Source organism: Watersipora subatra, chromosome 10, assembly GCF_963576615.1.
Source record: "Watersipora subatra chromosome 10, tzWatSuba1.1, whole genome shotgun sequence".
In the NCBI taxonomy this organism is placed as follows: Eukaryota; Metazoa; Bryozoa; class Gymnolaemata; order Cheilostomatida; family Watersiporidae; genus Watersipora; species Watersipora subatra.
Window position 1 is genome coordinate 30897100 of NC_088717.1, and position 282059 is coordinate 31179158.

The following is a 282059-nucleotide window of genomic DNA, read 5'->3' on the forward strand; positions in this document are numbered from 1 at the left end:
AACATTCTGCTGTTGCTTCTTAGGTGATCAGTAGTCTAAGGGAAGTTTTTTTCAGACTTTGGATGTCCTGAGGCGGTAATCTCAAATAATGGTTCACAGTTTCGGTGTAATGAGTTTGCTACATTTTGTGAACACTGGACAATAGAGCACTACACTAGCTCTACTTTGCACCCTGCCAAAAATGATCGGGTTGAGCGTTGGGGTGGGACAGTTGAAGCCATGATTCAAAAGTGTGGTGTGGAAGGCAAGGACTGGCGGAAGGCTCTGCTGTCATTGAGAAACACTCCTGTGGATCAAAACTTGCCTTCTCCATCTCAACTTCTTCAAGGTAGCGTGTTACGGGACAATATCCCTGTTGCATCTTTGATTTTGAATACTGATTTTCATTTACTTCTACTCTTGCATGGTGCAATATAAGGGCCAATTTTCAGACTAGTCACTCACCATAGGTAAGCTTTAGCGTGTAGCAACACAGTAGTTAAGCTTTTCAGTTATGATATTCCAAGTTATAGACCTTTTGGCTTTCTGTTTTGACCTATTATTGGTATTAGGAAAAAAATACGTTATATAATGTCCGGTTGTGCATGCGCACCACGGACATACACACTGTGCTTTCTGCTAGCAATTAATTAACGACAAAGCTTTGAACTCGTTACCTCTATTATCATCATCAAACATCCAGCTTTATTTATTACAACGTATGGCAGGCTAGTAGCAAAATGAAGACGATGCACCCTTCTAAACAAATTATGGTTATTCATTATTTTTTATATCAATTATAACAATGATCGGAGTGAGAGATAATTAGGCACCATGTTGCGAGACCTTTAGGACAAAAACATAAATTTTTTTACCGTATACCGCGACTGCAGGACGTTTTGGATAGGAGCTAGATTTTTCGGAATTCATTCAGCAACGTAAAAATGATCAAAACTGACACGCTGACATATGGCTCCTGTTAGAAACAGCGGATGTAACCTTATTGCGACGCGTTTTATTACCACCAACTGCGTGTAAATACTTCGCAGTAAACGAAGAATTCTTCAGAAAATATATGTCAACTTGAAACGGTAAGATTCAGTTGTGGGTGCTCAATATAGCTCATTTTTATCGAGGCTATCGCGTATGCATGTACTGTTGTTTTAGTTCACTTGCCTGATCGAAAAAGCGTTTCCTCGTAGTAACCGCACTCATTTAATAAAAAAAGATAAGTGTCTCAATGATTTATGTATTTAAGGTAAGACTCATGGCATGTCTTGATTTGATTATCGGTGGGCAATTTTAACAATAAAATCATATATTTGTGCAGTAATATTATTATAGAGATAAGGCAATGCACTAATGTTGATTTTTTACTGTTGCGATGCGTTTCTCTTATAGCTTGCGAATCATTATCCTAAATATACTACATCAAATTCAGCATTACAAATAATAGTTTTATCATGCTCGTGTTTTTATTGCTTATAATAATCTTTGAATTTGTGGTCAAATATTTTTTACTGCTTGAATTGAATCTACCGTCTAAATATCGTTGTGGAAGCCAGCTTTTACTAGCCATTTGCAGGTGGGTTTTGCGTACAAATTGTCTAATACTGAATAAGGAATAGCTTTCGTGCACAACTGTAATTGTGTTATGAATTACAGGCTCGTTCACAACAGGTAGAAGATGTATGTGGGAATTTGAGCATAGTCTTGGTTTATAGCTAAATTTGTAACTTGGTAGCCAACCGTTTTACAGACGCCTTAAAAAAGCAAAGAGCAACGGTTGTGATGTTATACCCAACCTAACTCTAAATGGAATTACATCAAAGTTTTCAACAGAAAAAGCTAATATGCTTAACTGCTTTTTTAGTCAATGTTTGTTGTTGACGACGATAAACCTTTGCCAACTTACTTTGAGAAATATAATGTAGATGATTCTGTTTTTGAAATAAAAAAAGGTGTTCTGAAAGTTCTAAATGACATTAAAGTTGCTAAATCATGTGGTCCAGACAATCTAACCGGTATACTTCTAAAGACTTTTTTTGCTTGTATTGTTCACGCAATAGGCTAACTGAAATATTTAAGTACCGGTTTAAGTATTTAAACTTAAGTATTTAAGTTTCGGACCTTGACCTGAGAGGACGTGCCACTAAGTGCTTCTCAGATTTTGGCGAATTTTTCTTAAACTTTTATGAATATTTACCTCTTTTGTTACTCTCTTCTCCTTTCTGATTTATATTTTATACTAACATAACACATTAATATTGTTTTGAGATCAGAGGGAAGGTAGTTTGGCCGCCTCAGGCACTACCAGGTATATGACACTGAGTGGGATCTTTTTAATTTTTGAGTCCCTACTTTTTAATTTTTAATTACTAGACTCAGTGGTCATCATGGCAGGTGGGAAACAAAAAGCAAGGAAAAAAGCAATGTCAACATCAGGTGCTGGCAGTGCAGAGCCATGTGCAAAATGTAAGAAGGACATAGATGAAAGTTTGGAATCCTCTATTGAGTGTGAGGTTTGTCATCTTTGGTTTCACAACTCCTGTGTTGATGTTCCTGAGAGTCTTTTAGATCTCTTGGGTACTAAAGGGTTGCACTGGTTCTGTTCAAAGTGTGATGGTCAGGCTTCTGGGCTACAGCAAAATGTAATGTGTGAAAAACTCTCTGAACTTACGTTAGAATTGCAAAAAACTGTTGACAAAGCAAAAGCTCAATTTAGTGAAGTGTGTAGAAACCAAGATGTTTTTAAGACGACTCTTGCTGAGGTTACTGAGACATTAGAAACAAACAGAAATAAATTCAATGAGATGAATAACCAACATCAGACTCTTGAAAAGTCGTATGCAGATGTTGCAAAAGCTTTGGAGCAAAATAGTCTTAAAGTTCAAGAGAGTTTTGCAAGGCAGGCTGGTTCCTTGGTAGCCCAGTTGGAGGATAAAGAAAAGCAAGACAGAGACTCTGAATTTAGAGCCAAGAACCTGATCCTTTTTGGAATAGAAGAGAGTGACAATGGAGAGGAATGGGCACAGCAAGTAGACAAAATCATTAAAGATTGCCATATTGACATGAAAGTAGAAAAGAATAACAGCTATAGGTTAGGTAGGTACGATGCTTCAAAGCACAAAGAGCGACCTCGCCCTCTTAGAATATCCACCAGGTCTGAAAATCAAATGTTTGAGTTGTTGAGCAGGATTAATGGCATGAAGCTGTCAGGTATTTTTGCTAGAAAAGATCTTTCTAAAAAAGAACAAGAAGAGGATTTTCGGCTTCGAAAGGAGTTGAGGGAAACGAGGGAGGCAGACCCAGATTCTGCGTACAAAATCAAAAAAGGGAAAATAATAAAAGTGAACAAGTAATAACATCGATTAAAATCTTGCTGCTCAATGCTAGATCTGTTAGAGGCAAACTGAATGACATCCAAGTTCTGTCTTCGGAATATGATATATTGTGCATAACCGAAACCCATCTTGATCCATCATTTAATAATGAAATGATTCTGAGCTCTTCTCAAAAAATTATATACAGACATGATCGAGATTGTCATGGTGGTGGTGTTTTGTTAGCTTTGACAGCCAGTTTGCCTCAAGAACAAGTCTTTTTCAAAAGATCTTTCTTACCCGTTGAGGCTGTTTGTGTGAAAGTTGGATGTCGTAGAGATGAAAATGAATTTTTTGTTCTTTGTTGTTATGTTCCGCCTGGGCTGACGGGAGAGGCAGTTGCACCACTTGAGGAATTGCTGGATTTTATGACCTCTGATTTTCCAGGGTCTAATGTACTAGTTGTGGGGGATTTTAATTTTCCAGATATAGATTGGTGCAACCTACAAATTCGATCAAACTCAAATCAAAAACAATTGCATAGATCTTTTTTGAACTGCATCTTGTCTCATGATATGCGTCAGATTATAATGGAACAAACACATCAGCTAGGAAACACTTTAGATCTAGTTATGACAAATAAGTCTAGTTTTATTTATGACTACAGGATAATCAACCCCGGTATCAGCGATCATTTTTTAGTTGAACTCTGTGTAGCAGCAAATTTTAAGACATCTCATGAACAGCCTTCTTTTATCAAATTATACCACAAGGCTGATTCTACTGCTATTAAAGAACTTTTGACTGATTCTCTGACAGATATAGTACAGGCAATTGAAAGTAAAACGAGTATCAACTCCGTCTGGCAGATTTTTGAGACGTCCATGAATCTAGCTGTCAATAGATTTGTTCCTAAATGTATCCCTAAGAAAAATGATAACAGGGAGCCAATATGGTTTAATAACTCAGCCAGGCGTGCAGTGAAACAACAGCGAAAACTTTATGACAGAAGTAAGCACACTGGGTTAGAAGTAGATTTCTCCAAGTATAAACAAACTAGGCGTACCAACAGAAAGAGTTTTCGTAAAATGGAGCAGGAATATTACCACCGAGTGCTGTTTGAACCCTTGGAAAGGGGTGATAGCAAACCATTTTACTCTTTTTATAGGCGGAAAACTGGAAAAAACTCACAAGGCACTGCGGTTTTCAAAAATAAATCAGCCTTAGAATCATCTGAGATTTTTAACGAATTTTTTCAGGGTGTTTTTTCAAATAGTGACTGTTTTTCCACAACTCAAACTGAACTTTCTGCAGATAAATGCCCTATACAAGTAACAAGTGATGGAGTTCTCAAACTTCTAAATACTCTTAAGCGCGGGAAAGCCCCGGGCCCAGATAAGTTTAGAAAAGAAGATCTTTGCCTAGAACCTGAAATTATTAGTAAGATATTGGCGAGCATATTCCAGTACTCGTTGAACATTGGAAAACTTCCAGATATCTGGAAAGTGGCCAATGTAGTTCCGGTACATAAAAAAGGCAGTCGGGAAGATCCGGGAAATTTTAGGCCCATATCTCTGACATGCATTGCTTGCAAATTGTTAGAACATATTGTGCTTAGTAACATCAATAAAGATCTGGTAAATGTCATATATTCTAACCAACACGGTTTCAGAAAAGGCCTATCTTGCTCCACCCAGCTAGTCTCTACTGTGAATGAAATAATGAAATTAGTAGATAACAATAATATAGTACATGCAGCGGTACTGGATTTTTCTAAGGCATTTGACAAGGTGTCTCACGGCTTGTTGATCGACAAATTGATAAAATCAAACATAAACCCGTACATGGTAAATTGGATTAGGGACTTTCTGTCAAACAGACTCCAAAGAGTAGTGATAGAGGGTGCTGCATCTTCTGACCTGCTGGTTTCATCGGGCGTTCCACAAGGGTCTGTCCTCGGGCCCACCCTATTTTTGGTGTACATAAATGATATCTCCGATAATCTAAATTTTTCTACTATCAAGCTTTTTGCAGACGACGCTTTACTTTTTTCTCAGGTAAACACCCTTCAGGATTCAGTGAATTTCCAGGAGGATTTAAACATATTAGACCAGTGGGCCTATAACTGGAAAATGAATTTTAACACTGATAAATGCCAAATCGTTCGTTTTGCAAGGCAGAGTAGCGGAAACCCAGATGTGGTGTATTACCTAAGTGGCAGACCTTTATCTGTAGTAGACAGTTTTAAATACCTCGGAGTTTTTATATCAAATGATTTTAATTGGGATTTACATATAGACTCAATCATATCTAAGGCAAGTCAGCGATTGGGAATGATGAAACATGTTTTGTTTAATGCGCCGATGAGGGTTAGAAGGGTTGCATATCTCACTCTGTGTAGACCAATATTGGAATATGCGAGTGAAGTATGGGACCCTCATTTGATGCGACAGGTAGCATCATTGGAAGCAGTTCAAAGAAAGGCGGTTAGGTTTATATCTGGTTTGAAAGGTAGGCAGAGTGTTACAGAGGCAAGAATTTTTATAGATCTAGAACTTTTAGAACTAAGACGCAAACATGCAAGAATGTCTCTCATGCTAAAGATTTTATCTGACGACTGCCATGAATCTCTTATCGAAAGTTTTAACCAAATACAAAATGTTCTTCACAGTCATGAAACAAGACTGGTTACGGGGGGTGCTCCTTCAGCTGTATGTGCAAACACCGGGTTTTATATGAATAGTTTTTTACCTAGAACATCGCGCAACTTGCGCGGCTTACCATAATTTTATGTTTTATTGACTATTTTTAAATAAAGTTCTCAACGGCCTTCTTTTGCCCGATTTCGGGATTTACGGGTTCTTGAAACACCTAGACCTAGACCTAAGTACTCTCTGACCTCGAGCTCTCTTCCGGATATATGACAGTTTGCCAAGGTGAAACCAATTTTTAAAAACGGCAATAGAAAGCAACCAAACAATTACAGGCCTGTCTCATTGTCTTGTATTACTTGCAAGTTACTGGGACACATGATAGCTTCCAACATCCATCAATTTTTTGATGAAAACAAAATATTGTGTGACTCTCAGCATGGTTTCCGTAAAGACAGACCAGGTGAAACACAAGTGTCAACTTGTGTTTCACCTGATTTACTGATTTACTGATCACCTGATACTTTCAATGGTTTAGCTTTAAACAAAGAGAAACATCATATCACAGCTGTTTTGATGCTGGACTTTTCAAAGGCCATTGATTCAGTAAATCATCGGAAATTGCTACAAAATGTATTTAAATTAGAAAGACTTGGTGTTTGCCCGTTAGTTATATCATGGATTAGAAATTTTTTAATTAGTAGGAAGCAATTTGTTCCAGTGGAGGGTGTTGAATCACATTTTTGCGATGTTCTCTGTGGGTTCTCTCAGGTATCAGTTTTGGGTCTGCTTCTGTTTCTTGTTTATGTGAATGACTTGCCAGGCAAAATAACATCGGAATGTTGTCTGTTTGCAGATGATGCCCTTGTGTACAATTTGAGAAGTGAGAGTGCAGTTTTAAACGAAAATTTAATGACTTTCGAGGAATGGTCTAGCATTTGGCAGCTTTCTTTTAATCCTTCAAAGTGTTCAGTTCTTTCCATCGGAGAACTGAAATCTCAGCAAGACTACTATTCACATAATATAAAGTTAACAAATGTTGACTCTAATCCATATTTAGGAGTTCAGCTGAGTAGCAAATTAAAATGGAAAAAAACACATAGATAAAATTACATCAAACGCTAACAGACTAGGAGGAATGTTACATAGAGTTCTTTTAAACAGCTAACACTAAGACCAGATTAGTGCCATACAAGACTCTGATTCGATCAGGCCTTGAATATGCTTGCCAGGTGTGGGACCCACATTTAAAAAAATATATTAAGAAGGTCGAGAAAATCCACAATAAATGTCTGAAATTTGTTTACCGCATAAGATCACCAGTAACCTTTTTACAATTAAGGGAACGCACTAACATAAAATTGTTACAAGAACGTAGAATAGATGCCCGAATAAAACTATATTGCAAGGTGTCGAGTTCTGGTGTTATTCAAAACACTTACTCTTCCCAATAACCCGCACGATACAAGACAAATTAGGGAATTGTACATACCATCTATAAGACCAAGGCAATATTTTCACTCCTTTTGGCCCGAAACAACTAGGAATCTTCGAGGGGATGTCGAGTGTGCAGGTGTTTCTTTGATTTAACCGGAGATATTTGTATATGTAAATACATGAATATATGAAAAAAAATTGAATAATTAAGGTTCTTGAAGCTGAGTTCTCACGTCATTTTGAATTTAGAGATTTTCTGTGAGAACAATCTGATCTGATCTCTTGTTTACTTAACCACAGTCTCTTGGTCAATTTAATCCAGTCTTGCCAGAGTTTCGCCTACGGGCAAGGGGCTAGGTTCTGCCCACTATACTCGTTACCAGAGGGGTTACTCCAACCACGGTCTAGCACTAAGCAAGCGGCTATAGCAAATGGGCCGCTCCATCCACGGTTTGCGGATTATTGAGTAGGGCGTGCCCGCCCATGGCTCAATAAAACTAGCGTTGTGATGAAGGGAAACAATCCGTCCACTGCTGATCCGGGTTATTCCTACAGCCGGGGTACAGCCTAAGTCAGTGGTTCCATAATGGTGGGGAATTCCCCCAAGGGGGGAAGCTTTCATTCTCAGGGGGGGGGGAATTCTGGCCTTTATTTATAATTTTTTGCTGATACGTTGTATTTGCAAAGCTGTGCATAATAGTTACATGCTGCATATCGTTGTTTGTTGTTAATAAACTGGGCATTTATTACATTGTGTACTACCTTGTGATTCATAGTTTCATCATACTTTCTATAACTTTGGGGATTTTCCACTTCCTTTTCACCAATAAGATGCTGACCAGACCTTTATAAAGATAGTTAAACTACTAAATGCTGTGGCGCTTAGTATTTGGTGCTGTGGAATGCACCAATGACATATAATGAAGAAATATGCAGATGAAAGCAAAATGAAGCCTGATTGAATAGGGGAAATAGAGTTTCGTAGTCCGGAAAGGGGAAAATCAGCGAACCTGATTGGGAACCCCTGGCCTAGATCCTGACTAGTACTTTTACTAATCTAGTCCTATAATAGTTTAGAATCTATGTTTGGGCCAACTCTAGACCATGTACATAGAGCAGTGCAAAGCCAATTCAATCTAACCTACTTGTACTAAGTAGGGAGAGAGTTGATAATTGTATGAGGTTCACACATATTTTGATTCTATATTACCAGAGCAGCTGCTTATATACATCTAACCAGCTGCATCATCCGTCTACGGGAACAGATTCACATATAGCATGAGGTTTATTGAGAGTTGTCTTTCATACTGTAAAACAACTCCAAATATGCAGTCTGCTGAAATTGTTGCCCTGATCAGACTGCATACACATATGCAGTCATACATGTCAATAATTTTGGGGATAACAATTCAAATCTGCAATGTATTTGACAGCTAGTCTACAATGCATCAGTCTCGAACCACTCAAATTGGAGTTGTCCTATTTTTGTACAGAGAACTGATAATGAAATTGACATTGCTAGTATTGAACTGGCAGTATTGAAAAACTTTGCATGTTTCAAGAAATTCTACAAAAAATTTTTGCTATCACCTGCATTTATTGAATGAAGACTCCTACATGCTCAAAACACTAATCTTAGCTCACCAGTTCGTCGTCTTTAGCCTGTCTTTTCACACAGTATATACAAACAGTGCAACAGTGATGTAGTTGTGTTGATAAAATTTACTATCAGCAAAATTTACATGTATAACACCACAGACAGTATGATGTCAAGGCAGATACAGCATTAGCACCTTACAATAATAAAACAATGCCAACATGATAGCCTTTTCATGAGATATATTAAGTAAAACGAATGCATGAAAATATATGGATGTATATACTGAAAGATATGTTAGAAAATACTGCATGTGGATAATATGTAGGTATAGCAGAACACGATGGACATAACATGACATAACATTAATATAACATTAGTTTAATGCAAGCATAACATAACAACACAATGTTAATTCAACTCAGTACTTGCGGATAGACAAAAAATTTTTGTTCTTTTGTTGCGTGTATGAACTAAAGCTGGGCGGTATGTCGGTATTACCGTTTTTTGCGGTACTTGCTTTCAAATCCGAGCGGTAAAAACGTCACAGTGGAACCGCGCGGTGCGGTTCGGTCGTTCACGCACCGAGAATACCGAACAATTATGTGAACATTCATGCGGTATCGGTACGCACTCAGGTAGACTGAGCAACCGTTGTCACATGGTAAAAGTGGCGCCAAAATAGAGCAGATTTATTGGTGGATGGAGATGATGTTTCGTCGCAGGGGGCCATCCTTTGCAGGAAGAAGAGTCGTCATGCTAGAATGTACGGCGAAGGTATCGCAGAAGGTAAATGCTTTCATTGTTTCTTATTATACTCGATGTTAGGCCATGAATGGTCACGCTTAAGGTTTGTGTCGGTACTTGGTGCATTAGTTGGTATGGCTGGGAAGCATTTGATTTTTTATTCTAATCTGTAAATCTAACGTGTGCATGGTTGCGGATCATCATTTTTTTATTTTTGATTCAATAAAGATTGATGCTAATCAGATGGACAGCTGTGAACATTGACTTGCCAGTTATTGCAGTTTTAGTGTCCGTACTATTTTTTTATAAATCTAAATGGAGAGGAAATACTAGCTAGGCAGCAGAATTAATGAGAATATTATTTATTCAAGACTCGAACTCAAAATTTTCGTGTTTGTTATGACTGTCAATGATAATTTCCAAACCATACACTTTGTCATTTGCATTATCTTTTTTAATTGTAATAATTAATTCCTTATCATTAGGAGTTTTGTTTCCAGTCTGCACTTAACTAACCGTCTGAACTTGAATAAAATCTATCATTTTAATAATGTGCGTTATTTCTTTAAAGCTCTCAAGAACAAAATTTTATGATATAGACATTGTTCAAAGCTTTTGAAATGACAATTACTAATATAGACATTGTTGCTTGCAAAATTTTACTCTTCGCTGTTCACTCTCCTCACGTTCGCGGACTGTTCTATATTTTATGTTTCTGTTTACTTTGTAGTTCGTACTCTAATTGATTTTTGTCATCATTGGTAGGTGAAGACACCGAGGATGCTGATTTGGGGTTTTTATCACCGTCATCATCATTGAAATCTACCGAAGATGCGGATTTGGAAGTTTTAACACCGACATCATCGAAATCCGATGTTTGGCAATGCTTTGATACATTACATTAGATGTAGAAACCACGCTGCTTACTTCTTTCATGTTAGTTATTAATGAGCACGCAATTTATTTGTATATGTATGTAGGATTGCAGTAAACGCTGTCAAGTTGAATGTTGTTTTATATACGGTATTCGTAATTACATATATAAATAAAATAAATTGTCGTTCATTGTTGAAGAGCTGGGTTTATTCTCAACAAACATGGTGCATGATTTTATGTGTGTCTGTGATTTTGTATTCTATGCTTGCTTTCTGCACGCTCGCCTAAAATAAAGAATACACAATATCCAACTTTGAAGTTAAGAGTGGTGGAATGAACCAACAGGTGGATTGTGCAACCTAAATGCCATCCCTTGTGCAAAGGGACCCTGTACTCAAGAAGAGCTGGCTAGAGCTGCGTAGCAATGGTAGGTAGAACACAACTCCCAAAAGTTCATGCGGTTTTGTCTCATTTTGCGGTATTTGTTGGTGTGTAAACCGAACCGTATGTTTTTGGGAGTTGTTCTCTCAATGTCGGTATGCGGTATAGTATCGGTTTAAACAGGTGCGGTCTCGGTATACAGTTGGTGCCCAAAACTGCCCAGCCTTAGTATGAACAAACAGTTTTTGGCTTGTGCCTACTCTTGAGTAGGCAAAAGCCGAAAACTGATTGTTGGCACTATCACAAACAGTGTCAAATCCAACGTTTTAAACACTTTCACTGCCGTTGACGCATTTATGCATTTTCTATGGTCCACTGCCATAGACGCATTGTGGCAACTTTCCCAGCAATTGTGTAGTAACTGAATTTTAGTATTCGTTGATAACATAATCAGTGTTCTTTAGGACTTTTATGTTAGTGACAGTGTTGTCCGAAGATTTCGCTATAAACTTAGCTTAAAGGTTGATTTGCAACAAAATTCACATTGCAGTTATTTAGTATCAAAAGATTCACCATGTCTTACTCTGTTGTGTTGTAGGTGCAAAATGTGTGTAAATGTGATTACAAGCTCTTAAAAGCTCAAAGACGAAAAGCCGCCGTAGATTGAAATCAGTTTATTTCTCTGACGTAGTCATTACAGTTGGTTATCGTCTTGTCACGTGATGTTCTCACGTGAATTGAAAGGCAATAAAAGGTCAATATAAAACTTCTCGGAGCACTAGTTCATGACAAACACTTCGGGTTTTACCGAAGACCCTGTGTCAGATATAGATACTCGCTACTTTACAGTTTTGTTTCGGCTTGGTCTAATCGTAATCTGATCATGTGACCCATACTTCGTGATTAATTTTTGTAACATTTTTCGATTATCACAGCTGACCAACAGGCTCGTCATGTTTACCAGACAATTATGTGTACTCCTTTGACGAGCTAAGTTTAAATAATTTAACAAATTTTCACGGTAGGTTATACGATGTCAGTGCTGAAAGTGACAGCATTACAATGATGATAAAACAGATGCGTAAGAACAATAGACATGGTTTTATCGAATGCGTGAAGTGTATTTGTGAAAATATTTCGAAGAATGATTTGTTTGAAAGTTTAAGCGGAAGCCATCTCCTACAAGTACGTCATATTTGAGCCGTTTTGGAAAGAGAATCCAAACTATGGCGGTCTCGTGTGGCTGCGATTAACTGTTCGTTTTTTAGCTTTTAAGAGCTTGTAATCACATTTCTACATACAGTCAAACATGGATAACTCGAACTTCACGGAACCGAGTGAAAGTGTTCGAATTATCACAGCGTTCAAGTTATCAGAGAACTGTCACAAGTCCATGTATTTACTTATTTATTAGTAGATACATGTACATGTACAAACTATAGTATAAATCAAAAGCACAAAAGCCTTGTTTCAAATTAAATGCTTCTAATATAAAGTTTAAAACGTTTTTATCAAAAAGTTTAGAGATTTTTCTAGCATTTGAGAATGGTTTGTTGTTTGAGGTGATGTTATTGCCAGGACGTTTTTTAGATTGACATTGGCAAAACTTGATCATTGTTGAAATGCTCAAAATAAAAGACATCTTTTTCTTTTAAGCGTTTTACCCACGATAAACTTTGCCGATTTTTTTTGAAGTTTATGCAAAGAATACCTCACTTTACCTTGCTTCCGAAGGGCGATCGCTAAGCGGATGTTTTGTATAAATAAAATTTCGCCAACCTTTGAGAAAAGTCGTCGATAAAAATATTTTGCCGATGGTGGTAATAATGACGCTTATGAAATACGAAAGTTGAGGTTTACCTCTATGGCGTGAAATAAAGTGATTTTATAAAGCGATAACAACCGTTTCGGTAGCCGTTGGGCAAAAAACAGTTCGAGTTACCAGTGTTGAGTTCGAGTTATCTATAGCAATTTATCATTACGTAGGAACGGACCAAAAAACCGTTCGAGTTAACCATGTGTTCGAGCTATTCGTGGGCGAATTATCCATGTTTGACTGTATTTTGCAAATACAACACAACAGAGTAAGACATGGTGAATCTTTTGATACCAAATAACTAACATGAATTGTGTTGCAAGTCAACCTTTTAAAATTTAATTTTAAATCTATGTTTGGAAATTTCCAACCTGAAAAGGTAACATTGTTTGTATAAGTTTGGTAAGTGCCTCCCGAGTTACAAAAAAACGAATAATTACTTATGTTCATGCTATTATCGATGATTTAGATTTTACACAGATAATTAAAATAGTAATAGTAGCACTGACTCTGATGGCAGTGAAAGTAATGGTTTTGTAAGAATAAGGAACATTTTAGAGGATGGTTTCAATTTCGTAGCGATCACAGCTTCACATCGTTTTATCAATGCACAGAGTATAGATACAATGAATTCTTTGCGTAGCAGTGTTTGTTAACATGTTGGCAAAATCAAATAAATTATAACCAAAATTTTCTAGATAGTTTGAAATTGAAAAATATTGTATACATCTAAACAATATTGGCAAATACATAAGCAATACAAAGTCGGATCCCTAAGCAATATCGGCAAAATGGCTGGCAATAGGCCGTTAGGTAAATTTGTACATGAATGTCAGGGAAAGGTTCAAGTAGTCGAGGTGTGGCAATTCATAGACAATTCAATATTGAATGAGAAGTACTTACCTTTTTGAAGTAGAAACTTAATAGGTAATTTTCGACGCGAAAAGAATCGTCTAGGTGGCTGAAAAACAAACGTTCACGTGACCTTCCGTTGGCTCCGTACGATCGCGGTGAGATTTATAAACAATCTATTTTGCCATCGATATTTTGGCAAAACATGACTGTTTTGTTTTAACAATAGGCGGTCTAAACGGCATATATGCCGAAATAGAGTGTTTACAAATTTCATCGTACAACCGAATCAAAAAAAGAAAGACCGCTCTGTAATTTATTCACTACTCATATTAATTCAGTTCGCTTCGTACAACCGAAATTTGTACGACGAAAAAAGGAATGCCCATTTTATAAGGTGGATAAACCACACACACACACAAATATATAGACAGATTTTTTGCCATTTATGTAGTAGATTTTACTCTGAATGGTTAGACTGCATCATCAAATGATAGCCAGTGAAAAAAACAAGAAAACAGATGCAGTATTGACTAATCTGAATCCAGTGTTTTTAAAAACAGCCAATTAGGAGGATGGTAAAAACAGGAGACAACTAATACTTAAACAGGAAATATAGGTGGCAATTTTGGATAGTAACGAGTACACAATGTGACTACCCATGAGTTACTAGTATATAGAGTTATAATGGCGATCTTCAACCATCCGTAACTCGACGACCGTTGGTCTAATTTTAATGTCGTTGATACCATTAGATAGCTTATTTTTTGCTCTTCCTTCACTATATAAGTTTGTATTTTTTATCTATAAGGCAATGTCCAGACACGAACCTACTTTAGCCCACCCACTAATGGAGTTAATAGAAAGTAAAAAGAGAGCCGTCACCTATAGAATATAATTGATTATGATTAATGACGAGTGTTAAATTTTGGTGGGTAATAAAACTTCAGAAGTAAAATGCGAGAATAGTACTACTGAGAATAATAATAAAAAATATATATACACAAAGTACCAAACGGTACAACTGCTGCAAGCAACGCGAATGGTTGCTCAGTGTAGCTTTTTATTACTCAAACTCCATAAGCGCGAAAAGGCAAAAAACAATAAGGATTGTTTTATACAATCAAACGTAATGCCGCAATGAGCATACAATACTAAGTAGCCAAACAGTTACACTCGTAACACTTCCAGGTTAGATGTGAAGGCTTGTTATCGTTAGAAGCAACTCTAGTTGCAATATAATTTCACATGTGTGACAGAATTTTATGAATTTGAAATGCAAACGATTTACTAAAATATCTTTCTATTACCTCTTTCTGGTACTCACCTCTTTCTGGTACATTAACCACCTAGACAAGTCAATTCAATTTACTGAACAGGTTTTGTATTTTTCAATGTCAGTATAGAAGGATCTATATCTGGACCACAATTTTTACTGCTGTGCTTTATTAAATGAAAAGTGGTTAGACCTGTTATAACATTAAAACTTCACAATCATTGCCTCAATTTTAACATTTTACAAATGGGCTGGTTGACCTGACACGGTTTGAGGTATTAAGGTGTCGCCATGAAACTCTAAAGTCAACCTGGTCTAGTCTATCCAGAAGCCTGAGAGGTGGAGGTGATTCCTTGGTGGAAAATGAAAAAGCAGACAAACTGTTGTAGACTCAAATTGTTGCATCTACAGTACGATTGTCAATTGTTGAAGGCCTTAACTATGGGCGACTTGATTAAACCTAATATATGTGTGTTTCTGATTTCTAACGGTAACTGTTAACTGTAATATACACATTTTGTGTATCTTTTAGCTGTGGTTTTGTTGTCAACACTTTCTCTGAGATGGTCTGTGATATTTTAATTCAGTATTATTATTGTATTCACTTTCAAGTACTATAGAGTGTACCTCAATGCCAATACTTGCAAAGTCCTGATGGCTTAACGATACTGCATTTGTCAATAAATAGGAATATATTGAATACTCACAAGCGAAATAGCAACTTTTGCTACTTGCCTTGTATTTTAAGGGCGATGAGTAAACTGTGCTGGCATGGAAAACCAAATGACAATCAATCAATTCGAACAGTCCTTAACAATGTAACTCTAGGATCTACCGCTGAGTATGATCTGCCTGCTCAGCTTTCTTATAAGACCAACAAAATAAAGGTATGTGTATTGAGGCACTCAAACACAATTTGTGATCAAAGCTCATACGTATAGCTCATACATATAGCTCATACGTATAGCTGATCCGCATAGCTTATATGCATTGCTTATACGTATAGCTTATACGTATAGCTTATACGTATAGCTTATACGTATAGCTTATACGTATAGATCATCCTCAGTCCCACTGCTCGTTACCGTTACTAGTATGTTAATTGTTAATTGGCAAAACCTATTCCCTTCAGTTATTCTGACGGAGAGACCATGTTTCTGTTACTTCAAAAAAGTAAAAATATGAATTATTATGTGATAGAAAACAATGCAAGGAGATTTGACCCTCAACACTTGACCTTCATAACAAGATTGACTTAAATTCATTCACGCTAGCTCATCTAAAGTTTATTAGTGGCCTGCACCTTGCAAGGTTTTTAATCAGAGGCTGGGCTAGGGATATGCAAGTTTGTTTTGCGCTTATAAAGTTGCAACTTCGCTCAAATATTGCTAACCATATACTTGTACTTTTAGACTACCAAATACTCAATAATAACATTCCTGCCGAAGAATCTGTTTGAGCAGTTCCATAGACTTGCCAATGTCTACTTCATCTTCATTGCTCTGCTTAATTGGATTCCACAGGTGCCACAGCTTTCTATTATCTAGCTATGCAGATGTCTTTTGCTCTCAACTTGCTGCTGGAATATCACTTTCGGCAATGAATAACACAATGTGTGCACAAATAGACCAGTCAATTATCCCTTACAAGAATTAAGGTTAACCAATCACCAATTATTAATGTAAGAGACAAGCTTACATTTTTCAACATAAATCATTATCGGTTAGCAGCGCAACTGACTTGAAGCAGCGAGCACATTTAAACCTATTTAAACCTATGCATCACAAGTTGATCTATTTTGCATTTTGCTTTGTATGTTCAACCTAAAACTATTTGGAGCAAATTTTTTCGTTCAATCTATATTTTATTTTAAAGATGAAATTTTCATGATTAAATTCAACAAAAATTGACCACAGTTAAAAAGCACCGACGAAAATTACTTGCCAAAATTATGCCATTCATATGCGGCGGCCTGTCTCTCTCATCATTAGTAACAGCTACTGTCGCTCTCATCATTAGTATCAGCTGCGTTCAAGTGCCAGGCTTACTCTATTCTGTCGGTTTTGCATGAATCTGAGCGGTCCAAGAAAGGATCTCATTCAAACTATTATATCTTTGGACTGAGTTGGTCTACAAAAACAAAAATGCAGCAAGTTGAAGCTTGCTGTCTTAGCTTTATATTGATACAGGTATTATTTTTATTTGCATCACTTCAATTGTGTAAGTTAACCTTAAAAGCTTCACAAGCTGAGTTTTTATTTGGTAAAACAAGTTTACTTATTGTAAAACTTCCATTTGAATGCCACCTTTAATTGAACGCCACCTTTATTTGAATGCTACCTCTAATATAACGCCACTATAGAAGAAGAGTTGCAAAATACAATGCCACTCTTTAATTGAACACTAACTCTATTCACTGCCACTTTGACATTTTTTGATCTTTCTGAACTCATAATAGAAAGAGATCAGTAGAAAAGTGTCCACAAAATAGGACTAATCATGACTCTATTACATAATATGTACATTTTTTAATGTCAAATCTTTACGGTTTTTTATTTAAAACTTTGAAAATGGGACTTAATATACTTAACAGCACCACGCCAAGATTTTATAATCAAAGTAGTTCCTTGTTTTGCTCGGTCTGATACTTTGACGTATATGAGTAACGATTCAGGAAACATGCTGAGGCTGACGGTATTAAGGTCGATTTGCCTGAAAAAGAATGGAAAATATAGGCTAAATTAGCGTCGCGTCTCATGTACAACGGTTATATTTATCTTCCCAAAATTCTGACGATCTATTTGAACAAGCTTCTATTTGAACACAACCTCTATTTGATCACCACTGTCAGGAAAGGATTGAATTATAGAGTGCCATGGCAATCAAATAGGGGTTTTACGGTATAAACATATACTCTATCTATGTTGGTTGGTTTAATTCTTCAGTCCAAACACTTACGATCACGTTTTATTAAATATTGTAGGTAGGCCTAATGAAGTTCAGCATCACAACAATGTCTTTGTTATATAAAGCTATGTACAAAGCTAAAGTATGTACAGGAGAGTGAATTAGTGACATGTATGAAAATGAGGTTTTCCCCATTAATACACTATAGGGACAGCCAAAAGATGTTGACTCTGTGCTATGTGCGGTCAGATGTAAGGGTAGTGTTAGAGTTGCAAGACATATCTTATTCCGATTCAGATTATGTGAAGTTTGAAATAGCTGGCCTCTCATATTTCTATTTTTCTCATGTTTTTTGCACTTATTTTAAATGTGTGCAGAATTTTGTATTTTTATATATGAAACTGCCTGATCACGTGTTGAAAACATATCTGGTATAGAATAGACTGCTTGTTCGACTTTAAGATCATATTTGAAAATGATTGTGTTGAAGTGATCCTCGGTAGAGGGTTTACTTGACTTCATTATCAGCTTAGAGAGGATATTGTCAAGGTTGCTTGATTCTGCTGCAGGTTAAGGCATTTCAACCAGAGGTTTCCCTCATACCTGTTGTTGCGGTTCTCACTGTAACAGCCCTCAAAGATGGTTTTGAGGACTACAGACGCTATAAACAAGACAAAAAAGTCAACCACTCCCAATGCCTTGTATTTAAAACGTAAGTAAAACGAGACTTCATTACTACTAGTTTTCATTGATTGTTTCATATCTCTATTCGGTATCTCACTTACCACCTCTACCTACACACTGTCTGTCTCCTGTATCTTTCTTACTTACCACCTCTACCTATGCACTTTCTGTCTCATGTATCTCTATTACCACCTCTGCCTACGCAAGTGTCTGTCTCCTGCATCTCTCTTACCACCTCTACCTACGCACTGTCTGTCTCCTGTATCTCTTTTACCACCTCTACCTACACACTGTCTGTCTCCTGCATCTCTCTTACCACCTCTACCTACGCACTGTCTGTCTGCTGTATCTCTCTTACCACCTCTACCTACACACTGTCTGTCTCGTGTATCTCTATTACCACCTCTGCCTACGTACTGTCTGTCTCCTGTATTTCTCTTACCATCTCTACCTACACACTGTCTGTCTCCTGTATCTCTATTACCACCTCTGCCTACGCAAGTGATTGTCTCCTGCATCTCTCTTACCACCTCTACCTACGCACTGCCTGTCTCTTGTATCTCTCTTACCATCTCTACCTACGCACTGTCTGTCTTCTGTATTTCTCTTACCACTTCTAGCTACACACTGTCTGTCTCCTGTATCTCTCTTACCACCTCTACCGACGCACTGTCTGTTTCCTGTATCTCTCTTACCACCTCTACCTACGCACTGTCTGTCCCCTGCATCTCTCTTACCACCTCTACCTACGCACTGTCTGTCTCTTGTATCTCTCTTACCACCTCTACCTACGCACTGTCTGTCTCCTGTATCCCTCTTACCACCTCTGCCTACACACTGTCTGTCTCCTGTATCTCTCTTACCACCTCTACCTACACACTGTCTGTCTCCTGTATCTCTCTTACCACCTCTACCTACACACTGTCTGTCTCCTTTATCTCTATTACCACCTCTGCCTACGCACTGTCTGTCTCCTGTATTTCTCTTACCATGTCTACCTACACACTGTCTGTCTCCTGTATCTCTATTACCACCTCTGCTTACGCAAGTGTCTGTCTCCTGCATCTCTCTTACCACCTCTGCCTATGCACTGTCTGTCTCCTGTATCCCTCTTACCACCTCTGCCTACACAATGTCTGTCTCCTGTATATCTATTACCACCTCTGCCTACACACTGTCTGTCTTGTGTATCTCTATTACCACCTCTACCTACGCACTGTCTGTCTCCTGTATCTCTCTTACCACCTCTACCTACACACTGTCTGTCTCCTGTATCTCTCTTACCACCTCTACCTACACACTGTCTGTTTCCTTTATCTCTATTACCACCTCTGCTTACGCAAGTGTCTGTCTCCTGCATCTCTCTTACCACCTCTACCTACGCACTGTCTGTTTCCTGTATCTCTCTTACCACCTCTACCTACGCACTGTCTGTTTCCTGTATCTCTCTTACCACCTCTACCTACGAACTGTCTGTCTCCTGTATCTCTATTACCACCTCTACCTACGCACTGTCTGTCTCCTGTATCTCTCCTACCACCTCTGCCTATGCACTGTCTGTCTCCTGTATCCCTCTTACCACCTCTGCCTACACAATGTCTGTCTCCTGTATATCTATTACCACCTCTGCCTACACACTGTCTGTCTTGTGTATCTCTATTACCACCTCTACCTACGCACTGTCTGTCTCCTGTATCTCTCTTACCACCTCTACCTACACACTGTCTGTCTCCTGTATCTCTCTTACCACCTCTACCTACACACTGTCTGTTTCCTTTATCTCTATTACCACCTCTGCTTACGCAAGTGTCTGTCTCCTGCATCTCTCTTACCACCTCTACCTACACACTGTCTGTCTTGTGTATCTCTCTTACCACCTCTACCTACACACTGTCTGTTTCCTTTATCTCTATTACCACCTCTGCCTACGCACTGTCTGTCTCCTGTATTTCTCTTACCATGTCTACCTACACACTGTCTGTCTCCTGTATCTCTATTACCACCTTTGCTTACGCAAGTGTCTGTCTCCTGCATCTCTCTTACCACCTCTACCTACGCACTGTCTGTTTCCTGTATCTCTCTTACCACCTCTACCTACACACTGTCTGTCTCCTGTATCTCTCTTACCACCTCTACCTACACACAGTCTGTCTCCTTTATCTCCATTACCACCTCTGCCTACGCACTGTCTGTCTCCTGTATTTCTCTTACCATGTCTACCTACACACTGTCTGTCTCCTGTATCTCTATTACCACCTCTGCTTACGCAAGTGTCTGTCTCCTGCATCTCTCTTACCACCTCTACCTACGCACTGTCTGTTTCCTGTATCTCTCTTACCACCTCTACCTACACACTGTCTGTCTCCTGTATCTCTCTTACCACCTCTACCTACACACAGTCTGTCTCCTTTATCTCTATTACCACCTCTGCCTACGCACTGTCTGTCTCCTGTATTTCTCGTACCATGTCTACCTACACACTGTCTGTCTCCTGTATCTCTATTACCACCTCTGCTTACGCAAGTGTCTGTCTCCTGCATCTTTCTTACCACCTCTACCTACGCACTGTCTGTTTCCTGTATCTCTCTTACCACCTCTACCTACGCACTGTCTGTCTCCTGTATTTCTCTTACCACCTCTACCTACACACTGTCTGTCTCCTGTATCTCTCTTACCACCTCTACCTACGCACTGTCTGTCGCCTGTATCTCTATTACCACCTCTGCCTACGCACTGTCTGTCTCCTGTATCTCTCTTACCATCACTACCTACATACTGTCTGTCTCCTGTATCTTTCTTACCACCTCTACCTACACACTGTCTGTCTCCTGTATCTTTCTTACCACCTCTACCTACACACTGTCTGTATCCTGTATTTCTCTTACCACCTCTGCCTACGCACTGTCTGTCTCCTGTATCTCTCTTACCACCTCTACCTACGCACTGTCTGTCTCCTGTATCTTTCTTACCACCTCTGCCTACACACTGTCTGTCTCCTGTATCTCTCTTACCACCTCTGCCTACATACTGTCTGTCTCCTGTATTTCTCTTACCACCTCTGCCTACGCACTGTCTGTCTCCTGTATCTCTCTTACCACCTCTACCTACATACTGTCTGTCTCCTGTATCTTTATCACCACCTCTACCTATATCCACTCATACGTCTCTTGCAATTTTTGATTTGATTCACATGATTTTGACCGAAGTTCTTTCAAATCATATAAAGTTTGGGATTTGCTGCGGTTTGAATGATGCAAAGTTTTAAAGTGGCCAAATGACTGTTCACGTGAATTGCAGGGAATTTTTGTAGGAAAGCGATACATTGTTTTCTATTGTTATTTGAATTGAGTTGAATTGAACCTGGCTGACTCCTCATCATAAGCTTGATTCATTCTTATTTACAGATTCCATTGATTTTCTAATGTTACTTATTGTCATTTGCTCTACTTAACAGCTCTTAGCCACTCATTAGCTAGGCACTCATAGCTAGTTAGCTATGACATGTAGAACAACTAAAGTTAAGCAAGCACATCAAGATCAAAGAGGTTTCAATATCTCAACTAAACGTATGTGCCTAAAATTTTAAAACGAAAATTTGTAGTTTGTGGACGAAATAGGTTCAAAAGCTTTCCCTGACATATTATGGGTGGCATGCTCGCGTCTTTATTAACCAACTGACACCATGCTTCCAGATAGCATTCAAATACAGCAAAAAAGGGTCCGTTGCTCTCATAACCAATAAGACTGAAGAAATATTTCGCTTAATGTGCGTAAATTTTACATTCACACCCCGACATGCAAGTCTCCCAACATACGTGAAGAAACTTGATATACGACGGAAATTTCAAGCACATTTGTGCCTTGAGAAACGACAAATTTGAGATTTGAGAATACGAGATGGTTCTCGATGCAACCACTAAGTGGCCGAGAATTGAAGGGGCCGCTATCGAGACCAGCAGCGCTCGGTCTTTCTCATCTGATCAGCTTCAAAAAGTTTTAAAAAGACTTACAAGTCAAAGTGAAAGCGAGTCGAAAGGCGAGGTGAAAAAGGCCAAGCTATAAAAAGATACTAAAATATGGAAACAGACAAAATGGGAATTAAGTTTAGTATAAGATTAAAACTATTTCAAGTGCTTGCTTAGTAAGCTAAATTAGTTCAAGTTAAATTTAAAGTTTATGTTATGTAGCGTCACAAAAGTCTAGTTTACCAAACGTCTTTCCATCAAGTCTTGTACCGCCGTTCGCCGCTACCATCTATCCCAAAGGTAAGAACTTCATATGGTGCTGTACACTATAATGCTACATTTTGTTGCTGATCATAACCACTAAATAGATATTTATTATGCTACTTTGTGAACATAGCTAGTGAATATGAACAAATTTTCCCGTGGTAATATCCTGATTTTATGTTTTTTTTGCAGGTTGGGAACAGATTAACTTGTATTTGGGTATTTTATATGAGAAAAATTAATTTGAGATATGAGAAAATTGCCATTTGAGCTCAATTCTGGGACTCATCTAGCTTGTATGGTGCGGTATGACTGTATTATCATTCAAAAGAATCTCTTGTGATGCAGAATGGTTGATACAAACTTTTTGAAATCTTCTAATTGCAGATCATCAATGAGTAGACATGCAGATTGATTAAAAAAATAATTTTTTTTCAAGTTTAACCTATACGTGACATAGATTTCACTGTCAAACTTGGCGCAAATTGCTAAAGATTTTCATCGCTTTTAATAGTCTAAGAATTTGGTAATAAATAGTAATCTAATGGGCTATAAACACTCTCCCTTTTAGCTTTTTAATAAACATTTAAAAAACTTCTTTCTGTCAAACTAGACACAAAACATTAACAATTTTGAACACTTTGAGAGCCAAATACAGAGAATTGTGTGTTGCAGGGGAAAGTAGTGAAAGTTTCAAAAATTTATTTATATACTTTATCTATTGTCTCTAAAAACCATTGCATTTAAAAAAAATGAAAATCTATTAGAAAGAAAAATGACAATTAGGTTATCAACCTTGGGTTCTAATACCTTCTAAGGAGGCATGACATACATGTATATACTTGTTATTTTCCTGCAGTACAGTCATGTACGTGAGTACGATAGTCATGCGACAGCAGAGTTGCGTGTATGCCATTAGGAACGCAATATTACAGTGGCAAAAGTTGTGCCTTGCTTGACAATAATTATGGTACAGACAGCTGTGCTTGAATACAGGAGTAACCTAAATGTGGTTAGTTACCCCATCAAGTATTCACTTCAGGTCTCGTTATATCAAGTAATCTAAATGTGGTTAATTACCCCATCAAGTATTCACTTCAGGTCTCGTTATATCAAGTAACCTAAATGTGGTTAGTTACCCCATCAAGTATTCACTTCAGGTCTCGTTAAATCAAGTGTATTATTTTTGTAGGTCAAAAGATGACTATGAGCCAACTGAGTGTTTCCGGGTGCGAGTAGGGGATATGGTCAAAGTTAAATGCAATCAGGTAAATTGAGACTTGTTTTTAGCTATAGTCACTCTGAAGCTGTCTTCTGATGGTGTTGGTTTGAGGGTTGAAATGTTGGAACTAGTTTATTGTTAATTTGCATTTCTCCTGTTTCATTGGCATCAGCATGGTGTACCCTGGTGAACAACAGTGTCCGGGAACATCAGTTTATATATATATATATATTTATAAATTGTTTCCTCACCCTAATTAACCCGTATGGGTGGTAATTTCTGCTCTAACTCGGGTCTCCTACCAGAGACCTGGGAGTTTGAGCACTCGCCTCAAGATCTTAGCTGTTCCCAATAGTGCACTTTTCTGCAACTCACCTGAGTTGATTGCTGTTGGTATTTGGGCAAGCCACATTTTATGTGCCGGTGTTATTGCGCCCAGTGCCCCAATGACTATTTCGATTACAGTTGTTCTTACATCCCAGCATTTTTCAATCTCTTCTCCAAAAGGGAGATATTTCTCTACCTTTTCTTTTTCTTTGCTGGCTATATTGTAGTCATTGGGTACTGCTATATCTATTATAGTAGCCCTCTTGTTCCCCTTGTCCACCACCACCATATCTGGTTGGTTTGCTAGGACATGCTTGTCGGGTCCGGATGTAGAAGTCCCAGAGGATCTTAGCGCGGTCATTTTCATTGACCTTACCAGGAGCTTCCCACCAGTGTTGTGGTTTATTAAGGCCATACTCGTCACATAGACTTCTATACACAACACCTGCGACATGATTATGCCGCTCAGTGTATGCGTTTCCTGCTCGCTGCTTGCATCTACTGATGTGTTGGATAGTCTCAGGTGCATCTTTGCACAGTGTGCATCTAGGATTGTCTCTAGTGTGATAGATTTTTGTTCGGAGTTGCCTTGTTGGGAGCCCTTGCTCCTGGGCTGCCATGATTAGCGACTCTGTATTGGCCGTTAGGTTTCCTTTGTTCAGCCGCGTGTATGTCTGGTGAAGATCGCCAACCTTTGATATTTGTCGGTGGTAAGCACCATGAAGAGGTTTCGTGTACCAGTCATTTTTCTCATCATCAGGGTGAAGCTCCATTGTAAGAGCAGCCGATACAAATTCAGCTAGCAACTTATCTGAAGTGGCCATGGAGGCTGCATAGGCTTTGATGCTTTGCCCTTCCTCTTTCGCGGTCTGCTGTATATATTAATATATATATATGTATGTATACATATATATGTATATATGGTTTACACTGTAAAGTAAAGTGTTCAATAATCGAGTCAATTAGAGCTGTGTATGAAGGTTATTAAAAACTACAGGTTAAAATCATTACTACTATTAGTTTCAAATCCCAGCACTCTTTCATTGTATTTGATGTTGTTGAATTTTATCTCTCAATAACGGAAGATCTACTTAACAAAGCTTTAACGTTTGCGTCTAAATACACAAATATATCTGACTTGGACAAGCGTGTAATACACCACGCAAAGAAATCTATACTCTACAGCGCTAATGAACCATGGGGTAAGAGATCAACTGCAAACTTATATGACTTAACAATGGGCTCTTATGACGGAGCAGAAAGCTGCCAACTCTTCGGAATCTTCATGCTACACCTTATCACTGAGAAGCTTGGCAAAAACTTTGGCTTATATCGAGACAATGGTCTAGGACTACTAAAAGATACTGCACGAAACATCGAGCGCACTAAAAAAGAACTATGTGAAATCTTCCGTAAACACAGCTTATGTGTCACCATCGAAGCAAATAAGAAAGTAGTAAACTTCTTAGACGTAACTTTGAACCTTAACAACAACAGTTTCAAACCGTATAGTAAACCTAACAACACAACCACATATGTACCCAAAGACTCAAATCATCCACCATCAATCATAAGAAACATACCTGAATCCATCAACAATAGACTCACCAACATTTCGTCAAACAAGCAACTCTTCGAGGAAACAAAAGCCCCATTTCAAAATACACTTTCCAGCAGTAAATACAACTTTTCTTTAAAATACCAGAGCAACAACCCCAACAAAGAAACCAGTCAACACAGAAACAGGAAACGCCAAACAATATGGTACAATCCCCCATACAGCAAAGCTGTTAACACCAAGATCGGTAAACAGTTTTTCCAGATCCTGGAGAGTGAATTTCCACCAGAACACAAATTACACAAAATCCTCAACAAAAACTCCGTAAAACTAAGTTATAGCTGTTCTTCAAACATCAACCACATAATTAGTGGGCACACTAAACAAGCACTATCGCAACCAACCAACATCGACAGAAAATGCAACTGCAAGAATCGGGAAAATTGCCCTCTAAATGGAGAATGCCTTTCGGACTGCATAGTATATCAGGCAACCGTAGAGTCTGAAGAACGCGATGGGCAAGAGACACAAACGTATGTAGGCCTCACCGAAACAACTTTTAAAACAAGACTAGCCAACCGCAAAACATCCTTTAAATATCATACTAAAAGGCTACAAACAGAATTGAGTAAATACATATGGGACTTGAAAGACAAGAACATTCGCTATAATATAACCTGGAAGATCATCAAAAGAGCGCGGTCTTACAACACATAAACAAAATCTTGCCAGTTATGTCTATGGGAAAAGTACTTCATCATATTCGAACCGAAGTTAGCCAGCCTTAACACTAGAAGTGAGCTGATATCCACATGCCGGCATGCTAGAAAACACCTAATTAGCTCAATAACATAATTTGACTACATCATTTGCTGTATACTATAATATATATATCACACAATAGTATTAAGCCCTCAGCTTTATTAAGTAATTTTATAGCTTGCACATTATACATTTTAGTCATTCTACCTGAAGATTGCAACACGATTGCATGAAACTAATAGTAGTAATGATTTTAACCTGTAGTTTTTAATAAACTTCATATATATATGTATATATATATAGATATATATATATAAATATACATATCTGTATATATATATATATATGTATATAGACATTTTCATCAGAACCCAAGGTTGACTGATCTACCAGCATATCGACATAATGTCTCTTACTGAACATCAGTATCCTGGAGCATCAGTATATATATCTACAAACATATCAGCATAATATCCCTTACTGAACATCACTATCCTGAAACATCAGTATATATATCTACTATCATATCATCATAATGTCCCTTACTGAACATCAGTGTCCTGGAACATCAGTCAGTTTTTCATTTTGCAATCTCTACTTGCGTCTAGTATAGCTTGTGATTCTCACAGCAAGGCACAACCTACACGTATTTTGACCAGTGTTAGCAGTTTATGTTATTTACTGTCCATGGATGAGTTTATTGGAAATGGACAAAATGTTATGACACTAGCACACTCATGAACAATTCATTTCATTTGTTCTTAACGCTAATCAAATTCAAACACTGTCATACACTAGTGTTACATGCTACGAAGTTTTGTCTTATTTTCTATCTTTATAGCACTTAAATGGTTCAAAACGTCGAATCTTCAAATCTTCAAACTATTCAAACCTCTATTTCAAGGGTGTATTGTTTAAAACATCGTAGCAACAACGAAGTACTGCGTATCGTGTAAACGTCGATATTTGTATTATCGCACAATTCTGCGATCGGAGGTTGGATTTCCATCGCCATTAGCGACGTCCTTACAGCATCTCTTATTTTAATGCACTTGTTTTAAAAATATTATCTTTGAAATGAAAAATATTAACTCCGAAATTCAAAGAGAAATTCTTGCACGCTTTGACATTGACATTTGACCTTGGATGCATTATAGGAGTGTCAGCCGCGATATAAATTATGCGCCCCGTTGTAGATGAAAGCGCAACAGACTAATATAGAAAACGCAAAGTTGTACGACAATTTCTTCGTAGCACGTAAACTCACCAGCTACGAATAATTGCGAGTGATGCGACCACTCCTGCGTATCATGTAAATTCGTCCTCGCCATTCCTATGATCAAAACCACAACTTGGAAGCTCAAAAATTCGTAGCATGTACCACTAGTGATTGTCATTGGCCTGTGTCATGGTGCCTTCAGTTAGACTGCTTTCAATAGCCTAACTCAGGTGGGCACTCTCCTTGATAGTTTCAGAGCTACATCCAATATAGACATAGTTAGCCTTCAAAGTGTATTGCACTCAAGATAAGCTTAATGAAGTTGCTATGAAAGTTATCACTGCCTTCTCTCTATCAGCAGTCTTGAGTCATTCATGTTTATGCTAGGGAGATAAGAGCATGCCTCTCCCTTGCTTCATGTTTGTGGTAATCCAACATCGAACATTTTCAGTGAGCCTAGAATTTTTATTTAGATTTGTTCAAATTATCTATTATACAATCATTCAGTCACAGCCATTCCTTAACTACTGCCTAGGTAATCCCTGCTGACCTCCTGCTTCTTGCCTGCTCTGAAGATCTTGACACGTGCTTTATAGAGACAGCAAATCTTGATGGTGAGTTAGTGCTCACTGTTTGAATGGAAGTTATCTTCCTATCTTTGCTTATTCTCATATAAAGTCTAAGACAGTAGGCACTTGCACAACAGGAATAATTCATTCCAGGCATGTTTTCGGTATAAGGATTTTACATTATACAAATCATAAATTATCTGTAAGTTTTTTAATCTGTTTCAAGATTGTCACAAACTCACTCTTTTGGCCTTTCAAATAGGAAAACATCTTAACCTAGATTTTTAATTTGATGACTGTACAGTAACTGTAATATTATTGGTATGTATCAACAACTTTTCTCTTATCACATTCACTCGGTTGAGGGTTCGTGATTAAGGTGAGAGTTTGAGTTAAGTTTAAGCGTTAGGTAAGGGGCATTGAAGGACACCTTCAATTAAAGGGGCATTGAAAGACACCTTCAATTGAAGGACACCTTCAATTAAAGGGGCATTGAAAGACACCTTCAATTAAAGGGACATTGAAGGACACCTTCAATTAAAGGGACATTGAAGGACACTTTCAATTGAAGGGGCATTGAATGACACCTTCAATTGAAGGACACCTTCAATTAAAGGGGCATTGAAGGACACCTTCAATTAAAGGGACATTGAAGGACACCTTCAATTAAAGGGACATTGAAGGACACCTTCAATTAAAGGGGCATTGAAGGACACCTTCAAATAAAGGGGCATTGAAGGACACCTTCAAATAAAGGGGCATTGAAGGACACTTTCAATTAAAGCGACATTGAAGGACACCTTCAATTAAAGGGACATTGAAGGACACCTTCAATTGAAGGACATCTTCAATTGAAGGACACCTTCAATTAGAGGGGCATTGAAGGACACCTTCAATTAAAGGGGCATTAAAGGACACCTTCAATTAAAGGGGCATTGAAAGACACCTTCAATTAAAGGGGCATTGAAGGACACCTTCAATTAAAGGGGCATTGAAAGACACCTTCAATTAAAGGGGCATTGAAGGACTCCTTCAATTAAAGGGGCATTGAAAGACACCTTCAATTAAAGGGGCATTGAAGGACTCCTTCAATTAAAGGGACATTGAAGGACACCTTCAATTAAAAGAGCATTGAAGGACACCTTCAATTAAAGGGACATTGAAGGACACTTTCAATTGAAGGGGCATCGAATGACACCTTCAATTGAAGGACACCTTCAATTAAAGGGGCATTGAAAGACACCTTCAAGTAAAGGGGCATTGAAGGACACTTTCAATTAAAGAGACATTGAAGGACACCTTTAATTAAAGGGGCATTGAAGGACACCTTCAAATAAAGGGGCATTGAAGGACACATTCAATTAAAGGGACATTGAAGGACACCTTCAATTAAAGGGACATTGAAGGACACCTTCAATTAAAGGGGCATTGAAGGACACCTTCAATTAAAGGGACATTGAAGGACACCTTCAATTAAAGGGGCATTGAAGGACACCTTCAATTAAAGGGGCATTGAAGGACACCTTCAATTAAAGGGACACTGAAGGACACCTTCAATTAAAGGGACATTGAAGGACACCTTCAATTAAAGGTACATTGAAGGACACCTTCAATTAAAGGGACATTGAAGGACACCTTCAATTATAGGGGCATTGAAGGACATCTTCAATTAAAGGGACATTGAGGGACACCTTCAATTAAAGGGGCATTGAAGGACACATTCAATTAAAGGGGCATTGAAGGACACCTTCAATTAAAGGGACATTGAAGGACACCTTCAATTAAAGGGGCATTGAAGGACACCTTCAATTAAAGGGGCATTGAAGGACACCTTCAATTAAAGGGACACTGAAGGACACCTTCAATTAAAGGGGCATTGAAGGACACCTTCAATTAAAGGTACATTGAAGGACACCTTCAATTAAAGGGACATTGAAGGACACCTTCAATTAAAGGGGCATTGAAGGACATCTTCAATTAAAGGGACATTGAAGGACACCTTCAATTTAAGGTACATTGAAGGACACCTTCAATTAAAGGGGCATTGAAGGACACATTCAATTAAAGGGGCATTGAAGGACACCTTCAATTGAAGGGGCATTGAAGGACACCTTCAATTAAAGGGACATTGAAGGACTCCTTCAAATAAAGGGGCATTGAAGGACATCTTCAATTAAAGGGACATTGAAGGACTCCTTCAATTAAAGGGTCATTGAAGGACATCTTCAATTAAAGGGACATTGAAGGACACCTTCAATTAAAGGGACATTGAAGGACATCTTCAATGTCATTTTAAATCGGTTTTTTTCACATTCTCAACAGTTAAGTATGCACCGCAAAGAAAATATTGTCTAAATATAAAATATAGTATTATATAAAATATTGTCTAATATAAAATAGAGTAAACAACAAATTTACCATAGTATGAGCAGTGTATGTCTGTTTAGCCGTTTGTTTAAAGTCAAGGTTTGAGGTTATGGTAAAGTCTGGATAGGAGAGTCCGACTTGTGAAATTAACCTCGGTAGACTGACACTCTAAATCGACACGCCTGATGATCTCTCTTGGCACGCTAGACTGCCATGGTACTGGTATAAAGAATAAATATACAGTCGACCCCCCTCCCTTGGCACGCTAGACTACCATGGTACTGGTATAAAGAATAAATATACAGTCAACCACCCCCCCCCCCCCTCCCGTCTTATGCTTTAATTCATTCCAGAGTTTGCATCGTAAGGCAAAAATGTTTTGGAGGGGTATAGAAACTCATAGTAGTTATCTAATGCAAACACCCCTGCTACAAATCATCAAATCTTATGTCTGTTTCTATGCGTATTAAAAATTAGTAACAAAGTAATATGTTAATTTTAGTAACTATAAATACCTGCAGTAATTTTAGTGTATTTATTGGTTATGATCTGCAATAAAATGTAACGTTACACTGTACTATGTGCAGTACATGCCATAGGGAGTTCTTACCTTTGAGACAGACATACGTATAACATAACGTAAACGTCGAATTTAACTTAAATGAATTTAGCTTACTAGACACGCTTAAAGATGTGGTTGCGTCAAATTTGAGTTGATTTTAAAAGGAAGTATTTTTTTGTTGTTTATCAGTTAATATGTTATGTTGTTTGTTGTGTTAGGCGATCTCATTGTCAAGACCTTTAAAGATTGAGATCGAAAAAATTTGATTGCGGTAAAAACGCTCAGCCCAAAAAACATGTCCAGACTTGCCCAAAGTGATGTAACGCGTGATACAACCTGTCTCTATCTCTCAAATTCACATTGGCTATGGCGATAAAAGTCTAGTCGTACGCGGCTCTATTGGCATATATTTTATCTTGTATTTGCTCATGTTGGCTAGAATAAAATTTCAAATCCAGCTACAGATACCGTTATTATCAATGTCTCAAACGCCTCAAATAAAGGAAATTACAAACTTGTCATACTAGCTTCCTCTAAATGATGTGTAAACATCTTAGTACCGACTCCCAATTCTACCGGTCTACAGTAATTATGTCAAGCAAACTAAGTAGAATAAGGTCTTTGTATAGGCACAGTCTCGTCGCTACCCACAATGGAAATTAGTTACTTAGTAAAATAAGCAAGCTGCATCTTTGAAAAGAATATTTGGCGAAACCAACTACCCTAGGACACTTATGTATTCGCGTCATCTAACTTTCGCATTTTCGCTGAGTCATCCTTTCGCGAAAATTTCATGAGCAAAACTAAACTATCATAACGAACGAGCGAAAACGCGAAATTAAATAGCTTTGTTCATTGATATCCATAATAAAATTGCAATATAGAGAGACCTAGACGTCATTGATAGTCCAAGAAACAAATGGCAGCAAGTGATCAAATTGAATTATGGATCTTGCCTTCCACATTGCTACCTGCGGTTTACAAATACAAACTAGTCCCCAATCGAAAAAATGTTCTTATTAGCGAACTGGACCTGAAGAATCTGATCTGTTTGTTCCACTGCATTTATTTTCACATCACTATATTTTCGCACTCATCAGAGTCGCGAAGTTAAGTTGCAGCGAAATTTTACTCTGTGTGCTAGTCACGAAACTAAATACTAGCGAAATAAAAGTGTCCTAGGGTACATCCCTAAAAGTCATGTACATTGTGTAGCCAACGTTATCGAGTCATTATGGGTATCAATTTGCAGAAAAAAATTCACTGGTCACATTTGATTAGTTGATTCAAAGTACTAAACAAGTGGCTGAGCTATGCAAAAGTACCTGTCAATACAGCTCTGATTACACATCATAAATCCATCTATCAGACAAGATTTCAGCACAGGTGTCAACGGGGCCATGATGTATTCAATGATGTATTCAACGTTCTGCAAATCATCTTGTGCGTTATCTTCAACAATATTATTTTATTATATAATTTTTACAAGCAAAAAAATTTTCATCTCAGCATAAAGCTTTTATTAAAAGTATCCATCCAAGCCGTGGCCACTCGCATAGTTTTAGCTCATACAATAGGACAAATTCATCTACTGCAGAAAACTCAAACAAAACATTATGGTTTATGCAGCACACATTCAAGTCTCTCGTTCCCATTTATGGCAGTTTACACACTGACAAAACCGCTTCGCTGGTGGGACCACATAAACACCCTGTAATAAATAAACCAAATGAAATAAATATATGTCATTCATAGATATGTCATTCTAACGCATATATATTGCGAGCATAATTTAAAATTTAATAAATGTTTAATAAAAGCATAAGTACTTTAAGCCAACGATTCAAAGTTTTGGTTCTGGAAATTAAAGATGTGCATTGATCAATTGATTTTCCTCACTTTCTACAAGTGAAAGTTGAACATCTTAAATCTAATCATAAATCTAGTTTACTAGCTAAAACTGCCAAATAAAATTTGAAGCAAATATAGCTAGGTGAAACGATAAAACGTTATAAAACGGTGATTGGTGATAGTAATAAGTTATAATTCTATTAATTAGTAAATGTATTCGTGAGTACTAAAATTATCACCTTTAGTATATTCATCATTGTAAGCCATTGTATTGCTAAATGCTATGGATTAAAAAAAAGCCGTCAATAACTCACTGTTCATCCGTATCTCGCACGCGCGCACAGGAAATTACATTATAGTCTCAAACAGGGAAAGATAATCTGAATGTAAACACAACAGTATATCTATAAATGACTCAAGGTAAAAGATAAATTTACCTCCATTCTCCTATCTTTCTCTGTAGCATAACGCTGCTGACACCTGTCAGCTCTAACTATTAGCTGTCTGTCCCAAACTTTAACCACCTGATGCTCCGAAAACCAGAGTCACCTTCACAGTAACTGGAAGTAAAGTAATTTGTAAAGTAATTTTAACAAATCTGTTGTTCGTCAATAAATCGTGTCGATCGAGTAATTCATTAAAGTAAGAAGTTAATTAATTTAATAAATATCGATGTCGATGCAATCTAATAATAGAGTAAAATCCCTAACTTTGAGATCGCAGACAACGCGTTTTACGAGTGATAACATTTATTACGACCTGTATAAAACTTTTGTGCTGATGATTGGCTAATGAAGCGATGTTATTTTTATCGCTCATGCACTCTTTACAGATGTATCACTAGTTACGTCATGAATGAAGCACCCGCTGGAATCTGAGCTTTTTAAAAAATGGCCTCATTCAAACGCATAGGTATATCTCTGGACAGGGTTAGTCTACAAAGACAAAAATGACATCAAATTGTAGCCGTTTTAGCCTTTTATTGGTCTTAATTTCATTAAATCGACCTTTTTTGATGCAACCACATCTTTAAAGCTAAGTTTTAGTCTGTATTTTACTAAACTAAACCTTTTCATTGGCTAAAATTCATCACAATTCTGTTTCTGGTTTGGTTTTCACTATAACTTATAACGAATAAGCTGAACTGAGAGATAGCGAGCATCGTATCTCTTTCAGATGCTCTAAGAAGGGTTTTGGCTAATAGCATATCGGCACCGTTATTTCGACGTATTCAGCACACCACCTGCCAAATTTTGATTTTGAGAGAAATTTTTGTTGGTGTCGTATGGCGAAAAAATGTCATATGCTGAGGACGAAAAAACATGTGTGACATTGTAAGGCGAAAAAATTGTATAACAGGGTCATTGTAATCTGAGGACACACTGTACCTCATGCATCATTCCTTTCCTATGTGTGGCAAGAGAGAAAATGATATTTTTCTCCTACATGACTCCGTTATCAAATCGAATTTGAGAACTTACACCCCCTTGATTCTACATTTTATAGAATTCTTAGGTAATACAACGCAAAAACTTTGCATCAATTTTTTACATTAGGTAAAAAAATTTTGAAAGGAGGTGTATGTTACAGGAGCGTCTACTGTACTAGGAGGGTCTGCTGCACTAAGGGCGTCTACTGCATTAGGGGTATCTACTGTGCTAGGAGCGTTTACTGTACTAGGAGCTCTACTGTACTGGGGACGTTTGCTGTACTAGAGCGGTCTTTTGTACTAGGATTCTAATACAAACTATATGGTCAAAACATAGACATTTTAATTGCTTTCTGATTTGCCATGTCAAGAGTTCAGCTGTTGATGTCAAGTCGAATGACCAATGCAAGCACATAATCTAGTTAATAAATATATTTTCAAATTACTTGTGATAGCCAAACATTATTTTCCAACTGTAGTTTCTTGCTATTGTCGTTCTTTGTTTGTTCTGGCCACAAAATACCTGGTTGATATCACATGAATGTACCTTCGCAGTCTAGCGAATAGTGATGGCATATTAGAGATGAAATTTTAGTGGATATCGCATAAATGCACTTTTGCAGTCTAGCGATGACATATTAGAGATAAATTTAATCGTAAAACAAAATAAAACTGATATTATTACTTGAAACCTTTTTAAATTTTGATAGAAGATTTTGTTGCTTTTGTATGGCGAAAAAAATGTAGTATGCCGAAAATGAAAAGACACCTTGAGTGACATCACAGCAGTTTTGAAGACATGTGTTAATGAAGGTACGGTGCACCGTAGCCTATAACATCCCAGTTTTACGGTTTTTTCGCCTTACGATGTGGGGCGCGATGTTTTTCGTCCCCTCATTACTGCATTTTTTTATATGTATACCAGCTGCATTACCCATCCACGGGAACAGATTCGCGTACAGCAAGAGGTTTATTGGGAGTTGTCTTTCATACTGTAAAACAACTCCAAATGTGCAGTTTACTGAAATTGTAGCCCTGATCAGACTAGGCATACGCATATTAGTGTTGTCTTGAACTTTTTTATCGGTTTTCCCGGTATCGGTATCCTCTGTATTTACCATCTTTGGTATCCTTTGCCAACTAAAAAGATTTGGTATTGTCGGTATTGCAGTTCGGTATATGGTTTTCAGTGTGTGTTTAACTTCAGCTTACCTACTGCTCATTTTATATAACACAGGTGGGGGATAAATCAAATATATCAAATATCAAACGGGGGTTTATCAAATATAAAACGTAATATACGTTTTATATTTGATAAAATACAAAACGTATATTACGTTTTACATTCTATCAATGTAAGACGTAATATAATACTAGATATCTATAGGTAAGCGTGGAAATGTTCGTTGAAAAAAGAGTTATAATATAATTTGTGTGTATTGTGTTTTCATAATGTCTGAGAAAAAAAGTTGTGATTGCCAATGTGCTCTGAGAGACTCTTTTCGATTAGCTTATTCATCAAAGAGGCGTTTTTGCAAATTAACAATAACATCAATTGACCCGCGATTGTAATCTCATTACGTTACATGGCGATTGTGCGCAGGGCGTCAAATGAGCTCTTTCATGCAGCTCATTATGCGTGAGATTCTCCCGTGCATCACGTCGCTGGTAATGCTGTACCCTGTCAAATACAAAAGTCTATCCGGATAACCATTTACTGATAGGATTGACGGATAAATACCGATCATATCAAACCGGCCGCAGATAACTAGCTGTCACCGAAATGATTGGTTTTCACAGATACCGATAATCATTTGGTGTCGTTAAGAGCGGATAACTCCTTACCAGCCCAACACCAACGCATATGCAATCGTACATGTCAATAATGTTTGGGAGGACAATGAAAATCAGCAATGTGTTTTACACCTAGATGCGTGTAAAATGTAGCAAATACTCTAGATTCATGCGTTTAGATTCATGGATTCGTTCAGACCTGTCTATATTTGCAGCTGACAATCACGCGCTTTTGTTGCCGAGTCCCCGACTTGGCCGACCAATCTGTACCCGCCGAGCAGTTGAGAATCGCGCTTGCACTCGCCTCGCATTCAATCGCGCCTCGCGCTGCGCCTGGAACCTCCCGCGGCACTCGGGGTGTAAAAGCTTTCACGCACAGCCCCGAGTGACGCCACGGCCCTAAACCCGAATCGCCACGCGCTCGCCTTGCAATCAATCGCCTCGCGCTCGCCTTGCAATCAATCGCCTTGCACTCGCCTTGCACTCGCCTTGCAATCAATCGCCTTACACTCTTCTTGCAATCAATTGCCTCGCACTCGCCTTGCAATCAATCGCCTCGCAATCAATCGCCTCGCAATCAATCGCCTCGCAATCAATCGCCTCGCAATCAATCGCCTCGCAATCAATCGCCTCGCACTCGGCTCTCAATCAATCGCCTTGCACTCGCTTCGCAATCAATCGCCTTGCACTTGCCTCGCAATCAATCGCCTAGCACTCGCCTCGCAATCAATCGTCTAGCACTCAATCGCTTAGCAATCAATCTCTTTGCAATCAATCGCCTCACACTCGCCAACTCGTTCATCCGAAGCGCCGCGCCTGAAGACTCCCGCGGCACTCGGGGTGTAAAAGCTTTCACGCACAGCCCCGAGTGACGCCACAGCCCCAAACCCCAACCACTAGCTGCATTACCTGTCCATGGAAACAGCTTCATGTGCAGCAAAAGGTTTGTTGAGAGTTGTCTTTCATACTGTACAACAACTCCAAATATGCAGTCTACTGAAATTGTTGCCATGATCAGACTATGCATACACATATGCAGTCATACATGTCGATAATGTCGGGGAGATCAATAAAAATCTGCAATGTGTTTTACAGCTAGTCTACAATGCATCAGTCTCAAACCACTCAAATTGGAGTCGTCCTATTTTTGCACAGAGAACTGATCATGAAATGGACATTGCTAGGCAAACTAAAGTTCTTAGTCTATTGCTAGCCGCAATAGAGTTAACTCTTAATAGAGAGTGATTGTGTTCACCCGCGAATAAATTAGTTTGCGAATATGCATGAAAAAGGCAATTCGTGCAAAACTCAACTCCGCGAATAAATTCATCCTGTAGGGTATCATGACATAACAATAACACAATGTTAATTCAACGCAGCACGTAACGAATGAGCAGGCAACGTACAGCTGATACCAGTAAGCTGATACCAGTAAGCTGATACCAGTAGCAGTAAGTACCAGTAAGCCGATACCAGCTGCTCTTTTTCTTCTCACCGTTGCTTATGGCAACGCTCGGAATGCCAGTGCAAGTTCTGTAGTAGTAGGTTACAGTACTCGTAGCTGGAAAAAAATTAGTAACTCGGCTGCGGAAGGAAATGAACGTGTTAACTATCATGAACAGTGGCAAATCCAACGGTTTTAAGTGGTGCAGGTGTGGCAATTCATAGTCAATACACCATTGAATGAGAAGTACTTACCTTTTTGAAGTAAAAATTTAGTAGGTAATTTTTGACGCGAAAACAATTCGTCAAGGTGGCCAGAAAGAACAAATGTTCGCATGACCTTTCTTGTACGCGTTGGCAGTAAATATTAATTACAATCATGTAATATATATACTAATCATTAATCCCATGACCAAATGAGCGGAGCGAAGTTTGAGAGTTTTTATGATAAATGCATGTGCACACAACTTACGAAAATTATTCATCAACAATGAGACGAACCTTTGTTTTGAAATCTCATCAACCAATTTAATCATCGTTTTGTAGAGTCGTTAAAGTATAATAACTATACAAAAACACATACAAACCTATTTAAATATGTTACCAAGTCTTTGTAAACCGTCATTATTATCTTAAATCTTACCCATCTGATCGGATTATACACAAATAGACAGATTTATTTGGACGAAAATTGCCACAAAACGCTTGAAAAGCTCGGTTTAATAAAAGTTTAGACCGAAAATTGAAATGCCAATAAAGCCGTGCAACAGATAGTAGAACTATTTAGCAGTGCACATTTCACGAGAAAATCTTGATAAATTCACCAGTCTATGGTCTTGTTTACTTGTAATCGAATTTATTCGAAGGTTTCTCTAATAAACGTAGACCATTTGAGGCGTAGACCGATTTACTGGTACGAAATTGTGGTACACAGTTTATCAGCCTATTATTTTTTGTCCAATCACCGAAGGTTTCATTGAACTATTTAAAACGTTAACCGAAATTCTTTACAACTTATGTACAAGCTAGGGCCGAATTACAATGCCCCTTTATGACGAGGCATTCTTCTCGATCTAGCATTGGGTTTGACAATACACAAGAGTCAAGGTACTACCACGGCTAAAGCTGTCATTGATGTAGGACACCACGAAATGACCGCTGGAATATCGTTTGTTGCTCTCTCTCGAGTTCGAAACATTAATGACTTACTTGTTAACAACTTCGCTAGGGAGCGCATCACTCGATTAGCTATCAATGACCAAATCCTACCACGCAAAAGAGAGGAGACTAGACTACGCAACATTTAACAGATACTGTATAGCCTACTTATAACAGATATTGTAATATCAACAATTAACCAATTACTTGTATACCTGGTTTCAACCCAACATTACCTCAAAAATAAATTGTTAGCAGCACCTTTTTAGAGTCGTGCTCCCTCAAATTTATTTTATATCATCTCAAACAAGTCTCATGTACACTATACTCTGTCAATTCCTGCTGAGAACTACTTTTTCAACAATCAACAGTACCCTTTCTTTTTTTCCATTATCACTTTGGTCGAGGGCTGTATGACAGTGGCATTTCTAGTTTACTTAATAGTTAGTAAATTTATTTAATTTTATCGATTTATTTACTACTCATATTAACTCAGTTCACTTCGTACAGCCGAATCGAAAAAAGGAAATGCCGCTCCATAATTTATTTACTACTCATATTAATTCAGTTCTCTTCGTACAGCCAAATCGGAAAAAGAAAAGATCGCTCTATAAGGTGGACAAATACATACACATATATACAGAGAGATTTTTTGCCGTTTTGATTGTAGATTATGTTTATAAAATTTTGACATTTTTTATCAAGGGTGTTTGCATTAGACAATTACTATGAGTTTTTATACAACTCTATACATGACTTATTTTCGCCTTACGCCAACTCTGTAATGACTTAATGTCGTATGACGATGGTCAACTGTATTGGAAATATTGACCATGAAACCAACAAAGGCTTGTTATAATAGAATTCATCCGCGCTTTTACTTGCTGGATTCAGAGCGTGAACAAAAACTGGTTTATACATGGAATAGATTAGCATCTGCATGTAAGTATGCGTAGCTGTGCTTTAGAATACTAAGGCTATTATAGGTTTAGAATACTAAGGCTATTATAGGAGAATCCAATCTCAAGCAGAGATCAGCTGTCAGCCTCAGCAGTACAAGTGAATTTACCCCACACAGTCCAGTGAGAGTAGAGTGTGAGCCTCCCAACTCAGAGCTTAACAAATTCAAGGGTTCAGTGTGAGTATGATCAAACTCTTTATTTGATAATCACGACCACAACTGAAGCTGTATCAACAATAAAAATTTATCAATGTCGTTAAGAAATAGGATAATCAGCAAAATGGTTCAGTTTGGCCAATTGTGTACCAATAGTTGCAAAAGTATTTGTTGTTTTAAATGTTTTGAGCTCTGCGCAAAGTTTCTTCTATCCGATGGTTAGTAGTGATAGAACCTGATATGAGTGTCACCAATCATTAGCATATGAGTGTCACCAATAACTAGGATATGAGTGTCACCAATCACTAGGATATGAGTGTCACCAATCACTAGGATATGAGTGTCACCAATCACTAGGATATGAGTGTCACCAATCACTAGGATATGAGTGTCACCAATCACTAGGATATGAGTGTCACCAATCACTAGGATATGAGTGTCACCAATAACTAGGATATAAGTGTCACCAATCACTAGGATATGGGTAAAGTTTCAACATTGTTGTTGTCCGTCGACTGTTAGCGCATTACAAAACCTCTGCGAGCCATGTTTAACAGCCTGGCACTGCTAGTAGAACGGGCACAGAAAGAAAGTGTGCTCAGCTTGGAGCTGGTGCTTGAAGGTATTTGATAAAATAAATATGGTGGAGGAAAGACTAAAGCGAGTCCCATTAGAAAAAGAACTGTGCTGGTTTTCTTATCAAACTTAATTTCCTTAGTTTTGATTTGCTAAAGAACTCAAGTAAAGCTGTGCTGTGTTCTCACATTATGACCTCATGATCTCAAATTATTACCCATATTGTGCTACTGTGGCAATACTTGGAGAAGTGAAAAGTTTGTTGTTAGTCAATATTTTACCTTCTCATCAAAGCTAAAGCCTTTACAATTAGACTCTAGTTTTAGCTTCTCTAAATATAACAAAGGAGCTAATTTGATTATTGTTGGATGAATGTGCATTGACCATTGTATGAACAGCAGTATGAATGCTTTTCAACGGCATTTGATGAAAGGAAGAGACTTTTAGTTTTGTCTTAGCATAAATGAAAGTGTGAGAGAAATATTACTCGTTGAATCTTCTGAATTGTCAGAAGTAACAAATCCTTCCAACACTCATACTGAACCACATGGTCATTCAAATGTTTCAATTTTCCATTTGCTGTGATGCATATTAGAACAAACATATATCCTTATATATGTTTCCTCATATATAATATATCCTCTCCTTACCTATCTGTAACGACACTTGCTGCTTGGCATGTAGGGTGACAAGTGAAGGTCAAAGAAAGGGCATATCCAAAGAGAACCTTCTGTTGCGAGGATGCCTTTTAAGAAACACAGATTACATTGAAGGGATGGTTATATATGCGGGTAAGTGGCAGTTCATCTTGCTGACATATATATGTGTATACTTCAATGATCAAGTGTTGCGGCGTTAAGTCGCTATGAACTGTTATCAGTGTTTTAAGTTTCTTAAATGTCCATTTTGACATTTGAAGGTTTAAAATCATCGTTACTATAGTGTGGTTCGTTGTGGAGTGCTACTTATAAATATTATTACTGTAATGCGATTCATTGGGGAGTGCTTCTTATAAATATTATTAATGTAATATGATTCGTTGTGGAGTGCTACTTATACATATTATTACTGTAATATGATTCGTTGTGGAGTGCTACTTATATATATTATTACTGTAATATGATTCGTTGAGGAGTGCTACTTATATATATTATTACTGTAATATGATTCATTGTGGAGTGCTACTTATACATATTATTACTGTAATATGATTCGTTGTGGAGTGCTACTTATACATATTATTACTGTAATATGATTCGTTGTGGAGTGCTACTTATAAATATTATTACTTTAATATGATTCGTTGTGGAGTGCTACTTATACATATTATTACTGTAATGTGATTCGTTGGGGAGTGCTACTTATAAATATTATTACTGTAATATGATTCATTGTGGAGTGCTACTTATACATATTATTACTGTAATATGATTCATTGGGGAGTGCTTCTTATAAATATTATTAATGTAATATGATTCGTTGTGGAGTGCTACTTATAAATATTATTACTGTAATATGATTCGTTGTGGAGTGCTACTTATAAATATTATTACTGTAATATGATTCGTTGTGGAGAGCTACTTATACATATTATTACTGTAATATGATTCATTGTGGAGTGCTACTTATCAATATTATTACTGTAATATGATTCACTGTAATATGATTCATTGTGGAGTGCTACTTATACATATTATTACTTTAATATGATTCATTGTAATTTGATATGATTTATTGTATTGTTATGCTACCATTGTTGCTATACGAACACTCCATTGTCGCTATACGAACACTCCATTGTTGCTATACGAATACTCCATTGTTGCTACATGAACACTCCATTGTTGCTATACGAACACTCCATTTTTGCTACACGAACACTCCATTGTTGCTACACGAACACTCCATTGTTGCTATACGAACACTCCATTGTTGCTATACGAACACTTCATTGTTGCTACACGAACACTCCATTGTTGCTATACGAACACTCCATTGTTGCTATACGAACACTCCATTGTTGCTACACGAACACTCCATTGTTGCTTTATGAACAATTCATTGTGCTCGCATAAAATAACTCTTCATGTTACAGGTCACGATACGAAGGCGATGAAAAACAGCAGTGGACCAAGACACAAGATCAGCAGACTAGAGAGTCTTATGAATCGAGATGTGATTTGGTGTCTTGTTATTCTTCTTTTCCTTTGCTTTTTTTCTGCAATTGGTAAGTCATCAACTGCCAGATTGTTCTGTTAGCCCCAATTACACCATAAGAGTGTTAGAATGGGTATCTGCTTATAATCAACTAGTGACTGGTTTTAGTGAGTGACTTATCAAAATTGTACCGGTGTGTTACTATAAGCTGGTTGTATTATTGATCGGTGTTACTATAAGCTGGTGTTACTATAAACCAGTGTTACTATAGACTGGTGTTACTATAAGCTGGTGTTACTATAAGCTGGTGTTACTATAAGCTGGTGTTACTATAAGCTGGTGGTACCATAGATTGGTGTTACTATAAGCTGGTGTTACTATAAGCTGGTGGTATCATTTATCAGTGTTACTATAAGCTGGTGTTACTATAAACCGGTGTTACTACAGACTGGTGTTACTATAAGCTAGGTTACTATAAACCGGTGTTACTATAAGCTGGTGTTACTATAAGCTGGTGTTACTATAAGCTGGTGGTACCATTGTTCGGTGTTACTATAAGCTGGTGTTACTATAAACCAGTGTTACTATAGACTGTTGTTACCATAAGCTGGTGTTACTATAAGCTGACGTTACTATAAGCTGGTGGTACCATAGATCGGTGTTACTATAAGCTGGTGTTACTATTAACTGGTGTTACTATAGACCGGTGTTGCTATAAGCTGGTGTTACTATAAACCGGTGTTACTACAGACTGGTGTTACTATAAGCTAGGTTACTATAAACCGGTGTTACTATAAGCTGGTCTTACTATAAGCTGGTCTTACTATAAGCTGGTGATACCATTGTTCGGTGTTACTATAAGCTGGTGTTACTATAAACCAGTGTTACTATAGACTGTTGTTACCATAAGTTGGTGTTACTATAAGCTGGTGTTACTATAAGCTGGTGGTACCATAGATCGGTGTTACTATAAGCTGGTGTTACTATTAACTGGTGTTACTATAGACTGGTGTTACTATAAGCTGGTGTTACTATAAGCTGGTGTTACTATAAGCTGGTGTTACTATAAGCTAGTGTTACTATAAACCGGTGTTACTATAGAGTGGTGTTACTATAAGCTGGTGCTACTATAAGCTGGTGTTACTATGGACCGGTATTACCATAAGCTAGGTTACTATATACTAATGCTGCTAGAGACTAGAACTCTAAGGGACTGGCAGAACTTGAAAATAATATCCCAGTGTTTCTCCCCAACAGGGAGTGGAGTGTGGCTTAGTGAACATTGGGACACCCCTGATGCAGTCCCTTATATTCCATTTGAGGATGGTGTCAGGAATGAAAGCAATCCTGCTCTTGAGGGTTTCCTCCGTTTCTGGACTTTTATCATTATATATCAGGTTAGCCACTCGAGATCTGCTGTTTAAACTGTCTTCAAAATATGTTAGCACAATATTTTAGCAAAATATGTTAGCAAATTGTGTGGGGTTATAAACTTTTTTTATTATTCGTGCAATGCAGAGCATTCACCTAGTATTATGTAAAGACAAAAACTCTGTTAGTCTATTTGTGTATCTTACCGAAAAATTTAGTCGCTGTAAAACCTCTAATTGAACGCCATGGTGCTCTATTTTTCAACCCTTCTTCTATAGTGGCGGTCAATTGGAGGCAGCGTGTAAATAGAGGGTGGCGGTGTATTTTCCAAATAGCTTGTCTGAATTTTGCGAAGATAAATTTAGCCGTTTAACAGGCGAAGTGAATGTCACCTATATTTTGCCCTTTTTCAGGTAGACCGATATTAAACTGTTTGGATGCAATAAATCTGCTAACTTACCTCTAATTTCTCAAAGATCTCTTAATAAATATGCATTGGGAAACTAAGAAATAACTCTACCCATCTCTATCTTGCTTGCAATTGACCTGCGGTGATACTATACTTCTTCTTTGCAATTTGTTGGGGCTTTCACTTTTCAATTCATTCTAAATTTGAAGACATATTTTTATTTTATTTCTATATTCACCAATGTTGTATAGAAGCTCATACTACTCATTGATCTGTTTGACACAGTTTGCAGACAAAACTAGCTTTTTTTGTGTAATGGAAGAGGAATTACGAGTGTCGAACAATTGCATAATCAGATTACCGCAATGATGCTATTAAATAATAATTATTATAAGTTATAAAAGGATAATCTATTAAATGCTACAAGTTTATATTCATGAACAAGTGACATATGTTAACCATACTTATATTACATGCAGAAACAAAAATTAACGATTTTAAAACAAAACTATTTGCATCGTTCACTTGGATAGCTGCGTACTGATTATTGGTTTCGATAGAACAAAGGTCTTCTAGTTGCCCAATACTTTTCACAATGTCTTCTGACCTGAACTTTTCTTCTGCACTACCAAACTAGTCGATTTTAGTGTCTAAACCATTCTTTGGCAGAGCAATACCTTTACGCGTTGCAGTTAGCACAAATGCAACACGTAAAAGTTTTGCTGGCTAAACGTAACTTTTGACTCAAAACTTGCAAACCGTTTTTATATACGTACATAGAAGTATCAAGACCGTGTTAAACAACTAACTGCTGTTCGCCGTAGACAGTTATTAATTACTTTTATGGTGTTGCTTTCAAAGTTCTAACGAAAAGAAGCGAAAAGTTTTGGAGTTGATCGGGAGAATGTTTTTTTTATTAATGTAAACAATCAATTAATAATACGATTTTGTGTACGCTTTTTTACTAATCACTTGATATTCATAAAGACCAAAGATAGTCGAAGTGGCAGTCAAATGGAGCTGGCGTTCAAATTGATGGTGACGCTTATTTTTAAACCCTTCTCTCATAATGGCATTCAAGTAAAGGTTGCGTTCAATTAGAGCTTTTACAGTATCCCAAAGAAATTTCATAATCAATTTTCTAGTGAAGCGGAGAGGGTTTTTGCTTGTTACCCGTTATAATTCTCTGCTCTGCCTTTTCAAAATTCAATTAAATGCTGCTTTTTTAGCACACTTTATTATATGCTATATATATATGCCATATATATTATATGCTACATCACATGATGTTTGTATATTTATATATATTATATGCTACATCACATGATGTTTGTATATTTATATATATTATATGCTACATCACATGATGTTTGTATATTTATATATATTATATGCTACATCACATGATGTTTGTATATTTATATATATTATATGCTACATCACATGATGTTTGTATATTTATATATATTATATGCTACATCACTTGATGTTTGTATATTTATATATATTATATGCTACATCACATGATGTTTGTATATTTATATATATTATATGCTACATCACATGATGTTTGTATATTTATATATATTATATGCTACATCACATGATGTTTGTATATTTATATATATTATATGCTACATCACATGATGTTTGCATATTTATATATATTATATGCTACATCTCATGATGTTTGCATATTTATATATATTATATGCTACATCACATGATGTTTGCATATTTATATATATTATATGCTACATCACATGATGTTTGTATATTTATATATATTATATGCTACATCACATGATGTTTGTATATTTGTATATATTATATGCTACATCACATGATGTTTGTATATTTGTATATATTATATGTTACATCTCATGATGTTTGCATATTTATATATATTATATGCTACATCACATGATGTTTGTATATTTGTATATATTATATGTTACATCTCATGATGTTTGCATATTTATATATATTATATGCTACATCACATGATGTTTGCATATTTATATATATTATATGCTACATCACATGATGTTTGCATATTTATATATATTATATACTACATCACATGATGTTTGCATATTTATATATATTATATGCTACATCTCATGATGTTTGTATATTTATATATATTATATGTTACATCACATTATGTTTGCATATTTATATATATTATATGCTACATCACATGATGTTTGCATATTTATATATATTATATGCTACATCACATGATGTTTGCATATTTATATATATTATATGCTACATCTCATGATGTTTGTATAATTATATATATTATATGTCACATCACATGATGTTTGTAGATACACCCCTTGGCTTCTCATATACGGTAAAATGTTTATTTAACGCCATGGCGCTTTATTTTTCAACCCTTCCCCTATAGTGGCGTTTGTTAGAGGTGACGTTCAAATAGAAGGGTTGTTATATTTTTAAATAGCTCGTCAGAGTTTCAGGAACCTAATTTAACCCTCTTATGAGCGAAGCAAATGTTGTTTATGTTTTGCACTCTTCTTCGAGTGGCGTGACATTACCCTTTTGGATGCAATAAATCTGTTATAACTTACAGCCAGCCTGTCATAGATCTCTATATAAATATGCATGGAAAGTTGAGAACTATCTCTACTAGTTCATATCTATTGTTTGCAATTAGCTTACGATGATCTTATAGTCTGCGTTGCAATTTGTTGGAATGTTTAATTTGTTAATTCATTCTAAATTTGAAGGTACTTTTTTATTTTCTAACTATATACCTAACAATATTGCTTAAAAGCGCATTGCACTGATTGATATGTTTGCTACAATTTACTGTCAAAACAAGCAATAGGGGAGTCATGAGCATCGATCCATTGTAAGCCGAGTTTAGATAATCGCAATGATGCTATCAAATAATATTTGCCAGAAACCTGCAAATTTATAAGCTATATAATAATAAAAACTAGAAATTCTCCTGTCATACAGCCCACATTCAAAGTGAAAGTGGAAAAAATAAAGGTTAGTGCTGGTTGTTAAAAAAGTAGTTGTCAGCAGGAATTGACAGAGTATAGTGTAAATGAGAGTCGTTTGAGATTATATAAAATAAATTTAAGGGAGCACGACTTCAAAGAGGAAATTCTGGTAATCTAGGAATTTGACAGGGGAACTTGTTGGCACGTATGACATAGTTGCATTTGTGCATTGTATGTAATGAAATGTTTCTCATTACATCCAATACATGTGAGCTGTGATATGTTGTTCCCAAGTCTGCCTAGAAAGTTGTTACGCAGTTCTTGAAAATCAGGACAATCTAAAGATTGAAAATGAGGAATGTGATGAAGGGGGGCCGCATTGGAAGGAGCAATATCGTTTTGTGCAATATTTTCATGGTCAATGATGTCCATAAAATCATGATCATCTTCTGGAAACAAAGGGGCTGCCAAGTCCATGTCATTTACATCGCCTTCAACATCTACTAAAGAATTCTCTGAATCAGATGAGTTGTTGTTATTAATTTGAGTAGCGTGTTGTTGAACATTAGCTTTTGATGTTGATGGCTGCTGTGAGGACCTTCTATTTATCTTTCTATTGAGCTGTAATAATTGAGAGACACGTGGATGGCCACTGCGTCGGCCACAACGTGGTGTTCTGAGAAATTGTATGTCCATGGTAGTTGTCAAGCTGTTTTGAAATTAAATTCAAAAAGTCAATTATGCAAAACAAAAGGTTGCAAAAAAATCACACCTAATTTACTACTATCTCAAACCTATGTTTTACAACAATAAAATAAATATTAATTAAAGCTGTAGGCCTAACCTACTGTAAGGTATGTAATTTAATAACAGCATTAAGGAAATATGTTTATTATATCTCTGAAATGCAATATTAGAAGTAAAATGGCAAACTGCTGTGTAATATACACAGTTTGAAAGTTGGTTGTGTTGAATGTAGAATCGTTTTGATAGCGATCTTTAACAGAAAGCAAGTATGAGCGTTCACACGTCTGGAGGTTTTCTGCAAACTGGAGCAAAATAAAAAAAATGTTCTCGTCATAAAGGGCATTGTAGTTCGGCCCTAGCTTGTACATAAGATGTAAAGAATTTTGGCTAACGTTTTAAATAATTTAATGAAACCTTCGGTAATTGGACAAAAAACATATGCTGATAAACTGTGTACCACAATTTCGTACCTTTAAATCGGTCTACGTCTCAAAGGGTCTACGTTTATTACAGAAACCTTCGGATTAATAAATTCGAATAATTATTCTTATAATTAAATCTTATAATAATTTTATAAAATCGAATAATTATTCTTATAATTAAATATTTTTGCAAGGTACTAAAAACGGAAAAATATAAGAGACCTTCGGCAATTAGACAATGTTATAGACCGGTGAAATGGGCACGTTTTTCTCGTGAAATTCGCACTGCTTAATAGTTCTACTATCTGTCGCACGGCTTTATTGGCATATCGATGGCCGGTCTTAATTTTGATTGAAAAAAGCTTGTCAAGTTTTTCTTTTGCAATTTTGCGCCAAATTAATCTGTCTATTTGTGTATAATCGGATCGGATGGGTAAGGTTTAGGATATTGTCTACAAATAATAAAGACTTAGTAACATATTTAAATAGGTTTATATGTGTTTTGTATCATTATTATACTTGAACGACTCCATTGAAAAATGGTTAAATTTGTTGATGAGATTTCGGTACAAGGGTTTGCGACGGTGTTGATGAATAATTTTCGTGAGTTGTGTGCACATATGCAATTATCACTAGAAATTCCCCTGTCGTACAAACATGAAAATAAGCATTTTTGGCCATTAAATTATGCTGAAACATTATAGGTTGGGTGAAATGATAAATGAGAATCAAAGTAGTATACCAAGTACAATTTAAATGATGAAGCGGAACATTAAAAAATGGTACTCCTGTTAGGTTGTTGGATGTCGAGCGGTGGGCGACTGACGCTTATCGTCTAGCTTAAATGTTATATGCTGTGACTGGTGCTTTACATAGGTTTAACGGTAACACGTTGTAATTTATTGCTTGCCCTTTATCTAGTAAACCAAACGTCTGCTACTCAAAATAGTTCTCTTACTGCAGTTCCTGTAGTAGTAAGGCTGCGCCGTACATGGTTGCACACAGAATGTATACTTCTATACTTTTTTTTAACATGATATGAAATAATATATACTAGAAATTCCACTGTCATACAGCCCACGACCAAAGTGATATTGGAAAAGAAAGGGTACTGATGGTTGAGAAATGCAATATTAGCAGTCAAATGATACTGCAGTGCAATAGGATAACTGCAATGGTAGCTGTAATGTACTGGGTGTGGGTGTTATTATGTACAACAAACAGCAATTAATGAAAGGAAAAGATTATATGTTTATATCTCTCCTCCTGCAATAGGAGAAATGCAATATTAGAAGTAAAATGCACTGATATTATTAGAATAACCAATATTATTAATATAGTAATAGAGTGATAATAGAAAATCAATGCACAATTTTGTTTACATTTCAAAACGTCATAGCTAACAATATCAAGAAGTTGTAATATTTACATGTAAATAGATTTTTAGAAAATCTATTTAACAAAACTTTAGAAATAATAATAACAGTAACATATTGCCCAACATCGGTCACTATATATCTCGATCTTGTAAATTCGAATGCTTATTCTTATAATTAAATCTTATAAAATCGAATAATTATTCTTATAATTAAATATTGTAATAATCTCATAAGAATTGTTAGAAAAAATATCGTCGTCATTTCCTTTACTTTCACTGCTTTGGGCATCAGTTGGAGTACCAAAGTACTCATGAGTGTCCAAAATGTCAGCTACTTTGAAATCGGCTAAAAACGATTATTTTTCAGTACTTCCACATTAATTACAGAAACTTTCGGCAATTGGACAATGTCATACACTGGTGAAAGGTGCATGTTTTTTTCGTGAAATGCGCACGTTTTTTTTTCGTGAAATGCGCACGACTTATTAGTTCTATTCCCTGTCGCTCGGCGTTTCGTTGGCCGGTCTTAATTTTGATAAAAATAAGGCTTCACAAGTTTTAATAACGACTTTAGGCCGAATTAATCTGTCTATTTATGTACAATCCCATCAGATGGGTAAGGTTTAGGAAATTTTCTACAAATAATAAAGACTTGGTAACATATTTAAATAGGTTTATGTGTTTTGTATTGTTATTATACTTAAAGGTTGACTTGCAACAAAATTCACATTACAGTTATTTGGTATCAAAAGATTCGCCATGTCTTACTCTGTTGTGTTGTAGGTGCCAAATGTGTGGAAATGTGATTACAAGCTCTTAAAAGCTCAAAAACGAAAAGCCGCCGTAGATTGGAATCTATTTATTTCTCTGATGTAGCCACAAAATTTTGTTATCGTCTTGTCACGTATGTATGTTCTCACATGAATTGAAAGGCCAATACAAAGCTCAATATAAAACATATCGTAGTACTAGTTTATGACAAACACTTCGGGTTTTACCGAAGACCCCGTATCAAATATAGATGCTCGCTACTTTACAGTTTTGTTTCGGCCTGGTCTAATCGGCAAGTCGTAATCTGATCATGTGGCCCAATACTTCGCAAATAATTTCTGCAGCACTTTTCGATTATCACAAGTGACCAATAGGCTCGTCATGATTATCAGACAATGATATGTACTCCTTCAAGCTAAGGCTAAAAAATTAAACGAATTTTTACGGTAAGTTATAAGATATCACTGCTAAAAGTGACAGCATTACGGTGACAATAAAACAGACGCATAAGAACAATAGACATAGTTTTGTTGAATGCGTGAAGTATATTTGTGAAAATATTTCGACGAATAAGGTTGCAAGAAAATGTAAACAGAAACCATCTTTCACAACTACATTACATTTGAGCCGTTTTGGAAAGGGAATCCAAACTATGGCGGTCTCGTTTAGCTGCGATTTTCTGTTTGTTTTTGAGCTTTTAAGAGCTTGTAATCACCTTTCCACATATTTGGCACCTACAACACAACAGAGTAAGACACGGTGAATATTTTCATATCAAATAACTGTAATGTGAATTTTGTTGCAAGTCAACCTTTCAATGACTCCATTGAAAAATGGTTAAAGTTGTTGATGAGATTTCGGTACAAGGGTTTGCAAGGGCTGTTGATGAATAGTTTTCGTGAGTTGTGTGCACATGAATTTATTATAAATCCCCCAAACAATCGCTTCGGTCTTGTTTGGCTGTGGGATTATTAATAGATGTAACTCAGTCATTATTAGCATCTTTTTGTCAACACTTTTCTATTGATAACTTTCTACTATGGGTTCCTACTGATCATTTTCTACTATGGGTTAATAAAGATCACTTTCTATTATGGGTTCCTACTGATCATTTTCTACTATGGGTTAATAAAGATCACTTTCTATTATGGGTTCCTACTGATCATTTTCTACTATGGGTTAATAAAGATCACTTTCTATTATGGGTTTCTACTGATCATTTTCTACTATGGGTTAATAAAGATCACTTTCTACTATGGGTTAATAAAGATCACTTTCTATTATGGGTTCCTACTGATCATTTTCTACTATGGGTTAATAAAGATCACTTTCTATTATGGGTTAATAAAGATAACTTTCTATTATGGGTTCCTACTGATCATTTTCTACTATGGGTTAATAAAGATCACTTTCTACTATGGGTTAATAAAGATCACTTTCTATTATGGGTTTCTACTGATCATTTTCTACTATGGGTTAATAAAGATCACTTTCTACTATGGGTTAATAAAGATCACTTTCTATTATGGGTTCCTACTGATCATTTTCTACTATGGGTTAATAAAGATCACTTTCTACTATGGGTTAATAAAGATCACTTTCTACTATGGGTTAATAAAGATCACTTTCTATTATGGGTTCCTACTGATCATTTTCTATTATGGCTAATAAAGATCACTTTCTATTATGGGTTCCTACTGATCATTTTCTACTATGGGTTAATAAAGATCACTTTCTATTATGGGTTCCTAAAGATCAAAGGATGTCAAAATGGATGTCAAATAGATTAGGCTTTCAATTAAAGGAGGGCGCTCTATTTTTCAACCCTTTTTTATTATAGTGGCAGTCAAATAACGTTTGCATTCTAATAAAGGTGGCATTCAAATAGATGTTTTACGGTAATTATTCTTCTGAGTAACTATTCTATGCAATTGACATTGTATGTCTATGTATGTCTATTGTATGTCAATTGTATGTCTATGAACTTGCTCCATATTAGGTATTGTTATTTACCAGCACTTGAACATATGTTCATCTTCATCTGCACATACACACAAGTTTTCATGCAGATAAATAGCAATGTCTAATCTGACGTGCTTTCATACACATGCGGTGTATATGTATACACATGCGGTGTATATATGTATATACGTGCATATACGTGTATAGCGAATATACGCCTACTTGTCCCTGTAGGTAATGATACCCCTCTCTCTCTATGCCACTCTCGAGATAGTCAAGTCATGTCAGGTGTACTTCATTCACAATGACAGAGAGATGTACTTCGCTGAAAAAGGCATCACTCCTGTATGTCGAGCACTCAATATCACTGAAGATCTTGGTCAGGTAGGGTAATAAACAAAAAGGGAGATGGATCATTACTTTATATAAATAACTAGGTGAGTGCTCCGGGTTATTTGGGTAATAAACACTAAAAATAAATAGTAATTGTATCAATCTAATATGTTCTACTCTAAGTAATTTCTTGTATAACTTTGAGGTCTGATACTTTGAAGTATATGAAAAATTTCATGAAAATACAGAGGTCGACGGCTTTAATGTTGCTCCGCCCATAGGAGAGTGAAAAATATTAGCATCGCTTCACCTGTAAAAGGGGTAAATTTGTGTTCCCAATATTCTGACCAGTCTGTCACTAAACTAAAGCGCCACCCTTTATTTGAACGCCACATCCAATAGATTGCCATTATAAAGCCTGGTTCCCATATATGTCGCAAAACACCGGCGAGAGCACCACAGGCTATTTGCCGTGAAATGGGAACCTACACGCCGAGGACCGCTGGTAGTTGCCGGTGGCAACGCAATAGTTTAGCGCTGTTCTAATTTTGCAAAAGGCCGCAGGCAAAACCTTCCCGAAATGCACTGTACAGGTGAAGGTCACCATTATAGAAACAGCATGGTGAGCGGACATTTTATTTGATTACGCGATTGTGTTCAGCGATGTAGCTTTATATGTGAACAGATACCGGCGAGCCTAGCGTCGCAAACGTTTTGCTGCGCAAGTTACCACCGGAGTCTCGCAATCGATATAGGAACCAGGCTCGAGGAAGGGTTGAAAAATACAGCACCATGACATTCAAATAGTGGCTTTACGGTAAGCGCTGGTGTACCATGTATAAGAAAGGTACTGATAAATAACCAATTGCGGTCATCACAGGAAAATAAACCACTATTTGTTGTTGTCATCCTATTTTTAACAATAGTAACAAATGAGATATTTTGTTTGTATACAGCTACCAAAAGTGACTAGAGATGCTATAACTGCTATTTACACCCCTAGTCAGCTAGTAGTGTCCACAAGGAATAAGTGCTTCTTACTAGTTAGCACACCAGCTTAAAATTGAAAACTTGCTGTCATATGCTATGAATGTGCACCCGAGCTTGTGACAATATCTGTAACTACAGTTGCGTTGGTATGAACCGGCATACGAACCGGCCTAGCTTACTGTCAGCTGTGTGAGGAGGTGAAACACGCCGAGTGCAGGAGCATCAAAAAGTAATAATTTTTTCATATTCTAATTTATGTTCAAACTAAATTCAGATTAGTTTCCTTTGGTCCACATTTTTCCTTTCGGTTGTTCAAACCATTACGACTTACAATGCTCATCCTCCTTAATATTTTACACAAGCACATATAGACAAAGGTTGGGCTCGTTTCCAATTTCTAGTCTAGCTAAAAAAGGGAGATGTTGCATTAAGTTCGTTTATAGTTCTGTAAAGTTGATAGCTACCCAACTAAAAATTGGATAGCGATAAACCACTGCTTTTTAAAATATTGTCATAGCTGTATAATTGCTTGACCACTGCATGTTACGGGCTTACGTGCCATAATCACCGGGTTTCGATGCGTCGAATGGATTCGACGTTGACCTGTGCTGACGAACTCGCACCCTGTCGTTTCAACGATTAGTAGTTGCACTTCATTGATTTTTCAAGACTAGCGATGTACTCCTCAAAACCGAACTTGTTACAGTTGACTCACTTTCGGATCACAACCACTTTTCAGTTCACTCTTCGTACACTTGTTGCACTAAGTCAGCCAGGATACCTGATCAGAATTTTTTTTATTATTAATGGTATTAATATCCCTTTATATTACAAAACAGCAACATAATTCATTACTTGCTGTACAGTTATTATTTCAAAGGTCACGTGAATGACAAGCGCTTTTTTGTAAAGAAACCTTTTCTATGCTAAAAGAGTTCAGCCTAGGAAAAGGTCAGCACCAGTTCAGTAGGATTCTGTACAATTGGTAGGTTCAGTTATTTAATAAATAAGGTGGTAAAACAATAAAAAAGTAGTTATCTCATCACTGTCATATGAGCACCTATCGCTGGCAATAGTAGCTAGCATATACCTGCATGGTAGTGTGATGAAGTGCGCTACATTAAATTACCTCTACTGGGGAGCGCTTAACTGGATATCACTTGAATCTAACTGCATTGAGCGTTTCTGTGACATGGGATAGGCCATAGTTGTCTCACTTTGAATGCAATCACCCAAATTTTGCGGAGCAAAATGGCGTCGGATCCATTCAGATTTTACTGTTTCTATGATTCGGATTGGAAGAAACTCTTGAGTCCATACGAAGCATGGAAACCCAGTAAATGTAAATCACCGAGAGAAGTGATCTTTGACAAGAAAGCATTCACAAATATAGCGATAGTAGAATATGCTTTGCAAGCTAATATTAGATTTATCTTTAATAAGACTTAACAAAGCATTGCAGATATAAGAATAATATTTTAGTATTAAAATATTAGTGCATTAAATACAGTAGCTCAGATATTTCAGCTATTCTTATGGTAGCTGGCTTACTCAGCAAATGACAAGAAACGTGCTTCTGATGCTTGTGTGCAAGCTTCTTTTATCAGTGGTTAGTAGTTACTAGTTACCCTAGGACACTTATGTATTCGCGGCATTTAACTTTCGCATTTTCGCGGCAACATACTCTCGCGGAAATTTCATGAGCGAAACTAAACTATCATAACGAACAAGCGAAAACGCGAAATAAAATGCCTTTGTTCATTGATATTCACAATAAAATCGTCATATTAGAAATGCAGGCAAGTTTCGTGTGTGGTTGGCTCATTGGGCAATTTTTGCTAAGCTCATTATAGCTAATAAACCGACTGAGCAGCATGGCAAAACAAATTAAGATAATAAGTTTTTTTGGAAAAGCCTAGACAAATTAGGAAAATGATGATACTAGTTTAGTCATTGAATTTGTAACTGACGAGGATGACAGTCTAATAGGGAAAGTCATAAAATTGGATAATAATTATTGTGGTGATGAATTTTATTACCAACCAAAAGCAATAACAACTTGGAGCCATGGCCACCGTGTGCTATAAATACTTGAATTTTAATATCGGCACCACATAGGTCACTGCGGCAGGGACCTTGACGTCATTGATAGTCCAGGAAACAAATGGCAGCAAGCGATCAAATTGCATTATTGATCTCGCCTACACATTTCTACCTGTGGTTCACAAATAAAAACTACCGTACTTTTCGGACTATTAGCCGCTACTTTTATCTGATGATTTGAGCCATGCGTTTATATAAGGGTGCGGCTAATCTGTGGCTTTTTCTTTAACTGCTAGGGTGCACTGACGGGAATCTCCAATTAGTGCGCTTCTAGCGGCGAAAGAAAATACGAAACAATGCCTCACGGTACTGTCCCGTTAGGTACTAAGTTAAAAAGCATCGGATAATACGAAACGGTGCCGTTCTCCATTGTTTCGTTTTAAAGATGTAGTTGCATCAAATTTAAGTTGATCTTAAAAGAAAGCATGTTTTTTTCTCTATCAGTTGATATGTTGTTTGTTGTGTTACGCGATCGCATTGCCAAGATATTTGAAGATTAAAACCGAAAAAATCTGATCGCCGTAAAAACGCTCAGGCCACCAAAACGTGCCCAGACTTGCCCAAAATGATGTCACGCGTTTGGCAACCTGTCTCTATCTCTCGTATTCACATCGGGTATTTGCGATAAAAGTCTAGTCTTACGCGGCTCTATTGGCATATATCTTATTTTGTATTTGCTCATGTTGGCTAGAATAAAATTTTAAATCCTGCTACAGATGCATTATTATGAATGTTTCAAAGGCCTCAAATAACGAAAATTGAAAATTTGTTCTACTCACTTTCTCCAAATGTTGTGTAAACATTTGGGTACCGACTACCAATTCTACCGGTCTACGGTAATTCTGTCAAGTCACTTATTTAGAACGCGGTCTTTGTATCAGCAGTTCTGCAGCTACCCATACAAACGATATACAGCCTCCCATAAGCCCCGCCCACATTATGTCGCCTATTACCTATTGCCTACGTACTAGTTTCTTACTAGTAGCAGTGATATACAGCTGTATACATTGCTGTATATCATTGCTAGTAGTATTCTTACCGAATACTAAATAAGGGAAATAAGCAAGCCCCTCTTTGAAAAGAATATAGACAGGAATAGAGTTTTAAGGATGAGAAGTCTGCTGCAAACTGGATTTGAACTCACATTCTCCAGTTCTGCGGACACCCATATACCATATCCGATTCACTACAATATTCTGCAAATCATGTTTTGCATTATCTTCAACAATATTATTTTATTATATAATTTTTACAAGCAAAAATATTTTCATCTCGGCATAAAGCTTTTATTAAAAATATTCATCAAGTCGTGGCCACTCACATAGTATTAGCTGATAAAATAAGACAAATTCATCTACTACAACAAATTCAAACAAAACATCATTCAGCACGCATTCAAGTCTCGCTTTCTCCTTTATGGCAGTTTCCACACTGACAAAGCTTCTTCGGCTGGTGGGACGACATAAACATTCTGTAATCAGTAAAACAAGTAAATGTAAACAAAGTAGATGCAATAAATATGTCATTCATAGATATGTCATTCTAAAGCGTATCTATTGACAGCTTCCAAATTGGGAGTTAAATAGATCGCGAGTGTAATTTTAAAAACGAATAAACATTTAATAAAGGCACAAGTACGCCAAGCCAACGATTCGAAGCTTTGGTTCTGGAAATTAAAGATTTGCAATGATCAATCGATTTTACCCACTTCCTACGAGTGAAAATAATTTGTAATCATGACTCTAATTTACCAAAGAAAATTCGAAAAAAATATTATAGCTAGGTAAAACGGCAGATAAGCTATGAAACGATGATTGGAGATAGCAAAGAATTATCATTTTATTAATTAGTATATGTATTTATGACTATAAAAAATATTACATTTACTCAAGTATAGAAGACTCTAAGGTAATTTACCTCCATTCTGTCTTCTTCTGCAACAAAACGCTGCTGACGCCTGTCAGCTTTGGCCATAGGCTGTCTACTCTAATCTTTTACTAAAAGTTGCTCAGATAACTCTGAGTAGCGGTCGCTCGAACTTGAAGCCATTTTAAAACTATGTATAGCTTAGTAATTGTTGAAACGCGTTGAATCAGTAACGAGGATGAATTCTCTAATGAGGAGAATCTTCGAGATCACAGACAACGCGTTTTACGAGTGATAACATTTATTACGGCCTATATAAAAATTTCGCACGCATGATTGGCTAACGAATCGACCTCATATTTATTGCTCGTGGTTTCGTTTCAGATACCTTGCTTGTGACGTCACGAAATAGGCACCCGCTGGAACGTGAGCTTTTTAAAAGAGGGCCTCATTCAAACGCATATATCTCTGGACAGGGTTGGTCTACAAAGACAAAAATGGCATCAAATTGTAGCTGATCTTTTAGCCTTTTATGGGTCCTAATTGACTTTTTTGACGCAACTACATCTTTAAACGGGAAATTTGCTGCCACGTTAAAAAGCACAGTCCTTAGTTCTGCGGCCTATTCAAAGGTGCGGCTTATGTATTGTTTTATTATCGTTTATTGGAAAATAAAGCATATGCAGCTTATATAGAGGTGCGTTTTATAGTCCGAAAAGTCCCAAATTGAAAAATATTTTGTACCAGTGAACTGGACCTGAGGAATCTAATGATGTTTGTTCCACTGCATTTATTTTCACATCACTATATTTTCGCACTCATCAGAGCTGCAAAATTAAGTTGCAGCGAAATTTTACTCTGTATGCTACTCACGAAACTAAATACTAGCGAAATATAAGTGTCTTAGGATACCATGATGAAATCACCCAGGCTTGAAATAATATCTCATACAGTCATACTTCGACTTACGAGTGCCCCAATATACCAGAAACACGAGATACGAGCCAGCTTTTAAGCAAGCTTTAGCACTAACATACGTGCCTCTTCTTGTGATCCGAGCAAGCGAGTCAGTGGTCAAGTATGTCAAAGGTGTCTTATGAGAACAGTATCACTCTGTATTTTTTAACTGCTCGGGTTATACTTTTGCAATGTGTTTTTTGTGCGCGTTTATCAATGCAAAATTGAAGATGTGATTGCGCCAAATTTTACTTGCTCTTAACAGAAAGTATTGATGTTTTTCTATTATTTGAGAAAAACGTTTGTTGTTTTAGGCGATCTCACTGTCAAGTTATTTGACAATTAAAATCGACAAAAAAAGAACGGGATGAAAACGCTCAGAAAAAAAGTTCTGTTCAGACTTGCCCAAAATGATGTATATATATAGTGAAACGGACGTCTCTATCTCTCATTATTACATCGGCTATTGCGATAAAAGTCTCGTCTATTGGCATATATATATTTTATTTTGTATTTACTCATGATTACTAGAATGAAATGTTAAATCTAACTACAGATACATTATTATAAATGTTTCAAACGCATCAAATGATGATAAATAAAAAAATTTTATCCTATCATTTAGTTTTCTCTAAATGCTGTGTAAACATCCGAGTACTGACTACGATTCTGCCGGTCTATGGTAATTAGGTCGTCCAGTTAACCTATTTCATCACGGCCTTTGTATCAGCTAAGTTCTCAGTTGCTACCCACACCAGAAACAAATTACGAGATAAAATAAGCAAGCCGCATCTTTGAAAAGAATATGTTCGAATATATGGCGAAACCACCTGCATCTCTAAAAAATTTATGTATAGTCAACGTTATCTAGTCATTATTAGTATCAATTTGGCAAAAAGAAATTTACTGGTCACATTTGATTAGTTGATTCAAGTACAAAACAAATGGTTTTATGTGTTGACCGAAATAGTGAACGCAAAACAACGGCAAATTTCTTTGAAATCAATTAACCCACCGTTTCTGGCAAAGGGTTAATAAAGCCATTCATGCACCTGGTTGGCGATTATGGACTCACCTGTTTTCACTTAGTAGCGAGGAGCATAAATTTTGAGCTTTTAATACTTGGTCCGTTGGAATTGAGTTGCAAAAGCTCTGCAAAAGTACTTGTCAATACAGCTTTGATTACACTTCATAAATCCTTCTATTAGACAAGGTTTTGGTACAGCTGGCAATGGCACTATAATGTATTCAATACATTCTGCAAATCATGCTTTGCGTTATCTTCAGCATTATTATTTTATTATCCCTCGACCAAACGAGCGGAGCGATGTTTGAGAGTTTTTATGAGAAATGCATGTGCACATAACTTACGAAAATTATTCATCAACAATGTCGCAAACCATTGTTTTAAAATCTCATCAACAAATTTAACCATCGTTTTGTAGAGTCATTAAAGTATAATAATGATACAAAACACATATAAGCCTATTTAAATATGTTACCAAGTCTTTGTAAATTGTCGACAGTATCTTAAAACTTACCCATCTGATCGAATTATACACAAATAGATTAATTTTGCCGAAAATCGCCACAAAACGCTTGAAAAGCTTGGTTTAATAAAAGTTAAGAACGGCCTACGATACGCCCATAAAGCCGTGCGATAGATAGTAAACTATTTAGCTGTGCGCATTTTACGAGAAAACCATGCTCATTTCACCAGTCTATGGCATTGTTTACTTGTAATCGAATTTATCCGAAGGTTTCTGTAATAAACGTAGACCATTTGAGGCACAGACCGATTTACAGGTACGAAATTGTGGTACACAGTTTATCAGCCTATGTTTTTTGTCCAATCACCGAAGGTTTCATTGAATTATTTAAAACGTTAGCCAAAATTCTTTACAACTTATGTACAAGCTAGGGCCGAACTACAATGCCCCTTTATGATGCGGTTATTTTTTGATTATTTGAACTACAATGCCCCTTTATGACGAGAACATTTTTTTGATTATTTGATTGATGATATTTTTCTAACGATTCTTATAAGATTATTACAATATTTAATTGTAAGAATAATTATTTGATTTTATAAGATTATTATGAGATTTAGTTATAAGAATAATCATTCGAATTTACAAGATCGAAGTATATAGTGGCCGATGGTGTGCAATATGTTACTGTTACTATTTTTCTAAAGATTTTGTTGATGATACTGCGGCTGTGCCCAATATCACGGTACTGCCAAGCCGTTTTTAATATTTGCAAAAATAAGTAATAGGCCTACATTTTCTTATAGGTATACATCTATTTCTATGACAACCAGCTAAAATATGTTTAAATAAATATCACAACTTCTTGATATATTGGTTGCTATGACCAATATACAGCCCCCCCCCCAGCATGTGTATATTATACAGCAGTTTGCCATTTTACTTCTAGTATTGCATTTCTCCTATTGCAGGGGAGAGATATAAACACATAATCTTTTCCTTTCATTATTGCTGTTTGTTGTACATAACACCCAGTAAATTGCAGCTACCATTGCAGTTATCCTATTGCACTGCAGTGCCACTTGACTGCTAATATTGCATTTCTCAACCATCAGTACCCTTGCTTTTTTCCAATATCACTTTGGTCATAGGCTGTATGACAGGGAAATTTCTAGTATAATTTTCACAAGCCAAAAAATTTTCATTTCGGCAAAAAGTTTTTATTAAAATCATCCCTCCAAGTTGTCGCCACTCACATAGTTTCAGCTCATATATTAGGACACATTACTCTACTGCAGTCAACTCAAACTTTGTATGTATCTGGGAAACAGAAGGCCACATTTCATGGTTTGTGCAGCCCACAATCATATCTCTCTTTCCCGTGTATGACAGTTTCCATACTGACACCACTGCTCCACTGGTAGTGCCATATAAACATCCTGTAATCAATAAAGCATATGTAATAAATATATGTCATTCATCGATATGTTGTTCTAACGTGTATCTACTGAAAGCTTTTAATTTAGGAGTTAGATAAATTGAGTGTAAAATTACAAAATGAACAAATGTTTAACAAAAGCATAAGTAAGCCAAGCCAATGATTCGAAGCTTGATGAGCATTGATCAATCCCCTTCAGGGTTAGAAAAACCATGGTTTTTATGAAAAAACCAGGTTTTTTGGTTTAAACCGGTTTTTATTGTTTTTATAATTTTACTAAGATTTTTGCAGTTTTAAATCTAATTACCATCATTTACTATAGCTGCATAATCGAGTATTGAACATAAATATGTGAAATCATCTGTTAAAGATGGTACTGTGGGAGTTGTTATGGGAAAAAAAAAGAGAGAAAACATTGAAATTTCGGAATGAGTAAATTTTCATCAATCAAACATGATTGATGAAATACAGAGCAAAAATCTTATCACATGAAGTGAATATTTTACATACAGCTCTATGTATACCCTAGGACACTTATGTATTCGCGGCATCTAACTTTCGCGTTTTCGCGGTGTCATCTCGCGAAAGTTTCATGTGCGAAACTAAACTATCATAACAAATGAGCGAAAAAGCGAAACTAAATAGCTTTGTTCATTGATACTGTATAATTGAATTTTATAATGACATTTATTTTAACGTTTTTAACGACCACTATAGCATCGTTAAAATATAAACCGACAAAATAATTTGACTGGCAAAATTTATTACGTTATTATTTTGCAATTATTTAGGATTATTTTCCCATTGGGAATGATTTATAATGATAGGAATTTGATGTCAATGCACATGCATTAGTTAGCGTTATCGTTTGTTGGGGACGTCAATCAATGCAGTGAGCACCGTGTGTTGAAAGAAAATAAGACACATGCACTGACACTCGCAGTACTACACAAGCAGCATGGCTCTGGAAAGGTTTGGATTCACCACTGACACCTCTTCAATAACTTGTAATTTTTTTAGATTTGTTTTGTTTTAAATGATGTGACTGACGAGACGTTTTTAAATTAAAATAGGCAAAACATGACCGCAGTTAATCCCAGTTAATACGCTTAATATCGGCAGTTAATACGCTCAGAAAAAAAAAACATATTTTCATTTTGAGCGTTTTAACAAAGATCAATTTTGCGGATTTTATTTTAAGTTCATTCTTAGGCTTTTACGCTTTCGATGGGACACGGCCAAGCGGGTGATTGATAAAACTGAATCTTTTGCAAACCTTTATAAAAGTCGTTAACAAAAAATATTTTGCCTCTGATGATGATAATAATGATGCCTAAGAACTACTAGAAGTTTATGTTTGTCTCTTTGGCTTGGAATGAAGTGACATTCTACAGCGATAAAAACCGCGTCCATGGCCGTTGGGCAAATAACTTTTCAAATAAATGATGTTGAGGTCGAGTTATCTGAAGCAATTTATGATTGCGTTGGAACTGACCAAACAAATCCGTTTGAGTTGACCTTGTGTTTGAGATGAAATGTTACATTTTATCTGAGGGCGAGTTTTTCGAGTTGGACAGTACTTACCGCAAAAAATTCTCAAAAAGTTGGGGCGGCTCAGCCGGCCAGCTGCCCCAGTGAAAACTGGCCTGTTGATAGTCCAAGAAACAAATGGCAGCAAGCGATCAAATTGCATTATCGACCTTGCCCACATCATTCTACCTGCGGTTCACAATTACAAACTAGTCGCAAATTGAATTTTTTTATCGGTGAACCGAACCTGAGGAATATAATTATGTTTGTTCCACTGCATTTATTTTCACATCACTATATTTTCGCACTCATCAGAGCTGCGAAATTAAGTTGCTTCGAAATTTTACTCTGTGAGCTACTCACGAAACTAAATACTAGCGAAATATAAGTGTCCTAGGGTAAGCAGGAATTTTAATCCAAGTGATTAGTCGTGTGGTACTGTAGAGCAGAGCATAATGCAGATGCATCGCTACTGTTTGGAGCAGTGGCAGATGACTCAACTTCTATCACCCGAATACCAGCATCACTGTCTAAGTTGGTGTTTTCAGTTTGATATTTTGCTAAGTGGGCTTTAAGCCTATCTGCGTGACCTCGCGGTACGACAGCACACCTATTGCATTTGGCCTTAAAACGTTTGCCCTTTGTAGTTCGAGTGAAAAACTGCCAAACGGGATCCTGTTTGCGAGGCGTGTTGGAAATTTGGGACACAACTTTAACTTTTCAAAACACAAAAAACTTGATAAACTGAATTTTAACAATCCAACTACAGACGATTCCCAACCTACGAATGAGTTACATTCCAAACGATTGTTCGTAAGGTGAATTTGTTCGTAAGTTGCTTCAGTGCTATATTTTGTATTATAATTTATGTTTAAGGCCTATATAAGTATATTGAAGGTTTATGTAAGTATGTTTAAGGCTTGTATAAGTAATCTGTATTGGTTTGTACTGAAAAAAATATTTAATAAAATGGAGATAATACTTTGGTGGACGCCGGGCCATGACACAGCATTTCTTATTTATTGTATTGTATGTTTTGTCCTTCTTATTATATTGTTGTTTTAATCGTTATGCTATCACTTATCATTGTTCTCTTATTTTTTGTATGTGTTGTCCGCTTATTATATCGTTGTTTCACTTGTTATGCTATTGTTATATCTGATATACCGTCATAACACTATCACTTGTCGTCACTTAGATTGTTGTCATACCAACACGCTAGCGGTCCTATTTATTCACCTTGTTAGCCGGTGTTCTTACCGTTAGCCGGAACGGTTGATATTATTGTATATAAATGAGTGCACTCATTTAGTTGAGCAGAGCAGATAGCCATACGCTCCTCGGCTAGTGAAACTTCCTTCGCTAATTAAAAGCTGAATGAAACTACACGCACTCTCTTCTCCTTATTTATTAGTAGAGATCGTGTCAAGTAAAAGCTGGCAAATCTCTTTACAATATGTATGTAAAGTTCAAACAAAGTTCAAACAAGTAATTCGAAAGTTATTCGAGTTTCGAACAACGGTACATGCGTTCGTATGTACCGTTGTTCGTAACTCGAATGTTCGTAAGTAGGGAACCGTCTGTACTGTACTTTGGCTTGTGCCCAATAAATGAAATATTAGTCAGCAAACTTGAAGCTTTTGCCTAGATGGATTTTATTGTTTTAATTTCTAATTATAAGTAATCCTTTATCACTGGCCAGACTTGAGAAAGTGTTCATTTATTATTAGAGACGATTATTGGATTAGTATATTTTGCATGGTTTTTATATTTCATCATTAAAGAGATCATTATATCACTTGATAAAACCAATTGAAAATGAAATTCACAAATTCGTTGTTGCACTAGGATTTCATGTAGTTTCAACTTGAGCTTTGCCATCAATTCACTACTGTGTCCTAAATAAACTTCCACAGCTGATAATTACATATAATTGCATTTCTATTGCACATGAACCACTCGGAGCTTAAAATATTATGTTTTTCACAAAAAATAATGAAAAAACCATAAAAACCGGTTTTTTTGGCTGGTTCAAACTGGGTTTAAACCTCTGAGGTTTAAACCTGATTTAACCAAGGGGTTTAAACCAATGATTTAAACCCCTTGGTTAAATCAGGGTTGGCTAGGTTTAAACCTAGCCAACCTTGATCCACTTTCTTCATTTTCTACAAGTGAGAAGTGAACATAAATTTCGTTCATCTTTCTTTTCTCCAGCAGAACTTTTGAATGACTTGTTACAGGTGCAACACATATTCTCTGATAAAACTGGTACTCTAACAGAGAATAAGATGGTGTTCAAGTCATGCTGCATCGGCCGCATGCTGTTTATGGAGGCAGCGAGAAGCAAGTCCGCGAACACTACGGGTGAAGCTTCTAGCTATTGTGTGTTATAGTTGTTCATTCAAAGCCTTATACATTATATCTTTGTCTTGGTGAAGTTCAGCTGTAGAACCAAGACGGGTTGTGTTGTGGTGGGTTGTGTAGATCAGGTCGTGTGGGTCAGGTCACTTTGATCAGGACCCTTAATCTTTGTTTGCTGTTTTAGATGAGGAAACCCATATGGTGATTGATCCTATGTTTGCTGATGCTCATGACACGTCAGTGCTCACCGCTGTTGCCAACAACTACTCTGATGTCCAATTGTCATCTGAGGCAAAATCGGAGGTGTCTGAGTTTCTTGTGCTTTTGGCAACCTGCAATACTGTAGTTGTTTCTTCTCACTCACACAACCTCGTGCGTATATTTTTTTATCTCAATTTCCTTTTCATATTTTATTCTTTTATTTGGAATCTATTAAACTACAGGGGGTCCTTGACTTGCACCATAGATCCGCTCTTAAACCATGGTGTATGTCAAATTTCTGTGTAAGTCGAAACACTATAAATAATGTACTCTAAATGCCCTGTACTGTAAAGTATTGTACATTGTTTTATTGAAATGCATCAAATGACATAACAAAGTATTAATTAAAAGAAATAAACTCCTTATCACATGAAGTAAATATTATTTTTTTAAAAAGAACAGTTTCTCGCCTTATTCCTAAGCTTGACGAGCACACCCGAAGAGATGTTGCTGGGGATGGAGAGACCGGTTTATTGTGGAGATGTTGCCGGAGAAACTGGGGCAAGTGAGTCAGGATTCTTTGGAAGGGAGACAGATGATGGTGGTGAAGCTGGGAGAGGCGAGTCTAGAGGTGAAGGAGAACCTATAGGTGGTGGCGAAGAACCTGGGGCAGGTGAAAATGGAGAAGCAGAACTTACAGGAGGTGGTGGAGAAGCTGGAGATTCAATAGAAGCAGCTGAAGTGGATGGCAAAGGCTCTGTAGTAGAGGGTGCAGGTCTCTCTACTATCTCAAAATGCCTATCCAGGTTAGACTGGACAGACAGGATCCTCTTCTCATCCAAGATTTTCTTGCAACACTGCAGTAAGTCCATGATGCCTCTGGAAACCTTAGTGAACCTGTCCATGTTAGGATTCTGAGTCTCAAAAGTTGCCAATGCTTGCTGTATCTCAGCAAAGCCTTTTGACAAGCCCTCCCTAGTGAAAGCCGTAGGCTCCTGGGTGCGGGTTTCTTCTTTTTCTATGATCTGGTTCTCCATATGCATCAAGTCTTCCTCAGATAACTCCTTTCCATGAGATTCCAGCAACAGTCATCATCAGCTTTGATTTCCAGATGAATTTCTTTACTCAGTGCTACAATGTTCTTAACAACATGGTCAACTGTGTCTTCAAACCCATGAAACCCTTCACAAATTGAGGACAAAATTTTCCAAACCCCATTCATGTTATGTTCAGCTATGTTCTTAACTGCATCGAGGATGTTGTAGGACTTTCAAAAGTCCTTCAGAGTCAAGTGCTTTTGTGTTTCTGCTGCTTGCAATGCCTTAGCAGTTGTCTTTCAGAGGTAGTAGGCCTTGAAAGAAGCTATCACTCCTTGGTTCATGGGTTGTACAAGGGCTGTGGTATTTGGTAGAAGATAAACCACCTTGACATTAAGATTAAAGTCTCACAGCTGGGCAGGGTGTTCAGGGGCATTATCCAGCACCAGCAACACCTTGAAAGGGATACCCTTTTTGGTGCAATATCGCTCAACACAAGGCACAAAATGGTTGGTAAACCAGTCCTCAAACACTTCAAGTGTTACCCATGCCTTCTTATTCGCCTTCCAAATGACTGGGAGTTGACTTTTCCATATGCATTTGAGTGCCTTTTGGATTTTCACCCTGATACACCAACAAAGGCTTCAGTTTGAAATTGCCAGCAGCATTTCTCCCAAGAAACCAAGTCAGCCTCTCCTTGCCTGCTTTATGACCAGGTGCTCACTTGTCCTCCTTAACGATGTATGTGCGGTTAAGCATGCGTTTCCCGAATAAACCGGTCTCATCCACATTAAACACTTGATGAGCAGAATAACCTCCCTCCCTAATTATCTCTGCCAACGCTTTAGGAAACTCACTTGCTGCTTTTACATCCCCACTAGCAGCTTCACCTTGAACTTTAAGGTTATGGTAATTGGCCCAAGCCTTAAATCACATAAACCAACCCCTACTAGCCAAAAACTCTTCACATGCACTTCCTTCCCATTTTCTCTTTTGAACGCTCTAAATAACCTATTTGCTTTATTTGTATCACCATTTGTATACCAGCCCACTGATATACAGCGTTGATTTCGATCCTCTAACCAATGCACTAATAATCTTTCCATTTCCATAATTAATCCGCTACGCTGCTTAGTTATCACTGTTGATTTCATCGGTGCAGATTTTTCAATATGTTCAACTATGTGCTCTTGGTCCCTCAAAATAGTAGTCACAGTAGAATGGTTAAGGCAAAGCGACCAGCCTATGTTCATTGCAGTTTCACTGTTTTTGGAGTGCTTAATAATGTCTATATTCATTTCCATACGTTTGGCTTTTTTTTTTTAAGCACTTCTATCACAAGCATCTGATTTACATTTTGAAGCCATAACGAAGGGTAAAAATTTAAAAGGAATAATAAACACGTGAGAGAACGATGAGACACAACAAATATGGCATACCACTGAAACAAAGTGACGCTATCTTGTTTTAGTATAAAGAATATATACTTACAAATAAAATATACCTATTATATAGTCAAGAGTGCGCACACAATCAACTGCATAGGATGAGGCTTTCTCTTGCTCTGCTTGATCTTGGCTGTCGTGCCTCTTATATTCTGAATAGGATCTGGGTAGTCTCCATTTTCTTCTGGGATCAGCTGGCTGTCTTCTGTCGGCCCGGTAACTGGTCAGTCTCCTTGGGGGCTGGTTGGTAAATTCAGTGCTTGCTGAGTGGCCGGCTGATCATTCTCAAATTTTGCAGCCTGCCGGTCATACTCCCACTCAGCTCGGCTTTTCTTCGATCCGGTAAGGCCGGCCTGAGTTCCACTCAGCTGGGCCGAATCATTCTCTTACCAGCTCAAGCTAGGGCCGAGTTGGCCAAGCCCTGAGTCCAGTCATAGTCTGTTTCGTCTGTCAACTTTTCCATTAGAGGCCACGTAAAGCTTTAATTGACAGTTGTCAAGGGCAGAGTTGTGCTCAGAGTCGGTGCTGCAAAGCCCGGTGCTCTAGGTGGTGTAACTCTCTCGCTGCAGGGTCTCCTGGTCTGGTTGTGCCAGCTGTGTGTTGGTGATGACAGTTGATGCCTTAGTTGCGTTTGGCCAGTGCTGGTTATCCTCTATCAGCTGCTGGGCCCGCCTCTCTTGCTGGTCACATAGTCGCTGGCTGGCTGGCTGACACCAGAATCCGGATGAAGGGGTCTGTGGGGGCTCTGACGGCTGGCTTGCCAAGATCTCCGGTTTCTAGGCCAGCCTCTTGTCCGGTGCTCAGACTGGTCTGCTGTTTTTTCCCTCTTTCTTTCGGGAAGCTCATGCCTGTCCTCCTTGACTGGCTACGCCAAGTGTTCCTTGCTGATTGAGCGGGCTGTGGTCAGGGAGAAGGTACATGTATCCCTAAAGAGGTTCTGGGGCCAGCCTCACTCTCAGGAACTTCTTTCACTTTGGATGGCCTATGTGGTACATCAAGTCTTCTTCACACTGGCCATTTCTGTGATTCCCATTGTGCAGTATCACCTAATCTTTAACAAGGTGCTGCCACATGCAAGGCACACGAAATTGGTGAAATGCTGGAGCATGTGCTGTTGACCATACCGGTGGCTGGTTTCAGCCACAGAGGCCCCATTTGCTTTGTTGGTCCTTTGAGGCATCCTTGGTGTCGTCATCACAGGTAACTTGTGACATGTACCTATCTGTCCTCACAACAGCTTCTAGGGTTGGGGGTTGTCGATTTTGGTGAGCTGTAGCCGTGGAGCCTTGGTAACCGGATGTCCGATGATGGCTGTCTTTTCTGGGATTGGCTTGGTCTCCATACCGACTTGGCTGACTCGAACTGGGGTGAAGGGGTTGGCCTTTTTCACTTCCTTTGAAATAGGCCGCTCTACCATTTGCTCTGACTGAATTTCTGGTTCCTTTTCTGTTATCCTAGCCCCTTTTATATTTTGTTGCTCTACGGTAATCTGGGCTCATCCGAGCTAGTCCGTACAGGCGCCATATGGTTTCATCCAACCTTAACTCTGGTTGGAGAACTGTCCCTGCCGTTCTATCAGACATGTGTGGTTTGGCCATGCTTTTATGACCTGGTATGGTTTCACGGATCTGGCTTACAGCTCAAGGTTGTCTCTGCCGCTGCTTGTTGAGCATCGAAACCCAGTCTCCAGGGGCATAGAGGGGTGGCTCTTCTTGGTCTTCCTGCCAGATCTCTATCTGCCCCTGACAGAACGCTGTCAGCCTCCTCCAGTCTCTTAAATGTTGACTTGCAACTAAAGTCACATTACAGCTACATGTATTTGATATCAAAAAATTCACCATGTCTTAGTCTGTTGTGTTGTAGGTGCCAAATATGTGGAAATATGATTACAAGCTCTTAAAAGCTCAAAACGAAATACCGCTGTATATTGGAATCCGTTTATTTCTCTGACGTAGTCATGACAGTTTGGTTATTATCTTGTCTCAATATAAACTTATCGTAGCACTAGTTTATGACAAACAATTTGGGTTTTACCGAAGACCCTGTATCAAATATAGATGCTCGCTACTTTACAGTTTTGTTTCGGTTTGAACTAATCGTCAAGTCGTAATCTGATCAAATAATTCTTCGCAAATAATTTTTGCAGCACTTTTCAATTATCACAGGTGACCAACAGGCTCATCATGATTATCAGACAATGATATGTACTCTTTCGAAGTAAGGTTAAAAAATTAAAGGAATTTTTACGGTAAGTTATAAGATATCACTGCTAAAAGTGACAGCATTACAATGACGATAAAACAGACGCATAAGAACAATAGACATGGTTTTATTGAATGCGTGAAGTATATTTGTGAAAACATTTCGACAAATAAGGTTGCATGAACCTGTAAACAGAAGCCATCTACCACAACTACGTCACATTTGAGCTGTTTTGGAAAGATAATCCAAGCTACGGCGTCTCATGTGGCTGCGATTAACTGTTTGTTTTTGAGCTTTTAAGAGCTTGTAATCACATTTCCACATATTTGGCACCTACAACACAACAGTAAGACATGGGGAATCTTTTGATATCAAATAACTGTAATGTGAATTTTGTTCTAAGTCAACCCTTAAGCAGCTCTACCACATATTCATGCGTTAAATGGGACACGGTGGTAGGTGCTGGTATTCCAACTTGTCTGGCAGGTGCAGTTCACTACTGAGCATCAGCATGTTGGCTATCTCTTTCATGGCTGAGTGTGATGTACTCTGGTAGGCTCTCAACAGCTGGAGAAGCAGCACGTCCCATTCCTCTCGGCTTCAATTTAGTAGTAGCGCCCCAAGCGAGTCATTTGCTTGAGGGTGCTATAGAGTGGAAGGAGATGTCTCCACGTGCCACAGTTTACCCAGTTCCGCCATCAATTAGATTTAGAACTGTGCTCCCTGGTCTGTGGCGATCTGCTCTGGCAAGTTCATGTACAGTGCACCCTCGAGATACGATTACCCTGATATACGATTTTTTCACCTTACGAAGTCAAACATTGTGATATCTTCACCTCGCTATACGAATTTTATTTCACCATACGAATTTGAGAAAAGTTTCGCCCGAGTTAAAATTTGGCCGAAAATGTGCTCATAACACACGTCGAAATAAAAAAGACCGAAATATAGTTTGCCGAAAACAGTCTTAGAACGTTTAGAAGAGACACGATGATCGACTTCTCTCATGTCCGCTTGGAAAATTTCGTGTAAAATACACAAGCGAGAGCAAATATTCATTTGTAGCGTTATTATAACTTTTACTATAAACTTTTAAGTCAGCATACGTATATAACTACAACTATCTACATTTAATTCGTTATCTATGGAATCTGAGACCGATACAAGCGTTGCAAAACGAAGGAAAAATTATTTCTGTCAACAAAGTTGGAAGTCGTAAATAAGAAGAAGGGACCCGTATTATTAACATTTTCAAGGAATGTGATCGCAACCAATCAGCATTTGCAATTATTATTAAAACAAGAACTCCATTAAAGCAAGTACAAGAAAGAGCTTCTGACTGGAGATTTGAATGAGCTAGGTCATGCACGAGATCAGCATTCAAAAGGAGCAACCATTTAGTAAAGGCGAGGATGTAGAAGATACAGAAAATCTCACATTCGGAGAAATATTTCAAGTGTTTAATTTACTGATGTGGACTGGTACATTAAAACAATGCATGTATAATATATATTATTCATCTCTTGTGTGGCATGTTTTTCATATTTTATTCATTTTATTTGTTTCCTTTTGATTTTATGTTATATTTTCTTGTTTAACCATGTCTTTGCATATGGGCTTGTTATCTTCTATGTGAATACAATTCATCGTATGTATGTAACTCATATAACTACATGTAGCTACTCAAGAGAGTTGACGCATCCACATTACTTCCTGAAACTTGCTAAAGCCCTGTCCCCACCCCCCATAGGGTATAAATGCGTACAAACTTTGTATGTATGGTTACTTTGATTTTTGTGCACATTTCATACAAGACAAACTACTGTACCACATTCTCTGGATCCGCTAGCTAGCAATTTTACATTGCGCTAGCTAGCAATTTTCTGCATTGCACTATCAATTTTTTCGTAAAAAAAGTAGAAAAATTGGACAGAAATGGACAACTTCTTTTAGCCTCCTAAAAAATTACAATTCATTACGTTTTAAATTTATTTACAAGTGTACAGCACCATAATTAGCATTGATACGTTTTTGCCTCTTCTCTGCTTATCCCACTACATGTACCAGCTAAAGCCACGGTACTCCAAAGGTATGTACGTCCAGTATAGAAAATATAATTTTTTTTTTTTGGTAGCCATTAAATGGTCAAGTGTGCGAGAGGCTGCTTTCTATAACTGCATCGCTCGGCCTTATTGATTTAGGTTGAAAAAGGTTTCAACCAGATAGGCTAAAGTTGATAGTGAAAGTGAAGATAGGAACTGCTGAAGGATAAAATTTCATGATAAAAATTTGAAATTCAGTAAAATAGTTCAAAATACATACTAAAACTTAGTTCTAAGTGTAGGCTTAGCAAGCTAAACTTACTCGAAGTGAATTCAAAGTTTTATGTTATGCGTACCTTTTGAAGTCAAGAACTCCTTCCCATACGTACTACATTTGGTACACGTTATAATTTTGCGCTTTATTGCAGATCATAACCATTAAAATACACTAAATACAATACAGTTACTGTAGGTAACTATAATTACTAAAGTTAACATACTATTTTGTTGCTAATTGTCAATATGTACACATTTTTACAAAAAAAATTGACGATTTTTACCAGGGGGTGTTTGCATTGCATAATTACAATGGTCTCTATACCCCGATATACGCTTTTTTCACCATACGATGCCAACCCTGGAACGAATTAACATCGTATCTCGAGGGTGCACTGTACCAGAACACTTTCATCATAGAGAGCTGGCCACCACTGTCGCCATGATTTCTGGAAGAGTTGAAGCATTTTGCCATCGGGTCAAGTGGTCGATTAGCTCCAGAATCTTTTTATTGCTCTTTAGTGTCATTGGCAGAAACCCCACCAAGTTTACCACAACTTATTGCTTGGCTGGCTTAATCCTGGCTCGCTGGCTGCAATCCCTGCGGTACATGTCCCCATGTACTTCGTGGTTTGGCACACCTCTCAACTCCTGATCAGTCTCCTCACAGTTGCTGTCAGGCCTGGCAAGTACCGGGTCATATGAGGCAATTGGTCATCCCGCCCACACCAAACTAGACAGACGGCACCCAATCTGTGCTGCTCATGGAGTAAAGTCTGGGCTTATATCTTAAGGGATTGCTGGATTTCGTGTAGTTTCCAGGGCTACTGACACCAGTTTCAGGTGCTCTCTGGTCAGCTCCTCTTCTCTTGAACTTGTTTGTCAACCATATGAACGACACCTTGAGTCTTCCCCGTGGCCGTGTAGCAAGGTCCCAGGATGGCTTCGACCGGCCTTGGGTAAACCTCCTGGGCTGCCACTTTGAAGGCAGTGGGTTGACCCAAATGGCTGGCCATCTTATGTGTGGTCCTGTCAACCCCTGATACAGCTGCTGGGTTTTCTTCAAGCTTGGGCGATAAGGACTGGTTCGCCATCTCTCAGCTCGGTGAGTTCCGACTGCCAGCAATCTCTGCAGGTCTGCTAGCTCAGCCGTCGGTGTTGCCATAGCATAGTCCAGCCCGGTGTTCCAGAGTGTAGCCAAACTTTCCAGGATTTCCAATCGTCGTGCCACATGGGTGGATAGCTTTTTTCTCCTGCACAGCCAGGAGATTCTCCACAACCAGCCTGCGCCACTCTCCTACAGCATACCAGGATAAAATTTTACTAATGGTTGTATTAAACTGAGTTGCAGCAGATGTAAATTGCATAAGGTTGCGAATAGAGGATCTGAATAACTTGAACTGAATGGAGGAAGTATTTCTCCTGCGTTTAAAGGGTCACTCACGTCAAACTTTAAAAGATTCTATCAGAAAGTATCGATATTTTTGTATTATTCTAGCATTTGGTTGAATAATAAATGATTTAATTATAAATAACTGAAATGTTTTAAATGTTTTTACTGCTAGGACGTTTCAACATTGAAATCAGCAAATATTGATTGCTATGGAAACGCTCAGAAGAAAAACACTTCTCCAAAAATGGCGTCAATAGTTGCAATTCTTGTTTGTTCCTCTCATGACTTTGGCTATTATGTTGAAGTTGGAGTATTATGCATATCTAATGACATGGATTTTATTTTGTATTAATTTAGGAATGTTGGAATAAAACTTCAATTATAGCCTCAGATACATTGACACAGATGCTTTAAACGGTTTAAAGATAGGCTGGTTAGAATTTGTCCCAGTGTTTTCCTCTAAAAACCTTAGGCATATGAGTACCCAATGCTGATGATACCATATATTTATCACTTATATGCAGTATGCATGACTACTGACATCATTTTTAGAGAAATCTGGACACAAATCTGCACACATTTTGCCATCTATTGTCATCATACATTCATTATCACCTCAAATGATGCTATAAGTCATAGTCTTGTAGCTTCTACTCGTCTGACCAAAATTTACAAATTCTAAAATGCTCGTTTTCAGCGAGACAGTGTTGCCACGAATCTCGATAATGGTTCCATGGATAGTTTGGACACGACACAAACAACAGTTACACACAATGGTGTAGTGACACAGCAAACACCCCTTGAAGAAAACGGTAACACCTCATTCGGTAGGTAGCTATAGCTGTTATCTCATATTTTGCACGCTTTGCAACTGATAACTGTGTATAGCTATATGTAGCACTGGATGTCTCACGTTTTGCATGCTTGGCTACTGTTATCTTTGTCTTGTATATAGAGCTCTAGGAGGTGGGCTATTTCTCTCACATTTTTACTTTTTCCCATAATAAGTTTGCTAACAAATCATGCCTTTCTCATGCGAGTAAATCCTACAATTCATGGTAGTTTAATTTGTTCTGATCAACTAGTCTTATGTTACAATAACTCATCAACTAGTCTTACGTTACAATAACTCATCAACTAGTCTTATGTTACAATAACTCATCAACTAGTCTTATGTTACAATAACTCATCAACTAGTCTTATGTTACAATAACTCATCAACTAGTCTTATGTTACAATAACTCATCAACTAGTCTTACGTTACAATAACTCATCAACTAGTCTTATGTTACAATAACTCATCAACTAGTCTTATGTTACAATAACTCATCAACTAGTCTTACGTTACAATAACTCATCAACTAGTCTTATGTTACAATAACTCATCAACTAGTCTTATGTTACAATAACTCATCAACTAGTCTTATGTTACAATAACTCATCAACTAGTCTTACGTTACAATAACTCATCAACTAGTCTTATGTTACAATAACTCATCAACTAGTCTTACGTTACAATAACTCATCAACTAGTCTTATGTTACAATAACTCATCAACTAGTCTTACGTTACAATAACTCATCAACTAGTCTTATGTTACAATAACTCATCAACTAGTCTTACGTTACAATAACTCATCAACTAGTCTTATGTTACAATAACTCATCAACTAGTCTTATGTTACAATAACTCATCAACTAGTCTTATGTTACAATAACTCATCAACTAGTCTTACGTTACAATAACTCATCAACTAGTCTTATGTTACAATAACTCATCAACTAGTCTTATGTTACAATAACTCATCAACTAGTCTTATGTTACAATAACTCATCAACTAGTCTTATGTTACAATAACTCATCAACTAGTCTTACGTTACAATAACTCATCAACTAGTCTTATGTTACAATAACTCATCAACTAGTCTTATGTTACAATAACTCATCAACTAGTCTTACGTTACAATAACTCATCAACTAGTCTTACGTTACAATAACTCATCAACTAGTCTTATGTTACAATAACTCATCAACTAGTCTTACGTTACAATAACTCATCAACTAGTCTTATGTTACAATAACTCATCAACTAGTCTTATGTTACAATAACTCATCAACTAGTCTTATGTTACAATAACTCATCAACTAGTCTTATGTTACAATAACTCATCAACTAGTCTTACGTTACAATAACTCATCAACTAGTCTTATGTTACAATAACTCATCAACTAGTCTTATGTTACAATAACTCATCAACTAGTCTTATGTTACAATAACTCATCAACTAGTCAATATGTTACAATAACTCATCTACTAGTCTTATGTTACAATAACTCATCAACTCATCAACTAGTCAATATGTTACAATAACTCATCAACTAGTCAATATGTTACAATAACTCATCAACTAGTCTTATGTTACAATAACTCATCTACTAGTCTTATGTTACAATAACTCATCAACTAGTCTTATGTTACAATAACTCATCAACTAGTCTTACGTTACAATAACTCATCAACTAGTCTTATGTTACAATAACTCATCAACTAGTCTTACGTTACAATAACTCATCAACTAGTCTTATGTTACAATAACTCATCAACTAGTCTTATGTTACAATAACTCATCAACTAGTCTTACGTTACAATAACTCATCAACTAGTCTTATGTTACAATAACTCATCAACTAGTCTTATGTTACAATAACTCATCAACTAGTCTTATGTTACAATAACTCATCAACTAGTCTTATGTTACAATAACTCATCAACTAGTCTTACGTTACAATAACTCATCAACTAGTCTTATGTTACAATAACTCATCAACTAGTCTTATGTTACAATAACTCATCAACTAGTCTTACGTTACAATAACTCATCAACTAGTCTTACGTTACAATAACTCATCAACTAGTCTTATGTTACAATAACTCATCAACTAGTCTTACGTTACAATAACTCATCAACTAGTCTTATGTTACAATAACTCATCAACTAGTCTTATGTTACAATAACTCATCAACTAGTCTTATGTTACAATAACTCATCAACTAGTCTTATGTTACAATAACTCATCAACTAGTCTTACGTTACAATAACTCATCAACTAGTCTTATGTTACAATAACTCATCAACTAGTCTTATGTTACAATAACTCATCAACTAGTCTTATGTTACAATAACTCATCAACTAGTCAATATGTTACAATAACTCATCTACTAGTCTTATGTTACAATAACTCATCAACTCATCAACTAGTCAATATGTTACAATAACTCATCAACTAGTCAATATGTTACAATAACTCATCAACTAGTCTTATGTTACAATAACTCATCTACTAGTCTTATGTTACAATAACTCATCAACTAGTCTTATGTTACAATAACTCATCAACTAGTCTTACGTTACAATAACTCATCAACTAGTCTTATGTTACAATAACTCATCAACTAGTCTTACGTTACAATAACTCATCAACTAGTCTTATGTTACAATAACTCATCAACTAGTCTTACGTTACAATAACTCATCAACTAGTCTTATGTTACAATAACTCATCAACTAGTCTTACGTTACAATAACTCATCAACTAGTCTTATGTTACAATAACTCATCAACTAGTCTTACGTTACAATAACTCATCAACTAGTCTTATGTTACAATAACTCATCAACTAGTCTTATGTTACAATAACTCATCAACTAGTCAATATGTTACAATAACTCATCTACTAGTCTTATGTTACAATAACTCATCAACTCATCAACTAGTCAATATGTTACAATAACTCATCAACTAGTCAATATGTTACAATAACTCATCTACTAGTCTTATGTTACAATAACTCATCAACTAGTCTTATGTTACAATAACTCATCAACTAGTCTTATGTTACAATAACTCATCAACTAGTCTTATGTTACAATAACTCATCAACTAGTCTTATGTTACAATAACTCATCAACTAGTCTTATGTTACAATAACTCATCAACTAGTCTTATGTTACAATAACTCATCAACTAGTCTTATGTTACAATAACTCATCAACTAGTCTTATGTTACAATAACTCATCAACTAGTCTTATGTTACAATAACTCATCAACTAGTCTTATGTTACAATAACTCATCAACTAGTCTTATGTTACAATAACTCATCAACTAGTCTTACGTTACAATAACTCATCAACTAGTCTTACGTTACAATAACTCATCAACTAGTCTTATGTTACAATAACTCATCAACTAGTCTTATGTTACAATAACTCATCAACTAGTCTTACGTTACAATAACTCATCAACTAGTCTTACGTTACAATAACTCATCAACTAGTCTTATGTTACAATAACTCATCAACTAGTCTTACGTTACAATAACTCATCAACTAGTCTTATGTTACAATAACTCATCAACTAGTCTTACGTTACAATAACTCATCAACTAGTCTTATGTTACAATAACTCATCAACTAGTCTTACGTTACAATAACTCATCAACTAGTCTTATGTTACAATAACTCATCAACTAGTCTTATGTTACAATAACTCATCAACTAGTCTTATGTTACAATAACTCATCAACTAGTCAATATGTTACAATAACTCATCTACTAGTCTTATGTTACAATAACTCATCAACTCATCAACTAGTCAATATGTTACAATAACTCATCAACTAGTCAATATGTTACAATAACTCATCTACTAGTCTTATGTTACAATAACTCATCAACTAGTCTTATGTTACAATAACTCATCAACTAGTCTTATGTTACAATAACTCATCAACTAGTCTTATGTTACAATAACTCATCAACTAGTCTTATGTTACAATAACTCATCAACTAGTCTTACGTTACAATAACTCATCAACTAGTCTTATGTTACAATAACTCATCAACTAGTCAATATGTTACAATAACTCATCTACTAGTCTTATGTTACAATAACTCATCAACTAGTCTTACGTTACAATAACTCATCAACTAGTCTTATGTTACAATAACTCATCAACTAGTCTTATGTTACAATAACTCATCAACTAGTCTTATGTTACAATAACTCATCAACTAGTCTTATGTTACAATAACTCATCAACTAGTCTTATGTTACAATAACTCATCAACTAGTCTTACGTTACAATAACTCATCTACTAGTCTTATGTTACAATAACTCATCAACTAGTCTTATGTTACAATAACTCATCAACTAGTCTTATGTTACAATAACTCATCAACTAGTCTTACGTTACAATAACTCATCAACTAGTCTTATGTTACAATAACTCATCAACTAGTCTTACGTTACAATAACTCATCAACTAGTCTTATGTTACAATAACTCATCAACTAGTCTTATGTTACAATAACTCATCAACTAGTCTTATGTTACAATAACTCATCAACTAGTCAATATGTTACAATAACTCATCTACTAGTCTTATGTTACAATAACTCATCAACTCATCAACTAGTCAATATGTTACAATAACTCATCAACTAGTCAATATGTTACAATAACTCATCTACTAGTCTTATGTTACAATAACTCATCAACTAGTCTTATGTTACAATAACTCATCAACTAGTCTTATGTTACAATAACTCATCAACTAGTCTTATGTTACAATAACTCATCAACTAGTCTTATGTTACAATAACTCATCAACTAGTCTTATGTTACAATAACTCATCAACATGTCTTATGTTACAATAACTCATCAACTAGTCTTACGTTACAATAACTCATCAACTAGTCTTACGTTACAATAACTCATCAACTAGTCTTACGTTACATTAACTCATCAACTAGTCTTACGTTACAATAACTCATCAACTAGTCTTATGTTACAATAACTCATCAACTAGTCAATATGTTACAATAACTCATCAACTAGTCTTATGTTACAATAACTCATCAACTAGTCTTATGTTACAATAACTCATCAACTAGTCTTATGTTACAATAACTCATCAACTAGTCTTATGTTACAATAACTCATCAACTAGTCTTATGTTACAATAACTCATCAACTAGTCTTATGTTACAATAACTCATCTACTAGTCAATATGTTACAATAACTCATCAACTAGTCTTATGTTACAATAACTCATCAACTAGTCCAGTGGTTCCCAACTACCTTGGAGCCATGGACCCCTTGAGCTCCTTATCTAAAAGTCATGGACCCCTTTATAAACATCATAATATATGGTGTTAATAACAATGTATTGTAAATTGGTGTACATTATAAATTAGAATAATATAATAAGAGTCAGTAGATTTGACATATTTCTATTTATTTACTTATATAAAGGAATGCTATACTAAATTTTTTTGACTTTCAATTTTCAGTAATCAGTTTGTTAGTGGGATGGATTGTACTTCTTGTTTTTCAAATTTTTTGATATTAATAGTCACCATTGTGAAATGACCCAAACTTGGTTTTAGATTTGGATTTTGAGTGTGAAACTACACTGTACAGCTTTGCCCATTGTCCCATCTAATTGGCCAGGTCAAACAATGTGACAACAACAAAAGACTTTGTCAATTTATATTAGAAGTGGCAAAATATTAACTAAAACCTAAGAAAAAAAGGCTGTTGTTCGGGTGATTTGGGGTAAATTATATTTAACTTTAAGCATATTCTAAGACCCCTACCAATTTTACAATTGGTAAAAATAGGTAAGTTTAAATGTTTTATGTTCCATAGATCTTAGTATATCGATGAAATTGAAGAGAGAGAGAGAGAATTATGTGTTTGCTGGCTACAGGTTTTGTTGTTTTGTACTACTAACCGGAAATCAGGTACTATCCAGCGGTTGATGCACATACGTAATAAAAGTCTAGAGCCAAAAACCTGACAAAATAATGCGACCACCCCAAGGAAATTGCATAAGCCCCGAAACCCAGGCTAGCACAATCCCAACTAAGCTCGATCATTAAACCCCGCCCATATGATACCGTCACCTATCCTTTTAGGGTTTTATATCATTGATCGAACCACTATAAGACAGAAATAGTTGTAAGTAACTAGCTAGAAAAAAAAAACAATACTGGCACCAGCCTGTGGACCCCCTCAAAACCTCCTGTGGACCCCTAGGGGTCCATGGACCATCAGTTGGGAACCACTGAACTAGTCAATATGTTTACAAATGTAAAAATGAGATATCGTACTGTTTTTGTCTGACCGAACGGAGACATAATGTCGAGGCTCTTCTCACAGATACAATATAATTGTCCGTGTGACAAGAATTGGCCTTGACCCCACATATAATAATTGAACCTTACGAAAAATATTTCTTAACAGTGGCGTCGTAGCGCGTGGGCGAATTGGTAAAATAATCGGTGGGATGCTATAGCCGGAGCAACACATGCACATACTTTGAGAAATATATATTATATAAGATAATCAATATAGTAATAGGTGTAAAGTCGCTGCAAGTTCTCAAAGTCTAGTCAAATAACGAGCGTCCAATGGTTAGTTTTAAAAATTCGTTTTCTTCTCTGCTGTACTCTGGAGACAAAACGACATATAGGGGTAACTCTATTATACATACTAGTACCCTGGCAGTCTAGTTTGGTTATCCCTATTATACATACTAGTACCCTGGCAGTCTAGTTTGGTTATCCCTATTATACATACTAGTACCCTGGCAGTCTAGTTTGGTTATCCCTATTATACATACTAGTACCCTGGCAGTCTAGTTTGGTTATCCCTATTAAACATACTAGTACCCTGGCAGTCTAGTGTGTCCCTATTATACATACTAGTACCCTGGCAGTCTAGTGTGTCTTTATTATATATACTAGTTCCCTGGCAGTCTAGTTTATCTCTATTATACATACTAGTACCCTGGCAGTCTAGTTTATCTCTATTATATATACTGGTACCCTGGCAGTCTAGTGTGTCTTTATTATATATACTAGTACCCTGGCAGTCTAGTTTATCTCTATTATATATACTGGTACCCTGGCAGTCTAGTGTGCAGTGAGAGATCGTCAGACGTGCCATAAAGCAAAATTAATAATTAGCTGCACAATTATACATAAATACGTAAAGGCAATCAATTGGTGCCGGTGTTAGAGTGTCGGTATACTGACTCAAACGTCACGACTTGGAGTCTCATTGAAAGCTATATTTTATCCTCGCATCTAATCCTGATGACAGATCGATGGAAGGACAGACAAGGCAGACAGACAAGGCCTACCGCTTTTGTCATTGTAAAGATATGTTTTTGTTTTATTTTTTTTTGGTCATATTAACATTTTTTATGGATTTTGTCTGTCTACACTCTACATTATACCTTGCTGAGTATAAACAATCAATGTGAATTGACATTGGAGGTATGTTCTCAAGATCAGCAGGTTCTCCTTAACTTACTACAAAATTAGATCTGAATCGAGAGCGAGATAAGACAAAGAAAAAATTTGTCGATCAAAATCAATAATACCACAGTTACTGATACTACCACAGTTGCTGATAATACCACAGTTACTGATAATACCACAGTTGCTGATAATACTACAGTTACTGATAATACCGCAGTTACTGATAATACCGCAGTTACTGATAATACCGCAGTTACTGATAATACTACAGTTACTGATAATACCGCAGTTACTGATAATACCGCAGTTACTGATAATACCGCAGTTACTGATAATACCGCAATTACTGATAATACCGCAGTTACTGATAATACCGCAGTTACTGATAATACCGCAGTTACTGATAATACCGCAGTTACCGATAATACCGCAGTTACCGATAATACCACAGTTACCAGTAATACCACAGTTACTGTTACAGTCGTTAAATTAAAAAGCTGTCTAGCTTTGTTGAGTTTGTTTGGGAAGATCTTGGAATGGATCCAACTTACATGTACTGTAGTTCACTGTTCGTATAATGGAAAATATTTATAGTATACTATATATAATAATGTATATATAATATAATGTAAAATCGCTATAACATAATCATTCCTCGAACAAGTTATTTTTGTTGTAGGAGCGTCTCCTGTATAGCAATAAATGTTCAATAATTATTACAATCGTTCATTTATTTGACAAACTTTTTGAAATTATCATCTAGCTTTGCTCAAAAATCGTTAAGCAGATATTTTGTTCAAACATGTCGCATTAGTTTCCTGGTTTCTTCCCATCCAGTTTCATCTTATCGCCAGGTTCTTCACAATCATAAATCATGACTTATGCCCTGTGTTAACTTTCTGCTGAGAATACAATACTGGCGTTTACCGTACTTTGCGGACTATAAACCGCACCCCTATATAAGCCGCATCTGCTTTATTTTCCAAAAAAACAATAATAAAACAATACATAGGCCACACCTTTGTTTAGGCTGCAGAGTTGCAGAACTCAGGACGGTGCTTTTTAACACGGCAGTAACTTTCAGGTTTAAAACGGAACAGTGCCGTTCAGTTCCTAACTGCACTGCTTCGTGTTAACCGACGCTTTTTAACCTAGTGTCTAAGGGTACAGTACCGTTAGGCATTTTTTCGCTTTTTCTTTCACCCCTTTTCTTTCATTGTTTGGTTAATGCGCCCTAATAATGAAAGAAAAAGCCACAGAATAGCCGCACCCTTATATAAACCGCATGGCTCAAATCACCAGAAAAAAGTAGCGGCTAATAGTCCGAAAAGTACGGTACTTATCACTAACAGAAAAAAAAGGTGTTAAAAGCTTATTAATGGCATACTTTTTCATATTTCATGTCCATATACACCATGTACACATATACAGTGCACCCTTCGTTTCACCTTACCAAGTGGGACATGATGGACTTTTTCACCTCAACATATGAATCTTATTTCACTATACGAATTCTACCAAAATTTCGCCCGAGTTCAAATTTGGCAGTCGGTGTGCTTATTACGTAATGTACGTCAAAATACCGAACACGCTGAAATGCTGTTCGCCAAAATATTTTCACAATGCCTGAAAGAGACATGATAACCGATTTCTCTCAGTTCAGCATTTTTCGTGTGTAAAACGGTAATATTTTCCTTTTAAAACAAGAAGCCAAGTAGGAGTTGCAATCCGTTTAAACCAAAAATTAGTGGTCAGACAACTTTCACTAACCTGCTAACCAAAATCTAGTTCACTACGAAAACAACATCGTGTGAGCTTTCTTGCCGAATTAAGTTGAAAAAGGTTTTAATGAGATCTGCTAAAATAATATTGAAGACGAAGTCGGAAACTAAGAAGCGATAAAATTTTAGTGACAAAAAGTTTAAATTCAGTAAAATAATTACAAATACACATTAAAACTTGGCTTTATGGGTGTGTATTTAGTCAGCTAAACTTATTAAAAGTGAATTCAATGTTTGTTATACGTACGTCTGTCTTGAAGATAAGAACTCTCTATGGTGCAAACTGCACATTGCACCATTGAATTTCAATGCAGATCATAACCAATAAATACACTAAAGGTACTGTAGGTAATTATAGTTACTAAGGTTAACATACTATTTTGTTACTAATTTTTAACATGTACAGTACTTGTATAAGATTTTGATGATTTCTACCAGGGGATGTTTGTATAATTTAACTACTATGGTTTCTATACCCCATCATACGATTTTTTCACCATACAATGCCAAACCTGGAACAGATTACAATTGTATCCTGAGGGTGCACCGTATAGAAAGCATTTACTTAGTTTGTATTTGTGTATTGTTAAACCTTTCGCCCACTCCTCTGGTTTTAGTCCCTCACAAAATTTATGGAACGTTTCCTTCGTGTAAGTTGCTTAGTTTATTTATGCACAACTCACCTATCTAGCTTTACGAATTGCCAACTGCGCAGGATACTTGACTGATCACATTATGGGGTCTTATCGCTGAGCCCCGACCTCTAAGCGTAGTCCAATGTGATTCAGGCTTTACTGCTATTGTAGGTGATTGCTAAGGCTGCTTCCTCCTTTTTCTTAGGTCAAACGAAATTAGTGTGAAGTAGGCATCAAAATAGCTCTTCCTTGGAGGAATTGCTTTAAAATACTTTTTAAAACAAGCTTTTGAATATTTTACAGTTAATGGTGTTGAGCACCCAACAGCAACCTGCATGTGTATGAGCTAATACTCAGCAAGATTTTTTAAAGATAAACTTGCACCAAATTTTAGTAGATTTTATGAGAAAGTATTGGTATTTTTCTATCATTCGCATATGTTATTGATGTTTTGGTGAGCTAGGTGCCATAATGTTTCAAGATTTACTCTTTCGCTACCGATAGATAAGCCGTTAGATTGGCTTATGGCGGTATTAGAAGTACAGATCGTAAGCCGATGGTCGGCTAATCAATAGGGTTCCACTTTTCTTTTCATTACGAAACTTACACATTAGCTAGACCAATCAAATTTTGTCTTTAACAAAACAACCAATCACGTGCAGCCAATCATTCATTGCCAATCACGTTCAGCCAATTGAAAATGTTTTTTTCCTTAGCAATTCCATAGATCTCTAATTATCGCTATCATCGCTAAAGATCGCTATCATCATGGCAATAAGAAATTCACCGCTTATCTTGTAGCGAATTTTGTTCTGAATAAGATGCATTTTACAGTAAAACTATATCTGAATTGATTCTCGAGATATTGCATAAATACTAGCGGTTTATCGATTTTACGAAAATCCACGTGAATTAATAAGGTCAGAATTGCGATTTTAGCACAGTAGTAAAAGAGTTAAAATCGACAAAACTTGATCGTGGTTGAAACGCTCAGATCAATAGTTGCAAAGAGACCGGCAGAATAGAGACGCATAACCCTGCAACACGAACGCAAAACCGATATCAACGATGGCAATCATTGCAAGGAATGACATCATTTCTCCCGCATTATTTTCTGGGCCTCATATCTAGCACAGGGTATTCTTGTTTTTGCTAATCACGGTTGGAGTGTCTAGCTGTGGTTCTTTACAAGTTATTACCGAAGTAATAAGGCTCCCCTTACAAATTTAATCGTAAACTATAATTGGAATACATACTAACTAACTATAATTGGAATACATACTAACTAACTATAATTGGAATACATACTAACTAACTATAATTGGAATACATACTAACTATAATTAGAATACATACCAACTAACTATAATTGAAATACAAGCTGACTAACTATAATTGGAATACATTCTGACTAACTATAATTGGAATACATACTAACTAACTATAATTGGAATACATACTGAATAACTATAATTGAAATACAAGCTGACTAAGTATAATTGGAATACATTCTGACTAACTATAATTGGAATACATTCTGACTAACTATAATTGGAATACATACTAACTATAATTGGAATACCGTAAGTCCTCATGCTAAAGCCGCGCGGCTTGTCGTTGGGCGCGGCTTGTCGTTGGGCGTGGCTTCCGGTTCAAGGTCGTAGACCGCGGCTAAAGGCCATTCCTTTAAAACTTCGTGGGGCTCAGGGTGGCTTCTTGATAAATGCGGTCTCTGCTCAGCTCCATCGCTTCAAGTCGAGATGAATTCATGACACACGAGTGAGAGACAAGTGGTTGGGGGCGTGTTAATACCTGCTGATATCGAAGCAGAAACTATGGACCAAACTGAGTGCTAAACTCACCACATCAAACAAATTGCAGCAAGCCACAGGCGTTCACAGTTAGCAGCAGCAAGACTGAACTCATCAACTTGATACGACCATGTCCACTAGTGGTAAACATTCACGAAAAACCTACAGTGTAGCCTATAAGCTTTCTAACAGCGCAATAAAAATCTAGATGAGACATGGCAAGTTCTTGATGCAAGGGTTCAGGAATTTTAATTTTAATTTGTAAGTAATAGAAAATTCTTTTCACGTGTACTGATGTAGCCTGTTTTCTTATTCAACAGGACGGGGGGGGGGGTGTGTATAGCGAAACCAGTCTCAACACTCGCTCGCGAAGGGGGGTCAAGGACGACAAAACCTCAGTCGTTAGCCGCAGTCTGTGGGCGTATGCAGCTTGTTGGAAAGGGTGGCTAGAAACCACAGATGGCTTGTTGGAGGATTATTTTTTCCTTCGTGAGTCATCTGTTTGTGAGCACAAGCCACGCGGCTTGAGCATGAGAACTTACAGTACATACAAACTTCAATTGAAAAACACACCAACTAAATGTATTTGGAATACATGTAGAAGGTCTCTAAACATAACTTTATGATACAAGATTATTAAGCCAAATGTGAATGGATGCTAACTAAATGAAACTACACTACGTTATACTTTGCTTGGTAATAACTAAAGGGCATATGAAATTCGACTATAAAGTTATTACCACAGAATGTTGTTAAAAATGGTTTTCAGACACTTATTTATAACTTTGCACCAAGGGCTGTTCTTTCTATTTCTGCCTGAGCCTTTTATGCTCTCACTAGATGAATGCCTGGCGTTGCCCTGGTAATAAAAAGTCTTTGGACAGCAAATTTATTTTTATTCAATTTATAATACAACATTTACCATTCTAACTCTTAAACTTCATATTATGAGAAAAGTGTTTATTGTGCAGTTCAAATGAATTAAGAGAAAAAATAAGACAACTAAAGGTTTTCAAACTTTGTCAAACATCTGTAACTTTTAAACTTCATATCATATAGTTAGTCTTTTGTTGAAATAAAGAGAAGGAAAAGTAAAATATTAAAGATGTTTAAATGTACATTTGTAAATGTGAAACCATTAATAAGTAAAATATAGTCTGTTTTGCTACGATTACAACGAAAAATTATTAGGTATGCAATCATATGATTTTCAGTGTTGGCATCATAAAGCAAAAATTGTGTATATATATATATATATATATAGAGTTGTATAGAAACCCATAGAAATTATCTAATTTAATCACTTTCTGGTAAAATTCATCAAAATCATCATTGTTAAAAATAGCACAAAAACAATGTTATTGCTAATAACTATAGTTGCTCACTTCAGTGCATTTTGTGCATTTTGACCTTTAAGAAAATGTAACATTACGATGTACTATGTGCAAAGTTCTTACCGTGGAGACAGACGTGTAACATAAACTCTGAACCTAACTTCAATGAATTTAGCTTACTAAAAGTATACTTGAAGGAAGTTTAAGGTATTTTAGAAAACTTCATACTTGTAACTAAAATATTATCACTTATCTGTTTGACTCCATTTTTACCATAATGGAAGCCGAACTGAAATAACGGCAAACTAACGTATGAACATTTTTGCTATTTCGTCGTAATAAGTACAACAGTCGCCAGATTTTAATTTCGAGCAAAATTATTGTTGATATCATAGGGCGGAAAACAAGTCCGCTCTAGTATGGCAAGGAAAAAAAAGCATTGTTTCATAGTCAGGCAAAAATATTTTATAACAGGGGCATCGTAACCCGTGAGCGCATGGTATCAATTAACCCTTTTGCAGGCAGAGCGACATTATTGTCGTTTTGTGATACTAATGCCAATGGGCAGAGCGACTATTATGTCGCCACGCGAACGTTTTTTATAACTTGATTTCTGGTTAGCTTATTGCATTTTTTTATTTAATCTTTTTACTAATAGTGAACTAAAATATATTGGTCTCTGTTAGCAACCAAAAAATTAGCCGTTCTGAGAAGAAAAAAAAGGATCGGTTTTGCAATACTGAACGAAAAATCTGAAATAAAACGTATTTGAATAAAATGGAGATTTTGGTTTGTAGCTTGTTTATGCTTCTGTTACTGCTTTCTGGATATTTTCCAAGAGTGCAACAACTTTCTTTTACTGTCATGGCGTCCTCCAAAGGCTATAGGCAAAGGCAAAGAGGAACAATAATAAGCACATGATGTCAAGACTGCGGTGTAGGCCTCTGCAAGGGCAAATGCTTCCAAAATTACTATAGGTAGAGAAACACTTATGTAAGAATTTGACTTACAAATATTTATTTGTATTTACCTGTATAATAAAATCACAATACGCATATACAATATATATAATAAGTAAAAGTGTATCAATGATTTTTTTTTAAATCAATTTGTGAAAAATGAATTTGCCCAGGGGGTCTCAAATTGCCTAAAAAATTTGCCTGGGAAAGGGTTAATATGTCATTTAGCGTGAGCAATCAAGAAAAGCCGTTACGGTATCTGATGAGAGCGATGAAAATTTTAAGGCCTGTGTAGTTCAGTGTTTAAATGCGTGGGTTGAAACTTGCGGTTGCAATCTCTGTGAGTTCAATTCCTGCATGAAGCGAGTATTATTCTAATAGCTATAGCTGAACAGACGGACAGACACTGAGATTTATATATTTATAGATTGTTATATTTAGTTTACATCTATTATTTTGGTTAGTGTAGTTGTAATTCATTCGCACCCGACTAATTTCTAGGCGATTATCCCCATATTCCGCCAACTTTTCAGAAAGTTGCCGTAATTCAAATTACTACTACAAGAGACAGACTTGAGATGATTTACTCATTCAAATTTCACAAGAACCAGCCAAGTCTCCTCTTTCAATTTATATTACATTCATATAGACAACTTATATCCTTTTTTTGTAGATCCGTGCCTCAGAGAAGGTAGTTTCAGAAAGTCTCCAATTTTGAAAAAATTGTTATTTGCTAAAACAAAGTTAGATTTGTACCATAAAAATTGCAAAATATACAAAGTTTGACTGAAATTACTTATTTATTATATACAATACATAGTTACGAATGTTATTTATACATATGCAGTTAGTCATGAACATGAAAATCATGAAACTCTAACTTCAAACTTTTCCTCACGCGTATCATCTTTCAAACAAAAGCGTAGCAAATCTACATGCCAATATAACTCAAATAAATTGTTTCAAATAATAAAAATATGTTCAATAACTCTGTTCTTGTCTTTTCAGACTTCATAGGCAGCTCTAAGAATCAATATGATCCTATCGAAACTGAAAGATAACGCTAGTCTGTCTACGGCTGGCATAACGATTCAAATTGGCCAAATTAAAAGTTAATAAAAACTTTGAAACATTAAAAATAATGTTTTAATTTGATTTATGCAGTCTTCCAATGTCTTACCACTTCTGAATCTGCATATTTACTTCTGGAGTTGAAAAAAATTATCGCGAACGGTAAAATTTCAAGTTGACATTATGATTTCCGGTTTTGGTAGATATTGAGATGGGTGTACTAATTGGATTATAATTTTGCCAGAGACGTCATAGAGGCATACTTTAAAGTTTGTCTGATTGGCCAGAAGTTTTTCTTTCTAACTAGTAAAAAATATTTTTTTATAATTTGAAAATAACAATGCAAGAAGTTGGTAAATTTCAAACGCGAGTCAACTGGCGTTGGGTGCCTAGCAACATTATAAATACGCGAGTTAACTCAGGCCTGGGTGCGAATGAGTTGATAGCTAAAAAATTGTCAAAAATAGATTGGTTTGCTGTTTGTGTTGTTACCTAAATTTGTGCAATACCTGACCTCTGACTTATGTGTAACATTTCTGGATTAATCAGAGAAACCAATTTTATAGGCAAAAATGGCAGTACCATACTTGAAATGGTTGCTTTATCATAATGACATTTTGTTCTCATACATGGTTACAATAAGTATTTTCAGTTTTCTGTAAATCCATCAAACAGATTGCATGGGAGTTCAATGGTTTGATTGGTATGATTGTTGAAAACGGTGACTCGAACGGAAAACTTGTTGGTAGAAAAATGAACTGAAATCTGAGGGCGGATTTTTGATGAATGTACACAGAGCTTCAAAAAACTTCACATTTTGATTCCTTAGCAATTAGACACGAGCAAATCCTAATGCAAATTTTTTTTAATAGCTTTTAGCTCACTCGATTTGGCTTCCCTCTCTCCTGCTTGGCTACCGTAAGTCCTCATGCTCAAGCCGCGCGGCTTGTTGTTGGGCGCGGCTTCTGGTTCAAGGTCGTAGACCGCGGCTAAAGGCCATTCCTTTAAAACTTCGTGGGGCTCAGGGTGGCTTCTTGATAAATGCGGTCTCTGCTCAGCTCCATCGCTTCAAGTCGATATGAATTCATGACACACGAGTGAGAGACAAGTGGTTGGGGGCGTGTTAATACCTGCTGATATCGAAGCAGAAACTATGGACCAAACTGAGTGCTAAACTCACCACATCAAACAAATTGCAGCAAGCCACAGGCGTTCAGTTATTTCACATCGTTAGCAGCAGCAAGACTGAACTCATTAACTTGATACAACCATGTCCACTAGTGGTAAACCTTCACGAAAAACCTACAGTGTAGCTTATAAGCCCTCTAACAGCACAATAAAAATCTAGCTGAGACATGGCAAGTAAGTTCTTGATGCAAATGTTCAGGAATTTTAATTCGAATTTGGAAGTAAAAGGAAATCCTTTTCACATGTACCGATGTAGCCAGTTTTCTTATTCAAGAGGACGGGGTATAGCGAAACCCATATGCGGCTTGTTGGTAAGGGCGGCTAGAAACCACAGATGGTTTGTTGGAGGGTTATTTTTTCCTTCGTGAGACATCTGTTTGCGAGCTCAAGCCGCGCGGCTTGAGCATGAGGACTTACGGTATTTGTTTTTAGTAGACGACAGAGGCCTTGCTTGCATTTTAATATTTGTCAAGTATGTCACATGTATGTAAACATTAGAGTAATGCCTGGTTCTCATATACGCCGCTAGCGTTGGTGGCAGGATCGCAGCGCTATCGGTGGTAGGATCGCAGCGCTATCGGTGGCAGGATCGCAGCGCTATCGATGGCAGGATCACAGCGCTATCGGTGGTAAAATGGGGATCTACAAAAGTATGTGCTGAGTACCATCTCTAGTTGCCAGCGGTCAACGCAAGAGCTCAGCGCTGTTCAACTTTCACAAGAACCCTCAAGCAAAACATTCTCGATATGCGCTGTACAGGTGAAGGTCAGCATTTTTGAAAGAGCCTGTCGAAAGGTTATTTTCACACGATGATCAGCGATGCTGTTTTATGTAAACATGAGCTGCCAAGCATGAGATCCAAGCGCAAGTGTTTTGCTGCGCTTTTTGCTACTGTTTTGCGAAATTTCCTGCTTGGTCTCGCAACTGATGAGAACCAGGCTTCCTACTTTATTGCATTAGGGGTCAAATGGTTAGCATGCTTCCCTGATTGTATGGTTGTAACATTTTAGCGTCGTCCAATACATTGAATGTGCCTGTCACGACATTCACACCTGTCAAAACAGCTTTTAGAAAACTTGCAGAACGAATTCGGCGGTCATTTGCTGGTGATGATGACAGCAACATAAGCTTGAACAGCATGAATTTAGGTGAGCACCATTGAAGTGTGTATTATAGTAACTTACTAGTTATATCAATGTGTGTATTATAATATCTTACTAGTTATATCAATGTGTGTATTATATTAACTTAATAGTTATATCAATGTGTGTATTATATTAACTTAATAGTTATATCAAGGTGCGTATTATATTAACTTACTAGTTGTATCAATGTGTGTATTATATTAACTTACTAGATATATCATGGTGTGTATTATAATAACTTACTAGTTATATCAAGGTGTGTATTATATTAACTTACTAATTGTATCAAGGTGTGTATTATATCAACTTACTAATTGTATCAAGGTGTGTATTATATCAACTTACTAATTATATCAATGTGTGTATTATATTAACTTAATAGTTATATCAAGGTGTGTATTATATTAACTTACTAGTTGTATCAGTGTGTGTATTATATTAACTTACTAGATATATCATGGTGTGTATTATATTAACTTACTAGTTATATCAAGGTGTGTATTGTATTAACTTACTAGTTGTATCAAGGTGTGTATTATATTATCTTACTAGTTAAATCAAGGTGTGTATTATAATAACTTACTAGTTATATCAAGATGTGTATTATAATAACTTAATAGTTATATCAAGGTGTGTATTGTAATAACTTACTAGTTGTATCAAGGTGTATATTACCTATAATAACTTACTAGTTACCCTACAGGATGAAAATATTCGTTGGTTATAAAAATTCGCGATTTCGCGAACAGTCAATTCCGCGAATTATTAAATTCCGTGAATAGTTAGTTCTATTTTTAATCACGAGGGAGAATAACTACTGCATCAAATTAAAAACTAGTCGCTAGGCTAGTTTTTAATATAAATACTAAACGTAGTTGAGTTCCAAAACTTCTTTAAAATCATCGCCGGGTTTGGAGTTTTATTGCCATTGCATCAAACTTTACAAAATTATTCAAAGTTTTCACAAGTTATTCGGCATGGCTTCGTCATCGCAAAAAATTTCTCCTAGTTTTCTTACATTGAAATCAACTCCATCAATCTCTAATACCGAAGTTGAGGACGATCATGATTTTGATCTGGACATTATGGTATGTATTTGATTTGCAGTGCAGATACGTTTTTCCATAATTAACTGCATTAGTTAATTCTTTTGTTTAAAAACTGATCGCTTTCATTAAATACTTCAGCTATGGTTTTTGTACTTCCGTAACACTTATTAATATTTTTTCTTTTTTTTGTTTACTGCAAATTGAGAATGAAACAACCTGCTCCGAGTACGAAAACGAGAGACAAGTAGTAATATTCATCAAGGCAGGAATATTGGCAGAGAAACAACCAGTCAACCTACACCTTTCATCGACAACAGCTCTTTGATATCGCCGCAACAAACATGATTAAATTATATATTTTATTTCATGTATAGATATATTATTATTTATTACAAACTTGAGTGTACAAATAAAATATTTCAAATACAAATAAAATTTTACAAACGATGAATGGAGTAAATATAAACAATTTAGTCCATATGGTGGTTGTCTAGCAATAAAATTAAACTGGTACTCTTGATAAGTGAATACTAGTGTGTAATGGTGCTCTCTGACTAGTTATTTTAGTAATAGCAGCTCTGTCGCTGTCACTGTCATGAGTAGATGTTAAAGGCGATTCTCTCGCTGCTACATGACTGGTAAGGAAGTTATCATCAGAACTCTCCTCGTGGCTTACTACTGCAAAGTTCTGCCGGTTGGCCAAAGATTTGTGCTCGTAAAGGCGTTTGTGCTCCTTTTTTAAAACCAACATATTATCCTCGTTAGCAGCTGCGGTCACTTCTACCTCAATTTCAAGACCTCCCTGAATTATCGGTGATCTTCTAAGAATGACATCTACCACCCTTGCAATCATTGTGCTTCCGTCTATGTTTGAAAATCTCTCTCTCACACTAAAACAAATAATGAAGCGGTGGGGATGGCAAAAGTAAGTATTGCGTTTTACCGAAGAACCAAAGTAAAATTCAACTAATTTGGTAAATGTGAAAAACTCATTACTTACCACAAATTGTTGGTTCATCAAAGGCCTCCAAATATATGAATAGTTGTGAAAACTTCTGAATGTAGCAAAACATTTATAGCTTAGCACGATCGACCCGTATGTGTAGTTGTAAGCTAAATAGAAAACGAAACACGCAATGTGCGCATGCGTGGGGTTAACTCTATTGCTAGGCGTAATAGAGTAAACTCTTCATAGAGAGTGACAGTTTTCAGCCACGAATAAATTAATCCGCGAATATGCATGAAATGGCAATTTTGCGAAATATAACTCCGCGAATAAATTCATCCTGTAGTGTATATCAAGGTGTGTATTATAATAACTTACTATTTATATCAAGGTGTGTATTATAATAACTTACTAGTTATATCAATGCGTGTATTATAATAACTTACTAGTCATATCAATGTGTGTATTATAGTAATTTACTAGTTATATCAATGTGTGTATTATAGTAACTTACTAGTTATATCAATGCGTGTATTATAATAACTTACTAGTTATATCAAGGTGTGTATTATAGTAACATCTTAGTTATATCAATGTGTGTAATATATTATCTTACTAGTTACATCATGTTACTAGTTACATTTAAGAGTTGTTTGTCTATTTTAGGAATATGTCCGATATTTGATACGCTTTTAATTTGGAGATTGTTGTGTGGGTTATCTATGGTCAAGTGTTTGTCTCATAGGTGACATGTCTATGCTAAGCCAAAGGACACTCACAAGCAGATACGAGGCTGAAAGTCCTGATGAGCTAGCACTTGTTAAGGCCGTTTGCAAGTATGGCTGCCGGCTACTGTCTCGCTCTTCAGAATCAGTTTCAGTCTATCTGCCACTTGAAGGTACCCTCTCGTACAAGGTGAGCCCTTCTGCTTGTCAGAATGAAGTAAAGCCATGGATACCAGTAAATATGGTCAGAATGAAGTAAAGCCATGGATACCAGTAAATATGGTCAGAATAAAGTAAAGCCATGGATACCAGTAAATATGGTCAGAATGAAGTAAAGCCATGGATACCAGTAAATATGGTCAGAATGAAGTAAAGCCATATATACCAGTAAATATGGTCAGAATAAAGTAAAGCCATGGATACCAGTAAATATGGTCAGAATGAAGTAAAGCCATATATACCAGTAAATATGGTCAGAATAAAGTAAAGCCATGGATACCAGTAAATATGGACAAAATGAAGTAAAGCCATGGCTACTGGTAAAAATGGTGAGGTCAACAGACACCATGCATACACTTAACCATTGTCAATAGACACCATGCATGGACTTAACCATTGTCAACAGACACCATGCATACACTTAACCATTGTCAATACACACCATGCATACACTTAACCATTGTCAATATACACCATGCATACACTTAACCATTGTCAATAGACACCATGCATACACTTAACCATTGTCAACAGACACCATGCATGGACTTAACCATTGTCAATACACACCATGCATACACTTAACCATTGTCAATACACTCCATGCATGCACTTAACCATTGTCAATACACTCCATGCATGCACTTAACCATTGTCAATAGACACCATGCATACACTTAACCATTGTCAACAGACACCATGCATACACTTAACCATTGTCAATAGACACCATGCATGGACTTAACCATTGTCAACAGACACCATGCATACACTTAACCATTGTCAATACACTCCATGCATGCACTTAACCATTGTCAATACACTCCATGCATGGACTTAACCATTGTCAATAGACACCATGCATGCACTTAACCATTGTCAACAGACATCATGCATGCGCTCGACCATTTTCAATAGACACCATGCATGGACTTAGCCATTGTCAACAGACACCATGCATACACTTAACCATTGTCAATATGGACACCATGCATGCTCTTAACTAACCATGTAGGCTCCACCTGGCTCAATATTCCAAATAAAAAAAGTTCTTTATCAAATTTCTGAACGGCTCACATGTAGCCAGCCATGTAAAGGAATTAACATCAAACAATCTACAATGAAGGTGATGAGAACAGAGCTCACTAATTGCTTGCTCATTGATACTTCAGCATTCTTCAACCAATGCCGTTTTCTCATTTTCTATGAGTAGTAAGTAACTCTCCAAGGTTACACCGAGAAACCAGAAAGCATTTTAGATGTTTTTGCAGATATTTTAGCTGGGTTCAACAAAGTGAGCAGCTTAAAAATGCAGGAGGAGACAAACTGCAATTGAGTAATTAATATGCTCGCAGTCCATTTGATATCTTCTGAAGTACCTCGTCAGAGTCTTCCATCATATTTGGTGTGCTTTTTAGGTTTTGGCGATGTTACCCTTTGACAGTGTGCGCAAGTGCATGTCCGTGGTGATGAGGAGGGAAAACTCGCAAGAAATCGTTGTGTACACAAAAGGAGCTGACAATGTCATATTTGATAAAATCAAATGTATGTAATCTCAGCATTGCCTATTCTTAGTTCAATATTCTATAACTTCAATTCATCAAATGGCTGCTCATAAAAACTAGTAAGCGTTACCAAATATATTCCGTTTTAGCAGCATGACACGCAGCACGCATGTCACGCTGTCTATTTGATGTTACAATTTTATACATGCACCATTTATCTTCACTTGACTGCATTTACTAGTTTTCAAGAGATCAAAGTCTCAGCATTTTTTAAATTAAGTACGAAAAGTTTAAACATTGTGCAGCATGTTTGTGATCTGCTACAATTATTGTTGCTGTGGTTCAGCAATCGCCTACCATCTATATCTCAATCAGTTGTTTGTGCCTCCGGTTACCTCTACCCAGAGCCAATTAACCTACTTTTCCTCTAGCTGATGAACAGAACCAGCAGCTGGTCAAGCAAGCTAGGATACATGTGAATCATTTTGCTAAGGATGGTCTCCGCACACTCTGTATGGCTAAAAAGGTGGGTGCTCTCATATACAGGGCTATTTTTATACACTGTGTTGTAATCATACACCGTTTTGTTATTTTACACTGTTTTTATCATATACTGTATTATTATCATACACTGTGTTGTTCCTGAACACTGTGTTGTTATCATACACTGTGTTGTTCACACACACACCGTGTTGTTTGCACATACTGTGTTGTCTTCATACACTGTGTCGTTCACACGCACGCATACACACACACACTGTGGTGTTATCATACACTGCATTGTTCGCACACATTTTGTTGTTATCATACACTGTGTTGTTCACACACACACACTGTGGTGTTATCATACACTGCATTGTTCGCACACATTTTGTTGTTATCATACACTGTGTTGTTCACACACGCACACACACACACTGTGGTGTAATCAACACTGTGTTGTTATCATACACTGTGTTGTTCGCACACATTTTGTTGTTATCATACACTGTGTTGTTCACACGCACACACACACTGTGTTGTTATCATACACTGTGTTGTTATCATACACTGTGTTGTTATCATACACTGTGTTCGCACATACCGTGTTGTTTGCACATACCGTGTTGTTCGCACACTCTGTGGTGTTATCATACACTGTGTTGTTATCATACACTGTGTTGTTATCATACACTGCCTTGTTATCATACACTGCCTTGTTATCATACACTGCCTTGTTATCATACACTGCGTTGTTCGCACACACTGTGCTGTTATCATACACTGTGTTGTTCGCAAACACTCTGTTGTTATCATACACATTGTGATCTCACTCTTACTCATTGATCATCATAATTAAAGCATAACTGCCATGAACAGCTTTCATTGTTTATTCATAGATAATCAGACACGCTGATTCCGATTTTGTACTCAAAGCAAAGATTGGTCCACTAACTTCCAAAGCCATTTTTGTTTTTGAAGGCTTTTTCACAGCGATTCATTATTGGTGTCGCAAACGACACAACTGGCACAACAAGCCCCACAATAAATATGTGACGTAGCCTAACTTTTTAGGGACGGAAGTTGGGGATGTTTAGTCTGATCTAGAATTATAGAGATTGTTGTCTTTAAACTATTTACTCTCCAAATTCAGCCTTCAAAATTGTTGTGTTCTCACTGTAATGTTCTTTATTCAATTGCTGAGTTTACAATGAACTGGTAAAAGACATCTCAAGTGTATATTTATAGCTGTTATATATAGCTGTTATAGCCAAAGTATTATCCTTGAATTATACATTAAGCAAGTGAATTTAATATGTAATAATTTGATAAATAACCAGCTATGTATGATACTATAATGACATAGTAAATTTTATTCGCAATGCATTGATTGTCCATTGTAATGTCCTAACACCTCCCTACTAGCTTGAAGTTGTATGGGTGACTTCAGCGATTAGATTGTCTCTGTGATGGCAATGAATACAATATCCCTGTTGTATTCATTGCCATCAGGTACTCTTGGATTTCGTCTCTTCGGTTTCGGTACTGTAGCTGCAGGCAATGGTTGTGATTTTGAAAGCCTGCTTGGAGTGGTTGGTATTTCGGCAGGTGGTTCGGCATATTCTGGTGAAGCATGTCTAGGACAAAGCTGTTCCAGATGTCCCTTCCAGGTTGGTCCTCTGGGTAGTATTCTAACATTGACTGTTCTGCTGCCCAATACTTTGATAACAACAGCTTTCACCCCATTAGGCTGTTTATGTCTTTTGGGTCCACAGTATTAAGCATAGCATGGTGATCCCACTGTGTGATGATGAACTGTTTTAGTTGATCGGTTACCCTGCATCTGTTTGCTTTGAGCTGAGTGAGCTGGTGATGGCAGTGATGTATTAATCTTTATCCTGATTTATCTCCCATTCAGAAGTTCACTGGGTGAGTAACTATAAGAGCGGTGGCGTTCTCCTATACATCATCAAGAATTCTTGCAAAGCAGACTGAGCTGAGAGATTCGACTTCTTGAGTGCTTGTTTGAAGGATTGAACTAGCCTTTCTGCAGCTCCATGGGTGGCTGGATACATTGGTTCTCCTGTCAGGTGAATGATTCCCCGATTTCCGCATCATTCTTGAAATTCTTCGAAAGTAAATACAGTTCCATTATCAGACACTATGGTATGTGGATATCCAAAGTGAGCAAAGTCCTTCGAGTAAATCTGTAGTGGCTTTGGTTGATACTGAAGTGGTAGCATGTATACATGGATACTTTGTTTAGGCATCCACTAACACCAACCAGTTGGTTCCCATGAAGTTAATTTGCATGGTCAATATGTACTCTGCTCCATGGTTTTTCTGGCATCATCCAAGGGTGATTTGGTAGACGATTCGGCTTGTTTTGATGCTCATTGCATGAAGTACATTGGTGTGCAGTATCTGTGATGTCTTGATTAATTCTGTGCCAGTAAACAGCAGTTCTAGGAAGTTGCTTCATTCTTTGCATGCCAAAGTGTCCAAGATGGGAAAGTTGAAGAACTTGTCTTTTGTAGAGATAGTGATATGACAACTCTTGTTTCATACATCAAGCATCCGCTATCAGCTGACAATGACATCTCGTTTCCTGAAGTCTTTTATGGAATAGCCTTCAGTCATAGTTCCAGCTTGGTTGCTGTCATGCTCTTTAGACCATCCATCCTTCAGATATCTCATCACTGTGCTGAGTACGAAATTCTTAGCAGTCTTTTTCTTCAGAATACCAAGATCTGTTGGATTCAGCTGACTTCCAATGTGTTTGATTGAGCAGACAGTGTCAATATATTTGCCTTCTTCCACCGCATCAAACTTGTTATCACGTCCAATTGGTAAGCGACTGAGTGCATCTACATTTCCATGTTCAGAGGTTTTCCTATATTCAACGGTATAGTCATACTGGTTGAGAGTAAGAGCCCATCTTACCAGTCTGTTTGCTGCCATAGCAGGTGTTGCTTTAGTTGGTCCAAACAGCGCTAGTAGCGGTTTGTGATCTGTCACCAAGATTAACTTCCTCCCATAGATAAACTGGTGAAACTTGTGTAGTGCATAGATGATAGAGCTTCCTTTTGAATTTGACTGTATTTTCTCTGAGTATCGGTCATTGTCTTGCTAGCATGAGAAATTGTTGTTTCACTACTATCTTTGTATCGGAGAAAGAGTATCGCCCCTAGCCCAACATCTGATGCATCACAAGAAATCCCGTTATCCAGAGAAGGGTCAAAGTGTGCCAACACCGTTTTGTTGCATAGCATCTCCTGCAGCTTCAAATATGTAGTCTGCTGTTCCGTATTCCAGTGCCATTGTTCTCCTTTCTTGATTAACTTCTGGAGAGGTACTGTAATTGTAGATAGATCTGGTAGAAATTTGTGGTAAAACTGAATCGATCCTAGGAACTATTTGAGAGTAGCCACACCGGTAGGTGCTGGCATCTTCTTTAACGCTTCTACTCATGCCCTCTTGGCTATTCCCTGGTTAGAAAGTTGATGTCCCAGGTATTGCACAGTTTCTTGTGCAAATGTGTATTTCTCCAGTCTGCATAATAGTCCTGTTTTGAAATCTTTCTAGAATTCTACCAAGGTTCCTCAGGTGATCTTCAACTGTGTTTCTGCTTACTAAAATGTCATCAAGATAAGCAGCAACTCCTGGAATATCCTGAGTTAGTTGTTCCATGATTTGTTGAAAGTATCCTGGGGCAGAGCTAATCCCAAATGGTAATATCTTATGTAGTAGAACTCCTCTGCGCGTGCTGAGAGCTAATCTCCTTTGACTTTCAGGTGTCAGAGTAATCTGATTATACTCATCAGTCAAGTTTAGTGAAACCATGTCCTCCTCCCTGCTTTCTCATCAGATCTTCTGGTAGTGGAATAGGTTGTCTGTGTGTCTCCAACTGATGATTCACTGTTACAAAGTAGTCTTCACATACTCGAGGTTTTCTTTTAGTTTATCCAGGCAGCAGTGCCTTTCTAATTGGTACCACTGGTGTCCCATAAGAGTTGAATTGAACTGGTTCCTATAATCCTCTTGCAGTTCTGGCGTCATAGGCTTGAGCTAGATCCTCTTGAATGGCAAAAGGTACTGGTCTGGCTTTGCAGAATATGGGTTGTGCATCTTCTTTGAAGCGTATATCTGATTAAAAATCCTTCAAGCATCCCAATTTTTTCTTGAAAAGATCAGGCAACTCCGAAGTAAGTCTTTCACATGCTGCTCATAGATTTCCATCGGATTTAATTTGCTTAATCTCCTGCAATTGACATTGGTTGATTAATCTATCAACTGAGATTCCAAGTTGTCGAATACCATCTCTTCCTAGAAATTTGAGATTCGGTATTCTGCTTACAACAAAATGTAATTGCTTCTCATGTTGATGTGAATCTAGCTTTGTTTTGACGAGACAGACTCTTAGTATGTCGATCTTGTCCTTTGTTGCAGACTCATAATGAACTTCTCAAGTTTTGAGTGTAAGGCTCCCCATTTTCCTCCAGTTGTCCAGGGATATGAAGTTTCTCGCTCCAGTGTCCATTTCTAAGGTCATTATGTGACCTTGTAACTCAAGGATGACATGTAGCTGTAGGTTAGTGGTGACGGTTTTGACGGCCTTCACTAAGTTCAGCAGCTTAGCACCTTTGTGCTTTTTATGGCAGACGACTTCTAGATGTCCTGTAGGTTTACAGTAATTGCAGGTAGATTTCTTATATCTGCATTCGGTAGATTTGTGGTTAGATTTTCCACACCGGTAGCATTTCTGTTGATCTGCAGATGTTGACGGTTTTGAAGTTGTCGTCTTCTTGTTTACCACTTTGACAGGATTCGCTGTACCGTAGACTGTTTCCTTGGCCACTTTTGCTGCTTCCTCTATTTCTATAGCTATTTCGATTGCTCTGGCAAAGGTAAGGTTTCATCTTTCAATTTGAATAGTACTTTAAAGGTTGACTTGTGCCAAAATTCACATTACAGTTATTTGGTATCAAAAGATTCACCATGTCTTACTCTGTTGTGTTGTAGGTGCAAAATGTGTGGGAATGTGATTATAAGCTCTTAAAAACTGAAAAATGAACAGTTAATCGCAGCCACGCGAGACCGCCGTAGTTTGGATTCTCTTTCCAAACGGCTCAAATGGGACGTAGTTGTTACAAGATGGTTTCTGTTTACACTTTCATGCAACCTCATTCGTCGAAATATTTTCACAAATATACTTCACGCATTCAATTACACCATGTCCATTTTTCTTACGCGTCTGTTTTATCGTCATTGTAATGCTGTCACTTATAGAACTGATATCTTATAACTTACTGTAAAAAATCGTTTAATAGTTTTAACCTTAGCTCGAAGGAGTACAGTGCTGGACAAAAGTTTGAACTCACCATGCATTATTGACGATATTGAAAATGTGTTAGAGGTTATTGGCTTTTATTTTGGTTCAAACCATGGCAAATTATATATCAAACTGTTTAGAAAAATACTGGCTATACAATGAAATAGGTTTCTATTTTATTATAAACATATCAAAAGTGATCAGGAAGGATTTCCGCAATCATATATGTCATCAACGAAAAAGTCTACTATGACTTATGTTTTGCAACATTAATTTTGATCAAAAACTTTGTATGTGACAAAAATAAGGTTAAAAATTAACTCTCTTATAGGTTGGTGGCCCTGAAAAAAGTTCCTGGAGTTGTTTGAAATAGTTTAGTATTTAATAGCACTGCCCTTGGCTTTGATAACCATTTGACATTGTTTTGGCCTGCTTCTAACAAGTTTGTCCAATTCTTCTACAGTGATGACATGGGTCCAGCCTCTCACTATCTTTTCTATCAGCTCACTTCTACTTGAGCGCTTTTCTTTGCTGATAATTGTCCCAATCCTCTGCCATAGATTATCTATGGGGTTTAAATTTGGACTCTGCGCAGGCCAGTTGATGGAACACACTCTGTTGTTTTCCATCCATTCTTTGACTTTTTTACTCGGTGACAGGTCGCGTTGTCATCTTGGAACGACCACAATTCTCTGTCGGTAAAGATTTCTCGAGCGCATGTTAGCATCTTTCCACACTCAAATGTATTTTGCTCCATTCATCAAACCATCACAAACTTTCAATTGTCCTACTCCTGATGCACTCATGCAACCCCAAACCATCGCTGAAGTTGGGCGCTTGACTGTTTGGAGGATACAATCTGGTCGGTACTCTTCTCCTGGTCTTCCACAAAATTGTTACCTGCATGGTTTTGTGCAGTGAAAGTTGATTCATCAGAAAACAAAACTTTCTTCCAGTCAGTCTGTGTTCAGAACAGGTGCAACCTGGTGCCCACTCCAAACTCTTTTTTGATGGTTTTGTGTCAGCAGAGGTTTGCTCTTTGCTTTGCATCCCCTAAAATCACTGGCCGAAAGTCTCTTTCTGACTGTTCTAGGGTCAACATTACCACTTGTACTTTACTTCCAGTTCTTAGCCAATTCTTGGCTGGTTTTAGGACGATCAGCAAGAGACAGCTTGGCAAGTGCTCAGATGATTTTCAAGGTCTTCCAGATCTGGAACGCGCTTAAGGCTTTTGGTCTAATTCCAGCGCTTCAAAGTTGATCTTACACCTTTCTCACTTCATCCAACTTTTTGGGCTATCTTTTTGGCAAACATTTTTGTGTTTATGTGCAGAATAACTCCTTGCTTATTTTCAGAAAGCATGGCGGGCATGATGTGTGCATGTAGTGTATAAAGAAACAGAAAATTAGTGTATAAAAAGTCCACTGTTTGATGCAACTTTTATATGCTATGGAAGGCTTTGTCTGTTGCACATTCTTTGCTAAAATGCCAGAAATTCCTCAAATTCAATAAAAGATAAAAAGAAAAATCTCATCACGATTGGATTTCGGCTTTATGGGGTGTTTAATACAGCCAATTTTTTTGAAAAATTTGATAAAATAGTCATTTAATATTTTAATACTTTAATCATATTATGTAATATTTATATTAATATTTAATATGTATCATGTAATCAGTAAGAGTTCAGCATCATTTTGAACCAAAAATGGCCTTGATAGGATTAAAATTGATCTGTATATGACAATTTGAACAAATGCATGTAAGGCCCTTAAGAAATGTAAGGGTGAGTCCAAAATTTTGTCCAGCACTGTACATATCATTGTCTGATAATCATGACGAGCCTGTTAGTCACTTGTGATAATCAAATAATGCTGCAGAAATTATTTGCGAAGCATTGGGTCACATGATCAGATTACGACTTGACGATTAGATCAAGCCGAAACAAAACTGTAAAGTAGCGAGCATCTATATTTGATACGGGGTCTTCGGTAAAGCCCGAAATGTTTGTCATAATCTAATGATACGATAAGTTTTATATTGAGCTTTTTATTGGCCTTTCAATTCACGTGAGCACAGCACGTGACAAGACAATAACCAACTGTAATGACTACGTCAGAGAAATAAAGAGGTTCTAATCTACGGCGCTTTTCGTTTTTGAGCTTTTAAGAGCTTGTAATCATATTTCCACATATTTGGCACCTACAACACAACAGAGTATGGCATGGTGAATCTTTTGATACCAAATAACTGTAATGTGAATTTTGTTGCAAGTCAACCTTGCTTCATTCCCGACTGAGCAGATGAATCTTATACATAAAGCTTCATCTTGTGCATCGGTAATACTTGCAAAGTCACAAGTTGTAGCATCATGTCTTATTCTTGCTGCTAACTCTTGAATTGTCTCTTCTGGATTTCTTTTCATATTGCTCCAGTAACGATATCTTTCTCTCACAATGAAAGTTCTAGGGTAGTATTGAGTCATCATGTAGTCCTCAATATCTTCCATTGTCAGTTTGTTGACTTCTTTCTTGGAAGTTTGTTGATCTGACCAATCAGATAATTGTTTGTAAATAACTTTTGATTGGTTAGAAATATGTGGAACTCTGTCTTCAGTAATACAATTGGCTCCTATGGATGTCCTGAAGCGCAGTAAATAGTCTGTCCACAGCTTTGTATTTGGGTCAAAAGCAGTCAAATTAGGAGGTTCCTCTTGCTTTTATTTCGGTCTTCATTAAAAGTACGATCAGCCGTCTATTTTCTTCCTTCTGCTGCTCCAGCTGCTCTCCCTGCTGCTGTCTCTGCTGTTCCATCTGTTCCTTCTGCTGCTCCATTTGTTCTCTTTGAAGAGCCATATGTTGAGTCAGCAGTTTAATCAGTTGATCAGTTTGAGTAGACATTGTAGGAAAAATCTAGAGTAGAGTTGAACTGTAGAAAGTCCAGCTGAAAAGTGTCCTTGTCGCCAATTTTATGTTGTTTTCTCACTGTAATGTTATTGATTCCAGTACTGAGTTTACGATGAATTGGTCAAAGGCATCCCAAGTATACATATATGTATAGAGGTGTACATTAAGCAAGTAAATTTAATATGTAATTATTCCATAAATAACCACCTATGTAGAATACTAAAACGACATAGTAAATTTCATTCACAATGTAATGCATTGATTGTCCATTTTAATGTCCTAACAAAAATAATCTGTCCTTTTTTAAAGGTAAATAAGCAATTTGACATTGCCTGTAGCTTGTTACAGTATGTTTAATAGGCTGAACACCGAGAAAAATGAGCTCACAAATGTGTGATAACCACGCTAGCTTGTGAGAAAATTGCTAGCGGTGTCGATTGCGACACCGAAATTGAATCGCTGTAAAATGCTTTCAAAAACAAAAGTGACTTTGAAAGTTATTGAACCAATCATTATTTTGAGTACAAAATCGGAATCAGCATGTCTCGTTTATTATAAAAAGCAATCAAAGCTGTTCGTGGCAGTTAGTCTTTAAACAAGATTAGCTTCAGGGCTGCCATTTATGGCACGCAGTTGTCTTCGATTTAGCGTTTTCAACTTATTCACAGGGTATTGCTGAGGATTGGTAAAGCGAGTCTTCATGCCAGTCCTTGTTGTCTAGCTTGAAAAACCTTTGAGTCTCCCTTAATGTTTTCATGCAGCTCATGTAATTCATTGAAGATTGATTCAATTTTACTTCAAATGGATTTTGTTTTCTTTGGCTCAGTATGGAATGTACTTCCAGATATAATTGCTGCCATAAGTGATCTAATTGATATGCGTAACTATATTGGCAGCTGCTAACAGAAGCAGAGTTTACCAACTGGTATGAGAGATTCAATACCTGCAGCATGTACAATCAAGAGGAGGAGCAGTTTATGTTGTGCAATGAACTTGAAAATGATCTCGAGTTGCTCGGTGCGACTGGCATAGAAGACAGGTTGCAGGATGGTGTCTCTGAATCAATCAAAGACCTTGAAGTCGCCGGCATCAAGGTCTGGGTGCTGACCGGGGATAAGCAGGAGACCGCCATTAACATTGGGTAATTATATACTTGCCTTTACACTCATTGTAACTGTACACTCATTGTTACTGTACGCTCATTGCAACTGTACACTCATTGTAACTGTACACTCATTGTTACTGTACGCTCATTGCAACTGTACACTCATTGCAACTGTACACTCGTTGTAACTGTACACTCGTTGTAACTGTACACTTATTGTAACTGTACACTCATTGTAACTGTACACTCATTGTAACTGTACACTCATTGTTACTGTACACTCATTGTAACTGTACACTCATTGTAACTGTACACTCATTGTAACTGTACACTCATTGTAACTTTACACTCATTGTAACTTTACACTCATTGTAACTGTACACTCATTGTAACTCTACACTCATTGTAACTCTACACTCATTGTAACTGTACACTCATTGTAACTGTACACTCATTGTAACTGTACACTCATTGTTACTGTACACTCATTGTAACTGTACACTCATTGTAACTGTACACTCAATGTAACTGTACACTCATTGTAACTGTACACTCATTGTAACTGTACACTCATTGTAACTGTACACTCATTGTAACTTTACACTCATTGTAACTGTACACTCATTGTAACTGTACACTCATTGTAACTCTACACTCATTGTAACTCTACACTCATTGTAACTCTACACTCATTGTTACTGTACACTCATTGTAACTGTACACTCATTGTAACTGTACACTCAATGTAACTGTACACTCAATGTAACTGTACACTCATTGTAACTGTACACTCATTGTAACTGTACACTGAATGCTGCATTGCAGAGTTATAAGACTGACTACCGTCTATCACACTATTCAAATCGTTATTCCACATTCTATGAAAAGTTTTACAGAATGCAATGAAACAAATAAGGAAAAGAAAAAAGAAACCACCAAACGCATTAAAACCAAAGTTGATAATGCGTATCCAATAAATTAACATACATGCAAATGTCACGAGTTCATGTATGCTAGAAAAAATTCTCCCCGTTTTGTTGCTTGGCTTGTGCAATGTTGCCGGATCTGTAGCTACCAATTGCGTTATACTTCCAACTATGCATTGTAAGCATAAGCTGTGATCTTCAAAAAGAGTATTGGTCAAAACCCTGGCAATAGCTTAAGGAGGTAGTTTTGGCTATGGCTTAGGAAGTTAGTTTTGACTATGGCTTAAGGGGGTAGTTTTGGCTGTAGCATAAGGAGGTAGTTTTGACATAAGGAGGTAGTTTTAGCTATGGCTTAGGAGATAGTTTTTTCAGCAAAGCGTACGCTTGATATACAATTTGAATGCCTACAATCAACCAATGTGTTAATGAGAAAAAAAACGCTCCTGTTTGCTGCTATTTTAATACATTTTCCATATATAGTTGCTTCACCACATGTTTTGGTTATTCAGCATGCCAGATGATGATAACACAAAGCTGGAGCAGACTCTACAAATACTACAAAAGTCTGCACCGCATTTATATGTCACTAAATGGATTTTGGAGTCGTGGTTATAGAATTAGACAATGAGACCGGTCTCATTTTGGTGGTTATATAATTAGGCCATGAAACCGGTCTCATTCTGGTGGTTGTATAATTAGACCATGAAACCGGTCTCATTCTGGTGGTTGTATAATTAGACCATAAAACCGGTCTCATTCTGGTGGTTGTATAATTAGACCATGAAACCGGTCTCATTCTGGTGGTTGTATAATTAGACCATGAAACCGGTCTCATTCTGGTGGTTGTATAATTAGACCATGAAACCGGGCTCATTCTGGTGGTTGTATAATTAGACCATGAAACCGGTCTCATTCTGGTGGTTGTATAATTAGACCATGAAACCGGTCTCATTCTGGTGGTTATATAATTAGACCATGAGACCGGTCTCATTCTGCATTACATCATGTGGAGTATGTATTCAATGTATTCGCTAAAAATTCTTTCTTCACACAAATAGGACATTTTAGAAAATTTTCCATAAAAATAGTTATTCATAGAAGTTGTCTATTTACAACCTATCAACACATTTTTTCCTTTCATGAATTAGGGTTTTGAGAGAATATTTATTAGCAAATTTAGTTGAAAAACTTTGCGGTCTCGCTATATTTATATGACGCCAAAACTGTTTCAGTCGATAGTTTGCACAGATTATGACTCTCTCTTTCTGTCCGCTTTCATGACTTGAAAATGTTCTGTAAAACCTAGTATTTGCTCAAAAATATCAATATACTGTATATATCAATATCAATGCTATAAATATTTGTGTCAGTTAACTTTCAACAGTTAACAGTTGCATGGCTTTCTTGGTTCTCTACTGTAATGTTTGAATAGTAATGTGGGTATTATGGGTATTGATCACCAGCAGTCTTGTATTTTAATTATTATATTATTGGTATTGATTACCAGCAGTCTTGTATTTTAATTATTATATCATGAGTATTGATTATCAGCAGTCTTGTATTTTAATTATTATATTATTGGTATTGATTACCAGCAGTCTTGTATTTTAATTATTATGTTATGGGTATTGATCACCAGCAGTCTTGTGTTTTAATTATTATATTATGGGTATTGATTACCAGCAGTCTTGTATTTTAATTATTATGTTATGGGTATTGATTACCAGCAGTCTTGTATTTTAATTATTATCTTATGGGTATTAATTACCAGCAGTCTTGTATTTTAATTATTATATTATGGGTATTGATTACCAGCAGTCTTGTATTTTTCATTTTTAATTATTACTTCCATTACTACATTAAAAGAGGGTTTTGCTAAAAACACAATTCTTAACGCCTGAGATTAGTTGTCCTGAGCATAGTACATCTTGTCTTTACTTCATACCAACAAACTTCTGGTCTAATACTATTTTTACTAGACTTATATTTGGAGTAATTGATAGTTTTATTAGATGTATTATTTGGAAATTATAAAAAGCTAGCTCACGTTCATGGTTGTCCTGTTTTGAATGGCAGCTATTCATGCGGACTTCTACCTCAAGATGCTGCCATTCTCACACTCAATGTGCCTAATGCTGACGAGGTTCAGTCTGTCATAAATGGTCATCTGGAAGGAACCTCGACTCGGCGTCACCGCCGCACTCCTTCCACCATGTCTACGGCCTCTACACAAAACGTTCGAAAGTGTCTCGTCGTAGATGGGAAGACATTGGGACATATCTTCTCTAGCAACTTGGGCAAAACGTTTCTCAAACTAGCTGATGAATGCTTGTCAGTCTTGTGTTGTAGGACAACTCCTTCCCAGAAGGCTGAGGTAATTGATCTCCTTTGGTATTGTTCATTGATAGAAAAGCAGATTTTTAGGTTTAATGCATGCAGATTTTTTAGCCATTCACTCTTGTATTCATCTCCTGATTTAACTAGTCATTTGTCAATAGCTGTTAATTACTGAACGTATTATCAAACAGTAAAAAACATTTGGATAAAAGATGTTGAAAGTTTTATATTTCGTAGATTCTTCCATTTAGTAGGCCGTAGTTTTGTTACTAACTAGTTAAACTGAGGTATATCATTGCTAGTTAGTAGATTCCACCTTATTACATTTAGTGTGCCGTAGTTTTGTTACTAACTAGTTAAACTGAGGTATATCATTGCTAGTTAGTAGATTCCACCTTATTACATTTAGTATGCCGTAGTTTTGTTACTAACTAGTTAAACTGAGGTATATCATTGCTAGTTAGTAAATTCCACCTTATTACATTTAGTAGGCCGTAGTTTTGTTACTAACTAGTTAAACTGAGGTATATCATTGCTAGTTAGTAGATTCCACCTTATTACATCTAGTAGGCCGTAGTTTTGTTACTAACTAGTTAAACTGAGGTATATCATTGCTAGTTAGTAGATTCCACCTTATTACATTTAGTATGCCGTAATTTTGTTACTAACTAGTTAAACTGAGGTATATCATTGCTAGTTAGTAAATTCCACCTTATTACATTTAGTAGGCCGTAGTTTTGTTACTAACTAGTTAAACTGAGGTATATCATTGCTAGTTAGTAGATTCCACCTTATTACATTTAGTATGCCGTAGTTTTGTTACTAACTAGTTAAACTGAGGTATATCATTGCTAGTTAGTAAATTCCACCTTATTACATTTAGTAGGCCGTAGTTTTGTTACTAACTAGTTAAACTGAGGTATATCATTGCTAGTTAGTAGATTCCACCTTATTACATCTAGTAGGCCGTCGTTATGTTACTAACTAGTTGAACTGAGGTATATTGTTGCTAGTTAGTAGATTCCACCTCATTACATTTAGTAGACCGTAGTTTTGTTACTAACTAGTTAAACTGAGGTATATCATTGCTAGTTAGTAGATTCCACCTTATTACATCTAGTAGGCCGTAGTTTTGTTACTAACTAGTTAAACTGAGGTATATCATTGCTAGTTAGTAGATTCCACCTTATTAAATTTAGTAGGCCGTAGTTTTGTTACTAACTAGTTAAACTGAGGTATATCATTGCTAGTTAGTAGATTCCACCTTATTACATTTAGTAGGCCGTAGTTTTGTTACTAACTAGTTAAACTGAGGTATATCATTGCTAGTTAGTAGATTCCACCTTATTAAATTTAGTAGGCCATAGTTTTGTTACTAACTAGTTAAACTGAGGTATAACATTGCTAGTTAGTAGATTCTACCTTATTACATTTAGTAGGCCGTAGTTATGTTACTAACTAGTTGAACTGAGGTATATTGTTGCTAGTTAGTAGATTCCACCTCTTTACATTTAGTAGACCGTAGTTTTGTTACTAACTAGTTAAACTGAGGTATATCATTGCTAGTTAGTAGATTCCACCTTATTACATCTAGTAGGTCGTAGTTTTGTTACTAACTAGTTAAACTGAGGTATATCATTGCTAGTTAGTAGATTCCACCTTATTACATCTAGTAGGCCGTAGTTATGTTACTAACTAGTTAAACTGAGGTATATCATTGCTAGTTAGTAGATTCCACCTTATTACATTTAGTAGGTCGTAGTTTTGTTACTAACTAGTTAAACTGAGGTATATCATTGCTAGTTAGTAGATTCCACCTTATTACATCTAGTAGGTCGTAGTTTTGTTACTAACTAGTTAAACTGAGGTATATCATTGCTAGTTAGTAGATTCCACCTTATTACATCTAGTAGGTCGTAGTTTTGTTACTAACTAGTTAAACTGAGGTATATCATTGCTAGTTAGTAGATTCCACCTTATTACATCTAGTAGGCCGTCGTTATGTTACTAACTAGTTGAACTGAGGTATATTGTTGCTAGTTAGTAGATTCCACCTCATTACATTTAGTAGACCGTAGTTTTGTTACTAACTAGTTAAACTGAGGTTTATCATTGCTAGTTAGTAGATTCCACCTTATTACATCTAGTAGGCCGTCGTTATGTTACTAACTAGTTAAACTGAGGTATATCATTGCTAGTTAGTAGATTCCACCTTATTACATCTAGTAGACCGTAGTTTTGTTACTAACTAATTAAACTGAGGTATATCATTGCTAGTTAGTAGATTATACTTTATTACATTTAGTAGACCCTAGCTGTTTTACTACCTAATTAAACTCACATACTTTATTACTAGATAGTCGAACTTGTCAAGTCTCGCAATAAGAAGCTCACATTATCGATTGGAGATGGCGCCAATGATGTGAATATGATACGCACCGCCAATGTTGGCATCGGTATGTTAACGTTTTTAGTGCCATGTTTAAAATCCCGCATTTTGTGTAAATTATTGTTATTATTGGTCTTCTTGTTGTTCTTATTGTATCAACTGAATTGCTGCTGCTATGGTCAGCAGAGGAAGTTTTACAAATTTCGGAGTATATTTCAGCCTATCCATAATTTATGACATGACAGTCGGAGAGGTTTTTACTAAATCATGTTTCTCCATATAAAATTATGAATTGTCACACCCAAGAGAGTATGAAGTTCTAAACAAAAATATGCTGCAGTTTCTTAGTTTGACCAGATCATATGAATCTGATCAGACCAGAATCATAAGCCTTTATGATGGCCATGTTCCGGATGGTTATTTCCACACTTTGTCTAGTATTTGACTAAAACGTCTGACTTATGTCATCATCATCACACTTCAAATCCGGTTCTATGTGAATCACAGCTGTGCCTTTTTAGGGTTTATGAGTTTTTTCGTTCTCAGAGCCACAGGCAGATAACATGCAGCTCTTCTTGACACGCGCCACTTTGCACACAATGAATTTATTGTGTTCCATTTATTCCTCAGGAACCCTCAGGCACCGTTTAGAGAGGCATCGTTCTCATGAATCCGCCGTAGGCTTGATGACAATAATGATTGCGTCTGATGATGAACATGTAGCATTGAATAGACCTTCTATCTTACCATTATTTTATGCTCCCTCCCAGCCTATCTACAATTTTCTTTTCCAAGACTTTCTACTCTAGATAACTAAAAAGCTCAGACCAGCTTGTCTTTGAAAAGAGGTAGTAATGCTTGAACTCTCGAGCACTAAATCCGAAAAAAAAAACTTTCATTACCTCTTCTTCTGGACACAACTCTTTCATGTTCTCAAATATGTTACTCATAAATTTAAGTACGGAGACAGCCATGATCTAGACCAGGGGTGTCAAACTCATTTTCATTGAGAGCCACATCAGCTTAATGGCTGGCCTCTAAGGGCCAGATGTAACTTAAAATTGTAACGCAATGTAATTGAATAATGTAAAATAACTTTAACCAGTCTTTGATAATAAATAACTCTGACTTTATTATTTAAAGTTGCAAACAGAACAGTTGCACGGCAAACCATGCAGAACACTTGTTTTCGAAAAAAATCAGAAAAATTACACAATACCCATTAACACAGGCATACTTTCCGTAAAATCAAAAATTCTGAGATGCTACGAGCATGAATTTGTTTGCATACACACATTAAACCTGCAAACACTAAATAATTGCAACAGCAGCAACACAAACTCAATATGTAAGCAGCAAAAAACGAAAAATTATTTGCTATTTGCTCAAACAAAGTTAGACTTGCACCAAAAAAATTGCAAAATATTCAGTGTTTGACTAAAATTACTTATTTATTACATACAATACAAAGTTACGAATATTATTTATACATATACAGTTAGTCATGAACACAAAAATGACGGGACTATAATTTCGAATTTTTCCTTGCGAGTATTATCCTTCAAAGCATAGCAAATCTACATCCCAATATAACTCAAATCAACATGTTTCAAATAACTCAATAAACATGTTTCAAATAATAAAAATATGTTCAGTAACTCTGTTCTTGACTTTTCAGATTTCAAGGGTAGCTCTAAGAATCAATATGATCCTATCGAGATTGAATGATAACTTTAGTCTGACTACGGCTGAAAGCCTTAAAAGTGCATTTTTATTCGAGCATAACGGTTCAAATTGACAAAATTAAAAGTTAGTAAAAACTTTGAGACATTAAATATGTTTCGATTTGATTTATGCAGTCTTTCACTATTTTACCCTTTCTGAATCTGCATATTCACTTCTGGAGTTGAAAAAGAATTAATCCCGAATGATAAATTTTTAAGTGACCGCAACGATTTTCAGTTTAGCTAGGTGTTGAATTAGGTGTAGTATTTTAGTTAAAACTTTTGCCAGAGAGATCGATGAGGCATATTTGTACGTTTGTTTGATTAGCCAGAAAACGTTCTTTAGACTATTCAAATTTATTTCTATGTAAGCTTCTAAGCTCAAATTACGCCGTACCAGACTGCCAGCAGTGACACTCCAAACCTCCCCTTATGTCACTCCTACTCCACCTGCACGTTTTCCCAGAAAACACCATAGTGTCAGACTACTCTAAGATATTTTACTCACGTATCACCAGGACTCAGACAGGCATGAAAGATCTTCAAGCTGTGGCACAACACACAAAGAGCACAAGAGTGACGAGCTACGCGAACAGAGCCCTGATCCAAAATGACAAAGGTGGTGCATGCCCACGAACCCTTCCGAGCTACCGTCGAGCACCACGTGACTACTAACTCACAGTAATTAAAAAATTACGATACAGGAAATAGATAAACTTCGAAGGCAAGACAACTTGTGTTGGTGTGACTTGCAACGTTATAAGTACGGGAGTTAACTACGTCTCGTGCGACTAATTAAGCTCTCGCGGACCACATAAAAAATCCTTCGAGGCAAGGTTAAAAAATTAAATGAATTTTTATGGTAAGTTATAACTTATGAGATATCACTGATAAAAGTGACAGCATTACAATGAAGATAAAACAGACGCGTAAGAACAATAGACATGGTTTTATTGAATGCGTGAAGTATATTTGTGAAAATATTTTGACGAATAAGGTTGCATGAAAGTGTAAACAAATACCATCTACCGCAACTACGTCACATTTGAACCGTTTTGGAAAGAGAATCCGAACTACGGCGGTCTTGCGTGGCTGCGATTAACTGTTCGTTTTTGAGCTTTTAAGAGCTTGTAATCACATTCCCACATATTTTGCACCTACAACACAACAGAATAAGACATGGTGAATCTTTTGATATCAAATAACTGTAATGTGAATTTTGGTGCAAGTCAACCTTTAAAAGTTGAAGAAAGATTTGGTAAATGTAATATAAGTTAGACGTTGTTAAACCTCAATATTACGTGCAGAAAGATTGAATGAATGTAATATGAGTTAGACGTTGTTAAACCTCAATATTACGTGCAGAAAGATTTAATGAATGTAGTATGAGTTAGACGTTGTTAAACCTCAATATTACGTGCAGAAAGATTGAATGAATGTAATATGAGTTAGACGTTGTTAAACCTCAATATTACGTGCAGAAAGATTTAATGAATGTAATATGAGTTAGACATTGTTAAACCCCAATATTAAGTGAAGAAATATTTAATGAATGTAATATGAGTTAGACATTGTTAAACCCCAATATTAAGTGAAGAAAGATTTAATGAATGTAATATGAGTTAGACGTTGTTAAACCTCAATATTAAGTGAAGAAATATTTAATGAATGTAATATGAGTTAGACGTTGTTAAACCTCAATATTAAGTGAAGAAAGATTTAATGAATGTAATATGAGTTAGACGTTGTTAAACCTCAATATTACGTGCAGAAATATTTAATGAATGTAATATGAGTTAGACATTGTTAAACCCCAATATTAAGTGAAGAAATATTTAATGAATGTAATATGAGTTAGACATTGTTAAACCCCAATATTAAGTGAAGAAATATTTAATGAATGTAATATGAGTTAGACATTGTTAAACCCCAATATTAAGTGAAGAAAGATTTAATGAATGTAATATGAGTTAGACATTGTTAAACCCCAATATTAAGTGAAGAAAGATTTAATGAATGTAATATGAGTTAGACGTTGTTAAACCTCAATATTAAGTGAAGAAATATTTAATGAATGTAATATGAGTTAGACATTGTTAAACCCCAATATTAAGTGAAGAAAGATTTAATGAATGTAGTATGAGTTAGACATTGTTAAACCCCAATATTAAGTGAAGAAAGATTTAATGAATGTAATATGAGTTAGACGTTGTTAAACCTCAATATTAAGTGAAGAAATATTTAATGAATGTAATATGAGTTAGACATTGTTAAACCCCAATATTAAGTGAAGAAAGATTTAATGAATGTAGTATGAGTTAGACATTGTTAAACCCCAATATTAAGTGAAGAAAGATTTAATGAATGTAATATGAGTTAGACATTGTTAAACCCCAATATTAAGTGAAGAAAGATTTAATGAATGTAATATGAGTTAGACATTGTTAAACCCCAATATTAAGTGAAGAAAGATTTAATGAATGTAATATGAGTTAGACATTGTTAAACCCCAATATTAAGTGAAGAAAGATTTAATGAATGTAATATGAGTTAGACATTGTTAAACCCCAATATTAAGTGAAGAAATATTTAATGAATGTAATATGAGTTAGACATTGTTAAACCCCAATATTAAGTGAAGAAAGATTTAATGAATGTAATATGAGTTAGACATTGTTAAACCTCAATATTAAGTGAAGAAAGATTTAATGAATGTAATATGAGTTAGACGTTGTTAAACCTCAATATTACGTGCAGAAAGATTTAATGAATGTAATATGAGTTAGACATTGTTAAACCCCAATATTAAGTGAAGAAAGATTTAATGAATGTAATATGAGTTAGACATTGTTAAACCTCAATATTAAGTGAAGAAAGATTTAATGAATGTAATATGAGTTAGACATTGTTAAACCTCAATATTAAGTGAAGAAAGATTGAATGAATGTAATATGAGTTAGACATTGTTAAACCTCAATATTAAGTGAAGAAAGATTTAATGAATGTAATATGAGTTAGACGTTGTTAAACCTCAATATTACGTGCAGAAAGATTTAATGAATGTAATATGAGTTAGACATTGTTAAACCCCAATATTAAGTGAAGAAAGATTTAATGAATGTAATATGAGTTAGACGTTGTTAAACCTCAATATTACGTGCAGAAAGATTTAATGAATGTAATATGAGTTAGACGTTGTTAAACCTCAATATTAAGTGAAGAAAGATTTAATGAATGTAATATGAGTTAGACGTTGTTAAACCTCAATATTACGTGCAGAAATATTTAATGAATGTAATATGAGTTAGACATTGTTAAACCCCAATATTAAGTGAAGAAATATTTAATGAATGTAATATGAGTTAGACATTGTTAAACCTCAATATTAAGTGAAGAAATATTTAATGAATGTAATATGAGTTAGACGTTGTTAAACCTCAATATTAAGTGAAGAAATATTTAATGAATGTAATATGAGTTAGACATTGTTAAACCTCAATATTAAGTGAAGAAAGATTTAATGAATGTAATATGAGTTAGACATTGTTAAACCTCAATATTAAGTGAAGAAATATTTAATGAATGTAATATGAGTTAGACATTGTTAAACCTCAATATTAAGTGCAGAAAGATTTAATGAATGTAATATGAGTTAGACATTGTTAAACCCCAATATTAAGTGAAGAAATATTTAATGAATGTAATATGAGTTAGACATTGTTAAACCCCAATATTAAGTGAAGAAAGATTTAATGAATGTAATATGAGTTAGACGTTGTTAAACCTCAATATTAAGTGAAGAAATATTTAATGAATGTAATATGAGTTAGACATTGTTAAACCCCAATATTAAGTGAAGAAATATTTAATGAATGTAATATGAGTTAGACATTGTTAAACCTCAATATTAAGTGAAGAAAGATTTAATGAATGTAATATGAGTTAGACGTTGTTAAACCTCAATATTACGTGCAGAAAGATTTAATGAATGTAATATGAGTTAGACATTGTTAAACCCCAATATTAAGTGAAGAAAGATTTAATGAATGTAATATGAGTTAGACATTGTTAAACCCCAATATTAAGTGAAGAAAGATTTAATGAATGTAATATGAGTTAGACATTGTTAAACCTCAATATTAAGTGAAGAAAGATTTAATGAATGTAATATGAGTTAGACATTGTTAAACCTCAATATTAAGTGAAGAAATATTTAATGAATGTAATATGAGTTAGACATTGTTAAACCTCAATATTAAGTGAAGAAATATTTAATGAATGTAATATGAGTTAGACATTGTTAAACCCCAATATTAAGTGAAGAAAGATTTAATGAATGTAATATGAGTTAGACATTGTTAAACCCCAATATTAAGTGAAGAAAGATTTAATGAATGTAATATGAGTTAGACGTTGTTAAACCTCAATATTAAGTGAAGAAATATTTAATGAATGTAATATGAGTTAGACATTGTTAAACCCCAATATTAAGTGAAGAAAGATTTAATGAATGTAATATGAGTTAGACGTTGTTAAACCCCAATATTAAGTGAAGAAAGATTTAATGAATGTAATATGAGTTAGACGTTGTTAAACCCCAATATTACGTGCAGAAATATTTAATGAATGTAATATGAGTTAGACATTGTTAAACCCCAATATTAAGTGAAGAAAGATTTAATGAATGTAATATGAGTTAGACGTTGTTAAACCCCAATATTAAGTGAAGAAAGATTTAATGAATGTAATATGAGTTAGACATTGTTAAACCTCAATATTAAGTGAAGAAATATTTAATGAATGTAATATGAGTTAGACATTGTTAAACCCCAATATTAAGTGAAGAAAGATTTAATGAATGTAATATGAGTTAGACGTTGTTAAACCTCAATATTAAGTGAAGAAATATTTAATGAATGTAATATGAGTTAGACGTTGATAGAAAGCTGTTATAGATTCAAGGAGTTTTGCTAAACAATCGACTTTGCTAGAAGATAATGCTTACTGAGAACTGTTGGTCCAAATGTTGTGAAATTTTAAACATGCATGCTTGAATATTTGTATAAGAAGCATACAAAAATTTTCAGCTTAACTCTTACGTTTCCAAAATTACTATGAAACCCATATTTTACATACATGTCCTTTCATAGAAAATAATTGTATCTGCATATTTCGCTTCCCAATCTGTCAGTTATAAATATCTTTTTTACTTTCAAAAACCCCATAGTTAGTAGAAATATGGTTTTGTTGAAGTATCACGCAACATCCCGGCTGCCTTATTTAATTGCAACCCCTTTTTCAGAAAGCTCATTTTACATTTTCAATTTTACTGCTCGTAGTTTTAATCAATCTCCTTCAGAAAAAAAAATTACAAAACTCATCCTGTAAATTATCCTGGTGTAGACTCTTTATTTCCTGTAAATCATTCTGGTGTAGACTGTATATTTCCTGTAAATCATCCTGGTGTAGACTGTTTATTCCCTGTAAATCATCCTGGTGTAGACTGTATATTTCCTGTAAATCATCCTGGTGTAGACTGTATATTTCCTGTAAATCATCTTGGTGTAGACTGTTTATTCCCTGTAAATCATCCTGGTGTAGACTCTTTATTTCCTGTAAATCATCCTGATGTAGGCTGTTTATTTCCTCAAACGGTTGTCTTAGTTTTGTTTATAATATCTCTTTAGATGACAAGTCTGAAGAGACCCATCTTTTAGTCTATTTTTATTGATTGTTTATGATATAATGTTTGTTTCTCACGACTGTCTAGTTTTGCTTTCCTTTAGATTGAGTACGCTAAAGAGATTATTCAGTGGTAAAATTTTAAAAATTTGTGGCAGTATCAACAAAATAATTGTTACAATAGTTGAATGATTTGAGAAATCTTGCCATTATTTGTGATTTGTTGCACTAATACTCATTCAATGGTCACATTGACATGATGGGGTATTTCATGATATCCCATCATTTACGTAAGTTGCACTTCATAGCTCCGGAACTACTATTTTGAAAGCAGTAAATTTTACATTATCTGAAAGCCAAGAAAGTAGTGCATCATTTAACTAAAAAAAATTCATAATGGGAGCAAATGTGCATGTGTAGTGGCATCAAACAACTCTAAATGTTAAGTTATTATTCATGGACATGCCCATATGTGAAATGTTGTGTGGTTGTATAGGTGAAATGTTGCGTGGTTGTATATGTGAATTGTTGTATGGTTGTGTATGTGAAATGTATGGTTGTATATGTGAACTTTTGTATGGTTGTATACATGTATGTGAAATGTTGTGTGGTAGTATGTGAAATGTTGTATGGTTGTATATGTGAAATGTTGTATGTTTGTATATGTGAAATGTTGTATGGTTGTATATATGTGAAATGTTGTATGGTTGTATATATGTGAAATATTGTATGATCGAATATGTAAAATGTTGTATGGTTGTATAGGTGAAATGTTGTATGGTTGTATATGTGAAATGTTGTGTGGTTGTATATGTGAATTGTTGTGTGGTTGTATATGTGAATTGTTGTGTGGTTGTATATGTGAATTGTTCTGTGGTTGTATATGTGAAATGTGTGTGCTTGTATATGTGAATTGTTGTATGGTGAAATGGTTCATCTAATAATATTCACTGAATCAAATTTTTGCAGGCATTGAAGGCGTGGAGGGAAAGCAAGCCTCAATGGCTGCAGACTTTTCTATTGGTCGATTCAAGCATTTGGTGCGACTTCTTTTTGTGCATGGTCACTGGTCGTATGACAGACTCGCAGTTATGACACTGTATAACTTCTTCAAAAACTCTGTAAGCTTTCCTGTCTGTTCCTGCCTATTCTTGTTTGAGACATTCCCAAAACCTATTAACTCGATATTAAACATTAAGTTTTAAGTAGTAGTATTATTTACATAATTGAATTTTCTTCAAGATATGTCATTTTGATGTCAATATTGATGTCAAAATATTACATACAACGAGCACTGTAATAATATGCCCATCAACTAAGGTAGTCCTAGTCCAAACACCTGAAGTCTCATCCACTCATAAGTGTCATCCACTCTAAGTGTCATCCACTCTAAGTGTCATCCACTCTAAGTGTCATCCACTCTAAGTGTCATCCACTCTAAGTGTCATCCACTCTAAGTGTCATTCACTCTAAGTGTCATCCGCTCTAAGTGTCATCCGCTCCAAGTGTCATCCGTTCTAAGTGTCATCTACTCTAAGTGTCATCTACTCTAAGTGTCATCCGCTCTAAGTGTCATCCACTCTAAGTGTCATTCACTCTAAGTGTCATCCACTCTAAGTGTCATTCACTCTAAGTGTCATCCGCTCTAAGTGTCATCCGCTCTAAGTGTCATCCACTTTAAGTGTCATCCGCTCTAAGTGTCATCCGCTCTAAGTGTCATCTACTCTAAGTGTCATCTACTCTAAGTGTCATCTACTCTAAGTGTCATCCGCTCTAAGTGCCATCCACGCTCTAAGTGTCATTCACTCTAAGTGTCATCAAGCGAGTATTGCCATTTCTTGGTGAACCATCATTTCATGAAAACACGATATCCGAAAGTTAGTGAGGTGTTCGCTCTAGAATCCCTGTTTGTTTAGTATGTCACCTGTCAACACATTATCTGTCTTATTCAACCTTTCCCATCGTCTCCGAGCAATGTTTTTTTTGTGGTTGGTTTGTTTTTGTCATCTCTATGTAGAGATGATGCCACGCAATTTTTATAAAGTCAAGGTCTTTTGACTGTCCTCTGGTGACTGTGGAGATCATTGTAGAACTCTGGTGACTGTGGAGGTCATTGTAGAACCCTGGTGACTGTGGAAGTCATTGTAGAACTCTAGTGAATGTGCAAGCAAGTCTGATAGATTTTTGCCTATTGCTCAAAGCTACCTTTTCAGTGTGTAACCTCTGCTTGTGCAGGCGTATTATCTCTGCACTCAGGCGTGCTATCTCTGCACTCATTATCTCTGCACAGAACAGACTTTCTTATCATCACTCAGAAGATACTTGTTTGTTGCCAACACACATTATAGATCGTTAGCTTTTTCCTTAATATTTCTTCGCATCAGGTTTTAGATCAAAGCTTTGATCATGTCTTAAGTTAGCTTTGTGACAGGATGGTTAACATAATGCTCTTTGTTTTCTGATATATACACTGGGTTTTCAAGCCTCAAATGGATTTGGAGTTGACTTCTGCCTACGAATTAGCACATTAATATTTCAGCGATTCCAAGTTGCACCTTTTCAAGTTTTTCAAGATTAACGATGTACTCCTCAAAAGAGAACTTGTTAAAGTAGACTCGCGTTTGTGTCATGGTCTCTTTTCAACTCATGATTCGCACAATTGTTGCACTAACTCAGCCAGGATACCTAACTAGAATTTTGTTGCGAACAATTGCGAAACAATTTTGTTGCGAACAATCACAATTGCGAACTGAAATGGTATAGAATCCATTCAGGTTTACCGTTTCTAGGATTTAGAGTGGAAGAAACTCCAAGCCCATTCGAATAATGGAAATCCAGTAATTATTTTTATCTGCTCTGATCTGCACTTGTCTTATCACGTCGAACTTGGTTTAAACTGCTCAATAGGAATACAGAGGAACCTCGGTTCTCGAACGCTTCGGTTCTCGAACGCTTCGGTTCTCGAACGCTTCGGTTCTTGACCAATTCAGTTTTTGACCAAATAATTTTAGATTTGTTCGTCTCGGATCTCGAACATAAGTTAGGTTCTCAACCAAACCGGAGCATACGCATTAGAATCAATCATTCGGAAGAGCTCTGGAAACAGCATGGAAACACTCGTTAACAAAGGAACAAGCAAGTTACACTTCATAATTTCTTTGCAAAATACGAAGAAACCATATGGGATGACGTTCCTCTATCGAAAAGATTTGCTCGGGAGACCACTCTTTCAGTCGAGTTACCATTAATTCTCTTTCAAAGGTGTGAAGTAAACGTCCTGTTGCTGTTTATGTTCTTTTTCACACGATTTTCGATGTAACTGATCTGTTGTATTTTTTGCTGTTTCGTTATTAACTTTTGCATATTTTTGTATTGTATCTTTACCTAGACTTTTTTCGATGTTTTAAGAGCAAAAAAACATGAACTGTTTACTTGTGTTTTCATTTTTCATCATCATAGATAAAAAATCTTTAATTAAAATTAAACACGATATATATCTACCCGTTTTTATTTATATTATGTAGTATACATTACAGTTGTTGGTGTAAAATGTTAAAAAAATACTTTACCTAAGTTGTTTTCTCGACTTGGAACGGATTAAAATTAACATACATAATTTCTAACGGGAATAATTGTTTCGGATCTCGAACAACTCGGTTTTCGAAAAACTTTCTGGAACGGATTATGTTCAAGAACCGAGGTTCGACTGTACCTCACAGTCTAAGTATCTGTTGAGTTTGTCTTTCAAGAGATTCGTTAGTATGGTCATTCAGTTGAAGCTATGCAATGACAACTCACTCCTTTCTCCCAACTTCCCCATCCCCCACCCTCTTCTCTATTCTATGCTCTCCCTCTCTAAAGATCTAGAAATTTGTGTAGTTAAAATTGATATATCAATGTTTTGTAGGCAACTTTAGTCTCACATAAATTTGTAGAATCTAATATTTGTGCTCTTCTGGTACCAAATCTACTGCATGTTCTCGGGTCAAAGCCATATCGACCAGATGTATCTCATAACCTTTGCCCTCCTCTTCACTAGTCTACCTCCTATCATTGTCGGCATTCTTGATCAGGATCTGCCCGAAAATGTACTTATGTCGAACCCAAATCTATACAAGCAAGGGCCTATGAATCAGGTACATGCCCTACTCATCTGCTTCTTAATTTGTCTATTGCCTAACAAAGACAATTGCTAGAGAATAGTTAAGCAAATGTTAACAAAGATGAGACAATTTGGTACCGGTAGATGTCATGTCCTTTTTGATATCCTGAATTGCTTACTTAAATATTTCCAGCTGATGGATATTTAGGGATGAAGTAGGCTGCTTTGGGCATTATTTGACATTAGGGTTCATTTTACTTCTAGCTGGCTACCAATTTAGATGTGATTCATTATTTTCGTCTTTGGAAAATTATTTGCTTCTAATTTTGAGAAAGCTTGCAGTATTCATGCAAAAGTACCTTTGTGATGTTATATGCAGTAGCTGTGTATTCGTTTGCGAATTGTCATTTTGTTTAGGGACTCTTTCAATCTATTCTATGCAAATTCATTCAAGGTTTTAATTTTTGTTTTTCAGCTATACCATAGATATTCCTACTGGCTACATATAATAGACTCATTATATCAAAGCCTTGTCATATTCTTCATCTCTTATGCTGTGAGTATTTCACTTATGCTAAGATCAAAATGTCGTTAATGACACACTGGGGTTATTGCTGTTTTTGTATTTGGCTAGAAGCCTAAACAATTACAAACCTAAGCTATACATGAACTTGCTCTCTTTGCTTACACGTTACACAGGCATCAGTTGCATGGATTTTAGGCAGTTGGTCAGGTGTTTAATCAGTTTATGTCTCTCAGTGTCTGTTATCATAGCTTCAGGTGTTTAATCAGTTTATGTCTCTCAATGTCTGTTATCATAGCTTCAGGTGTTTAATCAGTTCATGTCTCTCAGTGTGTGTTATCATAGCCTCAGGTGTTTAATCAGTTCATGTCTCTCAGTGTCTGTTATCATAGCCTGAGGTGTTTAACCAGTTGATGTCTCTCAATATGTATTCTCATAGCCTCAGGTATTTAACCAGTTTGTCTCTCAATATGTATTATCATAGCCTTAGGTGTTTAACCAGTTTATGTCTCTCAGTGTCTGTTATCATAGCCTTAGGTGTTTAAGCAGTTTATGTCTCTCAATATGTGGTATGTACCTGTTTATAACCAATAGTATGTACCTAAAACTATGTACCTGTTTATAACCAATAGTATGTAACTAAACATATTTACATTAAAGGTTGGCTTGCAACAAAATTCCCATTACAGTTATTTGGTATCAAAAGATTCACCATGTCTTACTCTGTTGCTTTTTAAGTGCCAAATATGTGGAAATGTGATTACAAGCTCTTAAAAGCTCAAAAACGAAAAGTTGCCGTAGATTAGAATCTCTTTATTTCGATGACGTAACCACAAAATTTGGTTATCGTCTTGTCACATATATTCTCACGTGAATTGAAAGGCCAATACAAGCTCAATATAAAACTTAACGTAGTACTAGTTTATGACAAACACTTCCGGTTTTCCCGAAGACCCCGTATCAAATATAGATGCTCGCTACTTTACAGTTTTGTTTCGGCTTGATCTAATCGTCAAGTCGTAATCTGATCATGTAACCCAATACTTCGCAAATAATTTTTGCAGCACTTTTCGATTATCACATGTAACCAACAGGCTTGTCTTGATTATCAGACAATGATATGTACTCCTTCGAGGCGAGGTTAAAAAATTAAATGAATTTTTACTGTAAGTTACAAGATATCAGTGCTAAGAGTGACAGCATTACAATGACGATAAAATAGACGCGTAATATCAATAGACATAGTTTTATTGAATGCGTGAAGTATATTTGTGAAAATATTTCGACTATTAAGGTTGCATGAAAGTGTAAACAGAAACCATCTCTCGCAACTACATCACATTTGAGCCGTTTTGGAAAGGGAATCCAAACTACAGCGGTCTCATGTGGCAGCGATTTTCTGTTCGTTTTTGAGCTTTTAAGAGCTTGTAATCACCTTTCCACATATTTTGCACTCACAACATAACAGAGTAAAGGTCCGGCCACACGTAACGAATTGTTTGTTCAATCTGACCGAATCCACGAATTTCACAGAATTCACAGATTTATTCTGCCGAATATCATAGATTCGTCTGAGCTGTGCATGCACACCGAATTCGTTAACGAAACGCTTTTAATTGGCTAACCAATTTTTTAGCGAGCACGGTTCTAGTAGCTTTGACAAGTGGTATAGTCCAAGACACGTACGACGACCCACAATAAAAGTATGACCGCGATATGATTTGATACATACGATGCAACGGCCTATATGCGCTATTGTTGGTTCTCTCTCGTTGGTTCACCATGACAGGAACTTCTCATCGTGTATCCAGAATTTTCTTTTAGATATTTTAGAAGTTATGAATTATTTCTTTTTCAATAATAATAATTTCTTTTTATGCAGCAAAAGCTCCGTCGCAAAAACAGTCGCTATCTCTAGCGCATATAGGCAGTTGCATCGTATGTATCAAGTCATATCGCGGTGATACTTTTATTGTGTGTCGTCGTACGTGTCTTGGACTATATCACTTGTCAAAGCTAATAGAATCGTGCTCGCTAAAAAAATTGGTTAGCCCATTAAACGCGTTTCGGTAACGAATTCGGTGTGCATGCTCAGACGAATCTATAATATTCGGCAGAATAGATCTGTGAATTCTGTGAAATTCGTGGATTCGGTCAGATTGAATGAATAATTCGTTACGTGTGGCCGGACCTTAAGACATGGTGAATCTTTTCATATCAAATAATGGTAATGTGAATTTTGTTGCAATTCAAACTTTAAAGAATAACTGCCGTGAACAGCTTTCACTGTTTTTTCATGGGTAGATCAGACTCGCTGATTTTGATTTTGTACTTAAATTGAAGATTGGTCCATTAACTTTCAAAGTCATTTTTCTTTTTGAAGGCTTTTTACAGCAATTCAATATCAGTGTCGCAATCGGCACAACAAGACCCGCCCATAAATATGTGACTTAGCTTAGCTTCTCAGGAACGGAAGTTGGGGATGCTTATTTTGAGCTAGAATTATACTGATGGGTGCCTTAAAACCCATTATTTTTCAAATTCAGCCTTCAAAATAATCTCAGTCTTTTTTGGAAGGTAGATAAGCTGTTTAACATTGCTTGTAGTTTGTTAAAGGGTGATTAATAGGTTTATCGAGGAGAAAAAATTAGCTCAAAGAAGCGCGACATTGTCACAAGCTAGCGTTGTTATATGGGTCAATTGTAAGCTAGGTTACGCCACAATATTAACGATATAGCCAATGCCTTCAACATGACATCGGTTTCGAGAAAAATTGCAAATTAATCTCGAAACTGTTTGCAAATTTTTTGTTGAGGCAATAAATATAAAAAATAGTGTAACCATATTGATCAGCGTAGTTGGTTTTCTATTTGAATTTTTTCATTTAGGGATTGTGGCAGTTGTTGTTTAATAACGGTTATGCCAATGTCATTACAGTGTCAATGGTTTTTTAATGCTTTTCCATCGACAATAAGGGATTGTCTCAGCAATTTTAAACTCTTTTTTCCTTCAAAACCTGTTTGGCATTTCTGCGGTTTAAGCATTGCCTTAGTTTAAGCATAGCCTTAAGCCGGGTTCCCATATACGTCGCAAAGCATCGGCGACACACCGCAGGCTATTAGCGATGAAATGGGAACGTAGGCGCCGAGGATCGCCGGTAGTTGCCGGCGGCATCGCAATAGTTTAGCGCAGTTCAAATTTCGCAAACGGCCGCAGGCAAAACCTTCCCGAAATGCACTGTACGGGTAAAGGTCACCATTGTAAGAACAGCATGGCGAGGGAACATTTTATTTGATTACGCAATTATGTTTATGATATTAATAACGATGTGGCTTTTATGTGAACATTAAACTGCGCCGAGCACCGCAAGTGTTTTGCTTCGCGATATTACCGCCGGTGCTTTGCGACGTATATGGGAACCAGGCTTAAGTTTGAGCATAGTCTTAGTTTAAGCATAGCCTTAGTTCAAGCATAGCCTTAGTTCAAGCATAGCCTTAGTTTTTAAAGCAAAACCTTAGTTTGAGCATAGCCTTAGTTTAAGCATAGCCTTACTTTAAGCATAGCCTTAGTTCATGCATAGCCTTAGTTCATGCATAGCCTTAGTTTGAGCATAGCCTTAGTTTGAGCATAGCCTTAGTTCAAACATAGCCTTAGCTCGAGCATAGCGTTAGTTAAAGCATAGCCTTAGTTCAAGCATAGTCATAGTTTTGAAAGCGTAACCTTAGGAAATAGAACCTTGACTAAGATGAATAATAGGAAGTTACACACTAGGTTGCCGAAAGTTCAATGTTTTTCCTACAAAGTTGGGTTTTCCTGAATTGAAGTTTTATAATGCAAAATTGTTGAAGGTTCTCTTAGTAAACTATTGTAGCATATGTAGCCGACTCGTTGTAATAATATTCATTATTTGCTGTTTTTCTTAGCATTTTGTCAACTCTGATGTTGGTATCTGGAGTTTTGGCACTATTCAGACAGCTACAATATTGGTCTCACAGCTTATCATACTTGGCTTTGATACAAGGATGTGGGTGAGTGCATAAAATGCTGCTATTATGTTCTATTTGTTTTATCTATATAAGACTAGGTACCCTTTAGTTACCTAGTGTAAATAAGACTAGGTACCTTTTACTTACCTATATAAGACTAGGTACCCTTGACTTACCTACATGTATATAAGACTAGGTACCCTTAACTTACATATACATGTATAAGACTTGGTACCCTTAACTTACCTATATAAGACTAGGTACCCTTAACTTACATATATAAGACTAGGTACCCTTGACTTACATATATAAGACTAGGTACCCTTTACTTACCTAGTGTAAATAAGACTAGGTACCTTTTACTTACCTATATAAGACTAGGTACCCTTAACTTACCTATATAAGACTTGGTACCCTTAACTTACCTATATAAGACTAGGTACCCTTAACTTACATATATAAGACTAGGTACCCTTGACTTACATATATAAGACTAGGTACCCTTTACTTACCTAGTGTAAATAAGACTAGGTACCTTTTACTTACCTATATAAGACTAGGTACCCTTGACTTGCCTATATAAGACTAGGTACCCTTAACTTACATATATAAGAATAGGTACCCTTAACTTACCTATATAAGGCTTGGTACCCTTAACTTACCTACATAAGGCTTGGTATCCTTAACGTACCTATATAAGACTAGGTACCCTTCACTTACCTATATAAGGCTTGGTACCCTTAACTTACCTATATAAGACTTGGTACCCTTAACTTACCTATATAAGGCTTGGTACCCTTAACGTACCTATATAAGACTAGGTACCCTTCACTTACCTATATAAGACTTGGTACCCTTAACTTACCTATATAAGACTAGGTACCCTTAACGTACCTATATAAGACTAGGTACCCTTCACTTACCTATATAAGACTTGGTACCCTTAACTTACCTATATAAGACTAGGTACCCTTCACTTACCTATATAAGACTAGTGTTCCTAAATATTGAAAGGCAAAGTAAGAGGGCCAAAACTGTCTTGTTAATTTATTTATGTGAACACTTTCAGTCATTTCTTCAATGGTTTGCAATGTCGTGTTGCAGCATTGGATATACATTGGCTCTAATGTGGCAAGCGTTCTCGCTTTCATGCTATTCGCAACTTGTATTGGTATATTCTGCTATACATGCAGTGATCCTTCCAATCCATATGGTGTCACTCAGTATGTAGCAAGTATTGCCTCTAGCTGGATTCTCGTCTTTATAACTGTCCTTATCGCCGTCCTTCCAAGGTAAGAAAAACCTTAATTTGTGTGGAGGCCATTTGCAGCCTCAGAAACTGCTGTAGCACTGCTTCCATAATAAGCATTTGTTTGCCAATCTGACGTTCTGTGTCTGTGTAGCTGTCAGCTTTTGACTTCATGCATATAGCCTCGCCAATTGTATGGACTGATTGCAAACCATGTTTATCCGATTTAGAGGGCAGCATGTCTCGAAATACGCTGTGTTTTGTGTGTCTACCAACTGACCAATCTTTTAGGATGGTATGCATTGTGATGGCCAACTCTCTCTATCCCACCGATGTTATTCACACAAGATCTCTTCTCAAAAAACCAAGGCTAGACATTAGAATTCAAAGTATTTAGTTCTTTCTAGTCTTAATGTTTTTTGAGCATGTTCTTTCAAATCTTATATCCTTTTGCAGTTTTATCACACCCCATAATGTGTCCAATGTGGTTTCCCTGTCAAATTTGTTCTATAGAGTATCAATTTGATACCGCTTGCTCAAGCCAATCTATCAAGCAGTATCTTTCATTGGTACCAAGTGCCATAAGCAAACTATGGCTACTCTAATTTTACTTTTATGTTGGTCCCAGGAATTTGTTTATTATTTGCAACATTTTTTTTTCAGTTTTAAGGGAATTTTTTTCTTACTTATATTCCTGCCTATATTCTTATATTCTTGCAAAAATAGAAAAGCGTAAGATAATGAAATGTAATTTTCATCTACAGGACTGTTTTTTCCGCCAGATCACTTTATGGTTTATAGTTCACTCTATATGTTGTGGTTTGCCACCGTGAACTTGTCACATTCTTGCCTATGTTGTTTTTTGTATATTATTTCTAAAAGTCACCTATACTTATTTTTAATCCCATATTGCGTATAGGTGTATATTTTTTTAATTACCTATGCAAGCAAATGGGTGAGAACTGGACAAATGAAATATAGATTTCATATAAGGCGGAGTCTAACAATAATAAGTATAAGGCAGAGTCTAACAATAATAAGTATAAGGCAGAGTCTAACAATAATAAGTACAAGGCAGAGTCTAACAATAATAAGTATAAGGCAGAGTCTAACAATAATAAGTACAAGGCAGAGTCTAACAATAATAAGTATAAGGCAGAGTCTAACAATAATAAGTACAAGGCAGAGTCTAACAATAATAAGTATAAGGCAGAGTCTAACAATAATAAGTGCAAGGCGGAGTCTAACAATAATAAGTACAAGGCGGAGTCTAACAATAATAAGTACAAGGCAGAGTCTAACAATAATAAGTATAAGGCAGAGTCTAACAATAATAAGTATAAGGCAGAGTCTAACAATAATAAGTACAAGGCAGAGTCTAACAATAATAAGTATAAGGCAGAGTCTAACAATAATAAGTACAAGGCAGAGTCTAACAATAATAAGTATAAGGCAGAGTCTAACAATAATAAGTGCAAGGCAGAGTCTAACAATAATAAGTATAAGGCAGAGTCTAACAATAATAAGTGCAAGGCGGAGTCTAACAATAATAAGTGCAAGGCGGAGTCTAACAATAATAAGTACAAGGCAGAGTCTAACAATAATAAGTATAAGGCAGAGTCTAACAATAATAAGTATAAGGCAGAGTCTAACAATAATAAGTACAAGGCGGAGTCTAACAATAATAAGTATAAGGCAGAGTCTAACAATAATAAGTACAAGGCAGAGTCTAACAATAATAAGTATAAGGCAGAGTCTAACAATAATAAGTACAAGGCAGAGTCTAACAATAATAAGTATAAGGCAGAGTCTAACAATAATAAGTGCAAGGCGGAGTCTAACAATAATAAGTACAAGGCGGAGTCTAACAATAATAAGTACAAGGCAGAGTCTAACAATAATAAGTATAAGGCAGAGTCTAACAATAATAAGTATAAGGCAGAGTCTAACAATAATAAGTATAAGGCAGAGTCTAACAATAATAAGTATAAGGCGGAGTCTAACAATAATAAGTACAAGGCGGAGTCTAACAATAATAAGTACAAGGCAGAGTCTAACAATAATAAGTATAAGGCAGAGTCTAACAATAATAAGTATAAGGCAGAGTCTAACAATAATAAGTATAAGGCAGAGTCTAACAATAATAAGTATAAGGCAGAGTCTAACAATAATAAGTATAAGGCAGAGTCTAACAATAATAAGTACAAGGCAGAGTCTAACAATAATAAGTATAAGGCAGAGTCTAACAATAATAAGTATAAGGCAGAGTCTAACAATAATAAGTATAAGGCAGAGTCTAACAATAATAAGTACAAGGCAGAGTCTAACAATAATAAGTATAAGGCGGAGTCTAACAATAATAAGTACAAGGCAGAGTCTAACAATAATAAGTATAAGGCAGAGTCTAACAATAATAAGTATAAGGCAGAGTCTAACAATAATAAGTATAAGGCAGAGTCTAACAATAATAAGTACAAAGCGGAGTCTAACAATAATAAGTACAAGGAAGAGTCTAACAATAATAAGTATAAGGCAGAGTCTAACAATAATAAGTATAAGGCAGAGTCTAACAATAATAAGTATAAGGCAGAGTCTAACAATAATAAGTACAAGGCAGAGTCTAACAATAATAAGTACAAGGCAGAGTCTAACAATAATAAGTATAAGGCAGAGTCTAACAATAATAAGTCCAAGGCAGAGTCTAACAATAATAAGTATAAGGCAGAGTCTAACAATAATAAGTACAAGGCAGAGTCTAACAACAATAAGTACAAGGCAGAGTCTAACAATAATAAGTACAAGGCAGAGTCTAACAATAATAAGTACAAGGCAGAGTCTAACAATAATAAGTACAAGGCAGAGTCTAACAATAATAAGTATAAGGCAGAGTCTAACAATAATAAGTCCAAGGCAGAGTCTAACAATAATAAGTATAAGGCAGAGTCTAACAATAATAAGTACAAGGCAGAGTCTAACAACAATAAGTACAAGGCAGAGTCTAACAATAATAAGTACAAGGCAGAGTCTAACAATAATAAGTACAAGGCAGAGTCTAACAATAATAAGTATAAGGCAGAGTCTAACAATAATAAGTCCAAGGCAGAGTCTAACAATAATAAGTATAAGGCAGAGTCTAACAATAATAAGTACAAGGCAGAGTCTAACAATAATAAGTACAAGGCAGAGTCTAACAATAATAAGTATAAGGCAGAGTCTAACAATAATAAGTATAAGGCGGAGTCTAACAATAATAAGTACAAGGCAGAGTCTAACAATAATAAGTATAAGGCGGAGTCTAACAATAATAAGTACAAGGCAGAGTCTAACAATAATAAGTATAAGGCGGAGTCCAACAATAATAAGTATAAGGCCGAGTCTAACAATAATAAGTACAAGGCAGAGTCTAACAATAACAAGTATAAGGCGGAGTCTAACAATAATAAGTACAAGGCAGAGTCTAACAATAATAAGTATAAGACAGAGTCTAACAATAATAAGTATAAGACAGAGTCTAACAATAATAAGTATAAGGCAGAGTCTAACAATAATAAGTACAAGGCAGAGTCTAACAATAATAAGTATAAGGCGGAGTCTAACAATAATAAGTACAAGGCGGAGTCTAACAATAATAAGTGTTGTGTCGATAGTCGTTTTCAGGACATAGAACAACTGCTTAGTGCTGGTGATAGACAAACAATTGGCTAGTGTTTCTTTCAATTGATGCCATCAGATACCGTATTACTCGTAATTTTAGCTTTAAAGTAATATTACAGCATTAAAAAGGTCAATCATTATGATAATAACTGTGTAAACAAAAAACATGTTCAATTATGAGACATTTGGTTCTGATGTGTTCCTATAAAAAGTTGTTGGTTTAGTAGCGCCATCAAATAAACAAAAATCTATATTATAAAATGCAATAATGAGATACAACTTTAATAAAGTACTTCCCCTAGGTAATTCCCACACAAAAAAGAAATCAGCTAGGAAGATTTGTTATAGAGTCTGGCCCAGCGTGGGAAAAGGTAGCTGATGAGATAAGGCTTTGCCACTATAATAGTTGACTCTGATACCCCATGGCTTGCGAACTCTCCATCTGCAGCTTTTTTAGCTCTTCCAATCTGATTGCAACATGATTGGTCCTTTGTACGGAGAACTGAAAATTGACATTTACATTGCGCTGACTATGGCGAATGATTTGAAGAGTTCTTATAGACATGAGTTCATATGCCTGGAAGCGTTACAGAGCTAGTGCACTATTGACTATCCACATTCAATCACAAAAAATTCATACTACGCCGCCATGTGGGGCTTTTAATATACAAGAAATCAATGATAAAACAGATCCATACCCACTACTTAAAATAAAATTTTACAAGTATGTTATGCCGGATTAAAATGACATTTGTATGCAATTAATGTTGCAGATGAAAATTTGCAGTGCTATTTTGCTATGCTAGCTGAGATAAACACAATGAACACAGTAAAAAATTGTTGACAAGCGTATTAAAAATCTTTTGTTAGCTTACGAACACAGGAGGCATAACTAGAAAAATTAATTTATATTGATCTTTTCAATCAGATATATATCCATATTCCCTCTCCGTCTATATAACCATAGACATCTACCCTATATAACCATAGATGTTCAATTTCTTTGTATCAATATAGATATTTATTCTATTCATATAACTACAGTTATCTGTACTGTAGTCATATAACTATAGATATTGAATCTATTCATGTAACTATAGATATCTACTCTATTAATATAACTATAGATATCTATTCTTTTCATATAACTATATATATCTATTCTATTTATATAACTATAGATATCTATTCTATTCATATAACTATATAGGTATACAAACTCACCATGGCAGGCTTTCACAATTGATTATCCAAATGACTGCAGAAAGTGTGATGGCACAGATGACACAAGCTCTTCATGGTTACTTGCTTCAATATTGTCTATGTCGTCACTACGATATATTTGGTAATTATCTGAATAGTTGTCTATTGTGTTGTGTATCCTACTAGGTGATCGTTTTAACAGTATCAAGTGCAAAATGACCATTGCCAGCTTTAATTCTACAAGGATGATTTGAAAATGCCTCCCTTGTTTTCATTGGTCAATGCGATGAATAGGCTGCCCAGCGCCTGAGCCACTTATCATCATCATAGATATTAGGCATTTATAGCTTTAAAGCAAAACATGGCCAATTTGTTGTACATGTATTGAGCAAAAATACTGTGAATAATAGTTAACCGTGGAATGCAATGATTTTAGTTTGTATTTTTAAGCTAGGAATACAGAGAATTTTAAAAACCCCAAGATGGCAACATAAGTAAAAAAAGACATAATGAATATGAGTTAGTCTGGATAGGCTCTCTTGAAGAGGGAAAGAGCCGTGCCTCTACCCCACCACGCAATATGTGTAGTGTAGCTACTTGATTTGACTTGAAAACAAATAGCTTATCTTATACTGAATATTGTATTATGGATACATTAATCATTTCAGTTGGGTTGAGTATCAGATAGATGTTGCAACAGTGGCGAAGATGTGCGGTGTTAGGAATGCATTACTATCATGGTTTTTCCTTATTTCCACGTAAATCAAATTTTGTGTATATATTGTATAGCACCAATAAACAGCGAAATCGACATCTATATGATACTGTGTATAAATGTCAGCTCATGGCAAACCATGGCCACCCCCTTGGCTCACATATAACCACCTTAACTCCATGTTTTAAGCAACACTTACAAAAGTCAAATAAACATACAGATTACAGATTTTCTGAGCACTACAAATGACGATGCAACTTAATAGGAGAAATCAATTTTCACTCAGTAAAATAAAATACACTAAAGGTTTCTATGTATCAGATTAAGTGAAAACAATTGCCAGATCATTGCTCTCAACCAAATGTTTCGCTGGTAATAAGTATATGTTATCGATATCAGGCAAGGCAAAACATCCTAAATAAGTGTAATGTAGTAATTTAATCTAGTATTTCATCCTTTTAGCTCTACTAGAAAGCTTACAGATGGCTCAACTAATACTATACTATTCACTTATATTTGACTCCACAAACTACATTTTGTTTGTTGAATTAGGAAAGTGGAATTAGGAGATTTGAGTCAGACAATGGCCATCGAATGGGTTGTTTGAAGCCATCATTCTAATAGTAAAGTGATGAAATTTTGTCATTAGTACAGCCTCAAGCTTAGATTGCAGCAGTTTGGATACATTAGCTACATGCTACAATTAGAGGATTTCAGAGTCATGTTTATCCTTGAATTTTAACAAGATGGTAAGTTTTCTTAGCTATCGTATCTCTGGTGAAATACAGTCATACTAGTGACAAACATCAATTGGCCATTAATGATATCCATGAAGCATTGGTTAAACAACTGTGACTGCATTGCACAATAATTTTGTATGATTAGCTGAAACTTTATTTTTGTTTTCATTGATAATGGGAGAATGGCTTCAGTTGCCTCAAAACCTGACATACAATAAGCTCTACCAAAACCACTTTCTTCAAAAGGCCACCATAATTGAAGTGCCAAGCCATATAGAAATTTACATTTAAATCATACTCATTTCAAGGCATCATGAGTTTCGCTGTCGATCAAGGGGTGGTTTCAACTACATGTTTCTACTGCAAAAGCACATTACAGAATATTAGTATTAAGACTGCTTGGTATCATTGTGTACAGTGCTCAGCAAAACATCCTGATAGCTAAAAGAACAAAGTGACCAACAATAATTATAACTAAATGCTTGTCTATAAAAATGTTCTTCTCAGCTGTGGTTGTAATATTACCAGGTCGCTCTAGTTGTTGCGCTGGCCCATACTGAAAGCAAGCACTCCCAATAACTCACAGCGTCATTGTTTCATATACAACATAAATCCCATCATTGAGTTAAGTTATGTAACTCATAGCATCTTTTAATAATGAGACAAGGTATAACCAGCTATAAATAAGCAATCATATAGTATTAGATAATTGTAGTATTAGATTGTGGAAGATAGCATTTTATGCACAATCCAACAGAGGTTTTAGGGCATTGGCTAGTAGATATTATTGGGCTCGCTGAATTAGGAAGGTTGTAGTATAACAACCAATGAGTTTACCATCTAGCATGTATATAAAAATATATCAACTGCAACTAACCTGAGGCTGAGCTTAGGCTACAATAAAACTAAATAATAAATAAAACAATAAAACTAATAATATTAGATAGAGGGTTTTTACCATTGATATCAATTATATCTAAAACTGTTTACAAAAGCAATGTTTGGCTGATTGCCCCGTTTTCAACATTTCTTTATTGTAGCTCATTCCAATTTTCTGCAAGTGTGAAAAGGTGTGATACTATAATTTTACTTGGTTTTAAATGTACAACTATTTAGTCAAGAGCTTCAAAACACAATTCTATGTTTATCAAGGAGAATATATACAAAGCTCTAATTATTAATATGTACACAACTTAGTCATGCTTGTGAAATTTCAATTGCTTCAAAATAAATTTTTTCAATATCAAAGAAGTCTATAATAATTATACTGTTGACATTCCAGAGTAGACCAATAATATGCAATGAGGCAATTTTTCAATTATTCCAGATTTGAAACTCAACAACATTCTGATCCTAGCTATTTCCTTACTACAACAGTCCAAGGTTTAATAGAAAATTTAAAACAACTATTGCAAGTTGATCAAGTCAGTCCTTGGCCAGCTATTTCATTCGATTCATTAGATGGGAGCATGCCTAAAGAGCTTTCATTGCTTCTGCATAAGCTCGTTAATAAACAGCTTTGTAAATGACAGCTCAATTTTGTGTTGCTGGTAGAACGTGAGATATGACTTGCTGTAGTCTGTGCAGCTAAGTCGATGATATGGTGGTCTGGATTTATTAATGAGATCCCAGTTTTGGCCTTTATATTGCTAGACTGTTGACATCCAAGCTAAACATATTATGATGAGATAAGTTGCTAGAGGAAATTTCGTATTTTACCATTTTACATTTTTTAGGCAAAAGGTTAATGCAATCACCCAATTCTCAATAATTTACTCTGTTGTGTAGTCTTATTCTGCCATTTCATTACCCCAGCGATCAGACTAAAGCAGTCTTGGGCCAAAAACGGTGTTTGGCTACACACCATTTCCGCAAAGTTGTGCAAAGAAACCTTAGTTCAGTGAACTCAACAATGCCATGTTGAAAACCTTTCTTGAGAGAATATCTAGCTAGGTTTGAACAAACTGACAAATGAATATATTTATAATTCTCCAAATGTATAAATTGTTCATATGAATCAATCAAGGGGGCAGTGCCCAGATCTCAGCAAGGAAGGAAGGATGTCTAGTACTTTTTATTTATTGACTGTTAGTTTCCATTACCAAGTTCAAATCCAACGCTTCTGTCCAGTTCCAATTAGGGAACAGATAATTTCATGAACTAACTAACCCCAGCCTGATGCGGTTCAAAATACAATGCATTACATTTCTTAGCTCAGTCCACTAAACTGCCATGCAGGGCCGTATCCTTCTATACTGCGGTTTCTGCCATGGCAGTACCATTTTTGAGGCTCAAATCCCGGAATTCACGTCATTTTTGCTTGACTTCAACTCTTGGGCTGGAGAAAGGGTGTCGTTTATTGTTTATCGTTTTAATGTCGTTTATCGGTTGCGTGGAGAAATGAACTTCATGTCGCTTTCGGTAGACGTTTATAAAGCTGTCGTCTAGTAGCGTTGAACAAAGGATCTGAATGCTAGTAAGTTTTAAATATTATCAACAAGATATTAGTCGATGAATTACCACCATATGAAACGATTATCTGAGAGAGGTTGCTTTGAGCTAAAAGTTAAAAAAATCGTGCCTTCTTGGAAAAGAATAAAAATTCAAAAACCCAGTCAACATAGGCTCGAATTTTAAAATGGTAAAATAAGAGTTATTTGATCCTGCGATCGTTAGTGATTTTTTGTCAGATCAGAATAAAAATAATTCAGATGATAAAAATGATGTAAACTTTTTGAACTTTTATTATACTTGGAATATACAGAGAAAAACCATTGTTATGGTAGCTCACACGGCAACTTTAGAGCGTTGGACTCTAGCAAATTGAATGCTTCTAAGCATTTCATACAGAGACAATTGAACATGGTTGTATTTTTTGTAGTAGTATATAGATAAATTAATGCTTATGTACAAAAGATTTTGTTCATAGAAATAAATTTATGTTTGAGCTATGCATGTAACATGCAAAGCTCAAACTTAAATCTACCACTTGCTCAGTGGTGTAGACTACAGTATAAGTGCATTATTTTTAACATGGTGCTCTATTAATTTTACTTTTTAACTTTACGATATTATTTAATTAAATTATTTCATAAGAGACTACTCGTTTCCTACACTATTCAGCATTGTACCCGGTGATAACTCTATCTCATGCTAGCTGTGGCCAACCCCTTTAGCAGCGCTCATTCACATTATATTTTTAATAAGCGTTGTTAAAAACAACCTCAATAAACAGTTTTATATTTAGAAAGCTGGTTTATGATGTCAAACTTGCTGCTAGAACATGAGCCCCATCAGGAGCCAACTGTGCTAGATTTGCACCATTTTAACTAGTTATACTAAAAAATTTCCTGGGGGAGAACCCATGGAGCCATCCCCCCATCGAGAGGGCACTCAGCACCCCTCTCGGACTCTCCCCGCAGTACCATTTTCAAACCGCCCTGCTGCCATGTAATCGTCATAATCCTTTTGGGGGAGGAGGAAATAGTTTGGTTTTGCTCAATCACTTAACTAGGGTAGGTGATTGCTTGGCTTGAACAGTATTGATAAAGGCCGCTGCAAATTTAAGCATGATTATTCTTGTAATAGGGCAGAATCGTGGTTACATAATCCGTTTATTATACCACCAAAATTTATGATTTAAAACAATCTGAAAACTAGCAGATAACCATGTTTGAATTTGATATCTTCCAGCCTGGGCAAGCCACTACAAGTCTTTTATTAGGTGGAGGTGGTTGTTGCATACAACACAACAACAAACACCCTTATTTGTGTGGGCTTGCCCAGGCTATATATCATGACTTCATCGTTAGCCGAGCTCGCTGCATATAATGGACTACGTTGGCCAGTGTCTATGTTTTTACAAAAAAGCATTATAAAATTGCTATCACTGCATAAGTCAGAGCACTAGTCTAGTCCTTTGAATTGATATAACAGAACAATGTCAATGGTATATACCTGATAGGCGCTAATCAATTGGTAATAGCTATCCAAAACTGTTAATTTTCCCATCAGGTTTGTATTCTGTAACTTTCTTTATCATATTTCATGATATTTCCATTAAACTTTTCATGAAGTAATACTAGTTGCCCGACCCTCTGTGCTACAGGCATAACTTGTATAAAGCTCACGGGCAATGATATGATACACAGCCTTCATATCAATGTGTGAATATTATTAAGCAATGATTGTATTCTAGCCAAATTTTGAAGCAAGTTGAAAAGCCGCATTAATAAGGTCTCGGAATTATGAATGATGTAGTGATTACGACTGAGCTGTTATAACATGGCAGTGTCACTACTGTACATGCATAATGACATTTCACAGATAATAATCTATAGCATCGCGCGGCTATAACAATAAAACCCAGTGGGGGTTAACAGTGAATAAACATGAAAGAGAAATTTCATTAGATAATAAATCAGCAATCATTCTATCATCCAGGCCGTAGGCATCATTAGTACTAAAGTTGCCTGACCCGTCCCACTTCATTGCGTCTGTTATGATTTCTTATATGTTTCTCAATGTTTGGCCTTACTAAAAATTGGCCTGACCCCACCAACAGCGGGTGCCATGCCTACAGCCCTGCTATAAACATTTAATTTTTTAGAAATGATATTCTGTTTCATAGAATGCCTGCAACAACAAAACCAATTGTAAGATTCCATTCTCGTTGTGTTCAACAAATCTTCTCATTTTCATTTGCTCATAAGAGAATCCAGTCCAGTGGCACTTAAAAGGTTTCATGACCTGTTCCTCTACATCAACTTGAATCATTGTTGCAAGTGAAGTGCTAAATTTGGGTACTTAGCGATGCTCCAGGTCTCCAAGCAAAATGATTGCCGCTCGTGTTTGTGTTTATACTATCAGATAGGCCAAAATAAGTTGTCCTCACAATAAAATATCTGTATATCTTCAGGCATGAAGTAGAGGTGTGCTTGGGTGAGTGGAAAATAAACTGCTGTGATATCAAATTTGTAGCCCAATAGCAATTACTGATCAGTATTATATATGCAATGTTCAGTCTAATCATAGGTGATATTAGGATTTATCTGCTCACTGATTATTTTTCACTAAAGGCAACACAGCTCCTACTTTGAATTGTGCATGACTAACATAAATAAGCCCAATATAAACCAGATATCAACAATTGCATGAATGAATAGTGCAGGTTTCATAAACCTTGTCTGGGTTTTATAGCTATTGACTATTGGTTCGTAAGCAAAGACCTGGACACTCAATTATGCATTTGCATTTCCACGTTGGTGGTCGAAGGGTGTTTGAAGACCTGTTTGTATCTGTTTCCTGATTTCATTAGGAGTCACTTTTGTTATTTGTGTTGAACTCGTTTTTTAATGATAGACCAAGATACTAAAGGCTTACACTGAGATATTGACGAAACAGGTCATTCCATCAACAATCACAGAAAGCAGCTTTTTTGCTTTGGGTAAAACTAGGCTTTGCAGGGTCAGCGAGTCAAAAGAGCGGTAGTTTGAGACAAGAAAAGTTAGAATGATTCGCACCGGATGCTCACGAAGAATTATCTACTATAAAAATTAATCTCTAGGAGTATGAAATTCGAAACGCAAAAACATGGCCTCGACCAAATCTAGGCGGGGAGTGGAGATGAGGGTTAATTAGGTTAAAAATTCAACCACCCCCTACTCAAGGGCCAATATGCACCATTTTTATACTATTCAATCTCAAAATCCCATTTGCTAACAGGAGGATGCAGCCCAGAGCCAGAACGCGCTTACTTACTTACTGCAGGGTGTCCGACGTACTCATTGCTGGGCATTGAGCCGATGTTTTGTGTGCCGGTTTACCCTAACTGTAGCTTGGCTGGGACTTGGCTACCAGTCTATTTGGCATTCAAATCAAAAGATTCAGAAGTATAGCTGTGGTGGGGGATCTCTGTGACATGGCCAGGGTCTGGCTCACTCACCCAAAGACCCTGGCTAACTCTGACACATAACAAAATTAGTACCGACAAGAGGTGGACCAGAGAATGATTGATTCATTTATTATTGGGGTATAGAATTTCATTGTGTGCTAGTAGTGGCAGCACCATTGTAGTACTTGTAGTAGTACTAGTAGTAATAGAAGTAGTGGTAGGGATATGTGTAACCAGATTAAAGTGGGAACAACTCTTGGTCTAAACTGCTGGGGATTGTGGAATCAATATTAAATGGCAACTGTCTCAAATTTGATTTATTTCAACAATGATTTAAAACAGATTCATGAGGAAGTATGTGATTGAATTTTGATAGTCCCGGCTGTCAACAATTAATTAGTGATCATTATTAAATCAATCATCAGTGTCATATAATTGATTTTTTCATTTTGCTTCACTGATTTAAGAATGATCAGTTGTGATCGAAGTTTGAGTTGTCAGTTGAATGTAGGATAGACTCACTATTTACTCCAGCTCTTGATTAATTTGCCATTAATTAACATTATCAAATCATTTTTCAATCAGTATGGGTATGTGTTTTGGGTAACAGTGATTTTTAGATCATTATCAACATATTATTAAATCTCAAGCCTGGCTAAATCAAATTACAATCATTTTTTCTCTCTGTGTACCAATAAAATAGAAAGAACAACACAGCATGCAAGATATAACATATAAAAATATTTACACGAATTACAGAGTCTTGGCCCGGTGTCAACCATACACGTCCAGTTGCAGAAAGTTAAACAAAATAAATAAAAAAACTGAAACTTTCTAATAAAACCTAATAAAATGTACGGTATGTTCATCTTAAGGAGCAGTTGAACAAACCTGATTGATTGAACATACATGATTCCATTGGCTAGGAAATCTTTAGTACTGGAGACATGTATAGTTGCAAAAAAGTCAATCCTACGCCCAAACACGAGCGAAGCGAGTGTTTGGGAGCTTTATGATAAATGCATATGTGCACACAACTCCCGAAAAATCATCCATCAACGGCATACCCAAACTTGTTCAAAAATCCCATCAAAAAAATTTAACCATTTTTCTGTGGAGTCGTTTAAGTATAATAATGATACGAAACACATATAAACCTATTTAAATATGTTACCAAGTCTTTGAAAAGTGTTGACAATATCCTAAAACTAACCCATCTGATCGGATGATACATAACTAGAAAGATTAATTTGGCCTAAAATCGCCATTAAAACCTGACAAGCCTTTTTAATCAAAATTAAGGCCGGCCAACGAAACGCCAACCAACTATTAAGTCGTGCGCATTTCAGGAGAAAAACGTGCACATTTCACCAGTCTATGGCATTGTCCAATTGCCGAAGGTTTCTGTAATAAATGTAGACAGTTTGAGGCGTAGAACGATTTACAGGTACAAAAATGTGGTACACGGTTTATCAGCCTATGTTTTTTTGTCGATTTACTGAAGGTTTCATTAAATTTTCTAGAACATTAGTCAAATTTCTTTACATTTTATGTACACGCTAGGGCTGAGCTACGACGCCCCTTTATGACAAGAACATTTTTTAATTTTGTTCATGTTTGCAGAAAACTTCCAGACACACGTGAATGCTAATGCTTGCTTTCTGTTACAGATCGCTGTCAAAACCACTTTACATACAACACAACCGACTTTCAAACTGTATATATTACACAGCAGCTTGCCATTTTATTTCTAATATTGCATTTCAGAGTTATAATAAACATATTTCATTATTGCTGTTGTTATTTAAATTACATGCAGTAGGTTAGGCCTACAGCTTTAATTAATATTTATTTTGTTGTTGTAAAACATAGATTGGAGATAATAGTAGATTAGGTCTAATTTTTATACAACCTTTTATTTTGCATAATTGACCTTTTAAATTTCCTCTCAAAACAACTTGTCAACTACCATGAACATGCAACTTTCGAGAACACCACGTTGTTGTAGTGGCTGTCTACGTGTCTCCCAATTATTACAGCGCAATAGGATGATAAATAGAAAGTCTTCACAGCAACTATCAACATCAAATGCTAATGCTCAACAACACGCTACTCAAAATAATAACAACAACTCATCTGATTCAGAGAATCCTTCAGTAGATGTTGTAGGCAATGTAAATGACATAAACTTGGCAGCCCCTTTGTTTCTAGGTGATGATCATGATTTTATGCACACCTTTGACCATGAAAATATTGCACAAAACAAGATTGCTCCAAAAACATAGTACCCGAACAAACAAATATGTTGAATAAAACCCTTGTAACTTTACAAATATTATGAACAGTAGTGATTATTTTACTGATCCGTTGGTTTAATTTTGTTGTCAAATAAATATAGTTGCCCAATGTTGTCACCGTTATGATCAGTCAGTTGCCATTCACAAGCATTCGCGATGTTAATAGTCGCAATCGTAAAATAGCTTAAACTCGGTTTCATATTAAGATTTTGAGTATGAAAACTACACTACACAGCTTTACCTGCTGTCCCATCTTATTGACCAGGTGAAACAATGCGATAACAATGGAAGAGTATGTCATTTTATATTAGGGGTGGCAAAATATTTATTAGAAACTAGGGCAAAAAGGTCGTTGTTCGGGTGATTTTGGGTAAATTATATTCAACTTTAAGCATATACTACGAGACCTACCAATTTTACCATTAGTAAAAGTAGATAACTTGAAATGTTTTCTTTTCTATGGTTCCATCGTTTTAGTTAGGTGTTACCCCTACATTGTAGAAATTCAAGGTTTGCTAATGTGAATCGCAGGGCCTACTGACTGAATGAGCTAATGAAACGATAATAGCGAGTCGTGTTTCCCAAAACCTAACAAGGCAACGCTACCACCCCGCGAGAATTGTGTTAGCTCCGAAACCCAGGCTAGCACAATCCCAACAGAGCACGATCATTAAACCCCACCCAAATGATAGCCGTCGCCTATCCTTGGGGGGGGTGGGGCTGCATATCATTGGTTTTACTCACATTCTTGAATTACATGAAACTGATGGCAAAAGACAAACCTCTACAATTAATCTTTAAAAATTGATTCAGATCTCCAACATTACAATAAAACTTTCAAGGACAACCTGGAACTTTTGAAGAGAATCTGGAATTTCCCCAAGACAATTTGAAATTTTCCAAGAAAATTTGGAATTTCCCAAGACCAATTGGGGTTCCCACAAACAATTTGGAATTTCCAAACATCGTTGGATTTTCTATAAGGCAACCTAGAATTTGTGTTATATATTTGGAATTCTCGAGCTGTGTACATATCATTTTTGGAAATGACAAATACAAGAGTTGGTGAACCTTAATCAGCTTAACTAATACCTTAATCAGCCAGCGATACCCTGCGTAAAGCCCTCCGTAAAGCCCTCCGTAAAGCCCACCGTAAAGCCCACCGTAAAGCCCTCCGTAAAGCCCTCCGTAAAGCCCTCCGTAAAGCCCTCCGTAAAGCCCTCCGTAAAGCCCTCCGTAAAGCCCTCCGTAAAGCCCTCCGTAAAGCCCTCCGTAAAGCCCTCCGTAAAGCCCTCCGTAAAGCCCTCCGTAAAGCCCTCCGTAAAGCCCTCCGTAAAGCCCTCCGTAAAGCCCTCCGTAAAGCCCTCCGTAAAGCCCTCCGTAAAGCCCTCCGTAAAGCCCTCCGTAAAGCCCTCCGTAAAGCCCTCCGTAAAGCCCTCCGTAAAGCCCTCCGTAAAGCCCTCCGTAAAGCCCTCCGTAAAGCCCTCCGTAAAGCCCTCCGTAAAGCCCTCCGTAAAGCCCTCCGTAAAGCTCTCCGCAAAGCCCTCCGTAAAGCCGATGGAACTCTGCCGAACATTTCCAACTGGATTGGTTAGGAATGAGCCAATAAAGATTCTCCCAAGAATCGCCAAGCGTGAGACGAAACTTCTGCTGCACTCAGAATTAGAAAGACTCAGAGACATACTATAGTCTGAGAACTTGAGCATGATCAGAGTGACCTCATCCAAAAATGGGAGTTGACAAATAAGTGAGAAGCCAATTCCGAGTACATGTGCAGTAATGGTGCCTAAAACATAGACACAGCATCTTGATACATCGCAATCAAATTACTCGGATAAATTTAATATGTCTCCGAGTTGCCCAAATGTGTGAAAACTTTCATCGTGTCACCAACTCAGATACGTTATTGATATTCAGTGATACATTTACGAATAGTTGTTAGAAATTAAGAGGTCAGAATTAGTATAATAATATACACTATCGACATAAAACCCTGTTGATGTTAATCAATGATTGTTTATATTCATTTTTCATTTTTAAGTAGAGAGGACAAATCCAAGTTTAGCATCCATTCATTATTTTGCTACGAGCACTGCTTATAATCACCTGATCAAACTTCTTTGAACTACTTAAAGGGAAAGTAAACACAATTTACTAATGAAGGCCAACATTTACCCTAAATTTTACATTTAACTCTAAAAAAGGTTATGCTACTACTTCTAGTGTTAGATTCACAACTAGCAAAGAGACATCTACCCATCGTAATTAACTGACTGTGGTTAAAAGAAAATAAAATGTGTTGAATTACTAACGAATAAGTAAAGAAATCTTTACCTGAAATGGCTTTACTAGGATTCAATGATGGTCCGACGTAAATGCACCAAAATATATTTTCAACTTTGAACTTGCTAAACTAGTAGAAATATCTGCTAAAATTTTGTTTTCTCGTTCAATTAACATAGTATGATGCATTACCAATCATATAAAACAATGTTAAAATTATCTGTTTACTTTCACTTTAATGACTGCTGTTACAATGACTTCAATAACCACAGTAACAATAACATAATTACAGCTATAATAATGCAATAATAATAACTTGGTTTCCGAAGATGCAAACAAAAATACATACCTACAAACAATGGTACCATCAAACAGACAGTGATGGAAAATGAAAGGTCAAAGGTTCATTGAGCAATACAGACAAATCATGTGATTATTGTTAGGCGAGCAGACATTACAGTAAAAGGGAAACTTCTACTGCATTTATGGCTGATTGATGTGGCAGGAGCAGGAGATTGAAAAGTGAAAGGAAATGAATGAAATAAAGTAGAGAAATATCAAGAATTAATGATGGAGCTGAAGAAACTGTGGCAAACATTTGCTAAAGTGAAAGCAAATGTAGCCGAGGTGCTTGGTGCAGTTGAGAGTTTGGAGAAGGAGCTGGTCACACTGAAACTAGAGAATAATGGGGTTCTCAAGGTGCAGTTTGCTACACTACTTGGTCAGCACAGCAGGGATTCAGAAAAAAAGTGTTGAACCTTCCAAGGTTAGTTGTTCTAGTTTTGGGTCGAAAACAATAAACAAATCAGTAGAACGTCTGCATGAGAAGCAATCAACTGACTATTCTCACTCAGTTACATTTTTATCAAAACTTTTCGGACACGATTTAAAATTATTATTATTACTACTTCAGTGCCCGAGGTAGAGTTGGCAATGAAAGAAATTAAAAGCAAATCGTTATTAGACCTAAAAGATAATCCGAGACAAAAACCTTGTGTTCAAAACCAAACATTCCATATTGTTATCAGAATTTTTTTATTACAGACTTGAAGCTATTTTAAAAGTTTTTCCCACTTACCATTGTCAACAATTACAGCAAGCTTGTTGCCTTTTTCTGCGTAGAAGACAACTCCTCGTTGACTTATATTTTGTAGTGTAATCACCAATGAGAGGCTAGATATTAGGCCTGGTGCTGAGTCCATTTCTATCAGAAGTGAGGAGTGACTTCGAGGTCTTCTTGTATCTAAAAAGTGCATCATCCGACTAAGTAATAATCTCTGAGCTCCGAAACCCCAGTAACCACTAGTATACCCAAATCATACCATCTAGTAATCACTAAGTAATAATCTCTGAGCTCCGAAACACCAGTAAACACCAGTAAACACCAGTATATATCAGTTATCAACAGCATGCATCGAATGCATTAGTCCATACATTGACATCTACAAAATTAGGCTGTAAGAACAGAGTTATAAAGTTTACAAAGGTCTCACACGATTTTGACACTAATTTTAACTCCGGTTTGTTGCTTATAAAAGCAATAGCAAGAATAAACAAAGATTATTATATTACAGTGTATATAATAATAAGCCTCTGATTTGGACTCTCTGATACACAGCATTTTGTTTGGTTTCAGCTATATTAAAGGCTACTGGACAGCATTATGAAATTACATTTACTAATAACAATATAATCATCCTATGTCATTTTTCATCAATAGCTTTGCAGTTAGATGTACAAAAAACCCAGCTTTGAAGACAAAAACACTCGTGATGCAAGCTCCAAGCTGTGACTACATGTTATATAAAATACCATATTCAAACCATACGATATACAACATCAATGACGATGATTGGCCAATACATGAATGCAAGGCAAGCCCCTTTGTTGGCCACCATATTAATGCATTTACCCATCTAGTTGCCACTCTACATGGCTTAGTTTCTTAACATGGCAGATGATTACAATACAAGGCTGACCGAAGTTTCACAAATACCAGAAAAGTTTTTGTCTTATTTATAATTCCCCGAATTGTATTTTGAATGGTGGTTATAGAATTAAACCAATCGGCTTGTATGTAGCATCTTGTGAAGTGTGTTAACAAGAACTTCTTCGTTTACACAAATTGGACATTTGAAAGACTTGCTTAAAACCTATTAATGTCTGCTTCATTTCACACAGAAGATTTTCAGGTAATCTAGTTTAAAAAAGGACTGATTTTTAATATAATTATATAGCGTCACAGCTGTCAAGTCAATCTTTCGCAGCAATCACGAGTCTTTGTGTACAGTTACACGACACAAAAATATTGATAGGACTTGGTTTTTGGTCAAAATCACAAACACTCATTATTCAAAGCCTAAACCATAATTTTATCTGCTCCAGTTAACCTTTTGCACACCGTTCCCGTAAACTCACGGGTTGAGAGCGCAGTCTCAGCACACCAAACCCGTGAATGCCTGTCAGATCTGAGTCTTCGATAGGTATTTTTTAAATTCATTTATTTATTTTAAAAACGGCATTAAAATTTTTAGTTAATATTTTGAGGAGTTTTAAAAGATATCATACTACTATTTTAAGGCTACAATTAGTCCTTTATACGCATGTGCAAAAAGAACACGTTGCTAGAAGTTGATCGTTCTTCATGGAAAGCTTATCATCATGAACGGAAGTGATATTTAAAGCGCTGCTAAAAAGATTCGTTTACAGGAAGATATCGACTGGTTTGAAAGTGAAGCAGAGGATTTTAGTGCAGAAAAATGTGAAGAAGTCGATGAAAGTAAAAAAGAAATTCAACCGAGTGAATCGGAGTACGAAAGTGAGAGTGAAACGGCCGGTGTTGAAGGAGGGAGTCATGACGGATTTCAAAGAGGAGCCAATTTAAAACCCAAAGAATTTCATTTTGATGACAGCTTGGCAGGTGTAAAAAGCCGAATTTCTGGACAGATAATTTTTCGGGCTATTTAAAGCTGTTTATTACATCGGTCATCATGAATGTTATAGTTAATGAAACAAATAGATACGACCTTCAAAAACATGCTTGCCGATGCCTGGCAGATTGTCGATGAAAAAGATATTTGGCGAATTTTTGGTTTAATTTTGCTTATGGGTGTTGTCAAAAAGCCTACTCTGTCGTCTTACTGGTCTACCGATCATTTGTTATCTACGCCAGTATTTAGTAAAATGATTTCAAGAAACAGGTTTTCAATGGTTTTAAACAGTTTACATTTCACTGACAATTCGAAAAACCCTGCTGGCAATAAATTGTTCTAATTAGGAAGTGTTTTTGCCATGATATGTGACCAGTTATCTTCTGTTTTGCTGCCTGGTAAATCTATATCTATAGATGAAAGCTTGCTGGCTTGGAAAGAGCGACTCAGCTTCAGACAGTATATTCCATCTAAAGATTAAAGATCTAGATTTGGAATAAAGCTATTTGCTCTCTTCGATGCTGTCTCTGGCTATGTGCACAAGCTGTCTGTGTACATTGGTGATGAGCGGGAGCAAGCCGAAGGAACTGGTAGAGGAATCACTCACAACATAGTCATGAAATTAATGAGTGGTTTTCTAAATTTAGGTCATTGTTTATTTATGGATAATTTTTATAATTTGCCAAAGTTAGCAGCTGAACTTGTAAAAAATAATACTCATGTTTGTGGAACTTTGCGTCCAAACAGAAAAGGTGTCCCCAAAGATTTGAAAATGTATAATGGAAAAGTAATTAAAAAAGGTGAGACAACAAGCTTTTCTAATGGAGAAAGTATGGTTGGCTGTTGGAGAGATAAAAAATATATTTCTGTAATTTCAACTATGCATAAAAACATGGACGTCGCAGATACAGGCAAAGTAAATTATAAAGAGGATAAACTTTGCAAATCAGCTGTTATTTTGGATTACAACAAATACATGGGGGGAGTTGACAAATCAGATCAAAATTTGCATTATTATAACGCTGCGCGTAAAACCATGAAATGGTATAAAAAACTATTTTTTTCATTTATTAGATATTTGTGTATACAATGCGGCCATAGTTTATAGAATCCATAGCGGCTGTAAATTAACTGACTTACAGTTTCGACAGAAATTAATTCATCAGATATTTGAATATACCGGTTCTTGTCGCAAAAACAGTACTCTCCGCGCTTCAACTACTTCTACTCATCGAATAGTGGCAAATAGTCCAGGGAAAGGTAGAACAGCAAAATACAGAATTTGTAGGCAATGCAAAAGGCGCGCTGATGACAACAAACCTAAGTGAAGCGAAACTAAATTTAAATGTCTAGCATGTGGAGTACCTTTGTGCGAGTCATGTTTTGATGCTTACCATGCTAAATTCATTTTAAATTTTAATTAGCGTGTGCAAATGCTTCATTGCTTTGTATCACTTGCTTTTGTACATAAACTTGCTAAAATGTCATTGTCTATGTATTGCATTTGTTGTGCATTTACAGGTTGTATTTGTTGTGCATTTACATGTATTTGTTGTACATTTACAGGTTGTATTTGCTGTGCATTTACATGTTGTATTTGTTGTGCAATTACAGGTTGTATTTGTTGCAGACCGCCCTTTTTAGGGCACCCATATTATCAAATAGTTCAGTTCACATGCATTCTAGCAGTCCATGATTTGCTGTTTGTGCTCGTAATATGTGCTCGTCTTGTGCTGTTTCACCAAATGTGCCAATGCAGGCTCACAACTCAATTCATTTTATGCACAATAACTTTTGCTGCAGCACACATGAATTTGTGCAACGTGTTTATATGCAAAATTGTTACATAAATCTAGTTTCGAGAAATGCATACGATCATAACTAAAATCAGCAAAAAATCATAACTATCAATATATAGATCTCAATTTGTAAAGCTTTGCAAGCTGTCTGGAAGAAAAAATCAGTCTAGAACATAATCTCAGCTTTCAAATGCATATTCATTTGCAGCTAAATGCCAATTTGCACGAAAGTTATAGCAGAGTTGGAACAGCCATGTCAGGTCTTGTCAGCCATCTCGTGCACTGCTTATAGACGTGGCGTCATAAGCATTTCTAAGATCTGCACCCGCAATGCACATGAGCCCCTAACTCTGCCTTTGGTGCACTTGGACAACCAATTTTTTTGCTACGTGTAGCAAACATATATGACGCCATGCAGATGCTTATCATAAACTATTTTCTTAGAGCTATTGCTTCTAAAAAGTTATTTATTATCGATATTTTATGGTAAAAAGCTGACAGCTTCGTCAAATCAGAATATTGACCAAAATTTTTAGAGCCGATTTGCAGAAAATAAATGGCAGCCGGTTGAGAAATTTCTAAGCTTTCTAATGCATATTTATTTGTGGCTGTATGCCAGTTTGCATGGAAGTTATAGCCAAGTTTAGGTGACCATGTCAAGCCTCCATTTTTTGCTGGTCATTAGGGCCACACGCTGAGAATTTTGAGCGGCGCTCCTGCATTGCATCGGAGATCATAACTCCACTTTCATTGCTCTTGGACGACCAATTTTTTTTGCAAATTGTTGTGAACATATGAATCCATGTAAGTATTTTTTATACAGCATTGTCAATTACTTCTATTATTTAGAAAACACAATTGAAAATGACGTACAAAAATTTAATATTGGTAGCTTCAACAAATTGAGACTTCTGCAGGAAAGCAATTGCAAGCTATTTACATAAAAAAGTATCAGCTTGTAGAGAAGTTTCTCAGCATTCCTATGCATGTTAATTTATGTATCTACCTCAATTTTGATGAAAGTTGATGCAGTTTTTACGCAGTCGTGTCGAAGGCTCAAATCGCCCTACATAGTAAATGCTCTGGTGCGCTGGAGAATTTCCAGCCGTAAGCGCCCGGTCGCTAAGGGGTTAATAGAATATGTTCTGCTGCCAGCTAACATTCCAGGAGAGTCAGGGTTAACTACAAAAATTTACCACAAAATTTTTCAAAAAATACTGAGATTAGACAAGACGGATAAACGGGTTATAGAGTAGAGAAGTGAATAAGGTATGACTATTTATGAGAATGCTACTAGCTGGTACATGGAATCATGGCAAGATTCAGAACTAAAGCGGAAAGGAATTCTCCCAGAAGAGACTTCAAGTGTAAAACACGCAAAACTCTCAAAAGTTCCATGAATAAAATGATTTTTGAAAACTCTGTAATACCAGTTGAACTAATTTGGTTTCAGCAATGAGAATACAGCGGAAAATTATTTAGTCATTGCTAAAGATAATAATAATGTTAATACTTAAGACGATAATAATAAACAACAAATATATGATAGCAACAGTTAATAAGGACTAACTATGATATGAATGTGTGGGCTGTACTGAGACATACACAGTATTAAACTGTTGTAATGTCATGAGAAACATAGACTATGACAATCAGATGAGTCTATGCATCGTCTGTTGTATCAAAATACTGTAAAAAACTCTTTATTGATATAAAAAAATGTCTACAACGGCTAATTCAACCTAATAAAAAAGTCAACTGATTTTTTTGTGTAGCTACATATATCTGTATATACATAAATCTCAAAGTTTCTGTGTCTGTATATGTGTCGTTCAGTATGTCCGGCTACAGCTATAAATATTTTGGAATTAAAAGCTCGCATTCCACTTGACTTGAACTCACAAAGAACTAAAGGTTAGTAATCTAATTGTCTGACAAGTCCATGAAGGCTCTAATGATTCCTACCTCTCAATACATGTATATACTGCATAAACCCTGTTCTCGATTGCATGCGCTAAATGACATATTAATTGAAACTCTATTAACTCTATGAAAGTTTTCTACACCACGTACTGTATCATATTCTAGCATACACATGTTGGTGAATCCAGATACTGTATCATATTCTAGCATACACATGTTGGTAACACCAGGTACTGTATCATATTCTAGCATACACATGTTGGTGAATCCAGATACTGTATTATAATCTAGCATACACATGTTGGTAACACCAGGTACTGTATCATATTCTAGCATACACATGTTGGTGAATCCAGATACTGTATTATAATCTAGCATACACATGTTGGTAACACCAGGTACTGTATCATATTCTAGCATACACATGTTGGTAACACCAGGTAACACTGTATCATATTCTAGAATACACATGTTGGTGAATCCAGATACTGTATTATAATCTAGCATACACATGTTGGTAACACCAGGTAACACTGTATCATATTCTAGCATACACATGTTGGTGAATCCAGATACTGTATTATAATCTAGCATACACATGTTGGTAACACCAGGTACTGTATCATATTCTAGCATACACATGTTGGTAACACCAGGTAACACTGTATCATATTCTAGAATACACATGTTGGTGAATCCAGATACTGTATTATAATCTAGCATACACATGTTGGTAACACCAGGTAACACTGTATCATATTCTAGCATACACATGTTGGTGAATCCAGATACTGTATTATAATCTAGCATACACATGTTGGTAACACCAGGTAACACTGTATCATATTCTAGCATACACATGTTGGTAACACCAGGTAACACTGTATCATATTCTAGCATACACATGTTGGTGAATCCAGATACTGTATTATAATCTAGCATACACATGTTGGTAACACCAGGTACTGTATCATATTCTAGCATACACATGTTGGTAACACCAGGTAACACTGTATCATATTCTAGAATACACATGTTGGTGAATCCAGATACTGTATTATAATCTAGCATACACATGTTGGTAACACCAGGTAACACTGTATCATATTCTAGCATACACATGTTGGTGAATCCAGATACTGTATTATAATCTAGCATACACATGTTGGTAACACCAGGTAACACTGTATCATATTCTAGCATACACATGTTGGTAACACCAGGTAACACTGTATCATATTCTAGCATACACATGTTGGTGAATCCAGATACTGTATCATATTCTAGCATACACATGTTGGTAACACCAGGTAACACTGTATCATATTCTAGAATACACATGTTGGTGAATCCAGATACTGTATTATAATCTAGCATACACATGTTGGTAACACCAGGTAACACTGTATCATATTCTAGAATACACATGTTGGTGAATCCAGATACTGTATTATAATCTAGCATACACATGTTGGTAACACCAGGTAACACTGTATCATATTCTAGCATACACATGTTGGTAACACCAGGTAACACTGTATCATATTCTAGCATACACATGTTGGTGAATCCAGATACTGTATCATATTCTAGCATACACATGTTGGTGAATCCAGGTACTGTATCATATTCTAGCATACACATGTTGGTTACACCAGGTAACACTGTATCATATTCTAGAATACACATGTTGGTGAATCCAGATACTGTATTATAATCTAGCATACACATGTTGGTAACACCAGGTAACACTGTATCATATTCTAGAATACACATGTTGGTGAATCCAGATACTGTATTATAATCTAGCATACACATGTTGGTAACACCAGGTAACACTGTATCATATTCTAGCATACACATGTTGGTAACACCAGGTAACACTGTATCATATTCTAGAATACACATGTTGGTGAATCCAGATACTGTATTATAATCTAGCATACACATGTTGGTAACACCAGGTAACACTGTATCATATTCTAGCATACACATGTTGGTAACACCAGGTAACACTGTATCATATTCTAGCATACACATGTTGGTGAATCCAGATACTGTATCATATTCTAGCATACACATGTTGGTAACACCAGGTAACACTGTATCATATTCTAGCATACACATGTTGGTGAATCCAGATACTGTATTATAATCTAGCATACACATGTTGGTAATACCAGGTAACACTGTATCATATTTTAGCATACACATGTTGGTGAATCCAGATACTGTATTATAATCTAGCATACACATGTTGGTAACACCAGGTAACACTGTATCATATTCTAGCATACACATGTTGGTGAATCTAGATACTGTATTATAATCTAGCATACACATGTTGGTAACACCAGGTAACACTGTATCATATTCTAGCATACACATGTTGGTGAATCCAGATACTGTATTATAATCTAGCATACACATGTTGGTAACACCAGGTAACACTGTATCATATTCTAGCATACACATGTTGATAAAACCAGGTATTGTATCATATTCCAGCATACACACATTAGTGAAAGCAGGTAAGTCCATGCATATCTCTTAAATTCTGAATGTCTCTATTGAATACTTTCATGAATGAAAGATGATACTTTCTTGTATATTTGTAATGTATAGTTAGAAAATCGACTCCAAAATGCATTTTACTCGTTGTTCTGGATGTTTCGTTGCAAGTTTGTCATAAATATTAATTGAGCTGCTTAATCATTAAAAAGATGAATACTGACTACAACATATGGTTAGATGAGTAACCGTGTTTGTTTGTATTGTAGTGTTATATTATTTTCTTAAAACTACAATAACTGGTAGGTATTGTATAGTTGGTGATAGCTGGTATATAACTATCAACAACACGTATTAACAACATAACTAGCAACAACTGGTAGGTAGTGTATAGTTGGTGATAGCTGGTATAACTATCAACAACACATATTAACAACATAACTAGCAATAACTGGTAGGTAGTGTATAGTTGGTGATAGCTGGTATAACTATCAACAACACATATTAACAACATAACTAGCAACAACTGGTAGGTAGTGTATAGTTGGTGATAGCTGGTATAACTATCAACAACACATATTAACAACATAACTAGCAATAACTGGTAGGTAGTGTATAGTTGGTGATAGCTGGTATAACTATTAACAACACATATTAACAACATAACTAGCAATAACTGGTAGGTAGTGTATAGTTGGTGATAGCTGGTATAACTATCAACAACACATATTAACAACATAACTAGCAATAACTGGTAGGTAGTGTATAGTTGGTGATAGCTGGTATAACTATCAACAACACATATCAACAACATAACTAGCAATAACTGGTAGGTAGTGTATAGTTGGTGATAGCTGGTATAACTATCAACAACACATATTAACAACATAACTAGCAATAACTGGTAGGTAGTGTATAGTTGGTGATAGCTGGTATAACTATCAACAACACATATCAACAACATAACTAGCAATAACTGGTAGGTAGTGTATAGTTGGTGATAGCTGGTATAACTATTAACAACACATATCAACAACATAACTAGCAATAACTGGTAGGTAGTGTATAGTTGGTGATAGCTGGTATAACTATTAACAACACATATTAACAACATAACTAGCAATAACTGGTAGGTAGTGTATAGTTGGTGATAGCTGGTATAACTATTAACAACACATATTAACAACATAACTAGCAATAACTGGTAGGTAGTGTATAGTTGGTGATAGCTGGTATAACTATCAACAACACATATTAACAACATAACTAGCAATAACTGGTAGGTAGTGTATAGTTGGTGATAGCTGGTATAACTATTAACAACACATATTAACAACATAACTAGCAATAACTGGTAGGTAGTGTATAGTTGGTGATAGCTGGTATAACTATCAACAACACATATTAACAACATAACTAGCAATAACTGGTAGGTAGTGTATAGTTGGTGATAGCTGGTATAACTATCAACAACACATATCAACAACATAACTAGCAATAACTGGTAGGTAGTGTATAGTTGGTGATAGCTGGTATAACTATTAACAACACATATCAACAACATAACTAGCAATAACTGGTAGGTAGTGTATAGTTGGTGATAGCTGGTATAACTATCAACAACACATATTAACAACATAACTAGCAATAACTGGTAGGTAGTGTATAGTTGGTGATAGCTGGTATAACTATTAACAACACATATTAACAACATAACTAGCAATAACTGGTAGGTAGTGTATAGTTGGTAATAGCTGGTATAACTATTAATGACACATATCAACAACATAACTAGCAATATTTATGTACTACAAGCTTAGCATACATCCATTTTGATTTTTTGTGAAAATATCGTCAGTAATATGGGATTGTCAATAAGTACTCATGCAAGGTTGTAATCGTTAAGCGATTTAAAATAATAAAATATGTAGCCATTTTATCAATTTAAGTTTGCATTTGCTATTTTTCAGAGCAGGTAACATACAATGAATGTCTCAACATACAATGAATGTCTCAACATACAATGAATGTCTCAATATACAATGAATGTCTCAACATACAATCCACAACGAACAATACAACTATCTTTAGGTTCCAAATTAAAGATGTGGTTGCGTCAAAAAGGTCGATTTAATAAATTAAGACCGATAAAAGGCTAAAATATCAGCTACAATTTGATGTTATTTTTGTCTTTGTAGACTAAGCCTGTCCAGAGATATACCTAAGCCTGTCCAGAGATATATGCGTTTGAATGAGGCCCTCTTTTAAAAAGCTCACGTTCCAGCGGGTGCATCATTCGTGACTTAACCAGTGATGATACATCTGAAAAGAGTCCACAAGCGATAAAAATAAGATCGCTTCATTAGCCAATCATCAGCACGAAATTTTATATAGGTCGTAATAGATGTTATCATTCGTAAAAAGCGTTGTCTGTGATCTCGAAGTTAGGGATTTTACTCTATTATTAGATTGCACCGACATCGATATTTACTAAATTAATTAACATGCTTTCTTTAATAAATTACTTAATTGACACATCTTATTGATGAGCAACATAATTGTAAAAATGCTTCCAATTACTGCCAAGGTGACTCTGAGTTATCTGAGCATCAGATGGTTAAAGTTTGGGACAGCTTATATACCCTAGGACACTTATATTTCGCTAGTATTTAGTTTCGTGAGTAGCACACAGAGTACAATTTCGCAGCAACTTAATTTCGCAGCTCTGATGAGTGCGAATATATAGTGATGTGAAAATAAATGCAGTGGAACAAACATAATTAGATTCCTCAGGTTCAGTTTACCGATAAAAACATTTTCAATTTGGGACTAGTTTGTAATTGTGAACCACAGGTAGAATGGTGTGGGCAAGGTCAATAATGCAATCTGATCGCTTGCTGCCATTTGTTTCTTGGACTATCAACAGGCCCGTATCTCCTGGGGCGGCTGGCTGGCTGAGCCGCTCCAACTTTTTAGGAATTTTTCACGGCTAAGTACAGTCAAATTGGATAACTCGCCCTCGGATAAAATGTGACATTTCATCTCAAACACAAGGTTAACTCAATGATAAATTGCTTCAGATAACTCGACCTCAACATCATTTATGTAAGGTATAGCTACAAGCTATACCTCACGAACAATACAACCAAATCAAAACGCCCAACAATGACCTTTATTCTATTCAACAAGAAACATCGCAATCCACAGCTGTTACTAATCACCAATTCACCTGTCAGACCACCCATCTGCTTATCTCCCCACATTGGAATATTTGATAATAACATTTTATAGTTTGTTTGACACCTGTTATCTTTTGGTATTCCACTCAACTGATAACCTGTTTAGTGCTTTGTTTTGCAACTGGATTTCTACTGATATGGTATGTTCTTGTGTCTGTAACTAAATTCATACATCAAATTAATTATGTATGTGTCTCTCGCAACCCGCTCTTGTATTCATAACAAATTCATATTTTACTTACAACATCCTGACAGATGTTATTTTTATACTGATGCCTAAATACTTTTGGTATTGCCAAACCTATAAAAGGCAATACACTTTTTATATGCAGCAGTCTGTTGTATACAACCTTCACTAATGCTTGTATATACGTACTCAAATATACTTATTCGCATTTACGCAAGATAAACTTGTTACTTAGTATAACTAAGTAGTGAACTTGTTGCTGTGTGCAAGAACGAGTTGAAGTGTCAGCTGGCTGTGTGCCCTGACATTTATTCATAAAGTTATTTGCCCAATGGCAATGGAGACGGTTTTTATTTCTGTAGAATATCACTTCATTCCAAGCCATAGAGACAAATATCAACTTTTAGTAGTTCTTAGGCGTCATTATTATCATCATCAGCGGCAAAATAGTCTTATTAACGACTTTTATAAAGGTTTGCAAAAGATCAAGTTTTACCAAACACCCGCTTGGCCATGTCCCATCGAAAGCTTAAAAACCTCCGAATGAACTTAAAATGAAATCCACAAAATTGATCTTTGATAAAACGCTCAAAAGAAGAAGATGTCTTTTTCTGAGCGTTTTAACTGCGGTCATGTTTTGCCTATTTTAATTTAAAAACGTCTCGTCAGTCACATCACCTAAAACAAAACAGATCTCAAAAAATAGAAAAATGTTGATACTTTCATATAAAAATTTTTTAAAACTTTACACGAGAGGCCCGGCTGAGGCCCTACATAAAAAAAACCTATAAGGGTCAAAAGTGTAAAAATATAAGTGTCCTAGGGTAAGTTGCACCTCATAGCTCCGGAACTACTATTTTGAAAGCAGTAAGTGTTATATTATCTGAAAGCCAAGAAAATACTGCATCAAATAATTCCAAGAATTTTATAATGGGAGCAAATGTGCATGTGTAGTGGCAACTCTAAATGTCAAATTATTAATAATGGACACGCCCATATACTGTAAAGTTGATAGGTCTATGGTGTCTTTGGTCATATAGGTCTATGGTGTCAACTGTACAAAGGTTTCTACTGGTACAATAAGTGACTGCACAAATAAAAGTTCTATAGTGAAAAGCCATCCCCTGTAACAAGATATCTATTGTAATAAAGCATTTACTGTAACAATGGGTTGACTGCAACAAGAAATCTGCTGGGCAAGATTTCTATTCTAGCAAGGAATTTTCTAGAGTAAATTGTATATAGCATATGGTGTGGAAAGACCACTGCTGAACAAAGCTTGTACAATGTATCTGACAAGAGACTGAGTATCCTATATGCAGCTGCAGTCACTTTGATAAAGTTTAGTGAAAGGGTTTGCAACAATTTTAGTGATTTCTTAGGGTCATACCTAAACAAAGACTGTAAATAGCCTAAGCGTAACCATAATTCACCAGCCAAAATGATGAATTTTGGCGCAACTCTACCAAAAGCTAACTTAAACACAGATTTTACACAGAATGAAAAATTAATATAAACAAAGAAAGTAAAAATGGGTAGATTGAGAAACTACCACAAACTCTGCATACAGAAGTACCTAAAAGTGATACTAAATAGATCAAACCAGTCCATCCAGGCATACAGAAGCAGTTGTACTGGACACCATTTGGTTCACATCTGGCACCATTCCACTATGGCTTCTGTATACAGAGGTCTATGGTAAGTTCACAGTTACGTCCCAGATAATCGTCAAAACACAGTCATGTGTAGTTGTTAATCTGGTCTATGCAGGTCGCTCCATTCACACACTCGTTAATCAGACACTCATTGATCTCTTCTTCACACGCTACATTTGCAATTGGATTGGCATAACACAAACATTCATTCTATATATACATGTATTTGGAATTCTGTGTATATATATATATATATATATATATATATATATATATATATATATATATCTCGATAGGAAAGATGGGGGTAGGGGACTCAAAAGTGTACAGCAGACAGTGAAAGAGGAGGAGCAAAGCATCAAAGCATGTGCAGCGTCCATGCCCACTTCAGATAAGTTGCTAGCTGAATTTCAATCGGCTGCTCTTACAATGGACTTATGCCCTGATGATGAAGAAATTGACTGGCAAACAAAACCTCTTCATGGTGCTTACCACCGACAAATATCTAAGGTTGGCGATTTTCACCAGACATATATGTGGCTGAACAAAGGAAACCTAACGGCCGGCCAATACAGAGTCGCTAATCATGGCAGCCCAGGAGCAAGTGCTCCCAACAAGGCAACTCCAAACGAAAATCTATCACACTAGAGACGATCCTAGATGCAGACTGTGCAAAGATACACCTGAGACCATCCAACACATCATCAGTGGATGCAAGCAGCTAGCAGGAAACGCATACACTGAGCGGCATAATCATGTCGCAGGTGTTGCGTATAGAAGTCTATGTGATGAGTATGGCCTTAATAAACCACAACACTGGTGGGAAGCTCCTGGTAAGGTCAATGAAAATTACCACACTAAGATCCTCTGGGACTTCTACATCCGGACTGACAAGCATGTCCTAGCAAACCAACCAGATATAATAGTGGTTGACAAGGAGAACAAGAGAGCTACTATAATTGATATAGCAGTACCCAATGACTACAATATAGCCAGCAAAGAAAAAGAAAAGGTAGAGAAATATCTCCCTCTTGGAGAAGAGATTGAAATATGCTGGGATGTAAGAACAACTGTAATCCCAGTAGTCATTGGGGCACTGGGCGCAATAACACCGGCGCATAAAATGTGGCTTGCCCAAATACCAACAACAATCAACTCAGGTGAGTTGCAGAAAAGTGCGCTATTGGGAACAGCTAAGATCTTGAGGCGAGTGCTCAAACTCTCAGGCCTCTGGTAGGAGACCCGAGTTAGAGCAGAAATTACCACCCATACGGGGTATCTGGGGTGAGGGAACAATTTTATACATACATATATATATATATATATATATATATATATATATATATATATATATATACATTCTGCATATATATATATATATATATACAGAATTCCAACATTGTACCTTAGACAATAGTTGAAGAATTATGGTAGCTTTTCTATTATTGGAGGCATGATGGTATAGACTATACAACATGTATGGTAGTTCTCATTGGAGAGGGTCAGTGTACACCTTTAGATGCATTAAAGGATGGAGGCATGATGGTATATGATATGTATGGTAGTTCTCATTGGAGGGGGTCAGTGTACACCTTTAGATGCATTAAAGGATGGAGGCATGATGGTATATGATATGTATGGTAGTTCTCATTGGAGGGGGTCAGTGTACACCTTTAGATGCATTAAAGGATGGAGGCATGATGGTATATGATATGTATGGTAGTTCTCATTGGAGGGGGTCAGTGTACACCTTTAGATGCATTAAAGGATGGAGGCATGATGGTATATGATATGTATGGTAGTTCTCATTGGAGGGGGTCAGTGTACACCTTTAGATGCATTAAAGGATGGAGGCATGATGGTATATGATATGTATGGTAGTTCTCATTGGAGAGGGTCAGTGTACACCTTTAGATGCATTAAAGGATGGAGGCATGATGGTATATGATATGTATGGTAGTTCTCATTGGAGGGGGTCAGTGTACACCTTTAGATGCATTAAAGGATGGAGGCATGATGGTATATGATATGTATGGTAGTTCTCATTGGAGGGGGTCAGTGTACACCTTTAGATGCATTAAAGGATGGAGGCATGATGGTATAGACTATACAACATGTATGGTAGTTCTCATTGGAGGGGGTCAGTGTACACCTTTAGATGCATTAAAGGATAGAGGCATGATGGTATATGATATGTATGGTAGTTCTCATTGGAGGGGGTCAGTGTACACCTTTAGATGCATTAAAGGATGGAGGCATGATGGTATAGACTATACAACATGTATGGTAGTTCTCATTGGAGGGGGTCAGTGTACACCTTTAGATGCATTAAAGGATGGAGGCATGATGGTATATGATATGTATGGTAGTTCTCATTGGAGGGGTCAGTGTACACCTTTAGATGCATTAAAGGATGGAGGCATGATGGTATATGATATGTATGGTAGTTCTCATTGGAGGGGGTCAGTGTACACCTTTAGATGCATTAAAGGATGGAGGCATGTATTTGTAAATATGGTCAAGCATCGACTTATGATCATCAAAACACAAAATATTTTAACAAATTTAGGCAGATATTTGTTGGGACACAAATAATTTCAAACATGCAAAATCCACAATTTTCAAAACAACGTCATTTTGTAAATCAGTAGATTGTCACATAGTTTCCATCAGGTAGTTTGGCTCTACATTCTTGGTACAACATTATAAGTTTCACACTTTCCTTTTCTAGCTTTACAAGGATGAGTGGGAGTGCAGATATGAAAGCGGAGAAAAGGTAATATTGTCTTTTAATTAAAACAGCTATCAGAAAAAACATGAGCAAACATTTTTAGAGCACATTTTAATGCTTTAAAATCTCATATGAAGCAGTTCAGTAGCTATTATGATGAAAATGTAGAAATATATTTAGAAATACAATTAAATGTGGAATTATCAAAATACTAGCTAAATAATGCTTTTGCACAAAAAATTGTTGGTATAATAAGGCTGAAATGGCGTATAAAATGGTATAGAAACCCATAGTAATTATCTAATGCAAACACTCCCTGGTAAAAACCATCACAATTTTATATGCGTGCTGTATGTATTAAAAATTAGTAACGAAACAAAATGTTAACACTAGTAACTATAGTAACATTAGCAAATTTAGTGGTTATTATCTGCAAGAAGATGTAACGTACAATGTACTACATGCAGTACGTACCGTATACAGTACGTACCGTAGGGTGTTCTTACCTTTGATGCAGACGTATAACATATACTTTGAATTTAACTTAAATAAAGTTGGCTCACTAAGCCCATACTTGAAGCTAAGTTTTAGTAAGTATTTTACTACACTAAACTTTGTCATGGCAAAAATTTCACCACTTGGCAAGTTTTTTGGTTTCGTTTTTACTTTAGCTTATAACGAATAACGCTGAGCTGAGATAGCGAGCATCGTCTATCTCTTTCAGGCGATGTGGCAGGGATTTGGGCGAATAGCATATTGGCGTTTTCGTTATTGCATCGTAATCGGTACACTGACTGCCAAACTTTAATTTCGAGAGAAATTTTCGTTAATATCATACGGCAAAAAAAAGTTGAAAAAAAAACGTTGAGAAAAACATCGTGTTCCATAGAGTAAAGCAAAAACATCTTCTAACAGGGCATCATAACTCGAGAGCACACTCTAATAATTAACAATAAAAGTGCACATTTCATGTGTGCAATCGCGAAAAGGATATACGGTATATGTTAAGAGCGATGGGTTTGATAAGAATAGTTTAGCTTTGTGGTTGCGCGACCGTTAACAGACTTGCGCTTTGAATATCGTGAGTTCAAATCCAATGCGAAGGTGGACAGACAAACACTGAGATTTATACGGTAGCAAGTTAGCAAGTTAATTTAGAGCAACAGTAAGCTTTTCTGCATTGTTAGCACCTGATAGAAGCCATTAGTTTTATGCTTACATTAATCTATGAGCTGTCTAATCATTTTAATAGAGTTATTCTTCAATTGCTTTCTAGGGATTTAATACTAACCAGCTATAAATTCTATAACAAAAGCAGTGAAAATTTATTATTTTCGGTATTAATAAAATTATTAAAGTTATTATTATACTTACCCATCTGAATGGATTATACACAAATAGACAAGTTAATTTGGCTGAAATTCTTCACAAAACGCTTGACAAGCTTGGTTTAATAAAAGTTAAGACCGGAAATTGAAACGTCGAGCGACAGAGAATAGAACGATTAAGTCGTGCGCATTTCACAGAAAAATAACGTGCACATTTCCCCAGTCTATAGCATTGTTGAATTGCCGAAGGTTTCTGTAATTAACGTAGGAGTACTGAAATCATTTCATTTCATGAAGGTTTCATTTTTGCCGATTTCAAAGTAGCTGACATTTTAGACACTCTTGAGTGCTTTGGTATTCTAACTGATGTCCAACGCAGTGTAAGTAAAGGAAATGACGATGATTTTTTTCTAACGATCCTTACGAGGTTATTAAAATATCTAATTACGAGTTTGGATGACTACAGAACAATGACTACGTAGTACAGACTTTCTAAAAATCTATATAAATATCACAACTTTTAGATATTGTTAGCTATGACGTTTTGAAATGTAAACAAAATTGTGCATTGGTTTTATATTATTACTATATTAATAATATTGGTTATTCTAATAATATCATTGCATTTTACTTCTAATATTGGCCAATATTGAAATTCTCCTATTGCAGGGGGAGAGATATAAACATATAATCTTTTCCTTTCATTATTGCTATTTGTTGTATATAATAACACCCAGTACATTACAGCTACCATTGCAGTTATCCTATTTGACTGCTAATATTGCATTTCTCAACCAACAATACCCTTTCTTTTTTTAGTATCACTTTGGTCGTGGGCTGTATGACAATGGAATTTCTAGTGTTATTTTGGTTTCAAATTTGAAAAACGTTCAATATTCTACTTCAGCAGAAAATTTACAAGCATTTAAATGGCTTCCAGACTTGGTTTACGGTGTTTGTATGAGCTTAGCAATGATGCATTCAATAATCGAACTCCAAAGTTTCTAAGCAGTGAGCTGACAACTCCAAATAAGGTGAAAAATCAAAGTTATTGGTTACCGATTAGTGTTAGAAAGCTAGGGCAATATACGAGTTACTAATTACTACAACTAAATAGATCGTAATAATTCTACACAATGCTAGATTGAGATCTGCTTATAAATGACATGGTAAAACACACCAGTGTAGCCGGCTTCACAGAGACATCTATAGCCCGATCCATAGTCGACACAGGAGCCCTGGTTACATGACACTTCTAAACAGTCATCTACCTCCACGTCACAGAGAGAACCTTTAAAATAGATAGTGTTATACAACAGGTGGAACTAAAAACTAACGCAAGTCTAAATGAAGTGGCTATCTGCGAAGTCTAAATGGAGTAGCTACCTGCGAAGTTAAATGAAGTGGCTACCTGAGAAGTTTAAATGAAGTGGCTATCTGCGAAGTCTAAATGAAGTGGCTACCTGCGAAGTCTAAATGAAGCGGCTACCTGTGAAGTTTAATGAAGTGGCTACCTGCGAAGTTTAATGAAGTGGCTACCCGAGAAGTCTAAATGAAGTGGCTACCTGCGAAGTTAAATGAAATGGCTACCTGCGAAGTTAAATAAAGTGGCTACCTGAGAAGTCTAAATGAAGTGGCTACCTGAGAAGTTAAATGAAGTGGCTACCTGCGAAGTTAAATAAAGTGGCTACCTGAGAAGTCTAAATGAAGTGGCTACCTGTGAAATTAAATGAAGTGGCTACCTGCAAAGTTAAATAAAGTGGCTACCTGAGAAGTCTAAATGAAGTGGCTATCTGCGAAGTCTAAATGAAGTGGCTACCTGCGAAGTCTAAATGAAGCGGCTACCTGTGAAGTTTAATGAAGTGGCTACCTGCGAAGTTTAATGAAGTGGCTACCTGCGAAGTTTAATGAAGTGGCTACCCGAGAAGTCTAAATGAAGTGGCTACCTGCGAAGTTAAATGAAATGGCTACCTGCGAAGTTAAATAAAGTGGCTACCTGAGAAGTCTAAATGAAGTGGCTACCTGAGAAGTTAAATGAAGTGGCTACCTGCGAAGTTAAATAAAGTGGCTACCTGAGAAGTCTAAATGAAGTGGCTATCTGTGAAGTCTAAATAAAGTGGCTACCTGCAAAGTTAAATGAAGTGGCTACCTGAGAAGTCTAAATGAAGTGGCTACCTGAGAAGTCTAAATGAAGTGGCTATTTGTGAAGTCTAAATGAAGTGGCTACCTGCGAAGTTAAATGAAGTGGCTACCTGCGAAGTCTAAATGAAGTGGCTACCTGCGAAGTTAAATGAAGTGGCTATCTGAAAAATCTAAATGAAGTGACTATTTGGCATCTTGAATGAGATCCACCATTAGCATTTCGAGACAATTGATCAACAAGAAAAGATCCGCAGCAATCCAAATTTAAGGTGCTTTTGCATAGCAAACTTATACACTTGGAGAACAATGAGCAGACAACTCCAGAAAAAAGTAAAGATAAACCAAGCACTATACAAAAAGGAGTCATGCTGATCTTGGCCAGCTGTATGAGTTTTCTCATTTGACATGTTCTCAGGTACATGCATGTTTTAATAACAAGCCAGTTTGTACACTTTACATCTGATAGTAGTAACGCAGCTCACTTTACCAGTACTTGCTGTTTTGCAACATACATGTATATCAAATCAATAGGTAAAACAACAAATCACACAAAAACCAGACAGAAGTAGGTTTTGAACTGTGAACAGTGAGTTACAGAAATAATTATAAAAACCAAACTTCTGTGGTGGTTAGTTTTTTTATACCAGACTGAATTCTGGCTGCTAACTTTCAGAGATGCTATGAAATGATCAAACAATCGTTAAGGAGAACACAACGTTAAGGACATTCCCCAGAATCTGAATACAGTAGACCCTCTACTAACAAAAATACGTTAATATTAAGCCGTTATTAAGATGTTAAAAAAAGTCATTCATATTTTGGTCCATTAATTTTGCGTCTTGGCCCGCTTTCTTCTCGTGGGTAGAAAATGGGAAATGAATTGTATAACGTGTCTCACTCAGTTTTAGTCGCTAGCAAAGTTAGTAAATGGAAAGTCTTTTGTTTTCATCAGTTAATGAAAGCAGCGAGTAGTTGCATGCGAGATTGATGGATTCATTGGACGATATATGTCGCTATCTGGATAAAAATACGCATACCGCTCTCGGTTATGGCGCAGTATCATTTTTTGCTTGCTCTCACAGCTCTTATTGAAAAGTTTATTAGCTTTCTCAAATTAGCCATTGGCAATGCGCCAGGCCAATGGCAAATGGCAGGCAACTACATTAACTGTCACTGTTCATAAGCTGATTTTTAATACTCGTGCGACTCCGGCATTCCGCTAAAGATATCATAGTTTTTTAGTTCACGCCGATGTCAAAAAACGTTCTACTTACATTCTTAAAGCATTTAATCTGAGCAAAACAAAACCAAGACAATAATACTACACCTCTTCTGACTGACACCCTCTCACTTCCCGTGGTTTTTGTTTAGCCTAGCCGGTCAATGACGACTGTAACCAAACAAATATACCATTCACAGTTTTTATTCGTTACTTCTCTGTTCGCTCTTCTTTTTATTTGTACTTCTAATTTTTGTGTAGTAATATAATTCTAACATGCATTTGTTAAAGGCATTAACCATTACATGTAAAACTTGGGCTACGGATGTGAGCTCGGCTTTGGGAGACCAAGCCTCTAAAACAGACCTTAAGGATGCCGTAGCCTCCTTGGCTTTTTGACACCCCAAGTATATACATGTATATACCAGATCATATGGAAGATCTTTCTCCCTCCATTTAGTGGAGATCGTGCGAGTGTTTATATAACAATATCCAAGTTTTGGAAAGAACGGAAACAGATTGGGGCATTTAAATGATAAAATAGGATAAAATAGGACCTACGGAATTTTCTACTTATGAAATGGCTTCTGAATTAATTTCGTAAATAGAGGTTCCACTGTAGTCAGTTTTTCATTTTTGTAATAAAAATAGCAATACCAAAGGTGATTGCATTACAAATCATTAAAAAAATCTGAATTTTGTAAGACAGCTTTAAAAAATTCTGAAAAACTTTCTTTTATGAACATCTGCTTGTATGAACTTCATTACAAAATTCAACAGAAACAGCACTAGCTGTTTGCTTTAGAAGTTACGCAATACTGTGGCTGATATCTAATTTTATGTTAAAATATACAACCTACCTTCCCAACCAGAGTGGCAGGTGCAGTTGAACCCCCCAACTTTATTGACACAGTTTCCATTGACACACGATCTACTGTGACACTCATCTATGTCGATGCTGCAATTTTTCCAGCGTAACCCACCAAAAAATCACAGCTATAATTGGCTATCCCTAAAATAAAAACCAATGTTTGGATTTATCTTATCACTAAATCGTATTTCAGGTTGAAGGAAAACTCCAGCAATCACATGGCAAAATTCATTTGTTTAAAGAATTGCAATATCCAGACTGAATTAACTTCTAATTTTGCTACCGTATATTCCCGCATATAAGCCGGTTCTAAAACTACTATGAGAGGACATACGGAATTAAGCTATAGGAGTATAAATCTTTCAATATGGCACAAAGTGCAAACAAATATTGGACTATACATTCAAAGTAATTTTCTGCATACACCATACAATGTTTCTGAAAGCATTGCAAGTTCTGTTAGTGAAAATGAAGCTGGTATTTATATAAGCATTTTTTAAGGTGATTATGATATGTTTATTATTTAGGTTTATGGCTATTGCTAAAGATTCCTTTCCTGCAGGTCCTAAACTAACAGTCGAAGGACACTATTTACAGAATTTATAAAAATTAAAAACAACATAAATGCTGCTGTATAATCCTGTGAATGTCTTTGATCAGTTTGTGAAAACCTGAACACAAAGTGATGCCCACTGATCAGTCATTGAGTAGATGAGAGATATTGAGCTGAAGTATAGTTTACAATCAAGTAGGAGATAACAACTTCTAAATTGCAAGCAAAAGTACTACCCATGAACATCCTCCCATGTTTTGTGATGATTCTGACGACCCGGCGACAGGGATATTTGAAAAGTGACAGACGAGACGACCATTTATCAATGTAGGTGACGAGGTGACGATGATTGTGTAAGTAGGATTACTAAAGGTACGGCTACACGTAACGAACTTTTCGTTGGTTCTGAGTTCTGGCCAAAAACACAGAATTATTCGGTCGAAAGTCTCAAAACTATTTGAGCTGTGCATGCCCACCGAATTTGTCGACGAAACGCTTTTAACAGACTAAACAAATTCTTAGTGAGCACGATTCTAACAGCTCTAGCAATTAGTATAGTCCAAAACACGTATTGCGACACACAATTAAAGTACGAAGGCAATTCAACATGGTACACACGATGTAACTGTTTATGTTGAGCTATTGTTGGTTAGCGAGCACGAATCTAGCAAATTTTGAAATTTATGTAGTCCGAGAACGTAATGCGACACGCAAGAAAAATATCACGGCAATTCAGCATAATAAATACGATGCAACCAACTTGATTGCGCTAAAGATTGCAACATTTTCTACCCCAAAACTTTTACTGCTAAAAAGCAAATATTTATTATTCAAAAATAAACAATTTGTAGCCATAATGTTCAAAAGATAAATACATACAATAGCGCAATCTAAGCAGTTGCATCGTGTGTACTATGTTGAATTGCACTCATACTTTTATTGCGTGTCATTATACGTGTCTTGAGCTATATTAATTGCAAAAGCTGCTAGAATCGTGCTCGCTAGCACGATTCTAGCAGCTTTTCTCAACTCCTGAATATCCCACAGGGCAGAGACGCGTATAACTGCATGAACAAAATGTATTCCTCCTAACAAAAGATGATACTAATGTTTTGGTGTAAAAAGATTAAACTTTATGACCTCAACATTTGCTCAGGCACTATTTCCACAATTTATATTTCGCAGCACAGGCACTGCCCAAAATTTATATTTGTATAAATGCACTACTAAATCAAAACCACTAAAGCCATCAAGAAAAGAAAACAACAGCTAAAAGACGAAATGTATTTCCTTCTGAAACTAGCAACTTTAGTTTTTAATATGGTACACTCATAATTATTGAGGTCATAATTCGCAACTAATTAAACATATCATGTAGATGATTGGTTTAATTTTTTGATGCTTCAAATTTATTGGCTTAAGAAATCCTAAATTGCGATTTTAGAAGAAGTAAACATGCCAAAAATAACAACTTGTATCTCATACTTACAGCTAATGAATGTACAAAATCATTAATTTTATAGCTAGATCGTTCCTCAATCTTTACTATAAGAGACATGTTCAACCGTCTGAAGCCACGCTTAGAGCATTAGGAAAAAAGATTGCACTACACATAATTCGAACCCAGATATTCGGACTCCCAGCCTAATGCGCCTCGACTAAACCACCTCGCTACATTGCAGAATATTTGTGCGGATACTGATTACTCTGATGATCTCTCACATGACTGCCAGTGTACTAGTTAGATATAAAAATATAAAGTTGTCAGCCTAAATATGCAATCATGACAGTTGATGTTAGCGTCAAAAAAGGCTATCCAACTGTGTACAAGTATACAAAACATCTCTCACTCACCTAGTGGAATTGTTTACACTTGTAGAAGAGAGTCACACGGGTTAAACGCGCACTCATTAATGTCAATGTCACAGTTCTCTCCTGTATAACCAGCCAAGCAGTAGCAGGTATAGCTTGCCAATCCATCAACACAAATTGTGGGTTCACATACTTGGGGTGTTGTAGTCTCCTCTGATGACATTTCACCAAGAATTTGGTCCTATTGTAATGTTTATGACTTAAAAACCAGTATGACAAACATGCTTTCAATGCTAAACTCATTGCTCAGCTGAAGGCTTCGTTGCAGTGATGCACATCACTGCGACGTAACGTCGTGAGAACAACAGCCAATTATAGGCCTCACTTTTGCTCCATTGTAATGATAGCTATTCGCCAATCTAGGGTTTACTATATCTATGAAAATTACTAAAATATGCTACCATATATCATGTCAAAAGGAAACTTTCAGATTCTCTATGCATAGGGTGATACGCAATGGTGTGCGCATGCGGTGTTCAGATCTAATCTTCACTTTTCACAATTCTATGAACATTATGATAGTTTTTGCCTTGAATCGGTTCAGGATTACCCTAATCTCTATAAATAGTCCAATGTTTGCCTTGTAACAACTCTTTTGGTGCTAAAAATGTTTTCATTGCATTTATTTGATAGAGTAATTATGTATCATTAAAAGCAGCGTGTGGAGGACAACTACAGTTTATAGATACCAGTAGGACCAAATTAGCGCTTGGTCCTACTGGTATCTATAGGCTAGATACCAGTAGGACCAAGCGAGTGGTCCTACTAGACCAATGGGAGTGGTGGTGCACTCCCAGCCAATGGGAGTGCACTACCACTCCCATTAGCTGGGAGTGGTGGTGCACTCTTGTAATCCAACTACTTGGAAGCAAAGTTTGGTGCTTATCACTTGCTGCATTGCATATCACTTGCAATGCAGCAAGTGATATGCAAATAATGCATATCACTTGCTGCATTCTAAGAGATATGTTTTCTATATTTTATTAAAAAGCACCTAATCAATTATTTGTGATACACTGATTTAAAATGTCATTCCTGAATAACAAATTGGATATAAATGCTCATTGCAGCAGAGTCTCCAATTGCAGTCGAGCCAACCAGATTCACCCCTTACAGGATACACCGATTATGGACCAGCACAGACTTTGCATCAGCAGCGTGTCGGTAGGCATCAGGCTAGTGGTAGTGAGAATTCTATATACAGTGTATGAGCTTGTCCACACAAGGCTCTTGTGCTAAGGATATTTCTTGTAAAACGTATTGAAATTATTTATCACATCCAGTAAAGGTTTTGAAAAACACAACATTTCGCAATAAATATTGATTGGATAATTACCTGATTACTCAGTTCATCGTCTGGGATAATCAAACATGTGTCACAATGCCATGGCATATTCTGGTCAGTTGTAGCTGCTTTCCATTCAGCATTGGTCATCTTTAAAGGTTGACTTGCAACAAAATTCACATTACAGTTATTTGGCATCAAAAGATTCACCATGTCTTACTCTGCTGTGTTGTAGGTGCACAATATGTGGAAATGTGATTGCAAGCTCTTAAAAGCTCAAAAACAAAAAGCCGCCGTAGATTGGAATCTCTTTATTTCGATGATGTAGCCACGAAATTTTGTTATCGTCTTGTCACGTGATGTTCTCACGTGAATTGAAAGGCCAATACAAAGCTCAATATATAACTTATCATAGTACTAGTTTATGACAAACATTTCGGGTTTTACCGAAGACCCTGTATCAAATATAGATGCTCGCTACTTTACAGTTTCAGCTTGGCCATTCCGCCCGACAATTCAACGTACGCATACTTGTCTGAGTTGCGATCATAAAAAAATCCCTTCGGGTTTTACCGAAGACCCCGTACCAAATATAGATGTTTGCTACTTAACAGTTTTGTTTCGGCCTGGTCTAATCATCAAGTCGTAATCTGATCATGTGAACCAATACTTCGCAAATAATTTCTGCAGCACTTTTTGATTATCACAAGTGACCAACAGGCTCGTCATGATTATCAGACAATGATATGTACTCCTTAAAGCTAAGACTAAAAAATTAAACGGATTTTTATGGTAAGATATCACTGCTAAAAGTGACAGCATTACGATGACGATAAAATAGACGCGTAAGAACAATAGTCATAGTTTTATTGAATGCGTGAAGTAAATTTGTGAAAATATTTCGACGAATAAGGTTGCAAGAAAGTGTAAACAGAAACCATCTCTCACAACTACATCACATTTTAGCCGTTTTGGAAAGGGAATTCAAACTACGGCGGTCTCATGTGGCTGCGATTTTCTGTTCGTTTTTGAGCTTTTAAGAGCTTGTAATCGCATTTCCACATATTTGGCACCAACTACACAACGGAGTAAGACATGGCGAATCTTTTGATACCAAATAACTGTAATGTGAATTTTGTTGCAAGTCAACCTTTAAGAAAATTTCATGACATTTCATAATTGGGTTTGGTGAAATAGCTTTTGTGCCAACTCTTGACTGCATAATCAACATACTGATCTTCGCTGGTAAATTTCATATCCTAGTAATACCACCCGCAATGGATGGCATGCCAAACAAGTGACGAACAACTAAAAATACTTAACTCTTATTGCGAATACAAAATTTCAAACAAACCATCTAGACCAGAGGGTCATGATCCTTTTTGTCTAAGAGAGCCAAAAAGCCAACATGTTTCAAAATTTAATTCTAGGAAAGCCATATGTATATTTTAAATCTCAAAAACATGAAATGGAAAAATACCAACAAATTTAGTATGATTGTAACCAGCACAGCTAGCGGAATGAAAGTCACCTCGTCGGGCCTATTATCGGGCTCCGCGTATAATAGGCGGAGCTGTTGCTGATTAGCTTTTAATCTAGAGAGAAGTTCTTGGTAGGTCTTCTTTCCACTGTCTTCCATCAAATATTTTGCTGCAAATGTGGCATGACAGGAATCGAAGTGTCGCTTTATATTTGACCGTTTCATCGACGCAATTTTATCATTGCGTATTAGACATACTGCAAAACACACTCCCTCCACAAAGGCAAACTCTTCTGTCCATTCTTGATGAAATGTTTTTTTCGTCTTCTTTTCTTTTAGCTATCTTTTGGTTTGAAGGGTTTACCTTTTGATTTAAAAATGGCTCGCCTGGCCTCTGTGCGGCTTGAGCTGAGCAGAGCGGAGTACAGAAAGCACTAGAAACTCTTTTCTGCGTGTGCCACATCAAAAAGTTGCAAATGAAAAAATATGTTTATCAAATGAACGGTAATTTTTATTTTGTTTATTGTTACTATAATTTCAGCAATATTTGTATTAGTATTTTAATTAAATTAACAGCAAAATTATGGATTATTTTTTCCACTAATTGATCAAAGAGCCAGATGCAATCATTAAAAGAGCCACTTATGACTCCGTGAGCCATAGGTTCCCTACCCCTGATCTAGACAGAGACAGCTGTAAGAATGGTCTCTTTCAAAAATGCAAGTAGCATTATTTCGATATGGGCTAGACCGACATCCTCCTTGGTCCAACTCGCAGTTATAGAATACATAGCCATCCACGCAGGTACAACTGTAGCCATTTTAGCCATCATCGGGCCCGTACCTGCAGTACAAACAGCACTTTCTCATTTAAACATGACAACATATGTTATTTAAAGTTCTGTTACAGATGCCTTGTTAGATTATAACAGGAAAAAGTTAGAAAGATTCCAGCAGCCTAAAGATTGATTGGATAGTTTTTTAGTTTATGCACTGATCTTATTTAAGGTTTAAAGGTTTTCTTAGACTGAAAAACTCATTTCTCATCTCTTATTATAGTAAAGATTATTTTGAGAGGTCAGTGAAGAGGTCAGCGAATGAATTAACAGGCTTTCAGTTGCTTTTAATCAAATAAGTTGATTGGTTATATGAGAAATGCGGAGGATCTGGTAATGATTTTAAAGTTCACATATAAGCGTTCATCTGAGAGTCACTTTTTACCGTGAGAGTCCAACTTGATTCTAAAGAAACTAGTAACTATATAGTATTGATAATTCTACTGATTAGTTAAACAAGACAGCATGACACACATACTACAGGTGTACTTCCTAGAGTAAAAGAATATAGACTTATAACCAACCATCACTTGGCACTGGGCTGGCTGAAGCACTCATCAATGTTGATGTCACAATTAGGACCCTCCCAACCGAGCTCACGGTTGCCAGTGTACTCCGCCAGACCATCCACACAGTCTCCCCTTTGGCATGGAGCGGAACTGCGTTCATCTACCTCCTGAACACACGACTCCCCAGTGAAACCTATAACAGTATATTGGATAATAAAATTCCATTAGACAGCTGAAAGTACCAAGTATTTTTTATTGTATATTCTGTGTTTTGTATAAATTTTAGGTGCAGATAACGCACATTTCCATGCAGACCTAAAAGAGTTATTTCAAAATTGGGATACTGAGTAACCTGATAGTTTTTTACCAAAGAGTCTCTCCAGACTTACATGTACAACAATAGAATCTAGAAAAATAACACGTACATAGAACACAGGCTACTAACAGGGAACTTGTAGAAAACAATTGGAGAGTAAAACTACTGTTTACGATTGCAACATGTGAGTATACAAGTGCAGACTTGCCTAGAGTATATAAGTGCAGACCTGCCTAAAGCATACAAGTGCAGACCTGCCTAAAGCATACAAGTGCAGACCTGCCTAAAGCGTACAAGTGCAGACCTGCCTAAAGCGTACAAGTGCAGACCTGCCTAAAGCATACAAGTGCAGACCTGCCTAAAGCATACAAGTGCAGATCTGCCAAAAACATACAAGTGCAGACCTGCCTAAAGCATACAAGTGCAGACCTGCCTAAAGCATATAAATGCAGACATGCCTAAAGATAAACATGCACAACATTTTAGTAAATTTTATTAGAAAGCGTCAATGTTTTGCTATCTTTTGCAATTTTTTTTTATGTTTGAGGTAGTCTGACTGCAAGAATGTTTCGAGGTTAAAATTGATGAAACTTGATCATGGTTAAATGCTCAGAAAGACCAATACTTGATCATGGTTAAATGCTCAGAAAGACCAATACTTGATCATGGTTAAATGCTCAGGAAGACCAATACTTGATCATGGTTAAATGCTCAGAAAGACCAATACTTGATCATGATTAAATGCTCAGAAAGACCAATACTTGATCATGGTTAAATGCTCAGAAAGACCAATACTTGATCATGGTTAAATGCTCAGAAAGACCAATACTTGAGCATGGTTAAATGCTCAGAAAGACCAATACTTGATCATGGTTAAATGCTCAGAAAGACCAATACTTGATCATGGTTAAATGCTCAGAAAGACCAATACACCGAAATGACATCACTGGTAGATATAGAGGTCATTTATAGATATCATAATCACACTTCCTCTCGATTTGAGTGCTTTAACCGCAATCATGTTTTGTCGATTTTAATATTGAAACATCCTGACAGTCAGATCACCTCAAACATCAAAAACTATCGCCAATAATAGAAAAATATGGACACTTTTTATTGAAATCGACTAAACTTTTGTGTAAATTCACCTTTAATATGTGAGCATTTCGACATCCTCAGTAAAAAGCACTAAAAATAATTTCTGACATACAGTAATAAAATTTCTGAGAGTGAAAATGAAGGTGAGAAGTGAAAAGTGAAAAAGTGAAGAAGTGAGAAGTGAAAAAATCATAAAAGATAATAAAATATAAAAAATATGAAAATTTAAATAATCAAGAGTAAGTAAGAGTAACAAGTTTGACTGTATATATAAACTAGAAATTCTCCTGTCATACAGCCCACGACCAAAGTGATAATGGAAAAAAGAAAGGGTGCTGATAGTTGTTGAAAAAGTAGTTGTCAGCAGGAACTGACAGAGTATAGTGTAAATGATACTTGTTCGAGATTAATCAAGTGGCAAAGCATCTACGTTTTCCTGGATAATGTTTATGTTATGATAAAATTCATTATTAGCTTTAAGCCAAATGAGCGCCGCAAGAACATTTTGATGACGAACTGTAAAGAGATTGGCTCGCAAGGCAGGTTGGTCAACGCGTCTACGAAGGACGACGATGTCAATTTGTAACAAAGTCATTTACGTTCTGAGGGAAATTGATGACATGACCTCTGAACCCAAATTGGCTACCATGCGGAAGACGGAATATAGACATTGTAAGATTAACCTGAGCAATGAGTAACTGTTCTATAAGTGTAAGAGAAGATAACAATTCAACAGATGGACCTGGGTCCATATTGTTGGCTCAACTGAATTTATTAACAGTGTCAGGTCTAACTTGTTGGCACGTATGACATAGTTGTATTTGAGCATTGTATGTCATGAAATGTTTCTCATTACATTCAGTACATGTGAGCTGTGATATGTTGTTGTCAAGTCTACCTAGAAAGTTGTTATGCAGTTCTTGAAAATCAGGACAATATAGAGATTGAAAATGAGGAATGTGATGGAGGGGGCAGCATTGGGAGGAGCAATATTGTTTTGTGCAATATTTAGTGCAATATTTTCATGGTCAACGATGTCCATAAAATCATGAACATTATCTGGAAACAAAGGGGCTGCCAAGTCCATGTCATTTACATCGCCTACAACATCTACTAAAGAATTCTCTGAATCAGATGAGTTGTTGTTGTTATTTTGAGTAGCGTGTTGTTGAACATTAGCATTTGATGTTGATGGTTGCTGTGAGCACCTTCTAATTCTCCTCCTCCGTAATAATTGGGAGACATGAACAGCCACTGCGACGACTGTATGTCAATGCTAGTTGTCAAGTTGTTTTGAAATGAAATTCATAGGGTCAATTATGCAAAACAAAAGGTTGTATAAAAATCAGACCTCTACTACTATCTCAAACCTGTGTTTTACAACAATAAAATAAATATTAATTCAAGCTGTAGGCCTAACCTACTGCATGCAATTTAACTAACAACAGCAATAATGAAACATGTTTATATATCACTGAAATGCAATATTAAAAGTAAAATGGCAAGCTACTGTGTACTATACACAGTTTGAAAGTTGGTTGTTTAATGTAGAATGGTTTTGATAGCGATTTGTAACAGAAAGCAAGCATTAGCATTCACACGTCTGGAAGTTTTCTGCAAACTGGAGTAAAATAAAGAAATATTCTTGTCACAAAGGGGCATTGTAGTTCGACCCTAGCTTGTAGATAAGATGTAAAGAAATCTGGCTAATGTTCTAGATAATTTAATGAAAGCTTCGGTAATTGGGCAAAAAATGCAGGCTGATAAACTATGTACCACATTTTCGTACCTGTAAATCGGTCTACGCCTCAAACGGTCTACGTTAATTATAGAAACCTTTGGCAATTAGGCAATGCCATCATTATATACTTCGTTTTTGTAAATTCGAATGATTATTCTTATAATTAAATATTATAATAATTTTATAAAATCGAATAACTAAATTGAATAACAAAATTGGCAAAAGAGAAACGATTACTTTTCAGTACTTTTAAGCTAATTACAGAAACCTTCGGCAATTGGACAATTCTATAGACTGGTGAAATGTGCACGTTTTTGTCGTGAAATGCGGACAACTTAATGGTTCTACTCTCTGTCGCACGGTCTTATCGGCGTTTCGTAGGCTGGTCTTAATTTTGATTAAAATAGGCTTGTCACGTTTTTACTTCGATTTTAGGCCAAATTAATCTGTTTATTTATGTATAATCCGATCAGATTGGTTAGTTTAGGATATTGTGTCAACTGTTCATAGACTTGGTAACATATTTAAATAGGTTTATATGTGTTTTGTATCATTATTATACTTGAACGGCTCTACACAAAAATGGTTAAATTTGTTGATGAGATTTCGGTAAAAGGGTTTCGCCACGGCCGTTAACGGATAATTTTTCGGGAGTTGTATGCACATATGCATTTATCATAAATCTCCCAAACAATGGCTTTGCTCGTATTTGGTCGTGAGATTATAATAGAGAAAACATGAGCACTGCCAGAGAGCACATTATATTTCTAACCTGGAGCACATATACAACTGTATGAAGACTCTGGCACTATTGGATCAAAGCGACAAGAAGCACCATTCAAACAAGAGTTGTCTTTACATTTGTCTCTCACAGATGAACAAAACTCCCCTGTAAAACCAGTTTGGTTTTAATGTATAGAAATACAAATAATATACTTTACTTATTTTAAACATTGTATTTGCTATCTACTTGTTGCTGTCAAGTCTCTTTCACACCACCTTTACTCACTACGTCTGCTTCAAAGGTAAGAACTCCATAAAGCACTGAACATTGTAATGCTACATTTTATTGCAGGTCATAACCACTAAATACATAAAAGTTACTGTAGGTAACTATAATTAATAAGGTTACTATTACTATTAATTATTGTTAATATGTACAGTGCTTATACAAGGGCGGCTTGAATTAGATAATTACTATAAGTTTCTACGCCTCTCCATATGTCATTTTCATCTTACGATCCAAACACCAGAACGAATTAATGCCATATGACGGAGTTCTACTGTATATATAAGAGACTAGCTGTGCTACCCGGCGTTGCTCGAGTATTAAAAATCGGCATATAAGTAATGAGAGTTGCCTGCCACTTGCTATTAGCCTGACAGATTGCCAATGGAAAGGTTTAGTAAGCTAACTAATGACAATCACTTACTTATGCAATCACCCTGCGTTGTATGCAAGGCCGTTGGTATGCGCTCCCATATAATGACTTATATTGCTGAGCTATCAATTCATTTTTTGTGGCCTATTGGGTAATGCGTCGGACTGGCGAACAGACGGTCTGAGAACAAATCTTTTTCGATACGGATTCTTTATTCCAACATTTTAATAGCTGGAATGCATACATACTGATATACTTTGAGAAATAGATAAGGAAGATAACCGTGTATGTCCTTTCTCTCCCAAGTGCAGCAAGAGAGACAGCAATATTTTTAAAGCTAATTATGAGACTTTCGTTATTCGAATCAAATTTCAGAATTTGCACCGACTTGACACTTGCCATTATATTAAATCTTTTACATAGTATGAAGCAAAAACTTTATACAAATTCTTTACATTATGTGGAATTTACGCTATAGGAGGTTTATATTATGTGTATGTGTTATGTGAGTGTGTACTGCATGTCTAAAATGAAGTAAGACAGAAGCATATCTTTAGTAAATGAGAACATATCACTCTCACAAATATCACTCTCAGACAATAAACTTGGTAGACACAGTCAGTCAATTAGGATTTACTTCCTATATATATACCTTCTAAACCAACACAGCTGTAGGTATTCCATTCATTAACACAGTAAACAGTAGCTGGGCATACTTCTACAGAAGAGCACATCGAGTTGCCGTGACAGCCAGAAACAACATTGTGGATTGTTTAGGGGACACCTGCAGGAAGTGCCTGGGTGACTATTAGTTGATCAGAAAGCTTTAGGGAAGCTATACAACCCTTCTAGTAGTTGAATGGAGTGAAACCTAAAAATCAGTAAAATAATAGAACCAAAGAGAAAAAATTTGAGTTTGACAAAAAGCAATTTTGTTTATTTATGCAGGCACTAGATCTAAATTAGCCTTCGGGTCAGTTCGAATGCGTACTTGTATTGGGAGGGTTTCATTTATTAGGTCAAACATGGGCTTTGACTGCTCTTTCCTAGACTTGCTTAGCATGTTACACTGTTGTCTTTTGCATTAGCCAATAACCATCATTATCGAACTTGTATTTTACAGTTGTTTTTCACATTAACGAATACCTAGCGAATCACATCCTAACCCATTACAAAGCGTATGATCGTGACTACATCTATCACAAGCGATACCTACAATTGACGGAATCTTCGTCCTCCGGCAACACGATTAAATTTGGAGGCTAGCGAGCATTTTGGGTGGAAGAGGACTGTATTGTGTGCGGCAAGCTAGGAATTTGAATAGGAGGACCTTATCATCAGCTGAAGCGAACAAAGTGCATCTGCGTAGAGAAACTCGTAATGAATGAGCATTATGCCGAGTTTGAAATAATCAAGAATTTGTAAGCTGCTGCTACAAATACAATCGCACAAACCAGCTCTAATAAGACCCGCAATTTTTGTAAATTGAAACAAATTTTCTTAGTTTTGTAAAGTTTTGGAATTTATAAAAAATCTAACTACTCTGTCAATGTATGTTTTACTACTGTGTTTGACAGCTGGATGTGATATGATTAATAAAAGACAACAACATTAATCAGACCATCTGTGGAACTTTATTGGAGACTTTCAGAGCTCCCAATATAGAGTACACATTTGCGCTGCTACCTGTAATATTATACATCAGCCTATAAATAAAACCTCCGCATATGAAATGTTATTTATTACAGAAAGTGCCTAAATATACTCGAAGTGGATAGTAAACCATTTTGTGAGTTGACCAGGAAAAGGAGCAAACAATATAGAAAATACAAAGCAGAGATTTAACCACTAATTTACCTGAAACTCACCTACATTTGTAGTCTTAGCTTTTAGAGAAATCACAACATTTTCATCATCATACCAGCTAGTGTACCCATCCTTGATAACTATCTGGGTACTGAAGATAGAGTTGATGAGAACTCCCATGGATTGAGAGCTCCACTCTACTCGGTGCCAGTTACCATCATTGAAAGCAAAACCAGAGCTTGTTCGCTGCTCCATAGGAGTAGATACAATGAGCTCTTCGTTGGAATTCAAGAAGAATTCCGTGAGAAAATGGTGTGTGGGATGTGAGTGAGAGGTATTAGTGATGAAAGCTAGTTTATGGCAGAGAAGAAGTCAAATTGGAGAGAATATTAAAACCGGCTGTGTCCGCTCAGTCTGAACATAGTTGTAGACAAAACCAAAGCTTTTCCATTGCTCAACTGCTCCAAAAAGAATGCACATATGTAGAACTAAAACATAAAGATGATAGAAATATATCTGGCTACAAAATGTATCTACTCCCTTGAAGAGAAACTCCCTTGAAGAGAAACTCCCTTGAAGAGAAACTCCCTTGAAGAGAAACTCCCTTGAAGAGATACTCCCTTGAAGAGAAACTCCCTTGAAGAGAAACTCCCTTGAAGAGAAACTCCCTTGAAGAGAAACTCCCTTGAAGAGATACTCCCTTGAAGAGAAACTCCCTTGAAGAGAAACTCCCTTGAAGAGAAACTCCCTTGAGGAGAAACTCCCTTGAAGAGAAACTCCCTTGAAGAGAAACTCCCTTGAAGAGAAACTCCCTTGAAGAAAAACTCCCTTGAAGAGAAACTCCCTTGAAGAGAAACTCCCTTGAAGAGAAACTCCCTTGAAGAGAAACTCCCTTGAAGAGAAACTTACTCGAAATTTTTACTTGACTTTATCAGAAGTGATCTGATTGCCAGGATGTTTCGAGATTAAAATAAATCTTGATCATAATAATCAGCCAAAATTCAAGATGCAAATAGACAAAACAGGAGCGCAGGAAAAATGCTCATATCAAGTGAAAGTGCGAATATGTACATGTAGTTTAAATGAATAAACGCTGCAACTTGAATACAATAGCCGATATCATCTATAGCATTGATAGCTAATAGTGGTATCATTTTAAACGTATTTTCCTTCTAAGAGTGTTAATCGTGATCAACATGTTAACCGCAATTGTGTCAAGTTTTATTAATTTCAATCTTAAAACATCCCGGCAGCCAGATCGTGTCTAACATCAAAAACAATGACAAAGGATAGAAAAATACCTTCTGGTAAAATCTACAAACATTTTGTGTTCATCTCAAAGAAAATAAAAAGAGGATTAAAAGTTGGTCCCAAGTTACGATGTGGTTATGGTTATGGTATGGAATGGTGGCCTTACCCAAGTTATGATGTGTGGATGATAAGTGAAGTATGGTGGCCTTACCCGAGGTATGATGTGTGGATAAGTGAAGTATGATGGTCTTACCCAAGTTATGATGTGTGGGTTAGTGAAGTATGATGGTCTTACCCATGTTATGATGTGTGGATGATAAGTGAAGTATGATGGCCTTACCCAAGTTATGATGTGTGGATGATAAGTGAAGTATGATGGCCTTACCCAAGTTATGATGTGTGAATGATAAGTGAAGTATGATGGCCTTACCCAAGTTATGATGTGTGGATGATAAGTGAAGTATGATGGCCTTACCCAAGTTATGATGTGTGGATGATAAGTGAAGTATGATGGCCTTACCCAAGTTATGATGTGTGGATGATAAGTGAAGAATGATGGCCTTACCCAAGTTATGATGTGTGGATGATAAGTGAAGTATGATGGCCTTACCCAAGTTATGATGTGTGGATGATAAGTGAAGTATGATGACCTTACCCAAGTTATGATGTGTGAATGATAAGTGAAGTATGATGGTCTTACCCAAGTTATGATGTGTGGATGATAAGTGAAGTATGATGGCCTTACCCAAGTTATGATGTGTGGATGATAAGTGAAGTATGATGGCCTTACCCAAGTTATGATGTGTGGATGATAAGTGAAGTATGATGGCCTTACCCAAGTTATGATGTGTGAATGATTAGTGAAGTATGATGGTCTTACCCAAGTTATGATGTGTGGATGATAAGTGAAGTATGATGGCCTTACCCAAGTTATGATGTGTGAATGATAAGTGAAGTATGATGGTCTTACCCAAGTTATGATGTGTGAATGATAAGTGAAGTATGATGGCCTTACCCAAGTTATGATGTGTGGATGATAAGTGAAGTATGATGGCCTTACCCAAGTTATGATGTGTGGATGATAAGTGAAGTATGATGACCTTACCCAAGTTATGATGTGTGAATGATAAGTGAAGTATGATGGTCTTACCCAAGTTATGATGTGTGGATGATAAGTGAAGTATGATGGCCTTACCCAAGTTATGATGTGTGGATGATAAGTGAAGTATGATGGCCTTACCCAAGTTATGATGTGTGAATGATTAGTGAAGTATGATGGTCTTACCCAAGTTATGATGTGTGGATGATAAGTGAAGTATGATGGCCTTACCCAAGTTATGATGTGTGAATGATAAGTGAAGTATGATGGCCTTACCCAAGTTATGATGTGTGAATGATAAGTGAAGTATGATGGTCTTACCCAAGTTATGATGTGTGGGTAAGTGAAGTATGATGGCCTTACCCAAGTTATGATGTGTGGATGATAAGTGAAGTATGATGGCCTTACCCAAGTTATGATGTGTGGATGATAAGTGAAGTATGATGGCCTTACCCAAGTTATGATGTGTGGATGATAAGTGAAGTATGATGGCCTTACCCAAGTTATGATGTGTGGATGATAAGTGAAGTATGATGGCCTTACCCAAGTTATGATGTGTGGATGATAAGTGAAGTATGATGGCCTTATCCAAGTTATGATGTGTGGATGATAAGTGAAGTATGATGGTCTTACCCAAGTTATGATGTGTGGATGATAAGTGAAGTATGATGGCCTTACCCAAGTTATGATGTGTGAATGATAAGTGAAGTATGATGGTCTTACCCAAGTTATGATGTGTGGATGATAAGTGAAGTATGATGGCCTTACCCAAGTTATGATGTGTGGATGATAAGTGAAGTATGGTGGCCTTACCCGAGGTATGATGTGTGGATAAGTGAAGTATGATGGTCTTACCCAAGTTATGATGTGTGAATGATAAGTGAAGTATGATGGTCTTACCCAAGTTATGATGTGTGGATGATAAGTGAAGTATGATGACCTTACCCAAGTTATGATGTGTGGATGATAAGTGAAGTATGATGACCTTACCCAAGTTATGATGTGTGGGTGATAAGTGAAGTATGGTGGCCTTACCCAAGTTATGATGTGTGGATGATAAGTGAAGTATGATGGCCTTACCCAAGTTATGATGTGTGAATGATAAGTGAAATATGATGGTCTTACCCAAGTTATGATGTGTGGATGATAAGTGAAGTATGATGGTCTTACCCAAGTTATGATGTGTGGATGATAAGTGAAGTATGATGGTCTTACCCAAGTTATGATGTGTGGATGATAAGTGAAGTATGATGGCCTTACCCAAGTTATGATGTGTGAATGATAAGTGAAGTATGATGGCCTTACCCAAGTTATGATGTGTGGATGATAAGTGAAGTATGATGGCCTTACCCAAGTTATGATGTGTGGATGATAAGTGAAGTATGATGGCCTTACCCAAGTTATGATGTGTGGATGATAAGTGAAGTATGATGGCCTTACCCAAGTTATGATGTGTGGATGATAAGTGAAGTATGATGGCCTTATCCAAGTTATGATGTGTGGATGATAAGTGAAGTATGATGGTCTTACCCAAGTTATGATGTGTGGATGATAAGTGAAGTATGATGGCCTTACCCAAGTTATGATGTGTGAATGATAAGTGAAGTATGATGGTCTTACCCAAGTTATGATGTGTGGATGATAAGTGAAGTATGATGGCCTTACCCAAGTTATGATGTGTGGATGATAAGTGAAGTATGATGGTCTTACCCAAGTTATGATGTGTGGATGATAAGTGAAGTATGATGGTCTTACCCAAGTTATGATGTGTGGATGATAAGTGAAGTATGATGGCCTTACCCAAGTTATGATGTGTGGATGATAAGTGAAGTATGATGGCCTTACCCAAGTTATGATGTGTGGATGATAAGTGAAGTATGATGGCCTTACCCAAGTTATGATGTGTGAATGATAAGTGAAGTATGATGGTCTTACCCAAGTTATGATGCGTGGATAAGTGAAGTATGGTGGCCTTACCCAAGTTATGATGTGTGGATGATAAGTGGAGTATGGTGCCAGACGAAGCCCTGGTTCTAAAGGAGAAACTACCAGACTCATCAAAAGGAACTAGTCAAGTCAAGGGTGAGAGTGAGCAGGCTAAGGAGACCATCAAATATCCAGGGAGCAGCTGTAATAAATATGGAAACCAGATAATCACAATTACTGAATCACCAAGTATCTATTGTATGGAGTACAGATCATTAGTTACAAGCTGTTTCTACAGACAGTGATAAACCAATAGAAAGAAAAGGAGACACAATACAGAAGCTTACAAGACAATATCAGTAATAATCAAACATATTCAAAATGATCCTCACCGTCCACACTTAACCTTGACATATAGAAGTAGCTGTTTACTCTCATGGTTGGGCTAGGTGAATGCCAGGTATTGCATGAGTAGCAAATATTATGACTATTTGAATGCTACTAAGTTTTGCATAACTTATAGCTATAGCTTACACTAATTAGGCTTTACATCTGCCTGGACCTTGTGATTTCAATGAATACTACAGACTGCAATTATTTGTATTATAACTCATCATAGTCAGATGTGTTGATGCCAACAACCTTCAACTAGTTCAAATCACTATGAAATACTCTTTTACTTTAGATGGCCTCAAGGTTTTAAAATATTTCTCCAATCGATAGCCTAAAAACTTGAAATATTTAGTTTACCCCAAAAATAGCAGGTGGTAGCAATGTGTGTTCTAGCAATAAATTGGAGCACATGCAGTTGTGCTCCTATTTATTTGCCCCCATAATCCAACCAATAGACACAATAGACACAATACATACAACAATAATTAAATAATAGCAATTAAATGGTAATGTATATTGTATACTAGTAACAGAGAATAATATAAAACCCTGCTAGTTACATACATGTATTGTATACGTACTAGTAACAGAGAATTTATACATAACCCTGCTAGTTACATACATGTATTGTATACGTACTAGTAACAGAGAATAATATATAACCCTGCTAGTTACATACATGTATTGTATACGTACTAGTAACAGAGAATAATATATAACCCTGCTAGTTACATTCATGTATTGTATACATACTAGTAACAGAGAATAATATATAACCCTGCTAGTTACAGGCTAGCTACTGTACATACTTTATTCCCTCCCCGGAGGGAGTCTTGTGTAGGAAAGACAACTCCCGTGGATGGAGTCTTGTCTAAGTACGCTGCCACAGGTTGCCCTCAGTGATCAAGGAGCATTACTGACAACTGAATTTGAGATCTCCAATAAATATCAACATAGAGATATACATGAGATATATATATAAATATATATTTATTGCCATTCAATGCCTTACAACAAGAAGTAAAACAACTGGCTGAAAACTTGATAGTTGGATGAAAAAGGACAAGGTGAGGCATAGGCTGAGGCCATTTACTGCATATCAGTGAATACAACACCTACAAGCTCTCTTTTTTCAGCAGAGTTAAAAACAATTTGGCATTACAAAGTATGTTTGTAAAGACTATTGAAGTGTAAAACTACCAGGACAATATGGTTAGCCAGTTAGCCACATAAACATGCAGTTATCAGATGGTGTGCAACAGCATGCAGTGTGCCACTTAACAAGCAGTCATTGTGGCCTTGAATATGCACTGCGCATAGTGCAACTTAATAGTATAGCATAAACATTTAATGATATCATGTACAGGTGACTGGCGCCATATAATATATTCATTTAAAAAGAATTTCGACATATAGTAAACTATTAAAACATAAAATATATCCTTGTAGAATATTTATAGATGCTCACAATTAAAAACAACTCCAATGTGCTCATGACTAAGAGTTAAAAGAGTCTCTTGCATAAAAATGTTGTAAATGAAGATGAGGCAGCGGAGAGTGAGAATATTTGTTGATGGCAGCTGCCTATTACCACTCTTTGGCCTGTATGACAACTGGCTATTACCGCTCTTTGGCTTTGATGGAACTGCCGCTCACCTTGCGCTCCATGGAGTTATGGCGACGACGACCTTGCAGCCAACTGGAAACTCCACCTTTAAATGCAGTCCATGTGTCCGTCTGTTCTTCATCCTCTTCATCAAACCAGGTTTTTGTATCTCGTCGTCTATTGAAGAAGAAACCAAAATTTTTAATAAAGTAATAAAACAGCTCAATTCTACAAAGTACTCCGATATCAGCTAAAAAAGGCATCGAAGTGGGAAAAAAGGATTTTCCAAGCCAATTGACAGCAACTTGTATCAGCCTGATTCTGTTACACAGTACTTTCACAACCACACCACTATCTACAGGCTAACAACGCGGTACTTCCACAACAACACCACTATATACAGGCTGACAACATGGTACATCCACAACAACACCACTATCTACAGGCTAACAATACGATACATCCACAACAACACCACTATCTACAGGCTAACAACACGGTTCTTCCACAACAACACCACTATCTACAGGCTAACAACACGCGCGTCTAACCAAAAGGCTAAGCCGTTCTTACCATTTTCGTCGCAATTACTATTTACTGTCTACCATTTTCGCGATTGCACACACTAAACTATTAAATTATACAGTACGACCTCAGGTCACGTGTCCTGTTAAATTTCTTAAATATTTCTTTCGCCTTAATATATGGAAAACGATGTTTTTCCGTTTTCCCGATACGAAGTTGAATTGTATTTCGACTCTTTTTCCGTTATGCGACATAAACAAAAAATATCTCGAAATTATAATGTGGCAATCAGTCTACTGGTTACGACAAAAATGTCGATATGCTATTCACCAAAATCTCATTATTTCGTTATTTGTTACAGGTTATAGTGAAAACGAAGTCGAAAACTGAAAAATGATAAAATTTTAGCCTACGGCAATGTTGAAATTTAGTAAAATACATACTAAAACCTACCTTTAAGTATGTGTTTAGTAAGCTATATTCAATTAAGTTAAACTCAATGATTATGTTATAGACTGTCTCGAAGGTAAGAACTCCCCATGGTACGTACTGCATGTAGTACATTGTAATGTTACACTTTCTTGCAGATCATAACAATTAAATACACTAAAGTTACTGTCGGTAACTATAGTTACTAAGGCCGACATTTCATGTTACTATATTTTAATATTAATATGTATGTATTAAATATGTTTATACAAATTTGATGACTTTTACCAGGTGTTTGCTTTAGATCATTACTATGGGTTTCTATATCACTCTATACAACACTATTGCCTCACGATGCCAACACTGGACGAATTAAAATCATATAATTGTACACCAAATAATTTTGCATCGTTATCGTAGCAAAACAAGCTTCATTTAGCCATTACTCACTAATTATTTCCGATTTACATTTCAACACTTTACAGTTGTTTTATTTTTTCTCTCAAGTTATATGAACTGCACAAATCTTTTCTCATGATATGAAGTTTAAAAATTAGAATGGTGTCTGTTGTTATATGTTAAAAATGAATTTTCTGAGCATATACTTTTTAATTACTCAAGTCACACCGGACATTCACCTAGTTATTTATATAAAGTAATGCATATAAATTTCACATGAATGCTGCCCTAATTCAGCAAGTCTGCTTTCAAAAAGGACCTCTAATGTACATATTGCTATTTACTACAACACTATTATACATTACTGACCCCCTAACTTACATATTGCTATTTACTATAACACTATTATACATTACCGACCCCTAACGTACATATTGCCATTTACTATAACACTATTATACATTACTGACACCTAACTTACATATTGCTATTTACTATAACACTATTATACATTACTGACCCCTAACTTACATATTGCTATTTACTATGACACTATTATACATTACTGACCCCTAACTTACATATTGCTATTTACTATGACACTATTATACATTACTGACCCCTAACTTACATATTGCTATTTACTATAACACTATTATACACTGCTGACCCCTAACTTACATATTGCTATTTACTATAACACTATTATACATTACTGACACCTAACTTACATATTGCTATTTACTATAACACTATTATACATTACTGACCCTTAACTTACATATTGCTATTTACTATAACACTATTATACACTGCTGACCCCTAACTTACATATTGCTATTTACTATGACACTATTATACATTACTGACCCTTAACTTACATATTGCTATTTACTATAACACTATTATACACTGCTGACCCCTAACTTACATATTGCTAAATACTATAACACTATTATACATTACTGACCCCTAACTTACATATTGCTATTTACTATAAAACTATTATACATTACTGACCCCTAACTTACATATTGCTATTTACTATAAGACTATTATACATTACTGACCCCTAACTTACATATTGCTATTTACTATAAGACTATTATACATTACTGACCCCTAACTTACATATTGCTATTTACTATAACACTATTATACACTGCTGACCCCTAACTTACATATTGCTATTTACTACAACACTATTATACATTACTGACCCCTAACTTACATATTGCTATTTACTATAAGACTATTATACATTACTGACCCCTAACTTACATATTGCTATTTACTATAACACTATTATACACTGCTGACCCCTAACTTACATATTGCTATTTACTACAACACTATTATACATTACCGACCCCTAACTTACATATTGCTATTAACTATAACACTATTATACATTTTATCTAGCCACTCCCTTAGAACTTTGCAAGATAATCGACAGCCCAAAGAAATTACATACTGTACAATGTACATGTAGTTGAGTATTCTGCCCTAGCTACTAGCCCTAGTATTCTGCACTAACTACTAGCCCTAGTATTCTGCACTAGCTACTAGCCCTAGTATTCTGCCCTAGCTACTAGCCCTAGCATTCTGCCCTAGCTACTAGCCCTAGCATTCTGCCCTACCTACTAGCCCTAGTATTCTACCCTAGCTACTAGCCCTAGCATTCTGCCCTAGCTACTAGCCCTAGTATTCCGCCCTAGCTACTAGCCCTAGTATTCTGCCCTAGCTACTAGTCCTAGTATTCTGCCCTAGCTACTAGCCCTAGTATTCTGCCTCAACTACTAGCCCTAGTATTCTACCCTAGCTACTAGCCCTAGCATTCTACCCTAGCTACTAGCCTTGTATTCTGCCCTAGCTACTAGCCCTAGCATTCTACCCTAGCTACTAGCCCTAGCATTCTACCCTAGCTACTAGCCCTAGTATTCTGCCCTAGCTACTAGCCCTAGCATTCTACCCTAGCTACTAGCCCTAGCATTCTACCCTAGCTACTAGCCCTAGCATTCTGCCCTAGCTACTAGCCCTAGTATTCTGCCCTAGCTACTAGCCCTAGTATTCTGCCTCAACTACTAGCCCTAGTATTCTACCCTAGCTACTAGCCCTAGTATTCTACCCTAGCTACTAGCCCTAGTATTCTGCCCTAGCTACTAGCCCTAGTATTCTGCCTCAACTACTAGCCCTAGTATTCTACCCTAGCTACTAGCCCTAGCATTTTACCCTAGCTACTAGCCCTAGTATTCTGCCCTAGCTACTAGCCCTAGTATTCTGCCCTAGCTACTAGCCCTAGCATTCTACCCTAGCTACTAGCCCTAGTATTCTGCCCTAGCTACTAGCCCTAGTATTCTGCCCTAGCTACTAGCCCTAGCATTCTACCCTAGCTACTAGCCCTAGCATTCTACCCTAGCTACTAGCCCTAGTATTCTGCCCTAGCTACTAGCCCTAGCATTCTACCCTAGCTACTAGCCCTAGCATTCTACCCTAGCTACTAGCCCTAGCATTCTGCCCTAGCTACTAGCCCTAGTATTCTGCCCTAGCTACTAGCCCTAGTATTCTGCCTCAACTACTAGCCCTAGTATTCTACCCTAGCTACTAGCCCTAGTATTCTACCCTAGCTACTAGCCCTAGTATTCTGCCCTAGCTACTAGCCCTAGTATTCTGCCCTAGCTACTAGCCCTAGCATTCTACCCTAGCTACTAGCCCTAGTATTCTGCCCTAGCTACTAGCCCTAGCATTCTGCACTAACTACTAGCCCTAGTATTCTGCCCTAGCTACTAGCCCTAGTATTCTACCCTAGCTACTAGCCCTAGTATTCTGCCCTAGCTACTAGCCCTAGCATTCTGCACTAACTACTAGCCCTAGTATTCTACCCTAGCTACTAGCCCTAGTATTCTGCCCTAGCTACTAGCCCTAGCATTCTACCCTAGCTACTAGCCCTAGTATTCTACCCTAGCTACTAGCCCTAGCATTCTACCCTAGCTACTAGCCCTAGTATTCTACCCTAGCTACTAGCCCTAGTATTCTGCCCTAGCTACTAGCCCTAGTATTCTGCCCTAGCTACTAGCCCTAGCATTCTACTCTAGCTACTAGCCCTAGTATTCTGCCCTAGCTACTAGCCCTAGCATTCTGCACTAACTACTAGCCCTAGTATTCTACCCTAGCTACTAGCCCTAGTATTCTGCCCTAGCTACTAGCCCTAGTATTCTGCCCTAGCTACTAGCCCTAGCATTCTACCCTAGCTACTAGCCCTAGTATTCTACCCTAGCTACTAGCCCTAGTATTCTGCCCTAGCTACTAGCCCTAGCATTCTGCACTAACTACTAGCCCTAGTATTCTACCCTAGCTACTAGCCCTAGTATTCTGCCCTAGCTACTAGCCCTAGTATTCTGCCCTAGCTACTAGCCCTTGTATTCTGCCCCAGCTACTAAAGAACAAATGTTTACCGTTTCATGGCATATGATTTTAAAGTCCGCATCAGTGTCAACTCACAATTTCCAAATCAACCAAAACCGTTAAACAACTTTTAATACAGGCCGTGTTTGTCACAAAGAATATTTTATAATGCCTATAATTTTATACAAGTACGATAATTTCTAAAATGTATCATGTATGTTAATAAAAGCTTCAGTGTAGAAAATCACTGGCATATGGAAACCCATATAGTCATCGCACACATTTGTGCGATAAAAAATGAAATCATATAGCTAGCGTTTCGCAGGTGAATGAATAGCAAAGTCTGCGTCGAGATTGTTAACACTCCATCACTGCCGTTTCTCATTTATTAAGATTAGACACAGCTGTCAATGCTGACTTATAAGGTGTCAATGCTGATCAATAAAGTGTCAATGCTGACTAATAAGGTGTCAATGCTGACTAATAAAGTGTCAATGCTGACTAATAAGGTGTCAATGCTGACTAATAAGGTGTCAATGCTGACTAATAAAGTGTCAATGCTAACTAATAAGGTGTCAACGTTGACCAATAAAGTGATAATGCTAACTAATAAGGTGTCAATGTTGACCAATAAAGTGTCAATGTTGACCAATAAAGTGTCAATGCTGACTAATAAAGTGTCAATGCTGACTAATAAGGTGTCAATGCTAACTAATAAGGTGTCAATGCTGACTAATAAGGTGTCAATGCACACTTATAAAGTGTCAATGTTAACTAATAAGGTGTCAATGCTGACTAATAAAGTGTCAATGCTCACTAATAAAGTGTCAATGTTAACTAATAAGGTGTCAATGCTGACTAATAAAGTGTCAATGCTGACTAATAAGGTGTCAATGCTGACTAATAAGGTGTCAATGCTAACTAATAAGGTGTCAATGCTGACTAATAAGGTGTCCATGCTGACCAACGTAGCCATCCACAGGCTTCTTTCATGTATAACACACAGTAGCCCTTCTTGCTAATTTCACAGTAACATAATTATGGTTTGGTTAAACATATCTAATAGTCAATGATATGCGAAAGATATGCTGAAGATATGCGGAGGAGATGCTGAAGTTTTACTGAAACTATGCGGATGATATTCTGAAACTATGTGGATGATATACTGAAACTATGTGGATGATATACTGAAACTATGTGGATGATATACTGAAACTATGTGGATGATATACTGAAACTATGCGGAGGATATACTGAAACTATGTGGATGATATACTGAAACTATGTGGATGATATACTGAAACTATGTGGATGATATACTGAAACTATGTGGATGATATCTGAAACTATGTGGATGATATATTGAAACTATGCGGAGGATATACTGAAACTATGTGGATGATATACTGAAACTATGTGGATGATATACTGAAACTATGTGGATGATATACTGAAACTATGTGGATGATATACTGAAACTATGTGGATGATATATTGAAACTATGCGGAGGATATACTGAAACTATGTGGATGATATACTGAAACTATGTGGATGATATACTGAAACTATGCGGATGATATACTGAAACTATGCGGAGGATATACTGAAACTATGTGGATGATATACTGAAACTATGTGGATGATATACTGAAACTATGTGGATGATATACTGAAACTATGTGGATGATATACTGAAACTATGCGGAGGATATACTGAAACTATGTGGATGATATACTGAAACTATGTGGATGATATACTGAAACTATGTGGATGATATACTGAAACTATGTGGATGATATATTGAAACTATGTGGATGATATACTGAAACTATGTGGATGATATATTGAAACTATGCGGAGGATATACTGAAACTATGTGGATGATATACTGAAACTATGTGGATGATATACTGAAACTATGCGGATGATATACTGAAACTATGCGGAGGATATACTGAAACTATGTGGATGATATACTGAAACTATGTGGATGATATACTGAAACTATGTGGATGATATACTGAAACTATGCGGATGATATACTGAAACTATGCGGAGGATATACTGAAACTATGTGGATGATATACTGAAACTATGTGGATGATATACTGAAACTATGTGGATGATATACTGAAACTATGTGGATGATATATTGAAACTATGTGGATGATATACTGAAACTATGTGGATGATATACTGAAACTATGTGGATGATATACTGAAACTATGTGGATGATATATTGAAACTATGTGGATGATATACTGAAACTATGTGGATGATATATTGAAACTATGTGGATGATATACTGAAACTATGTGGATGATATACTGAAACTATGTGGATGATATACTGAAACTATGTGGATGATATATTGAAACTATGTGGAGGATATACTGAAACTATGTGGAGGATATTCTGAAGCTATGCTGAGGATACACTGAAGATGTACAGAGGATACGCAAAGGATAAGCCAAGTCTCCATATGATACATCTGGTGCACTATACAGCTTATGCATTGCTGCATCACTTAATAGATAGCCCATGCAAACGCGCTTTTGCCCAAGCTTTATGTAAAAAGAACACAAAGGTTCTTAATTATCATCAAACGGTGTCCACGCTTACCTAAGACCACCAGGTTTTGACTTCTTTGCATCCTGCTCCAATCTGTTAGTCACTCCATCTTCTTCATCCATCATTTTCTCTAGTAAAACCTGTCAAAAAGTCGCAATTATAAGCATCTTCTATTTCTAAAGCAATGACTAAAGCAAAGATTCCGCAAGATAAATTTATTTTTGCGTAAATGTTCTGCATCCAGCTCTACAGCTAGTTCTATATCCAGTTCTACAGCAAGTTCTATATCCAGTTCTAGAGCTAGTTCTATATCAAGTTCTACAGCTAATTCTATATCCAGTTCTACAGCTACTGTAGTTCTACAACTAGTTCTATATCCAGTTCTACAGCTAGTTCTACATCCAGTTCTACAGCTAGTTCTATATCCAGTTCTACATCCAGTTCTACAGCTAATTCTATATCCAGTTCTACAGCTACTGTAGTTCTACAGCTAGTGCTATATCCAGTTCTACAGCTAATTCTATATCCAGTTCTACAGCTACTGTAGTTCTACAGCTAGTTCTACAGCCAGTTCTACAGCTAGTTCTATATCCAGTTCTACAGCTAGTTCTATATCCAGTTCTACAGCTAGTTTTACTTAAGAACAAAAAGTAAATGAATGGAACAAAATTTGCATAGATAAAAAATTCCTATCTTTAACTTTTAATAGCGCTTGACAAGAGAAATGCCAAGGGCCTCCACTAGCCACCACTAATCATCACTCAGTAACGTCAATCCAACTGGGTATTGCGAAATGTATACTGAGATATTAATTACATTGCAGTAAATTGACCACAAGTGATAAACTTTCTAACTGCATTTCAACTGTGACCACTTGAGGCAAATCAGAGTACAACGTCAGCAAAAAATATTTCGCTTTGGGGCGAAGAAAATATAAGCTTCGTTCGGGTTCAATTTACTTATTTTTATTGTACCTGTAGTCTCTAATGTAAACTTCAAAAAGGAATGAAGATGTGCACCACAACCAATGCCTTGCTCTATAGATAAAGACATCTATTGCAGTATCTCTAACAGCATCAAGAGAGCCTGTTATGTATATTGTAAGAGAGGAGTTTTTGAGGAATATATATCGAAAAAAACCTGAACAAGTTGAATTCTGCAGTTTCCGATAGTGTTCATATTTATGGGTCAGTTCAGTTACTTTAAAAGTTATTTTCTTAAAGGTTGACTCGCAACAAAATTCACATTACAGTTATTTGGTATCAAAAGATTCACCATGTCTTACTCTGTTGTGTTGTAGGTGCCACATATGTGAAAATGTGATTACAAGCTCTTAAAAGCTCAAAAACGAAAAGCCGCCGTAGATTGGAATCTCTTTATTTCTCTGACGTAATCATAAAATTTGGTTATCGTCTTGTCACGTGATGTTCTCCCGTGAATTGAAAGGGCAATAAAAAGCTCAATATAAAACTTATTGTAGCACTAGTTTATGACAAACACTTCGGTTTTACCGAAGACCCCGTATCAAATATAGATGTTCCCTACATTACAGTTTTGTTTCGGTTTGGTCTAATCGGCAAGTCGTAATCTGATCATGTGACCCAATACTTCGCAAATAATTTTTGCAGCACTTTTCGATTATCACAGGTGACCAACAAGCTCGTCATGATTATCAGACAATGATATGTACTCCTTCGAAATAAGGCTAAAAAATTAAACGAATTTTTACGGTAAGTAATAAGATATCACAGCTAAAAGTGACAGCATTACAATGACGATAAAACAGACGCGTAAGAACAAAAGACATGGTTTTATTGAATGCGTGAAGTATAATTGTGAAATATTTTAACGAATAAGGTTGCATGAAAGTGTAAACAGAAACCATCTAACACAGCTACGTCACATTTGAGCCGTTTTGGAAAGAGAATCCAAACTACGGCGGTCTCGTGTGGCTGCGATTAACTGTTCGTTTTTGAGCTTTTAAGAGCTTGTAATCACATTCCCACATATTTTGCACCTACAACACAACAGAGTAAAACATGGTGAATCTTTTGATATCAAATAACTGTAATGTGAAGGATGCCGCAAGGATGCTATTAAATAACATGCTATAAATCTGCATATTTATAAGGTATACAACAATAATCGATCAAATGATACAAGTATATATTTAAGAACAAGTGACATAAACAAACCATACTTATATTACATGCAGAAACAAAAATTAACGCTTTTAAAACAGAAATACTTCCATCATTTGCTGGGATAGCTGCATTCTGATTGTTGCTTTCGATGTAACGAACATCTCCTAGTTGTTCAATACCTCCACAATATATTCTGACCTCAACTGTTCTTCTGCACTGATGAACTAGTTGATATTAGCGTCCAAACAATTGTTTGAGAGAGCCAAACTGTCATGCGCTGCATTTAGCACTAATGCAACGCGTGGAAGTTTTACTCACAATAAACGTAACCTTTGGTCCAAAATTTGCGAACCGGTTTTTATATGCATGTCCTTCGAAGTATTAGGGCCGTGTTAAACAAAAAACTACTATTAGCCTGAGACAATTAGTAGTTATTTCTATGGTGTTCCTTTCAAAGTTCTATCTATGATCGTAAATTTAAACCGTTTTTATATATGTACATGTACTTTGAAGTATCAGGACCACGTTAAACAAGGAACCACTATTAGCCTGAGACGCTAATTATTTCTATAGCGTTGCTGTAAAGGTTCATCTACCATCGAAAATTTAAGCCGTTTTCTCAATATAAACGTAAGCTACTTCGAAGTAGAAAGACCCCGTTAAACATAGAGCTACTACTAGCCTGAGACCGTTATTGATTATTGCTACGGTGTTGCTTTCAAAGTTTTAACGATAAAACGAAAAGCTTTGGAATTGGACAATGAGAGAACTAACTGATATTGATATAAATGATCCATTATTGATATGGATTTGTGGACAATTATCTACTGATCAGTTGATATTATGGGCTCGTAAATATCAAATAATGTCGAGTGGCGGGGTCAAATGGAGAGTGGCATTTAAATAGAGGTGGCAGTCTATTTTTCAACCCTTCTCTCAGGGAATACGATATACATATATTGTATACGATATACATACGTATATTGTATACAATATACATATTTTGTATAAAATATATGAACATATATACATACATATACATGTATATATATGTATATATACATGTATATGTATGTATATATGTTCATATATTTTATACAAAATACGTATATTGTATACAATATATGTATATCGTATACAATATATGTATATCGTATTCCCTGAGAGAAAGGTTGAAAAATAGACCGCCACCTCTATTTAAATGCCACTCTCCATTTGACCGCCACTCGACATTATTTGATCTTTACGAGCCCATAATATCAACTGATCAGTAGATAATTGTCCACAAATCCATATCAATAATGGATTTGTGGACAATTAGTCAGTTATGAATGTTTCAACGGCCTCAAATAACGAAAATTGAAAATTTGTCTTACTTTCTCCAAATGCTGTGTAAACATTTGAGTACCGACTACCAATTCTACCGGTCTACAGTAATTCTGTCAAGCAAACTATGTAGAATAAGGTCTTTGTATCGGCACAGTTCCACTGCTACCCACACTAACGATATACAGCCTTCCGAAAGTCCCGCCCACATTATGTCCGTCGCCTATCCTTGGGGCGGGGCTGTATATCATTGCCCACACTGAAAACTAGTTTCTTACTACCGCAAGTAAAATAAGCAGGCTGCGTCTTTGAAAAGAATATACATAGGGATAGGGTTATAAGGATGAGAAGTCTGCTGCAAACTGGATTTGAACTCACATTCTCCAGTTCTGCGGACATCCATACACCGTATCCAATTCACTACAATATTCTGCAAATCATGTTTTGCATTATCTTCAACAATATAATTTTATTATATAATTTTTACAAGCAAAAAGATTGTCATCTCGGCATAAAGCTTTTATTAAAAATATTAAAGTCGTGGCCACTCACATAGTTTTAGCTGATACAATAAGACAAATTCATCTACTGCAACAAACTCAAACAAAACATCATGGTTTATGCAGCACACATTCAAGTCTCTCTTTCCCCTTTATGGCAGTTTCCACACTGACAAAGCTGCTTCGGCTGGTGAGACGACATAGACATCCTGTAATCAGTAAAACAAATTCAATAAATATATGTCATTCATAGATATGTCATTCTAAAGCGTATCTACTGAAAGCTTTCAAATTGGGAGTTTGATAGATTGCGAGTGTAATTTTAAAAACGAATAAATGTTTAACAAAGGCACAATACGCCAAGCCAATGATTCGAAGCTTTGGTTCTGGAAGTTAAAGATTTGCATTGATCAATCGATTTTCTTCACTTTCTACAAGTGAAAAGTGAACATCTAAAGTCAAATCATAATTCTAATTTACTAGATAAAACTGCCACAGAAAATTTGAAGCAAATGTAGCTAGGTAAACCGATAAAAAAACATAAAAGGATGATTAGTGATAGCAAAAAGTTATAATTTTATTAATTAGTACATGTATTATCGAGTACTAAAATATTACCTTTAGTATATTCATCAATCTAAGCCATTGTATTGCTAGGTGCTAAAGATTAAAAAGAAGCCGTCAAGAACTCACTGTACATACGTATCCCGCACGCGCAGGAAATTACATTTTAGCCTCAAACAGGGAAATATAATCTGAATGTAAACTCAACAGGAAACTCTATAGGAGACTCAAAGTAAAAGATAAATTTACCTCCATTCTCCGATCTTCCTCCATAGAACTTTAACTACCTGATGCCAAGAAAACACGGAGTCGCCTTCGCAGTAACTTTACAGCAATTTTTACAATTATGTTGTTCGCTGATAAAACGTGTCTATCAAGTAATTCATTAAAGTAACGATGTTAATTAATTTAGTAAATATCGATGTCCATGCGATTTAATAATAGAGTAAAGTCCCTAAAGTTGAGATCACAGACAACGCGTTTTACGAGTGATAACATTTATTACGGCCTATATAAAAATTTCGCGCAGATGATTGGTTAAGGAAGCGACCTCATATTTATCGCTCGTGGTTTCTTTTCAAATATATTGCTTGTGATGTCACGAAAGAAGCACCCGCTGGAACGTGAGCTTTTTAAAAGAGGGCTTCATTCAAACGCATATATCTCTGAACAGGGTTGGTCTACAAAGACAAAAATGGCATCAAATTGTAGCTGATGTTTTAGCCTTTTATATATGGGTCTTAATTTCACTAAATCGAATTTTTTGGCGCAACCACATCTTTAATATGAGTAGTAAGTAAATTATAGAGCGGTCTTTCATCTTTTTATTCGGTCGCACAATGCCAACTGAATTAATATGAGTAGTAAATACCATACTTTCGGACTGTTGGCCGCTACTTTTTTCTGATGGTTTGAGCCAAGTGGCTTATATAAAGGTGCGGCGAATCTGTGGTTTTTCCTTCACCGCTAGGGTGCATTTACTGAAATCTTCGGTTAGTGTGCCTCTTTACAGTGCCCAACGGAACAGTTCCGTTTTAAACAGCAAAGTTGCAGCCGTGTTAAAAAGCACCACCCTGAGTTCTGTAGCCTATACAAAGGTGCCTATACAGCTATACAAATGTACTACTCACTAAATGAAATAAATTAATGAGTAGTAATTTACATGTAATTGATATTTACCGCCATTGTGTACAGAGAAGGTCACATGAACGTTTGTTTCTTGCAGCCACTGAAAAAAACGTTCTCACCTACTAAATTTCTACATCAAAAAGATATGTACTGCTTATGCAATGTTGTATTGTCGATGAATTGCCACAGCTCCACTACAAAACCCTTTCACTTGCGTCCACGTACAAATTTAGCCATCTGCCAGCCATTTTGTGGATATTGCTTCATGATATGTATACAATACTTTTTCACTTTCAAACTCCATCTAGAACGTTTGTTTTGGTTGTATATTTCATTTTGCCAACATGTTAATAAACACTGCTATGCAAAAAATTCGTTGTACACTGTAGCTATACTTTGTGCAATTGATAAAGCGATGTGAAGCTACGAAGCTAAAATGATCCTCTACAATGTTCCTTATTCTTACAAAACCATTACTTTCACCACCATCAAATTCAGTGCTGCTATTGCTACTTTAATTATCTGTGTAATCACAAAAATCTGAATCGGCTATAATGTCATCAACATAAGTAGTTAATTATTTTCTAACTCAGAGGTGTTCACAGAACTTACACAAAAAAGCTCGTTTTTAAGTTAGAAGTTTCCAAACAAAGATTTAAAATTAAACTTTAGGCTAATTTTATCGAAATCTTAGTACAACACTGTCACTACCATAAAAGTCCTAAAGATCGCTGGTTATGTTATCAATGAATAATAAAATTCAGTTACTAGCAATTGCTGGGAAAGTCGCAAAAATGTGTGTACGGCGATCGACAATAGAAAATGCACAAATGAGTCTACTTCAGTGAAAGGGTTAAAAACGTTGGATTTGCCACTGTTTGTGATAGTAAACATGTTTATTTCTTTCCGCAGCCGAGTTACTTTAACTTTTTTCCCAGCTACGAGTACTACAGAACTACAGAACTTGCACGGGTACTGCTACTGTGCTTTCACTACTACATTTTTACTTCAAAAAGGTAAGTACTTCTCATTCAATGTTGTATTGTCTATGAATTGCCATACCTCCACTACTTGATAACTTTAGATTTGCCACTGTTCGCGATAGTAAACATGTTCATTTCCTTCAGCAGCTGAAGTACTAATTTTTTTTCCAGCTACGAGTAGGCCTACTGTAACTTACTACTACAAAACTTGCACGGGTACTCCGAAGGTTGCGATAGGCAATGGTGAAAAGAAAGAGAGCAGCTGGTATCGACTTACTGTCACCCTGCTTTAGCCATGACCAGCTGTACGTCGCCTGCTCAAAAGTAGGCACAAGCCGAAAACTGTTTGTTCATTCAACCAACAGAAAAACTAAAAATGTTGTCTATCCGCAAGTGTTGCGTTGAACTAACATTTGTGTTATTGTTATGCCATGCTTGCATTGAATTAACATTATGTTATTGTTATGTCATGCTATGTTCTCCATGTTCTTCTATACCTACATATTATCCACATGAGGCATTTTCTAACATATTTTTCAGTATATAAATATTTTCATGCATTCTTTTTCCTTATTGTATCTCATAAAAAGGCTATCATGTGGGCTTTATGTTTTATTATTGTAAGGTGCTAATGCTGTATCTGCCTTGACATCATACTGCCTGTGCTGTTATACATATAAATTTTATCAACACAACCTCATTACTGTTTGTATATACCATGTCAAAACACAGGCTATAGACGAAGAACTGGTGAGCCATGATTAGTGTTTTAAGCATGTAGAAGTCTCCATTCAACAAATGCTGGCCATAGCAAAATATTTTGTATAATTTCTTAAAAGATGCAAAATTTTTCAATACTGCCAGTTTGAAAAACTTCAGTTTGCCTAGCAATGTCAATTTCATAATCAGTTCTCTGTACACAAATAGGGCCACTCCGATTTTAATGGTTTGACACTGATGCATTGTAGACTAGCTGTAAAACGTATTGCAGATTTCCATTGTTCTCCCCAACATTATTGACATGAAATGACATTATGACAAAAATTTCAGTAGACTGCATATTTGGAGTTGTTCTACAGTATGAAAGGCAACTCTCAATAAACCTTTTGCTGCACGTGAATCTGTTCCTATGGACGGGTGATAATGCAGCTACTGGTTCGGGTTCGTAGCATCACTAGGGGAAGTGCGTGAGATCTTTTTCACCCCGAGTGCAGCAAAAGTCTTTAGGCGCGGCGCTCCAGATGAATGAGTTGGCGAGTGCGAGGTGATTGATTGCGAGGCGATTGATTGAGAGTGTGAGGCGATTGATTGCAAGGCCAGTGCAAGGCGATTGAGTGCGAGGCAAATGATTGCGAGGCGAGTGCGAGGTGATTGCGAGGCGAGTGCGAGGTGATTGCGAAGCGAGTGTGAGGTGATTGCGAAGCAGGTGCGAGGCGGTTAATTGTGAGGCGATTGATTGCGAGACGAGTGCGGGCTGATTGATTGCAAGGCGATTGATTGCGAGTGCGAAGCGGATTGATTGCGAGGCAAGAGCACGATTGTCAACTACGAGGCAGGTAAAGACTAGTCGGCCGAGGCGGGGGCTCGGCGGCAAGAGTGCGCGATCGTCAACTGCAAATATAGACGGTATGAACGGATGCATGAATCTAGACGCACGAATCTAGACGCGCGAATCTAGACGCGCAAATCTAGAATATTTACTAGATTTTACACGTATCTAGCTTTAAAACACATTGCAGATTTCCATTATTCTCCCCAACATTATTGACATGTTTTATAATATGTGTATGTATACTCTGATCAGGGCAACAATCTCAGTAGACTGCATATATTTGGAGTTGTTTTACAGTATGTAAAACAACTCTCAATAAACCTTATGCTGCATGCGAATCTGTTCCTGTAGGCGGGTAATGCAGCTAGTATTTATATATATAAACCCCCAAAATTTGTCATATGTCTCTTCAGATATTTGTCTGCTATTGAAATCATGGATTGAAAAGCTCGCTTCTTGCTGGACTTGAACCCATGAAGATCGCGACTGCAATTTTCTATACTCACATCTAACCATAAAGCTAGAGAGTTCTTATAATAGTGACGCATTAATTGATACATTGTGCCCACGGATTACGATGCCCCTACAATGATAAAATATTTTTCGCCAACTCCATGAAACATGCTTTGTCAATATTTTCGAATAGAGCAAATTTGTTTTCTTGCCATACGTTACCCACAACGATTTCTCGCGAAATTAAAATTTGGCATATGTTGTACTAACTACGATGAAATAACAAAAATGTTGATATGCTATTCGCTGAAATATCTCCCACAAAGCTGAAAAGATATATACGTTGCTTGCTATTGCTCAGCATTATCCGCTATCGTAAAAACAGACTCGCAAAAAGATAAGTGATAAAATTTTAGTTGAAAGATTGAAGTTTACTAAAATACATACTAATACTAGCTTCAAGTATGTGTTTAGTAAGCTAAATTCATTCAAGCTAGATTCAGCGTTTATCTTACACGTCTGTCTCAAAGGTAAGAACTCTTCATGGTACATACTGTTGTATGTATTGTACATTACAATGTTACATTTTATTGCAGATCATAACATACAAAATCACAAAATGTGCTGAAGTTATTGTAGGTAACTATATTTACTACGGTTAACATATTGTTTTGATATTATTTTTTAATGATGTTGATTTTTACCAGGAGGTGTTTGCCTTAAATAATTACTATGGGTTTCTGTACAACTCTGTATGACATTTTCGCCTTATGATGCCTACACTGAAAGGAACTAACATCATATAATTGTATACCAAATAACTTTCCATTGTAATCGTAGCAAAACAGACCATATTTAGCCATTACTTGTTAATGATTTCACATTTACATTTAAATACATTTACAGTTTTATTTTCCAGCCTAAATTATTTCAACAAAACACTTCTTTCATCATATGAAATTTAGAAGTTAGAGTTGTTTGAAAGTTTTAAAACCTTTACAGTTGTTTTATTTTTTGTGTTCATTTATTTAAACTACACAAAACACTTCTCATGATATGAAGTTTAAAAGTTAGAATGTTAAATGTTGTATATGTTAAATACAAATCCATTTTCTAACCAAAGACTTTTGTATTACCCCGGCAATGCCAGGCATTCCAATTAGTCTATATATGGGCATAAACACTAATTTAAAATTTAGAGTTATTTGATGCCAACTACACATGCACATTTACTCCCATTATAAAATTCTTTGAATTGATTGATGCAGTATTTTCTTGGTTTTCAGATAATATAAAATTTACTGCTTTCAAAATAGTAGTTCCGGAGCTGTGAAGTGCAACTTGCATAAATGATGGGACATTTTGTGATGGCCCATCACAAAGTTGGATATTCTGTGAAAATGTTTTGCGCAGGTCAAATAAATTAAAGAAAATAAAACAACTATGGTATAAAAAGGTTTAGATGTGAAATAATTAGCAAGTAATAGCTAAATTAAGCCGGTTTTGCTACAATTACAATAAAACAAAATTCAGTAATGATACAATTAATACGAACTGAAAAAACAAAATAAAAATCCTGAATATGTTGAATCAATAATAACAATTCTTGCATAGAAGTGTGTGTGTATAAAAAAGGTTACTATTCCACCAGAAGCTATCCATCAAAACTTTGAATACAACGATACTGGTACCTCTCGATGCTGGTACAAAAGTAAAAATCATATCGTACCGCCTTTGTCTGACCGAACGGAGAGAGAATGTCGAGGCTCTTCCTAGGGAGATAATACAATCGTTCACGTGAAAAGAATTGGCCTTGACGGCGTATATAGCACTTGAACTTTATGAAAAACCGAACATAGAAGTTCAAGAAAACACGAAAAAGCATCGTGTTTCATGGAGGTAATAGAATTTATAGAGTTTCAAATAATACGTCATTTAGTGTGTCCACAAGCTATACCCTATATAATAGTGCCTTTGATCAATACGCCTTGTATAGCTCAGTAGTAGAGTGTGCACAGATTTAAAAACTTGTGGTTGCAATCATCGTAGGATCAAATCCATCTTAATGCGAAATTTTAAATTCCAAGATTTTAATAGCTATAGCTGGATAAACACCGACACACAAACCAACTTGGAGGAATATATAGTAACAATGACCATGTTCTCCGTTGTTCAAGGTGTTCAGAGAGAGCACGAACAAGTGAGCTGGTATTCTCTGGCCAAGAGCCACCATTTTGATGCTACTAAAGACTACTGAATAGTAAATTGTCCATTATAATAGAAACTCTTGCATGTATCAGCTCACTGTCTTGTGTTCTTATGACCGTTACGTACCATCTCTTAGGTCTATGGCAGTGATAGAGATATGACGACTTTAAAATCACCTGATCACTGGAGTCTATGGGAGTGATAGAGATATGACGACTTTAAAATCACCTGATCACTGGGGTCCATGGGAGTGATAGAGATATGACGACTTTAAAATCACCTGATCACTGGGGTCTATGGGAATGATAGAGATAAGACGACTTTAAAATCACCTGATCACTGGGGTCTATGGGTGTGACAAAGATATGACAAGTCTAAAATTACCTGATCATTACAGTCTATGGGAGTGATAGAGATATGATGACTCTAAAATCACCTGATCACTGGGGTTTATGGGAGTGATAGAGATATGACAAGTCTAACATTACCTGATCACTGTGGTCTATGGGAGTAATAGAAATATCCCTGACTGCACGGAATTCTCCACAGTTATTCAAATGTTCGTTCTCAAGTCGAAAGAAATTCCAGATGAACCTCCTAACAAAATGAGTGACAGAAAGATTAATTTTTAGATGAGATTAAAAAGACTACCTTTGTAAAGATGTTACAGAGAAGACTATCCTTCAAATGTAACAAGACTATGGTAGTTATCCCTGCTGTTCCCTACTGTTGTCATTCAGATAAATGATATGTTTTAATGACAATGTTTCATTACGGGATATACTAATATGTACATATATCAATTGGCATGCACACTAACGCACGAAATGGCATTTCATGTCAAATAATGAGAAACATATTTACTCCAAGCAATGAGGGTTCCAGAAAAAAGAAATATTTATATAAAATAAATGATTTGAAGCAGCCATTGAAAATTACCTGAGCACTTCGAGCACGGCGCTGCATGTCTTCACAATCTCACCGTCGAAGACTCCCGTCTCAGAGACTGTCATTGTTATGGTCCAACTGAACCTCAGAAGTAAGTCTTGCAACATGGCCAGATAGTAGTAAGCCTATCATAGCAGCAAACCAAGTGTAGCGCTTGGGTACTAATAAGTACTAATAAGCCCATTTCAGGTACTAGAATGAGCAAGATGCAAGCTGCAGATCGGACATCAGGAAAAGTACCACTTGTTCTTCTTGGTCAGAGCCATAGCTATTATTTTCCATTCGAGTGAGAGTTTCAATACTATAGTAATGCATAGAGCCTACTCTCTACCAAGATACCATACTAAGAGTAAGATAGGTAGATTAAAGCAGTGATGTCCCTAGAGTAAAGCACGCACTGTTTCTATATACGAAAGAAACCAAACAAACCCGATATCTGTACACTGTTTCTTCTCTGAGGAGCCGATTTTCTCCAGCATTCCTATCAAGAAGTCCCCAGTCCATCTTTATGTCCCAGGCGAAGGTATAGCACGAACTCACAATGGCAGAGAGAAGCCAGAGCCAAAAGAAAACATTGGAAGGAGTCCAGTAGGTCTGTACTTGGCTGTCTGAAAAAAAAAATATGCTGATGATTAAGAATGATTAATGAGACTGATATTGGCTGTCTGCAGCAAAAAACTGATATTGGTTGTCTGCAGCAAAAAGACTGATATTGGTTGTCTGCAGCAAAAAGACTGATATTGGCTAACTGCAGCAAAAAGACATATTGGTTGTCTGCAGCAAAACGACTGATATTGGCTATCTGCAGCAAAACGACTGATCTTGGTTGTCTGCAGCAAAAATACTGATATTGGCTATCTACAGCAAAACGATTGATATAGATTGTCTGCAGCAAAATGACTGCCATAGATTGTCTGCAGCAAAATGACTGATATTGGCTATCTGCAGCAAAAAGATTGATATTGGTTGTCTGCAGCAAAAAGACTGATATTGGTTATCTGCAGCAAAAAAAGACTGATATTGGTTGTCTGCAGCAAAAAGACTGATATTGGCTATCTGCAGCAAAAAAGACTGATATTGGTTGTCTGTAGCAAAAAGACTGATATTGGCTATCTGCAGCAAAAATACTGATATTGGTTGTCTGCAACAAAAATACTGATATTGGTTGTCTGCAGCAAAATACTGATATTGGCTGTCTGCAGCAAAAAAAACTGATATTGGCTGTCTGCAGCAAAATACTGATATTTGCTGTCTGCAACAGAAAGGCCTACTAACAACTCAACCGATTGATGATTGGTTGCTAGTTACAGAAAGAACTCATAATCAGCTATCTGTCCCAGATATCTGTATTTGGATTAATAATTAGCATCATTGCTTAGGCCCAAAGAAAGAGTAGTAGCAAAGAAAGAGTAGAGTGAGTGATAAAAACAGCTAGCAGTAGGGTTGTGGGTTAAAGAGCAAGAGCAATCATTGACTTTGTGCTGAAAGTAATGGGCCTGCGTCACACACAACAGCAGCTCGCCCTATGCATACTGAATGAGAAAGAGGGCCAGGAAGGGTGTTCACACCATGGTTACGTCTTGTCATGTTCATATTCTTCTCTGACATCTGTCAAGTTATGAAAAGTAGAAGTTGACAAACCAACTGTTGTAACAAGAATTTTCAGAGGTTGTGAAAACACCTACATCGCATACACTCAGGCATTTTTAAAGAACACCATGTTCCACTATACTATGAAACAATGAAATTTTTTTATACTAACATAGTATTATATATCATATAAACTGACTTCCATCTATTAGTCTACCCATGTTATAAGTAGTAAATACTAGTATACAATTTACAAAAAGAAATCTGTATCACCATATCACACCAGCAACAACAATCTGCAAAAGAAAACAGAGAAAAAGGGGTCTGCAGTGGTCTGCAAGACGTGTAGGTCTATTCAGGGTGATGGAATTATGTTAACTGAATAGTCACAGCTAATAATGAAAATCGTTAGACATAGCATTGTAATACGCAATCATTTCTAATAGTCAGACATGAGCAATAAAAATAACCACATCATAGCTTGCTACCGACTCCACAGAGGCCATACAGTAATGCTCTCAAGTGCATCAGATAGCATCCAGTTTTCAGAGATTTTCGTGACAAATTTTTACTTGTTTCTGAATAGTTGGTATGTTAAAGCTCCTGTTTCTGGATAGTTGGTATGTTAAAGCTCCTGTTTCTGGATAGTTGGTATGTTGAAGCTCTTGTTTCTGGATAGTTGGTATGTTAAGGCTCTTGTTTCTAGATAGTTGGTATGTTAAAGCTCCTGTTTCTCGATAGTTGGTATGTTAAAGCTCTTGTTTCTAGATAGTTGGTATGTTAAGGCTCTTGTTTCTAGATAGTTGGTACGTTGAAGCTCTTGTTTCTGGATAGTTGATATGTTAAAGCTCCTTTTTCTGGATAGTTGGTACGTTGAAGCTCTTATTTCTAGATAGTTGGTACGTTGAAGCTCTTGTTTCTGGATAGTTGATATATTAAAGCTCCTTTTTCTGGATAGTTAATACGTTGAAGCTCTTGTTTCTGGATAGTTGGTAAGTTAAAGCTCTTGTTTCTGGATAGTTGGTATGTTAAAGCTCTTGTTTCTGAATAGTTGGTACGTTAAAGCTCCTGTTTCTGGATAGTTGGTATGTTGAAGCTCTTGTTTCTAGATAGTTGGTACGTTGAAGCTCTTGTTTCTGGATAGTTGGTATGTTAAGGCTCTTGTTTCTAGATAGTTGGTATGTTAAAGCTCCTGTTTCTCGATAGTTGGTATGTTAAAGCTCTTGTTTCTAGATAGTTGGTATGTTAAGGCTCTTGTTTCTAGATAGTTGGTACGTTGAAGCTCTTGTTTCTGGATAGTTGATATGTTAAAGCTCCTTTTTCTGGATAGTTGGTACGTTGAAGCTCTTATTTCTAGATAGTTGGTACGTTGAAGCTCTTGTTTCTGGATAGTTGATATATTAAAGCTCCTTTTTCTGGATAGTTAATACGTTGAAGCTCTTGTTTCTAGATAGTTGGTATGTCAAGGCTCTTGTTTCTAGATAGTTGGTATGTTGAAGCTCCTGTTTCTGGATAGTTGGCATGTTAAAGCTCTTTTTTCTGGATAGTTGGTATGTTAAAGCTCATGTTTCTAGATAGTTGGTACGTTGAAGCTCTTGTTTCTGGATAGTTGGTATGTTAAAGCTCTTGTTTCTAGATAGTTGGAATGTTAAGGCTCTTGTTTCTAGATAGTTGGTATGTTAAAGCTCCTGTTTCTGGATAGTTGGTAAGTTAAAGCTCTTGTTTCTGGATAGTTGGTATGTTAAAGCTCTTGTTTCTAGATGGTACGTTGAAGCTCTTGTTTCTGGATAGTTGGTATGTTAAAGCTCTTGTTTCTAGATAGTTGGAATGTTAAGGCTCTTGTTTCTAGATAGTTGGTATGTTAAAGCTCCTGTTTCTGGATAGTTGGTAAGTTAAAGCTCTTGTTTCTAGATAGTTGGTATGTTAAAGCTCTTGTTTCTGAATAGTTGGTATGTTAAAGCTCCTGTTTCTGGATAGTTGGTATGTTAAAGCTCTTGTTTCTAGATAGTTGGTATGTTGAAGCTCTTGTTTCTGGACAGTTGATATATTAAAGCTCCTTTTGCTGGATAGTTGGTATGTTAAGGCTCTTGTTTCTAGATAGTTGGTATGTTAAAGCTCCTGTTTCTGGATAGTTGGTATGTTGAAGCTCTTGTTTCTGGATAGTTGATATGTTAAAGCTCCTTTTTCTGGATAGTTAATACGTTGAAGCTCTTGTTTCTAGATAGTTGGTATGTTAAGGCTCTTGTTTCTAGATAGTTGGTATGTTGAAGCTCCTGTTTCTGGATAGTTGGTATGTTGAAGCTCTTGTTTCTAAATAGTTGGTATGTTGAAGCTCTTGTTTCTAGATAGTTGGTAAGTTAAAGCTCTTGTTTCTGGATAGTTGGTATGTTAAGGCTCTTGTTTCTAGATAGTTGGTATGTTAAAGCTCCTGTTTCTGGATAGTTGGTATGTTAAAGCTCTTGTTTCTAGATAGTTGGTACGTTGAAGCTCTTGTTTCTGGATAGTTGATATGTTAAAGCTCCTTTTTCTGGATAGTTGGTACGTTGAAGCTCTTATTTCTAGATAGTTGGTACGTTGAAGCTCTTGCTTCTGGATAGTTGGTATGCTAAAGCTCCTGTTTCTGGATAGTTGGTAAGTTAAAGCTCTTGTTTCTGGATAGTTGGTAAGTTAAAGCTCTTGTTTCTAGATGGTAAGTTAAAGCTCTTGTTTCTGGATAGTTGGTATGTTAAAGCTCTTGTTTCTGAATAGTTGGTATGCTAAAGCTCCTGTTTCTGGATAGTTGGTTTGGTACAGCTACATGTAAGATGACTTTAAATTTATAAAAGAGATTAAAAAGGTTATTTTTTAAGACTATACAATATATAATCAATGAAAAATGCAAAACATAGAAAAGAGATAAATGCTGTAAGCCGATATGCTTACAGCAAAGTCACTATAGCTACTATGATTAGCAATCACACCAATATATGGCTGATGAGTTAATCACATCCTCTCATCATAAGTCAAACAGCATTTCTATGAACATGCGAATTTGAGTAAGCTTTGAATAAATATTCATCTACGTAAAAATCTGTACAATTATACTATTTTAGGCTAAAAAGTATAAGAAAATTTCATTAGATTAAAAAGCTACAAGGATTAATATTTACTGAACCAATCAGATTGCAAGTTACAAATTTCTATGTAAAGTAGGTAAGCAAGTGCTTTGACATACACAGTTGGTAAACATAGAAGTAGGTAAGCAAGTGCTTTGACATACACAGTTGGTAAACATAGAAGTAGGTAAGCAAGTGCTTTGACATACACAGTTGGTAAACATAGAAGTAAGCCATTCATTTAACTTACAGCTGCCCGAATTAAATCTCCTAAACTTTGAGGATCAATTGGGAACATTGAAACTTTGAGACATTCAATAATACTAACATTTTAATTTTTTACTTTTAGTGGGTTCACTACATTTGTTATTAACCTTAATAACTTCAGCTACCTACAGTAACCTAAGTGTTTTTAGTGATTATGATCTGCTTATGATTATGATTCTTACTTCGCCCTTTAACGTTGTTATCAATCATAGGACCCATGACTAATGAATTCAAGTTGTATATGCAGTTAAAAACGTATCATAAATTAAAGTTTATAGTAAATATTATACTAAATTACTATTATAACTATTATTAACTATTATACTAAAACAAATTTTCAAGTTCACTTACTTTTCACTAACCTTTGTTTCGCTCACGGATTATCAAGCATTTACGAGACACAAAAACGCTGAACTGAGAGAGTGCGAGCATCATATCTTTTTCAGGTGTTGTGGGAGGGATTTCAGCGAATAGAATAACAGGATCTTCATTATTTAATGAACTTCTTCATCAATTAATAAATATCTTCATCATTAATGTGAGTTTAGAAAGCCATTTATGTTGATGTCATATGGCAAAAAATACCGTATCGAGGGAACGAAACAACATCGTGTTCCACATAGTAAGGCAAAAATCTGTAAAACAGGACATGGTAATCTGGAGGTGCACTGTATGAGATCGTACTCTAGAGGTGCACTGTATGACATTGTCGTCTGGGGTGCACTGTATGAGATCGTAATCTAGGGGTGCACTGTATGACATTGTAATCTGGAGGTGCACTGTATGAGATCGTACTCTAGGGGTGCACTGTATGACATGGCAGTCTGGGGTGCACTGTATGAGATCATACTCTAGGGGTGCACTGTATGACATTGTAATCTGGAGGTCCACTGAATGAGATCGTAATTTAGGGGTGCACTGTATGACATTGTAGTCTGGGGTGCACTGTATGAGATCGTACTCTAGGAGTGCACTGTATGACATTGTAATCTGGGGTGCACTGTATGACATCGTAATCTGGGGGTAGAGGTGGAACGAGACATCTCGGGTATCGACCCGTCTCGATCTCGTCTCGACCTAACTATTGCCAAACTCGAGACAGGAAATAGAACTAAAGCGCCTGCGAACGGCTGTTAAAAAATGGCTTCCAGCGGTAACAACAAATCCATATATTGTAATGGATTGCTGGCAACTGCCTTGAACATTATACCCAGTCCGTTACTGCCTGTTGTTTTTGATTATGTTGGCCACCGAGTCTAATCACGTAGTCTAGACAACGGCCCTGTGTCCTTAAAACAGATACCGAGTCGTATCTAACTACCCTCCGGAAATTCCGGTTTAATAAATAAGACTATTGCGGGTAAAATATCTGTATTTTATCATATCGTGTCCAAACACCAACTGCGTTTCATAAAATTCGGGCCTCTTTTATATTCAACCAACTGCGGGTAAAACTTGCCAGAACACGGAAAAACGAACTAAAGGCCGTCTCGACCATAGTTCGTGTTCCGGGTAACAATGCTATTATCTTTAGTTCAATATAAAATATATATACAGTAATTCATATCATTTCATGAGTACAATTTAAATATAATTCACATACTACTGTTAATACACAAACAAAACTTAACATAGATGAAACAATAAGAATGAAAGTGTTATCGTGTGTTCTTTTAGTTGCGATACTTCTTTGTAGATCGGTGGCTATCGGTTTCATTACACATTTCATTACAATATAAAGTAAGATCTATTCAGTTGATCGTAAAAATATGCGAGTACAAAGCAATATGTTTATAATAATTATTATCAATCAAGCTCAAAATTCTTAAATATATATAACTTCGCTATTTTAGAGCTGTTTGTGTCACATTTGTTTATAAAAAAAAAAGATGCATGCATATCGCTATTAAAGTATTGTATTTAAATCGTTTATACCAGGAAAAAATTCAATTTAAAAAAAGGTTCGTCAATTTCATAAATCAAGTGCGCTAGCCCTTGTGTAGTGAAATCATCACTAAATGCTCATTATTTTACTGTTGCGAGTCTCGAATTTTTGCAGGACAGTGTCTCACGGGTCTGGTGTCAAACTTAAAAAACCTGTCTCGTTCCACCTCGTAATCTGGGGTGCACTGTATGACATCGTAAATTGGAGGTGCACTGTATGAGACAATCATTACTATAATAAGAGCCGTGACCATCCGAAACCATGGCTGGATGTTGGGGAAAAAGATTGCATCATATGGTTTTCAAACTTGTGACACTTCGTAGACGGACACTCCAACACCAGCTGCCAGTCAACTGAATTCCTAACGTCGAGAAGGTTGCGCAGATAGTTTCTAACTATTGCGCAGATAGTTATCGCATCGGAAAATCTCTAACGACTCACTCGATGGCCAGGATACTCTAACGGCTCGCTCGATGGTCAGGACACACTAACGGCTCACTAGATGGCCAGGATACTCTAATGACTCACTAGATGGTCAGGATACTCTAATGACTCCCTAGATGGACAGGATACTCTAATGACTCACTCGATGGCCAGGATACTCTAATGACTCACTCTATGGTCAGGATATTCCAATGACTCACCCGATGGCAAGGATACTCTAATGACTCACTAGATGGCCAGGATATTCTAATGACTCAGTCGATGGCCAGGATGCTCTAATGACTCACTAGAAGGCCAGGATACTCTAATGACTCACTAGATGGTCAGGAAAGTCTAATGACTAACTCGATGGCCAGGATACTCCAACGGCTTATTAGATGGTCAGGATACTCTAACGGCTCACTCGATGGCCAGGATACTCTAATGACTTACTCTATGGTCAGGATATTCCAATGACTCACTCGATGGCCAGGATACTCTAACGACTCACTCGATGGCCAGGATACTCTAATGACTCACTCGATGGCCAGGATACTATAATAGCTCACTAGATGGCCAGGATACTCTAATGACTCACTCGATGGCCAGGATACTCTAACGACTCACTAGATGGCCAGGATACTCTAACGGCTCACTCGATGGCCAGGATACTCTAATGACTCACTCGATGGACAAGATACTCTAATGACTCACTCGATGGCCAGGATACTATAATAGCTCACTAGATGGCCAGGATACTCTAATGACTCACATGATGGCCAGGATACTCTAACGGCTCACTCGATGGCCAGGATACTCTAATGACTCCCTAGATGGCCAGGATGCTCTAATGACTCACTTGATGGCCAGGATACTCTAACGACTTATTAGATGGTCAAGATACTCTAACGACTTATTAGATGGTCAAGATACTCTAATGACTCACTCGATGGCCAGGATACTCTAATGACTCACTCGATGGTCAGGATCCTCTAATGACTCACTAGATGGGGAGGATACTCTAATGGCTCACTTGATGGGGAGGATACTCTAATGGCTCACTTGATGGCCAGGATACTCTAATGACTCACTCGATGGCCAGGATACTCTAACGGCTCACTCAATGGCCAGGATACTCTAACGACTCACTCGATGGCCAGGATACTCTAACGGCTCACTCAATGGCCAGAATATTCTAATGACTCACTAGATGGCCAGGATACTCTAATGACTCACTCAATGGTCAGGATACTCTAATGACTCCCTAGATGGCCAGGATACTCTAATGACTCACTAGATGGGGAGGATACTCTAATGGCTCACTTGATGGGGAGGATACTCTAATGGCTCACTTGATGGCCAGGATACTCTAACGGCTCACTCAATGGCCAGGATACTCTAACGACTCACTCGATGGCCAGGATACTCTAACGGCTCACTCAATGGCCAGAATATTCTAATGACTCACTAGATGGCCAGGATACTCTAACGGCTCACTCAATGGCCAGGATACTCTAACGACTCACTCGATGGCCAGGATACTCTAACGGCTCACTCAATGGCCAGAATATTCTAATGACTCACTAGATGGCCAGGATACTCTAATGACTCACTCAATGGTCAGGATACTCTAATGACTCCCTAGATGGCCAGGATACTCTAATGACTCACTCAATGGTCAGGATACTCTAATGACTCACTAGATGGCCAGGATACTCTAACGGCTCACTCGATGGCCAGGATACTCTAATGACTCACTAGATGGGGAGGATACTCTAATGGCTCACTTGATGGGGAGGATACTCTAATGGCTCACTTGATGGCCAGGATACTCTAATGACTCACTCGATGGCCAGGATACTCTAACGGCTCACTCAATGGCCAGGATACTCTAACGACTCACTCGATGGCCAGGATACTCTAACGGCTCACTCAATGGCCAGAATATTCTAATGACTCACTAGATGGCCAGGATACTCTAATGACTCACTCAATGGTCAGGATACTCTAATGACTCCCTAGATGGCCAGGATACTCTAATGACTCACTCAATGGTCAGGATACTCTAATGACTCACTAGATGGCCAGGATACTCTAACGGCTCACTCGATGGCCAGGATACTCTAATGACTCACTAGATGGCCAGGATGCTCTAATGACTCACTCGATGGCCAGGATACTCTAACGACTTATTAGATGGTCAAGATACTCTAATGACTCACTCGATGGCCAGGATACTCTAATGACTCACTCGATGGTCAGGATACTCTAATGACTCACTAGATGGGGAGGATACTCTAATGGCTCACTTGATGGCCAGGATACTACGAAACTATTAATTTGACAGTGATATTAAAATACCACAGATATACATGTGCTATGACCTCCAACAAACAAAAACGTGTTCTATGTATTATAAAAGAGCGAATCTGCTACAATCTTTGCTACAACGACTGGCAGGTAAATCATTATTATTTCTCATCATGTGAATGATGAATGTGATATTAATGGTTTGGCACAAATTATGACAGGTAAATAGTTGAGATCATCTCAGTAGAGAAGTTTTAGCTACACAAATGAAAAAAGAGACTGATTTCTTGAAAAGTGAGACCTTTCCTTATAGACGTGTTTGAAATCTCAATAGAGTTACCTAAGGCAATGGCATGATAAAGCAAGAGAGAAGAGTTATTTTATGAGCAGTATGTTGCCAGTGCAGCAGAGCTTGCGCATTAGTTGTTAGCCAGGCGTATTGATAGTCAGTAGTAAATACTACGTGTAACTGACCATCAGCATGGTCATGTGGAAGCAGACGACTCTTGTTACCATACATTCCAGGTTCCTGGACATTTTCTAAATTCAACAAAAATAATTGAGAATGCACCATAAAGAACTGCTTAAAAGATAGCGGAGTTTCAAGAGTAGATGAACGAGTAGATGTAGGAGTAGATGTAGGTAAAATAGCTCCCTTACCTTTATACCAGGTGTTTAGACACGAAAATGTAACAACGAGAAATGAAGTGCTGTATTTAAAAGCATTGACGACGTGGGGGAAGGCGTGTCGTGTATCCCGGTAACGCCTCCAACACTGGGCAAACCTCCACCAGGCAGGAAGCAGGGTCACAAGAGGTCTAATTCCAAAATCATTGGTGTGACAGCGATCAATAACTAAACAAAAAGCATAGCACATGGTTACTTTTATGGAACTAGTGAGAACTAGCGCAGAAAGATATAGATTAGACACGAATAACTACAGATACTAGTCATGTTATTTTCAGATATGAGTGAACTATGGAATAGATACGAGTTGCCGTGGTGGTTGAAAAGTAATGGGCCACTTTGAATTTGCCGAGATATTCATTGTTTTTGCAAATTAAACCAGTTAGTTTTGAAGCAAACTTGGCAAACGTACATGTACATATTTTTAGAACGCTTAAAATGTCCAGAATCTAAATATTTGATTTAAATCAAACAAATCAGACCCAAAAACAAATAAACTACAACCTTTGTATGAAAATGCAGGCAGTCAGTCAATCACTTTAGAACATCACTATAGAAATCAAATAAAAGCACAAAAACTGTAACGGATGTAAAGGTGAACAGGTCAAAGGTGAACGGGTCAAATTATGATAATAAATCTGAAAAACTCACGTGAACATTCGACGAGAGTAGAATTGACGCAGGGATTGGTGAACTCAGTCGGTGATATAGCTAGAAGAGACAGAAGGTTAGTTTAATATGACTGAAAAGTTCATCAATGCAACAAACAAGAAACACACTTGTGCTTTTTACAAATATGCTAAATTATGTGTGACAGTAGAACAAAGGCTTACAGATACAGATACATAAATTCAATAAAGTGATTGCTCTCTATTTCACCACACTTACAAAGACTCTGTTGGCATGACACTTTTTGCACAAGTGGAAATTTACCTGAACATGCCACAGTTTGTCCATCATCGCAAACAGCTTGCATCCTCACAGCATTCAGGGCTGAATAAGGAGACAATTACAAATTATCTACAATACAGCTGCATACAATACACAGCTGCATCTCCCAGCAATGCAAATATCCAAACAATTGTAGAAATCAAATTGTCATTGTTTGTCAAAATACATGATCACCATCCACTCAGTAAAATTTGTTAAGATCGTTGATAAAGCCTTCTTTACTTTCAAGGATAAGGAGCACTTTTGAAAAGAGTGAGTGGTAAAACAACTCCTAACTAGCCACTCAATCCTCAGTGATCACGTTGAGGTAAAACTTGAAGAATTTAAACAACGAGTTTACTCATTGGCTGACAGCGAACAGAAAAACTAAAAAGATACTCAGAGATAAAAAATCAGATGAGATTTTAAGCGTGGTCAGCTGATGAGGGGAGTGCTTAAAGATCAAGTGAACTTAAAGATCAAGTGACTCTAACAATAGTGCAACTGCTCTTTTGCCAAGAACTCACTCCTCTCAATATTTCCTGAGGAATAACGAGGGTGTGCGATTAATACTTGAACCATCAGTCTCATTTTCTACTCTAAATACTTCAGGAAGCTTTCTGCTTGTTTGGAATATTGTTAAAAAATGAAATATAAGAGTTGAATAAAGTATACTTACAATTAGTGCCAAACCATTCAACCTCAGTAGCGTAGAAGCATATAAAGTATTGCATATCCACCAGCACTACAGCCAGACTGTTGAACTGATCAGCCATCCAGAAGTGAGCGAACGCTACGTGATGAAATGGTGCTGTCGACATTCTAAACTAAAACAAATTGCTAACACATTCAGCAGTGCGACTGGCTCAACCGATTTAAACAGATGTGCAGGAATTTTACTAACACCTATGCTTTGGCATGCAAATAGTAAGACGTAAAGTAATTGGTGTGCGGGAATTATCTTCTTTTTAATACTGAGGGTGAACTACCAACTTCAGCGAGCTTACTTTGAAATGCCCACACCACTGCATAATCCATTTAGCAAACTTGAAGCAGACAAATACGTATGAATGATTTATGATTATTGGTGAAATTTGAAAAGACATTGAAGTTCACTACCCTAGGACACTTATATTTCGCTAGTATTTAGTTTCGTGAGTAGCATACAGAGTAAAATTTCGCTGCAACTTAATTTCGCGGATCTGATGAGTGCGAAAATATAGTGATGTGAAAATAAATGCAGTAGAACAAACATAATTAGATTCCTCAGGTCCAGTTCACTAGTAAAAAGATTTTTCAATTTGGGACTAGTTTGTATTTGTGAACCGCGGATAGAAATGTGTGGGCGAGATCGACAATACAACTTGATCGCTTGCTGCTATTTGTTTCTTGGACTATCAATGACGTCTAGGTCCTTGCAGCCGTGACTGATGTGGTACCAATATTAGATCTCAAGTATTTATAGCACGCGGTGGCCATGGCTTAAGGTTGTTATTGTTTTTGGTTGGTAATAAAATTCATCACTACAATAATTGTTATTCAATTTTATGACTTTCCCTACCAGACTTTCATCCTCATCAGTTACAAATTCAGTGACTAAACTAATATCATCATCTTCCTCATTTGTCTTGGCTTTTCCAAAAGAACTTGTTATCTCAATTTGCTTTGCCACGCTGCTCAGTCGGCGTATTAGCTATAATGAGTTTAGCAGAAATTGCCCAATGAGCCCAACCACACACAAAGGTTACCTGCATTTCTAATATGACGATTTTATTGTGGATATCAATGAACAAAGCTATTTAATTTCGCGTTTTCGCTTGTTCGTTATGATAGTTTAGTTTCGCTCATGAAATTTTCGCGAGAGGATGACTCCATGGAAATGCGAAAGTTAGATGACACGAATACATAAGTGTCCTAGGGTAAATAAAATTATTTATTTCAAATAAGCCTTCAGGCTTAGTCAACAATATACAATTAACTGGAACTGAGCCAACATACCAATATTACTCAAATGTGCATTTGTTTATACGAACATACATACGAAGATACATACGAAGATCCATTCGAAGATACATGTATACGAACATGCATATGAACATGCATACGAACATACATACGAACATACATACGAACATACATACGAACATACATACAAATATACATACGAACATACATACAAATATATGTATCTATGTATGTAAAATTTTGATTGGCATTAATAATCATCAACATGCTATTACGTTACATCATGACATGCCAAAAATAAATATAAAGAAATCACGAATTGTTGGGTAAGTTGAATAAAGTTTTAAAAGTAGGTAGTCTAATAGTATTGTGGAGGAGCCGGAATGGTGAATTATAGGTTGTAGTAACAGAAAGCTCATAAACATTTGATGGTGGATGTAGTGTGTTATTGTCATGAAATACAAAATGATTCTTGTAATGTGTGGAAGAATAAAGACAAATATTCTGGGCATAGTTAATTCAGGATTTAAAACTTGGAACACGAATGGAGAAACGGGCAAGTTTAGGATCAGGCAATATGTTTAAAGATTTTGTGATGTGATTGGTGGAAGTGTGGTTGGCTGGAATATGCCATCTTGTTTTTTTTCAATAATAATCATTTCTTTTTATGCAGCAAAAGCTCCGTCGCAGAAACAGTCGCTATCTCTAGCGCATCTAGGCAGTTGCATCGTATGTATCAGGTCATATCGCGGTGATACTTTAATTGCCGTCGTATGTGTCTTGGACTATACCAATTGTCAGAGCTGCTAGAATCGTGCTCGCTAAAAGAATTGGTTAGCCAATTAAACACGTTTCGTTGACAAATTCGGTGTGCATGCACAGCTCAGACAATTGTGTGATATTCGGCCCAATAAATCTGTGAATTCGGTGAAATTCGTGAATTCGGTCAAATTGAACGAATAATTCGTTACGTGTGGCCGGACCTTTAAAAGCTAAAAAACGCACAGTTAATCGCAGCCATCACCATACCGCTGTAGATTAGAATCTCTTTCCAAAACAGCTCGAATGGGACGTAGTTGTACAAGATGGCTTCTGTTTACACTTTCACGAAGTCTATTCAAAACCATGTCTATTGTTCTTATGTGTCTATTTTATCGTCATTGTAATGCTGTCACTTTCAGCACTGATATGTTATAACCTACCGTGAAAATTCGTTTAATATTTTAACCTTAGCTCGAAGGAGTACATATCATTGTCTGATAAACATAACGCGCCTGTTGGTTACCTGTGATAATCGAAAAATGCTGCAGAAACTATTCGCGAAGTATGGATCACATGATCAGATTACGACTAGACGATTAGACCAAGCCGGAACAAAACTGTAAAGTAGCGAGCTTCTATATTTGATACGGGGTCTTCGGTAAAACCCGAAGTGTTTGTCATAAATTAGTGCTACGATAAGTTTTATATTGAGCTTTTTATTGACCTTTCAATTCACGTGAGAACATCATGTGACAAAACAATAACCAAATGTAATGACTACGTCATTACTAAATAAACTGATTCCAATCTACAGCGGCTTTTCATTTTTTAGCTTTCAAAAGCTTGTAATCACATTTCCACATATTTTGCACCTACAACACAGCAGAGTAAGACATGGTGAATCTTTTGATACCAAATAACTGTAATGCGACTTCTGTTGCAAGTCAACCTTTAAAAAGCAACACCGGAGTAATAACTAATAACTGACTCATGGTAATAGTAGTTCCTTGTTCAAAGCAGTCCTAATACTTCGAAGGACATACATGTATATAAAAATGGTTTACACTTACTGTATTAGATGAACGACTAGTTTTAGAGTGAAGGTTGCGTTTAGCAAGCAAAACTTTTACGCGTTGCATTTGTGCTAAATGCAACGGGTAAAAGTGCTGCTCCGTCAAAAAACGTTTGGACACTGATATCGACTAGCTCAGCAGTGCAGAAAAAGAGTTGAGGTCAGAAGACATTGTGGAAGGTATTGGACAACCAGAAGAAGCTCATTCTATCAAAAGCAACAATCAGAACGCAGCTATCCGAGCAAACGATGCAAACACTTTTGTTTTTAAAAATGTTAATTTTTGTTTCTGTATGTAATAGAAGTATGGTTCATATATGTCACTTGTTCATGAATATATATTTGTAGGATTTGATCGATTATCATTAAATAACTTATAAATATGCAGATTTATAGCATATTACTAGCTGTGCTAACTGGCATTGCCCGGGTAATAAAAATAAGTTTATAAACAGTGAGATGTATTGAGAGTTGCCTGCCACTTGCTAATAGCCTGGCACATTGCCAATGGATAATTTGAGTATGCTTACTAATAAGAGCTACCAGCTTATCGTGATGTTAAGCAATCAACCTAAAGCGGTATAGTATGGTAGAGTATTGTCGCCCATATAGCGACATATATCGCCGAGCGAATATATCGCCTAGCGAATATATCGCCTAACGAATATATCGCCTAACGAATATATCGCCTAGCTAATATATCGCCTAGCGAATATATCGCCTAGCGAATATATCATGCTTGTGTAACTAACTTGGTAGGGCATCAGACAGGCGAACGGGAGAGTCTGAGATCAAATATTTTTCGATGCGGACTCTTTAATCCACGATTGCGATAGCTATAGCCAGACATATATAATGATGACAAATTTTGAGAAATATATACATATATATAGATAGAAGATTTAATGGCATTCTTGTGTTATCTTAGCACAGCTTACAACGGCCCGAAGCACATAACTCCTCTTCTATTGCACATAAAAAGCTAGTTTTGGCTGAAAACTGTAACACACATATCAATGAGTGCAACGAGCTTTTAGTCAACATTGTTAAATATAACCATCAAATATAAATATGCCTTCAAATTTAGAATGAAATAAGAAATTGAAAGCTCTAACAGATTACAAAGCAAGGCACAGGCTATAATATAATTGCAGACTAATTGCAATAAATAGATAACTCATAGAGATATTATTCAGCTTCCTAATGCATATTTTATTTACAGATCATTGACAAGATAGAAGAAAGTTAGCAGATATATTCCATCTAAAAGGTTTACCATCGCTCCACCGGAAGAGGGCAAAATATAGGTGAAATTTGCTCGGCCTGTAAAAGGGCAGAGTTACAGGAGTAAGGTACAAGTCAGGTATGAAGTCGTCTCTCTAGTATGTGGATAAGGAACTTACAAGAACAGTGAGCAGCCAACGTCTAGACTGATGATGCAGCACGGGTAGAGGGTTTAGCAGATAGGCCAACATGAAGACAGCCATCCAGAGGGGATTGACTAACAGGGGGATTCCTAGTACCGGACTGAACAAGTAAACGATAAGACTGAGTCCCCAGACCACCGCAAAAAACCCTCCAGCCTACAACAAACATGTGTTTTGTCACATGCCATATATCAAGTGTCAAATACCTGGAATGAAGAAAATAAAAGGGTAAGATGTTGGACTCCGAGTGGTTGATCCTTGTTATTGAGGCACCAGCTAGGAGATTAAAAATCTCTCTGACGTACAGACTCTGGTTACTAACCGATTAAGGCTTAAAATAGACAAAAGCTAAGTACCAAGAGCTATTAGATGAAGTTTTTGCATGTTCAAGAAAATAAAAAGCGTGAGGGACCTAATTATGCAAGGGAGTCAAAAGAAAAGGAAGAAGGTGGGGTATGTACTCAGCCATTGTGTGCTAATGTCTACGAGACCATGTCTATTAGACCATGTCTATGAGACCATGTTTATGAGAGCATGTCTATGAGAGCATGTCTATGAGAGCATGTCTATGAGAGCATGTCTATGAGACCATGACTATGAGAGCATGTCTATGAGACCATGACTATGGAAAAATGTCTATGAGAGCATGTCCATGACAGCATGTATACGAGACCATGTCTATGAGACCATGTCTATGAGACCATGTCTATGAGACCATGTCTATGAGACCATGTCTATGAGACCATGTCTATGAGAGCATGTCTATGAGAGCATGTCTATGAGAGCATGTCTATGAGACCATGTCTATAAGAGCATGTCTATGAGAGCATGTCTACGAGACTATGTCTATGAGAGCATGTCTATGAGAGCATGTCTGTGAGACCATGTCTATGAGGGCATGTCTGTGAGACCGTGTCTATGAGAGAATGTCTATGAGACCATGTCTATGAGAGCATGTATACGAGACCATGTCTATGAGAGCGTGTCTATGAGAGCATTTCAACGAGACCATGTCTACGAGACCATGTCTATGAAACCATGTCTATGACAGCATGTCTATGAGAGCATGTCTGTGAGAGCATGTCTATGAGGGCATGTCTGTGAGACCATGTCTATGAGGGCATGTCTATGAGGCCATGTCTATGGTTATTTTATTTTGATATTTATCTATGTCAAGAATTGTGGCTCCATATCTATTCATGTTACTGTCATATACCCAGGCACATGAAATTGGCTCTGACAATTTAAGGTAGGAATTTGAGACAGGAATGTGCATACTGATACATGAGAGCCAACTCTTATCTGTCGAGCAAAAGAAGCCATTAAAATAAAAACAGGTAAAAGAAGATCAACCATGTTGCTTGCATACCAGCATAGAAACATGAGACGAGGCATATAATATACATGATAACACGTAAGAGACATGTATGGAATGAGCTAATTTATCAATTCTACCAGCTAAATAAAAACATTTAAAAACTGCTAAAAGACTTGGTTTGAAGCCATTCCGTTGAATTTCATAACCGGCAATAAATTTGCAAAACAAAAATGACTAGTTTCAGGACACTAGAATTCTCATTGAAGAAGTTAGCATAAGTTTCATAACTAATAGCCTAGCATGAGTTTCATAACACCGACCCATCGATTGAATGCTACATGGAAATCAAACTGCACTTTAAACTGTATATACCCACTCCAGTACTCATTTATGAACATAAATTGGGGTGCTGAAAAATAAAACCTGCTTAATATCTATGACACTAAAAATGACCCAGACACACAGACACACATTCTAGAAAAGATACTGATACAAACATTCTTAGTATATCAGATAAAGAGAATAAGGAAGGACACACATGAAATGCTTAATATTTGGCTGGGTTTTCACCTCTTGCAATTTCATAAGCCCTGAACCATAAACCACAATAATAAAATTGCTGGATGAATTGATCCATTTACCTAACAGTAATGGGGGTTATCCACTTGCTAACAACTCATCCAAGGTGCCTCAATAAATTTTGCCTCAATAATGAAGAGTGATAAAACTTTTAGTGCAAGACATACGGGAGAAGCAACCCCCTAATCCTATCCCTTAGCAATTTACGTCAGCAATGTACGGCAATCAGCATCGAATCTCCAGAGGCCAACCGTTCATTACCCTACATCGAGTCATTGAATTTCTTTGCTTGCTTGAGTTACTTGGAGTCTAAGCTTGTGATACACGAAGATGAGGATAACTACTATGATTTAACCCAATTAGCTGAATTTGGCATCTGGAACGAATTTTGCAAGCAATGAAAATAGTAACTTGCTAAGTTCGGGTAACAGTATCGAGTTCTTAGTAAAGAGCTTGATGTGTTACCTGCTGCGTGTGTTAAGTTACACCGAGCTCAATTATATTCCATGTCAGCAAAAATGAATTGTTACCGATTTAAAACTAAGACTGCAAGAGGATTACCACTACCATGCTTTCAACTATAAGTATTTGAAATTGATTGGTCACTCACTGTAAACTGACAGTGGTAAACAACCAGAATAGATTTAACTAAAACATGCACTAATTCATAAAGCTACAGCCATACATCTATGAATGATCTCCTCAACATACATAATATAATGTCCAATATGAGCAAACATATGGCCGAAAATGTGGGCATATATTTTTGGCTAATCAAGCTTAAAATTTCAACATGAAACATTGAAACTTTCCTGAATGAAAACAAAAACGTTGCTAAAAGATTAAATGTCAAATATATCCATATTATTAGATGACATACGAGTAGTAGATGAAATACTAGGGTATACTTGCCCCAGTCTGAGTAAGTTGCATAACTTATAATATCTCTATCATCCTTTTACATTCGATACCTTGCGTTGGTAACAAGTATTACAAACAATTCCATTCGTGTTGAGTCACGTTAAACTCCACTTTCCATTCATGTTGAATCATGTTATACTCCTCTTTCCATTCGTGTTGAGCCATGTTATACTCCTCTTTCCATTCGTGTTGAGTCACGTTATACTCCTCTTTCCATTCGTGTTGAGTCACGTTAAACTCCTCTTTCCATTCATGTTGAGTCACGTTATACTCCTCTTTCCATTTGTGTTGAGTCACGTTATACTCCTCTTTCCATTCATGTTGAGTCACGTTATACTCCTCTTTCCATTTGTGTTGAGTCACGTTATACTCCTCTTTCCATTCATGTTGAGTCATGTTATATTCCTCTTTCCATTCATGTTGAGTCACGTTATACTCCTCTTTCAATTCGTGTTGAGTCATGTTATACTCCTCTTTCCATTCGTGTTGAGTCACGTTATACTACTCCTTCCATTCGTGTTGAGTCACTTTATACTCCTCTTTCTATTCGTGTTGAGTCACGTTATACTACTCTTTTCATTCGTGTTGAGTCATGTTATATTCCTCTTTCCATTCGTGTTGATTCACGTTATACTACTCTTTCCATTCGTGTTGAGTCATGCTATATTCCTCTTTCCATTCGTGTTGAGTCACGTTATATTACTCTTTCCATTCGTGGTGAGTCATGTTATATTCCTCTTTCCATTCATGTTGAGTCACGTTATACTACTCTTTCCATTCGTGTTGAGTCATGTTACATTCCTCTTTCCATTCGTGTTGAGTCACGTTATACTACTCTTTCCATTCGTGTTGAGTCACGTTATACTCCTCTTTCCATTCGTCCGAGTCACGTTATACTCTTCTTTCCATTCGTTTTTCCTTACTCCTCTTTCCATTGATTACCATTTTGATTACCACATTTTCATGTTTATACCATGGAAATTAAATTTTAAATTTATTTTCAACATTTGATTTCGAAATTTCTACAGTAATATATGAAACAATTGCTCTAGTAGTGCGCATGTAACCTGAAGTATTTCTAGAGAAGTTCATCTTAGGTAAATGATCTGTTTATTGATCACACTAATTACAAAGTATTCGTTTTATGACAACTTTCATTTACAATAAATACCTTGAAAAGTATTAACTTTCAATGTCGATACTTTACTATTCCCCTATGCAAACACAAGCGCCAAATAATCGTTATGAGAGCTGGTCACCTGACTGTATACAAGTCAGTCGACTAGTATCCCTTTCATATGATAACAACTATGACAAGAGATACCTGGGAAGCGTACAAACACAGGAAACGTGTAAGCATAAGGAACAACAGCGGACAAAAATTCTGAGTTTCATGTAGAAATATGCAATATGATTAAAAAGTAATGATGCACTATGATTAATAAGTAATGATGCACTATGATTAATAAGTAATGATACACTATGATTAATAAGTAATGATACACTATGATTAATAAGTAATGATACACTATGATTAATAAGTAATGATGCACTATGATTAATAAGTAATGATACACTATGATTAATAAGTAATGATGCATAGCCTATACATGTTTTGCGTGGTAAATTAGCCGAAAGCTGAGGAAATGCAAGGAAATAGAAGGCTAACCTCGAGGAACTGCTGGTAGGTTAGGTGATGGCGAGGATCAAGCTCGAAGATAAGGACGTGGTTGACGCCGGAGCTACCCCAGCCATAAGTATTGCCTCCGATAAGGAGGAGAAAAAGAATAATGAGAAGAGGTCCTCGATATAGCCGGACAGATATTTGCCAAGATAATGGTAGTTTCACATAGAACACTGAAATATAAACATAATTTTCTACTTGCTTAAAAGATGCAGACATCTGAGCATTTGCATGGCTCTCGAAGCAAAAAATAATTCGACTTCATCAACCTCATATTATACTGCGCTACATGACATGACACGTGTTATTCAAGAGAGTGAAACTTTCCATAGAGCAGTCTAGCCCAAGCTCAACGTTTGTGCTACTCTGTGTGGCATTTCTACCTAATATTTATAATACTTACAACTTTAAGTAACTCTCATAGACCTGACAACTTACCATACGGATCTGCAAAACTTACAGCTGTATCTCTAATGTTTTAGTTCATTGGTGCAATGTAATCAATTCAGAGAATTTTAAAATCCCACCAAAAATGAAACTCATAAGTTTTAACAATATTGCAGCTTAACAAGGAATACGAGCCCTATTCTTATAGCTTACAAAACATTCCGTAACATTATTTATACATGAGCAATCTTTGATTCTATCCCTCAAGTCCCAGTCTTTTTTATTCAGATCAAGTGACTGAAACTCAACTAGAAGGGTCCCGTTGAACCTTATAAAAAAACTGGGTATGACTTGCCTAACTTTAGGCATGTTGAAAATGCAGTAACAGTTGGTACATTTATAAGAAAAAAGCAGTAACCATAGCAATGGGCAATGTTGTAACGCACTATTGAACACTAACACTGATTGCAAACAAGCTATGAAGTATGACTCCCTGTAGTGATGATCGATTGGTCTAAGATACTTGATTCACTGTACTGATGATCAACTGGTCTAAGATACTTGACTCACTGTACTGATGATCAACTAGTCTAGGTAAGATACTTGACTCACTGTACTGATGATCAACTAGTCTAGGTAAGATACTTGACTCTCTGTACTGATGATCAACTAGTCTACGTAAGATATTTGACTCACTGTACTGATGATCAACTAGTCTACGTAAGATACTTGACTCACTTAACACTTAAAACTAGAGCTGCACAACGATTATAAAAATTGATCACGATTAATAACTGGTCTGAACCAGTTAATCTTCGATTAATCTTAGAATTAATCTAGCAAAAACCTGCATATTCAAAAACAAATAATACAGCTACATATAAATTAATTATATATTAGACAATTGTTAGCAGTAGTACATGTTATGTACGATGTACATAAGTTACAATGTAATAATTATTATGTGTATGAAAACTGTCTATGAAAGTCTATACAGACGGTTCCCAACCTACGAACGAGTTACGTTCCAAACGATTGTTCGTAAGGTGAATTTGTTCGTAAGTTGCTTCAGTGCTATATTTTGTATTATAATTTATGTTTAAGGCCTATATAAGTATATTGAAGGTTTATATAAGTATGTTTAAGGCTTGAATAATTAACCTGTATTGGTTTGTACTGAAAAAAATATTTAATAAAATGGAAATAATACTTTGGTGGACGCCGGGCCATGACACTGCATTTCTTATTTATTGTATGTCTTGTCCTTTCTATTATATGGTTGTTTTAATCGTTATGCTATCACTTATTGTTGTTGTCTTATTTTTTGTATGTGTTGTTCGTTTATTATATCGTTGTTTCACTCGTTATGCTATTGTTTTATCTGATATACCGTCATAACACCATCACTTATCGTCACTTATATTGTTGTCATACCAACGCGCTAGCGGTCCTATTCATTCACCTTGTTAGCCGGCGTTCTTACCGTTTGCCGTTAGCCGGAACGGTTGATAGTATTGTATACATATAAATGAGTGCGCTCATTTATTAGTTGAGCAGAGCAGATAGCTGTATGCTCATCGGCTGGTGAAATTTCCTTCGCTAATTAAAAGCTGAATGAAACCACAGGCACTCTCTTATCTTTATTTATTAGTAGAGATCTTGCCAAGTAAAGGCCGGCAAATCTCTTTACAATACGTATGTAAAGTTCAAACAAAGTTCAAACAAATAATTCAAAAGTTAATCGAGTTACGAACAACGTACATGCGTTCGTATGTACCGTTGTTCGTAACTCGAATGTTCGTAAGTAGGGAACCGTCTGTAATTAAGTCAGCAAAGAGTTGAGGTAGCAGTTTATCCACATTATCTAAATATAGAGATGCCCTCTTCTTAATTACAATATTGCCAGCTTTAGAGAATAGCCGCTCACAGGGGACAGTAGTGTCGGTAGTCAGTAGTATTAGTTATTGTCTGCAACAGCTGGTGGATGACTTCTGCGGATCGGATGAGAATTAATTAAATTATATCTTAATGATGATGTGCTGTGGTGGTAAGCAAATTCTTTCTGGCGTATACTGCACTTCGCTTTCTTGTTTACGCTTCCAACAACTGACAGAAATGCGCTACCTAGGGGGAAGACATTGTTCTGCATTCATGTTCCAATAAAGTGTCAATCTTATATTACTAATATTTTGAAGCTGAAATATGATTGTGATTTTTTGAAAAATGAAAATACGTGTATAATTTACTTTGAAAAGTTTTTAAAAATAAACAAAAATAATCTGTAAAATACGTATTAAATGATACTGAAATCGCTGTTGTTGCTATTACCTAGAAACATGTTCAAATAACTAACAACATGGTCGCTTACAGCTAGATCGGCACGGCGCTTGTGCATTGTATAAACAAGTTTAATGTTAGCGACCATACCTGCCAACTCTCACGCATTGGGCGTGAGACTCACGCAATCACCCCAAAGAAAAAATGAAAATGCGTGAGAAATGCGTGAGATTTTTGCCCCAATTTCCACAACTTTATATATACTATCATTGATACATCAACTGCCCCAAAACCAAATCTCACGCATTGCCCCACTCTTGGGTTGGCAGGTCTGTTAGCGACTCACTGTGTTTTCATAGTTGAGTGCAAAATAATTGTGGTTTAATTTATTGGTAAGAAAGTGTTGCTTGTCATAATATTTATTTGTTAGTAAATTAAATGGTAGTAACCTGCTACGTTAGTATTACTAACGTATGGTACTAAACAGTACAAGGAAAGGAACCACATCAAGATCATCACCTGCATTTTGCATTTTAATTGAAGATTAATTGGTCCAACTTAATTAATCGTTTATTTGTATTGGCCGCCCGTTAATCGTTTAATTAATCATTGTGCAGCTCTACTTAAAACTAATACTTAACACCCTAAAATAATATTATTAAACGTACTGGTTAATAGCACGCAGGCTAATAGCGAGCAACTCTCACTACTTCTCATTGTTTATAAAACAAAACACTTTTCTAATGATATGTACAGTAGTTTGTAAGTTAGAATGGCAAATGTTGTTATAAATTAAATACAAATCAATTTTCTGTCCAAAGGTTTTTCTATTACCCGGACAACGCCGGGTGGCACAGCTAGTATTAGATAAAATCAGTATGAGATGAAGATTTCGTATCACCAACTCGTTGCCTTAGCTGATTTCAATGAGAGAGGCAATGCGTGATTGCAAACTAGTAGTTACTACTGAAGGTGAACTGACAGCCAACCAACTCAACGTGTAATCATTTGCATGCAACATCACAGATTAGGATTTCAACAATATTCTTAAAGGTTGACTTGCAACAAAATTCACATTACAGTTATTTGGTATCAAAAGATTCACCATGTCTTACTCTGTTGTGTTGTAAGTGCCAAATATGTGGAAATGTGATTACAAGTTCTTAAAAGCTCAAAAACGAAAAGCCGCCGTAGATTGGAATCTCTTTATTTCGATGACGTAACCACCAAATTTGGCTATTGTCTTGTCACGTATATTCTCACGTTAATTGAAAGGCCAATAAAAAGCTCAATATAAAACTTATCGTAGCAATAGTTTATGACAAACACTTCGGGTTTTACCTAAGACCCCGTATCAAATATAGATGCTCGCTACTTTACAGTTTTGTTTCGGCCTGGTCTAATTGGTAAGTCATAATCTGATCATGTGACCCAATACTTCGCAAATAATTTCTGCAGCACTTTTCGATTATCACAAGTGACCAACAGGCTCGTCATGATTATCAGACAATGATATGTACTCCTTCAAGCTAAGGCTAAAAAATTGAACGAATTTTTACAGTAAGTTATAAGATATCAGTGCTAAAAGTGACAGCATTACGATGACGATAAAACAGACGCGTAAGAACAATAGACATAGTTTTATTGAATGCGTGAAGTATATTTGTGAAAATATTTCGACGAATAAGGTTGCAAGAAAGTGTAAACAGAAACCATCTCACACAGCTACGTCACATTTTAGCCGTTTTGGAAAGAGAATCCAAACTACGGCGGTCTCGTGTGGCTGCGATTTTCTGTTCGTTTTTTAGCTTTTAAGAGCTTGTAATCACCTTTCCACATATTTTGCACCTACAACACAACAGAGTAAGACATGGTGAATTTTTTCATATCAAATAACAGTAATGTGAATTTTGTTGCAAGTCAACCTTTAATTAAGTGATGAACCAAAGACAAAGTTCTATCTACAGTCCTAAGTCATGTGATATTTACAATGTAAAATTAAATAATTCACTTTTGAAAAGGACTTTTGCTGGACTGAACTCGATAAGATTGCATAAGACCCCATAGGTTTGCATTCCAATTATCTAATCACGAGACCACACAGGCTCTTTCAATTTATCGCTCTTACTACATGACATGTATATCCTTTTCCGTTTTCACACCCTAAAATGCCATATTAATTGGAACTTTATGAATTCTATTAACTCTGTGAAACACGATGCTTTTCACATTTTTGTTAACTTCTATTTCCGGTTGTTCGTAAACCAGGTGGTATACATACACCACCTGAATGCCCTGCATTGCCAGGGTAATAAAAAAGTCTTTGCACAGAAAATTTATTTTTAATTAACACTAGCTGAGCTACCTGGTGTTGCCCAGGTAATAAAGTTTTTGCACAAAAAATTCATTTGCATTTAACATATAACAACATTTGCCATTCTAACTTTCAAACTTCATGTCATGAGAAAAGTGTTTTGGGCAGTTCAAATAAATTGAGACAAAAAATAAAACAACTGTAAAAGTTTTTAAACTTCCTCAAACAACTGTAACTTTAAATTTCATATCATGAAATAAGTGTTTTGTTGAAATAAATTGAAAGAAAAAATAAAAACAACTGCAAAGTTGTTTAAATGTAAATGTGAAATAATTAGCAAGTAATGGCTTATTATTATATTTGAGTAATTATTTGGGTTAAAATACGCATAGCGACTCTATATTACACGCAACATCACTAAAGCTTGCTCTCACGGCTCTTATTAGTAAAGGCTGGCTCACACTATATCGCCGTATTTTGGCATTGATGCCACAATACTTCAGTGATTGTCGATGATAACCATGTTCACATTATCACATACCCATCCGCGTTTGCAGCAGCAAGTACTCGGTGACGTAGTGTTCTCATTTATCCTTTTAATCATTTATCATTTTACCCTATTTACTTTTTCGTGAAGAAACCTCTTTGTTTTCACGCGTTAAAATCAAAAACTAGTCCCGCAGCGACTATCATAAACGAATATGAATAAATTACTCTATCATCGATCGCGACTTACCATCGCCGAAATGATTCACATTTGAAATGAGGTCGTCGATGCTCGGCGAAATATCTGGAAAGTTTGACAGCTGCAAACTTTCTTGACGTGTCCGTGATGTTTCGTCGATGCCATCAATTCACAGTTCACATAATCGACAATGAACGCCAAAAAAAAACGCTGACAAACGGCGATAGAGTGTAAGTGGCCTTAAGATTAGCAATACAGATACTGGATACCCAAATTGGCCAATGGCAACTACATTACGTGACGCTGTTTACAAGCTGTTTTTTTCATACCCGTGCAATGCAGGGCATTCACCTAGTACATATATATATAGATCCATAATATGATATTAAAATACCTATTACAGTGTTTGTACGTAAAGGTGAAAGCTATGGCCAATATAGACTAATTTGTCTCATGTTCATGTATTGGCTAGTCGACAGTTTTGACCTCCATAATTCATATATCTGTGTTTTGCTGAAAAAATAGCTTCGTGAGTGTTTTTGTCTCTAACACGGGTCTTCCATTCCGCTCAACATCAAAATCATTAATGAAAAATGAAACACAATAATGTTAATATGCAATTTAAAGATGCTTTCAAAATGACCTTTAAAGAATAGAGAAAGCATAATATTATTATACTTTATTATTTATCTTGAGGTGTTGACTGATGTTATAAAAAAAGAATCAAGGAGATTGACCAACCAGAAGCTGAGATATAGCCAACCAAACACAGGTCTACCAAAAAAACATAAGTGTTTTGGTAATCATCAATATATGACGTATGAAATCGACTTGTGTGCCATTGGTCAATTAAGCCAACTAATGCGCTCTCCTATAACAATCACGGCGTTTTAATTGGTTTAATCCCTGGAAGTATAGAACAATCAAATTGGGCCTAACAATCATTGCTCTGAGAATTCTGAACCAGTCCCTCTGACGTGTAGATTAGTTTTAGCATAAAATAATTACACGCATCTATTATTTCGCAACATTTCGCTATTTTGCTAGTTCAGCTCAGTTTTATTTATCTCCTACTTAGCTTCCCTATTCAGACTCGTCTTTAGCGTTGTTCAGATTTTTTTAACTATAGCTAATAAATGGAATCAATTAAATCAATCATCAATCTCGGTTATCATTTGGAATTTTCTACAAATTATATTAGTTACATCATTTATTCTATACGCAATTATATTATTATTTTGTATAATATGCATTATGATTATTATATTAATCATAAAAAATAATCATAGATAAGATAATAGATCAATAGAAAAATCAAATCAAAAGTTATTGTTTTCTTTTCTTACAGCAAGAGCAGCACGGTCAAGTTATTCTTTTTAAGATTATGGCTGTAGTGAACTTCCAGTCTGTTAATAGTGACGATAATCATGAAAATCAACTGAATGCTGCAGTAGAGACACAGTAGAAAAATGATGAATGAACAAAAAGTCACATTCCCATTTCTTATTCTAAACAAACTGCAAATCGCGGATGTCGCATATAGACTATACACGCGCCATTCGTTGAAGAGAGGATCTTCGGAGCATATCCGTGGAGATCGAGTTAAAATTTGAAGCACAATAGTCAAAATCTGCTCTTCTGTTTTGAAAAATCATGGCGAGGGGTTGTGGGCAAATGCCTTTACCACACAATGTTTGCTTGATTTTCCTGAGAAACCAGAGCTAGTCTGTAAATTATTTACTATCGCGAGAAGCGTTTCACATCTCGTAGCCAAAACAATCATTTTACGTAACGGCGGTAAGGGTGCGCAACTCCGGCACATGACCATTACGTCGATTTCATACGTCACAGTTCTCGGGATTTTCGAAGGGTTTTTCTCTGATTCTTTATTAGGTAGACCTGTGTTTGGCTGGCTATATCTCAGCTTCTAGTGGGTCAATCTCCTTGATTCTTTTTTTAGAACATCAGTCAACACCTCAAGATAACTAATAAAGCATAATAATATTATGCTTTCTCTATTCTTTAATTATGAGTTTCTTTTCATGACTAAAAATGGGCACTTTTCATATGTTTAAATTTCAGACTTTTGCAAACTGCTCTTGAAAGTTCTCGATTTGAGCAGTCGAAAAGTAACTTTCCTAGACAGTCATTCCTCCTCGAATTCATGTTATGGAAAGCAAGCTCTTAGTCTCATCCAAACTTTACGCAAGTGGCACATAAAAACTTACTGGAGATGACAGCTATGACTAGAAGAACTGACATGATGCCGAGAAAGAGGCCGACTCGGAAAGTGGTGAGAGGGTTTTGCTTTTCACCCAATGGAGGAACTCGTAATCTTTTCATCGCTTTTCCTCGATCTCCCCCCTCCAGTTCATTGGTTACGATGTTCTACAACAACACGCAATCTTTGCATTAACATTTTTACTTGCTTGTTATTTCATACCTAAGGGAAACCCACAACTTTAAAAGATGTTGAGGAGCTCACATCCACTTTTCCATAATCCTTAACAGTTGGTTAACTGTTGTTAATGGAAGGTGAAGGTTAACACTCTACAGACTCATCAAATACCATGTGTTATTTGCTAAAAGCCAAATTAGCAGCAGCTAGTTACCCAGAATACCATACAAAAAACTACTTCTAACATAATAAACCTCTTCAGAACCAAAATTACGAATATTCTTTGAAGTAGTTAAGTCTCGCATAAGTGATGAATGACTGAATAAATCTAATTAAAGAATTGCATGCAGCTCTTAACATTAGGGTCGACAGTTGCCATCCTTTCATCAGTTATTGATGATAACATTTCAAAGGTCCTTTTCAATTATTCAATTCTGCTCTTGACAAAGTTCCAAAGCGCTCATCGCCCAACCGTCAAATGTTTATGACTGTTTATCAATGATAACTGTGACCATTTATCTATGATCACTGTGACTGTTTATCAATGACAACTGTGATTGTTTATCAATGATAACTGTGACTGTTTATCAATGATAACTGTGATTGTTTATCAATGATAACTGTGACTGCCTATCAATGATAACTGTGATTGTTTATCAATGACAACTGTGACTGTTTATCAATGACAACCGTGGTTGTTTATCAATGATAACTATGAATGTTTATCAATGACAACTGTGACTGTTTATCAATGATAACTGTGACTGTTTATCAATGATAACTGTGACCGTTTATAAATAATCCTTTTTGCAAGTGTGCTTTGTGTCCTATGCTAAGACGAATATAATATACAGTGAAACATGGATAACTCGCCCTCGGATATAGCGAACACATGGTTGACTCGACTGGATTTGCTTGGTCCGTTCCCACGCAATGATAAATGGCTCTATATAACTCGAACTCAACACTGTTAATTCGAACTGTTTTTTGCCCAACGGCTACCGAAACGGTTGTTATCGCTTTAGAAAATCACTTTATTTCAAGCCATAGAGGTAAACCTCAACTTTTCGTAATTCATAAGCGTCGTTACTACCTCCATCGGCAAAATATTTTTGTCAACGACTGTTCTAAAGGTTTGGTGAAATTTGATTTATACGTACTACTATACGATGAATAGGACGGGCTAGCCGGGTCACGGGCGCAAGGATTTTCGCCACGCACATACAAAACAAAAACAGCATGTTGTTTTTGTTTTGTATTTGCGTGGCGAAAATCCTTGAGTGCGTGACCCGGCTAGCCCGTGAGGAATAGTTTTCCGACGTGGATTCCGAGTTGAATCAACGTCGGAATGTTGAATGTTTAAAACGTCTTAAAAATTGTAATTAAACGTATACGTTGTCTTAGCTAAAAAAAACCATTCATCGTTTGACCTAAACACAGAATACGTGTGTACATTCAATAAGTATCCATTCAAAAAACGTTAGTGATATACAATGTACCGTTAAACCTCGTAAAACTTTTAATTGAACTGCCTCGGAGTGTTGCTCTTAACGAATGCCAGGTAAAGTAAGGTAATCTTTGGATAAACTTCAAGAAAAATCGGCAAAATTGATCGTGGGTAAAACGCTCAAAAGAAAAAGATGTCTTTTCTTTTGAGCATTTCAGCAACGATCAAGTTTTGCCAATGTCAATCTAAAAAACGTCCTGGCAGTAACATCACCTCAAACAACAAACCAATCTCAAGTGATAGAAAAATCTCTATACTTTTTGATAAAAAACGTTTTAAACTTTACATTAGAAGCATTTAATTTGAAACAAGCCATTTGTGCTTTTGATTTATATTATAGTTTGTATATGTTCATGTATCTACTAATAAATAAGTAAATACATGGACTTGTGACAGTGCTCTGATAACTTGAACACTCTGATAATTCGAACACTTTTGCTCGGTCCCTTGAAGTTTGAGTTATCCGAGTTTCACTGTATACTATAATAGCACTTGACCACCTTGAAACAGAAGAGGTTTAGAAGAGGTCTCCTACAGTTAAACAGCCCTGCATATAGTCTGCTATTTAGCATCAACAAGTAATCAAGCCGAGAATCTAATGAATAATGAGTTATTTTCCAGGGCATTAATCCAATGATAGGTGTTGTAGCAGCACTGAAGCGTGACATAAATGCATGAGTGACAGCTAAATGCTTAAAGGTTGACTTGCAACAAAATTCACATTACAGTTATTTGGTATCAAAAGGTTCACCATGTCTTACTCTGCTGTGTTGTAGGTATAGAATATGTGGGAATGTGATTACAAACTCATAAACGCTCATAACAAACAGTTAATCACAGCCATCACGAAACAGCCGTAGATTGTAGTGTCTTTATTTTGATGATGCTCTCAGACAGTTTGGTTATTATTTTGACGCGTGATGTTCTCATGTGAAATTTAAGGCCAATAAAAGGCTCAATGTAAAACGTCTCGTAGCACTAGTTTATAACAAACACTTCGGGTTCTACCGAAAAGCCCATATCAAATATAGATGCTCGCTACTTTACAGTTTCATTTTAGCCTGGTCTAATCATCTAGTCGTAATCTGGTCATGTGAGTCATACTTCCTGCCAAATGGCGCAAACAATTTCTGCAGCATTTTTCAACTATCGCAGGTGATCAACAGGCTACTCATGTTTATCAGAGGATGATATGCACTTCTTCGAACTAAGGTTAAAAAATTAAATGATTTTTTATCGTAAGTTTTGAGATATTAGTGCTCAAGGTGACAGCGTTACAATGATGATGAAATATTATAGGCCCATAAAGACAATAGACATGGTTTTATGGAATGCCTGAAATATATTTGTGGTAATATTTCGATGAATGATGTTGATTTCATGATAGCTGCGATTAACTAATCATTTTTGAGCTTTAAAGACCTTGTAATCACATTTCCACATATTTTGTACCTAAAACACAGTAGAACAACACATGGCGAATCCTTTGATACCAAATAACTGTAATGGGAATTTTGTTGCGAGTCAACTTATAAAAACGGAAAGAGAGTTGCATGACTGTAATTTCCTACATAGAGATTGCACCTAGAGCCTCTTTCGGCGAATAACGGCAAAAGAACGTAACCTACCTCAACTTGTTCAATAACACTGGCAACATCTTTACTCGTAAAGAAAATGCTTGTTTCCACGTTGGACTGTCTCCATTCTGCGCCTTCCTTTGTCTCAAACAGCTACAATAGAATTGTCACAACATAAGTCAGCAAAGCGGCAACACTGAGCAGATTTTATGTCAATTGTAGAAATAGAACTCATTCCCTTTACTCCGTATTTAAATACAGTGTACCACAATCTAATAATACCCTTTCAAGTGCTATTGTCACTCCACAACAGTTTTCTGAAGCCATTTCAAAACATCAAACCACTAGCTACAACCATCAAATAACTGTTCGAAATCATAGTCGTTTTCCAAGCAAAGGTAAAACATGCATGTACATGTTAGCTAGCTACGACAAAACTGATACTTCTGTAACCTAAAATTTTATGACTCAACATAAGAATGTTTAACAAAAATCATTCATTAGCAGATAGCTTCGCTTTAACATCACCCACTACGACCTTTAAACTTATTCTCAAAAAAAGAATACATCTCCTTTCTTGATACTAAGATAAGATAATCGGAGCAACTGTTTTAGGTTTAAGGTTGAAAAACTAAGCTAAAACGAATTAGGGTGTACAATCATAAACCTGTCATATTGTTTTATAAACTGCTAATTGTTTTATGTTGGCACTGTAACTCTTGAACTGTAACTCGTGAACTGTAACTCGTGAACTGTAACTCTTGAACTGTAGCTCGTGAACTGTAACTCTTGAACTGTAGCTCGTGAACTGTAGCTCGTGAACTGTAACTCTTGAACTGTAACTCGTGAACTGTAACTCTTGAACTGTAACTCTTGAACTGTAGCTCGTGAACTGTAACTCTTGAACTGTAGCTCGTGAACTGTAACTCTTGAACTGTAACTCGTGAACTGTAACTCGTGAACTGTAACTCGTGAACTGTAACTCGTGAACTGTAACTCGTGAACTGTAGCTCGTGAACTGTAACTCGTGAACTGTAACTCGTGAACTGTAACTCGTGAACTGTAACTCGTGAACTGTAGCTCGTGAACTGTAACTCGTGAACTGTAACTCGTGAACTGTAACTCGTGAACTGTAACTCGTGAACTGTAACTCGTGAACTGTAACTCGTGAACTGTAACTCGTGAACTGTAACTCGTGAACTGTAACTCGTGAACTGTAGCTCGTGAACTGTAACTCGTGAACTGTAACTCGTGAACTGTAACTCGTGAACTGTAACTCGTGAACTGTAACTCGTGAACTGTAACTCTTGAACTGTAACTCGTGAACTGTAACTCGTGAACTGTAACTCGTGAACTGTAACTCGTGAACTGTAGCTCGTGAACTGTAACTCGTGAACTGTAACTCGTGAACTGTAGCTCGTGAACTGTAACTCGTGAACTGTAACTCTTGAACTGTAACTCGTGAACTGTAACTCTTGAACTGTAACTCGTGAACTGTAACTCGTGAACTGTAACTCGTGAACTGTAGCTCGTGAACTGTAACTCGTGAACTGTAACTCGTGAACTGTAACTCGTGAACTGTAACTCGTGAACTGTAGCTCGTGAACTGTAACTCGTGAACTGTAACTCGTGAACTGTAACACGTTGTAGATCATGGTATACTGAATATACCATACTATAATATACCATGGTATACTGAATATACCATACTATAATATATCATGGTATACTGATTATACCATACTATAATATACCATGGTATACTGAATATACCATACTATAATATACCATGGTATACTGAATATACCATACTATAATATATCATGGTATACTGATTATACCATACTATAATATACCATGGTATACTGAATATACCATACTATAATATACCATGGTATACTGAATATACCATACTATAATATATCATGGTATACTGAATATACCATACTATAATATACCATGGTATACTGATTATACCATACTATAATATACCATACTATAATATACCATACTATAATATACCATACTATAATATACCATACTACTGTATAATATACCATACTACTGTATAATATACCATACTACTGTATAATATACCATACTACTGTATAATATACCATACTACTGTATAATATACCATACTATAATATACCATACTATAATATACCATACTATAATATACCATACTATAATATACCATACCATAATATATCATACTATAATATACCATACTATGTCAAATGTCATATTAGGTCATACTAGCACGTCAAATGTGTCGACAAAACATAGAATAGGGTAGCCGCACATTGTTCAGGTGTTACAGCGTCAGTCCACCAATCCGAATGTTACGAATTGGAGTATGGTCGAAAGTTCTCTTTTATCCTAACCTTGACCCCTGGATACATATGGATGCTTTTTTCGTAAATAATTTTGTTGCTTTGCTTTCTTTCAGACGTATAAAATATTTGTAATTAGTTTTATTTTGAAGAGTTCAAATAGCTATTTGTACTTACATGTATTTAGCTATAGATAAATGAATAAATCGTTGTAAATGAATGTCAAAGATGGGCGCTCCCACCAACTTATTGTAAAAATACCGCCATCGCTTTCTATAAAAACCAGCGAGATTGATCATAAATGGCAAACTAATAATACTGCAGTTACGGTACCGCCCACAAATTAAAAAAGTAAATTCAAGTTTTTCCTCTTTGCAAGCCTAAAGGAGCGAGTTTAAAAAGATCTTGGAACGGAAGCAATTCACATGTATTTTACTGTTCGTATAACCTAAAATCCTTATAACGAAAACGTTCCTGAAACGGATTATTTACGTTGTAGAATCACGTTGTAGAATCACGTTGTAGAATCACGTTTTAGAATCACGTTGTAGAATCACGTTGTAGAATCACGTTGTAGAATCACGTTGTAGAATCACGTTGTAGAATCACGTTGTAGAATCACGTTGTAGAATCACGTTGTAGAATCACGTTGTAGAATCACGTTGTAGAATCACGTTGTAGAATCACGTTGTAGAATCACGTTGTAGAATCACGTTGTAGAATCACGTTGTAGAATCACGTTGTAGAATCACGTTGTAGAATCACGTTGTAGAATCACGTTGTAGAATATGTTGTAGAATCACGTTGTAGAATCACGTCGTAGAATCACGTCGTAGAATCACGTTGTAGAATCACGTTGTAGAATCATGTTGTAGAATCACGTTGTAGAATCACGTTGTAGAATCACGTTGTAGAATCTTGTTGTAGAATATGTTGCCAGATGTACGGTATTTGGCAAAACTTTAAATAATCATGATAAAAAATGTGGAAAATATTTTCGTCTAAGATTTTTCAATGTTATATGATACGCTTACCAACAAAAACGACTTTAAGAAAAAATGTGAGATGAGTAAGGATCACTTGCACTAGCAAACTCAGTACATCAGCTATCAAAAAGTGTACTACTAAAGACACTGTCATCTTCTCCTGCAAGTTCTAGACTCTCACAGCTGCTAAGCAACTGAGCAGTTGCTTTTCTGTAAAGATTTACTTTCCGTTACAATTGTAGATGTGCTCTCTGAACTGTATAATAAGTAGATGTACTCTCTGAACTGTATAATATGTAGATGTAATCTCTGAACTGTGTAATATGTAGATGTAGTCTCTGAACTGTATAATATGCAGATGTACTCTCTGAACTGTATAATATGTAGATGTAATCTCTGAACTGTATAATATGTAGATGTGCTCTCTGAGCTGTATAATAAGTAGATGTACTCTCTGAACTGTATAATAAGTAGATGTACTCTCTGAACTGTATAATATGTAGATGTAGTCTCTGAACTGTATAATATGTAGATGTGCTGTCTGAACCGTATAATAAGTAGATGTACTCTCTGAACTGTATAATATGTAGATGTAGTCTCTGAACTGTATAATATGTAGATGTAGTCTCTGAACTGTATAATATGTAGATGTACTCTCTGAACTGTATAATATGTAGATGTAATCTCTGAACTGTATAATATGTAGATGTGCTCTCTGAACTGTATAATAAGTAGATGTACTCTCTGAACTGTATAATAAGTAGATGTACTCTCTGAACTGTAAATATGTAGATGTAGTCTCTGAACTGTATAATATGTAGATGTGCTGTCTGAACCGTATAATAAGTAGATGTACTCTCTGAACTGTATAATATGTAGATGTAGTCTCTGAACTGTATAATATGTAGATGTACTCTCTGAACTGTATAATAAGTAGATGTAATCTCTGAACTGTATATGTAGATGTAATCTCTGAACTGTGTAATATGTAGATGTAGTCTCTGAACTGTATAATATGTAGATGTACTCTCTGAACTGTATAATATGTAGATGTAATCTCTGAACTGTATAATATGTAGATGTGCTCTCTGAACTGTATAATAAGAAGATGTATTCTTGGAACTGTATAATAAGTAGATGTACCCACTGAACTGTATAATATGTAGGTGTAGTCTCTGAACTGTATAATACATGGATGTACTCTCTGAACTGTATAATATGTAGATGTACTATTTGAACTTGGCTACAAAATCACAAGTAGTTTCTCGCATAACAGTGATATGTTGAAAGAATCATTCAGTTTACCAACTGACAGAGTAGATATTCTTCTGCTCTGCTTACAGTTGTATTTAATACCAGCATGGGTTCAAAGGTCAACCAGAGGTTTTGCAATACTCATGTTTCCGCTAAAAATTACTGTATCGGAAACTTTCATTAAAATGAATTAGATTATAAACTATACAGATGGTAATATTTAATAACCCGAATAAGATTATCAACTATACAGATGGTAATATTTATTAACCCAAATAAGATTATAAACTATACAGATGGTAATATTTATTAACCCGAGTAAGATTTTATAAGACAGCAATATTTATTAACATGAATAAAGCTCTAAACTACAGACGTTAAAGAGCTATAAATATACAACCTTGTCGTGTTTTTTGAGTATTTTTCTGAAACCGGTAAAGTTGAGCATCTGGTAATTCTGGAGAAGGATGAGACTCAGGTAGAACTCGCTGTACGCCAGAACCATCTCGTGGTGAGTCTTTGTGTTCAGTCGCTGTAGTACAACGTTGCATTACGAAGTATTAGATCATTCCATAATTCTACTGACCATTCTATCATTCTACTGATCATTCTATCATTATACAAACATTATATCATTATACTAACATTCTACTATTCTACTGAAAATTCTACTGACCATTCTACTGATCATTCTACTGATCATTCTACTGATCATTCTACTGAAAATTCTACTGATCATTCTACTGATCATTCTACTGACGATTCTACTGATCATTCTACTGAAACTTCTACTGACCATTCTACTGATCATTCTACTGAAAATTCTACTGATCATTCTACTGATCATTCTACTGATCATTCTACTGATCATTCTACTGATCATTCTACTGATTATTCTACTGATCATTCTACCATTCTACTGATCATTCTACCATTCTACTGATCATTTTACCATTCTACTGATCATTCTACTGATCATTCTACTGATCATTCTATCATTGTAACAGAAACCAGTTCACGATGGATCTTTCTAAAAAATTTCTTCCCAGAAAAAGTGAATGGTGTGTATGGAAGAGAATGTCACAAGTGTAAAATTTCTTGTTCTGGATTATTCCTTGCAGAGCAGTTTTTCCCCAAAGTGTGCCCAATGGTAATTGAGTCTGTAATTTGATATTTAAATTTCAAATTTTAATGGCTGTTACAACATCTTGATGACTGCAAGAACTTCAAAGGGCAGCAGAAAAACTAAGGATACAATTGGTCAATAACAGGTAACTGAGCAGATAAACATTCAGTGATAAAATCAGGTAAACATATATTTTGTGATATTTTCATTAGTCAATCACGAATATGTATCCGAGTTTTTAATAACCACGGCGTAGTAAAAATCCCTAAACCAGCGAGATCATGACGACTTTGTATATCGGTGGATAAAAAACTCATCACACTATATGCCATAACGGTCATCGAACGACTACTTCAAAACACCAAATAAATGGCTAACCACAAATAAATGACACAGTAAAACTGTTTGAAGATGAGACAGACTTAAAATAATGCAAACACAAGCCCTTTTTTTACAAAAAAAAACTTCATCTCTTCCAGGGAAAAAGCTACCCTAACTACAGTCCAATGAGAACTCACTATTCAGTAATCAGTTAACGTAATGACAGCTGTAGTCGTTCTCAAGATGGGCCACACTAAATCAATGAGAGGAAACCATCGCCAAATTCATTCAACACCAAGTATTATGACTTTCTGGAGCATTGCAAACCAAATATAGAGGGCACAGACTTGTGAAGAACCGAGTATATTTTATGCGAATTGATCTATTCATTGCCAAACATAGAAGAGACTTGTATCTATCCATTGCCAAACATAGAAGAGACTTGTATCTATCCATTACCAAACATAGAAGAGACTTGTATCTATCCATTACCAAACATAGAAGAGACTTGTATCTATCCATTGCCAAACATAGAAGAGACTTGTATCTATTCATTGCCAAACATAGAAGAGACTTGTATCTCTCCATTGCCAAACATGGAAGAGACTTGTATCTATTCATTGCCAAACATAGAAGAGACTTGTATCTCTCCATTGCCAAACATAGAAGAGACTTGTATCTATCCATTGCCAAACATAGAAGAGACTTGTATCTATCCATTACCAAACATAGAAGAGACTTGTATCTATCCATTGCCAAACATAGAAGAGACTTGTATCTCTCCATTGCCAAACATGGAAGAGACTTGTATCTATCCATTGCCAAACATAGAAGAGACTTGTATCTATCCATTGTCAAACATAGAAGAGACTTGTATCTATCCATTGCCAAACATAGAAGATACTTGTATCTATCCATTGCCAAACATAGAAGAGACTTGTATCTATCCATTGCCAAACATAGAAGAGACTTGTATCTATCCATTGCCAAACATAGAAGAGACTTGTATCTTTCCATTACCAAACATAGAAGAGACTTGTATCTCTCCATTGCCAAACATAGAAGAGACTTGTATCTCTCCATTGCCAAACATAGAAGAGACTTGTACCTATCCATTACCAAACATAGAAGAGACTTGTATCTATCCATTGCCAAACATAGAAGAGACTTGTATCTCTCCATTGCCAAACATAGAAGAGACTTGTATCTCTCCATTGCCAAACATAGAAGAGACTTGTATCTATCCATTGCCAAACATAGAAGAGACTTGTATCTATCCATTGCCAAACATAGAAGAGACTTGTATCTTTCCATTGCCAAACATAGAAGAGACTTGTATCTATCCATTACCAAACATAGAAGAGACTTGTATCTATCCATTGCCAAACATAGAAGAGACTTGTATCTATTCATTGCCAAACATAGAAGAGACTTGTATCTCTCCATTGCCAAACATGGAAGAGACTTGTATCTATTCATTGCCAAACATAGAAGAGACTTGTATCTCTCCATTGCCAAACATAGAAGAGACTTGTATCTCTCCATTGCCAAACATAGAAGAGACTTGTATCTTTCCATTGCCAAACATAGAAGAGACTTGTATCTATCCATTACCAAACATAGAAGAGACTTGTATCTCTCCATTGCCAAACATAGAAGAGACTTGTATCTATCCATTGCCAAACATAGAAGAGACTTGTATCTATTCATTGCCAAACATAGAAGAGACTTGTATCTATTCATTGCCAAACATAGAAGAGACTTGTATCTCTCCATTGCCAAACATGAAAGAGACTTGTATCTATTCATTGCCAAACATAGAAGAGACTTGTATCTTTCCATTGCCAAACATAGAAGAGACTTGTATCTCTCCATTGCCAAACATAGAAGAGACTTGTATCTATTCATTGCCAAACATAGAAGAGACTTGTATCTCTCCATTGCCAAACATGGAAGAGACTTGTATCTATTCATTGCCAAACATAGAAGAGACTTGTATCTTTCCATTGCCAAACATAGAAGAGACTTGTATCTATCCATTACCAAACATAGAAGAGACTTGTATCTATCCATTGCCAAACATAGAAGAGACTTGTATCTATTCATTGCCAAACATAGAAGAGACTTGTATCTCTCCATTGCCAAACATGGAAGAGACTTGTATCTATTCATTGCCAAACATAGAAGAGACTTGTATCTCTCCATTGCCAAACATAGAAGAGACTTGTATCTATCCATTGCCAAACATAGAAGAGACTTGTATCTCTCCATTGCCAAACATGGAAGAGACTTGTATCTATTCATTGCCAAACATAGAAGAGACTTGTATCTCTCCATTGCCAAACATAGAAGAGACTTGTATCTATCCATTGCCAAACATAGAAGAGACTTGTATCTCTCCATTGCCAAACATAGAAGAGACTTGTATCTATCCATTGTCAAACATAGAAGAGACTTGTATCTATCCATTGCCAAACATAGAAGATACTTGTATCTATCCATTGCCAAACATAGAAGAGACTTGTATCTATCCATTGCCAAACATAGAAGAGACTTGTATCTATTCATTGCCAAACATAGAAGAGACTTGTATCTCTCCATTGCCAAACATGGAAGAGACTTGTATCTATTCATTGCCAAACATAGAAGAGACTTGTATCTTTCCATTGCCAAACATAGAAGAGACTTGTATCTCTCCATTACCAAACATAGAAGAGACTTGTATCTATCCATTGCCAAACATAGAAGAGACTTGTATCTATCCATTGCCAAACATAGAAGAGACTTGTATCTATCCATTGCCAAACATAGAAGAGACTTGTATCTATCCATTGCCAAACATAGAAGAGACTTGTATCTCTCCATTGCCAAACATAGAAGAAACTTGTATCTATCCATTGCCAAACATAGAAGAGACTTGTATCTTTCCATTGCCAAACATAGAAGAGACTTGTATCTATCCATTGCCAAACATAGAAGAGACTTGTACCTATCCATTGCCAAACATAGAAGAGACTTGTACCTATCCATTGCCAAACATAGAAGAGACTTGTATCTATCCATTGCTAAACATAGAAGAGACTTGTATCTTTCCATTGCCAAACATAGAAGAGACTTGTATCTCTCCATTGCCAAACATAGAAGAGACTTGTATCTTTCCATTACCAAACATAGAAGAGACTTGTATCTATCCATTGCCAAACATAGAAGAGACTTGTATTTCTCCATTGCAAAACACGGAAGAGACTTGTGAAGAAGAGAGTACAGGTACACATCTACATACAAGTGCCCCGGCATATGAGATACTGGTGGTATGAGCTAACTTACTACTGCTACTAGCAAGTTTCTTCCATGAGATACAAGCATAAGAGCCTGTTCTCAGTCGTCACTACACTGCATAGCCAAGTATGGAAAAGGCTACTCCCAAAAACAACATCGTCCGGGTTTTCTTCCCGAATCAATTTGAAGAAGGTTTAGAGAATTTATAGAAAACGGGAGGCAAAAGCGGAAACAGATACTAAAAAAAATAATGAAAAAAATTAAAGTAAGTTTAGTATCAGATGAAAACTTATCTTCAATTGTGTGTTTAGTAAGCTAAATTCATTGGTGTTAAATTCAAAGTCTCTATTACGGAAAGTCACAAATGTTCAGTGTACCGAATGCATTGCTCTCAAGTCTCTCTCAAACCACCCCTATCAACAACGTCTGTCTCGAAGGTAAAACTGCATTCAATAGTGTACATAGTGATGTTATGTTTTATTGCAGAACATAACAACAAATAGGTATTTGTTACTTTGTTCGTGTAAGTACTGATTTATAAAAATGAAAAGCACTTTTTCTATCATAATATCATCTTTAAGTGTTTTTTATAACATGGTAACAGATTAATTTTGACTTAGGTATTTTATATATGAAATAGTGCCTTGTGATGCGAGTAAATTGACATACGAGCTCAGTTCCAGAATGCATTAGACTCATATGTTAAGGTATGGCTGTATATGTTATGTGAATTAATATCTCCATTGATAAACCTGGAATTTGCTAATGGTCTACTGAAAACTCTAAGCTCGGTCATCCATCTCTCGAGCATCTCAGTCCGAGAAATTATGAGCACCGAGTTGAAAAGGGCTGATGTTTTTCCAATCATTGTTAAATAAAAAAGTCATAAAACTACCACTGTCATATTCGGATAATCTTCAGGTATATTCGACAGCCCTTGACACCAACCAAAAAACAAAGCCATGCCAGAATCAGTAAATTATCACTAACTGACAGTTGCCAGAAATGGGCAAAAGCATTAGAGAATAAAAATGGCTGAACTCCTCCTCACCTTTTTCCTAGTAGACAATGCACCATCAAGACTGCCAACCCGCTCATGTTCATCCAGTCGATCCATCGACTGCTCAAGATCGGCCTTCAGGCTGGCAAGCTTACGCATACATTCAGCAAGTTTCTCTGCAAGAGCAGCAAACATATTACTCCTGTAAAATATTTCAATAATCTACCTTTTTACAGTCGTGCAGTAAAATGCCAAACCAATGGTGATTTGGCAGTCAAGCCTTTTACACTCGACCAGCCATATACCCTAGGACACTTATGTATTCGCGGCATCTAACTTTCGCGTTTTCGCGGTGTCATCCTCTCGCGAAAGTTTCATGTGCGAAACTAAACTATCATAACAAACGAGCGAAAGAGCGAAACTAAATAGCTTTGTTCATTGATACTGTAGAATGGAATTTTATAACGACATTTATTTTAACGTTTTTAACGACCACTATAGCATGGTTAAAATATAAACCAACAAAATAGTTTGACCGTCAAAATTTACTACGTTATTATTTTGCAATTAATTATGATTATTTTCCCATTAAGAATGACTTATAATGATAGGAATTTGATGTCAATGCACACACGTTAGTAGCGTTATCGTTTGCTTGGGACATCAACCAATGCAGTGAGCACCGTGTGTTGAAAGAAAATAAGACACACTGACACTCGCAGTACTACACAAGCAGCATGCCTCTGGAAAGGTTTGGATTCACCACTGACACCTCTTCAATAACTTGTTATTTTTTGAGATTTGTTTTGTTTTAAGTGATGTGACTGACGAGACGTTTTTAAATTAAAATAGGCAAAACATGACCGCAGTTAAAACGCTCAGAAAAAAGACATCTTTTTCTTTTGAGCGTTTTAGCAAAGATCAATTTTGCGGATTTTATTTTAAGTTCATTCGGAGGCTTTTACGCCTTCGACGGAACATGGCCAAGCGGGTGTTTGATAAAACTTGATCTTCTGCAAACCTTTATAAAAGTCATTAACAAAAATATTTTGCCTCTGATGATGATAATAATGATGCCTAAGAACTACTAGAAGTTGATGTTTGTCTCTATGGCTTGGAATGAAGTGATATTCTACAGCGATAAAAACTGATAATAATGATGCCTAAGAACTACTAGAAGTTGATGTTTGTCTCTATGGCTTGGAATGAAGTGATATTCTACAGCGATAAAAACCGTGTCCAAGGCCGTTGGGCAAATAACTTTTCGAATAAATGATGTTGAGGTCGAGTTATCTGAAGCAAATTATCATTGCGTTGGAACTGACCAAACAAATCCGTTAGAGTTAACCTTGTGTTTGAGATGAAATGTTACATTTTATCTGAGGGCGAGTTATCCGAGTTGGACTGTACTTAGCCGTAAAAAATTCCCAAAAAGTTGGGGCGGCTCAGCCGGCCAGCTGCCCCAGTGAAAACGGGCCTGTTGATAGTCCAAGAAACAAATGGCAGCAAGCGATCAAATTGCATTATCGACCTTGCCCACACCATTCTACCTGCGGTTCACAATTACAAACTATTCGCAAATTGAAATTTTTTTTATCGGTGAACTGAACCTGAGGAATCTAATTATGTTTGCTCCACTGCATTTATTTTCACATCACTATATTTTCGCACTCATCAGAGCTGCAAAATTAAGTTGCTTCGAAATTTTACTCTGTGAGCTACTCACAAAACTAAATACTAGCGAAATATAAGTGTCCTACGGTAGGCCATCTTAGGAACTCTCTAAAACACTAGACCAACCATACGGGCCATCTTAGAAAGTCCCTGAAACACTAAACCAACCATATAGGCCATCTTAGGGAGTCCATAAATCACTAGACCAACCATATAGGCCATATTAGGAAGTCCCTAAAACACTAGACTAATTATATAGGCCATCTCTGGAAGTCCCTAAAACACTAAACCAACCGTAGAGGCCATCTTAGGAAGTCCCTAAATGTTTGTTTTATCCATCTGAAGCAAGCATGGGTATTGGAACGAACAAGCTACATAGTATAGTACTGCGAAGAATACTGTACTATTATAGCAGACCGATTAGCGACTGACTAGAGACTAACGACCAACCTTTGAGCCACAAGTATTAAAATATTACAACTGACGGAATGTTGCAAAATTTCATGACATTCTCTTACCCTCCAAAGAATTGAAATGTGATATAAAACCTAAGAACTGATAAGCAGACTCATATATAAAATTGACTAACAACAACATCAAATCTTACACATAACTACTTCATGCAACTTGAAGTCGCTGGAGAAGACATGTTTACAAATTTGATCTAGTGCTACAATTTATATTCCCAAGTGATTCATGGTTTATTATAATAACCCATTGTAATGGGTGCCAGTTAGCTATAAAATTTCAGTCTCCATTTCTATTAGGTAACTGGGTTATTGACTTTGCAGTCACTGCGCTGCTCATCCATTATTATGCTTTAAGATGTGGTTGCGTCAAATTTGAGTTGATTTTAAAAGAAAGTATTTTTCTTTGTAGACCTATCAATTGATATGTTGTTTGTTGTGTTAGGCAATCTCATTGTCAAAATATTAGAAAATTAAAATAAATAAAAAAATGATCGCGTAAAAACATGCCCAGACTTGCCCAAAATGATGTAACGCGTGATACAACCTGTCTCTATCTCTCGTATTCACATCAGCTATTGCGATAAAAGTCTAGTACTACGCGGCTCTATTGGCATATATTTTATATTGTATTTGCTCATGTTGGCTAGAATAAAATTTTAAATCCAGCTACAGATACATTATTATCAATGTCTCAAACAAGGGAAATTAAAAACTTGTCATATTAGCTTCCTCTAAATGCTGTGTAAACATCTTAGTACCAACTACCACTTTTACGGGTCTGCAGTAATTATGCCAAGCAAACATTTGCTCAGTGTTCGAACAGCTGGGTTAGGCTACAGAGCAGCAGAGATATACAACTTGACACAGGCAGCAGCAATACGTAATCTCAACAAATTCTGTTACATCACTAGTTTAAGTAGAACCTGCGCATTCTTGTCATTACTGTTATGTATAGAGCTTGTTTATTCTAGAAAGTTCTATGTTATTGTTTACTTCTCAGCAATTTTATAAAATCGGTCCAATAATTTAAACATCAATATTATTTGCTAAGAGTATTCTGTAATTAACTTTACTTTGTATAAAGAATAATTAATAATTCAAACTGTTTATAATATAATTGTCTCAAGGTTTTTGTATCGGAACAGTTCCGTCGCTACCCACACCGGAAACTAGTTTCTTACTAAGCAAAATAAGCAAACTGCCTCTTGGAAAAAAACATGTGGCGGCACCAACTACATCCCTAAAAGTCATGTACACTGTATAGTCAACGTTGTCGAGTCATTATTGGTATCAATTTGTAGAAAAAAGATTCACTGGTCACAATTGATTAGTTAATTCAAGTACAAAACAAATGGTCGCGCTATGCAAAAGTACCTGTCCATACAGCTCTGATTACACTTCATAAATCTATCAGACAAGATTTCAGCACAGGTGTCAACGGGGCCATGATGTATTCAATGTTCTGCAAATCATGTTTTGCATTATTATCAACAATATTATTTTTTTATATAATTGTTTCAAGCAAAAAATTTTTCATCTTAGCTTAAAACTTTTATTAAAAATATCCATCCAAGTCGTGGCCACTCACATAGTTTCAGCTCATACAATAGGACAAAGTCATCTACTGCAGCAAACTCAAATAAAACATCATGGTTTATGCAGCACACATTTAAGTCTCTGACACTGACAAAGCTGCTTTGGCTGGTGGGACCACATAAACATCCTCTAATCAATAAAACAAATGCAATAAATATAATATGTCATTCATAGATATGTCATTCTAACGTGTATCTACTGAAAGCTTTCAAATTGGGAGTTAGATAGATTGCGAGTGTAATTTTAAAAATGAATAAATGTTTAACAAAAGCATAAGTACGCTAAGCCAACGATTTGAAGTTTTGGTTCTAGAAGTTAAAAATGTGCATTGATCAATCGATTTTCTTCATTTTCTACAAGTGAACATCTAAAGTCTAATCATAAATCTAATTTAATAGCTAAAACTGCCAAAGAAAATTTGAAGCAAATATAGCTAGGTGAAACGATAAAAAATTATAAAACGATGACTGGTGACAGCAAAAAGTTATAATTCTATTAATTAGCAAATGTATTCACGAGTACTAAAATTATTACCTTTAGTATATTCATCAACCTAAGCTTTTGTATTGCTAGATGCTATGGATTAAAAAAAAGCCATCAAGAACTCACTGTGCATCTGTATCTCGCGCGCACAGGAAATTACATTATAACCTCAAACCGGGAAATATAATCTGAATGTAAACACAACAGTATATCTATAGGAGACTCAAAGTAAAAGATAAATTTACCTCCATTCTCCTATCTTTCTCTGTAGCATAACGCTGCTGACACCTGTCAGCTCTAACTATTAGCTGTCTGTCCCAAACTTTATAACCACCTGATGCTCAGAAAACTCGGAGTCACCTTTGCAGTAACTGGAAGCATTTTTACAATTCTGTTGTTCGTCAATAAAACGTATCGATCGAGTAATTCATTAAAGTAACGATGTTAATTAATTTAGTAAACATCGATGTCCATGCGATCTAATACTGGAGTAAAATCCCTAAACTTGAGATCACAGACGACGCTTTTTACGAGTAATAACATTTATTATGACTTATATAAAAATTTTGTGCTGACGATTGAGTAATAAAATGATCTTATATTTATCGCTCAAGGACCCTTTTCAGATGTATCACTAATTATGTCACGAATGAAGCACCCGCTGGAATTTGAGCTATTTAAAAGATGACCTCATTCAAAAGCAAATATCTCTGGACAGGGTTAGTCTACAAAGACAAAAATGACATCAAATTGTAGCCGATGTTTTAGCCTTTTATTGGTCTTAATTTCATTAAATCAACCTTTTTGACGCAACCACATCTTTAACCGCAGTATCCCATCAAATCTGTTTCCAGACCCATGTGGTAATTGTATGGCACTAAACTCCCACCACTTATCTGTTGTCACTGCCACAGCAGGGTGTTTTCACAGTTTGGCTAAATGCTGTTTTCTTGGATTTATTCTTACAAATATCGTCATACTGCGAGGTTATGAAGCTGAGCGACTATTATACAATTTTATCTTAACAGCCGTTTATCTATCAACTATCTCCTGGATAGGGTGAAAGAGATGCGCTATTTACCAATATACATGTAATATATATAACTTGCTCGTGTTTTTCATTCTGTTTTTATCAATAATCACTTTTTTATAAATTATTAAAAACCTGTGTGTAGCCTTCTACTATTTCCATGTTGTAATAATTTGCTTTTCTGTTTGTAGTTTTACAGTGCTAAATAAATAAATATATAAACAGGATCACCAAATGTCTCCGTACAAGACTGAACCTACAGGATGAAAATATTAGCAGAACTAAGTTTCGCGCAAATCGCCTTTTTCTCGCATATTTGCGGACTAATTTATTCGCGGCAGAACACAATCACTCTCTAATAAGAGTTAACTCTATTGCAGCTAGCAATAGAGTTAACCCTTCGCATGCGTACACCGCGTGTTTAGGTTTCTATTTAGCTGGCAACTACAAGTCGATCATGCTAAGCTAGAAATTTCTTGCTGTGTCCAGAGGTTATCGCGAATATTCATCGCTTTGGAGGCCTTTGATGAACCAACAACTTGTGGTAAGTTATGAGTTTTTTCAACATAGAGAACTGCAGGAGATTTTTTGAAAATGATGCCGTGTCGAATACCAAATAACTTGTGACAACCTTGAATAATTTTGTAAAGTGTGATGCATTGGCAATGGGGTTACCTCAAAGCCCGGCGATGATTTTTAAAAAGTTTGGAACTCGGCTATGTTTACTACTTCTGCCTGACGATTAGTTTTTAATTTGAGGCAGTAGTTAGTTTCCCTTGTGTTTAAAAATAGAACTAGTTATTCGCGAAATTTAATAATTTGCAAAATCGTCTGTTCGCGAAATCGCGAATTATTAAAGGTTGACTTGCAATAAAATTCACATTACAGTTATTTGGTATCAAAAGATTCGGCATGTCTTACTCTGTTGTGTTGTAAGTGCCAAATATGTGGGAATGTGATTACAAGCTCTTAAAAGCTAAAAAACGAACAGAAAATCGCAGCCACACGAGACCGCCCTAGTTTGGATTCGTTTTCCAAAACGGCTAAAATGTGATGTATGTGTGCGAGATAGTTTGTTTACACTTTCATGCATCCTTATTCGTCGAAATATTTTCGCAAATATACTTCACGCTTGCAATAAAAACCATGTCTATTGATCTTACGCATCTATTTTATCGGCATCGTAATGCTGCAACTTTGAGCAGTGATATCTCAAAACCTAGCATAAAAATATGTTTAATTTTTAAACAGCTTGATCGATTGCATATCATCCTCGGATAAACATGTTGAGCCTTTTGGTCCCCTATGATGGTCGAAAAATGCTGTTGAAATTGTTCGTGCCATATGGCGGGAATTGTAAGTCACATGATCAGATAATGTTAGTTTCAGTTCAAGTTTGATCTATCGCAAATAACAGACACGCTTTCTCGTATTAAACTTGTTAATTTCAATTCGTCATAATGTCTAACGCGCCACATCGTGTTTGTGCAGCTGCCAAGCTGAGAAGCACCTTTTTTCTTGGCCAAGAGCAGAGAAAAGACCAGACCTTCACCGGGCGTGGAGCAACTGGGTGAAGCTGGATGTGACAAACTATTTATTCGCCTGCTTACTCTTACCTTTGTTTTCGCCATTTCAAAGACGACATGTTTTCTAATCTGTTTGCATACTCCACATGACACCAAAGCACGTGAGTAATTTATTTTATGAACTACTTGTATTAATAACTCGGGTTATTTTCTAGTATTCTCCTAATACTACTGTATTAATCTATATATTTAATATTACAATATTAATCTCATTTAATTGTAATATGATATTATTAGTATTTTATCTTTTTAATTACGTGTATTATTCTTATTATAATAACAAAACTAATTCATACTGCATATCTATCTGTAAAACGTAATATATTAATCTATAATTGATAAAATAATGTTATAAGTTTCACGATTAATTTCGCCAAATTTCTTAACCCCACTCACTTATAGATATGTTATATAAAATAGTTATTGTCATTTTCTGGTATCATCGTTAATAGCATATTAATATTATTAGATGATTATTATTAGTATTAGACGATGAAGAGTTTGTGCCAACCACTGAAGAATGGGAAGAGTTTGAGCGCTATGTTGGCCAGCGTCAAACGCTCTCCAATTATATGTAAGATAGAGCTGAACTTAACCAAACTTGACAAAATATAAAGAATATCCATAGAGTTATTACTCACATTTTTTTGTTTACAATATCATGGATTCTGATAACGTTTTGTAAAATCTGTTTCATGATTGCATGGCTATATATTTATTCTTTTTCTGATCAAGCAAATATGATATAATAACAGGAAACGATGTTGTACAAATCTTATTGCAAGTCAATTGTTGTGTTGTGATTTCAGACCCGAATCCTCTTTCAAAGTGGAGAAAATAATAGTAAGTGTGACAGCACTCCAGCGACTATTTCACTGCCACGCCTGCGCCCTCCCCTGCTCATTCACGATGGTGCGTGTAGGCGGATGAATAGAGTTCAAGGTTACATGTGCCTCCTGTCACCAATCGTACACTTGGGAAACAACTGCCAGGGTGAACAGAGCTCACGTCATCAACCCCCTGCTGGCAGCTGCATCACACTTTTCTGGCGGATGCCTTACGCAGAACCTCTGTTTTCTGTCGCTCCTGAACATCGCGATACCAAGCCACAGTGTTTGCCTCTACCAACAAAGAGAATACTTACATGGTGTGAGTGTTAATATTTACCCATAAACTTGGAAAATGTGAGCAAAAGCTTGGCACACTAATTGAATAACGACATTTAGAAACAATTTTTTTCTTGAAATGAAAATATGTCATCCTTCAAGCGAAATATATTATAATTTAAAATTCTGATTTTTCATCATAATATAGCACAAAAAGGGGGAAGAGGATTCTACATTCTTAGACTAATGATAATGATACAAATTAATCTTGTATAATGAAGTTTTACAATATTTTACAGTGTATTGCTGAGCAGTACACCCTGCATAACAAGGGATTGATGGCAGCAATCGATTGGGAGCTTGATTTGGCAGGTGATGGTAGATGCGATAGTCCGAGGCATTGCGCACTATGCGGGGCTACACTATGATGGATCAGAGCTGCGGTTTAATAGTCAGCAGCCATCTTGTCAAGGTAAAACTTTGAGTTTTTACTTCACAGCCTGACAAAAACCGAAATTTTTTAGTAGTTATTAATACATAAACATGAAGTTGCTGATCTAGCTAAATAATTCATTCAAATAATGTGAAAGTGATTGTTGGTCGTAACTTTCTTTACTTTGCAGTCAATGGAGACCACCAGCTCTAACACCATGGAGCTGGAAGGCTTCAAGCGATGCCAGTCCGATCTAATTTCTTATGGCCTGAGAGTGAGGTCCATTACAACGGATGTTGTTACAAAGGTTGTGTGCATACCGCAAGCTTGTGTTTTGGCTTACGCCGCAAATTTGTCGCGGTGAGCGACGGCCTCAACCTGCCTGTTTGGTGTTTAAGATTCGGGCTCTTTTCCCACCAACGGATGATGAAGAAGAGTTTGCAGACTTGCAAACAAGATTTGCGGCATAAGCCAAAACACAGGATTGCGGTATGCGCACAACCTTTTCCGAGCATTTGGCGAAGGCTCTCCAAATGGGAATAGATTATCCACCAAAACAATTATTGAAAAATAATAATTGCTGATCATCAAAATAATCTCGATCTTTATATAATAAAATCATAAAACTAATACACTCTCTACTTTAGTAAGTGTACAAGCCAAATATAACAGTTCTCCTTGTGTTCCACGAGATCAGAATATGTGTGTTCAACCGAAGCATTAAATGTGTAACACAAGAATTGTAGATAATGCTTGACACATTAGCATAGCTTTGGTGTTGTTGGCATTAAATGAAAATCCAACTCACTATGATATCGCAGGTAATTATTCCACCCCAACTCAAGGGGTGCAGGCGCCACAAGTTCGTCCACACCTGGATGCATACACAGGCATTCATGCTCCCCGCGGTCATGGAGACGATGCGCAAACTCAGCATCATGGCAGCACAAACATTCAGGAAGAGATGGCATGTCTTGACAGCGCTTGCAGACACACCACTCTGTAGCCGGTGGTATTAGCTCCTAAAGAAATGAACAGATATGTCTATGCAACCATAGCTAATACATCAGGTCGATGTTATCCAACAGTATATCAGCGCAGCACTAAATTATCATCATAAAATTATTAATGTTGTCATTCGAGAAAAATCTGTAATTATTTTTTCGCAATATTGAAGCGATAATTATCATCATTAAAATCATATATAATAATATTCGTTCTATCACTCTCTAGCTAAAACTATTAGGTATTACTAGCATTATTACTAGCATTATTACTAGCATTATTACTAGCATTATTAGGTATTACTCTTATGCTTGGCACATAAGAGTTGGCTAGTGGCGGTGCTTACTTGCTGGGAAGTTTGATTCTGTTGAGGATCTTCTTCAGATAGAGCGTCAGGTTCGAAACGCCAGGGTCTTAACTCTTCAGAATTTGACATTTTTTATGATCGCAACTCAGACATGTACACGTACGTTGAATTGTCGGACGGAATGGCCAAGCTGAAACTGTAAAGTAGCGAGCATCTATATTTGATACGGGGTCTTAGGTAAAACCCGAAGTGTTTGTCATAAACTATTGCTACGATAAGTTTTATATTGAGCTTTTTATTGGCCTTTCAATTCACGCGAGAACATCACGTGACAAGACAATAACCAAACTCCGCGGATACGCCATCGAAATCCAGAGATTCCAATCTACGGCGGCTTTTCGTTTTTTAGCTTTTAAGAGCTTGTAATCACATTTCCACATATTTGGCACCTACAACACAACAGAGTAAGACATGGCGAATCTTTTGTACCAAATAACTGTAATGTGAATTTTGTTGCAAGTCAACCTTTAAATCCATCAAATATTTTCACCCTGTAGGGTATTTACTATCCATCCGGCGGGGCATTACACACTTGATTAACCGTAGTAATCCCTCCCGCTTATCCTAACATTTTCCCTTAGTGGATAATCAATCCTCTTTGCAGAACTTATTGCACTATTAAGAGATAACCTCTATTGGCACAATGTTCATGTTATTTGTGCTAAATATGGAACAAAAGAACTAACCTGAGAAAAAGATGTTAATCTTTTTCAGCTGCTGATCACAGAATCGAAAAAAGTTCTCATGAAACTTGGCAAAGTAACGTTCAATGATGGCTGGATCCGTTTCTACAATCAAACATTAACATCTCCAGTCTAACATCTGCAAACAATGTTTGAGGAAACAGCTAGAGAACGGGTAACAAGTGACATTGTTAATAGTCATAACGAATTCTTTCTGAGACTAATACAAACTAAAAGGAAAGCGGTGTAACAACCTCTTTATGACCTCTCAACATCATGTGATTATACATTAAAATATACTCTTGCGAACTAGAGATGTACATGTATGCACCAACAACAGCTGACAGCTTGTAAACCTATCATGTTATAAGTAGATCCTACCTTCAGCAGCAGGGACAGCTTCCTGTGCATCATACAGCAACCTTTTCATCTTCTGAAACATGATGAATTTTTATGCTTGACTTGCCACTCTGTGTCACTGCATGTATGCATACATATACAAGTACGTCTAGTCAGATATACAAGTATGTCTAGTCGCATATACAGGTATGTTTAGTCACATCTACAAGTATGTCTAGTCGCATATACAGGTATGTCTAGTCACATATACAAGTATGTCTAGTCACATATACAGGTATGTCTAGTCGCATATACAGGTATGTCCAGTCGCATTGACAAGTATGTCTAGTCGCATATACAGGTATGTCTAGTCACATATACAGGTTATTCTAGTCACATATACAGGTATGTCTAGTCACATATATAGATGTCTAGTCACATATACAAGTATGTCGAGTCGCATATACAGGTATGTTTAGTCGCATATATAGATATGTCTAGTCACATATACATGTATGTTTAGTCACACATAAAGGTGTGTCTAGTCACATACTGGTATGTCTAGTCACATATATACAGTTATGTCTAGTCGCATTGACAGGTATGTCTAGCTACATAAAAAGGTATGTCTAGTCACATATACATGTATGTCTAGTCACATATAAAGGTATGTGTAGTCACATCTACCGGTATGTGTAAAATCAAAAACTTTTGTTCCGGTTTTGCATCATGATAAGGTTACACATTTAACATCAGCATTAATTATTAACAAAAAAATTATACTCATGTATTTATACTAGCGGAATGCCCAGCGTTGCACAAGTATTAAAAATCAGCTTATAAACATTGAGAAGTAATGTAGTTCCTTGCCACTTGCCATTAGCCTGGCGCATTGACATTGGCTAATTTGAGTAAACTTACTAATAAGAGCCATGAGAGGGAGCATAAAACTACATTACGCCATAACGGAGAGCGGTAGCGTATTTTTACCTGGATATTGACATATATCACCCAATGAATTTATCAATCTCGCGTAGCCTAATCGATAAGGTATTAGCCCGGTGATCGAAAGGTTCCGAGATCAATTCTTCTGCGATACGGATTCTTCATTCCAATATTTTAATAGCTATAGATGGGCAAACTAAAGTACATACACACTTTGAACTTACAGAAACTTTGAGATTTATATATTCAATAGGTTTTGAGAAAGACTGATGACTATTCTGGTTACCCTAGCTTTGTGATGAACCGGGTTCACAATGGCACATTTGACAAACATGTTATAAAAGCCTAGTTGGCAACAGATAAAAGTAGTAGGAGAAAATGGGGGAATATGGACAGTAGGGTAAAACTTTCAGGATTTGACTGTATACTGCGTGAGTCTACTTAATTTCTTTGGTAAATTGTTTCATTTCCTGTTTTAGCAAGCACATTGTGTTGTAGACAATATCTATACATTTTCAAGCTAAATGGTAAGTAAAACATCATTTGACTATTCTATAGTAAATACTTTGTGTGACACAAAACTGTTGATCTTTCTGATATAAGACACGCTGATGATGTTAAACTTTTTATTCATGTAATATTTCATATGAACAACTACTAACAGCAAGGTGGGAGGACAACACTTGAAAATATATTTACTAAATTATTTAAAACAGCATTGTAGTGTAATATGGACAGCAGGAAATGGGGGAAATTGGACAACTGTACATATTACCCTATCCTTGTTGAAATATATTGACAAACCAACTTTAATAAAAAAAGCTAAAAAATTCTTAAATTAATGATTGTAGGTAGCCAGTAGGTGCAACTTTAGCATATGTATAACTGTTATTTCGAGATCAATGATACCTAGGCATAGAGTGAGTTACTCCAGCAAGCCATGCAGGAAGTTCAGCAAAAAGGCAAGAGGAACGGTGAGGACTCTAAAGCTGTTGGCATCAGCAGGCCAACTCTGATATGTTATTTGAACAGTGGCAGCAGTGAGACTGCTCTGGGACGCAAAACTGTCTTTACAGCAGAAGAGGAACATAATCTGACTGAATATATATCCTTTCTTGTTCAAAGATGTTCTATGGACTCAGTCTTAAACAAACAAGACAGCTTGCTAACAAGTATGCAGTGAACTTGAAAATAGACATACCAACAAAATGGCAGAGTGAGAAGATGGCTGGTAAAAATTGGCTCGAAGGTTTCCACAAGCGGAATAGCAGTTGAACATTGTGATCGCCTGAGGCCACAAGCCTTGGACGCAAAGGAAACAAAGTGCAACTAAAAGACAACCGTACAGAGTTCAATTATCACTGAAATTCCTGAGAAATTGATGGAAGTTACCGAGTCTTCTATTTCATGTTTACAAGTGAAGGAAAACCTCCAACGACACATGTGATCATGGAAGAGATATGAATGTGAGGAAAACACTCCAGTATCAACAGATTCAAAGCAGGCCGAAGAAGAAATTGATTACCAGCTGATACCAGAGCGATTTTCTGTTGTTAAATTTAAACAAAAGCAAAATGTAATCTACTATGTAAGCACTAGAAGTAAATGAAGATGAGGTTAAGATAGATTTCTATCGGTTTTCAAATGGATGATTTACTAAATCAGATCAGTCAGATTGTATGTTTGTTGAGAAAAGTCAAATAGTGCTGGCGTTACCACCACCAATATCAAATGGAAGCACTATGAGGCAATTGGGAGGCTTGAAATTTGCTATGAACTTGAGTTCATAAAATCTAACATGAGTTTGTTGTCTACCATATCGAAAACAGTATTTCAATGATGGTACTCATTGTCACAAGCTTAAGACCTTATAGTTTGTTGAATTGCTAGTATTTCAAATAATAGTTTTACCTCATTTAATTTTTCTGATTACCTATTACTTATTGGTATATAAACTTAGTGCTATATATATGTATATTAGCTTCTGTATTGTCAACAGCATGACATTATTATTACATTCATTTAGTCCAAATTTAGTACATTTCATTTGAATGTTTCCTTATATGCTAATACTAATTCAAAGGATTTGTATAATGATATAACTATTTGGAAATGCTTTGTTTAATATAGTGCAAATAAACGTCACATGAAAAAGCATAATAGTAGCAACTGTAGCATATAGTATGAACATATTGCGCGAAACGCTGTGTGTCAATACTACCCTACTCGGGTGGGTATTATGGATAGGTTGCACAATGTAAATAATGGGCAATAATTAATTTGTGCATCAATGCATCATGTGTATATTCCATGAGCATAAGGTAAATTATGACACTGAACTCTAAGATGAAAAATCTGAAATTGTAGCTCCAACGCAAATGAAACTAAGGGCGCTTGAAAATTTGGTGTCCATATTGCCCCTTCTCCCCCACACAAAGCCTGAAATCTTTGTAAATATAGTAAGATCCCTAAGGACTCTTGCTGCAGCATACAAATGTTTCACCCTAAAGTAGAAATATTTACACGAGAGGGCTTTTCATTCAATAATTTTCAAATATTAAAACTAACTTGAAACTTATTAAATTTATACCATAACATTCCCGAACATTATTTACAGAATTCTCAGTTATTCAACTCAATTTATGATTTCACTTGGCCTTAGTTATGAAATGCACAGTTAGCCTTGTTAAAAATTCACATGTGACTAACTGATTTGAGCTGACCTAGTACATATCACAGGAAACAACACAGTAATTTTATCACTGATTATTTGTGGAAGTAGTTTCTTACTTTCGATAAGCTTGCTGGAAAGCGGTTGAAAGTTTACACCTAGGGTTCAGATTTCTGTTGACACTTTAGGGCAGGAATATAATTACAAATTGAAAAATACGATGAGAAGGTAGATATGTCATATGAAAGGTAAATACATCGTAAGGACTTATACACATAGACAATAAATAGTGAGGCCTTGAAGGCACATCTGATCATATTACACTAAAGTCTTGATCAAAATGTCTAGACACTGTTATCTTAGCATTTAGAACCCTTCTGGAGTTGCATTATCGTTAGCAACACATCTACAGCTGCTTACCAAGAATGCAAAATTAAAGTTGAATCTATCAAAAGCAGATAGCACCTCTCATCACAAGCAAATATTACATTTTATCCCAAGCAGATAACACCTTTCATCACAAAAAAATAGCACATACCATCACAAGTAGATAGTACATCGCATCACAAGCAGATAGCATATGACATCACAAGCAGATACCACAGCTCATCACAAGCAGATACCACAGCTCATCACAGGAAAATAGAACATCTCATCACAAGCAGAAACCACATCTCATCACAAGCAGATAGCACATCTCATCACAAGCAGATAGCATATCTCATTAAAAGCAGATAGCATCTCATCACAAGCAGATAGCATATCACATCAAAAGTAGATAACATATCTTATCAAAAGCAGATGGCACATCTCATCATAGTCTAAGCAGATGGCACAATTCATTACAAGCATAGGCTACAGTGCCTCTCATCAAAATAAGATAGCATATACAACATAAGCAGATAGGACATCTAGACACAAGTAAATAGGGCCCCTTCTCACAAGCAGCACACACATAATCACAAGCAGATAACACATATAATTACAAGCAAATATTTCATTTTATTAAAAACATATAGCCCAGCCCGTTATTGAAGCTAATCCCAAATCGATGGAATATCTATATTACAAGCACTCGTCTCACCGGACAGCTAGTTCTATAGTTTCAGTCAGAGTCATTACAGCGTTGATCTTTTCCACAGAGTTTAATATGGAGCTCTCGATTCGAAAGTTATTTACATGTAAATCTCATTACGACAATGGGAGATTCAAGACACAAAAGGTTGGCTGGTACCATTCATAATTAGTACTATGTAACGTATCTTTGGGATCTCATGACGCGATTAGCAATAGACAAACTTTAAATTACGCTTTGCAAATGAAAATTACAGATTATTTTATTCGGAGCTTTAGACCACATTTTTTATTATAATCTAATCGTGGGCGCCGCTTGATCGGTTATGAAGTTGCCTAGACTATATTATGGTCTTTGGTACGACGAAGATAAGGATTGAATCATTCAGTACAACCAACCACGTTTACTTTAAGTTACTATCTTGTTAGCAATGGTTAAATCAAACATACCTCATATTCTATGTATTGTTTTCTCCATTCAGGAGTGATGTGAGCAGATAGATGTTCAGCAAACTTCATGGTAGCTTATTGAAGGACAGACTAGTACAGGCTGATAATATCAGCAAAATTTAAATTATCCAAAGTAGCTTATCAGTCAAGCGATCGCTTTACAAATTACCTTTTAAGAACGCGTACTAAAAACTGACTTGAAAGTGCGTATGCTCGGGAACGTACTTCGCTACTTGCTCGTCGCGAACTTGACGATGTTTGTTATTACATACCTACTCGCAACGTCCCTTGACGTATGACTAGTATCTGTGCGTGGTATAAAGACGAGATATCAAAGACCGGGGCGACATTTGCCATTAGACAAGTTATATTCTTTATTTTCCTGCTGAAGTGCCTATTCATTCATTTCTTTTTAATTCTTTTTTAGACATTTTTATCAATCTAAATCAACTTAAATTTGTATCATTTTTTACCAACTATTTCTCTGAAATATATTTACATCTATCCAAAAACGCTCTCGAACTCATCATCATAATCCACGTATTAAGATCGTATTAACTCCTGTGTTTATGGACAGATGTAAGTATATTTCAGAGTAATAGTGAGTTAGTAATTGTGAGTAAGAAAATGGTAAAAGTTTACATTAATTCAGATTGATTGATTATGAGAATGTCTAGAAAAAAATTAGAAAGAAATGAATAGGCACCTCAGAAGGAAAAAAAGAATACCAACTCATCTACATTACTGGCAAATAGCAAATGGTGCACCAGTCTTTGATAGTAAGACAACTATTTGCCTAAACGGTAGTCGTTTTCGTGATAAAATTGTAACAGCAACCAATGATATACAGCCCCCTGGGGGGGGGGGCTGTAAATCATTGCAGCAACTCCACAATTTGGCTGTGAAGAAAACTCGCAAAAGTGGAGTGGGGACAACCCCTAGCTCTAGTTCTCTGCGCTTTAACCAACGTTACAACCTGCTGAACCCAACAGGAGGGAGCTGAAGCCAACTCATTTATGCTCTGCTGAACCCAACAGAGTGCGCTGAACCCAACGCTGCTGACTGTACAACCTGCTGAAACCAACAGGAGGGAGCTGAACCCAACTCACTTCCGTTCTGCTGAAACCAACAGAGTGCGCTGAAACCAACGCTGCCAACTGTACAACGGTTGTACAGTTGGCAGCGTTGGTTTCAGCGCACTCTGTTGGTTTCAGCAGAACGGAAGTGAGTTGGGTTCAGCTCCCTCCTGTTGGTTTCAGCAGGTTGTACAGTCAGCAGCGTTGGGTTCAGCGCACTCTGTTGGTTTCAGCAGAGCACAAGTGAGTTGGTTTCAGCTCCCTCCTGTTGGGTACGGCAGGTTGTAGTACAACCTGCTGAAACCAACAGGAGGGAGCTTAACCCAACTCACTTGTGCTCTGCTGAAACAAACAGAGTGCGCTGAACCCAATGCTGCTGACTGTACAACCTGCTGAAACCAACAGGAGGGTGCTTAACCCAACTCACTTGTGCTCTGCTGAAACCAACAGAGTGCGCTGAACCCAACGCTGCCAACTGTACAACCTGCCGAACGAACAGGAGAGAACACAACTCTTGTAAGGATAATTATTTAATTATTCAATTTAGTTGTAGTAATTTTGTGTGAGCTTGCTGTTAGTAACGATAATAAACGATATTTTTCCAACAATAACGACTTTATTATAGTAATACTAATCATGTGTTTAATTCAAGAGTCAAACCCAAGCTGAACTGCCTAAAAATTAGTGGCAGTATTTATATTACATAAGCGATTGGCCTAGAGATTGACGGTTATCGTTCAAACCAACCAATCATATAGTCTTGCTGACTGCCGAGTTTCTAAGAATTTTCACATACAGAACAATACAAAATTATTGCTAGACAATGAGCCACTGTACCGTAACAATCTAAACACTAACAAAGAGCCCAGAAAATTCTACATATACTGGGTAGCGAACAGCAATTGTAAAAAACAATAAGACATATTTCGATAATGAAAAGGGCTAATTACAAAATCTTATCTCGAGAAAACGTAGAACAAAAACGGAAACAATATTGTTTAAGTAATCTTAAACCACTAACAATTAATTATAACAGAAACTTAGAATATTTTGACATGTAACCATGAACATAAAAAATGTCTTCCAATGAGTGAACGGTAAGAAATAAATTATAGAAGATTGTTCACTGCGTAAAAGCCTTAATAAATGGCGCCTGTTATCTTTTTCAGGTCAACCACTATCCCAGAGGTCTCTTCTCTCTCTCTCTATATATATATATATATATATATATATATATATATATATATATATATGTATATATATATATTGGCTACGTCACCTTTTCCCTTTGATCAGTTCACCATGTTTCTCTGCGCCGGGTGTCCGGAGCGCCTTGATGAGCCTGACGTCCATGGGATCGATAGCATCCAAATAAGACAGCTCTTCGGAGTTATTCCCCCACGGTCTTTTTCATGGCCACCACTCCTTTCATAGAGTTTGTTCTTTAGAATATCTCGCTTTATTTTTACGTTTACAACAGCTGTGGGCCGCAGCAGACAAAAGTGCTCGAGAAATGCAGTTCTGTTGGCGCCCCTTTCAATGGCAATTCCTGCTGTTATTAATACTAACTTGGGTATCAGAAATTCAAAACTGAAGTTGCCGAAACTGCCATTCTCACTTCTGAGAGAAAGTTTGAATAAAAATCATGTTTTAGGAATTATCTCCCCTGTCACTAAAATTAATTCCTAAAAGCCGCAGGTTTGCAACTTTTTTAAGTTATAACTATTTTGCAGCAATTTAGGATGTCAGTGGTGGAGTCAAAATTCACCTTGTATCTATTTATGGAAAACTGCTATAGCTTCGCCACTACACAAAAGTGATGATCCAAAACTAGAAATTCCCCTGTCATACAGCCCACGACCTGATAATGGAATAAGTTATAATGGAAAAAATAAAGGGTAGTGCTGGTTGTTGAAAAAGTAGTTGTCAACAAAAATTGACAGAGTGTAGTGTGCATGAGAGTTGTTCGAGATGATATAAAATAAATTTGAGGGAGCACGACTTCAAAAAGTAAATTCTATTAATCTAGGAATTTGACAGGGGAACGTGTTGGCACGTATGACATAGTTGTATTTGAGCATTGTATGTAATGAAATGTTTCTCATTACATACAGTACATGTAAGCTGTGATATGTTGTTGTCAAGTCTGCCTAGAAAGTTGTTACGCAGTTTTTGAAAATCAGGACAATCTAAAGATTGAAAATGAGGAATGTGATGAAGGGGGGCAGCATTGGGAGGAGCAATATTGCTTTGTGCAATATTTTCATGGTCAATGATGTCCATAAAATCATGATCATCATCTGGAAACAAAGGGGCTGCCAAGTCCATGTCATTTACATCACCTACAACATCTACTAAAGAATTCTTTGAATCAGAGGAGTTGTTATTAATTTGAGTAGCATGTTGTTGAACATTTGTTGAACTTTCACTTTCTTCATAAAAGTGACTGCTAGATTTTACTATAAAATTGATCAGAAGTTGTTTGCTCATGTTTTTTTATTAAGAGTTATAATTTTTAGAAAAATGTTGCCTTCTTGGAGTTAGATGATTTATCAATATTATCATAATTTACAGCACTATTACTGATATAATGAATAACAGCTCTCAGTAGTACTATTGTTCAATAAAAATCACCCAAAGTTCATAGACTAAAATTAGTAAAAATTCATAGTTGCAATGCGTCTAACACGACTGGTCATTGCTAACAATAAAGTGCGATAAAAATAAACGATTTTCAAAGCGAAACAACGCTCAAGATGAGTTGTTAATATGCTCTTATGTGGTCAATACATCCAGATAATGGTTTCTTTTCGTTTAAGTACAGATAGGGAAATTTAATGGTTTAGTGGTTAGAGTGCCGGAAAGCGAATCAGAGCGCTTGAGTTCAAATCCTGTTTGAGGTAATTTTATTCCTAACACTTTTGGCGAGGCTTCAGATGGAGGAACGGACATATGGACAAACACTGCTCTTATTATAGCCATTATAGTAAAGCTTCTAGCAAACAACCCACGGACTAGGAAGAAGGCACATTGATAGTCAATAATGCAAATATTGATACAAATACATAATTATGGTTTCGAAAAAAACCTAATATTGGTCAGGGGCGCATATAAATCGTCATAGCTTTTGAACTACGCGATCTATCAACAATATTTGTGTACTAAATTAATCATTATACAAATTTACAGTAATTGATGTCATGAAAAATACCACAAATGCATTGCAAAATGAGAACATACCCTTTGTCGACCATTTTCAAAAAGACTGTGTGTATGCCTGAGTTGGACGATTTATCAAAAAACTGAGAGCGTGTCCGAGTTGGATGATTTATCAAAATTATTACAGTTTATGGCATTATTGTTACTGATAAAATATGAGCAATAAACTTCATTAGTATTATTGTTTGGTAAAAGTCACCCAAAATCCATAGATCCAAAATTAGTAAAAACTTGTGCATGTAGCTGTAATGCGTCTAGTACGACTGGTCATTGCTAACAATAAAGTGTGATAAAAATAAACAATTTTCCAAAGCAAACTACGCTCAAGATGAGTTGTTAATATGCTCTTATGGGGTCAATACATCCAGATAATGGTTTCCTTTTGTTTAAGTACAGATTGGGAAATTTAATGGTTTAGTGGTTAGAGTGCCGGAAAGCGAATCAGAGCGCTTGAGTTCAAATCCTGTTTAAAGTAATTTTATTCCTAACACATTTGTGTGGCATCAGACAAATGGATGAACACTGCTCTTATTATAGTAAAGCTTCTAGCAACCAACCCACGGATTATAAAAAAAACACATTGATCACCATGGTTACCTACTTTTATGATAATATCTCATAAACTAGTAGTCAATTTCTACAATACTGTAACATGTTTCATGTGATGGTGTTGTGTCACACAGATAGGGTAACTGACCTCTGATCAACTGATCAACGGTTCTCATGAGTACCATGTTCAGTGGGGTGTTGGCGATTATGGTTTATCCCCACTTTTTGTCACAGGAAATGTTACAGGCAGGTTGCAACAGTGCTTGTCCATTGCCTTCCGTTAGTTGTTTTTATTGATACACCATTTCTTGCTAACAGGCCGTTGGCTCAGAGAGGGACTCCTCCGCCTGTTGTCAGGTTTTGTTATTAGTCATGCGGGTGTGCTAGTTGTCCTCTTTATATACGCTGGAGCGCAGATGGAGGAGCCAGATTGGTCGCCAATGACCTGGCTCAATTTGGCACATGAGCAATTATGGCTGGATGTCATTCCTAGCGCCACCCATGGTCTGAACCACCAACCTACTGATCACAAGCCAGCACCCTAACCACTGAACCCACAAAGCTGCTCCCCTAACGCTAATTATAAGCTAGTTAGCTTATAATTCCTAACTGTGTAACTACAGACTGGGATATAAGTTAGTTTTGTACAGTTCCTCCGAACATACTTCAATAGCTGTACATATCAACTGTTAGTAGTGAGTGTTACATTTTTCATTAGCTATATTATGCACAAAATACTAACAATATTTTCACCTTTAAAAATCACTTTAATTAAAGAGCTTGCTTAAATCTTGTTTATTATCTGCTGCTGCTGATGCTGTTGCTAGGAAACCATGCGCCAGTTATTTTTTCTGCTTGGTGTTAAAGTAATGTGATATGTTATTAGCATTGCTATAATGAATTCTACAAGGATAAAAAATAGAAACAAGCTTAATAAGTTGGTGTAGAAGAAAAGAATAAATTTATTTGTTAGAGGAACGAATGAAGAAACGAGGAAAAACAAAAATGAAAAAGCGGCAGGGCCCAGTCCGTCAAAGTTGGTCTGTCTGTCGTCACATTGCTAGTCCTAGTCTCCTTGTCAGTCGTAGTCATTTCCGTCTGAGCAAAAAGCTTTGTCGTTTTTGTCATTGTTTGAGTCGTCTCGTTCCACAAGTCCAGTCGTCAAGGTCGTGTGTTCGTCGAAGAGTCAAGCTGAATTGGTCGTCTTGCTCTGAATATATAGGCGTTGAAATTGTTGTCGTTAGCATAGTCACTGTAGAATTTCATAGGGCTGGGCTCTGCCGCTGGAGGTGGAGTAGATAAAGATGATGATAAAGGAGGTAAAGTCGATGTTGATGGAGTTTGATAACAACTGGTTGAAGGTTCGTGGTAATCGTTAGGCCTTATATCTTCCAGGGGACCTATCAAAAAAAGGTAATAGCATGTTAGAGCTACTCTACACTTTTTAGGTGATTATTATTTAGTGTAGCACATTATGGAAGCTCTCTCCTACTTTAATTTTTGCTATAATCATTATTTTGCTGTAAGTCGTGAATTAAAATTATAAACATATCACACCAAAGTTGTTAGCGATGTTGGTAATGAAAACATTTTGGCCATGACTGTAAGAGGATTTCCTTAAGCATACAAAGACATTGTATATGTCAGAAGTGCCTCACAGTAGCCAATGGTATTTTGTTTTAACTCTAATATGAAATAAAACTAGAACACAGTAATTTACAACAAAATAAGTTCCGTTTATTGATATTGTTAAAGCTTAGCTTTACCCGTGTTAATAAGCTGACAAGACCAAACTTATAACCCAGTTAGTCACAAGCTGCAAGTAGCATCAGCGTAACAGGATAAGTAAAAAACACTCACATTTGGTCCCATCAAAATTTCTTGCAAACTTGTGGTTGCATGTTTCGCACCATCTGTCATTACATGATTGGCACGTCTGGGTGCTCATTGCGCTCTGTAATTTAAAAATGATATTATTATAACCTACATAAAAACCATGAAGAAGTATAACTGAGCTCTACTCTTTTTCACTCTTTCTTGTCAGCATTGTTTACAAGGTTAAGAGTTTGTTAACCGAAACATTTCAAACAGTTTATTTCATCGAGTTACTTGATAATACTTACAATTACTTTAGGCAGTATGCAGCGTGGAAAAACAGCAGCGAAGTGTTGAACAGCGGGGAAGCTATTAAAAAGAATGAGAAATCTTGCTCAGTGGGTATTTGCTCAGTGTTCAAACAGCTGAGTAAGACTACAGAGCAGGAGAGATATACAACTTGACATAGGCAGCACCAATAAGTAATCTCACAAATTCTGTGACATCACTAGTTTAAGTAGAACCTGTGCATTTTTGTCATTACTGTTATGTATAGAACTTGTTTATTCTAGAAAGTTCTATGGTGTTATTTACTTCTCAGCAATTTTATAAAATCGGTTGAATAATTTAAACACCGAACTTATTGGCTAAGAATATTCTGTAACTTAACTTAACTTTGTATAAAGAATAATTAATAATTCAAACAGTTTATAATATAATTGTCTCAAGGGTAGACTACAATAAGGAAGCGCTATGTGAATCTGTTAGTATAATCATTAGCATCAACACAGCAGCGAATAGAGTAGGAAAGAGTAGACAACTGGCATACGTATAATTAGATGTGTTTGATATTTTGATTAGGTTATGGATTTTCAAAAACTGTAAATTAATGTCAATGTTAAAATGCATCATAAACAAATAATTTAGATTTAAAAAATATTCTAGAAACACGACCTTTAATTCTAATTTAAAGAAGGTCAAAGGAGGTACTTCTACTAAATTTGATTATATTTTAAGTTCTTTCAAAATTATCATGCATAGTGCAGAAAATATACAGCTAGTTTGACAAAAAAACGTATTTAATAAAAAAATATTTTAGAGCACGCGCTCAGATGAGAAGGCAGAGCTGTTCTGCGCCTGTTCTACACTTGTTGCATTAACAGAACTTTTAACAAAATTTCTAGAAATTCCTGTCATACAGCCCATGACCTGATGTTTCTCATTACATCCAGTACACGTGAGCTGTTATATGTTGTTGTCAAGTCTGCCTAGAAAGTTGTTACGCAGTTCTTGAAAATCAGGACAATCTAAAGATTGGATATGAGGAATGTGATGAAGGGGGGCAGCATTGGGAGGAGCAATATTGCTTTGTGCAATATTTTCATGGTCAATGATGTCCATAAAATCATGATCATCATCTGGAAACAAAGGGGCTGCCAAATCCATGTCACTTACATCGCCTACAACATATACTAAAGAACTCTTTGAATCAGAGGAGTTGTTATTAATTTGAGTAACGAGTTGTTGAACATTAGCATTTGATGTTGATGGTTGCTGTGAGGACCTTCTAATTCTCCTCCTCCGTAATAATTGGGATGGGGTGTTCTGGGAAGTTGTATGTCCATGGTAGTTGTCAAGTTGTTTTGAAATTAAATTCAAAAAGTCAATTATGCCAAACAAAAGATTGTAAAAAATTTACACCTAATCTACTACTATCTCTAACCTATGTTTTACAACAATAAAATGAATATTAATTAAAGCTGTAGGCCTAACCTACTGTAATGTAATTTAACAACAGCAATGAGGAAATATGCTTATTATATCTCTGAAATGCAATATTAGAAGTAAAATGGCAAGCTGTTGTGTAATATACACAGTTTGAAAGTTGATTGTGTTGAATGTAGAATGGTTTTGATAGCGATCTAGCAGAAAGCAAGTCTGGAAGTTTTCTGCAAACTAGAGCAAAATAAAAAAATGTTTTCATCATAAAGGGTTGTTTTAGTTCGGCCCTAGCTTGTACATAAAATGTAAAGAATTATGGCTAACGTTTTAAATAATTTAATGAAACATTCGGTAATTGGGAAAAAAACATAGGCTGATAGACTGTGTACCACAATTTCGTACATGTAAATCGGTCTAGGCCTTAAACGGTCTACGTTTATTACAAAAACCTTCGAACAAATAAATTCGAATAACTATTCTTACTAGTCATAAACGGCCCCCGCAAACCCTTGCAACAAAATCTCATCAACAAATTTAACCATTTTTCAATGGAGTCGTTTAAGTATAATAACGATACAAAACACATTAAACCTATTTAAATATGTTACCAAGTCTTTGTAAATTGTCGACAATATCTTAAAACTTACCCATCTGATCAGATTATACACAAATAGTCAGATTAATTTGGCCGAAAGTTGTTATTAAAACTTGCCAAGCCTTATTTCTATCAAAATTAAGACCGGCAAACGAAACGCCGAGCGACAGAGAATAGAACTATTAAGCCATGCGCATTTCAGGAAAAAAAGCAGTGCACATTTCACCAGTCTATGGCATTGTCGAATTGCCGCAGGTTTCTGTAATTAATGTAGAAGTACTGAAAAGTAATCGTTTCTTTTTTGCCGATTTCAAAGTAACAGACATTTTGAACACTTTTGAGTACTTTGGTATTCTAACTGATGTCCAAAGCAGTGAAAGTAAAGGAAATGACGATGATATTTTTTTTAGCGATTCTTATGAAATTATTACAATATTTAATTACAAGCATAATTATTCGATTTATAAGATATAATTATAAGAATAATTATTCGATTTTATAAGATTTAATTATATAAGGATAAGCATTCGAATTTACAAGATCGAAGTATATAGTGATCGATGTTGGGCAATATGTTACTGTTATTATTATTTCTAAATAGTTTTGTTAAATACATGTATATTTTCTAAAGATCTATATAAATATCACAACTTCTTGATATTGTTAGCTATGACGTTATGAAATGTAAATAAAACTGTGCATTGGTTTTCTATTATTACTGTATTACTATATTAATAATATTGGTTATTCTAATAATATCAGTGCATTTTACTTCTAATATTGCATTTCTCCTATTGCAGGGGGAGAGATATAAACATATAATCTTTTCCTTTCATTATTGCTGTTTGTTGTACATAATAACACCCACACCCAGTACATTACAGCTACCATTGCAGTTGTCCTATTGCACTGCAGTGCTATTTGACTGTTAATATTGCATTTCTCAACCATCAGTACCCTTTCTTTTCCAATATCTCTTTGGTCGTGGGCTGTATGACAGAGGAATTTCTAGTTAATATAGTAATATAGTAATAATGCAATGCACAATGCACAATTTTTTTTACATTTCAAAACGTCATAGCCAACAATATCAAGAAGTTGGGATATTTATATAGATCTTTAGAAAATCTATTTAACAAAACTATTTAGAAAAAATAACAATAGTAACATATTGCCCAACATCGATCACTATATACTTCGATTTTGTAAATTCGAATACTTATTCTTATAATTAAATCTTATAAAACCGAATAATTACTCTTATAATTAAATATTGTAATAACTTCATAAGAATCGTTAGAAAAAATATCATTGTCATTTCCTTTACTTTCACAGCTTTGGACATCAATTAGAGTACTAAAGTAATGTACTCAAAAGTGTTCAAAATGTCTGTTACTGTGAAACCAACAAAAAAGAAACGATTATATTTCAGCACTTCTACGTTAACAGAAACCTTCGGCAATTCGACAATGCTATAGATTGGTGAAATGTGCACGTTCTTTTTTGCTGAAATGCGCACGACTTAATGGTTCTATTCTCTGTCACTCGGCGTTTCGTTTGCCGGTCCTAATTTTGATAAAAATAAGGCCTGGCAAGTTTTAATAACAATTGTAGGCCGAATTAATCTGTCCATTTATGCATAATCCGATCAGATGGTTAAGGTTTAGGGAATTTTCTACAAATAATAAAGACTTGGTAACATATTTAAATAGGTATATATGTGTTTTGTATCGTTATTATACTTTAACGACTCCATTGAAAAATGGTTAAATTTGTTGATGAGATTTCGGTACAAGGGTTTACGACGACCGTTTATGAATCATTTTCGTGAGTTGTGTGCACATATGCATTTATCATAAATCTCCCGACCAGTCGCTTCGCTCGTGTTTGGTCGGGGGACTATAATTTTATCTATTCCTATCTTGTATATTTTTATCCATTCCTATCTTATATATGGCCTACATGTGTTCTACCCTACATCACCTGTAAAATATACCAACCCACTATTTATATTACAAAAATAAGCTTTGCGACTTATATGACTTATATGCAAAGACCTAAACTTATCACATAAAAACCATCGCTCACCACCTACCAACTTATAACAAGCACTACTGATGTTTTTCCCTTACCTAAGGTATCACAGTACTTTACCTAAAGCTGGGCGGTATGTGTTATGCGGTACTGCTGTTATTTGCGGTACTTGCTTTTAAAACCGAGCAGTCAAAGCTTCACAACGGAACCGCTGTGCGGTTCGGGTGTTCACACACTGAGGATACTGAATAATTATGTGAACTTTCATGTGGTGTCGGTACGCACTCAGGTAGACCGAGCAACCGTTGTCAGATGGTAAAAGTGGCGCCAAAATAGAGCAGATTGATTGGTGGATGGAAATGATGTTTCGTCGCAGGGGGCCATCTTTTGCAGGAAGAAGAGTTGTCATGCTAGAATGGACGTCAAGAGTATCGTAGAAGGTAAATACTTTCATTGTTTCTTATTGTACTCGATGTTAGGCCATGAGTGGTCACACTTTAGATTTCTGTTTGAACTTGGTGCATTAGTTGGTATGGCTGGGAGGCATTCTAATCTCTAAATCTAAATCTATCGTATGCATGGGTGCGGATCATCATTTTTTTTGATTCAATAAAGATTGATGCTATTTGGCAGGAGAGCCTTGAACATTGACTTACCAGTTATTGCAGTTTTAGTGTCCACACTATTTTTTTATAAATCCAAATGGAAAGGAAATACTAGCTTGGCAGCAGAATTAAAAGAGTATTATTTATTCCAGATACGAACTCAAAATTTTCATGTTTGTTATGACTGTCAATGATAATTTCCAAACCATACACTTTGTCAGTTGCATTATCTTTTTAATTGTAATAATTAATTCCTTATCACTAGGAGTTTTGTTTCCAGTCTGCACTTAAAACTAACCGCCTGAACTTAAATGAAATCTATCATTTTAATAATGTGCATTATTTCTTTGAAGCTTTCAAGAACAAAATTTTATGATATAGACATTGTTCAAAGCTTTTAGAATGACAATTACTGATATAAACATTGTTGCTTGCAAAATTTTACTCTTCGCTGTTCACTCTCCTCACGTTCACGGACTGCTCTATATTTTATGTTTCTGTTTAGTTTGTAGTTCGTACTCTAACTGATTTTTGTCATCATTGGTAGGTCAAGACAATGAGGATGCTGATTTGAGGTTTTTATCACCGACATCATCATCATTGAAATCTAACGAAGTAACAGATTTGGAAGTTTTAACACCGACATCATCGAAATCCGATGTTTGGCAATGTTCTAATACACTACATTAGAAGTATAAACTACGCTGCTTACTTCTTCCATGTTAGTTATTAATAAGCACGCGATTTACTTGTAGATAGATGTAGGATTGCAGTCACCGCTGTCAAGTTGAATGTTGTTTTATATACGATATAGAAACCTTTTAAACACATCTATGTGCGTTAGTGGTGAATTCCACATGTTTTTACCGTTGGCCCGTTGCGTTGGCCCGTTGCATTGGCCCGTTGCATTGGCCGGTTGAGTTGGCTCGTTGCGTTGGCCCGTTGCGTGTCCTGACATTGATTGAACTGTCAGATGCACTCGCAGAGAAACTGACCAATCCGAGGACCCTTTTGGTGCTCTAGTTTATTTTTCTTTAAATTCAAATAGTGAGCCGATTTCAGAGACAGTTAATTGGAAGCCTTAGCACTGGAAACAGTTAATTTAGAAGTCTTAATACTGGAAACGGTGTTTACTGCAGAACAATGTTATTAAACAAAGGTTGTTAAAAGGAGACAAAGGTCAGTAAATTTGATGTATGTCTTTTTGATGTACTACCTTTTATTTGCTGTAAAGATACATGTTTCAATAAAGTTAATTTTGGCAATTAGATGACTTTTAATGGAAAGGTTAGGCAGCCACCAGCATTAGTTCCATGACTTTTATATTATATACTGTGTGCTATTTTACGCTATTGTGTTGCCCAGTTTATGTTTTATTAATTAATTAGTATTATGTAACATTTTCGCCTAGTTTATGTGAAGTTATGTTTTACAGACTTCACAGTAGTCTAAATAAAACACAGACAAGCAGTGAAACTTATTCTTTCTTCAAGCAACCCCAAGTAATTATAAGCGGGACGTAAAAGTCTCCACATACGGTAATGTAATTACATATATAAATAAAATAAATTGTCGTTCATTGCTGAAGAGCTGGGTTTATTCTCAACAAACATGGTATGTGAATATGTAATAATACCGGAAACTGAAACAGGTGGAGCAGGCGTGCGGGCATTGTACTGAAAGTGTGGAGCTATCGAACGGAGACGCACAATACACAGCCAGGCAATAGTCAAACCTATGAAATAGAATATAATTTACATGGTGGCAGCTTAAGGAACTGTGATACCTCCCTCACCATACCCGCCTTCATTGCAGGGACGCTAAGACCGGCCTAATAGATGACCGGAGTGAGAGTAACCGGTGAGCTGCTGAAATACTAACGCTACTACTTAACAAAAACTAACGCATTCCACACTTTTACATTAACGATAAATAACATTATGGCTGATCTACCAAAAGTAACTGTAAAACTGCCAGAGCCATTCAGCCTAACAAAAACTCCAGCTGATGCCAATGCATGGCGTCTATGGAGGTCAATATGGGAAAGCTACTCAGCGATCACAATGTTGGAAGATAGCGACATACTGGCTAATTTCGCAAGAGCTTTACTAATGAGCATCATTGGTATGCGAACAGTCACACTATATTCAGAGTTTCAACCGGTGGCAACTGTCACCATTGCACAGATATTGGGAAAAATACAAGGGCGCATTGTTGGAGTACGAAGCAAAACCTTTGACAGATACAGATTCAATTCACGGAAACAACAACCAAACGAATCGGTGGACACCTACGTCGCTGCACTACGTCTGATGATAGACCAGTGCAATTACACAGTTAACAATCTGAAGGACTCACTGATTAGAGACCGCATCGTCAAGGGCATCAGCAACGAGACGACTCATGCAAGATTGCTACAAACTCCCAAACTGACCCTACGGTCATGTATAGACACATGCCGGACATTAGAAGCTGCTAGGGAACAACTACACTCAATCTCTCATCCGAGTGGTGAAACCTCAGAACCAACAGGCCTACCCATACATGTGGTCAGAAGCAAGAAACGGAACACAGATACACACAAACGCCAGAGTAGATACTGTGGAAATCAACACAAAATGAAGGAGAAATGCCCAGCATTGGGTAAAACTGCAACAAGAAGAACCACTTCAAAGCCGTATGCCGGTCAAAACCAGAAAAACCTGCCACTCTACACACAATAGCAACATACGAGGAGATGTTTACTGTGGCCACAAGCCCATTTGCAAAAAACTAATCTCTCCCACTGTACGCCGAGATACCGATTGAGAGCAGGCCTGCCAAAATGCAATTAGACACAGGTGCGGGCAACAACGTCATATCAAAGACAGCGGTCAGAGCCAGCCAGCTAACTGCAACCAACACTATCCTAGTGATGTACAATAGACAGCTTGTCTACCCACTAGGGCGATGCACACTGAACTTAACTAATCCCAAGGACACGTCGAGGAGTCACAAGGAGACATTTGAAGTGGTTGAACTGGAATGGGTCCCACTGCTGGGGCGTGACACCGTGGAGAGAATGCACTTCATCACAGTAAATTATGAGAACTTCAAACACGTTCACACATCTGGAGACTACACCACGAGCGTGGCAATTAACCACTCACTGGGTGAAATAGATGATAAAATACACTTATGCGTTGACCCGAAAATAAAACCGAGACAGGGACAACCCCGCAGGGTACCGGTATCGATCCAAAGCGAAGAGAAGACAGAACGTGACAGAATGGTACAGCAAGGTATCATTAGCCATGTGGAGAAACCAACCGAATGGTGTGCCCAAATGAGTGTGGCAAGAAAACGATCAATCAGGAGCATTGAGAATCTGTCTGGACCCCAGACACTTAAACACAGCACTGATAATAATGGAGAAGCAGCCTACCATAAGTGCTAAAAAAGTGATTTTTTTTATATTAGATTGGATAATATGCTGAAATAATGTTCTAGACCAGAATTTTATGCTGATTCTAAATATCTAGTTTTTATACTTCTAAACTAGCCACCAGACTAATTATAATGTATTACATAATATAATAAATTAATAATATAAATTTTATAACTTACAAGTTCGACCAGTACAGAGCGGGACTGTGATACATCAAACTAGATCAAAATTTGTAGCTAATTTCAAATATTTTATTATGAGATTTCAAAAATGTATGAATTTGAGTTTATATTACATAAATATATTATTATGTAACTTATATGCGTAGCTTGAAGTACGTATGTATTAAATATGATTGTGAATACCACCCAAATCCATTTGTTTTTGGACCAGAATTTGGAGCTTGTTCTGAGTATGTAATTGACAGTTCTCTCAACTGGCCATGAAATTTTTATAATGTATTATGTAATACATGAATTTAATGATATAACTTAAAATTTCGCCAGTTTATTATTTTGGGAAAGCAAAGAGGCTGCAACATATCAATCAAGATCAGAATTTGTAGTCTATTTCAGATTTAATATTTATATCTTTCTAAGTTACGCAGATTTGAACTTATACACAATATTATATAGGTAATATAATGGATTACATAATTTGTCTGTCTGTCAGTCTGATGTAGCACCGTGACTGTGTGTTATCTTCTACACATCTACAAGAAAGAAAAATGAATCAAAAACTGTCACAGCTGTTGAAAGATTTGACCAAGATGTAGAATATTTTTTCTGTCTGGTATCAGGGAAAAGTATCATAAGTGGAAATATTCTGCAAACTTTTAATATAATTTTTATAAATATAATAATTTCAATACACTCTACCCAGAATCTAAATGTGGGGTTGCCTATTGAAGAGGTGACTACAAAATCTTGGAATGCCTGGTTCATGTGGGCAATTTCAGATTGATTACATTCAGTGTCATTGAAAACAGCTCTACTAACATCCAAACTAAGAGAGTCAAGGGCGCTAGAGGATTCAAGACTTTCAGCAAATTCATCCAACAATAG

At 36.3% G+C, this 282059-nt stretch overlaps 3 protein-coding genes across 8 annotated transcripts; 2 read left to right on the forward strand and 1 right to left on the reverse strand.

Annotated features, from left to right (window-relative positions):
• The first annotated feature begins 1161 nt into the window (after positions 1-1161).
• Positions 1162-131007, forward strand: LOC137406655 (phospholipid-transporting ATPase VA-like). Of its 4 annotated transcripts, none has more exons than XR_010979932.1 (27): positions 1162-1237; positions 15684-15822; positions 16348-16458; positions 18412-18554; positions 23948-24023; positions 28379-28457; positions 40028-40154; positions 41394-41500; positions 42805-42936; positions 44124-44263; positions 53139-53288; positions 65852-65975; positions 66157-66344; positions 75266-75395; positions 92693-92830; positions 95568-95737; positions 97185-97311; positions 97703-97797; positions 106883-107127; positions 110094-110391; positions 112711-112810; positions 121119-121270; positions 124085-124285; positions 124727-124807; positions 128698-128802; positions 129954-130052; positions 130301-130339. XR_010979932.1 is itself a non-coding variant. In XM_068093260.1 (27 exons), exons 1-27 carry the CDS (start codon positions 1227-1229, stop codon positions 130404-130406), a joined length of 3663 nt encoding a protein of 1220 aa, XP_067949361.1. In that variant the 5' UTR covers positions 1162-1226; the 3' UTR covers positions 130407-131007. The 4 variants fall into 4 exon arrangements, 3 of the variants coding, with proteins under 3 accessions (XP_067949361.1, XP_067949362.1, XP_067949363.1); XM_068093260.1 differs by having other exon boundaries at positions 129865-130052; positions 130301-131007; XM_068093261.1 differs by having other exon boundaries at positions 92765-92830; positions 129865-130052; positions 130301-131007.
• A 56839-nt stretch (positions 131008-187846) lies between these two features.
• Positions 187847-266394, reverse strand: LOC137407358 (solute carrier family 53 member 1-like). Of its 3 annotated transcripts, none has more exons than XM_068093986.1 (19): positions 266226-266394; positions 260856-260907; positions 260478-260579; positions 250093-250217; positions 244716-244847; positions 239791-239892; positions 236486-236645; positions 228580-228767; positions 224069-224248; positions 219546-219693; positions 218870-218929; positions 218588-218647; positions 217910-218104; positions 217724-217789; positions 208049-208227; positions 207611-207744; positions 207160-207268; positions 195865-195953; positions 187847-188658 (listed from the first exon to the last, which is right to left on the reverse strand). In XM_068093986.1, the coding sequence occupies exons 2-19, from the start codon at positions 260902-260904 to the stop codon at positions 188496-188498; spliced, it is 2241 nt and encodes a 746-aa protein (XP_067950087.1). In that variant the 5' UTR covers positions 260905-260907; positions 266226-266394; the 3' UTR covers positions 187847-188495. The 3 variants fall into 3 exon arrangements, with proteins under 3 accessions (XP_067950087.1, XP_067950085.1, XP_067950086.1); XM_068093984.1 differs by lacking the exon at positions 266226-266394 and adding an exon at positions 265954-266177; XM_068093985.1 differs by lacking the exons at positions 217724-217789; positions 266226-266394 and adding an exon at positions 265954-266176.
• A 13114-nt stretch (positions 266395-279508) lies between these two features.
• LOC137406964 (uncharacterized) lies at positions 279509-280291 on the forward strand. The gene has a single exon (XM_068093564.1). It carries the CDS (start codon positions 279509-279511, stop codon positions 280289-280291), a length of 783 nt encoding a protein of 260 aa, XP_067949665.1.
• The last annotated feature ends 1768 nt before the right edge of the window (positions 280292-282059 follow it).

Coding starts and splice junctions, on each gene's coding strand:
- LOC137406655 (XM_068093260.1), top strand. Junction 41,501..42,804: donor AGGGATGGTTATATATGCGG/GTAAGTGGCAGT, acceptor TTCATGTTACAG/GTCACGATACGAAGGCGATG. Junction 128,803..129,864: donor GCTTTGATACAAGGATGTGG/GTGAGTGCATAA, acceptor GTCGTGTTGCAG/CATTGGATATACATTGGCTC.
- LOC137407358 (XM_068093984.1), bottom strand. CDS start 266,022: ATGAAGTTTGCTGAACATCTATCTGCTCACATCACTCCTGAATGGAGA. Junction 207,745..208,048: donor AAACAGTGTACAGATATCGG/GTTTGTTTGGTT, acceptor CTGCTATGATAG/GCTTACTACTATCTGGCCAT. Junction 195,954..207,159: donor CCATAGACCACAGTGATCAG/GTAATGTTAGAC, acceptor ACTTTTTGACAG/GTTTTACTAGAGAAAATGAT.
- LOC137406964 (XM_068093564.1), top strand. CDS start 279,509: ATGGCTGATCTACCAAAAGTAACTGTAAAACTGCCAGAGCCATTCAGC.